At 39.4% G+C, this 282,273-nt stretch overlaps 33 protein-coding genes and 1 long non-coding RNA gene across 45 annotated transcripts; 19 read left to right on the plus strand and 15 right to left on the minus strand.

Moving 5' to 3' along the window:
* Positions 1-2,345: 2,345 nt before the first annotated feature.
* On the minus strand, positions 2,346-4,639 carry LOC6566941 (opsin Rh5). Its single transcript, XM_001993349.3, has 3 exons — positions 3,529-4,639; positions 3,099-3,445; positions 2,346-3,042 (listed from the first exon to the last, which is right to left on the minus strand). The coding sequence occupies exons 1-3, from the start codon at positions 3,786-3,788 to the stop codon at positions 2,474-2,476; spliced, it is 1,176 nt and encodes a 391-aa protein (XP_001993385.1). The 5' UTR covers positions 3,789-4,639; the 3' UTR covers positions 2,346-2,473.
* Positions 4,640-9,392: 4,753 nt separating this feature from the next.
* On the plus strand, positions 9,393-10,430 carry LOC6566942 (very-long-chain (3R)-3-hydroxyacyl-CoA dehydratase hpo-8). The gene has a single exon (XM_001993350.2). It carries the CDS (start codon positions 9,524-9,526, stop codon positions 10,244-10,246), a length of 723 nt encoding a protein of 240 aa, XP_001993386.1. The 5' UTR covers positions 9,393-9,523; the 3' UTR covers positions 10,247-10,430.
* Positions 10,431-10,828: 398 nt separating this feature from the next.
* Positions 10,829-12,482, minus strand: LOC6566599 (cysteine desulfurase, mitochondrial). The gene is made up of 2 exons (XM_001993351.2): positions 12,247-12,482; positions 10,829-12,181 (listed from the first exon to the last, which is right to left on the minus strand). Exons 1-2 carry the CDS (start codon positions 12,359-12,361, stop codon positions 10,923-10,925), a joined length of 1,374 nt encoding a protein of 457 aa, XP_001993387.1. The 5' UTR covers positions 12,362-12,482; the 3' UTR covers positions 10,829-10,922.
* Positions 12,483-12,603: 121 nt separating this feature from the next.
* LOC6566600 (FHIP family protein GH13096) lies at positions 12,604-18,344 on the minus strand. 4 transcript variants are annotated; one of them, XM_032739217.1, is made up of 7 exons: positions 18,000-18,344; positions 16,871-17,740; positions 16,398-16,794; positions 14,932-15,961; positions 14,299-14,871; positions 13,866-13,904; positions 12,604-13,572 (listed from the first exon to the last, which is right to left on the minus strand). In XM_032739217.1, exons 2-7 carry the CDS (start codon positions 17,584-17,586, stop codon positions 13,151-13,153), a joined length of 3,177 nt encoding a protein of 1,058 aa, XP_032595108.1. In that variant the 5' UTR covers positions 17,587-17,740; positions 18,000-18,344; the 3' UTR covers positions 12,604-13,150. The 4 variants fall into 4 exon arrangements, with proteins under 4 accessions (XP_032595108.1, XP_001993388.1, XP_032595110.1 ...); XM_001993352.2 differs by having other exon boundaries at positions 14,932-15,985; positions 18,000-18,282; XM_032739219.1 differs by lacking the exon at positions 13,866-13,904 and having other exon boundaries at positions 18,000-18,282.
* A 245-nt stretch (positions 18,345-18,589) lies between these two features.
* LOC6566601 (nuclear pore complex protein DDB_G0274915) lies at positions 18,590-44,289 on the minus strand. The gene is made up of 8 exons (XM_001993353.3): positions 43,996-44,289; positions 21,292-25,082; positions 21,119-21,233; positions 20,558-21,040; positions 20,074-20,492; positions 19,464-20,006; positions 19,159-19,406; positions 18,590-19,103 (listed from the first exon to the last, which is right to left on the minus strand). The coding sequence occupies exons 1-8, from the start codon at positions 44,207-44,209 to the stop codon at positions 18,953-18,955; spliced, it is 5,964 nt and encodes a 1,987-aa protein (XP_001993389.2). The 5' UTR covers positions 44,210-44,289; the 3' UTR covers positions 18,590-18,952.
* On the plus strand, positions 29,060-43,730 carry LOC6566602. The gene is made up of 9 exons (XM_001993354.3): positions 29,060-29,128; positions 36,387-37,760; positions 38,011-38,228; positions 38,384-38,536; positions 38,975-39,104; positions 41,617-41,814; positions 42,432-42,852; positions 42,914-43,076; positions 43,139-43,730. The coding sequence occupies exons 2-9, from the start codon at positions 36,470-36,472 to the stop codon at positions 43,604-43,606; spliced, it is 3,042 nt and encodes a 1,013-aa protein (XP_001993390.2). The 5' UTR covers positions 29,060-29,128; positions 36,387-36,469; the 3' UTR covers positions 43,607-43,730.
* Positions 44,290-44,662: 373 nt separating the features above from the next.
* On the plus strand, positions 44,663-47,327 carry LOC6566603 (trans-1,2-dihydrobenzene-1,2-diol dehydrogenase). Of its 3 annotated transcripts, none has more exons than XM_032739532.2 (5): positions 44,663-44,752; positions 45,929-46,176; positions 46,235-46,526; positions 46,591-46,837; positions 46,984-47,324. In XM_032739532.2, exons 2-5 carry the CDS (start codon positions 45,963-45,965, stop codon positions 47,242-47,244), a joined length of 1,014 nt encoding a protein of 337 aa, XP_032595423.2. In that variant the 5' UTR covers positions 44,663-44,752; positions 45,929-45,962; the 3' UTR covers positions 47,245-47,324. The 3 variants fall into 3 exon arrangements, with proteins under 3 accessions (XP_032595423.2, XP_001993391.2, XP_032595422.2); XM_001993355.3 differs by having other exon boundaries at positions 44,673-44,752; positions 45,942-46,176; positions 46,984-47,327; XM_032739531.2 differs by having other exon boundaries at positions 44,704-44,752; positions 45,895-46,176.
* A 756-nt stretch (positions 47,328-48,083) lies between these two features.
* On the plus strand, positions 48,084-49,489 carry LOC6566604 (trans-1,2-dihydrobenzene-1,2-diol dehydrogenase). Its single transcript, XM_001993356.2, has 3 exons — positions 48,084-48,505; positions 48,559-48,935; positions 49,007-49,489. Exons 1-3 carry the CDS (start codon positions 48,130-48,132, stop codon positions 49,274-49,276), a joined length of 1,023 nt encoding a protein of 340 aa, XP_001993392.1. The 5' UTR covers positions 48,084-48,129; the 3' UTR covers positions 49,277-49,489.
* A 540-nt stretch (positions 49,490-50,029) lies between these two features.
* On the minus strand, positions 50,030-55,254 carry LOC6566605. The gene is given in 5 exon segments (XM_032739316.1): positions 50,030-51,263; positions 52,198-52,534; positions 52,575-52,633; positions 52,636-54,354; positions 54,922-55,254. Coding segments are annotated over 4 exon segments (2,754 nt in total). The 5' UTR covers positions 54,268-54,354; positions 54,922-55,254; the 3' UTR covers positions 50,030-50,537.
* Positions 55,255-56,185: 931 nt separating this feature from the next.
* Positions 56,186-62,140, plus strand: LOC6566506 (ras-related protein Rab-5B). 2 transcript variants are annotated; one of them, XM_001993358.3, is made up of 6 exons: positions 56,186-56,350; positions 59,891-60,357; positions 60,625-60,745; positions 61,206-61,374; positions 61,458-61,565; positions 61,650-62,140. In XM_001993358.3, exons 2-5 carry the CDS (start codon positions 60,092-60,094, stop codon positions 61,550-61,552), a joined length of 651 nt encoding a protein of 216 aa, XP_001993394.1. In that variant the 5' UTR covers positions 56,186-56,350; positions 59,891-60,091; the 3' UTR covers positions 61,553-61,565; positions 61,650-62,140. The 2 variants fall into 2 exon arrangements, with proteins under 2 accessions (XP_001993394.1, XP_032595507.1); XM_032739616.2 differs by lacking the exon at positions 56,186-56,350 and adding an exon at positions 57,624-57,738.
* Positions 62,141-66,451: 4,311 nt separating this feature from the next.
* Positions 66,452-87,665, minus strand: LOC6566507 (protein eyes shut). The gene is made up of 11 exons (XM_001993359.1): positions 87,545-87,665; positions 85,393-87,464; positions 79,168-79,520; positions 74,541-74,813; positions 73,149-73,441; positions 72,431-73,091; positions 71,572-71,735; positions 70,772-71,503; positions 70,437-70,679; positions 67,698-68,210; positions 66,452-66,639 (listed from the first exon to the last, which is right to left on the minus strand). Exons 1-11 carry the CDS (start codon positions 87,663-87,665, stop codon positions 66,452-66,454), a joined length of 5,613 nt encoding a protein of 1,870 aa, XP_001993395.1.
* On the plus strand, positions 67,043-122,332 carry LOC6566509 (MKRN2 opposite strand protein). Of its 2 annotated transcripts, XM_032739615.2 has the most exons (5): positions 67,043-67,362; positions 98,007-98,160; positions 120,361-120,861; positions 121,208-121,394; positions 121,465-122,332. In XM_032739615.2, exons 3-5 carry the CDS (start codon positions 120,521-120,523, stop codon positions 121,846-121,848), a joined length of 912 nt encoding a protein of 303 aa, XP_032595506.1. In that variant the 5' UTR covers positions 67,043-67,362; positions 98,007-98,160; positions 120,361-120,520; the 3' UTR covers positions 121,849-122,332. The 2 variants fall into 2 exon arrangements, with proteins under 2 accessions (XP_032595506.1, XP_001993397.1); XM_001993361.3 differs by lacking the exon at positions 98,007-98,160.
* A 134-nt stretch (positions 122,333-122,466) lies between these two features.
* LOC6566510 (Golgi-associated plant pathogenesis-related protein 1) lies at positions 122,467-123,486 on the minus strand. The gene is made up of 4 exons (XM_032739617.1): positions 123,333-123,486; positions 123,018-123,125; positions 122,736-122,962; positions 122,467-122,624 (listed from the first exon to the last, which is right to left on the minus strand). Exons 1-4 carry the CDS (start codon positions 123,345-123,347, stop codon positions 122,537-122,539), a joined length of 438 nt encoding a protein of 145 aa, XP_032595508.1. The 5' UTR covers positions 123,348-123,486; the 3' UTR covers positions 122,467-122,536.
* Positions 123,487-135,872: 12,386 nt separating this feature from the next.
* Positions 135,873-137,952, plus strand: LOC6566511. Its single transcript, XM_032739333.1, has 2 exons — positions 135,873-136,004; positions 136,065-137,952. The coding sequence occupies exons 1-2, from the start codon at positions 135,957-135,959 to the stop codon at positions 137,754-137,756; spliced, it is 1,740 nt and encodes a 579-aa protein (XP_032595224.1). The 5' UTR covers positions 135,873-135,956; the 3' UTR covers positions 137,757-137,952.
* Positions 137,953-141,695: 3,743 nt separating this feature from the next.
* LOC6566512 (dynein light chain roadblock-type 2) lies at positions 141,696-142,149 on the plus strand. The gene has a single exon (XM_001993364.2). The coding sequence runs from the start codon at positions 141,761-141,763 to the stop codon at positions 142,052-142,054; it is 294 nt and encodes a 97-aa protein (XP_001993400.1). The 5' UTR covers positions 141,696-141,760; the 3' UTR covers positions 142,055-142,149.
* A 911-nt stretch (positions 142,150-143,060) lies between these two features.
* LOC116805714 lies at positions 143,061-143,835 on the minus strand. Its single transcript, XM_032739477.2, has 3 exons — positions 143,593-143,835; positions 143,454-143,535; positions 143,061-143,122 (listed from the first exon to the last, which is right to left on the minus strand). The coding sequence occupies exons 1-3, from the start codon at positions 143,812-143,814 to the stop codon at positions 143,061-143,063; spliced, it is 366 nt and encodes a 121-aa protein (XP_032595368.1). The 5' UTR covers positions 143,815-143,835.
* A 1,792-nt stretch (positions 143,836-145,627) lies between these two features.
* Positions 145,628-146,104, plus strand: LOC6566513 (myosin-2 essential light chain). Its single transcript, XM_001993365.3, has one exon. It carries the CDS (start codon positions 145,628-145,630, stop codon positions 146,102-146,104), a length of 477 nt encoding a protein of 158 aa, XP_001993401.1.
* A 685-nt stretch (positions 146,105-146,789) lies between these two features.
* Positions 146,790-148,033, plus strand: LOC116805712. Of its 2 annotated transcripts, none has more exons than XM_032739471.2 (2): positions 146,790-147,502; positions 147,849-148,032. In XM_032739471.2, exons 1-2 carry the CDS (start codon positions 146,923-146,925, stop codon positions 147,917-147,919), a joined length of 651 nt encoding a protein of 216 aa, XP_032595362.2. In that variant the 5' UTR covers positions 146,790-146,922; the 3' UTR covers positions 147,920-148,032. The 2 variants fall into 2 exon arrangements, with proteins under 2 accessions (XP_032595362.2, XP_032595361.2); XM_032739470.2 differs by having other exon boundaries at positions 146,855-147,513; positions 147,849-148,033.
* Positions 148,034-148,947: 914 nt separating this feature from the next.
* On the plus strand, positions 148,948-149,841 carry LOC6570523 (trypsin alpha-3). The gene has a single exon (XM_001996713.3). The coding sequence runs from the start codon at positions 148,969-148,971 to the stop codon at positions 149,752-149,754; it is 786 nt and encodes a 261-aa protein (XP_001996749.2). The 5' UTR covers positions 148,948-148,968; the 3' UTR covers positions 149,755-149,841.
* Positions 149,842-156,397: 6,556 nt separating this feature from the next.
* On the minus strand, positions 156,398-158,832 carry LOC6566417 (protein no-on-transient A). The gene is made up of 5 exons (XM_032739383.2): positions 158,619-158,832; positions 157,243-158,374; positions 156,888-157,163; positions 156,775-156,824; positions 156,398-156,702 (listed from the first exon to the last, which is right to left on the minus strand). Exons 1-5 carry the CDS (start codon positions 158,793-158,795, stop codon positions 156,592-156,594), a joined length of 1,746 nt encoding a protein of 581 aa, XP_032595274.1. The 5' UTR covers positions 158,796-158,832; the 3' UTR covers positions 156,398-156,591.
* An 11,385-nt stretch (positions 158,833-170,217) lies between these two features.
* On the minus strand, positions 170,218-170,957 carry LOC6566418 (Golgi-associated plant pathogenesis-related protein 1). The gene is made up of 3 exons (XM_001993368.3): positions 170,704-170,957; positions 170,413-170,639; positions 170,218-170,343 (listed from the first exon to the last, which is right to left on the minus strand). Exons 1-3 carry the CDS (start codon positions 170,896-170,898, stop codon positions 170,256-170,258), a joined length of 510 nt encoding a protein of 169 aa, XP_001993404.1. The 5' UTR covers positions 170,899-170,957; the 3' UTR covers positions 170,218-170,255.
* Positions 170,958-175,636: 4,679 nt separating this feature from the next.
* On the plus strand, positions 175,637-180,268 carry LOC116805706 (trypsin-5-like). Its single transcript, XM_043214429.1, has 4 exons — positions 175,637-175,696; positions 179,606-179,747; positions 179,804-179,863; positions 180,032-180,268. The coding sequence occupies exons 1-4, from the start codon at positions 175,637-175,639 to the stop codon at positions 180,181-180,183; spliced, it is 414 nt and encodes a 137-aa protein (XP_043070364.1). The 3' UTR covers positions 180,184-180,268.
* A 7,475-nt stretch (positions 180,269-187,743) lies between these two features.
* On the minus strand, positions 187,744-190,299 carry LOC6566419 (phospholipase A1). Of its 2 annotated transcripts, none has more exons than XM_001993369.3 (3): positions 190,074-190,299; positions 189,738-189,987; positions 187,744-188,803 (listed from the first exon to the last, which is right to left on the minus strand). In XM_001993369.3, the coding sequence occupies exons 1-3, from the start codon at positions 190,126-190,128 to the stop codon at positions 187,963-187,965; spliced, it is 1,146 nt and encodes a 381-aa protein (XP_001993405.3). In that variant the 5' UTR covers positions 190,129-190,299; the 3' UTR covers positions 187,744-187,962. The 2 variants fall into 2 exon arrangements, with proteins under 2 accessions (XP_001993405.3, XP_032595152.2); XM_032739261.2 differs by having other exon boundaries at positions 187,751-188,803; positions 189,738-190,002; positions 190,074-190,298.
* Positions 190,300-192,839: 2,540 nt separating this feature from the next.
* Positions 192,840-194,022, plus strand: LOC6571510 (endonuclease G, mitochondrial). The gene is made up of 2 exons (XM_001997670.2): positions 192,840-193,114; positions 193,181-194,022. Exons 1-2 carry the CDS (start codon positions 192,950-192,952, stop codon positions 193,934-193,936), a joined length of 921 nt encoding a protein of 306 aa, XP_001997706.1. The 5' UTR covers positions 192,840-192,949; the 3' UTR covers positions 193,937-194,022.
* Positions 194,023-194,305: 283 nt separating this feature from the next.
* On the plus strand, positions 194,306-195,442 carry LOC6566421 (endonuclease G, mitochondrial). Its single transcript, XM_001993371.2, has 2 exons — positions 194,306-194,542; positions 194,601-195,442. The coding sequence occupies exons 1-2, from the start codon at positions 194,372-194,374 to the stop codon at positions 195,384-195,386; spliced, it is 957 nt and encodes a 318-aa protein (XP_001993407.1). The 5' UTR covers positions 194,306-194,371; the 3' UTR covers positions 195,387-195,442.
* A 282-nt stretch (positions 195,443-195,724) lies between these two features.
* On the plus strand, positions 195,725-197,065 carry LOC6566422 (nuclease C1). Its single transcript, XM_001993372.2, has 2 exons — positions 195,725-196,116; positions 196,181-197,065. The coding sequence occupies exons 1-2, from the start codon at positions 195,946-195,948 to the stop codon at positions 196,982-196,984; spliced, it is 975 nt and encodes a 324-aa protein (XP_001993408.1). The 5' UTR covers positions 195,725-195,945; the 3' UTR covers positions 196,985-197,065.
* An 898-nt stretch (positions 197,066-197,963) lies between these two features.
* On the plus strand, positions 197,964-203,129 carry LOC6566423 (protein transport protein Sec24C). Its single transcript, XM_001993373.2, has 7 exons — positions 197,964-198,563; positions 198,830-199,909; positions 200,050-200,506; positions 200,609-200,724; positions 200,794-201,661; positions 201,725-202,515; positions 202,588-203,129. The coding sequence occupies exons 1-7, from the start codon at positions 198,288-198,290 to the stop codon at positions 202,726-202,728; spliced, it is 3,729 nt and encodes a 1,242-aa protein (XP_001993409.1). The 5' UTR covers positions 197,964-198,287; the 3' UTR covers positions 202,729-203,129.
* A 1,346-nt stretch (positions 203,130-204,475) lies between these two features.
* Positions 204,476-208,227, minus strand: LOC6566424 (Golgi phosphoprotein 3 homolog sauron). Its single transcript, XM_001993374.2, has 5 exons — positions 207,468-208,227; positions 205,598-205,725; positions 205,415-205,533; positions 205,162-205,337; positions 204,476-205,090 (listed from the first exon to the last, which is right to left on the minus strand). The coding sequence occupies exons 1-5, from the start codon at positions 207,690-207,692 to the stop codon at positions 204,842-204,844; spliced, it is 897 nt and encodes a 298-aa protein (XP_001993410.1). The 5' UTR covers positions 207,693-208,227; the 3' UTR covers positions 204,476-204,841.
* Positions 208,228-208,409: 182 nt separating this feature from the next.
* Positions 208,410-208,986, plus strand: LOC6566474 (protein C10). The gene has a single exon (XM_001993375.3). It carries the CDS (start codon positions 208,510-208,512, stop codon positions 208,858-208,860), a length of 351 nt encoding a protein of 116 aa, XP_001993411.1. The 5' UTR covers positions 208,410-208,509; the 3' UTR covers positions 208,861-208,986.
* Positions 208,987-209,042: 56 nt separating this feature from the next.
* On the minus strand, positions 209,043-213,923 carry LOC6566475 (tudor and KH domain-containing protein homolog). Of its 3 annotated transcripts, none has more exons than XM_001993376.2 (5): positions 213,710-213,923; positions 211,349-211,769; positions 210,198-211,016; positions 210,039-210,145; positions 209,043-209,972 (listed from the first exon to the last, which is right to left on the minus strand). In XM_001993376.2, the coding sequence occupies exons 2-5, from the start codon at positions 211,651-211,653 to the stop codon at positions 209,455-209,457; spliced, it is 1,749 nt and encodes a 582-aa protein (XP_001993412.1). In that variant the 5' UTR covers positions 211,654-211,769; positions 213,710-213,923; the 3' UTR covers positions 209,043-209,454. The 3 variants fall into 3 exon arrangements, with proteins under 3 accessions (XP_001993412.1, XP_032595584.1, XP_032595583.1); XM_032739693.1 differs by lacking the exon at positions 213,710-213,923 and adding an exon at positions 212,577-212,776; XM_032739692.1 differs by lacking the exon at positions 213,710-213,923 and adding an exon at positions 212,167-212,358.
* Positions 213,924-214,220: 297 nt separating this feature from the next.
* On the minus strand, positions 214,221-217,633 carry LOC6566476 (GATOR complex protein MIOS). The gene is made up of 5 exons (XM_001993377.2): positions 217,224-217,633; positions 216,906-217,157; positions 215,878-216,838; positions 214,662-215,717; positions 214,221-214,595 (listed from the first exon to the last, which is right to left on the minus strand). Exons 1-5 carry the CDS (start codon positions 217,513-217,515, stop codon positions 214,505-214,507), a joined length of 2,652 nt encoding a protein of 883 aa, XP_001993413.1. The 5' UTR covers positions 217,516-217,633; the 3' UTR covers positions 214,221-214,504.
* Positions 217,634-231,525: 13,892 nt separating this feature from the next.
* On the plus strand, positions 231,526-232,148 carry LOC116805718. The gene is made up of 3 exons (XR_004365355.1): positions 231,526-231,652; positions 231,714-231,941; positions 232,010-232,148. It is a non-coding gene; the product is annotated as an uncharacterized LOC116805718 (long non-coding RNA).
* Positions 232,149-246,711: 14,563 nt separating this feature from the next.
* On the minus strand, positions 246,712-248,079 carry LOC6566479 (ribokinase). Its single transcript, XM_001993380.3, has 2 exons — positions 247,945-248,079; positions 246,712-247,891 (listed from the first exon to the last, which is right to left on the minus strand). Exons 1-2 carry the CDS (start codon positions 247,998-248,000, stop codon positions 246,829-246,831), a joined length of 1,119 nt encoding a protein of 372 aa, XP_001993416.1. The 5' UTR covers positions 248,001-248,079; the 3' UTR covers positions 246,712-246,828.
* An 11,514-nt stretch (positions 248,080-259,593) lies between these two features.
* Positions 259,594-260,065, plus strand: LOC6566481. The gene is made up of 2 exons (XM_001993381.2): positions 259,594-259,748; positions 259,814-260,065. The coding sequence occupies exons 1-2, from the start codon at positions 259,619-259,621 to the stop codon at positions 259,963-259,965; spliced, it is 282 nt and encodes a 93-aa protein (XP_001993417.1). The 5' UTR covers positions 259,594-259,618; the 3' UTR covers positions 259,966-260,065.
* The last annotated feature ends 22,208 nt before the right edge of the window (positions 260,066-282,273 follow it).

Consider the following 282,273-nt stretch of genomic DNA (forward strand, 5'->3'; position numbering starts at 1 on the left):
TCACACCCGTTGCCGGGGGCGGCGAGTCAATAAATTCTCAGAGGCCGACTACGTATTTTATAGTCGCGCATTGCAGATCTGACATAATAACTAAGAGGCGCGCAGAATGCGTAGCTGCTGGTCTGTTAGCTACATAGACAGTCGAACTCGACGCCGCTGTTACCTACCACTACCCCAACTTGTTGGGGGGGAGGTACACGACTGGCGGGGTATCCACTCTCTCTCTCACTCTCTGTCTGTCTCACTATAGCTGAAGCGGGGCAGACGCTGCCGGCTGCCAGCTTTATTGTGTGGCTGGCCTTTGTGGGCGTTGCTGCATTCTATAAAATCGAATTTTTAACGTTCAAATGCTAACAGAGCAACAGCAATGGGCGTAGCGAGCATTTTTGATGTCTGCCTATCGATTTTCGTCATGTTAATTTTGGCGCGCTCGTTGCCTGCTAGTTAACAGGCGCCCACCCCATGAATTGGCATTACATATTAGGATTGCCAAAATAATAGCAAGACGATTAATGGGCCACACTACAGAGCCAGCAAAAGAGAGACAGAGAGAAAACAGTGAGTCTAAATGAGTGCAAGTGAGCCGCTCGACTGTTGTGAAAGTGAAGTGCAAGCGAGAGAGTAGCAAACTAATAAACATTTATGCCCAGTTGCAAACAGTCATGCGCAAGCAAGTGTTCAAATTCTACGATATAATGAATTTCGGCGAGTTTGCCAAACTGGAAAGGTATTTGGTGAGTGTGTGTTTCCCCTGTTACCTTGCCTCCCCTTGGCAGCAGCCCAATCAACGCTGCTAACAACCACCACTGCAAATTGGCAACTGGCAACAACACTCGTCGTTCAGCGCTCAGCGCTGCAGTGCGAGCGAGACAACAGCTGGGTGCTGGCAACATTGCTGGGTAGGCGGCAATTTGAAATCGTTTTAATTTCGAAAAATAAACTGCAACCCGCCGGTCGTCGAGTGCTGTGCGCCTGTTCGCAAACGATTAAATTCAGTTTAATCATCCACTAAACAGCTACGAGATACCGTTTCGTTCGTTATTATTATTATTACATGCAACAAGTCGGCCAGTCTCTCCATTCAGACAACAAGGGAAGCGACCAAACTGGCATCGGTCGGTCGAATCGTACAAGAGACCCACAGCCCATTAGCGTGTGTGCTTCTTACACACTGTATGAGTATGAGTATGAGTATGAGTACGTTGTGTTTGGAAGCAGTTTGAATGAATTGAGTGCGCAAATTGGATTATCCGACAATGGGGAGCACAGAGCACATCAAGCGAATGCAGCAGCAGCCCAGGCCTCAGCTACGGCAGAAACATCTCTAATCCCACTCTTACACACACATACTCATACACACACACACAATCATCACTTCTATTCACATTTGTCTACACGTATATATTCATCTCACTCGCACCTGTTGCTAGCTTTCTAACATAATTTCTATTGAGTTTTCATTGAAAATCTAATCGTGCTGTGTGAACGAGCATGCTGCTAAATCTCATGCAGACCTAGTAAAAATGTTTGTTGTTTCTTAAAGAGCAAGAAGAAGCCCCGGCCCCAGTGCGATGAGTAGTCGAATTCGACGAGTCTCGTGTTTGGTGTGGTCGGGTCGGGTTGGGTTGTGTTGGGTTTGGCGCTTGGTTGGTTGGTCGACGACGGTGTCTATTTGGCTGAACAGAACTGAACTCAACTGAATGTTGCTGGCGCACGAGTGAATGCTGCTCACAATCATCCGCTTCACTCTCCTGCCGTCTATCGTGCGCGTCACACAGATACACACATATACTGGCGCACAATCCAATCACTCGCTGCTGCCTTTTCTCAGCCAATCACGCTTTCAACTTTTTTGTAGAAATGTTGTAAACGGCTGCTATGCGCTCTGTTCGCCTGTTACCGTGTGGAACATTCGCTGAATTGAAACGCTGCTGTTGGCCACTCGGATTGGTTGGAAGTGCGCAAGCAACAAAGAAGCGCAACTTTTTCAACTTCCATTGCTGCTGCGGCTGCTGCTTGTGCTGGTGCTGATGCTGCTGCTGCTGTTGAGGCCCACAGTCAACTGGCGATTGCAACTGGCGCAGTCGCGATGTTTTTGTCGAATGAGAAATGAGAAAATTTGAATTGCCTTCTGGGCACACGATGTGCGAGTGAGTGGTGGTGGTGGTTGAAACGCTGTCCATTGATTGGGCATCTTTAAAAAGGCTGTGTGGACAATGTCCGCTGATGCTGGCTCTGCCATAGTGAATATTGCTCGAGTGCAAAGGCATTTGCTACCTTCGATCGCTAAAGTTATCGATCCTTTTCTTATTGTTATCCCTCCCAAAGTGTGCAAAATGACAGAGTCGATTTTTGAATGCCAACTTTTTTTGGTTTGTTTATTTTTGGAACTCTTTGCAGTTCATTGCGTGTGAGATATAGTCTATAGCTGTATTATTATCCCTAATTAATATCCATATCCAAGTCAAATCCATTAGTTTTGAACGCTCATAGCCAGCGTATCGCCACTCACACTGGCCACACTCTCCTGTCCGCCTGTGGAGCCAGAGCTAGCATATTGTTTCTCCCGTATGCCCAGCCAAGGTAGCCGACGTTCCAGTTCGAGGCGATACTTGGGATGGCTTGTGGCATACACCCAGGGATCGAGGCAGGACACCCCTTTGCAGGCCAATGCAGGCACCATGGTAACAAATGGCGTCAGCAACTGCTGCTCCCCAAAGCAACCAATCAATGCGACCACAGAATACGGCGTCCAGGCTATCACAAAGAGCATGTAGATAATCAGTGCTGCTTTGGCAATCCTCAGTTCCACACTCATCGATTCGTTGCTCGCATTTGCCGAGAGAGATTTCACATTCATTTTCTTGGCCTGTTCAGCCAACATCCTCTCATGGCTGCGGACATGGGTGAATAGCTTATAATATGAAGTAAGAACCATTGTCATCGGTATGGCATACGACCAGACAAATATGGTGCGCACAAACAAGCGAATCTCATCGGTGTTTGTCAAATAATCGAAACTGCAAGTCGTCAGGTATCCTTCTGCAAATTATAAACGTATAAATAGCATAACTAAACTGGAGGATTCAATGGCTCACCTGGCTTATATTGGCCCCAGATCTGAAAAAAGGGTAGCACCGAAAATGGTGTTGCCCACAACCAGGTGAACATAATACACATAATGATTTGTCCATAACTCAAGCGGCCATCAATTGGATTCGATATGGTCTTATAGCGATCGAATGCAATGAATGCATTTGTTATCGAGGCACCCATCCCAGAAATGCCCCCGCATACCGCATAGATGTCACAGCCCAACTCGCCACCGACCACATAGCCAACGGCAGCGTTGATCAAATATTGCGGCATATTCGTGCACATGAACAGATCAAAAACGGCCAGATTTAAAATTAACAAATTTGAGGGCGTGCGCAGGGACTTGGAACTGAGAGCAAGAAAGAAAATAGTTATTTTTTTAAAGAAAAATATTTACAAATATAGCATAAAATATTAAAAATCAAAACTCACGTCGTGAATATCCAGATGACCAATCCATTGCCAAAAATATTGATGATCATAAGCACAAAGTAGGCAATGTAAAGGCCGGCACGATGGTAAATGGGAGGCGTACGAAAGCCACGCCAATGAGCGAGTATCATGTGCTGATACTCCGCCGGATAGTCCTGGCCCAAGGGCAACACAGCGCCACTTGCATCGCCCGAGCTATCGTTCAGGAAACTCGCATACGACTGCGGACCGGCCAAATTGTCCTGCCCGCCGAGATACATTTTGTCGGAGGATTTTCACTTGAACTATTTTAGTTGCCGACTAATTTCGGTGGAGGCACATGCTCTCCATTGACGTCTCGCCTTTTGGCTGACATCTGACATGCTGGGCAACGGCATTTTTATAGTGCTCCTTGGGTGAGGGCATGGAATTTAATTAAGGTGATTAAAAATTGTCGCGGTGTCTTCGAGCGCACTTAGCCTGGATTAAATGCGCTTATCCGCGTCTTAAGACATTTTTTCACGGCTCAAATTACTCACGAATGTGCACACATACGTATGTATATGTATATAGGTGTACTACATATGTACATATCTAATTTCTTCTTCGACATCTTCGCCACTGGGATTCAAATTCAAATTCCAACGTCTCTGGCAGCGCGGCTCGTTCACTCGCTCTCGCTCGCTCTCTCGTCTAAATCGTAAATTGTAGCAGAAAAATACGAACGAACTTTTGTGCGAAATATGACACTAAGTAACAGGAGCACAGCAGCCCTCAGCTGGCAACTGTATTTGGGTGCGATGACGAGCACACGTGCCTCGCAGCTGTCGCCGGCCGACAAGCAGCGAGCAGCAGCAGCATTTCCATTTCCGCGGGTCTTTTGCGTGCTTCGACCTGTTTCTTTCAAACGCAAAAATGCGCACCGGCGCCCAGTACGACGAGCAGGGGTTCCAGAGCGCCAGAGCGAGACGACCACTCTAACTGCGCGCACATGGCCATTGGCACATGTCACAGACACGCCATCTCGCTTGCGCGTTGCATGCGACTGCCGCCGCTGGTGGCGGTGTGCTGTGCGCCTGGTTGGTTCGGCGCTGTCATTTCACAATGACCCACCTTCACGACGAAGTGTTGACGACTGACAGGATTTTTGTGTGTTGGTTGTTTGTACAACAAACGTGTGCTGCAGCAACAAAAAACAAGAACAGCAACATTTTCATTAGGCGGCCAGAAAACATCGTACACATGACCCTGCCGAGAACAAGAACTTTTTTTTTTCATTTTTTATATTGTATATGCTTATTTGCTTGTGTTTGCGTAGTGGCCTGTGTTGTTGTAGTGTTGTGTTGTTGTTATTGTTGCGTTGTATATCCGTAACCAAGTGAAACCTTGTGCGCTCTACCACCCAGCAACGCGCCATTACGATATACACACAAACATGCTTATTTGTACTTGACTAACCGTTGAACTGTTCTCACCTACTTTAATTATGTGGCCAGCTCTGCTGAACTGGGTCTCATTTCGAATTTCCTGAATTCTTAATCTGTAGTTTTGGCACTCCTAAACGGGTCAGATTTGATATATTTTATTTCCGCTGTCTGGGCATTTTCAAATAAAGATATGCCGTAGTTTGGTTTGTGTACCGCATTTGCCAGAACACAAGGCTAACGAACGATTTGTTCTCGTTTTTGTTATCGTTCTCGCTTACTTGACTTAGTTCGTTCGTGTGTTCGGTCGCCTTGACCGTAATTTGAGGCCGTTCCCATTGCCAAGTGAAGGACGCACCTTGAAACTCAAGGATTTTCAGCGAATTGCGAAATTTTGGCAAACTTGGCGGCAGTCAGTGGGTCAAAGCAAAATTTGGCGAATGCTTTTGTCAGTCAGAGAGCACAAAGTTTATGACATAAGCAGCTGATATCATTTTCGGATGGCCTTGAAAAACGGCGTGAAACAAGTTTACGTTGTGTTTGGAGTGCAATGGTCGATGGAAGAGGGTATGAGGGGATGAGGGGGAGAGTTGGGTGCTCGAATACGATTCACTCGATGCGTGGCAACACCAACCAACCAACCAATTCAAATGAACTCTCGCTTTGGCGTTTTCTTCTTTTTTTTTGGGCAGCCAACGCATTTTGGCAGCCGCAGACACTTGCTCTGAATTTTTGGGCGCCTCATAGCACAGGTTGTGATTTGAGCTTTTTTGGAAGCTAAGGTTAAGGTTACTCACTAATTGCCGCTATTGCCCTCTAACGGTAACTAACCACACTCAACACACGTGCGGCGACAGCGACCGTTGACGATTGTTGACGCTGCCGTTTCGGTTGTGGTGCTGTTGCTGCTGCCACACCAAATTTGCCACTCGAGTGTCAACGCCTGCAGCGGATACGTAATATTGTATGTACTATGTACAATATGCATGTCCGTCCCGTTTTAATTGTGCGGTCAGTCAGGCCCCAAAATCCAGTTTGGTGAACAGGCGCACACAACCAAGCAACAAGTAGCTCAATGGCCCCAATGCCGCTCAAAACTGAGGCGGCAACAGCGTAAATCGTAAATACGAACAGCTCCCATCTATTCTGACCCGGAACGGGACTTGTGCACGATGCTTATCGATAGTGATTACGAATTTCGAGAATATTAACTTGTCTCTAAGTTAATCAGAATAATTTTGAAACTTACTCCTTCCCTAAGCACACACAGATCTGTATCTATATCATATGAATTTCTGTTTACTCTTATTTTTTGTACTATGTTTACTACACTCTGGTAGTAGTAGGAGTAAACGAAATCAATCAAACATTTTCTAACTGATTCTGAAAGTTCAACAAGTCAGTTTGCCATTTACACAATAAATATATCAAAATACTTTATAGGCTTCATTTTGTGCACTTTTGTAATGCTTCTTTTCGATTTGGCTTGCTTCTTTGCTACTTGCCTTTAGTGTGTACATCATTTATGTAAATCTTTTACACTTGGGTCACACAATAGTCTGCGTTCTTCAGTTATGCCCCATTGGCGACAAATGAGCCTACATATTTGTACTATGCGCCTGGTAAGAGATTCTGCTGCAGCAGTAGGGTGACTTTTTTGAAAAAAAAATAGTCAAGGCAATCATCAAATGCTGACCACACACTGACCACTTACAAAGAAGAGCGTTGGAGCAGCTCCAACAACAACAACACGCACACAAACTGGTTCTCGCCTCTGGCAGCTTCTTCACAATCACGCACATGAATATATACAAACATATATACGTTATATATGTACAGACACTTGTGTGTGTGTGTGTAGTTTGTCTTTTATCTTTTTTGTTGGGGCACGCAACAGCAACAGCGGCAACGATCTCCAACTGAGCGTGCTGTTTGCCTGTTAGTATGCATGTGGGAAAACGTTGAACGCCCACAATAATAGATGTTTTTTTTTGCTCTCGCTTTGTTTGTTTGTTGTTAGTTGTTGAGCGTTGAGCGGACTGCTAGTTAACGCTAGTTTATTTGTAGTTGTGTGGTTGCCGGCGGCGGCAGCGGTAGTGGCGACGACGGCGTTTTGGCGGCCCGAGCACTGCTCAGGTTTGCTGCGAGCCTAGCTAAGTTTTGTGCAATAAGCAAAATGACGGGCACAAAACAAAATGTCCGGGCCCCCAATGTGTCGCTTCCGCTGCCGGGGGCCATGATTATAAGGCGCCATTGCAATCAATTTCAATTTCAATTTCTAGTCAGCCGGCCCCCTCCACAGTCATATAAAGCAGACACAGCAACAGCAACGGCAACAAATACAACAACCATAGCCACAACCATCTTATCGTTCGTTCGTTTGGTCGGTCATAGTTGTAGTTGTAGTCACAAATCGCAATTGTTGGCATCTTTTCTGTTGGCCTGTGATGTGAGCAAACAAAATGACTACTCAAATTTCCGCAAAATGTTCGTGCGACTGCTGCAACATGTGTGTGCGTGTGTGTGTCTGTGTGCCCGCCCAAAGGAGAGGGAGGGGGTGCACAGAGCTCTGTTGTTTGCCTTAGAAATTCAAACAAACATGTCGCTGCTGCTGCTGCTGCTTTTCTACCCACTTTGTTGTCGCTTCAGAGTTGGTTTTTTTTTTTTGATTTTTTGTTTTGTGACGCTTGGCAAGTTTCTGGGGGCATGTCCGGGCGCATTTGTGGGCGTATTCAGCCTGTTTGTCGAACGTAATTGTCGAGCTTGGCCGGGGGAAACTTGCAATTTGCCAGAGCGCCATCTATGGGGCGTTAGAGCCACTTGCAAATTATACTGCTAGTCAAGCCCCCAATTAGTGATGAACATACATACATACACGCATAAACATACACACAAACACAATTCACCTTCATGGCATACAAAGGGCGATAACCTGTTCGAGTTGTCAAACAAAAAATAAAAAAAAGAATAAGCGCTTGCACAGTGCTAACAGCTCTGTTTTAACTCAGTTGACACTGCAAACAATTAACTAGTCTGCCAGTAATATTCGTCTTAAACGGCTGTTACTTAGCGCAGTACTCAGCAAAAGAGCAAACAACAGCGACATTCATTCAGTATTCACAAACACAACGACTCACGCACACACACACACACACAAACACACACACTGATGCGCACACACAAACACACACACACACACACTGACGACCAGTCACATGGCAATTGAACCAAACCCCTGCCACTGTAACAGCTGCCATCTCGCTTGCACACACAACTTGGCCGCACCTTCTCCACCAGTGTTGAATGTGCTGAGACATCGTTTAGCTATTTTCGCTGTTCGCTTGGTAAAAAAGAGGGAATTCACTTTTGGCGGGGTCTCGTTTTTCCTGCTTTGTCCAATCGGCCTTTTTGTGGGCGCTGTCTAAACTAGTCCAATTGTATGGGCCGTCACCACGTCGCAACCCTCGGCCGACCAGTCGATTCCAGTTGTTGATAAGGCTAACTGGATGATAACAGCGCCTGGGCCTGGAGAACAGTTCTTGCAAATTAATTTGTACGGTAGGCGTGGTTGTTAGGCCTCCGCCCACACAGCACAGCACGTGTTGATTACAAAATATGCCATCATTGCGCATAAGGTTCGTAATGCAGAAACACATGCACATGTACAAACACACATGCACACATAAATACATACACATAAAAATGTACATAGAATGTATGCATCTTTGCCTGCGCACATTATGTACAACTTTAACTACATTCAGAGTATTTTAAATCGATTAACCACCCCCATTGAAACCGACCAATTAGTAAGCACAACATTTTACTCAGTCAAAAAAACATGGGAAATTTTTGAGTGTTGCTGCTGCCTTGCCTTATCTGTGATCAGCATACCAGTCACAGTCAGAGTCAGAAGCGGCGCATGAAATTCAACGACAGCGCCAGCCAAAATTGAACAAAGTTGGGGAAAGAATTGCAGCACATGTGCTGGCAGGTGTGTGTCCGACCCATGTGCACAGACCGTGCCAGACTTTTCAGACACGTTCGGTTTTCGGTTCGGTTTTTACCAGGCAAACAGCACAAAACAGAAACTACTCGCCAGGGGCCAGCTGTTGTGGTATCTCAGTGTCTTTATCATGTGCTAAAATGTTTTACAGTGCTCAGCAAATTGTTGCTACGAAAGCTGCCGACTTGTTTCTTACTTTTGCAATGTATTGAAAAATTTATTTTGGTAATGCACCTTGAAGCAGCACTGGTCTGCTGCAATAAAATTGTTTATGTAAAAATTCTAGTTAAGTTCATAAAAAAACGAATGAATTTAACAGCTGATTGCCTGTTTCTTTTAGGACAGATAACATACCGACACCATTATAGCTGTTGCATACATTGTCTATCGATAATGTTTATTATGTGCACCTATCGATATATTGACTTGCTTCGTATGGCCGTGTTGTCAAAAGTATCGCAAATATTCAGCGAGTCGAAAGGTGAAAGTGGTGATACTGTCGCTCGATTGTTTTATAGCGCGATTACTTAATGAAAAGCATATGTAATAGGCTAGCGACAAGGTGAAAGTTCACAGTCCGTTCAAAATGTCCGCAAAGACAGCAGCCAAGCCAAACAAAGCGCCCTCGAAGGAGCCGTCGGCGTTGAGTAAAATTTACCTGTTTGCTTACAATGCAGTGCAAGTGGGCGGCTGGAGCTACATTCTGTATCAGCTGGTCAACTACTATGTGCTGCAGGGGCCCCAGTTCCGTGCCCAGATCACGCTGTGGGATTATACACGAGTCGCTGTCATTATCTTCCAGAATGCCGCCTTTGTGGAGATCCTGAATGCGGTATTTGGACTGGTCAAATCGAATCCGGTGGTCACAACCTTCCAAGTGTTCAGCCGAATGATGGTTGTCGTTGGCGTTGTCATGGCCACACCCACGGGCAAAGTGTCACCCGGTCTGCCCATTGCTTTGTTCGCCTGGGCCATCACCGAGATCATTCGCTATGGTTTCTATGCTCTGAACATTATTAAGGTGGTGCCCAAATTTGTCGTCTTTCTGCGCTACACCACATTCATTGCGCTCTATCCGATTGGCGTCACCGGTGAGCTGCTGTGCTTCTGGTGGGCACAGCGCTATGCCAAGGAGCACAGCGTCTGGAGCATCGAGATGCCAAACAAATGGAATGCCACTTTCTCCTACTTCACACTGCTCTGGATTATCATGCTGGCATACATTCCCATCTTTCCACAACTCTACATGCACATGTTCACGCTACGTCGCAAGATCTTGGGTGGCGACGCCAAAAAGAAAGCCAACTGAACTTTGAACCCAATCGGGCAAAGCCAGCGAACAAAGCAAAACAATGTAAATTTCATTCGCTTTGCATTTCGCACCTTGTAGCTCTAAGTGAATTTGCATTTGAGTAACCCTACTTGACACCAAGCTAAGCTAATATTTAAGTGGTTTCTGTGTACAAAATAAAATCAAATAATTCCACAATTGATTCTATCGATGTTATTATTATTGTCTGCTTAGTGGCTTTACTCGTTTTTCATTGTAATGACAACTTTCAACTTTCTTCACTTTGCGAATGTAAATCCCCCTTATAATGTATACAATTTCAAGGAATAATTAATGGTGCTAACGACTCGTAGAAAGTTTATGATCCTAAGTAGTAAGATTCATTTGACACGTGGCTCGGAAGGATGCCCTAAAATTTGACCATATTTTGATATATATATAGTAATCCTCTTATACGCGTTGTTAAAACATCTTCGCGATTTCGGTTGTATATTCCGATTTGGCGGAACTACGATGAGGATACCGACCGCCATCCGGTTATATGATTTTTCCATACCTACCCTTTTTTCCACAATCCCTTAAATCATTGAAAGCCGAACGATAGTTTTTCTCAGAGCTCAAGTGTTTTATTTTTTTTTACAAGTTTTATAATTATTTTATGTGTTTCATTTGCAATAATAATTGGAGAGTGTATTTAGTGCTGTGACCATTGTATGGTCTTCAGGTCAATGCCCTCCTGCACCATTTCCCACAGTGGCGACATTTCACGGAGTCTCTCCACATGCTTGATGCACTTGTCGGCCGTATAGTCGACCTCCTCGATGGTGGTGAAACGTCCAATGCCGAAGCGAATGGAGCTGTGAGCCAAATCCTCATCGGTGCCAATGGCACGCAGCACGTACGATGGCTCCAGTGAGGCTGATGTGCAGGCAGATCCACTGCTGAGTGCGACATCCTTGAGGGCCATCAGCAGGGATTCGCCTTCCACGTAGGCAAAGGATAGATTCAGGCAACCATTATATGTGCTCACCGGATCCCCATTGCGTATCACATGCGATAAAGCGCTTGTTATTTTGTCCATCAGGCGCCTGGATAGGAAATCTACCCACTTCTTATCGTAGTCCATCTCTTGCATTGACAGCTCAGCTGCTGCGCCCAGACCCACAGCCAAAGGGGCGGGCACTGTGCCGCTGCGAAGGCCTCGCTCCTGGCCACCTCCACTCTGGATGGGCTCCAGACGCACACGGGGTCGGCGACGTACATATAAAGCGCCCACGCCCTTTGGGCCATAGATCTTATGTCCCGATATGGACATCAGATCAATATTCATGGCGTTTACATCCAAGGGGATTTTACCCACGGCCTGCGCCGCATCCGTGTGGAAGAACACCTTGCGCGATCGGCACAATTTCCCAATCTCCGAGATGGGTTGATGCACGCCAATCTCATTGTTCACCGTCATGATGGAAACGAGTGAGGTGTCTGGTGTCATTGCCTCGTCGAGCTGCTGCATGTCAATGATGCCATTGGCCTTGACGGGCAAGTAGGTAACCCTATAGCCTTCGTTCTCCAACGCACGGCACGAGTCCAGCACACACTTGTGCTCCGTCTGTGTGGTAATCACATGCTTCTTGTTGGTGCCATAAAATCGTGCCACACCCTTGACAGCAATATTATTCGACTCTGTGGCGCCGGATGTGAAAATGATCTCCTTGGGATCGGCGCCAATTAGTTTCGCGATTTGTTCGCGTGCCTTCTCCACGGCATGTTCCGTCTCCCAGCCGTAGGCGTGGGTGCGTGAATGCGGATTGCCGTAGTAGTTGGTCAGATAGGGCAACATTGCGTCCAACACGCGCGGATCCATCGGTGTGGTGGCCTGTGCATCTAAATACAAAGGTCGTCCCTCTGTCTGTTCATTCTTTATGTTGAATCGCACCTGGCGCTCGCGAAATTCTAGCATTGGCAAGAATTAATCAATAGACATGTAATGAATATATACATGTAACTTTATCTGATACCTTTTGATGTAGCCGCTGGTTTCACATCGGTCGATCGCAGTCGCACAACTACTGCCAGTGGTCTGGCACTTGGCCGTAGCATATGAGCCTGCAAGCGGCCCAGCATTTTATGCATATTTGTACTTCACGTGCGTTTGTGTTTTGCTTTCACTCTAATTTATTTATTACTTTTATTATTTCACAATCTAATCAGAAGCGGTCAATGTGTGTGTTTTTTACAACACTGTTGTCGCTATAATCGGTGTTATGCAGGCAAAACAGTGCTGCCAGACTGTATATTTTTGTTCGGCGCCAAATCGTTTGGTTTAAAAACTATAAAAACCAGACATACTTTTAATAATTGAAAAAACTTTTAAGTTTGAGTGTGCAGGTTTAATTGGACCAATTTAATACTTTTACGTTATTTAAACACTTTCTATAATTTCATGTTGTATATACATAAAAGCATAAAATATATATTGCAAAAATAGATATGCTATATGCCGTGGTGTAAAATTTTCTCATGCTTTATCTTTTGTTTTATATAAAGGTGTATAAGTATATATAAGTGTATATATATATTACATAATATGCCTATTGCTTGTAATTAGAATAATTTTTTACATTTGAACACTTAAAATTTTTCTGTTTGTCAGCTAGCAACGATGTTTGTTTACAATTTTAAACTTAGGGACTAAATAGATTAACGAGTGTTTCTTTTGTTTCTTGTTGTTTCGTTTTTAGGGAAAATCTGTTCAAGTGCGAATTTGTTCGAACAAGTTGGTTAAAATACATATACACTAACACAATGTTGATAATTTAACAGGAAATAATAGGTATCAGTTAAAAATAATTGAACTGGTTAAATAAATAATCGTCAACAAATCCAATAACCATTGCATATCTCATAACTGTCCGTCCGTTGTCAGAGCAATTGCTCCGTGACCAGGACAACGCTCTGTTCCAGTGCAATTGCCGCCAGTTCCTTAAGCCATTCATCCAGCAGGACGGCACACAAGGCCAAATCACGTGAGCGCTCCGTTCCGCTGGTATTCGCTATGATGCCCATCGAGGCTACCGAGTCCATGGATACTGGTTCCGAGTTAAAGCTGGCCGTCTGTGGACCACTCTCCACGCCATGCAGCGTGCTCGATGAGTGGGTTGCGGATAATGTTTGTGTGGAGCCACCAATGGAGCTGTTAGTGCTGCTCGCTGATGTTGCTTGTGCGTCTAATCGTGGCGTGGTGCTCAAACTCGTCTCACAGGTGTTTCCCCTCGGGTTCTCTTGTGCGACGCCACGTGAATTCACCTCCCCGTTGATGCCACCCACCAGCGTGGAAGCGGCACCTGTAAAATTCCAAAATATATTAGTTGTGCCTCATATGAAAAATGAATTTTCTGGGTTAAACGGAAACAACTACAACAATAACGTAAAATTGGTAAGCAAATAGTTATTAGGTACGTAGACACAGTTAAGAGCAATATATGTACAAAGCTACAGGAGGCGGCAATCTACTCAACAGATTACAGATTAATTAGCAAACAACTATATATGTATTTATATAGATATTTAGTTGAGTTGTATTATTTGGTATATTCTATATATTTAAGGAACTTTTACTTAAGCGTGAAATATTTACCGGTGAAGAATGCGTAAATTTGTGATAAGCCAGATGAAGCTAAGATTTTCGTAGTAGAAAATTGTTCGATTTGATAAAAACAAATAAACAATAAAAAAAAGAGAGACAATTCATTATAAGCAACATCTGCAGACATTGTACAAAATCTACACATGTAATGTGTTGTGATGGATGTGTAGTTCAATAGCTCAATTCCACTGACCAGAAAAATTCTCAATTCTGTCAGTGGAATCTTGTCTATTATAAAGTATTTAAAAATGTGTGTAGTCTTGTGTGTGTTTGTGTGTATGAGTTTTATGGTTAAAATCCCAAAACCGACTTTGTTCCAACATTCCCTGCAGCGTTGTTGTTTTTTTGTGAATTTGTTTTCTTGGTTGTAAAAAAGAAAATGTGCAATTTTGTTAGATGTGAACGCTGGCAAAGCATCACCTACCCGGATTTGGATTTGCGGCCGCTGTGGATGATGTGGACTTCCGCCCGAATATGTTCGATATGGACGCGCTAATGCTGCGTCGCTTATTGTCACTGCGTCGAAAGGGATCATAGGCGCTGGTGGGTGTGGCATGCATTGGTGTCGCCGCCGACAGCGTTGCATATGTGGAACGCTGCTGCGCCTGTTGCTGCTGATGTGTGGAATTGGTTGTATGTTGGAGCTGCTGTTGCTGGTGATGCTGCTGATGCAGCGGTGAATTGTCGCTAACCTTGCGCGCATTGATCAAACGAAATTCGCGATCAATCAGCGATGAACGCGCCACATCGATGATCTCCAGTGAGTTCTCCGCCACCGGCAGCTCTGCATCGATTTGCTGCTTCAGCATGCGCAGCACTTGATGGAACGAGGGCGTGTCCGACGTGATCGCAATGTCGGAACGCAGCAGCAGCGAATGGATGAGCGGCAGTGGATACCAGGCAAGTCGTGTAATCAGCCCAGTTAAATGCAGATTAACATACAGCGAGTTGCTCGTAAAGGTTTGCAGTTTGCCCCAAATGGCATTCAGAAAGGGACCTAAATAAATCAAATCAATATAGCAATTCGATTCCACATTATATGCCGACTCCAACTCACCCAAGTTTACGGTGCCCTGCGCAAACAAATCCTCCGAGAAGTCCAAATCGGTGAGCAAGATCTCATTGCGTGCGCTGTGCGAGACGCGCCACAAATCGCGCCGTCCACTACTGTTGATGCTGCTGTTGTTGTGATTACTGCTGTTGTTGTGCTCCACATCTGGATCGCTAGTTGCTGTTGTTGTGGTCGCATCGTTGGCATCGGCATCATCTGGTCGCCATTTGAACGACTCATAGCCGCTGGACTCACCAATAGACTGCAGGCTGTCCAACTGTTTCTCGCCTAGTTCGCTGCTAGCAACTGCCGCAACTGCGACTGGCGTTGCTGTGCCAAATTCGCTAAAGAACTGCCTGGCCAGCTCCAGGGCATGGGATGTAGCTCGTACCTGGCCCTGTCGTGGCCACTTCTGATAGCGATAGTTGTTCGCCCACTTGCCGCAGTCGCGTTGGCACTGAGCGATGCGTGAATGCGCCTCAAACAGATACGCCTGGATGTTGGCATACAAACTGTCGCCTGTGTAGTGACCGTAGTAGTTCCAGTTGGCGCCAATGGTTTTGCTCATCACCGGTGAAGGCAGGCTGGGTAGCATTGTGGACGATAACGCTGCTCCTGGATCAACCAGTTCGTGTACGCTTTTGGGGCGCGCCAGATCACGAGCTCGCTTCATTACGTCCGGAGTGAGCTCCAAGAAAAACTCGGTCGTGTTCAGATACGGATCGATCTTGTTGATTTTGTGGCGATGCGAGATGGGCACATGCTTGCCCGGCAGCATATACTTGAGTAACAGCTCCAGCATCAGATCCTCGCAGTGCAAGCCGAGCAGAGTATCAAACAGAGCCATTGTCACCATACACAGATTAGCATCCGGCGAATGCAGTCGCTCCACGAGCGCATCCAGAATGCGTTCGCCATCAAACTTCTCCGTGTCGAGTAGAAATTTGACAAAGGCACGCATCAGGCCAGGCTCAGTGATGGAGCGAAGTATCAGATCAAGGTACGACATGGCCGAGATTTGTGAGTCGATGTTCGTCTGAAAATGTTTGCCCTTCAGTGTCTGCGAATTGGAGCGCAAAAAGTTGTTTCGACATTTCGAGGCGAGGTGTTTGGTTAGCTTGGGGTCGGCCCAAAAACAGAAAGGATAGCACACACACTATATACTACGCTCATGCCGTAAAAGATATCGCCGATAAATAATGAATTTCCTCAGTATTTTTAATCAAAATAAAAAGTGGTTACCCTAAATACCCTGATAACTTTGTAATAGAGCACTTTTTTTGATTGATTCGATTAACTAAAAGCAGCGAATTGCGTATGAGCGTAGTAATAGAGATAAGTAAAAAGCAAACATACACACACACTGACACAAGAGCACCAGGGACAAGTGACAATTTTGCAACCAACACCACAAGAAATGCATCGAAGACAAGTTTTTACGTGAGAACAGAAAAGAGCAGGCGGAGACTCACCTGGAGTATAGCCGGGCCGAGCACCGGCACAATAAAACCCTGGTACATAAAATCAAGTAGCTGCTGCTTAATCATCTCATGCGCCACCTGAACAACCGCATTGCAGAACTCCAGGGCGTTCATGAACAACGTTAGCTCCGGAATCTCGGCGACATCGTCGGGCGTTATGCGATGCCAGTCAATAGCACTGACCTCGATGCTGTTGGGCAGACGCGAGTAGAGACCGCCGAGGCCAGTGACCAGCAGCGGGCAAATGGACGAGTATTGTGCAATGTAGTGGCCAATGTTGGAGTTCTTCTGCGATAGAGCCATGCACAGCAGCAAAGCATCGCGTGCCTGATGACCCAGACTGCCCTCTCGATGCACATATGGTATTAGCAGCGAGAAGATAATGAAACTGGAGACAGCCGAAAAAACAAACACATGATTAATGAATGTATTAGGCAAATTAAAATTATAATTTTCAAACTTACTTGGTTGTTGTGCCACTTTTGGGTGCGGCCAAGCTGCCATTTTGAATTTGCTCCTGCACCTGTGTCTGGGCCGAGAAGAAGAACAAATCGAGTAGATGGACATTCTGCATGAGCACCACGCACAGCTGATTCAGCAGGATTACAAGACGTTTCTCTAGATCGGGCGGAAATATCTCGCCCTGACTGGAGGCGAGAATTTTGAGCAGCGGACGCAAAAATGGCTCGTGACACAGCAGCTGATGCCGTGAGTGACTCACGAGCAGCTCATAAAGTTTTAGCTGCTCCAGACGCACTGCATTCGCATAGCGACCCGTTGTGCTTGCCCATTCGTATAGCTTGTCCAGCAGATTCTCGCTGAGCAGATACTCCAGGCAGGGCGCTGTCGGCGGTGCAGCATCTGCCGTTGGCAGCGACACCTTGTTGCAATGATGCAGCTCCACAAGCAGCAGCGTCACCATATAATCCAGATGTGAGACGACGCCCAGAACATCGTCGTGCGTGGGCGGACCCGCATGCTGAATAATTTCATGTGCCTGCTGCCAGTGCTTGCAGAAGCTATCGTAGCAAGCGCGCGGATCACAGTCTGTGGCAGCGTCTATGGGGCGTTGACGCACCGTTGCCGAAGCATTGCCAGAGTTGCCACTGCCCCCGGAGCCGTTACCACCACTGTTGCGTGTGAGACTCTGACGCAATGGACTCGTACGAAGCCAGCTCATTGTTTGCTTGTTCTGTGCACTTTGGCGACGAAGTTCCGATAAGTGGAAAAGTTTGGCATGTACTTTGTGTGCTTATCTTTTGTGTTTAGTGATTTGTTCCAGCTTTGTGTGTGAGTATTTTTGACTATTCTCGTATTCCCAGTTTCCGTTACATCTACAAACACAAATGTACAAAAATTATATATACATGTAGCTGAAACTGACAAAAGCGCCAAAAACAGATAAGCTTCAAACATTGCATATGCAAAAACAACAACAACAATAACAAAATCATCAAGCTTTGGCACACACACACACAAATATATATATGTGTATATTTGGGTAGATGAGCAGCTAACTAGCAAGTGGCGTTTGCTATTCACTGAAGCGCAAATTGTTGTTGGTGTTGTTTGCTCACTGATTTTGCTGCTCACCTGCTGAATTTTCATAGTCTTCGTCTTCGTCATCGTCTTGGCCTTTCTATCTATTGCTAAATGGTTCTTGCAGCAGGTGTTGTGTTAAGCGCGCTGCAGCAGTTTGTAATTATCTTTTTTTGGCACTGGGAAATTAGAGCGAAAAAGACGACGTCGACGACAGCCAGTGGCCCGTCCTTGTGCGTGTATTTGGAAGGTGAAAAATATGCAATTGTTGAATTGTTCAGGTTGAACAACATACACAAAACCTGGTTTTCACTTTAATGCCTCATTTTGGACTATTTTAAATTGGCTTTTTGCTTGCTTAATGCATTCTTATAAATATTTACAACAAATAGAAAGTAATGAATGAATTGGTGGTAGTCGGACGATAAGTTGTGGTGGTAGTCCGATAACAATATGTACAAGCTGCTTGAAATGCCTTTTACAGCACTGGACCACCTGCAATCGATTTATTATTGTACACACGCCCCCAATTTTTGCGATAAATATTTCGCGGCCAATAAATGGCCTTATCGGCATTTTGAACAGATGAAATAACTATTGTGCATGTGCTGTATTGCAAATTTATTATTTGATATTAATAGACGTATAATTTTATATACCATACATTTATACATATTACAAAGTCGTATTAGAAACGCAATATTACAAATAAAAACAAAAGCACATAGTGTATATGGAGTAAATAGTATGTACGTGTATATGTAGACATCAACATTGTAAAGCTCCCAAAAACAGAGTACTCTTGCGGATTGTTTTCATTTGTTTTCTGACAATGCAAGACTTCTTAATTTGATAAGACCATTAACCAAGTTAGAGTTGCACATTTTATAAATTCTTTGCATGATTTTGCTAACAAATAAAATAGTTAAATAAATTGTCTCTAAATATTTGTAATAATAGTATGTTGTAAACGAAGACGAGCTAATGCAGTGTGTCCAAATCTAAACTCACATCGGCAATAGAGCCTGACTGACACTGTTATTGCGTGAGCTGGGCCTTTCAATGGTCATAGATTGCTGCGGCACTTGGCTATCTGTGCTAATGCCCAAGCCAGCGTAGATTTCCTTCATTACAAATAGAATAGTGTCCTCGGAGCCCCTGTAAAATCGAATATTAGAAAAGAATTACCAGCTTTTAAATATCAACTACTCACCAGTAACAAACATGGCTGCTTAGGGCGAAGATATACTCGTTGATGAATTCCAGTGGCGCCTCCTGTAGCACATAGTCGACGCGTTTCGAGTCGTTTAATTTACCTAGTGGAAAGTCGAGTTCAATGAATTCGGGGTCTGAATTACTTGTCGACTCGGAATCGGTACGATTGCGCGCATGCGTCGAAGTTGTCGCCACAGATGATTGATCCTGATCTTCTGTTTGCTTTTGGAATACCTGTGAAGAACTCTATAGAATGGGTTAGCATTAAATTTGATCACTGATATTAAATCGCCTTAGACTTACAGACTGCACCTCTTTTTCGAGCGACTCCTCGGCCTCCTTCTTGACCTTGGTGACGGTAGCCAGGAAATTAACGCTATCCAGTGTGGTCTTGAATGTATCCATGAATCTTTGCTTGATGTCCGCACCTACGCGAGTCATTGTCTCCTTCAGCTCCAGATGCATGCGCTTGCGACCCTTATGATGTGGTATTAGCACCGGTCGGATACCTTTCATATCCGGATTGACTAGTGCTTCTATGCGGTACGCAACCGGATCGAAGGGATGGAATATATTGTAAAAGCCCGGACACGTGGGTAGCCGAAAATCAAGACCCAGCTTATCGATGCCACGGATGGTCACAAACATGCCAATAGGCGAGCCCAGCGCAAAGAACTTCTTGGGATGGAAAATCAGCTGCGTGTAGTTAATGACGGGCTGTCCAGTGCCCGCCGGTCCCAAACCCATAGCGTAGCTGACCTGCTTGGGCATCATTTCATCATTGTTGGGCAGTTGCACCTGTCTGGATTCGGTGCCTTGTTTCCGCGGCAATTGATCAGGATTCTCCTGTTGTACGTATAACTTCAGTGTTACTTTGTGTATGGGCAGTTGTGTAATATTTGTGTCATCTTACCTTATTCTCCTCTTCGCTCTCCTTAAGTGACTCCTGATGGCACAGTAGATCGAACAGTATTAGTGAACCCAGACTGTGGCCAGCTAGTGAGACGCCGCCATTGAATTCGGGATGCCGCATGCGATATTTCAGATAGACCTCATTCAATGCATCAGCGACCGTGTTCATGATTTTCTGGCAGTACTTGGGACTGGTATAGAAAAGTACATCAAGCAGCGTGTCGTTTGTGAAGTTGCGCAACCTCGGTATCGACTCCAGAGTGATGGACTTGAGCTTCTCATCAATGCCCAGCTCCTCTGAATGCAAATGGCCATGCCACTCAATGGGCAATACTTCAACGCGACCCACCAATCCCATGTCCATGGAGTTCTTGTAATGAGATTGCACCAGCTGTAGTGCAATATTGCGAAAATCATCGACTACAAAGCAAATTCAACGTTTTTAAGAGTCTCCAATGAAATAGGTCGAGTAATTTTACACTTACCAACTTCCTCGACATTGCGCATTTTTAGGTCACAGGCAGATCCAATGCCATGCACCATGAACAACAAATGATCCACTCGCTGAGATTCGCCCTGCTGTATCTTAAAGTCATTCAAATCCCGCTTGACGACCAGCGGCCTCGTTGAGTTCTGCACGGTGCCGCCCCACGTGTCGGCATTCGATGGTGGCATAAAGTGCACCATGACGCTGGGACCATGCATGGTGACCTGCTCACCATTGACCAACATTATCTTTTTATGCCATTCGTTTGTTTCCGTCGCGCGTTTATATTCAATCTCTAGTGCCGCTGCGGTTTCCTCAGCATACGGCACATACTTCCCGTCCACGGCTTTGTAGAACCAGGAACAGCGACGCACCTCAATCGCCTTGCCCTCCCAAAAGACTGGTATCTTGGTGCGCTCTTTGATGTTAACGTCATAACGACCGCCTTCAACGGCCACAATACACGTCGAATCGGCGTCATCTATATGTGAGTGAATGCAAAAGATATAGAGAGAATTAGGATTTGATTATCGAATCAAGTTTTGACTTGGACTCTTACCACTGTTCAGACTGGTCTCTAGCAGCGCCGAGTCGTAGTGACTGAATGGGGTCCACAAATACTTTCCATCCACGATGCGTTTGTAGAACCAATGGGGCAATACGGGCGTATAAATCTAAACATAGGAAATTAAATAAAAATAATGAACACAGAAATGTAACTTATGGACTTACAATTGCCTCGGCTGGCGGCGCAATGGCCTGACCCTTTTCGTTGGCCATTCTCAGCTGTTGGAGGATCTCTTCAGGCAATTCGCCCTGATGCAATTGATGTAAATATTCTGCCTGACGCTCCGACTGCTGTACGGCTACGAGGCTTACGTTTGACGGTACAGCTGTGGAGAACTCAGAGCAGGCGGACGATGGCGGCTCGACCAGATTCGAGACAGAGGTCTGTGAGCGTTCCTCGAAGAGTTTGCTTGGCAGGCCGCTGTGCACAATATCGTATTTTAGTTCTCCGGGTGCAGCTGGCTGATCCTGCAGCGGTGGATTGTTGAAAAAGTTCTGGATGCGTTGATCCTCCTGCCCCTGGCCGCCTGCGGCAAAATTATCAAAGAAATTGACCGAGTTGCTGCCAGTAAGCTGTGGCTGTGGCTGTGTCTGTTCCTGCGGTGGGTGTGCTTGTCCGCCTGGTTGAGCTGGCTCTCCTGACCCTCCAAAATAATTTGAGAACGAGTTTACACTAGAATTTTGACAGATATTTCCAGTTGAGTTTTGAGCTTGCTGCGTTGCTTGCTGTGAATCGTTGATAAGTTGCTCAAAGCCAAGTGCGTGAGTGACAGGCGGCTCCTGTGCCAGTGCCGGTGGTGCAACGTCAATTTGAGGTGGTAAATTTGGGAACTGACCACTGCCTACTGCCTGAGTTGTCTCCTGTGCTGCTCCAAAAAAGTTGAAATCGCTGCTGTTGGACGCTGGTGTAAAGAAACTCAGCAATGGCGATGGCACCGCTGCTACTGAAGTTGCAACTGGTTCGTGGCTTTTTCGGAAAGGATTTGCCTGGGCGGAATTGTCTGCCTGCTTGCTACTAGGTGGTGGTGGCAACGGTGGTGCTACTGGTTTAGCGGTCTCTGTCTCTAACAGCACGGGCTCAATGGTGTGTTCCGCGAAGAGAACGTTGTCGTCTGCCTGCGTGCTGGGTGCCACAAATCCAATGGGCGGTGGCAATAGCTCCTGCGGCAGAGGCGTTGTTATCGTCTGTGCAAAAGGATTGAGAAATGTGGTTGTTGTCTGAGTGGTTAGCGCAACCCTGTGCAGCTGCGATGGCTGCGCAAACAAGTCGCTTGTGCTTAGTCCTGAAGCTTCCTGTGGTATTTCAGCTCTGGGAAGTGGTGCAAATAGGCTAGTGGCGTTGAAAGTTGCGGGTGAAGCGCTTGTTGTTGCTGAAGAGCTGGTTAATGTATCTGAACTCACGACCAGATCTGCTGTGTCTATTGGTGCTGGTGGGTATAGAGCTACTCCTTGATTTGCCTCGCCGTCTGGTGTTGCTTTAGGTACAGGCACAAATAAAGGAATTTCTTGATCAAGCTCAGTGGACACAGTGCTAGGAGCAGCTTCTGCTGGTGGATACAGCGGAAGTCCTTCCCGAACAGCAAAAGTTGGTATTGCAGCTGCAAGCTGTGGAATTTCTTGAGTTCCTTCTGGATTTGGTGGTGCGCTTGGTTCGTGTGCACCCCCTACAGTGAAGAGAGAAACTGATTGTCCTTGCGAATTTAGGGACAGTCCTTGCGGTGCTTCCGTTGGCGCGCTTGTGAATAGGGGAGTTTCCTGAGTGGGAATTGCGTGGCTTGGCGTGGATGTGGAATCTGTCTGGTATGGCTCTGGTTCCTTAACTTGTTGTGAAGGGAACAAAGAGTTTACTGTTCCTAGCGGACTTAAAGACAGTCCCTGTAATGCTTCAGTTGGTAAGTTTGTCGCTGTTGTCGTAGTTGGTGGTGCAGCCGACAAGTGAACTTCTTTAATTAATTCCGATATTGATTCTGTTTCTGTTTTCAGCTGTGGAGTTAAAACTGATGTTGCTGGTCCAGGTTGATATAGGGGCAAGTCCTGCGATGTGGGGAACAAGGCAATTTCCTGAATTGGCGCAGATGAAACTGCAGCAGTTGGTGGCGGAGCGAACAAGGAAACTTCCTGGGTTGGAGCTAAGATAGTGCTTGGCTCTGGAATCTGTGCCTGCGTGGCAAATTGGTTGCTTACTGTTGATGTTGGATGTAAGGCAAGTCCTTGCGATACATCAGCGACTGTGCTTTGAAATTGATGAACCTCCTGAACTGTGGTTGTTGGTACCGAGACTGGCGTAAAGAGGGAAGCGCTTGGTGGAGCTGCTGACGGACAGATCTCTGTCGTTGTATTCGTCTGTGTCGCAAAAAGAGAAGGTGGTGGAGCTGTTGATGGTCCAGCTGAAAAAAGTGGAACTTCCTGTGCAGGAGCTGCAAATAAAGCTACTTCTGCTGCTTTTGCCTCTCCAAATGGATTAAAAATAGCCGGAGTTGCAGATGTTGTGGGCGCAAAGGGCGCTTGATGACCAAAGGGCGTTGCTATAGTTGAAGTTTCCTGCGCTGTCAGCGGACTTCTGTAGAGTCGTGTGCCCTTCTGAAGGCGATAGGATGCTTGTGACAATCCACCAACTGAGGGTGGGGGAACTGTGGCAGCTGGAGGTGGTCCTGTGGCGGAAGTGCCCTCAACAAACGCCGTTAGCTGAGCGATTGACGACTGCGGTGAATGAGCGACTGTCGATGGTTGACCGACTGTCGGTGGTTGAGCGACTGTCGGTGGTTGAGCGACTGTCGGTGGTTGAGCGACTGTCGGTGGTTGAGCGACTGAAGGTGGCTGAGCGACTGAAGGTGGCTGAGCGACTGAAGGTGGCTGAGCGACTGAAGGTGGCTGAGCGACTGAATGTGGCTGAGTAGATGTCAGGAGCGATGTTTGAGCAGCTGTTAAAGGCGTGAAATAACCACCAATTGAGGATGGAGGAGCAGCCTCTGGAATTGAAGTAACTACGGATGGATTATAGAAACCTCCGCCTGTGTATGGTGCTGCAGTGGACGCCAAATAGCTAGGAGCAAAGGGTATAGCGCCCGATGCTGGATTTGTTGGCTGCAGTGGACCGGTGCTAATGTCAAAGTATCCAGCTGGATTAGATGCTGGGTTGGGTGCGCTGTAGTTGACAGCAGATGGTGCTGGTTCGTTGTTTCTGCCAGTGGCTGATTGCACTAGACCCGAGATGTTCTGTAGGACGCCAGTGGGCACCAGATTGGTCAGCGAGAAGAGGCCACCACCCGATTTGCGTTCCTCTTGAACTGGTCGTGCGAGCGGTTCAAAAGCAGCCGCTGGCTGTGTTGGATATGGTGGTATTTGGAAAGGAGCAGCTGTCACTGGCTGCTGATGCTGTTGTTGTTGCTCGGAAAGACCAGGTATGGGAGCGTAAAGTTTTTTTTTTGCGCTGATACGATAAGTATTTTGACCAGCCGAAGCGGCAGGCGGCAAGGACAGAGAGCCAGCTCCTATGCTGGGCAGCTCTGTGGGTGCATATAATTTAGGTGGCTCTGGCGCCGCTTCGCCCACGACAGTTGGTGGTGCGGCGTAGAAGGGTGCGGGCGGTAGTGCCACTTGGCCCGCCTGTTGTATATAAGTCGGCTGAATATCCAGTTGAGGCTGCGTTGGCGTCGTTGACTCGTCCGTCTCTCGAGTGCCCGCGTAGATGCGCTTCGAGAAGGTAGAAAAAACGTTGGAAGCCACCGAAGGCAACGCTCCAAACGAAGATGCCGCCTGGCTAAACAGCGAATCTGCACCTGTTGCCGGCTCTAGCAAAGGATTTGCGTTAGCATCCGCTGCGCTCTGATATGGATTGATTGATGCGTTTACTGTCGCTGAATCGTCACTTCCGCTCGCGTTCAAGTTAATCTCGTCAAGCGTTTCGTTATCGTCAAGACTCGATGACTGTCCAACTGTCACCAGCGATTTGGGCTCTGCAAGGTATGCAAAAGATAATAAATGAAAATGAGCGAAGTTTGAGTTTACGGAAATAATCTCATTATAAATAAAATAAAAAAATATTCTTCACAATATGCTAATCAAACTCGTCGTGACCTCAAACTACTTGTTATCTAGCTCGAGAGCAAAGTCCAGGCCTAAACTGCGCAACTCAGTTACTCAATGTCAACAATCAATATCATAATTACCGATTAAGAATATATTTTATATTGCTGACGGCTTTTTAACCCTAAACAATCAAGTGTTGTTTACATGCCCACAAAAACGTGTAAGATTAAAAGCCGCATTTCCTATTACTTGAGTTGGCAACAACTCAGATTTATTAACATGAGATCCGCTTACGATTTAAATAGACTCGGTGTGTACACTTCATTATATTAAAATAATAAATTATTGTGTACTTTTTTAAGACTGCTCCTTCAAAATTATAGGTATTTTAAGCAGTTGCCCAATTACCAAATACACAACTGGATTCGATTAACAAATACAAAATTGATGTGCTTGTGCTGGCTGGTCCGAGTATCATAAAAAGCCAAAAATTGGCATTAGCTAAGCTCAAATGTCATGACATTTAAATGAGCCAAGAGGCAGTTGATGATTTTTGCCATCTTGCTTATGGATATCATCAATTTCTGTGTGTTCGCCGAATCGTCTTCATTGGGGGCCAGAAAGAAAGTTGTTGCAAGTGCATTGGAAGATGATGGAACTGGCTTAGAGCTTGGGGCTCTTGGGGATCTGTCCATGCTTAGCAAACGTGCCATTTGGCTGGGTAAGCGGCTCTACCAAAGAATTCACCTCGATCATAAAACGTGATTCGGACTGTGAACTGTGTCTGCAAGGCCTTTGGTGGCTTTAACACCTAGTTGCTGAAGTCGGTGTAACCAGTGTTCAAGTATTCAAAGCATTGCAATTTGCTCTCGTAAATATTTATGCTCGCTTTTGGCATATTTGCGAGCACTTGCCAGCTGCACATGCGATAAGTGCTATGTGAGAGCTGTGAGATCACCAAAACCAAGCAGCTCATATCTCACGGTTAATGCTTAGATTGTTTCATAGTTTTCCCTGCTGCAACTCTTAGAAATTATCAGGTGTGATTCGGTTGCTGTTGCATAACTGCGATAAGTTCAAGTTGAAAAGTGATAAAGCAGGTACTCTATAAAACTGTATGGAGCCAATTCTCAGTTAATCCAAATGGTCACGAATAGCTGCATATACGCTTACTCTGAATAATATTTGTGAGATTTATTAATACACTCTCCCTGCTAGTATATTATTGACAATATTTAAGCGTTATGTAATAGAAACATTGTATTTTAAATTATTCACATGATTGGATAAGAAATATTTCAGTAAATTTGAATTTAATTGCTGAACAAAACTACGAATTGTATTTTGCATTTTTAATTGCTTTCTTGATTGTACAGAATAATTGCAGTTCAAGTAATGAAAGAAAAATATTAAAACAAATTTACATAACGGAAAATTTTGTAAGCCAATATTTGCATTTTAAGCGGAAACGATTAATACAAAAACATTTAATATTGAAACAGGATAATTTATACAATATTCATTTATTTAAATTTCGTAAGCTGGCGTACATTTATTTAGAAAATATACTTAGGCGGACCTTAACTAGCAAGCAACTGCTAAAACTCATTCGGCAAGCAATGTAAGCACAGTTGATAATTTATTTTACACATATGTGGGTCATAAATAAAACGTTGCACATTTCTACAGACAGAAACAAAATAACATTTCAAATATAATAAACAAAAAAATACTTTTGTCGCTCTCTTCTTTTCAGCACTTTTTGTGATGCGGTAATTGTGGGGTTCGTTTTTTTTTTTTGGCGTATTCCCATGTGCACAGAATGTATATATGTGTATACCTGAGACACTTGACATTGTCGCTTGTTGGTGTTTGTTTTTCTGCGTTGGTGTCTTTGCAATGTGCTGACACTTTTCGAGGCGTCAGCAATTGTTTGGCTAATGTAATTCCATAAAGCGACTAAAGCAAACAAATATAACACATAACAATGACTGCAACAAAAGCAAACAGCTTTAAAAAGAAGTTAGGTTATATACTGTAGACCCGCTCTATATTGAAAAACGATTTGTTAGAGGGGACGGGTACGGATCCAAGTCATTAAATAACTGCGAAAATTTCCAGTTTCGTCTTGAGACGTGTACATATATTGTTTATTTTTTTTTTTATTTTACATTTGCTTTTTTGTTTTTGGTTAAATATTTACAAAAGGCCGCAATGACAATGACGCATTTCTGACAAATTGTTAAAGCAAATAGGCGATTGTCTAACCGCAAAAGTCGAAGCACATAAGAAAAGTAGAACAGCGTATTTCAAATATGGCTCGAGCCTGACATAAAGCATAAAATAAAAAAAAATATAATAATAAAGACTGCGCACAGAAATGAAGAGGAATTCGCTTTGGCATGACATCATAACGATCATAAACGAATTGAGGCAGCATAAGCACTTAAGACAACAACACAAAACGAACACAAATACAAACCACAAAAAAAAAATTCCCGCCTCTGTCGTCTGTCCGAAGTGTCTGCACATAATGGCACTCAAATAAAACAATTAAGGCCCACATAAGCACGTCAAGAGCCCATGAAATCATTTGCAGGATACAGCAAACAATCAATAAAGATGCCCCGAAAAGATTGCCAACAATTTGGGCTTAAGCGCTTGCAAAAGGCTCGTGCAGGTCGCATGCCAAAAATGTGTATCTCAAAAAATACAGAAGAAGAGACAACTAAAAGACCCATAAGAAAAAAATAAAAATAAATAAATAAACACCAGCTTGGCATTTTTGGCATTGAACCCTCTGGCTATGAAATGCCCAAAAAAACAAGAGCAAAATGAAATCAAAATAAAGCTCAATAAAAATAAGTTGAGACGATGCTCGAGACGGTTTGTCTGCCAGCGGCAAAACGATGATATAAATAAAATGCACGATTTTTCTATAGCCACGACAAGAGGTTAAACAACCAGCAAGAAAATCAGCAATGTATTTTTTTTTTCTTCTTGTTTTTGTGATGTTGTCGAGACGTTTCTACACTTCAGTTGCTTTAGCGAATATATGCAGAGATTTTAAGAACATTTTTGAAAGCCAATTTGAAATATTATGACATTGATTAGAATGAAATAATAAAGGGTATCAGTCAGATCCGCTGACAATCATTCTGTTTATTTAAATGGCCTTTGGCAGTAAAGTTTTGAATTCTTGCTACCATAACTTTGTCAAAACTAAACCAAACGCATTACCTTTTTGATAAAATTACGTTCAAATTTAGTAATGTAGATTTTGTCAAAATTAATCTTAAATATCTACCCACAAGAACACTGAACTAAATTCTGCTGGCTTTTTCCATAACATACATATTATATGCCCCGCAAGCATCATAAAAAGATGTAGTTGACGCGACGCAGGCTCAAAACAAAAGACTTAGACAACGAACTCAGGTAGCAGCGAATTCAAGTTAAATGTGTTTCAAGACATTTTGTCAATGGGGTATTTCCAGCAAATGCTAATCAGGCAGACCGCCCCATCCCAAAGTTAAGTCCACTCCCAGTTGAAGTCTCACTTTAGCGGCCTTGTGACGCATTTGAGGCATGGTATGTAGGTTCTTATGCCTGAGCTATATAATCTTATCAATAGTATGTCAGATAGGGTGCGCCGTGTTTGCAACGTGAAAACGCATTGTCTCTATGTCCGTTTGCAACCAATTGTTCAATATTTAAACAATTTATGAGGCACACATAAGTACACAAAGACAGCAACTACAACTAAAGTTCGACTTGATGAACTCTGCGACTACAAAAGGCCGAGTAATTAGGGAACAATGTTTTAGTAGCGCGTCGCTGTTAAGCCCGTATAGAAGTGTATCAAGTAATGATCGCCTACGCAAGGATATTAACATATATATAATCGTGACTTGCACAGACTCGCACCAGTTCGAAAAGTGCGAATCGTTTATTGGACCGCAAAACGCAACAAGTTGGTAAATTTGTAATCGATTAGCACTTTTGAAAAACAAAACAAATGAAAATTTTATTTTATAAGTGTGGTTTTAATCAAATACATTCATCATCGCATATTCAGCGTTAATTAAACATATGTATATGTATTAAGATGTGAGTGCTCCCGAATCGATTTCCAAACATTGCATTTCAATGACTTGGGTGGCTTTTTCATTTACAAAAAAAAAGTAATTATAATCAAAATACGAGGCATTGTGTAAATAAATAAACAGCTTAGCAATAACAGCCAATTTAATTGCGAATTTGTAACGAAAGCGCGAAACTCATGAAAGTTGCGTGAGCCGCATAAATTCTCAGCGCAAAATGTGCAATAAATAAATTTATTGAAAGTGGGCACCAAAAAAACCCGCAAATATAAATTTAAAATTAACGTCAAGTAAAAAAAGAAATGAATAATAGAGCGTGACATTTAAGTGAACGAAGTTGTTATAAAATTCGTTATATAAGTCGAAGCCTTGGAAAGGAGTGGGTGAGGAGCTTCCAGATATAGTCTGGATTCTATTATGTCAAACCGAAAATCTTATAAATGGGATTTTGAACTTTTATTATACAAGTTTAGCTATCATCAATACTTTTTTAAACGGCTTTAGAAATCTAACAGTTATTCAAATTAAAAAAAGATCCTTCCACTGAAATAAGATTTATATGGGTTTTTTGCCATACCCAGGGTATTAAAGTTATTCCCAAATGTGTGTACATGCTTATGTCCGACATATGCATACATACACATCTAAATGTTGCAATTAAAAATTCAACGAACCACAAATCCGTAGCCGCAACAACAATCTTGTCAGCCACATTGAGGAAGCTCTGAGTACCGCACGTAGGTCATAACGCACACGATTTGATATGGAAAACACAATTTCAACAATAACAACGGGGTAACATTTGCCAAAAAAAGAAGATGAAGATGAGACATAGTCATATTTTGTTGTTGCTGGCATATATATAAGCGACGACTTCATTCAAAACAATGACAAAGCAAGCAAATTATAAAAATAAATATATACTTTGAAAATAAGCGATATGATTTAGAAATAAGAATTAATTCAAGTGCAGAAAAGCTCAAATCTGTATAGCTTTAAAATTGTGAAACTGTTAGACAGACAGAGATCATTGCATTCATAAGGAACAACAAACATTCTGTTGACATATTATTGCTGGAAGTAACAACAAAATGTCTCGTGTATCTATATAAAATATCTCGTTTTTTGTTGATGTTCGCATTGGCTAACGCATTAGTTTTAAGAGCAACATTGAAAGAACCTTGAGACGCCAACACAATAAACAAGCCACAAAGCGATTTCATAGTAAAGAAATATGGAATAGAATTTGGCTACAAAGAAAGTTGACTTTCAGATTTTTTTTGTTGGGAATAGGTGAGGTGCAACTGAAAATCATTAATCATTGGGCTTTGCGTTGCTATAAATGTTGTTGCATACGAATTTCAAAAAGTTCCGCGTGTATTTATTAAGTTTTAGTACGTTTTTTTATTGATAGTCAAATCGATCGTAGCCGGTTCCAAATCGAGTATATTTATGTGTTTTATGAGGTAGACAGAGCAAACTTAATAAATTCGAAACACGCTCTATTTTCGGCACCTCGCTAGGTAGTCGAACTTCCTCCTATAGAGAGTGAGAGACCTCAGTTTGCCTTGCACATTATTACATTTTTGTTCGACAGGAATTTTGATGACTTTAGGATGCACATTATTTTTATTGTTTTATTTTTAGCGAGACAATGACTTAAAATAAAAAAAAAGGCCAAAGTGCAAGCAACTTTGTCAGAAATATAAACAAATAAAAGTGTTGAAGTTCGAAATAAACACAACAAACTTGATAGATCATAACTAATAATTATATTTTAGGCATACGGTTTATGGCAGCATTAAATGTATTTGAAAACTGTATGCTAGGTATCTGAGAGCCAATCAGCTACACATAGAAGATTCTCAATCGTTATAGTTTGAAACAAGCAATACATAATCATCATATACCCAATAAATCCACATGGCGCCTATTCAAGTTTGGGGGCCAGCACGTTGCCACTTTATCAGCATCACGCTCACAAGATTCAAACTAAACGGAGCGAATGAAACTGAGCGCTGTGGCTGCTGCTACAACTGAGGCTGCAGCTCTAAGCGACAGCGTCGACAGCGCTGATCGAGCCAAGTTGAGTTAAGTTGAGTCGAGCTGAAACTGAACACTGAACACTGAGTGGCGCTGTGTGGTGCTGAGTTGGTTTGGTTTGTTCGCTGGTCGCCGTTTCTGTTTCTGCTTTCAGTTTCATTTGAGACGTCGTCGCGGCCGCAAGTGTTGAAAACAGCTGAACAACATCAGCAGCAGCAGCAACTACAACAACAACAACAACAACAATACGCAACGTGTGTGTCTCAACTTAATGAACATAATACAACCAACAACAAAAACCGACATCAACAAAAAAAAAATCATTTAAACGGGTTAATCAATATACGAGCAACAGTTGAGTTTTTTTCGGTGTGTCTGTGTGTGTTGTATTTTTTGGTCGGTCTGTAATCAAAACTGCACAAAGTGCAAGTGGCTGCTTTTTATTATTATTGTTGCTTTGCATAATCGTGTTAATTCATACACAATGCAAAGAAGTGCGCTAAAAACATAAATAAAGTGCAAGAGATTTACATATTAAGCCAATTCAATATATATGTATATATATATATCTATATATATATATATCTATATATATATTTACATTAAATCCGGCCTCTAAACAAGTTCGTTGCCTAAGTCATTTGTTTGCCAGCACCCAGTTCCAACTATCCATACTTTCAAAAACTTAATTATATATATAATACTCGCAATTTATTGCTAATATATGCAATTTTAAGCGTCCAGCAGCTCGCCACGTCAACAAGAAGTCGCATAAAAGGCAAGTGGGGTACAACAAATTCAGAATAAACAAAAGCAAACAAGAAGAATTTTGTGCTCAAAATGCCAAATGTCAAATTATACATAAAGCAAAAAGTTTATAAATCACAGACAAAATAATACAAAGAAATTGGTCAACGATAAGCAAAACAAAACAAATCATTTACAAAATTACTACGATTTCAATGTCAAGAAAAACCAACAATAAGTCAGTAAATGCTAATGCCGTTTTAGAAGGCGACGCGTGGGTTTCTCTAAAGGGTCGCCAAAGCGACGGCTATACTAGAACTGCCACAAATTGAGTGTATTTTATTATTGCCATTCCAATTTGTGTTGTTTGCTTTTCAAAAACAAACGCAACTTGGTAGAAAGCAATCAGAAAAACTGAAATTCGATGTATTCTGATTTTATGATTAACTTGGGTATACCCTGTGAACAGATTTCAAAATAATGACATGTGAAACGATGTTTGTTAGTGAACAAAGTAAAGTAAAGAACAAATCAACAAAAAATGTATAAAGTGTAATAAGCTCAGTTTGCACTTCATAATAATTTAGAATTGTATCTACTTAGAGAGCCTGTTAATAGTGACAGCTTAGAGTTTATTTAGAGTTCACGGGTGTTATGATTTATATTGTTGAGAATGTATGAGGTTCCAGGGGATTTCGTATTTTGGAGGTTCACAGTCACTTTTGCTTATTACTCATATATTTTAAGAACATTCAAGCTCCAACTCCATACTAATTTAAGTTATAAATTCACACTCAGTTGAAAGGTAACAAACTTTGAATATATAACTTCGAAGACAACATTCATTGCTGGCGATAGGCTTAGGGTATGTAAACACAACACAAAAGTGAACAAAAACGCAATTTGAATTTATAATTTTTGCAATTATTTCTCATTAATTTGTCGAGCTATAAAAACGGGAGGCAAGTGATATAAAAATCATAGCGCATATCTCAAATGCTTACGCGCTCTGTGAAATATATTATCTGCTCCGCTAACCCCGCTAACCCCACAAACCACCCACCTAGCCAGAGCAAACCGGGAACTCGAATAATTGCGCGTTTCTGATTTGTATATGGAATTTAAAAAATATCAGCTGCTGATTGATGAGCTGACGAAGCCAGTTTTGTAATTTGATGTTCTTCTTTAATTAAAAAATAAATTGCCTATAAATAATAATAAACAAATTACAGTCTGATCTCACACTTCAGCTCAGTACGGATTAGTTCAGTTTGCTGCGTTCACCGCAGAATTAACAATCTCACGTCAGCTGCAATCGAAAAGTTAAATATTTAATTCACTTTTGATTGATGTTAGATTTATGATCTTGTTAATTGTTGCCTTTGTTTTTAATTAAAATAAGCACTTATCACTTGAACGATGGAAATTTTTGAAGGCTTTGCAGTCTTTTAGTGATTTATGTATTTACTTTATTCTCTGAATAATGTCTTTGATCTGAACGATAGCTGTAAGATAACTTTAGATATTGGAAAGTTGCAGTCTAAGTACAGTTTTGGGATTATGAATGATGATGAAGCTAAACTAAACTAATCGTTTGTGATTTACATAGTCGCAAATACGTGTAAGGTCTCAAAAATCAAATGTACTCAAATGCTCTTCAAATTTAATTCTCAAGAAATGTTAAATTAACCTATAAAGCTTCAAAATAATTCTAATAATAATTTATAAATTATAAAACTTGCTTCATAAAATCGCCGCTGGCAATGTACTGTGATTACCCATAACATTGATTACAAGTGCCACTGACAATTAGCAATTTGAGCAACTGATTTCACGCTTCAGAGCACCGATAGACTAATTAAAACCCAATTCTGGCATTAAACTAATATAGAAGCATAACAGTCACTCCAATCAGTTTAGCACCTTCTGCTGACAACCGATTATTCATTAACTTTACTTTATTCAATCAAGAACTACGTGCGATATTGCACAGTTTGCTGTGGATTTATGAATGAAATTGTTGCATTTTGGATAAAAATCGATAAGCGGCTGAATGGCAATCGAACGTGTCAATTGACTTGCTAGCATTTATCGAAAATTGAAAGCGGAACTGCATTTTGCTTATAAGAATCTTATCAATTTTCGATAGGGGATTTGATGTCATGGCAACAGACATCAAGTTCTGTCTCTAAGTGGCGGTCTCTCTTCTAACGAACCGGCTCCACAAAATGCGCATTGACCTTGCAACGCCTAAAAAATGTAAAATACATTTTCGAGTTCGAGAAAAAAAACCGATGCGTGCGCAGCTGCCAAAAAAGAAAAACGAACGCAGAATATTTTAACTTAATTTATTTCCACATGTTCGCCGTCTTATTGTTGTTTTTGTTTTTGTTATGAACGCATATAAACGGCTTAACTTTTCAGTTTTTTTTATTTATTGTACTTTTGTTGTTGTTTTATATTTTATTGTATTTTTTATTTTTGCATGTCGTTCATTAATGACAACTGTTAGGATGAAGTGGCCACGTTGTTGCACACATCACGAGACACACAGCTAACTGAAGAGCCAAGAAATCAATCATTCAAATTGATTTGTTGCTAATTTGTTATTCAAACAAGACGCAAAATGCATTCATCAAAATAATAATAATAATAAAAGTAAATAAAAATAAATAAATACAAGGTATATAGATATTTACGTGTGTATGTTTGTATGTGTGTATTTCTGAAATTGTTGTTTGCATGGCCCGCAATCCAAGTGCTAATTGCATTTAGTTAATTGAATGTTAAAAGTTGATCAAATTGAGCGAAACAGCATTGGGAATTACCACAGCAAATTGACAACATGTTGGAAGATACTCTGCACATTATTCATATTTATACGATCGTTATGAAATGAGTACAAAATCAAAATATTATATTTTATCTTGCAAGCAGTTTTTAGCTAATTTTCTAAACCTTGTTCCATTCTAAGATTTCTATTACATTTGCAATACTCCATAATACCCCATTCCTCTGAACGATTTCAATGAATACGAGGTATAAAAACCCATCAAAATGTCAGGTTTATTCGACCGCAGGCATCAGTTTTATTTGGTTATTATGTTTTAATTATGGGTCTATGGAGCCTAACAAATACATGTCTTCATAAAGTAGCTATCAATGTTGTTGCTGTTGTTATTGTTGTTGCATTTGTGCGTCTCGCTCTTTAATCATTTGCTAATGTCAACGTCACAAGCGGCGGCTGCTCTTCGTTTTCCACAGCTGCAGCAGCAGGTTTCGATAAAAGCTTAAAAAAAACAGTCAAGAAACCTTGACCATATCGTGATTTGTTTATGTTCATTTCCCCCCCTCCCCTGCCCGCACAATCTATTTATGTATGTTTCCAATGCGCTACTCAATTTATTGAAGAGTTTTTCGGTTTTTAATTTTCTTAATTTAATTTTGGCAAAAAGAAAACTTTTCTCCAGATTAAAAATTGTGTTTATACATCATATTATTTATTTTGTAATTGTTGTCTTTCATTTTGTTTACATTTTTGAGCATTGTTAATGCCTTTTTTGCTCAGTCGTGTTCAATGTTTCACATTGACTCATGTTCATGAACATGACTTTTGGAAAATATCTGACTTGGTGTTTATCAAATAAAATGTGCGTGGTAAGCGGATTGTTTTTACCCCCGCCCCCACATAACTATCTCTTAATAGCAGCTTTCTGAGTGAATTGGTAGACCATTAAATACCACGCATTTTATTAAGAGTGGGTTGGAGTTTAAAGAGAGAAAGGATATGGGAATAAGTTAAGCTATATTAAATAATATAAATGTGATGAATATAGCTTAACTAATTATCATGGACTTCCCCTGAAAGTGGTTGCTTGGTTTGTTTTGTCTTTTCTCCCAAAAAAATTCCCACAATTTTCAGTTCAAGCCTCATTAAGAATCATCGTTAGTTTCACAATTTTACACACTCTCTTTCTCTGTCTCCTTCTCTCCAATTAGAACTAGTAAAAATTAGCTAAAATTCCAAACATAATAATTTAACTGCGAAACATTAAATATCTTCTTTTTTACCATTATCGATAATTATTAAAAATGGATTTAATGGCAGAATAATACGATAATTGTAAACACATTTCACTTTTTCGCATTGCGAAAGTATCGAAACTATGCAAACAACGGTAACTTAACAAAAATAAATAAATAATAATAATAATAATAATATGTGGCGCTTAATTGTGTCAATTTAACAAGCGACAATCAATCATGACTCTATTTTGGTAGCTTTCAAAAAATATTTGATTTATGACATTTATTGTTATTGTTGTTTTTTGCTTGCAGATTTATTTGAATGTTGATATAGTCGCGGCAGACACTAAGCAGAAGAGTAAAAAGTAAAACACCCCAAAACAGATTCCATTTCAATGATACTGCGAACAAGTCTCTGTGTGCTTGGTCTGCTTTGGTTGACGCTACTGCAGGCTCAAGTGGAGGGCAAGGATGAGGATTATGGCGGCGATAGCGGCGACATGGCCAGTGGCGGCAGCAGTGCTGACATCTACGAGCCAACGCAACAGGAGAGCGATACCGAGGCGGAAACCCAACAGCATCGCAATAGCATCGATGACGATGAGGGTCCACTGCACGCTCAGATTGTGAACGACCTGCTGTCCCTGGAGCAGCTGTCGACCACAGAAAAAATGGTGGTTGCTGACACCGAGGCGCCTCCTATCCCGCCAACAACTGCAGCTGCTGAGCCGGCTCAAACTGCGGAGTTCGATGAGAATACAGCGGCTGAGGTAATGGAGGATGCACCCACACAGAAAAAAGAGACGAAAGTCATGAAGCCAGTAGTTAAGAGTTCTCATCAGGACTACTACGATGAGATGACGGATGAGAAGCAGCCCGAAGAGCAGCAACCACCGGATGAACAGCGCAAGGAGCTAGCCACCACAACCACAGTGCCCGATTATGTGCGCAAAGCCAAGGCGGAAAGATATCCCCATGTGAATAGCGGCGACTATGCTGAAGAGGATATGACAGTGGAGCAGCAGACGCAGCGCATTAGCAAATCCAAAGCGCAGGACGAGGATATGATCTATCAAGATGAGCCGGCACAGCCACAGGCGCATATCCAACAGCTTCCCAAACAATACAGAGCTAAGCCTTTCAAGTCCAGCTCCGATGAGGACTACTATGAGGATCAGGTGGACAACGTGGACAGCGTGGAGCGACGAACCACAACACAAGCAACGACAACAACAACTATCGAGGCCCTACTGCCCGTGCTGCAGTCGCGATTCGGTGGCTTCGCTGGCTTTGGTGGTTGGCCCATTGGCTCAACGCCCAGCGCAGTGCCAACTGATGGTCCGCCAGTGGTTTTCACAACACCAATAACCACAACACCAGCAACGTCGACAACCTCAGCAACGACAACAACAGCAGCAACAACGACGACAACATCAACAATAACGACGACGACAACAACGCCGGCGCCACGCAAGCAATCGAAGCACATTCATCTTGCCAAGCCGGAATTGCTGCCCGCCGATCAGCTGCGCAACTACATCAAGGATGCGTACATACGGATGCCATTGGCAGTGATTGTGGATCCATCGGCGGCATCACTGGATCAGGCCAAACGCCTGTACATTGATGCGCTGCAGGACAAGAATATCAACATCAAAATTGTGCTCGTCACGCTGAATGAGTCCGGTAAGCAGCAAAAGATTGGCTTCGAATACGGATTGTGAACTACAGCAAACAACGTCTATAATTGGGAAACTATTTTAAGAATGGTGCTGCAATTTAAATTTACTGTGTTTGCTAAGAGCAGAAAAGCTAACAATATCCGAAAGAACATCAAAAACTAAAAACTATAAAGGGGTCTTAACATTTGAAAACTGGAGAAAAAAGAAAGCTTACATCGAAGCGTTATCGCTAATCAAAAATTTCAACCTTTCAGGTGTGCCATCCGCATTCAGTTTCAACAACACGCGCGAGTTCATTGCGGGCCTCAACAGCACCAAAGAGCACGAGGGCGGCAATGCGTTTGTGGGCGTGTTACAGGCCGCTGAACTGGTGCCCTACGACAGCGCCATATTTATCTCAACAGCTGCAATACCGCCACACACCGAAATGGTCCAGGATGCGGCAATAACACTACTAAAGAAGCGAATACGCGTAAGTCATGAAAATCAAATTGAAAGTGTTTAAATTGTTACTATAAAACTATATAAAGCTCCAAGCTCGACTACCATTCAATACAGTTTGGTCCCCAACTTGAACTGGTTGTGCTTTTTGCCTTTCGTCTTTCATCTTTCTCTTTTGTTTTGCAGTTGTTTATGCTGTGGTACGGTGAGCGCTCAGCAACCGAGAATGAAACCGAAGAGGCTGTGGGTGGCATTTTGGGCGAGGTGGCCATACGCTCGGGCGGCGAAATCATACACATCGTGAGCACAGAGCATGGACAGCATATAGCGGGCAATACGGTAAAGAGTCAACAACGATCATACACCTATAATTAGTATATATTAGTATAATTAAAAGGCTGTTTTGAAGCCAGTGTTGAAATTGAAAGTGGCGACAAAAACCAACCAAAACAATAACAATAACAGAAACACCAACAACAACAACAACAACAGCAGCAGCAGCCGTAGCAACAAGTGTTGCCCAAGCAACCAAGTGAGACGCAAATAGCAGCTTGGATTACCTTTCGGGCAGGTGCTCAAGAGCACGAAGCAATTTGTTGCCGTTGTTTTTTGTTGTTGATGATGTTGCATCTTTGTGCAAAACTAGGTTATGGAAAGAAAAGTGAAGGGCAATTTTGGTTTATAGAAAGGAAACTAGACATTCCAAGCAACCAAACAACAACTATTTAATGGCGCTAAATCTCTTTTCTTCTCTTCCCACTAAACTTTAAATTGCAGCTGACGCTCGTTTCGGATGCGTATCAGGGTGCCCAGGAGCTGGATCTGCCCGTGGACACGACGCTATCGAGTCTGCATGTGCACATCGATGCCAATATGCGTCGTGCCACACTGGCAACGCCCAATGGTGGTTAGTTCAACCAGTTAACCTACATCACAAAATTGCTATTTCACTCTTTTAGTACTAACCAAGTATGATGTAGTTGAAGTGTTGCAGTTGAAGAAGCATCAATGGCAGCAGACAATTTAAAGAGCAGGGTTGTTCTTCATACTAGAGCTTGTTGGTGTGTTGTATGAGAGAGTTCAGCGCGTACGGGTTCAACTATATGGGATCTTCAATTTAGTGGCACATTTGTGTATGGTCACGCCTAGGATAGCCTCGATTTAAGTCGTTTTGTAGCTAACTATATTATTACTATTACATATATATGTTAATTTAACTCATTCACACTCTATCCCTTTCTATCTCTAACTAAAGCCAGTGTTGTTAAATGTCTCAAGAGTCAACTGTACTTATTTATATGTGCTTAGCTTTAAGTTCTACATTAACTAACCAGACACCCTACCTTATCCCCCCAACTGATACTTTTATGTACATATACAGCCAAAAAAAAAAAACAACAACAAAATCCCCTAAAATAACTCCTCCAACGCTTTCCTTAACCAAAACGCTAGCTTTATGCTAAAAACGTAACATTAACAAGTAGTACAAAAGAATTTCTTCAAATATATGTTTATATATATATATAGATTTATATATATATATATGACGGACACACAGAAATGTATATGTCTATGTTTTACACAAATAAAATAATAAATGTTAAGCTTTAATGGTCTAAAATAAAAAACAACGTTTAAAAAAGACACACACACAACCAATTCTAGCTAATCACAACAAATATTTCTCGGCGTACTTTTAACTTTAGTTCCCAAGCAATCCTCAGCACAAGTTTAACTCGATCTTGCACCTGTTGTTCCTTTTTTGTGTTTTGTCCTACGCGTAAGTATATCGAGTATTTGTATTGTTTCTATAATTTCACACTTGTTTTCGTTCACTTGACTAACTCGGCTTTCGATTTGTTACTGCTTTCTAACCGCAATGCACATCTATACTTTATACGTAATTGCTATCAAATTAGCCTCAGATTAAATAGCCGAACTCTTAAATTAATCACCCAGCCATCGACAACACATGTCCACGTCGGCGAGCAAAGTTCATAAACATATAAATAGATTATACAAACAATGCAACCCAGACAAAAAGGCAAATATGACTCAAGACTCAATTGTCGAACCGTCTGCCTCAGAAGAGATTCAAATGTGAGCGACGCCTTATCGGCATAGCCTTTAAACATCGTAGATTATTAATTAAAAAAAAAAAAACAAACAAGATCTAAATTAAAAGTTGCCTCAGTCTGCTGAAGCCCACAGTTGGTTAGAAAGATCGGTAATTGGAACTGAAAGCAAACCAGTTCACTTATTATATTCTAATATTCTCGAGTAGTCGACAGTAAAAATAATAATTTTAAATTAATTGTCTATGACTCGCAAGAGCATCGTCCCCCTTTAACCAATTCAAATTGCATCATTGATTGTTGGTTGTTAAACATCAATTAAAATTGCTAATCAAATATTTGCACTGCTTACTAATCATCATTAAATAAGTTCGCAGTGAACTTTAATAACACAGTTATAAAAGAGCTTGCGGAAGCACTCACACCCACACACATTCACACACAGCCACGCAAAACACACAAGCAAGCAAGTTTGCCACCGCTTTTTGTACAAATCAATTGAAGTAGCCAACGTTTTGCCTGCCACAACTTGGCAAATATTGCAAGACGCACTTTGTAAAACGATTAGCGCATAAGCTAATCAGAAAAATGGTTAAAATATAACGTTTAAAAAATTCATATTTATCGCACACACACACACAACACACACGAGGCAAAATTGTTATTTAATTATTTGCCAAAATTGCCACATTGCAGCAATAGTCAGATATATTTATATTAACAAATTTTGTACATACACAAACACAAGTTGGCGGCCAACATGCATTTATTTGTCCACTGCCATGGCCAAGTTCAAAAGTGGCCTGAGCAAAATCGACTGCGTCTGTTGATGATGCACACGAACGGATGTAAATGGAAATTTACAATATTGCACGGCTGTCCATGTCACAGGTGGCAAGTGTGGCTTGCGCAACAATTTGGCAGCATCTAATTGTTTAATAATTTGTTTGATTTCACAATGCGAAACAATCGTTTTTATGTTAAGTATTTAGCAGAAGTGATTGCGTTTCACAACAACAAAACAACAACAACAGGAATCACACCAACAGCTGCATAACATACACAACACCACTCGGAGAGTTGCCAGTGCGCAATGTGGTTTACGTTTTGTTTCTAATAATTGCCGTAAATGATAATAGCCTGCACAATTGACTGCATGTCAAACTGCAATAATGTGCAGACGATTAGTTGCGTATATATTTAATTTTATTATTATTTTATGTACACAGTGTGCGCGCACAACAGTCTGGCAACGCTAAGCGTGAACAGCTGTACGCCCGCTTTCGTTGTGAATGGCAAAGGGGCACCTGTTAATTTATTGTTTATGTGTACATTTTCGTTTAGAAATCAACTTGAAGAAACTGGTTAAATTCAAGTCAACCAACGATACACGAAATACCAACAACGACGAACTAGACGCCTACGTACCGCTCAACAAACTGCGCAAAGCGACAATCCTCAGGTTGCAATTAACGCCACAATTGCCCAATGTCGAATACAATGTTTTTGTACGCGCCGAACGCAAAGCTGATGTTTTTCTGGGTGAGTTATTTTTTCTACTTAACGAAACAAATCAATTAGAAATTGTAAAAATGAACTTGTCGACCGCGCTTGACGCATAAAACTGAACAGGAACAAAATTATAATACACAGATGCGCTACTTGTGGCAGCAAAAAAAAAAAAGAACAAGACTTGCTGAATGTTGCTCTGTGCTTTGGCGATAAGAGGCCTGCCTGCCTGTGAAACTGATAACCGTACCAACCTTGAAGGCTGCTTAAGTAGCGTCATTCCAGCAGAATCGTTGCTGACGACAACCAACCAGCCAAGCGAGCCAAACAATCCAAGCAAGCGAGCATCCCATCCGTCGTCACACAATACAGAAACCTATCAACAACAAAAGAGATGTGTGCAACTCAAATCTGAGTTGGGCGCGTGTCGTGACACGACTTGACCCTCAAATTTAGGGATGTGAAATTAAGAAATACATTTAATAATCTGCAGAAAATTCGGAATAAAAACATTAAAAACAACTTTTAAAAAAAATAATAAAAAAAACAAGTCCACTATTAACTTTTCAATATTAAATCGTAAGAAAAATTGTGTTGCACGTATCAGCAATTTGAAAGTTGACAATTCCTGTTTGTGTTCTGAATTGCAGGTGAAATCATTAAGCGCATCGATAGCTACTATTCTTATGGACGCACTGAACGCCCTGTCGTGCCACAGACACGCCTGGCCAAGCTGAAGTTTCCGGAGACAAAGGAGAAGCTGGAGAATGAAGTGGATTCGCCCAAGAGCGAAGTGGAAACCTTTTCCGAAACGGAGTTGGTGCAGCCAGCGACGAGTCTCAATCAGACGCAATTTGCGGCTGCCACCGGGGAACGTGCCAACTTGAATGCCATGTTGCTGCAACGTTGTGGCACCAAAATTGAGCTGAGCACGCAATCCGAGCTGCTGGCAACGCCCGGCCAGGTATCCACGCTGCTCTTCGAGGTGACGAATATGCGTCCGGAGCGCGTCTATCAAACGGTGCAGGTAACAGACGAGCGACGCTTCCTCGCCCAGCTCAATCCAACGAGGTGAGTCAGAGAAGTTAACTACTTGTTGTTCAAATTCACATTCTCTCTCTCCGTTTTGCAGTTTCTATTTGCGGGCACGCGAGACGAACACTGTGCGTCTGACTGTACTCGTGCCTTCTGGCACACCACCGGGCACAACGGACAGAATTAGTTTTACCAGCTATGGCAGCGAAACGGCCACATTGGCGGTTAGCGTGAAAGCCGTCTCCAGCTTTGATGCCCAGGTGCGTCTTCTAGTTTTGACCAATAACAAAAAAACGTCTCTCATTTCCATTTCCACTTAAAGGATTCCACTGGACCCAACTTGTCCTGGGAGTTTGGCAATCGATGCAACTACATCTCGAACGATGGCCAGGGATGTGGCGATCGCTTTTGGACTTTAGACATTACGGCACAGGATTGGCAGTCGGGCATGCTGCGTTTGCAGACGACTCCGCCGGAGGGTCTCTTCTATCGCAACTATTACACGGCAGGCACCACCGAACCCCTCAAGGCCACCTACATGGCATCCTGCTGTGAACCCAAAATGGCCATCACCGCCTTCGATGCGGCGGGCAATCAGCGCAGCATTAATATCGATGTGAGAGATGTTGTCCTCACGGAGGCAGCAATTGCAGCCATCTGTCTGGGCTCAATTCTGTTGCTGCTGCTGATTGTGCTGCTCGTGTGGAGCATTGTGTGGTGTTGCAAGCGACGCAAGGTGTCCCTGGAGCTGCCCACCTATCGTTCCCACTCCACGCGGAGCATGGAATAGTTTTAGAGCATTTTGAAAAGATATTGTGCCAAAAATATGATAACAGCCTCAACAATGAAATTTAAGCAGTGCCCAATAAAAATACAGTAGTCACTCGAAAGTGTAAACTTTAAGAAAACCATAAGCGTAATTTTGTCATTCTAACTAACTAACTAATATAATAATTACAATGATAATATTTTCAAAAAATGACTATCAGAAAATGTGAGATTATTGTTCGTCACGGTTTTATTTTGCTAAGGACTACTGTACCAGAAAAACCCTTATCACAAAAAAAAAAACTAAGAAGCAACAAGTGACAATTGAACTCCGGCCCAAATTCGTTGATATAAATTCTCTATCTCTCCCTCAGTTTCTCTCTCTCTCTCACGGGTTGCTGACACACTTACCGCGATTGAGAATGCCAGCGATGAGAGCGTTCGTTGGCTGCGAGGGCGTTGCATGCACCACGGGCGGCGCTGCGGGCAGCAGCAGCGGCTTATTAGGATAATCATCGTAGCTCAATCCGGTCACCGAAGCGCTGAGCAGTGGATTTTTTACAATCCGATTGGCAGCATTGTTGTTGACGCGCGACGACACGTCACCTTTGGAGCGCTCAGACATGTTGACAGACGCGTTTTCGCACGCAGCGTTGCTTGCTGGCAATGACGCGTCTGTTGCGCAATACAAATTGCTGTGTAATAAATACGCTTTTCTTGATCGCACCGTTGGGCGAAATGTTAAGAAAACAACAAAGCAGTCAAAAAGTTCACTTGCAACGCGCACAGCACAGACACCAGGGCTGCAGCAAATCGGTCAAGTGAGCGCTTCGTCAAGTGTGGAGGCTCGTCAAGTTTAAAGTTGGGTGAACATGTGAATGGCATGTTAACAAGAGCGGTTTATTTAATATGTCACAAATTTGCACTAAATATGAATATTATAAATCTATTCAATTCAATTTTTAAAATTTGCACAACATATTTAGTAAGAAAAGAAATGAATGTGCTTTTATTATTTGTTGGTCACAATGTTCAAAGGTTTCTCTGTACTAACGGCTGTTACACCGCTGTTAAGGCAAGTGGAAAGTTTTGCCGCTTGTCGCATCGCAAGCACATCGCAAAGTTTGTAGTTATAAAAATAGTGCAATCATTTTAGTAGAAGTGTGTGGTAAGCTTTAAACATTACGCCCTATGTTAACAGGGAGTTTGAGGGATTGCTGAAATAAAGTGCTGAAAAATTTGTGTACAATTTACCGGCAAATTAGCGGCTCAAGGTCACATTTGATTTGATAATGCGACCTGTGTTTATAATATAAATACATAATGTAGCTATGCATATGCAGTATGTATTCAAATATATTTATCTATACAATTCTGCACAGATTTTTAAATCTGCATTAACAATAATTCTATTGTATTTTCATTTGCACCTGTGGCAAACAGTAATTTGTAAGCTCAATAAAAGCTTATGCACTATCAATACACAATCTGTAGTGTTATTCTATGTGTGTGCGAATGTGTATGTGTTGAGTACGCTTAGAGAATATCAATACAATATCATACAGCTGCGGTTAAAATAATAGATCTTTTGGAAAATGTTACAAATAATAAATATTTAAAATATAGTTTAAAAATTCTGAAAATGTTATTTAAACACAAGCAATCAATATTGAACCAAAGGTATACATTAAAAGTGTATTTTAAAACATTCCCAGCTGATAAACTAAACATTTTTGGTTTTGCCGAATGGAATTTGTCTTCATGTTGAAGATTTTGAATAGGTCTTGATTTTATCACCATAAAATAAGTCATATTTTGAACAAATTCTCCGGGAAGCACTACTACTATTATTTTGACCGCAACTGTATGTGTATGTATCTATTGCAAGACTTGCTTGATTGCACTTGGGACATTGTAAATAGTCGAATAATCCATTTTACCATATAAGATGTGTCGAATTAATATTAATTTCGATATTAATTCAACTTTAAATATTTTATAAATAACAACTTATAATTAAAAAACTAATTAAAAATATAGCGATGCCTGGTAAAAGATAAAATTAATACAATAAATGCAATATTGGAATATATATACAAGCATAGCTTGTTCTAAAGTAAAACAATATATAAATAAATGTACATAAAAGATACTCTATAAGGCTTTAAGATCTGTCACGTTGTCCGTTATTATACCCTCTGTGAAGGGCATCCAGATAAATATTCGAGTGCATACAATCAGACCTTATCTCTTTCTCACTCTCTCTCCCTATCTCCCTGTCTCCCTGTCTTTCTTACTCATCGCTGATAGCACTCCCGGATTTAACTAAGAATATTTAATAAAGAACCTACTCGCAGATCGAAGCAGAAACATTCAACATGTCATCGGGCAAACTCATTCGTTGGGGCATCGTATCCGCTGGCAAGATTAGCGAGGACTTTGTCATTGCGCTGAGCACACTGCCAGCCAGCGATCACCAGGTGGTTGCCGTGGCTGCCCGGGCCCAGGAGTGTGCTGCGGCGTTTGCCAAGAAGCACGAGATACCCAATGCCTACGGTAGCTACGAGGAGCTGGCCAAGAGCAAAGATGTGGGTGAGTTTCTATCATTGCAAGGCTCCTATTCGGATATTAATACCGGAATCCTTACCAGATGTGGTGTACATTGGCGCGCTTAATCCGCAGCACTATGAGATCTCCCTGCTGATCCTGAACCACGGCAAGCATGTGCTCTGCGAGAAACCTCTGGCCATGAACAAGAAACAAGTGGAGGGCATTTTAGCTGCTGCCAAGGCCAACAAGTGCTTCTTCATGGAGGCCGTCTGGTCGCGTTTCTTTCCTTCCTATCAACATGTGCGCCAGCTCATCGAAACTGGTGCACTCGGCGACATTAAAAATGTGGAAGTCGCCTTTGGTTTTCCCCTGGCCGCCGTCGACCGCCTGCAGTAAGTAGAAGACTGCAGTTGAACACAATAAGTGATAAGAGCTAAATCCAATTGATCCTTGCAGGAAGCGGGAATTGGGCGGTGGTGTCGTTTACGATCTGGGCATTTACACCATTCAGGTATCGCAGTGGGCCTTCCAGGAACCACCACAGAAAATCGAATCAACTGGTCTGACCAACAACGAGGGCATCGATGATGATGTCAGCTGCACGCTCACCTACAGCGGTGGTCGCACTGCAAAGATGCGCTTGTCATCCAAGGAAAAGCTCGATAACAAGGCAATCATCAAGGGCACCAAAGGTGAAATAACGGTAAGTCAACAACGCTTCATGCTTCAAAACATTGAAAAGTGTGTTCACATTGCCGGCAAATGATCAAAGTTTGAGTGTTTCTGAGACGATGACGAAAATGTATTTCTTACTTCAAGTTTATTGTTTTGATTAATTGTCATTTTCAGTTGATTGACTTCTGGTCTCCCAACAAGATCATCGACATTGATGGCAAGGAGAAGGAGTGGCTGCCTCCAAAAGGCAAGTACGCAACCAACTATGGCAACTCGGAATGCATGCGCTACGAGGCGGAGGCAGTGCGTCAATCTATACTCGCTGGCGAGATGGAGAACAAAACCGTCAGCTATGCGGATAGTTTGCTGTTTGCGGAAATTGAGGATACAATCAGGAAACAAATCGGTGTGCTCAACAAATATGATGAAGAGTAACCAAATACAAATACTTAAGAATTTATGAAAAATGTTATTAAATTTAAAAGAGTTGAATAAACGTTTCTAATTTTATATTTGTATTGATTTTGCATATTTTGATGGAGAAGAATTCTATTTAATTTCAGTTCAACTTACAATCTTTTAGCTCAATAAACAATAATAATAGAGTTTTATTTTAGAGATTAGATTGCCTATATGTGTATAATACCAGAAATCGTAATTACAAGCTATGACTTTGCTTAGGTCAAGCTATAATATATGTTCGGAAATCTAATCGCGTCTAAATAGTGATGTACATATAAGAGCTATAAGTAATTGAGTGTCTCTCGCTGTGAATACATATATTTAAAGTGACTAAGTCTGAAAGTAATCAATAAATGTATATTTTGGATCATCCTTTATTTACTATCTACATAAACCTAACCTATTGTCAATAGTTACGTCATTATATGATTAATCACTTCACATAAAAAGAGGGCTCGACTCTTAGGCGATAAGATTGGGCAAGTAATTACAGCTAGATAGCTTAGTATATAATATAATACATAAAAGTCATATACGTAATTCTGATATCTTATTAACAATAGACATTTAACATATTTTTAAATATACTTTTTTCTAAAGTGTTTTGATCGTCTGATGAACTTCAAAAATTGATTCACTTCTCATATTATACAAGATGAACTATACTTGTATGCTGAGAACTGACAGACCGTGTTATAACCCATGTTATCAGTTGAGAATGCAATGACGAAAGTTGCAGTCAATGCAGATGCTAGGGTTTGATAAGCGAACACCCGAGCACCAGATCCGCCTGCAAACAGTTACGCCAAAGACTTCGAGTTGACAGCACGGACTCGAATTCGAATCGAATCTGTTACGATGCAGAGCCAAACACTTAATTGGGGCATTGCAGCCGCTGGACGGATTACCCAGGATTTTGTCACAGCGCTGGGCACAATTGGGGGTTCTCATCATGCTGTGCTCGCCGTGGCGGATGTGGACGGTTCACGTGCCCAGGAGTTTGCACAGCGCAATCAGATAGTGCGTCACTACGATGGCTTTGAGGCGCTCTCCTTGGATCGTGAGGTGGATGTCGTCTATGTGGGCACACTGAATCCCTTTCACTATGCCGTCGTTCGGCTCATGCTGTCGCGGGGCAAACATGTGCTCTGCGAAACGCCGCTGTGTCTGGGCCTGCCACAGGCAAGCGAGCTCTACGCCCTGGCGGAGCAGCGTGGCCTTTTCCTCATGGAGGGTAAGTAAGTGTTTGCACCTTTGACTAGGAAATCTCCACCGTACACTCTGCAGGCATGTGGAGTCGCTTCTTTCCTAGCTACGATCGATTGCGCGAACTGCTGCTCAGCGATTGCATTGGCGAAGTGAAGCTGATCAAGTTGCAGCACGGGTTCCGTTTGGCCAATGTGGAGCGCGTGGCCAGCCGTGCGCTGGGTGGCTCCATTACCTTGGACATTGGCATCTATGCACTGCAGCTGGGTCAGTTTGTCTTTGGCACGGCGCCGGTGAAGATCATTCCGAGTGGCACTCTACTCAATGCTGATCGGGTCGATGTGCAAACGGAATTCATGCTGGATTACGGCGACAATCGTCGTCTGATGGCAGTTATTACGGGCCTGGAGAATCTGGAAAATGATGCGACTATTGTGGGCACCAAAGGCGAGATTAAGGTAAGGCTTATCGCACAGTTGTGACCTCTAGCAAGCCTTAGCTTATCAGTGACAATCACCCACATTGTCAGCTCTCCAACTACTGGTGCTGCACGCAACTGACGCGCTCCAACAATCCTCCGGAGTCCTGGCCGCTGCCTAGTGCCAAGTTTGATTTCCACTACACCAACTCGTGTGGACTGCGCTTCGAGGCGGAGGAGGTGCGCAAATGCATCGAGAAACGGCTGCTGGAGAGTCCCAAATTTACCCATGCCGAGAGCCTGGAACTGATTGCCCTAACGGACCAGATCCGCCTGCAAATTGGCGTCAACTATGACGATGTGCTCAGCAGGCAGACGTAGACAGGAATCTCTTTATATATATATATATAAATTACTTTCTTGGCATACTAAATTAAAGAATCTTATTTACTGGAATACTGAATTTGTAGCTTAAGCGTATGTCTGGGATTTCCGAACTTAAATCCTACTTTGATATATTTACAATCTTTTTGAAAAACAGTTCGCATTTATTGTCATTTGTTATTGATAATAAAGAATCCTTATTAAAGATTAGTGATTGTGTTCTAAAAACCTTTAAAGCTTGTCGACAGTCTCCCAAGACACATGAATGCAGTTAATGTTTGTATTTTGTATTCAATATTTATTTAAATAATTGCAATTACTTTTTACTTTTTACTTTTTATTTAGTTCATCTTACGTTTTCTTTTTTATGCTTTGTTTTGCTTTTTCTCTTCTGCTTTTATTTTATATTATTTTTTTATGGTTGCATATACTATTTATTACTAATTCATGTCTAATGTATATTTTTTGCTGTTGTTGTTTTTGCTGCTGCTGCCAGTTGTTTAGAAAGGCTTATCGGCTAGGGTCAAAACCGGGAACTTAAGAACTAATTGAATACTTAAGAACGTTGGCGACGTAAACAAATATAAAACTTTTATCAATTGAAAGAACATTTAATTTATGAATTATCAACTAAATGCAAAAGCAACATATTGAAATAAGTTAAATAATTAAAGAGCATTAATTCTGATTGTTCGCAAAAAAAAAATAAAATAAAAATAAAAGAAACAGAAAATACAAATACAAATAGTGAAATAGTAATAATTAAAAAGGATATTTTTCGTTTTTATACATGAATTGTTCAAGGCTCAGCTGGATTAAATTCGTTGGGACAACGCTAGACATAAGGAAGTAGCTGGTGATTTCGTCTCTGTAGATTAGATGATTACAATGCTTCTTGTATTACTTGTTGCAAAACGAAAAGAAAATAAAATCACGAATTATTCAAGATGCCAACCTAAGCAACGAAGTGACTAAAATTACAATATATACTTAAGACTAAGTAATTGTAAATTGTAACAATTAAAACTGATTTATACAAGGCGAGCAGGCATTTTTATGTGTAGCCCGCTGCTGCTGCTGCAGAGTACGGAAGAGTACGCAGAGGCGAGGAAGATGTGTGGGGCACAAATTATAATGTGTAGACACGCATAATATTTTTGTTTTTGATTCCGACGCTGCCACCACTTAAACATAATTAAGTCTTCTGCTGTGTATATCATTTCTATAAAAACTATGCCAGTTGTTTCGCTGCCAAGCTTTAATTGCTGCTGCTCGGTAAGGACTCGGCTAGACTGGCGCTGGCATCCAGCGGCTGGCGTGGCTGTGGCGTTGTTGCCACACCCATGAGCTGTTTGTGCTGCGGCTGCTGATCGAGAACGGCGACAATTGGCGTGGGATTGATTAGCGGCGGTGGCAGGCCCTCGAAGGTCATGCAGCTGCGCTGCGCCTCCTCCACAATGGGCGGCGTGTCAATTGAATCGATGGTGGTGCTTGTGTTGATGGTTGTTGTGGTGCCACTGGTGCTACTGGCGCTGCAACTGTTGCTGCTGCTGCTACTCCGCACAGCGGCATAGCCCTCTGAGACGGCAACCAAAGCCACGGTGGTATTACGATTGTGCTGCAACAGATCGTTGATCTGCGACAGACGCGACGAGCTGCTTATGGGCGCATTCAGGCTGATGAAATCCACGGGGCCAGCGCCGACAACACCACCACCACCACCACCACCGATCCGGGCCAGGCCGCTGGCACAGCTGCTGGCCGTTATGGATATGCTGCTGCTGTTGCTGATGCTGATCATTGTGGCGGCGGTCGTTCCTAACGCATTCGCATTCTGATATTGCGTCGCATTCGAGGCGGTGGTTGTGGCATTTCCAAACGGCGGCACAGATGGCACAGCACACGAACTATAGCCACCGACGGTGGCTGCAATGCCACCTCCTGTATTTGGCGTCGTCTGCTGATACCCGTTGTAAGAGTTGAGCTGCAAATGACAAAATGAAATACAAATTAATTTCAAATCAAATACAACTTGCAAATGTTCCTCGCATAATCTAAAGAGGCAATGTAAAATATACATAGACAAATTAAAATTAAAAATTAAGGCTACAAAAGTCTGTCAAAGTGCTGCGATTGCAGTAGCTGTTTCCAATCAAGAGTCAGGAGGTCAATCGCAAGACGAGCTTCCTTCAGAAGGTTAGCTTATTTTTTGCTGTCCCTGCTGAGGACATATCTGCTGAAAGGTAAGTTGAATAATTGGATGCTGTTTGCTTTTGGCAAGCATTTTGTGCTTTATAGTGCACAATGACATCATCATTTGACATCGACGTTGCCGTCCTTCGGCTGATAAGCTTTGACAAGGAATTGAGCAGACGCAGCTATGAGCCTTTGAGGTGCTTCCCCGAACGCAACCCATCTACATCAAGAACTTTTTGTTGGCCATGGTCTTTCTCTGGGCATTGTCATTGAGACCTTTGGATAGAGACTTCTCATTCACATCTTAAACTTTAATGTCATCATCTTTGCCATTGAAACTGAACTACTTATATAGACTTGAGCAATTCACTTTGAGACCGCTTATAGATATATCATACATTGGTCTTAGTACTACCTATAAAAATCAAATAATTTACATTAAATAAAAAAGGAAATATTAAATGAATATAATAATTATTCATATAATCTAAACGACACAGAATCTGTATAATGGATAGATACATACTTCTCATTAACTTCATCTTCAGTACGTCGGAGACGTCAGCTCAAGAATATATATGAACTTATAAACATCTACATTATCGATTTTCCTAGATACACATCAGTTATATCTTAAACCCCGTCAGATTTAGTAAACTTGTCAACATAGATTGAGTTCTGTTTGCCTAGGCAAAATCGCTTGTTTTGAGTCCCACACTCACCTGGTTGCTGCCATAGCTGATGGTCTGATGAAAGGTGGGCGTTAGTAGCTCACCGTAGGAGGGCGTGGCATTGCTGCCGGTGGTAAATAGGCCCGAATCGAGGCTGTCCAACTGTGGATAGATCGTCGCATAGCTGGACTGCGGCTGCGTCGCGTTGCCATTGACCGTGGAACCGGGTGAGGTCTGCGGCGTCTGCTGCTGCTGCTGATAGTAGCTGACGCTCGTCTCGGGCGTGTAGGCTGGTGAGGCATAGCCGGAGCTGTAATTCGACTGCGGCTGCATGAAGAAACAGTGCGAGGAGGCGGCAGCAGCTGCAGCAGCGGCTGCCACCGCCGAGCTGCTGTTGCCGGAGACGCTGCTGCTGCCGTAGATCAAACTGTTGCCGACGCTGCTGCTGCCGCTGCCACTGCCACTGTTCGCCGCCGAGGAGTGTGCCTGGCTCTGGCGCTGCTCCATGTCCAGCCGCATCACGGTGTGTATATAATGGGTGCGCACACGCGTCGGATTGAATTCGACGCGGCCGACGGTGTTGCCGCATGCCTCGCGCGAACATCCGCAGGGGAACATGGCGCGATCCACTTGACACTTGATGCCCGCCTGGCTGCAGGCGCACGTCTCCGGATCGCAGAATTCGCGACACGAGCAGCCGCACACCTCGCGCGAATTGCGTATGTCCCGGCAGTCGATCTTCTCGCTGGCATCGATCTTGCGCACACCGGCCGCCTTGAGCAGGACACGTCGCTGCTTGGGCGTCACCGGCTGCAGGAACCCATTGGAGCCATCGTCGGCATCGGAGCCGCTGCCCTCGCTCAAATAATCCTCCTCGGACTCTTCGCTATCATCGCTGCTGGAGCCACGCGTCTGCTGCAGTTGCTGCTGTGCCTGCTGCTGTTGCTGCTCCTGATTCTGGCTACGATGAGCGCGCCGCAGCTCAGACGCATGCTCCGCCAGCGTCATGGTCTTGAAGGCAATATGCCGGGCGCCCATGCCCAGTGTACAGCCGCCGGCGGTGGGCACACAGCCAAAGCCCTGTTGCCGTGGAAAATAGTAGATCTTAACGTTATCGAAATTAATGCTACGCTTGGGCCGCTTCTGTGTGATCGACGAGCAGCTCGAGATGGGTAGCAGTTCCAGCTCCATGGCATCATCATCCAGACGACGCTTCAAATTGGAGCGGAGCGGCTTCTGCAAGCTTGTCGTTGTTGTTGCTGTTGTTGTTGTGGTTTGTCTGTCGTTTTCACCACCCAGACCCGAATCGGAGCCAGCATCGCTGCGCAGCTCCTCCTCTCGCCGCCTGGTGGGTGGCTTAATAACTGTGCCTGCTGTTACAGCTGCTGCTGAGGAGGAGCTGCTGATGATGCAGCCTGCAACGGGAAGAACACTATTGCAGCTGCTGCTGCTGCCGATGGTAAGCTGCGCACTTGGTGTGTCCAATTTGAGCCAGAGCAGATCGCCGCTGCTGTCCGCTTCTTCTTCGTCCTCCTCCTCGTCGTCGTCAACCTCCTTTTGGGCGTAGTCATCTATGGCCAGGGGATCCTCGGATATGTTGTCGGAGGCAAGCGATGAGTTTAGATCTTGATCGCTCAGCACAATAATCTCATTGTTTGGAAAATTGTCCAGTTCGAGAAACTGTTCTTCCAGATCTTCATCGACAACATCGTCGTCGTCGTCATCCTCCTCCTCGACATCAACACCCACACTGGCCAGTGCCAGCGGTTCGTCCACAAAGTCCGCCAGCTCATCGTCCAGCTGCAGTTGCAGAGGCTGCACAAGTTTCGCCTTTGCCGCATGCACCTTGCTCGCATCAATGATCGATGTTTTTATTTGACGCTCAATGTCCTCATCGTCCAGTTGTTGTTGTTGTTGCTCCGCCTTCGTCTCCTGCACCTGCTCCAGTGGCAGCTGCTGCGCCAGCTCCAGTTTCTCTGCCTGCTCCAGTTGGTTGCTTGTGGCGCTCTCATCCTCCGGCTTTATTATGCTGCTTGTTGTTGTCCCAAACATTGCTCCAGCACTTGCATTTTTCTGAATGTACGTGAAAATCTTCTTGATCGGACGGAACATGCTCCTCATGGTCCCGCCCCCAAGAGGCTCAGCAGCGAGTTGTGTTGCTTAGTTCTTCAACCTGCCAATTAAATGCGGCTGCTGCTTCTGTTCCATCTGCAATGAAAGACGCAAAACAAACACAATTTAAGTAATTGATGGGACAAAAATTACAATTTTTGTTTAGAAACTATGCATTTTTTAAAGATGTTTTCCATTGGGCATAAATAGTTGAATATATTAAAATTATGAGACTGTTACACAATATTTATAATTAATAATGTTTTTTCAGAACCTGATCTAACAATCAATCGCTCAATTACTGTCTATATAGTTGTGCATCGGATATATATTTATATATATATATTGCGTATATAGTCTCATAATTTAAATATATATATATATTATATATACACAATTGAATACATAGATATGTATATACAAACATCGAGAAGCAGGCACGCCTAGAAAGGCAGGCAAGCAGGCAGGTGATGTCTGCAGCTGCTGCCACGTGCAAATTTGTCCAGGATTAGTGAAAAAAGGGTTTTTTACCAACTATGCATATGAATGAATGTGCAACAGCTTGTAGCACTAAAAATTAACTAAAAACTAAAAATGGAAGGAAAAAAAAACAAAATATAATTCAAACGTATTATGCTCAAGTAAAATCAATAATTTACGCACTTTTCTAACGCGTTTTAATTGCGCTTTTCCGTGACACTTGATGCAAATTTTCCAACTCCTTTTTCGAATTTGCGTTGCAGCTGTGAAATTGCGACGGGAGCCACTGTATGTGTGTGTGTGTGTGAGTAAAGGAGGCGCAGCACAGATCGCAAATGTCAATTGCTGCGAGTGTGTTGTGTGTGTGCGGTGTGTGAGTGTTCGCAACTGGACGCGGTTTATGCGTGTATTAAGTGCGACGATTCCCTTAAATATTGTTAGCACTATTATTAAGCCGAAAACTTGCTGTTTAACATAAATTATTTAATCAAATCTTGGATTTTTCAGATTTTAGATTGACGTTTTCACTTCCCGTCTCGCAATGTTATTACCATTTACTGTCATTCACAAAATACTCAAAATTAAAATCTCAATGTGACCAGACACGCGGAAATACCGAAAATACCAGTGTAAATCGTATCGTCTGCGACGATGACGTAGTTCGTTGAAGTTAACGTAGTCCAAGAACATTGATTTGACGCCACTTTAAATGGGAGCTTGATGCTTCCATCCATAACTAACTGATGTTAACAGAAATAACATTTAAGTTAAAAATGTCAAAGATTAAAGAAAATGTGTAGCACGAAATTATTGACTGAATAAACAAAGTACCTTTTCACTTGTTTAACTAACTAACTTATTGTTCATACTAGCATTAACGGCCTTACCGTTTTTTATAATTCAGTAAGTATCATCTCTAACACAGCACATTTTTGGGAAAAATTATACCTAAATATATATAGATAAAATTTTCATTCAGCAGGGATTAAATTTCCAAGCCAAATTAGAAATTATATTTCAATGGCATATAATTTTGGGCTTCTAAACACGGAGTGAGTAATTTCATTTAAAAATTCAAAATGTACTGTTCCGTTACATAAAGGGTACACTCGATGTGGGTCGATGTTTTGCAAAAATACAAAAATTACGATCAAGTATCGTAAAATATCGTCATCGCTGCAGCGAAGAATCGATTCATACATGTTCCGATGTTTTTTACATCACTAATTAAAAATGTAAGTGGATTCAAGTTCAGCAATAATTTAGGCAATAATTGCAACAAATAAACGTAGTGGTAAAAGCATTAAAATTTGCAAATTGCAATCCGAAGCAAATTGGCAGCCAATAATGTGCAAGTCACGCCAGCCATTGGATGCAACGCCTCGAAATTGATAAAAACAAGAGCTGCAAACTGCTGCGGAGTCGCGGAGACAGATTCAGATTCAGTCGCTGTCTGTCTCTGTCTGCGTGCGTTTGTTTCCCAGTTTCCGTGACTGCGTTGCGCTCGAAAAGCGCAAATAAGAATTCGTAAATCAAAGGCAAACACAAACAAGGAGTGTGTGTGTGGTTGCTGCCAGAAAAGTGTGCAAAACTTCTTCTAGCCATAATCAAAGTGTGTAACACTAAGTGCTTGTAATAAAAGAGGCGCTTTTGTTTTTTGCCATTAATTAAGAAAGTTGTGTAAAATTTTTCATGTCGTGTCCACCATGACAATCATCGTCATCGATAGCGGGCGAGCCGAGCAGAGAGAAAGAGAGCGCGAGCATCAATCAATTCGCCCCACAAAACACACACACATACACTGCTGTTGAGTGAGCGAATGCGATAGCTGGCCCTGAATTTGGGTGCGTTGCATGCGAAAGTGTGCGCGCAAGCGAGACAGCACTAGGTGGTTGTCATCATATTAGTGTTGGTGTATGCACTGCAGCGCGCACAGTGGCAACAAATAGCTCAATAAATGTGCGTTTGGTTTCGCACGATAACTAAAGGGGCAATATAACTGCGAATAATACAATTACAGGTGCAGAGGGAGTTAAGTCTAGCAATCAGCTAAGGCTTGCATCACTTAGCCCCAGTGTATATACCTGATGCTTTGTTTAGTCTTTTTGCGTCTTAAATCTGGAGCTGTGCATGCGTTTGTGTATGTGTTTGTACGTATGTTGTATGTTATATGTGTGTGTCTACGGATTTATCTACAATCGTCGTCGCTTATCGTCTTGCTAGCTACAACACTCCCCCACGCCCCCATTCCCATTGCCCTCTGATATTCCATTTTAATATTTTCAGCCAGTTTAATGTAAACAAAATGGCTTAATTCATATTTTTTGTTTATGTATCCGCTTTTAATTATCGCTGACACTTCTCAATGCACCCAATAAATCTGTCGGCGTATTTTTTAGACCGACTTTTTGTAGGGCTAATTTTTCCCTTTTTTCTATTGTGGTATTTTAGTCACATTTCCAAAAAAAAATAACGCATGGAAATTTTTTCATTAATTACACTTGTTGACTTACACTATGCTGGTTATAAAAGTAGTTGCACCCCGAGACTTTGTCACTAATCAAATACAAATATTTATATACACAAAAACCTGCGTTTGATAATATAAGAAGAATGGTAACAAAAGACGAGATTAATAAACCGATCAGCAAATTTAATGTCAATGGCTCCGTTTGATTGTGTTTGTGCTCTCTTTCTCTGTGTTTGTGCTCTCTTTCTCTGTGTTTTTACCATTGGCCACTTGTTCTCTTTGTATGAACGTGAGTGTGTGTGTGTCGACCGTTTCGTTTTCTGTGTGAATGACGCATCGTCAGCTGTTCAAGTGTATTGCTTACGGTAGTTTCCTGACTAGTCGACGTACCGTTGTTTTTATATTTTATTGAATTTTCCCTGAAGGGGTCGACGAGTGCCGCTTTTGTTTGTCGGTGTTTTTTTTGTTGTTTTCTACGATCGAAGTTAAACTGATTCAATTTTAATTTTCCTACGTGCATATTCAGCTGTGTTAGTATTTGCTTAAGAAATTAGCAATATTGGTGATGTTATTTACTGCTTTTGACTTGAAAATCATGTGATCTTTTAATTAATTCAAATGTGAAGTAATTTTTTGCAGCTGTGCGAAACAATAAAAAAACGACTCAAATAATGTGCATAATAAAAATCTGATAAAATGCAACGACGTCATAATGGAGAAGAGAGCATAAATAACAAGTGAAGTTAACATTTTTCTACTTCGACAGAGAGAGAGACATAAATAACACTCTCTTCAACTAGACAGTTGACCTTAGTGTGTGTGTGTGTGTGTAAGTCGCGCTTGACAACTCGATTCGTCTGTATGTGTGCACTTTGCTCTAAAGCGCCAAAAGCAAACAATAGAAAACGAAAAAAATTCCTGTGCAGCAAGCAAGTAGTTTTAACGATTGTCGGCGCCTGCATGTGTATTAGTTGTGTTGTTGTCGTCTTTGTCGCAGGCCTAATTTAATAAATGCCACAACGCAAAACAACAAACAATAATGACATTTAACTTTCTCCCCACAGCTTCTTCCAGCCAGCTCGCCCCACCCCACTGTTCGCTTTCGCCTGCCAACTGTTTAAAATTCATTTTGCATTGATTTTTATCACGCTCTCTTGTCGCACATGCCAGTGCCCCCACAACCCTTCCACCCTCTCAGCAAGATCCGCGCTTCAGCCGGCTCTCTTCTTGTTGTTGCCAACCGTGTTCTCTTAAATGTTGTAAATGTCGCTTAACATATGTAAACATATTCCTGTGTATACATCGTAACACATCGAAATGACGTATGCAACTTAAACGCAGTCTTTTACGAACTGGCCGCAGAATGTGTGCGAAAGGAAATGATTCACAGAACATGTTTGATAACATTGCCTGTTCTCTTCTCTTAAAGTTGTTTGGGGACTTTGCTTTCATTCAGTTGTTGAATTTTAAGAGTCGCATAGAGCGCAATTTTTAATCGCGCATATCAAAAATAGATTTCGTCACAGATCTTGAGCATACTTTTCAAGTATTTAACAATGATGACTTATCTATAATACTAGACAATTTTGCAAAGTTTGTATTTTTATGAAATCGCACGTTAAATAAATTATCTGTCTTTTTAACATACTTAATTTGTATTTATATTGTTTCTGTATTTATATTATTTCGCGAGCTTCTGAGTAATGCTGATAAGATAGGCGATAACAGCTTGCATTTGTCTGAGTGTATTTATTTTTGCGTGTGTGTTAGTTAGTTAGTGCTTTATGTTTATGGAGCGTAGCTTGCATAAAAATAAAAATCTAACCAGATGAGCAAATAAATACCTTAAAACCCTTTACGCGGTTGCTAACAGGGTACACACTCACACGCACACACACAAATACACACACACACATATATACACCCACACATAGAGAACAATAATAGTGCCTAAACATTTCTAAGGTTTCGCTTGGTTTGTTTTTTTTTTTTTGTTGCGCGTGTTTGAAGTATTTTTAGTTGTTTCGCTTCTTGTTTGTCTATTGTGATTAGTGCAATCTGCAATTAACTACGTTAAGATGTGTGTGTGTGAGTGTGTATGTGTTTGTGTCCAGTTTTAATGCTTCTCCACTTATTCTTGACATTGAACTTTGTCGCTTTGGTTAGCTTTAAGCTCTTTTTTGAGCTACTCATAACTACGTATTAAGTTGTAGATATGCGCTAAAATTTCGATATATTTACATATATGCGATAGTTGCAAAAGTCACGCACGATAAAACATGTTTTGTTTTTCTGTCTTTGATAACTGTATGAAACTTTAGCGTTGACCTTCTGTTGCTATTTCTCAAGATTATTCAACGTCAGCTTTTGTATGTAATATAAATAAATAAGTTCTTGGCTTAAATTACAATACGAGTTTCGTTCATCGCTATGCATGCATTTTATGCGCTTTCCAAAATATCTTCTCGTATTTCGCTTGATTTAATGGGGCGTTACTCGCATTCCCCTCTATCTCTCTGTCTCCCTCTCTCTCCCGCGATATGAGTTGTGCGTATATTCAATTAATTTCGATTAGTGCTGATGCAAATGAAGGCGCCACGCGGCCAATGACGTTCTTAATGTTATTGTTGTTCCTTTATTTTGTTTTATCAGTCACATTAAATTCTCTCTTCTCTTTTGTAGATTACAAACACACACAGGCGCTGACATTGACAGACAGAGAGAGAAAGAGAGCCATTGGAAGATTGGAAATAAAAAAGGAGCATTCTTTGACCGTCCGCTAAAACAACTCATCACATCAGCAATTTTTGTAATTCTTCAGTGCAATTAGCACATCAACAGCAGCAGTAGCAACAACAACAACAGCAACAACAGAACAACAAGATGGCAACAACACCACGCAGCGGGGGTTCCAATTCTGGAGCCGCACAACGACCCAATGGCACATCGCAGAATAAAAGTTGCCAGTTTAAGTTGGTGCTCCTTGGCGAATCGGCTGTAGGTAAATCGTCGCTGGTGCTGCGCTTTGTCAAGGGCCAGTTCCATGAGTACCAGGAGAGCACGATAGGTGCGGCCTTTCTAACACAGACCATTTGCATAGAGGACACTGTTGTCAAGTTCGAGATCTGGGATACAGCTGGCCAGGAGCGGTAAGAGTCAACCCACAACGCAAAGCGATCAATTTGAATATCAATATTTATTCAACTGTTTATGTTAATATTCGCTTTTGATTGTCTTGCTAATTTAAATGTTAATGTTAATGTTATTATTAATGTTAATGGTAATATTAATATTAATTATCATTTTAAACTTCATGTTCATGTTAATGCTAATGCTAATGTTAATATTATTGTTGCCATACATGCATGTTACTATTACTGTTACTGTTACTAAACTGTTATTATTTTTTTTTGCAGGTATCACAGCTTAGCTCCTATGTACTATAGGGGAGCACAGGCCGCCATTGTTGTCTATGACATACAGAATCAGGACAGTTTTCAGCGTGCAAAGACCTGGGTCAAGGAACTGCATAAACAAGTAAGTAAACGATCTCCTCTTTCTCTCTCTCCTCTCTCTCACTCTCAAGGTCAATGTAATTACAAGTGGATAATGTGCTCAATGTTCTGTTTGTTCTCTTGAAACACAATTTGCATTGTTTTGCGTGTGCTTGCTTCATATTCATATTTATTGAATTGACTCGTTCACTGAACTCAGTCATCGTATTCGGCATGGTTAACGCCTCATTGCGTTACATTGCAAGTTAATTCATGGTCACTGGCAAGACTAAAGTCCATTTGTTATTTGAAGTTTGTATAGTTTTATAGAGGAATGGCTAATTCAAAAATCATTACAATTTGTTAAGTAAGATCATAAAAATAAACTAAGCCAAACATTCTGAGTTTCCAAATCCATTTACTCTTCGATATATATTTTATTTATTTTTATAATATATTATATTATTTATATTATTATTAAAGTATGTAATGGAATTTTTCAGGCCTCACCGAACATTGTCATTGCGTTGGCTGGCAATAAGGCGGATTTGTCGAACATTCGCGTCGTGGAGTTCGACGAGGCGAAGCAATATGCCGAGGAGAATGGCTTGTTGTTTATGGAAACGTCGGCGAAGACGGGCATGAATGTCAATGATATCTTCTTGGCAATTGGTATGTACATAAACTCAACTCAACTCAACTCAATTTTGACATTCAATTAATGAGAGGATTGTATTTTCGTTAATGATGTGTAGCCAAGAAACTACCCAAGAACGACAACAATCAAGGATCTGTTATAAAGCCAAATGGAAACGAACCAACTCAAACGACGAACAACTGCTGCAAGTGATGTCCTTTTGTAGGTGTGTGTGTGTGTTTGGCCATTGGACGAATAAATTGGATTATAGTGAATTTAATTATGAATCGATTACTTTTTGTCATTGCAGAAAATGAAATTTCCATCGGGAGATTTGAAAAGTTTATGCTGATAATTATAAATAAAAAATTATTTAAAATTTAAAACTAAAGCCGGCTCATAAGGGCAAACAATTTAATTTTCATAATTAATGATGATGAAGATGAAAAAGAGAAACAAAAACAAACAAAAGAAAAAAAAACCGGAACATAAAGATAATATTAATTATAAATTAAATTAAATGGAAAAAAAGAAAAACAGAAAACAGAAAACCACAAACAAATCGTAAAAGCGAAAAGTTAGTTTAAATAAAATCACATAGACCCGTTAAAATCAAGCGAAACTTTATCAAATACAGAACAAAAAGCGCTCCTAACTTACTTCTATCTCTGGCCCCATAGTTCATAACCGCCACTTAGAGAGCTCCTCCTTCAATTTCATCTCAACCAGATGCGATATAGTAATAATAATAATAATAATGATACACTTAATAAAAGCGGGGAAATGTTTTCGAGAGTTCCACATCGTGTCGTAGAAATCTTTCAAAATGAATTGTACAAAAACAAAAGAGTATAAAATATTAAACAACAACCGTAAGAAATATGCTAAAAGTGTTTGTAAAGCTAAACATTTCATGTAAGTTTGAGTTACCAAACTGGGTGTCGAAACCAGAGAAATTCCAGTTGCAGTTGTTCTCAGCAGCGTTCCAAAAAGATAAGAGAGAAAGAGAGATAAGAAACAAAACAAAAAACCGAAGATCAGTTCAGTTTAGTTCAGTTCAGATCAGATCAGATCAGCAGCCGAAGATTCGCTCGTCCTCGATCTGTGGCAATGTGTGTGCCTGTCCAGCTGTCAAGTTTGCGATGGGCACGTGTGATAGTTGCAATTTATATAAATTATATATATATATACACATATGAAAAATGAAAATATAAAAAAACGAGAAAAAAAACAAAAGAAATACAACAATGAAAATGAAAAAAAAAAAATTATTCATAGTTAGAAATTTTTGGTTCCATTTATGTTTAGCTTTTTTTATTTCACATTCTAGCAGCAATCAAAGATTTAATGCTACCCCTATCTTAAAAAAAGAAACAACAACAATTATCCTAAACACATTATGCAAAATAAGAAGAAGCTTAAGCCGATAAAGTGAAGTCAACAACAACATCAATAAGAATGAAAATAAACCTTGAAAAATACTTTACCATAAATTCCCATTTGTTTATCTCGATTCACAAATCGTATTTGATTCCTTATCTACTTACTATATATATGTCTCATATATATCCAACTATATATATACTATATATATATATATGTCAACCAGCGATCAACAAAGCAAAAGCAACAAAAACAATATAAATTAACAAACTACAACAACAAAAACAACAACAACAACAATGAATCAGCGTGAGATAATAAAAAAAACCGACGCCTAACAGATGTGTGTGTATTTTTCCAATTTATAATTTTTATGTTGTATGTATGTATTTAAATTTAACATTTATAATAAAAATCGTATATATATATACATATGTAACAATCGAATCCAAATTTTATGGGTGTTGGTCATTGAACAAAATTCATTTTTCAAAATTGATAAAACAAAAAAACACTTACGGCTGCTGGTTTGGTTGTTTGATTCAAGTTTTAAATCCTTGAGTATAAGGATATGTTGCGAAATTGAATTTCAATAAATGCAGATTAGAAACTGTTCTTAAACTTACATGCAATACTATTATGAGAAAAACTTTTAACGAGAGTTTTCTGTGCTCTAACGAAAAGATCAACGTATTCATGCGGAGAGCAATTATAAATAAATTATTAAATTCCAGGGGACTGCATAATTTTAGGATTTTACAGTAATTCCTTTGTTAAATATTTTAAGAAAACAGAGCTTTGATGATAATGTACTTTGTAATTAATTAATTAGCGCGATTGGTTTTTGGGTGCAGCTGTGCAAATGACAAAGGTAAACTTGCCTCATGCCTAATAAAACACTACAGACTTGTGGTATTGGGTGATGAATCGGTGGGAAAGTCATCGTTGGTGTCCCACTATATAATAGGGACTTATCTGAATGTTAAGGAAAATACGCTGCTTGTCTCATTTTCGAGCATATATATGGAGAATTCTGTAAGATTTTATAATATATCTGTTAAGTGGCTGGTGCGCAACGGTAAGTATTCATTTTCAAGCTTTTGGAAGTTGCACTTAATCATTATGGATTATGGCCAGGTGGCATATATTATAAGGATGCTCAGGCTGTGCTGATAGTCTCTGATGTGCAGGATCAGGATAGTTTGGTATGTGATGAGAAAGTGCGTAAAATGGTTTGCATAATCACAAATTTAACTAAAACTTGCACTCATTGATCTTAATTTATGTTTCCAATCAGATTGATTTGTTGGACGATTTGTGCATTAGTTCGAAAGAGCTGCAACTGTTTGCTTAACAGAATGGCTATATATTTATGGATAACTCTGCTAAGTCGGGACAAACTAGTTTTACGTAATGGGTTATAGAAACTGTTTATATACACATGTTAAAATAAGAAATACTTATTCTTTTTCATTCAGAGCTGAAGAGATTAACTAAATTTGCATCTAATTTACAACTGCATTGCTTATTTTGCAATTGTTGAATATTATTAAATAGTTCGTACATTTATTTGGGCCATAGAAAACAATCGAATGGATCCAATCCAACAATAAAGAAATATTTTTATACAAATTACCATAATACTTTTGTCATTATCTATGGATTAAGCGTTTTGAAAGGGTTGAAATTAAAATTGTCTACAAATTAGGAGTTTTGTTATTATTTTCAAAAAAATCATCTCAAGAACGCTTAATTTCAAAGAGATTCTTAAAACTCAGGCAAATTACTGTGTAATTTAAAATTTACTTCATAAGAAATATTAACTTTCTATAAACCCATTCATACATATAATTATGTATCAATACATGTATAAGGTTATCAGTACCAGGCGCCTTTTATTTTATCCTGAAATCTATATCAGGCCTATCACTCTGAAAAGGTGAAATCATCCACAAATGAAAACTTCACGTTACTTAGTTGGCTACTTCATTTCATGATTCATTTTGGGAACAGCTATAAGGCTATTATAAAAATAGTTTTGGAGTTGTCATTGCATACGATATCCGAGATCGTGATAGCTTTATGGAGGCTTAGTCTTGGGATGCAGAACTTCGAGAAAGGTGAATATGTTTTTCTATTTGTATGTATTTTTTTTTATTTAAATCTTATCAAGCCCTGCACATTTTTTATATGTAGCTGTCGCCAGAGCTGGTCATTGATATATATGATAAATTTATATATATGGAAACGTCAGCAGTGAGCGGTTTGAATGTGACTAATTGTTTTTAGGAGAATTTTCCAAATAATTTCAGCTAAAATCTTAAGCGCCCAGCAAAATCATCAGAAATTGTTAACTAATAAGACCAAGCAAGGGGAAAAATAAAATCGCTTTGCCTTTGTTATCTATTTAAATCGAACAGGGATGTGGCGAAATCTTCAGAAAAATATTCATAAATAAATTGTTACTTATATAGAAGAACTTACCTTTAAATAAATGTAAAAAAATATGTAAAAAGCATATTAGGCCTATTAAGTCATTCTATTTTTTATTTTGAAATTATAACTCGAAATAATTAGTACATACTTAATGTAATTTCGGTTACATTTTTTGTTTGTTTTTATTTTGATACTCTTGCATTTAATTGTATAATAAAGTATTGTATATATGTATATATACATATATATATTTATATATATATATATATATTTCGATACACATATGTTTGTTTTAATCTTTTATATGTTTTCGCTACTTGTCTTCACTTTATAAGAATAATATTTGATGTATTGTATAATTTTCATAATTTATTTGAAGAGTCAAAGTTTTCTGAGTAGTTTTTTTTTGTTTTGAAAAACAGAAAATCATAGCGAGAGTTATACACTAACTTACTACAAGGCAACTAAATGGCTTTCAATTTGAGTAGCATTATGCTAATATAACATGAAAACAATGTTAAACCTAAAAAAAATTTGAGTTTTTTTTTATCCAAAATATTAATAAAATTAAAATGGCAGAAATTGTTTTAGGGGCAGTACATAGAATATTTGGTAGAGAACACATAAGTTATAGATAGATATACACAAATATAGAACACAAATGCTTATACACTTGTATAACAAAAATTGGCTCAACAAACAATATAGTACATCATGTATATATCAGTTTTAAAAGTTACTAATTGAGAAGGGATCTTTTCGTTCTTTGTCATATGCATTTCATGTTTATCATTATTCCACATTAAATATCACTTACGTAAGAGAAGTATCTGGTATTTTTGTTCTTTCTAGATTTAGATCCTAAACTACAATTTTGTTCAAGTGTTTCTTAGTTCATTCTTCGATTTATTGATAAACCACATTTTAAATATCATTTCCAATGAATGATTTTTATTTCATTTCTTTTTTTAAATCTAAAAATGTTGTTTTTTTTTTTCTTCTTTTTTGTCAGTTATTTCTATAAAATTTACAAAATTACTTTCCATTTCGTTTGCTCCATTTAGCGCCATCCCCCAATCTGAGTAATTTCCATCTTTTTGAAGGGGGGTTGTTCTGCTGATATAAATTCCCTTAATACTTAACCTAAGTCCTAATTTTCGGTATTGCTTGCCTTTTTTCAATTTCACTTGAAAGTTCGAGTGCAATGCAATTAATATACGAATAATTGGTTACACAATTTATTTCTGTCTATTTCGTTTTGTTTTCGCTTTCTTTCTTGATTCGTCTGTCGACTTATAGAACAATCGGCTCATCGCCGTGCAAATCACAGGAGCCAATGTTCTCGCCCTGGTATGCCGAGAAATCGCTTATAACGGCTTTTGGCTCTGCACCGAACTGTATGTCCTGCAGGCAACCCTTGAATGGCTCAAAGTAACGTCCTTGGGTCCGTTTGCTCACCGAGTCCTGATTTGGAAATCCACCTGTTGACCAGAAAATTTAAACGGGATTAACATTTTGCCCAAAAGGAAAACATGCTGAAGTCAGCTGTGCGTTAACAGTGCTGATCATAATATTTGCTTATATACAAGCAGAACAAATACTAAACATCAAAATATGGGAATTTTTACTCTAATGAAATATGTTTAACACAAAAATATAACAACTAATTTGCTTTGCTCAGGTTAAGTTTCCAAGCCCACTTTTGCTTGGCTTTTAAGCACCTGTCAAAAATAACAGATCATTTGAGCATAACAGCGATATTTTTAATCGGTACGATGTTTTGCGCCGTCGTCCATCTCTATTAACTCAAGCTTAGTAATTGTTTATACCCCTGTAGACGCGGCGCCTGCATCGCGATTGTTCGTTCATTGTGCTCTATGAAATGTTGGTGGTGATTTATTTAAAAATTTCGCAAATATAAATATATTTGAAAAGTATTACAATATAGAATTGCACAATGGTTTGAATAAAGTAACTCCAGAGGCAACATCGTTCTCCCCCGCTAAATGGTTCACATGCAGTGATGAAAATACGCATCTATCCTGCTCTAGCCTACAGTTATTCGTATTTATATTTCGGTTGCACACTTGCAGTTTCGACATCGTCGACCGGCGTAAAATTCGCTTTACCGCAATCGGTTTCAGTTTTGGGCAATCAATTAAGCTGAGTTTTAGTGATCGAAAAACAGACGAGCGGTTTTTAAGGTAAGTGTGCAAACAACTGCTTATTTTAATTAATGACGCAAACACACACGCGAAGAATGAACCAAATTCAGATGTTATAGCTGTCAGTATTAAAACAATATTGTGACGTCACAATGCAATTGAAATTACTCGCCTTTTGATTAATTAGTATTTATAATATTTTTAATAAATTAAGTTGCCTTAGTAGTCTAAATATGTTTGATTAAAACAATAACAGTCAATAAGCCATATTAGCTTAAAATATTATTTAACGAATGCCAAACAGCTATCGTATTTAAAAAGAAAATCAAATTTGGCGGGAGAAAATCTACTGTTTTCACTGCCCACAAACTTACCCAAATAGAAAATATCCTCATAGCTAATCGTTGGCTCCTTGCCACCTCCTCGCTGTCGCTGCAAAGATGTTGTAGTCGGTGTTGTTGTTGTTGTTTTGGTTGGTGAGCGCCGATTAAGCTCCGGCAATCGCTCGGTGAATATCACCTCGCCATCCAGTTGCAACTCGAGTCGAGTGCGATCCAGGAGGACGCTGGTGCCGTGCCAGGCTCCATCGGCGATGAAGCCGCTGGCTGGTGCCTGAACGGTGTCGTTGTTGCTGCCCAATAAATTGCTCGCCAGCTTCAGATGGCCATTCTCAAGGCCGAGGCCGAGGAATTTCTGGTGATTGTGCTCGCTCCAGAGCAACAGACCGTCCGGCTCAATGGTGGAGAAGTTCAGTGAGATTTGTATGGCTTCGCGCGGTCGCACATAGAGCGATGGCCCTCGACGCTTGTCTTTCATCGGGATGCGAGGGGGCGGCAAGATCAGGTAACTGTTGCCCCGGAAGCTTGGTGTTGTCGGCTTACTCAGCGCTGTAAAAGAGATCCCAGTTTAGATGGCGGAGAGGTGGAGAGCGGGGAGGTGGAGGGAGTTGAATTAAAATTGCATTAAACATATTGCATGTACAAGTGCATAATTGAATTACAGCATCGGCAAACAATGTTGCAGCAACACAATCAACGTCGTCACTATTATTATGCCACTTCGGAGGGTAGCACGAGTTGTGCAACGCATTGGAACAAGACCCCATTACGATTATAGAGTATGTATTTAATCTTGGTCTACTTCTGGCAAAACTTCACAACCAACTTTACTCGCTATTTGCTAATTGTCAGTTGTAACTTAGAACATATTTACATTGATATTTTATAACATTTACTTCTAGATTTGAACAATTATTTGTCGAATCTTTTGATCACCAAAATTTTAATAAGTCAATTAAATATTTGTTTTTATATTGTACACATAGAATTTGATATGTCTGCAAAGTGTATTTAAAGTTCGTCATGTCGAAGCTTCACTATTTCCTTCGTGCTACCATCATCTTCGTCATCTCAGCTGGGCTAGCTCATTATACCATTTGCCGTTGAGCATCTGCAAGTCCCTGATCTCGTTTGCCGCTTCTTTTGAGTGCTTCTTCTTGGGTCTAATCTGTTGTCTACATCTTGTTTCGCTGTGGTCTGGTCTGGTCTGATTTGGCTTTTGCTTTTCGCTTTGATTCTTGTTATGAATTTGCGTTTTGTTTTCTTTCATTTGCAGCCAGTCAACTTGGTTGCACTTGTTGTTTCGTGTTTTCACCAGCTCTTTTTTTATGGCTTATTGTGATTAGTGGCATGTTAATTCACTTTGCTAATAAGTGAAAGGCTGCCAGCCAGCCAGCCAGCCAGTCAGCCAGCCGGTCAGCTGATTGTGTGCCAACTGGCAATTGAATAACCGAGCCTGGCCACAAAACGAATAATCATGATACTCTTTTATGGCCTGGACTTACACTTGCATGTACACAGCTGATATTCGCAGTTGATCTTGAAAATGATCCCATACATAAGCAATGATGAGATTAGTTCTGGAGGTTATAAACCTCGAAGGAAATTTCACAATGAGGATAAATTGAGATTGATAGCTTCAGTAACACTTGAAAGCGCTTAAGAAAAATCTGTAATGCATCTATAATATTTATAAAAATATTTCTCAAAAACATTTAAAATTTCCACTTTGACAATAAGTGAACGTCAAATTTGTTTGTCAAATTATAACAAAAAAGTTATAATATATAGAAGCATATATTGTAATTAATTGAGTAGGTTTCATCTAAACGAGACATGCAGATGGTCGATTTATTTATTATAAAAATATTTTTAGCACGTTTGTCTATGAGTCATTTTTTTTGTTTGTAATTCCTGAAGCGGTGTTGTATCCGCTTTATTCAGCTAACGACCTTTACAAATAGGTCAAATTTCCAATGCTTTTTCTATTATTAAATCACGTTCTACTCTGAACAATGCAAATTATTTTTTTTTTTTATTCATATTCACAAATTCTAAATCGCTAATTTGTGGGTGATTTTTTTTTGTCTTTGCTTTGACACTTCCTGACCCCGCTGCGCACTGAACCATAAGATTAGCGGTGCTGTTAATGGCTTTGTTTTCGGCTCTCCCCCTCTAATTATTATAATAATATTGTTGTGTTAGATCTGTGTCTTTTTTATTTTATTTTTTTTGCATTCGTGTCGTTTGCTTTTAGCACTCAAAATTGAAAACTTGTTTTGGGCGATGAACAGAAAACATCAGATTGAAGCAATTTCTATCTGAAGTAAAGTCAACTAATCTGACTTTTAAAATCTTTGCGGTAGCTACTGTATAAAATCAAAACGAACTTTTACTTTGCTGACACATTGAAGTTCAACTTTGCTATGGAGATTTATGAAACTCGTTTCTGAAGATTTCCAAGTGAAATGATTTATGCCTTTTATCTTTGCCCTGACCGCTAATAAATTATAAAGTCATACTAAAATAAAAAAAATCATTGATGCTATTTTTGTTGTTGCTGTTACGGACATTAAGCACTAACTAAACATCTGTTGCCTGACTAATTCGATGACGAATTACCTGCCGCGAAACCCGCTGCCCCGCAGGAAACGACAAACCAACACACGAAATGGCAATTATAAAATAAAATAAATAGTTGCTCATAGCGATTCCAAAAAACTTTCAATTACATTCGCTGCGAGGTCAATGAACCTCCAGAGTTAGATTACTCACCAATCTCACAGTAGAAGCCGCCCCAGCCATTGGGACAGGAGCAGCGACCGCTGCGCAAACATCGTCCGTTATTCTTGCACGGAATCAGCTTGCACGTCTCCGAGTATTCACAGCGATCGCCCTTGGCATATTCCGGACAGATGCAGTGCGGCTGCAGCTTCTCATCCAGCCAGCAATGGCCACCAGATTCACAGGAATCCCCGCCACAGGCTGTGCCGTCACAGTCGCGAATATTGCGTGACTCTGATGCAAAGAGAATAAAGTTTGTGATTAGATTTCGGTCTTACCTAAATTTATATTGAGCCTGGAGCATATATCATAAATCGTTCACTCACCCATGATATTGGTTTCGTTGAGCACAATGCGAGTGCCGCTGACGACGAGGCCGCGTACACAGCCCCGGAAAGGTATGGGAAAGCCGGAGATTGCATTGTGTGGCAACTTGGAGACATCCTTGAGGCCGCCAATGTACAGCAGCGAATCGGGCTCGACCAGCACCTCTGCGGAGGGTGCCAGCGCTGAGGAGGCACTACCCTCCACCCACAATGTTAGCCAACGTCCACGTTGCGCCATCTTGATCTTGTGCCACTCGCCAATCGCTAACATGCGTACACTCCGGACGACGGTCACATGATTGCTGGGTCCCGAGATGCGGAACTCGACGACGCCTCCCTGCAGCGACAGCGAAACGAATCCAATCTTCTTGTCCAGATTGTTGTTTAGTGTGCCGAAATAGAGGAGCAGTCCACGCTCGGAGAGCGGACGCAATTGGAACTCAATGAAGAAGAATTGCACACGATGGTGCTCCTCGAATGTCTTGGATCCCATCAGCGGCACCGGCGAGAAACTGCGCTGCTTCTCCACCTCGTTGAGCAGCTTCATCACAAAATGTGTGCTGGGCGTCGAGATAGGCTTCGGCGGCATCAGCTTTTTGGTAAAGTTGCGATAGCTGGCCATTTGGGATCGCTTGGCGCCCAACTTATCGCTATTATCATACAGATACGGCCAACGCACGGCCAGATACGAACGACGACCGGTCAGTGAGACATCGCTAAGTGAACGTATTTCTACACCAAGTAAAGTTGCACTATTATAGACTATGTATATACTCACAGGAAGATTATACCGGACTTACCTTCCTCACAATTCTTGCCGGTGCGTCCCACCGGACAGTCGCATTCGTAGCCATTGACGAGCGGCACACAAGTTGCCTCCTCGTAGCACTTGTTGTTGAACGAATCGCAGGGATTTGTGGCCTGTGCACAAAGTGGACCATACCAGCCCTCCTGGCAGATGCAGCTGTGTGGGAAAATATTGATTTAACGATATAAGATAATTATTATACCCTTGTACAGGGTATTTTAATTCGATTCTGGATCAACTCTGGATGAGTTGAAATAGCCGTCTGTCCGAAATCTTAGATTTATATGGGCAGAGTTCCCTCAGACTAAGAGCAATAGGAGCTTAGCGGATAGGACCACTATATCATATGGTTGCCATAGGATTAATCAACCGAAAGACGAGTCTTAGGCGACAGGTAAGTCAACGCTTATATCAATCAAGAAAGAAAGGTTATCTTGGGCACGCCAATGATTATATAACACTGTTTATTAGACCAGAGTTCATCTGCTAACATCTGTCCCCGGTAGTACTGGCTTATCGGGAATATAAGCCACTTTGCTCATAGATTGATTAAAATGCATAATTATAGAAATTACCTTTAAGTTGATTAAACATTTCAATTCGCCAAAAATATATATGAAAATAATATTGCCAGGTATTTCATTCAAAATGTGAATTTATAATTTAATGCACATATTTTAAATGAAGTTTGCAATTGAAGATTTAGTTTTCATCCGCATTCCCATTAAAACATACCTCATAAATATATACACGAGCTGAGGCACCGAGAGAGTTCCCAGTTTTAATGGACTTTAACCAAATTAAGGTCAGAACAACCTAAACCATTAATACCAATCAATTGTTGTACTCACGTAAATGTTGCTCCATGCTGCAGACAGGCTCCGTCGTGCTGGCAGGCATGTCTGTGACACTCACGCGTGCCACACTGTCCCACTCCGCGACCCCGCACTCCACGCGTTTCCTGTAGTGGCACCGTCACCTGGCCGGCCTTCAGCTGCACATCATAGATGCAGCCCTGGAAGCCCGAATGCAGCGGCAGATCGTGTGGCAGCGTATTGAAGTTGGTAATCTCATGTCCGCCCAGATATAGTATGGGGAGCACATCCATGCGGCTGACGCTGCCCGGGGAGCGGCCCGTTATATTAAATTTGCCGTCGACCGATAGCCAGGCCTGGCGACCGATGCGACCCACCTTGATCTCGTAGGGTACACGCGGAGCGTCCAGTCGAAAATCGATAGGCTTCTGGGTGAAAATGCGACGTGGACCCGCGCCAAGATTCCACGTTAGCATTATATAGCCCTGTATGAAACTAACGGCCAGGTGATCACTCTTCTCATCATGATAACCGGACTGGCCGAGGAAGGCAAGCAGCGAAATTTGCGACATTGTCTGTGGCAATATCTTGAAGCTCAGCTCCAGTGAATACTCCAGTGGAATGGGCACCGTGTACGCCACAAACGAGGAGAGACCATTCACGCTGCCCGAGAAGGAGGGCAATGCCACCTCGAGATCTGAAGAAAATTATCATTTGAAAAGGAAATGTTTGGTAAATAAGATGTGAAATTTACTGTGCTCGCAATAGTGCCCATGCTTGCCCAGCGGACAGAGGCAGAGATAGCCGCTGCCCGGAAATTGGACGCAAGTGCCGCCATATTGACAAGGATTGTCCTCGCAAACGGATATCTCGCAGGTCGGCCCCATATATCCTGTGGGGCATTTGCATTTCCATTTCTCAGCCTTGTCACCGCTCACGTCCAGCTCATTTGATTCGATCTTGATGCAGGCAGCGCCATTGCGACATGGACTCGACAAACATGCCAATGAGCCGCATTCCGTTATGCCGAAGCCATCCAGCGCGTCACTAAAATGGTCACAATGGGTCAGGTCAAGGGGAGAGTAAAAGGTTGAAATTTCACGATTTGCCTAATTCGGATGGATACCAATTGTTTGGCACTCAAATTGCTTGGCCTCTTGTGCGCCATTTTCGATTTAGCCTACAGTTGTCAGCGCGTCATTTTGCCAACTACCCTCTAACCCATTACCCATTGTTGTTTCGATGGCAACCCAACTGTCTGGTTGTCTGATTGTCAAATTGTCTTTCTGACCAGCTGTCTGTGAGCGCGTTTTAATGCGCTGACAAATGGCTTCCGCAATTGTCGCCCCGCGAGAGAATCTCATTCAATCTGCAGCTTCTTCAATCGTTGAATCGTTGTCAATGTAACACAATTTGTGAAATACTTAATGCTCTTTTAATGCTTACATTTTGTTTGCCTTCTGCTTGCTGTCTTAAGTTGTCAAAGAATTAAGCCAATCAATTGTATTCAATATTTCAAATTATTCAACTTTAACTGGATTGCCATTGGTGCTCTCGGAAAAAAGAAACTAAAGCTGGGGCATCCAATATTTACTCATTAAGTATATTACACTGATAACTTCAAATAGTATTATTCACATCGTATTGGCGTAAACTGATAAATATTATCTTAAGTTGTACTTTGTTTTAGATTGCACTTTATAATTGATCTGTTCTTTCATTTCATCGGTAATTTCATCCTAAAATCCTGAAAGCAATTCATTCATTAACCACTCTTGAGTTATTTGTTTAATGCTTGGATTTGACTTTTAATTATTCATGCCATTCATTGAAGTATATTTTTTTTCTTCCTTCCTTTTACTTCTTTAGCGGCATTTCGTTGGCTTACTTTCTTTTCATGTTACAACTTTTTTGTTGCCCACGCCGGGTCTGGCTTATTGTCCATTTAATCCTACACAGTTTTTTTTTACTTCATCTATGCCGAGCTTTTCTTCAGCTCTACCTGCAACTTTGTGGTGCTGCGAGGCAGCTGCGTTTATGGCATAAGCATTTAAGAGGCAGCGTCATAACTTCGCCTAGTCTACTGATTAACTGACTGACTGACTAAATGACGGCCATAGCCATTGGCCATATGAGGAAGACTTACCCGAATATTTCGCGGGGCTGTCCATTGATGCGGAGAGTATGCAAGCAGCCGGTGAAGCCAGTGCCGCTTTGGGCTGGCGGCAGTTCGATAATAAGGCCAATTGGAGCCTGGGGTGCTCCGCCCAAATGCAGCCAAGTGTTCAGTATGACCTCCGGCGTATGCAAACGTGGCGGCAACAGTTTCAGCCATGTCGGCTGATCTCCGGACATGGCCAACGTGTCGTTGACGAGCAGCGAAGCGTTGCAGTGCGTATAATTGCGGCTGAAGTCCAATCTGAAAGCACACAAGCATTTGAGGGGATGAGCAACGATAAAAGTTCCCCACCCACCACAAACCCCAATTCAAGCTCAGTACCCATTTGGTAGTCCTGTCGGTAGTGCACATATAAAATATTTAATATGCCGCACACTGCGGGCAACTTTTTCGCTGCCTTTTGTTGCGTGGGGTATTCGGCACAAAAAAAAGTGGAAAAGAAAGAGCGGAAAAACCGACTGCACAGTTCTCTGTTCTCAAATCTGTGCCCCTAAAGCAAGGATTAAATGCTATCCTTTGACAAATGCCATCAGCATTATAACTTCTCTAATTTGAGTGCTGAAAACATAAAACAGTTTTTTGTGACTTTGTGGGCGATGCAAAGCCCATTTCAACGCTCTGCTTGATGCCTATTTATAAGCGTGTATAGTCCAAGTTAAAATCTCTAAGCAAAAAGCCAGACCGACTTTGAAAGTAAGACTAATATACTCTTTTTCGCCTTGGGATAAAGTATAGATTTATATACAACAAAAATGTATAAATAAAAGAAGAAAAAGTTATTTTCAACATGCTGAAGCGGGCAAATATTTATGACGCCCGCACAAAGATGCCTCATAAACTCCCGCACCAGGCATGTTTTTTTTTCTCCCAGCTGACCTTTTATGGTCCTCCAACTTAGCAACAGTGAGCACAAAATGGCGAACAAGCACCCATATATTGGTTTTGTATTATGACGTTTTTTTTTTACTAAAATGTGACTTGCTTTGCACAGCTCATAATTTGTTTCTTCCTCAATAAAACTCTGTCATCTATTTTTTTGTTGCTCATATCTATGACTGTGTAACTATAAATTTTTGATAATCATCGATCCACTGTGCAGCCCAGAACTACCAATTGCCTGTAATGTCAATCGACTGTCAAATTTTTGTTTCGCTTGTCAAGGAACCAAAAACCAATTCGACATTTTTTCGACCCTACCAAAAATCTTCTTATTTGTTGTTGCTTTGTTGGTGTTTTGGGTCTGGAATGTTTGCATTGTTTTGTGGGGCCAATGTCACCTGGCGTTATGTGGATGCCTTTTGTATAACACTTTGGCCAAAGCGGATCTGATTTGATTTCTTTGTTCGCATTTATGTATTCTGTCCAATATCTGAATTGGGGATTCATATCTCAGCTCGTCCATTACATTTAAATGGTGACATTAAATGTGAAAATCGAGACAACAATTGGACACAAAATTTTATCGTAACTGTTTTTTGTTTCCAGTTTCGAATAGCAACATTTTTTGACTTCAAAAGCGTATAGAGATACATGTGCCGCGTGTGGGGTATAGCAAATGAATATAGAAATGATTTCCAGATCGGATTGAGTTTTTATATATTTAAAATTCCCAGAAGCCTATATCTCCCGCAATTTAATAACTACAGTTACCAAACTTGGAAGGAAGATTACTAGGAACCTTCGATAATAATTTGTTCGGCCACGGCCACTAAATTTTCAATAGCCCATGTCTCCGTAATTTAAGAGCTGCGGTTCCAAGCTTCGAAGGAACGGTACAAGCTTATGTCGACCGTAATTTAAAAGACAAACTTGGACAGTATTTCTTGGCACACCCACCCTGTTCCTTTTTACTTGTTATCTGCTGGACTAACTTATGGTATCAAAGTATTTCGCAGTCGGTTACGCCCGACTGCAACGTTCTATTTTGTTTTTATTGATCCTCTCAGACTCTCACAGTTAACTCTTGGCAGCAGTCAATGCCAACAAACTCATAATTAGTAAACTACTCAAAGAATATTCGCACAGCTCTCGATACCTAAGAGAATATTGTTTTTGGTTCAATTAGCTGCGCTTGATTTAATAATAAATCAAAATTCCATTGTTGATGCGCACAATTAAATTCAATTTGCTGTTAACAGCATTTTTTGTATAGCTCGCTTTAAAGATTCCGGCCAAGTTGCGGCAATTATTGCAGTTAATTTGATTTGCATAATACAAAATGGAAGGGAATGAAACGAAATGAAATGGGCTGAGTGCAAAAAGGACCTTCAAGCAAAAGCTCCACAATTGTGAGCGCCCAACGGTAATTGTTATTGCTTTCTAATTACACGGATTTCTGCCCAAATCCTTAAGTAAAATGTCAATTGAGTGGAGCATTAGGCTCATTAGGCACGACACAACCCTGGCAAAATCTGCCGAAAGGCAGCAACGCGGCAAAAATAGCAAAAGTTGAAAACGGACTTTCACCGCAGGACAATCATAATTGTATGTGGGTCGGGAACTAGTTCATTGAAGGTCTACGTTCAGTGCCATTGTCGCTACTGGGGGACGCTAAATCGCTTCTGGGCGAAGGACTAAAGGAGTGGGAGCTGTAGAGCTCGGTCGGTTGGTGGTAGTGAAGTGTTCTGTTGGCCATGGCCATTAAGCACGCAAGGCAAATAAAAATAGGCAACAAACATAAATTTGTTGCTCGTAAATCCACTGGCGGACCCAGTTTTGTGCCACATGAGCATGCCCCGAGCAGGGAACAAGTGCTAAAAAGTAAATTTGTGGTCGATTCGATAGTCATAAAAACAAGATGAAAAGAGATATCAAATGGCTATTACTATTGCCATCTCGCTTCAGCCGTAAATAATTTATGTAGGCCAGTCTGGTGTTATTCTCTTTTCTTCTTTTGCCAGTATTTGGGGGTCAACCGACCTATGTATTTGACTGATATATTTATTCCTTAATGTGCTGTTTATGCCTTTCGTCGCTGCTGCTGCGTCGAGGGAATTCATTCCTTTGCTTGTTGATTTTATAAAATGATTACTTGGTCATTTTCCATATGTCTACCCGCATCATCAATCAGATGACCCCTGTACTAAGTAATTGCACTCGGCTGAATTGTAAACTTGCGAATTACTCACAAATGGAATTGATCTGATGCTCTGCTTTCACATATGTGATTGTGTGTGTGCTTAAAGGTTTCAGTTTGTTTATATTTAAGCTACAAATTCAACTGGAATGCCTAATGAGAAAGGCAGTTTGCAAGCAATTAAAATAGAAATGAGCAGAATGTGATTTTGCGGTTGTATTCATAGCACGAGCTATAATAGTAAAGTGTACGCATGTAATTATGTATAAGACACGTTTTTGTTGTTTTGTCAATCAGAAATCATGTTGTTAATGTGTGTTTATATTAAAAATTATATGTGAATGTATTGGTTCTTCTTTGAATTTAGGGTTGAGCATATCCGTCAATCTTAAGCAGTATGCCTAATCTAATCTTAACTAACTTCAAGAATTGCATTGTGTACACTTTAAGAGCATTTGTGTGTACAAGTGACACTTGGGAAAGCTTACTTCAATAATGTTAGCTGCTTAGCCCGATAAACGTTTAAGGAGGCTGCGTTTAAGGAGGCTGCGCCAAAAAGACTTGAAAAATTAAAAGTTCTTTGGGTGAGTAGACTCGCAAGTGTGTGTGCAAACACTTGCATGAAATTCTCTTCCATTAAATGGAATCTGCCTTTACATTTTTGGCCAACTTATTTTGAGCTTATCTGCAGCATAAAATAATCCAAAATGTCTACGAATCTTCCGCCCCTTTTTGGATACACATAAGCTCTATGCCTTTGTTATCGTACTTGTGTTTTACGCCATTACGTTTCTTATTTGAAAGTGCTGCAATTCCAGGAACTGTTAGTTAAACGATTAATTACGCACGAGCCCCACATTACTCTTGCTGTGGCATGTCTCATACTCTGCCCCCAAACCTCCACGTCAGTGTCAGTGCCTTTCTCCTCTCGGGCTGGAGACCTTCGCAGCCATTCAACTTCCGTTTCCGTTGCGAGCACAGAAAATGCGGCAAATTAAATTTGAGCCAAAAACCAACTACGCCAACTAATTACGCATGAATGCGAAGCCAAGGATCGTCCAATGTGCGGCGCACAAGGAGCATTCTGATGTAATGCAAAGGGGGGCAGCGGGCATAGGACCAGCAGCAGCAGCAGCACCAGCAGTTCGGGTAATGTAGTAGGAAGAAAAAAGAACGCGAAAACAATGAAATTTATTCCACACTTGAAGCATTATAATTTGTGGTGGCCAAACGGCATGCCAATCGACATAAGGCAACTTTAATGGCCATCGTCCTAGCAGCTTCGTGCTCGTCTCTTTTACAGTCTCGTTTTGCGATGACAGTGACCCACATGCTGACCCGCCCGCCGGCTGACCGGCTAGATGCTAGATGACCCGGCGGCAGCTGCACTCGTGCCAGCCGCAATTAAAAAAGTTAATTAACATGCCGACCTCCTTTCTATCGAAGTAGCTGACACGGCCCTTGAACCCACACTGTTCACCACATAATTGCATTCCGTGGCGGCGCGGTATCACTTACTCAGCTCGAATGGTAATTTCGTGACCGGTATTCACGGGCGTTTCCAGTTCGCTCAGCAGCATCGTTTGCAGGCCGCACGAGAACTGGAACTGCATGAGACCCTTTTGCAGGAACAGGGCCATGTAGTGGCCGCCCTTGGTTCCCTGGGCAGCGGCCAGCATGATCAGCCCGTTGGTGGCTCGAGTGCGCACCTTCAGTTGTATATGCATCGGCAGTACCGCATCCAGCGCCTCGTGCGGCGGTATATCCTTGTAGATGCGATGCGATACGTAAGAATCCCCAGAGAATGCCGCATTTCGTATAATGATCGGCAGCTCACAAAGCGGTCCCTGGCGATCAAAGCGGCAAACACACTAAGGAAATGAAAAAAGACAAAATAAAATAAATAAATATTTATATTAATGTAAATGTTAGGAAAGGCTTGGCAATCTTGACTTTCATAAGAGAGGTCCTACTTGAGAGTTGATTCGAAATAGCTCACTTAAGCCAACTTCCACGCAAAAATACTTTCTGATTATAGTTTAATGTTTGCTGATCACTTCTTATAGTTTAAATATATTTTGACTCCAGGTACCGTCAAGAACCAAAATATACAAAAAAAAAAAAAACTCTTGAACCAACCAACGAAAAAAATATTTATAAGTTTAGCAAATATATTCAGAGAGCATCTAAAAGTATGCTACAGTAAAATATAAATACATAAAATATTCCTAGGAGGATCGGAACTACCCCTTTTCGGAGAATATAATTAGTGTATTTTAAGATATTTTTGGTATATATTGAAGGCGTAAATATTTACGCAACTTTTTTCAGTAACAAGATATTAAGCCACAAAAACATAAGCAGAAGTAGAAAACTCTGAACTTTCCGATTTTACAGTTGGAAACTATCAATTTGCATTTACTTGTTAAGTATGAAACAAGGCGAAACTTTGCAAAACTATCATGAAAGTGAGTACAGAACAGGGTGAATGACTCGATGTAAGTGCAACGAGTATTTCATATTTGGTTAAACATATGGCAATTCCATTATGTGCGTTCCCATTTCTCCCTACTTCTACGCGCTATTCCTCTTGCATGCGCTCTGTATGTCCCTGAGATTGTCGCAAGTTAATCGTTTGCCCTATCGCAGTCCACAATTCCCAGTTGCCTTGCACTTCATTTGTTCAATTTGATAGGGTCACTTGTGGGTCGTTCTCTTTCCAAGTCTCTTTACGCTGGGGGCTCTTGTGGCAGAAGTTGCAACGAAAGTTTTGGGTGCTTCTGTTGGTCTTTTTTTTTGTTTTGCTACAGTGGCGTTGCACTTTAAGTGTCCCTTGGTGGGGAATAAATTATGAAAACCAGGACAATGACGCAGCAAGACAAAGCTGCAGCCGAACAGCGAGCCAAAAAGTTAATTTATATTGCTTTTCAATTTATTGGTATCTGTGTTGTTGTTGCTGTAAGCCATTCTACTGCTTATTAAAAGAATTCACTCGCCCGCCTTGCACAATTCTTGTCGGAGTCTTTTGGCGCAAAACTTTCTTTGGCGTGCGCAAAAATAAATTAAAATTGTTGCAATTGGCTTTGGCTTTGGCTTCAGTGCACATACATTTGGCTAATTTACGCGAGTTTGCTGTAATTGTTTCTCCATCAACTTATATAACACCAAAAACTGTAATTTCATTAGGTAATTGTTCGATTGCTTATCTGAATGTTAATGTTAAAGACTCAGACGAAATGTCGATATATTTATGGCATTTTCCATACCAGTCAAGCTGTCACTTTAAAATGTATTTGGCGTCTAGTTCTTCAATATTTTTTAGTTAAAATAGGTCTAAGAACAGAAAGCACACTTTTTAATTCTAGCTCACACACTCCAGAAATAATGAGCTCACACGTTTGTTTTGTGCCTTGAGCTAGTTGGAATAATAATGGCCTGTGGGGCAAATCATGCACATGCATGCATCACAGGCATTCAAAGGATTAGATTACATATAATGCTACGCGAGTACCTTTCGAAATTCCTTCTCACTCCTCCCATCTCACAGCGTAAAATCTTGTTGTTTTCATTTTGTATTTTGTGCTCAGGAAAAGTATTACACAAAAATCAACGCCTGATGCTAAGGCATTGAGAGGCGTAGCAAGAGGTGGCGCCTGCAGAGTCAGGTTGTATGCCACATGCCCCAAGGGGACAACAAACTGTGTAGCTACATACTACAAGTACTATTTTTTTGCGCATTTTATGTGAAAACTTTCCATACATCAGTTTCCCTGGTCTCAGTCGTCTGTAAGTTGCCAGCATAAAAAGGAGCCCACACTTGCAGTTGATGTTCCCTCTCATAACAATTATTTGAAGTGTACGAGAATGTTTTTTTTCTGCGTTAGCTAAATTATGCTGCGTTTTTTTTACGACCCTCACATCGTGATTAAAGTAGATCTTACAGATTTTAAAGCAATAGTTACATATTTGTGCCACCTCTCACTTAGTTCATACTTTTATTCTTTCGCTAACTTCTACGCAGTTTTGCCTACTGGAAACATTTCAATTAATGTATTTTGTGTACGTTCATTAAAAGAATATTAAAGATAATTTAAACTTGAAAGTTTGGCAACAAGAGATGGTCTTCAAAGAAAAATTAACTCAAGGCGTAACTTTAGTTAGTTAGTTCATTATGTTGCACGAAAAGTTGAACTGCCTTAGTCTAGATAATTCCCTTAATGGCGCCCAACGTGCGCTGTTCAGCACAATGTCGATTTAAATGTGGCCAAAAGGAATGTTGGTAACCCAGGAGTATATTTCTCTGTTATTGCTGTCAAATCTATATATATGTCAAACGTATTCTTCTGCCCTTGAACTTAGCCGTTGCAAAAGCCAGATTTCTGTTTGTGTATTTGTTTGGACACATAAGATAACTGCTTTACGGGCACTGCGGGCTCTCAAACTAATAGCAAGGTGCCTTTGAATGGCAACAGGAAAATGATGAAAGGGTGTGTAAATGAGTAAAGTGCACCCACTTTTGGGAACCAGATGCTCTCAGCAACGTGCGACACTCAGAACGCATTATGATATAGAAACGAGCTGAGACCATGGGGAAACATTTAGAGATGCCATGTGCCGCAAAAGCATCACAGACACGGGACACAGGAAACGCAGCGCTGTGGTGAACCTTTAAAAAGGCTCAACAAACTTTTCATTAGTGGCGTCAGCTTTTGGCATTGAATTTGCTAGCAAGAGAAACAGAAACAGTTTTAGCTAAGAGGGGGAGTTGGACGAGCAAAAAGCCAAGCAAACATTTGGAAAACCCCAAACTCGGCGGCTGACACTTGAAATGTGCTTAATGCCACTTTACGAGTGACTTTCGCAGAGTGCGAGTACCACTTTGGCTGCAGCTCTCGCTCTCTTGTTCTTCTCACACACACCAGCACACAAACACACACAGACACACTCTCGCTCTGTGACTAGACACGTTAAAAATATGCTTTTTCATAAGTTGTCTCTCCCCGTCTCCGCTTTGGTAAACGAAATGACAGCTGACATATGTAAGTGTCTGTCTAACTGTTTGACAGTGTCTGTGTGTGCGTCCTTACGGCGTGCGTCTGTGAGAGAGCCTCTGAATTTCTCGTCCTCTCGTTCCGTCTATATACAAATATAAATATGCATGAATGTCAGTCTGTCATAGCATCCAGCGTAACTCAAAGATACAAAAAAAATAAAAAAAAATACTACAAAGACAGACGAGAACTTGGCATCTATGTGCGTTTGTGCAGTTAGTTAAATTATTTGGCAACAATAAAGTGGCATATGCTCTATGAAACAATTTCCACTCGAGGCCACAATCTCTCACCCACTCTCACACATTTGCGTTAACACCTGTCATTCATTTTGGTAAGGTTTTTCGTGTACGGCTCCATTCTCTGCGCTCTTTGGTTTCTCTGCTTTTCTCAGTTATTTTGCGGTCTGTGTCACTCACTCGAGTGTTAAATTTGTTATGAAAATTAAATTTTCTCTTTTTAGTAGGTGTATCTCTGTGTGTGTGTGTGTGCTCGTGCGTATGTTTGTTGTTTTATGAGAGTCAGAGTGTCAAAGGTGCACTTTGGAGATCTGTAGGTATTGTTCGCGGACGGAATTATAAATAAGTTAACTTGTCAAACTATCCGCAAGAAAAATCATAAGTCAAAACGGTGCTAAAAAGTTTCCAAACTATGACCAGTGGTGTTTAGCCTAAATTTATTATGTGCTTGTGACCAATATGTTCAACTAAATAAAAAGACCAAACAGCAAACTCTTTTATTATGCTGTTAAATCTAGACCTTGGGGAAACTACAGAAAACATAAGTACATACATATATACAATAAAAACAGATTTTGAAATTATATTCTAAAAATCCAACTGGGGACGGCGTTAGACATTTCTCTTTGTCAAAACTCTAACCATGCTTGCTAAAAATGCTTATCATTTAAATCGAATCTACGGACAGTCAAAAATGTAATAGCTTTATCAAAGCTGAGCAGATTTTCGAAAGCAATACAGCATTTAAATGTATAACAGGATCTTCACTTGGTATTCCTGTAATTATAATGAGTCATTACAAAGCCTCTTTTTATATTTTCTTGCGGAAAGTGAGATGCTAACTGTGTCAGACATGAATTTAAAATGGCATTGTTGCTGTTGCCCAAATCCCAGTCAAAAAACTTTATTTTGCTAAAATAACCGCAAGTATTTTCATAAATAGTTGAATAGGCATAGTTTTCAGCTAGACCACCAACTCATCCGTATCTCATGGGGTCGTAAATTGGGGAACGCTTTGAGGCTGTTTGTTGTAAAACAAATTTTGCAGCTTTGCTATTTTTCCAGACTTTAACTGAAATTTTAACGTAACTGGCAACAGGATTTTTAACTATTCATTTATTCAGTATTCAGTTGAAATTGGCAGTTAATGTTAGTATGAGAGCTTCCACATGGAATTGACAGCTAGTTTGGTTCTTTTGAAAAGATGTGAAGTTTCTGACAGGAAATTATAGTAACGGTAAAGATAATTCGATAAACTGTGCTATAATTACAACATATAGGAGCTATGTAGAATTCGAAAGATTACACATGTTTGTAATCATTATCAATATTTGATAAATCCGTTATTTTTCTCAACTCAAATTTACTATGAAATAAATAGTTTAATCAGCACAATAGCTTTTTTGATCTAATAACAAAGTAAATTAGAATTGGTTTTTGATTTATTTAATTGGTATTCCTAATTAATATCTTGTTTGTTATTGTCGTTTCACATTCCATTTAAATTCTCGCACATATTCATACCTCAATCAGAATTTAATTAAAATCCTTGGGCTCTATGTACATGCGTACGCATGTGTAATATTATTATTGTTGATTTGATTTGACTTGTGCTAATGTAACACTCCGCTGTTTTTGGTCTGTGTTTTCAGCCAAAAGCCTGCTATGTGTTAACTTTGTGCTGCAGCCTAAGGAAGCTTACAAATGTTGCAAGCTCTGTGTATTGTTGTCTGTTGATACCGCTTGCCCCTTTGTCACATCTAGCTGTCCGACAAACTACATGATTATTTATGCATTGGCATAGACACATGAAATCTGCATATGATTCTCGCTAGTGTGTGTGTATAAGTGTGAGTGTGGGGATCTTTAGATATGTATTTGGCATGTCGACTTGCCAGCCTGTCTGTGGTTCCTATCTCAGTACAACACGATGCAGTCCATTTAAATCAGTGCTTAAAGCTTCTTAAATTTTCACTAATGAGGATTGATTTACCAAATACAAGTTTCATGAGTTTGTGCGATAAAAATTTAATTTGAAACTGTGAAAGAATGAACGTCTATCATTTGTCACGTAATTATTGCGGATGCTACTTATAATTGGTTGGCATGACAAAAATGGATAAGCACTGTGCGCACAATTACGCTAGTTTTAATATGGTGGCTATTCTTATTTGCTTATTGCCGGAGTAATTTGAACACTCTTGCCCATTTAATGACTTGTCAATATATAAACAGGGCAGGCCCAAGAGTGGATTAATGCAACAGGAGTTGCGTACCCAATTAGCCGCTCAATGGGATTGAAAATTGGGGAAGTTCACTTTGTTTATTTCGGTTTTTATTTAGGCCATAACCATTAAATAAATAGACCGGTTACGGACAGTCCTATCGATTAGCATGGTAGGTCTGACTCAATGCTGTGATGTAGAAAACATGAGAAGGGAGTAACTACTTACCCGAGACCCCTCCGAGGTGGTCACACATGTGCCGCCGTTGTAGCAGCCAAGTTTAATGCAATCGACATCACCAGATTTTTCCTCTGCCCCACCCACAGCACCACCACCGGTGGCTACTGTATTGGCACCCTCAGTTTCCTCGCTACTGTCGGTCACTGGCGGCTTGGTTTGTGTTGGTAACTCTGGCTGTCCCGATGTGCTGTAGACATGCAACGATGGTGTAGGCGGTGGCAACGTTTGTGCCGACTGGGTGGAGGGTGGTGTGGGAGGCACAGTGACTGCAGGTAGACTGGAAGGGCTTGTTGGTGGTGGTTCCGTGGGCATTGGCGTGGGTGCCGGAGTTGTCACTGGTCTGGGTGGCGGAATGGTTGTCTCCCTAGGTGGTTCTATGGTCATTAATGGTGGCACCGGCGGTCCTAGCAAATCCTCCGTTGTCATCAGCTGTGGCGTTGTTATCTCCACAGGCATGGGTACGGTTACCACTACCGGTGGCAATTGCGTTGTGTAGGGTTCAATTTCGATTAGTGGTGTTCCTGCTATTGCGTGGGTCGTCACTGGTGGCAAGTCGGTTGTAGTCGGCATTGTTACGTTACCCTCCAGAATGGTGACCACAATGTGCGGTGTTTGTGGCGTTGTTAGCTCCACAATGGGTGGCTCGTACTCCAGTGGTGATGTGGTCGTTTCTTGTTGTGTTGGTGGCTGCATTGTGGTGAATCTACCGGCGCTGGTGCGATGTGTGGTAATGAGTACCTCGGCTGGGTATTCCGTGAAGAAAGGTGCCGCAGTCGTCGGCATTTCGGTCCACAGATGACGCGTGGTTTCCTCTGGAGGTGGTTTGGTGGTTTCTGGTGGGAAATAGGGTGTTGGTGTTGGGGCGTAATCCACAGAGATGCTCGTCTCAAAAGTGGTTACGCGATGCACAAAGATGCTGCCAGGTGTGGTTATATGTATGGGTTGTTCCACCGATTCGGAACTGCTCGATGAGGATGCATAATCCACAGCAATGGTTATGCTCGGTGGTGAAGGTGGTACAGTCGGTCTCATTGTGGTGGTGACTTCCTCGCTGGAAGTGTCACTGCTGCCACTGGCACTCACATCGAATCGCCGCACCGTGGTGTACTCCTCGAAGGTAACGACCTCTGGTGAACTTTCTGCCGAGGAGGAGGAGGAGGTGGTGGCGACGCCAGGTGTAGGAATGGGTGGCAAGGTGGTATAGATACTGTGACTTTCCTCGGAGGATGCGGACGAGGATGAAGAAGCACCGCCTGCTGGCGGTGTAGGGGGTACAGCTGTCCCCGGTGACTCTGTAATAGACTCTGGCCGTAGTGTTGTGTGTTCGCGAACTATACTGTGACTATCACTATCCGGTGGTGCTGCCGTCACCTTTACAACCACCACTGTCTCCTCCGATGAAGATGAGCCGGCGGATGATGGTTCTACCGTTGGTGTGATGGTCACTGGTGGTGATGGTGGTCCTAATGTTGTCTCTGGTGGCGTAACCGGTCGCACTGTGGGTGGTGCTATTGTTGTGGTTAGCGTGGCTGGTGTAACGGGCGCCACTGGTGGTGCAGGTGTCGCTGGAGCCGTGTAGTTACAGTCGAGAGATTCCTCACCCACCACGAGGCACTCGCATAGCATGCCCGTTAGCAGTGGGGGGCAGGAGCACGAGAAGGTATCGACGCCATCGATGCAGACGCCACCGTTCATGCAACGTGGTCCCAGTTGGCATTCGTCGTATTGGAACTCGCACTTCTCGCCGTGATAGTCCGGCACACAGTAGCATGTGGGTATATTCTCCTCCATGAGGCAGAGGGCATTGTTCTGGCAGGGATTGTCGGCACAGATGAGTATCTCTTCCTCACAATTGACGCCCGTGTAGCCCATGGGGCAGGCGCATGCATAGGCGGCCAGTTTGTCCACACAGACGCCGCCATTTTGGCAAGGCGAGGAAGCGCACTCATTGATCTCCTCCTGACAGATGCGGCCATGCCAGCCGGCCGGACATTCACAAGTGAACTCTAGTCCTGGTCCCTCAACACACTCGCCGCCATGCTGGCATCGTGCACCGGTACCTGCGGTAAGGAAGCAAAACCACAAAAAAATTTCAATACTTTGCGATTACAATGAGGCGGAGGCAACAAGCTCAACTTACCCGTGTCACAGACGGCGACATCCACCTCGCAGTGAGCCCCCAGATAGCCCGGCTGGCAGGTACAGGTATAGCCATTGTTACGGTCACGGCAAAGTCCGCCATTTTGACATGGATTTGACATGCATTCGTCGACATTTTCCTCACAACTTGATCCTACTCGTTTGCGGCATTGACATTCGCGTGATGTGACCAGAAAGCAAGATATAGATATATAGATAGAGAGACACAGAAAATTAGAGAGGCAGTCAGTATAAGAGGAGAAAGTGACGTTAATTGATGGCATCACCCGACTCTGTCTTCTGTTCTCTTCTATTCCGTTCCGTTCCATGCCATATTGTTTCATTCATGTTCAGGTCTGTCAGCTTTTCAAGCCTGTTCCCTGCTCTGTCGTTTTAATTAAAAATTTATGTATTTTGGGTTGAAGTTGTCGCTTTCAGCATGGCGTGTAAATGGCTCATAAATAAAACTCGTTATTTTTATTTGCGTCTGCAAAGGCCTGGCCAATATTTGTTATTGACCTCATTATATACATAGCGAAGAGTTAAGATTTAAGATATTATTGATTGTGTCTCATTGTTAGGGATTTAACTTTTTATATGTCCAATGCATTTTTATTGACTGCCTTGCAATGTATTTGATCGAAAAACCCCTACCCTTAACCTTATTTCTCCGGCTACTGTTTTTATTGCTTCCAAGCCAAGCCACATGTAAAACAAAACGAAAATCCAAATATCCCTTTTTCAATTTGTATCTTACCATATTCCATTTAAAGCGTTTAATTTCCTATCTGTTACAACTACTTAGACAAAAGACAAAAAAAATACAAAACAAACAAGACGAAATTGAAACTGTTGCAATGCAATAACCTTTCTGACTTTCAGTAACTCTTCTTCCATTCTTCACTTCACTTCATATAACGAACAAGTGCACACAATCGAAGTGCAATTGAATGACTTTTCATTATATCTTTCTCTCGCTTATCTGCCTCTGTCTCCATCCATCACGTTGTCTCTCTCTCTTATTATCTCTAAAACTGTGTATCTCTGTGTGTCTCTGATATCGTACAACCAAGTGGAAAGTGAACAACTTCTTCAATACTAGAGCATCAATAGCAATCAAAACAAACCTTCAAGTGCTGATTTTGGTGCATGCAATATAAACAGTTGAAAAGTATACACATGCACAACATAAGTACAAACACACACACAGTTTTAGTAAGGACTGTCAAGCACTGAAACAAGACCTAAGGTTTGCGTACATACAACAAGTATAGATTTAAATGCCCTGCAGAACTTAGTTCAATGCATGTTCCATCAATATATAAATTCAAAGATGTGAGATATTTATTTCTTTTCATGTAAGATACTTTAACAAAAAAATGAGCTAAAGAATAAGAAATTGGAGGAGCATTCATTCAATTAAAAACAAGAATAATGCTTGTTTTGTTAAGCTTCTTCTGCACCCCCTCCATAGTTAGTTTTAGTGTCCCGCCTTTTTCGATCTTTGAACTTGAATTGGTGGGAAGGCATTAAAAACAAAAGCTGTTATGAACCCTCACTTGAAATATGAATCTTTAGTCTGATTTGAGTTTAATCTGATTATTTTTCCGAGAAGAAAATAACCTTGGGCGTTCAATTGGCCAAAATGTCTATTAAGAGATATGTTTGTAAGACAAACTTATCAATAGAATTTCAGGTCAATTATTTAAATGCCAAATAGACGAACTCATCAAGGTTTGGAGACAGATGTCTAAGCTGATTGGTCGCGTGTTCCCAATCAAATATTTACATAAGAATAATAAGAAAAGAAATAAAGTTGATGAGTTCGATGGTGCGACATGACACAGTTGTTATACCCTTGAAGACAGTTATTTGTTGCATAGCAGGAAAATAACATCAGTTGCATACAACAAGAGCAATGCTTAAAAGAACTTTTCAATTTTCTGCTCAACAACTACTGAGACGATGACGACGACAAGTTGGTAGAAGAAAAGGGGAGGAATGGTAAGTCTCAGCCGGTGGTTGCTGCTACTGTAGCAACTGACATGTAAACAAACAGACAGAAAAAAGGACTGACAGACACAGCTGGAAAGCATACGGAAACAGACTTTGGTAGTGTTGAGCAGCGACCCATTGTGTTAGCTATAGTTTTCTTGGGTTGTTTGTGGCACTGCCAGCAATGAGTATGAGTGATTTTTTCTCAGCTCTTATGGGCTGCTTGTGCTCCAAATTTATTGCCAGCGAATGGTTTTGTCTGAACTTTTTGAAATTTATTTGCCTGCGTGTCTTGACTGGGCGATATTTCTGCCTTTTCCTATGCGATTTTAGACATAGTTTTGCCTTTTGTTTTCCATTTTGGCAACAAGTTAGCTAACAAAAAAGAAAAGCGCACAAAAGTTGTACTTATGCCAAAGTTTCGCTAACGCTTGCCTATATCTTAAGTGTCTGTGCATTTGTCTGTTTGCCCGTCTGTCTGGCGTCCAAAAACTTGTACAAAAGCACTTCAAAGTGTCGAAACAAAAGTGTCAAAAAGCCTTCTTTGCACTTTGTCTAAATTTTAGCTCACAACTTTTTAATTTAATGCACAAAAAACGCATTTAATTAGTGCAAAATAATAAAAAAAAAACAAAAAAACATGCACTCTTTCAGGTGCTCAACAGGGGGAAATGGAGTAGAGAAGCAATTTATCAGTTGTGCTCATAAATCACACAAAATAAACTGATGGGCATAAAACTGTAACTATGCAGCTGTGCACTCATAAATGCTAAAAAAAAGAGAAAAAATATAGATAAATCTGGTGTGTGTATGTATATGTTTATGCTTTATTTATAATGCAACTGTAATGCTTGTGTATGCAAATGGGTGGAGGTGGCCGCCGAACAGACAAACGAATATTAAATTTGCATAAGCACTAAATCAACACAATGAACAAACCAAGCTAGAGGAAGCTTTACAGAGTAAGAAAAATATGTACATATTGTGCTGATAGGCCATGAGATGACCTATTCAAGAGCTTAGACAAAAGCCTGGCTTACTCAATTACTGGTAAATACGCTTTAGCATAAAGCGTTTTTAGCCTTTGACTTTAGTTTTCGAGAAAGCTTGCCAACAGTTGACCTGTTAAAGAGGCTGTAAGGTAAATGTTGAACTTTAAGCGCCATTATTCTTACTGAAAGCTTCAAGCTTAATTAACTATAAACAGGCGGATACTACGCGTTAAGCTCAAAGTGGGCTGTTCTTGAGTTGTTAATGGCGTAAGCCATGTTAAACATATACTAAAGTTTTAATTAAAGTTAGACTCTTTCAAACAAAACGACTAAACAGCTTTCACATACACATTTTCCGCAATATTCCCCCCATCTTTGCTTCCATCAGTCTGTCGTTTATTAAACATGCTTGTGTTACATCTTGACTACAGGGTGCAAGCCAGTCAACATGATGAGTTAAGCTAACTTCACTCCTTCTCCATTGCCAGCTGGTGCCATTTGATGGCATTTTGACGTGGCTTTTCTGTATGTGTCTGCGTGCGTGTCTGCATATGTGTGTGTGTGTGCGAAATTCATGTAATGTGTGTGTTTGACCACATATATATAACCGCTGCACTTACGATTTTCGATCAGCCAAGAACAGTCGACGCCCACACACGCAGCCAAAGATGAGTGTTAAAATTGAGTTGCATACCTTAGGGCAGGTTATTTAGCATTTCACTTGAAATTCATATCACCTCGAATCCGATTCGACTGCGAAACATTTGTTTAAGTTTAAGAACTAATCGAGCATCTGAGCTAAATCGAAAGGATAGCAGTGTCTACATTGAGATGATTGCGATTTTAATGGAACTCACACATTCAGAGCCAAAAATGTAAGCGTAATTTGTCTGCTTCTAAGTAATGAATGGTACAAGTCCACTCTCGTATTTCATTTCGCAGCTTTTACTGCCATTGACTTACCCATTAAATCAAGGGTGGGGCGTTGAGTGGGCCGAATGCTTTTCAATTTGTTTATGTGCCGTTCTTTGGTTTATGATTTGATGAGGCAATACATCAAATTGTTAAAATTCCCGTATTTCAATTTTATTTACTCTCGTTCTTAAATTTAACAGTTTACGAAGTACTTCACTTTATGGCTACATCAAGACAGACCGAACGCTAGATTTCTTATTTATTTTGACAAAAACCACATGTCTATATTTTTTACAGTCTTCTCTAAAAATGTGAGCTTTTGAATATAATTGGTTTGAGAAGAATAATGTTTTATCGACCACCTTTTACTTTTTCTGGCTTTTCTGTCTTTACCATCCACATCAAAGACTTACAAAAATTAAGCCCAGAACTTTTAGTTATATTTTTCCAATTCGGTTTAAACGAGTGCATTTTGGGATGGTTACTTAATATTACAAATTTGAAGTCTGTTTATAAGAGCTGGCTAGTTTGACTCGACTAGATACTTTATTTGATCGAATATGCTTCCTTCTGCCAGCTATTCACTTTTGCACAACTTTGTTATTCCCTTTTACACATTTAATAAAAAATAGTTGTAGCAGCTGTCTTTTTTTTATTCTTGCCCTTTACTTTGTGTTTGCAACTATAATTTGAAGCAAGCATTCAGAAAATAATTCACTTTGCGTTAAGCACACGACACGTTGCCAAAAGAGCCAGTTAAAGTGGCAGCGAGGCAAATGGAAATGGAAATGGAAAATATACCTTGGTTGCCGGAGGCATAATATGAAATGTCACAGTACGCTCCAGTTCAGGCACAAATGCAGGAAGTGGTCAAGCAAAAAGAGGGAGCCAAATTTCTCTCCTTCTCTTTCTTTTTTCTATCTCAGTCTTATTCGTTTGCTCACAATTCTTAACCCAGTTTCAATGCTGGCGAACGACGCACTTGCGGTTAACTGTGGAGGATGGTGCAGGAGCTGATGTTAAGCGGTATTGAGGTTGACTTGGCCAACTGCAGCTACTATAATAGCAGCAGCCACCACACACCGCTCACCCCCAGGCTTGTCAATGGTCAACTGTTTCTATGCGTTGCCGTTACATTCTTCTATTTTTTTATTTATTTTTTTTATTGTTTCTTGTGTTTGTGGTTTCAGCGACTGCTGTGAGGCCTTTTTTAACTTTCTTTTTCGATTTTTTTTTGTGTTATGTGTGAAGTCGTTAAAGTGAAAATCGATTTTCACTTTATTGCTGCATGTGCGTGGACAGGATCTAGGTTTGTGGCATGGGGAAGAGAATCTAGGGGTCGGTTTTTCGTTCTGTCAAATGGTCAGTTCATGCAGCAGTGAGGAGGGTTGGTTTGGTGGCCAAAATTTTCTCTCTCAGCACTCGTAGCGCCGCAATCGACGGCATGTTTTATGAATGAATTTTTCGAATTGAACGCACATTCTTTCGGTGGTTAATGGACGACACTGGTTGCCATGTCCAACCCTCCAGCCGCACCACATCGGTTTATACCTTGATTGCTGTAGGGTTTTATGTATTTTTTTGTTGATTTTTTTTTTGTATTTTTTGTCTCACTTTTTGTTTTGAAAGCACAATTTATAATACAATCGTCGGCCGAATTTTGCTTGTGCCCTTTGTTTCCCATTTTATCTTTTTTTTGTCAGTGAATGTCTAAATATTTGAAATGCAACATTAATCAAAATTTGATTTTGCCAATAGGGCCAAAAAGCACTTCAATATTGAATTTAGTATGACGAAGCGCTTCAGACATGCTAAAATATTGATAAATGTGCGTGGGATTTGCAAAGTGACAGGCGAGACAACAATTGAGACGAATGAAATCATGAAATTGGTAGTTATTGTGAATTGTGGAAGTGACAGAGGAAGAAATGAATTTTGGTTTACCAAATGGTTAAATGGAAGAATATTTCAGAATTTATCTAAGGTTTTGTGCTTATAGAATGATTTATTAATGCTTTTTAAGGTATGTAATCTAAAGCAATAATTTCTAATAATCTCTTATATAGATTACCTAATGACGATACATATCTTTCTTTTAGTATTTTTATAGGGATATAAGTAAGGGTTATCTACTCAGTAGTGAACATTTTTTCATTTACCTTCCACTTTCTTATTTCCTTTGCAGAAACTGGCTACAGCTGTTGCTGTTGCTACTGGTTTTTAATTCGCTTCAGCTTTCACCCTGACTTGCACTTGTTTTTCTTTGTAGTTGTTGCCAACGAACTATAAACATATGTTCAACAAGGTACAAACATTTGTTTGCACCCATGTCGCAATTAGAATAAACTGCAAAGAGTTTTCATGTCCCTTCCAGCAGATTTTGAAACTCCTCTCGTTAGCCAGGTTGTGTTTATAGTCGATGCACAAATTTAAATTTGAATTTTATATATGCACATTTTGTGATTCTTATTTGCTTGTTACTTATGCTTTGGGCGTCGACAACAAGAGAGGGCAATGGGTGAATTGAGACTGCTTCATATATGCATTTAGAACACAGCATCGTTAACAAAAATAAAACAAACAATATAAATACAAATAGGGTTTTTGACTACGATATACCCAGCTCTGAAAAAATAATATTACTATTTGATAAACCAGAAAATCCGTTTTATGACTGAACTAACTTGATTCATCAATCTGGACAATTAAATGTTGACTCCCTCCCTCTGCCTGCTTCATACATTCTCATGATTTTACTATACCCATTTCAGAATTTTTCAATGGGTACAGGGAATATATATGGCATGAGTTGAATTTAATTTTCATTTCGTTTGCATTTTAAGCTTGGCTCAGTTCTTTGTTCATGAGAACGTGTGTGTGTGTGTGTGTGTGTGTGTGGATGTGTTGGTGAGTGCAAAAAACGAAAGAATAAATGCATATAAATAAATGAATGAGTGAACAGCTATGAATACTTTGAAAGCGAGCGTAGCTAACAAAAATTCTAATTTCGTTATAATTATTAAATTCAATTCTAGCAACTAGGAAATAATATTTTTTTTAGAAACTAAAAATTCTATGCAATGATGCCAATATGCATTTATATATTGCCAAGGGTTGTGGCTACGCTTTAATGTTTCCAAATGTATACAAACAATTTTTTAAAAATATTTTTAGCACAGCATTAAAAAAATAATATAAATAGTTATTGTATTTGTTTAGAAATTCTAAAAGCAAACTTCAAATACATTCCCTAATTTTATTTAATCAGCTCACATAAGAATAAACAAATTCTAATAGGCACTGCCATAGTTGCGTGCTATAGAAAAAAAATATCACAATTTATACGATTGCTAGCTTTCGATGTCTTCCACGCAATTTATATTCGCACTTAATCCAGGCGATGCCAATCTGTTCTCATAGCTCGGATTTGGTTGAAAATACTCTATGTGACAGTGAGCAATGAAATGCACTTTAGCTCATCTGTGAATGCTGTGGAAACTAATCAGGAAAAATCAAATGCAAGCTGCACCCCAAATGCAACCCATGTTGAATCCTGCTACTAAAGCAATTCAAGTATGTCACTTAGTCAGCGTGCAGAGCCAAGCAATTCCAATTCGCATATCCTTTAGTTTGGTTGAGTTGGGCTGGGTAGGAATGCAGAGGGGGCGAGAGTGGATCACCCAACTGCGCCACTTCAATGTGTTGTGGTGCGCATTGTTGCGCTTTCAATTGCACTTTTTCGCTGCGCCAACGAAAGGCATCAGCTGGAAGTCCCCAAGCCTGGCCAGGACAATGACAATTGAGGCCAAAGAGTCCTGGGGAGCTACTAATTTTCACTGCAATCGCAGCATTTACTGTAAGCTTCATAGGTGCATACGTATATGCCAGTGCTTAAAAGCTTTTAATTAATTGCATTTGGTAATGTAGACTCCAGTTCGGATTTCGTTTCCCTTTCGCACACACTGTTCACAAACGGAGATAGAGTTCATTGGTTTCCTTGCATTGTCCACTTTTTCTTATGAGACTAGTTCGAGATTTCAGATTTGGGAAATTCACCTTCTTCAGAGATTGGGAGGAATGTGTCACGAATCGTGTCGCTAAACTTAATCAAGGAGCCTCATTTCCTGGTATGACACAGGCAGCAGATTTCTGAGAAGTCGGTTGCAACTGATTGATTGAGCGCTCTTATTTGCTTTCTTAAGGTTTTCTCTTGCCAGACCATTTCTAAAGAATTGAGATAGCTTCTCCATCATTTTCATAGAAATACATGTGAAACATTTTAAATCGCTCGCCTGCAAGTTTGCGTAAAATTAGAAAGCATTGTGTTGAACTTCAATGGGCATATACATTTGTATGAGTGAGAAAATCGCATTTCAGCAGACATGATGAGCCTTGCACGGTTATCTATCTTGGTCTTATTAACGCTCTCTAATTTTCTTTCAATTTCTTTCTATTTATCTAAGTTACCTACCCGACGTCGATTTGAGGGTGTTGCAACTAAGTTGTAAGTATGCAGCTTTGTGGGCGGGTATTGGTAATTAATGCAATAGTTTCAGATATCTGTTTTTTAATCACCGGTTTAATTAATTTTAGTTTCGCCATTAATTTATTATAAATTGTTATTTTAGTAATATTTAATATGTAATCCCTAATTAATATTCATAATCTCCATCGACATAGGTAGGTTATTGGTATTTTTGTCGCACCTTTTCTTTTTCAAAATAATATAGGGAAAATTTAAAGTGAAAATTCACCCGTGAAAATATCAATTACGCACACTTTTACTATACATTAACGCATATTTTGCAATTAACCTATTAAATCATGAGAAAATGCATTTAAAATGTCATTTTCGCTTCTATGGCTAATTTCAAAACCATAATAGCCTACACACAAACACTGATAAAAGTGTAAAATGTGTGAAAAACTGCACAGCAAGGGTTCAACAAACCTGAACGTTTTCATTGTAAAATCAATACGCTATAATTTAAATATTTAATATTATGCCACACACGTATTTTTAAATAATAATAACAATAGCAGCGTGTTAAGCAAAATTAAATCTCCTTAGGGCAATTGATTAGTTTGAAAATGGGCACAATTGGATAGCCACAAATGTATTTAAATATTGGACACCAGTAATACCGTCCTTCTCTCTCGTTCTGACCAAATTTCTAACGCACATTGAGCAAATGAAATAAAAAATTTATGCAAATCGCTGAGCCACGTGAAATTCAATGAATTTCGATTTGTTTTTTTGGTCAAATCCCTCGATAAATCACCCACTGGCAACTTTAAAAGTTGAACTGGTAACGATGCGATTTAAATGTCCCAAATAGTATTCGTTTCATGGTTATGAATAAAGAGGAAATGTGGGGAGAAAATGAAAAGTAAAAATGGAGCAATCGCTTGAAGCTGTCGCCGGTAAGGCAAAAATTGAAAAAAGGCAACGCCGAATAGCACAAAAAGAATCAAATAAAAAAAAAAATGAGATAAATTCTTGCCAGAAAGACAAATATCTTTAGGTAAGCGAAATGAAGGCATGAATGAACGAGCAGCTGAGCCAAATGCATGTTTGATTGAATGAATGTGCAATGAATACGTTAAAATGCATACGAGGAACAGAAATATGGAGAAATATAGGGTGGAGTGGGGCCTACATTCACTTGAATTTCCAATCATATTTTCATATTCATATTCACCTGATGATAAGAGTGCAAACATATAAAAAGCTGCACCGAAAATGTATGGTAAAAACATACAATTGAAGTGAAGTTAAGCAAAAGGTAAAGCAGACGTTAAAAAGTACATATAAATTGACTTGCTGCAATTTGAATGCATTTTCATTTTAATACCCAGTCGATATCTGAGTGAAAGCGGTATATGCGGTCAAATAAGGAGTGTTGACTGGTATTGACAATTTATGTGAACTGAAGTTCAATTCTCAATGACAACGAACTTAAGCAGCTTAAGAATTATAAGAAGGATTCAATTTTGTGTGATTTAAAGGATATCCAACTTTCTATATACTTCTCATGGTACAAGTGTGTACTGAGTATGTTTAAGCCGAGCAGTTGTTGTCAAGAGCATTCTTTATTGTTGATTTGTGGCACTTTCTTTTGCATGAATGTAAAATGCGAATTTCAATGTGAATAGGCCTGGCAATGGCTCCCAACTGCAATTTGCATTGTTTTCGCGCTGAATGCCCTCAGCTTTTTGGCTCCCTCTCTCAAATGCTGTGCTGACTGCAATGATTGTATAAAGGCAGTCAAGGAGATGCCTTTTCTCATGATAAAAGGCACTGTGTGTGTGTATGTGTTTCTGGCAAAGGGAGCAAGGTTATGCATCTGAGAATTGCACCATTGTTAGATTGTTTGCCATTAGAGTTCTGCAATGAGCAGCATATTGTATTGTTGTTGGTCACATTTTGACTAACAAGGCGTGCATAATATTCTATGCAGATAAGTAAGCATTTAATTTGCGTATTTTACTCTTTCTCATTTACATTTTTTCAGTATTTTATTCAATTCAATTATTGATTTTATATTCCTTACATTTCAGCACTCAAGGGATCCTCATAATTAACCTGAATACCTATAGGCATAGCAATTAGATAAACCCAAACCAGAACCTATCAAAAGAAAGCAAAGCAAACAATGCATTAATTTGGTTTAGCTGTAACCATTTCTCGTTGTGATAGAAACCAGGATATTTGGTAAGTGGGACACAAACAAAAAAAGCATAGTCTACTTTTTGGGGTAGAATGGTGGTTGTGGGTTCTTGAACCTAGGGTTGGTTGTTGCCAGTGATGACCACCTCAAAGGGTACAAACGACTAACGCGAAATAGTGAAATGCAGCTGAAAGGCAAATGCACTTCAAAAGGGTAAGAAACAAGAAAAACAACGCGAGGCGGTTATAATATTAATTAGAATGTTTGTGCAGCTGGCTGCAGCAATTATGCCGGCATGCAGCACTTTTAATGTACCCTCTACTCATTAAATAATTATTTTAAATGAGCACATCTGCAACTTCATTGCGTTTATATATTCTTAATCAGAACTTAACGTTTCTATTTTTCCCAAGTTGAAATGAAATCTTATTTTGAACTTGGTACAGAGTGTTACCAAGTCGGGCATTCTTAAATATCCTATAACATTTTTGAATAGTTTATTGCTTCATTTCCTGCTGTTTCGCACTTTTGGCAAAAAAAAAATCTATTTTTTTACGTGTTTTTTGTGGCTTTGTGTACAGAAAGCATATTTTTTCATATATTTCATTTGTGCGCAGAATTTATTCACCTATTTAGCTCTTTTATTTCAAAGCTTTCAAAGCTGATGCTTAGTTCTGGTTTTGCAGTATTTTTTATGCTTAATCCACTCAAAATCTCTACCAAATGTAACAGTCTGCATTATTGGATATATTTCCATAAGTCTTACGGAACAGCATTATTACTTTGTCTTTGCACTGACAGAAGCAATTCTTAGATTAAAGATAACCTGAACATTATGTATCTAATTAAAGCAATATGTTTTTAACTTTGTTAACTTTTGATAAAATCGAATAACTTTTTAACTATAGTAGAAGGAAGTGAATTGAAATAAGGCATATTAATTTTTTCGAGCTTTGCTTGTTAAGTGTTGATTTCATTTGCAGTGATTTATGCAATTTTATTTATTTTAGTAAATTTACGAATAATACTGTTTTGAAAATACTTATAAACTACAAAATGCAGCATGTCTGAACTCTAATAAATTATATATATTGATCAGAAAAACGAGCACAGCCGTGTCGTCATGTATCCGTCTGTCTGCCGGTACAAGCTAGAGATGAAGCTTCCTTTAAGCTAACCTACAGGATATATCGCAGTCAGCCACTCTCGACTTGACCACTCTCTCTGCTTTGCTACTGTTTTATTTATGCTAATTTAATGCAATTGTTGTGTTGTGGGAAAAATTAAAAAAAGAAAAATAAATAGGAAGCGCCACAATGGCGACAATCAGTTTGTATGAGTAATGCTCCGGAATAAGTAAAAACTTTAGGGTACATAATATTAAAGATAATTACTGCATAAATACTAAAATGCGATTTTTTCAGATGCTTAATTGTCGAAACTGAAAATGGAAAGCTCGCTTACTAATGGAATATAACACTGATTTCTAACTTTATCCTTGGCACAAAATCATACCACATATAAAGGGGCTCTTGTTGTATCCAACAATTTAAATTGTGTAAAGCTCCATTTGAAAATGTTCATAGTTAGACATAGTCAACTACTAGTCCAAACTATGAGTCAATTATTTATCTCTCATTTCCACACTTCTAAGAAAAACTATAAGCTTTTGGTACTGGCAACTTTAGGCCACAAATTTGTAGCAATTTGTATTTGGAATTAGTTGGCGTTGAAGGGTAATTCATATAGCACCTACACGAGGGCTATATATTTCACAAATTTTATAAAGTCAACTGTAAGACACTTCCTAAACACAAACACCCACACACACATATGCACGGACAGACCTCACTAAGTGCTGCACACACGTAGCAAAAGTAAATGTGCTTATATGCATGTACTTTACAGACGGCAAATACACGAAGCCAAAGGATGAACATTAGATACATTCATGCTGAGACTTCCGCACACACACACATACACATACATATGGACACACATTCGCCACATTCACCCACACTACAAATTAAAATTAGCAAGTGGCAAGCTAAACACCCAACATTGACTACCACAATAGACAACATTAAAGTTGGCTTGCCCTCATCGCACCCCTTTAATATCCTGCGAGACACCTCCCAAAACCATTTGCACACTGCAGTTTCACATTTTCTTAGCGAATGTGTAGAAGACTAGGTCAGAAAACTTTTGTCTCTATTAATGTACTCTAAGTTTTGTATAGGGTAATTGCCTATGTAAATCAGTGAGTTACGAAGTTCATATCGTCAAAATGAATAGTTGTGAAATGTAAAGAAATTTAAAATAAGTACTTTATGTCTCGCACAACACGTATACCACTATTTGTCATTAATCACTGGGAGAGTAACTAAACTTCGTCTTTGTCGTGGTTGAATTCTTTTCCCTTCGGCTTAGGTTCTTAGGGCTGTTTCTTCGTTTCGCTTTCTTGTTCGGGCGTTAAAAAAATAATAGACACATGTGAGCGAAAGCGGGAAATAAGAATAAAAAAAGTATTGTACATTATTTTCTTTATTTGTTTTGTTCGGTATTTTCTTCTATATTTTTGGCTTGCCGCAAATTTTACAAATACGTTTGGCGTGCACGGCACTATCGGAGCCTGACCGAGCGCTTTGGCGTCTCCCTCTGTGTGTGTGCACTCCGTGCTGGAGTGGCTGCTATGGATGGCCAGGGATCCTTTTTGGTTGGCTTAATAAAAATACATTTTGCACGTGGTGTGCGACGCCCTTTCATCCCAAACACTCAACCCTCTCCAACCAGCCTCAACTCATAGTCAGCTCAGCATGCTATGCAGTTTTTTGGTACTTACTCGTATTTGTTGTACTATCTGCGTATCTATGTTGGAATAGCGCAAAAATAAACCGCGTACACTTACCAGAAAATCCTTCCGGACACGTACAATTGTAGTAGGCAACACCATCCACACATGTGCCACCGTTTTGACAGGGGCCCGACCAGCATTCGTCCCAATTCGTTTGGCACTGGATCCCTGTGTAGCCGTCAATGCAGTAACACGAATACGAGCTGAACTCATTTGTTGTTGTTATTGTTGTTGTTGTTGTTGTTTTTGTTATCACGACACATGCGGGAGATGGCACATTCGGTTGGTGTGGGCGCAACGGTGTGTCAATGATGCATCAAGCGTTCAGCAAAAAAAGTTTTGTGGGCAAACCCATAAATGAAAAGGTAGAAGAAAATGTAAAGCAACGACAAGAAAACGTTTTTAGATAAAAATAGTTTTACAAATATCACAATATGGTGTAAAGAGTAGCGCATACACTGAGAGAAAAGAAGTGTCATTTTTATAAGGTTTGAGGAAAATAAAATGCTGTATTGTGAATAGCATGTGAATATCAAGGTAAACCTATTTGTATTTGTTAAATATTGTACTCAGTCTCAATTGAGCCTTAAATGTGCTTCAAGACTATTTTTGCCAATTTTGTTGTATTTGTATTTGTTCAGTATAAATATATCTCGGTCGTTAAAGCTTTCATGCCGTTCCCAATCTTTTTTATCTGCATACCCTCTGTTTTTTGGCACTGTGCAGCGGGAGAAAGTTCTGACACCTTTGTTGGTAATTGAAGTGAGCCACACTGCCATAGATGCATATGCACATATAAATGTGTCTTTATCTAACAGTAGAACGTACATGGATTTTTCTCAGTGGCCAGGCGGGTGCTATAAACATGGACAACAATCTCGAAACATTACGCTTGAGTAGTGGAAATAAATATTTGGTAGCCAATTGGGATTGAGTTTTTACTACTAAGAGTGAATTGAAATTGAAGCGGAAACAGCAAAGGCAGCAGCAATGGCAACAACAGCAACAGAAATTGTAACGGTTACGGATAAAGCAACGGCAATGGTAACGGTAATAGAAACGTAACGGAAATGCAAAAGTGTCGGGGGATTGTCACCGACATGGCTCAACATGGCAGACATTTCCTAGCTTGGCCTCGGTCAACTCTCCTCTTCTCTAGGATAAGTTTGTTGCTACACAGCTTAATTAAAGAACTTTTGTAGTGGGCTACTGGGATACCTAGGGGAATGAGAGGTTGTCGGGTTGGTGTGTGCACTCTTTTATTATGGATTACATTAGGATGCATTTGTAGAGCTCTCTCAATCTCTCTCTCTCTCTCTCTCTCTATCTCTGTCACTTTTTGTGCTCATATACCTGTAGATAAGGACAGGTAAAAGACATACTAAAGCACATGAGAGACACTTGGTATGGGTAAGGAAAAAATACTTTTGTTGTTGCCTTTGACATGGACTTGTTCACCCTGGAGGCCTGTTGATTTGTTGGCATGCCAAAAACAATTGCACTGAGTAGATAAATGGCATTGGGGCATCGCATTAGCTGCTACATGTATAACTGATAGAACGCTAGCAATACCAATGGGAATCAGTGAAATAATGCTTGAATTTGTAAGCGAAAAATGTTTTTTCTTTTTTAACATGTCCTGTCAGTTTCACCGTGAATATATTTTATCGTAGGCCTTCAATTAAATTACTGAACATCTTTAAAAGGCTTTAAATAATCATATTGTTAGTCCTGACAGAACGTTTAACTGCTAAGCCTAAGTCAACAAACGACGAAGTATCTGTAACGACAACTTTTTCACATCATCAACTCATTTAAGTAAAATGATTTCTAAATTTATGTTCAACTCCTTTGTTCGAGCTTCTCGCCAACGATTTGCTAAACACATTCACATTCCCAGTTTTACGATTTGTATAAAACTTACTCATCTCTGAAACGAGTCATAAATACCGATATTGGCGTAAACTAGTCAAACATAAACCACGATAAACCAATAAAATATCAATGTGCTCAGATAACTCTCAGTCGCTTGTAGCCATCGACGATAATGTTTGCTTTCCCTACCCTTTAGCGAACTTTTGGAATGGGGCAAAACTATTCAGTTAATCCGTTTAAATCACATTGAATCGTGTTAAATTTAATTGCAGCTATAAATTTTTCCTGCCAGCGCATAAAATTCTATCCCGCCAGTTGAGCTAAACCCCTAACTCCTACAAAGCACAAGACTACCGCCGTCCCTTCTTCTGTTTGCTCTTCCCAGCTGGTGGCTATGTCAAGAAATGCGCCAAAAAACATTTCAACCGGCTGCCAGGACTCGCATTTGACTTGCAGTTTTGCGTGAAGCTATCGTAAAAAAATATCGTAAACGCTTTTTATAGTGCAAATTCGTAGACTGTGAGATTGGTTGGGCTACTACGACCGTGCCTGATAACGCTTAAAATTGAGGCCGCTTCTCACCGCATTCAGCGGCCACATTCGCATAGATCGCGGCAAAAAGAAAATGGAATGTCAGTAAGATAGAAGAAAAAAAAGAGTGCCTTGCCAATAGTTGGCCTCATCTATGGCTTGTTTGTACAATTGCCACTGAGCAATACTTTTTATGTACATACATATGACAATGTGCGCAACTGCACTAAGGATATGCTAATAACTCTATAGTGGTTGTGTTCTAACATTGAATAACCGATGCGGAGCGCTGAATTGAGTAATGGTCTTAGCTAATGTGAAGGATTAGCTAGATTATCATATAAATCAAAAAGTACTTGAGTTTCTAGCAGAGTCTTATTAATTGTAGACAGATTAAACTCTCTCGCGCTAAGTCAAGTTCTGAAGCTAAAATGCATACGCTAATTTTTTCAACAGTAATTTAATGTGTGATCTTAATGTCGAATTTAGTTTTATCTTTGTATCTACCTTTCTATGAAGGACTGCAATATTAATCACATCCATCTTCTGAAAGCAGATCAAGCTTTTCTATTTTTGTCTATCTTAAAATTAATTTTCGGTGATACTCATCCGCCAATTTCTGCATCATTTAAAACTCTGTTTGCATACAAAAGCCCAACGTTTAGCGTATATAAAGGTCAGAGGATGCGCTACATTACGTACAAAATTTATTGTTGCTGAAGGATGTGCATTAGACATTCTCTAGTTAATAATGCGCAGCTTATGCAATTGAACCCACTTCTCTATGGCAACCGACCCACTCAACTGCCATTCAATGCAGCCGCAACTTGGCCTCATTTTAAAATGGGGTGGTATGCATAAAAGGCAAATAGCGGGCAGATGTAGAGTGAGACGGATTAACTGTGTGGGAAATGCATTTGCCTGCAAAGTGGCGCCATCAACATGCTTGCCCTCTGTAAGTGTGGGAATAGAATCCTATGGCTATCGATGGCAAACAGGAACTGCTGCTGTCGCTCAAGTGGTGCAAGTTTATTGCCCACTCGAAATGTGTTGAACTGAGTTTATTGGCTTGGCGATAATAAGCACAGAATGCAAGGATTCAACTTAGTTGCTGCAGCAGCACCGGCAGCTGCTTGTGGTAGCTTATGTGATGGAGATGTGAAGGACTCACCTGTTCAGGCCATCGATGCAGACGCCAAACACACAGGGATTGCTGAGGCAGGCGAAGCCCGCTTGACTGCTACCCACGAGGCTGAGACCGAGGCAGAGCGTCAATAGCAGTCCAGACTGTGGCCAGCTCTCTGCCAATGTCCTTAAAGTCTTGGCAATTTTTTGTATTGTTGCTGCTGCTGCTGAATTTGCACAAATTGTTGTTGTTGGTTCTTCTATTGTTTTTATTGTTGCTGTCGTTGTTGTTGTTGCTGTTGTAGTTGTAGTTGTAGTTGTTGGCATCTTTAGCAGGTGGTTTCGTTGCATATCCGTTAATGGCTGCGTGGTTGAGCTGCTAAGCACTACTTCCAGTATGCGCCCAGTGGTTGTTGTTCCATTCGCCGTTAGTGGCGTTGTTGTTGCTGCCGTTGTTGTAGCAATTGTAGTGGCTGCAATTGCCGTTGTTGTTGTTGTTGCTGTTTTAGCATATTTAATGCATTTATTAATATTGAAATCACGTCTTCGACACATTTCCCATTTCAATTTCCCACGCTCCATGGCGCTCAGCATAAATCTATTAAAATCTTCACTGATAATCTCCCGTTAATCATACGCCCCGTGGTGCGTTTGATTATTGCTGTTCTTGCTGTCTGCAAAGAGATTCTTCTTAAGTGCTATATTATTTCGCATTGTTTGCTCTGCAATTGTTTACTTCCTCATCCACTTGACAGCTTGTAGTTTCTGTTTTTTGCTCTTTTTGTTGCTCTCCTACATTGTTGTGGATGCAGTCATTGGGAAAGCATCGCATCACGTTACACTGGCCAGTGGCCAACTGGGGAATGATATTTCTTTCTGTTATTGTTATTATTATTATTATGTATTATTAGTTTGTCTTGTACTGCTGCTGATTCCGTTTCGGTTTCCTATTTCTGCAATTTCGTTTTGCATGATTTCAATTTGTAAGCTGCAAGTAAAAAATTGCAAGAAAAATTGGTAACAATGCCAGCATATTATGTACAGAAAAACACACTGTTCAAATCCTCTCATTAAACAAATTTTGGGATAAAATTTAGGTCATCTTGAATGGAGGAGTGTTTTATAATATATCTGCCTCTACTAGTTAGTAGTCTAAAAATGTGTTGATCTTAAAGTCAAACGTGATATGAACTTGTAACCCTCGAATTATATTTTTCATTATTGTATTCTTATTGTCACAATATGCCTTAATATACACGTATAAAAAATATAATAAATATGTTATTTTTAAATACCTAGTACACTTGTTCGGAAAGCTTATTTGGCTGATTAATTCGAAAGAATACATTTCACCATTTATTACTTTGTGTAAGAACATTTACTCAAAATAACACCTTACCTTGATCATTGTGTGAATTTCAATTTGTTGCTTTTGGATTTTCTAGTAACCCATTTTAACAGTTTATTATTTGTATGTAAGTAGTAAGTTCTCGTTGTTATGATAGAGATTCACATAAAAAGAACAAATTAAATGAATAAACTGTGGCACAATGTGTGATTATATCACTTGTCAACAAAAGCTACGATGTAAACACTCCGCTGCTAATCAATTGGTGCTTTAATCCATACAATATCAGTTGGATCTTAAGTGAGCTCAAAATGAAGAGCTCATACACAGCTTGCAGCATGTGGCATAACATTTCATTTCGTTGCGGTAGTTTGCTGTCATGTCATATCAAGTGTCAAAATGAAATCCCCAACTTGTTCACATTTCACATATTTTCACATATGTGTGCGAGGTGCTTAGTTTTGGCCATTAAAACAAAATGGCTCGCAGTAGACCAGACCAGACCAGACAGGAACAGACCAGTACAGACTACAGACAAGTGGACTTAAATATAAACAAAGTGTGAGCAGGGGGAAAGAGCGAGAAATCCCATTCACATGTGCTGGATAAGCTGCAGCGAAAAAAGTTAACAACTTTTGTTGAAATTGCGAGCACAGAGTAAATATTTTTTATGTGCTACGCAAAAGATACGCGCGCGATAAAAAGAGACAGATGGAGAGAAAGAGAGCGAGAGGGAGAGAGTGTGGGAAAGTGGACTGGCAATAGCACAGTTAGACAGACCGAATTATAAGTTCAAAATTGAAACGGGGGACTTCAATTAAGGCGTTACCAGTCAAAAGCGTATGTGTCCCAGCCAATAAACTGGCCAAAAACTCAGAGTGAATTACAAAATGCTCCCCAAAAATGAGAGAGTCACAGAGAGAATGGCAGGAGATGCATGGAGACAGTATCGCATAAATCCGACTTAACGGTGAGACCAGGCAATAAAAAGTTGTCAGTCCACGGGACGGGTTTGTGTGTTGTATGTGTATAGAATGTTGCATTTGGAAAGCTAACAGCATGGATGGCATAACGAGTGGGTAACAATGTCTCTGGATTATGGCAATGAGTGCAATTGTACTGCGAGAGTGGGACAAAGACAGAGAGTAAGAGAGAGAGAGAGCAAGAGAGAGACAAAAAGCAATCATAAAGCTAAAACAAATTTGGGACGTGCTATAATAGATCATTAAAATCACGATAAGTTTGGCTCTTCCTAGTTAGCCCCATTGTTGCTGCTGTTCCCCTAAAGGCAACAGCCCATATGACTCTCTGGACTCTGGATATAACTATAACAACACGCTGCAAGTAACCGTAAAATGCAGCTCGGCATTTAAACAAATCGCTTGAATGAAAGGATGGAAAGAGGATTTGGGGGCAGCGGTCACAAGCGGCTGTTGTTGCTGCTGTCGTCGTTCAACTTTTTGTGTGACATTCTCTGCTGCTCTCTATGCGAGGATGGAGTGGATGTAGGGGACGATAGTGGAGGGATGATGGGGGCTTGATGGTGCCAGTATGCCATGAATGAAACCACCCGACTCTTCAATCCCCTGGAGGGCCATCAAATTGGTTGCACCTGCAGCGGCAAATTTTCGGAAATTTTAACTAGCACAAAAGTGGGACTTTGACTCTGAGTGTGTGTGTAGATGTGAGTTCCATTTAAATCGTTGCATTCTCATGGTGAAAGGCAATGTCACTAGCTTGGGTATATGGGCACGTCCTAGCACCGGTTCGTCTGCTGCTGCTGCTACTTTTGTTTCTTTTTATTGGTTGCCTTTCCTTCGTTATGGCATTTGCACAAATGCAACTTTGTGGGCTGCTCTGGGGGAAATGGTGTGGACTGAGGCAGTTGAGGGTGGTGTCATTAACGAGGTCCGTTTGCCGTCCGGTGGGTGTGTCAACAAAATGTTGCAGATTTACAGACGTTGCTGCTGTTGCTCTTTTTGATGACATTAATGAATGGGCCTTGTTATGTAAAATGTGTAATCTACAGGGTAATTATAAGCAGGTTTCCAGCTCTGTGTGTGTGTGCTTGACTTTCGAGCGACGGATCTGGGAAAGTGTACACGAAATGTGAAAGATGAAGGATGCATTTGGCTGGGTAGCTCTTCTTAATGATGTATTGCAAAATGATTTCATTTAAGCCGGAGTGGGAGTAAAACCCGTCAAAGCTGGATACACTTAATTTTAAGTACAATCTTTAAGTTAAAAGAATTTCATGTAAGATTAAAGATGAAAGCATTCAAAGTTTTTCAAACTAGTTTCAATGTCCTTGTTCATGCGTTGTAGTCAATGTTGGTCTTCAAATTTAAGCATTTAGTTTCGCATCTATTTGCTGGCCTGTTGGATTGTAATTATTTTAATAAATTATAAAACTTATTTTGCTTAAGCTCTTCTAGTATTAGACAATTAAAAATATAACCATTGCAATGTCGTCAACAGAAATGCAATTCTCAAAACTGTTGGCCAACAAAAAAGCTTTCAACAAGTTTTTGAGAGAGTTGTTGGGCTGTTTTTTTTTTATCCTTTTTTAGCTAACTCCTGCATAGAAGTTTTGTAACTGTGCAGGCAATTTTAATTAAAACGACATTGTTTTTCGGATCTCCTTTCTTATACCCTTGCAGAGGATATTCAGTAAAAAGGCAGTTGCCTCACAAATTACATATATTTTAAATCATGACTACGAGCTTAGTTATATTCCATGTTGCTTGGTCGTCATCGATCTGGTATTGAATAATACAACTCTTATTGGAACTTGGCTCTCAACTCATTTTTTTTTTAAATATATCTTGAACAATCTTACCAAGCTCACCCATAAATATCAGAATTCTTCAAGACAATCGTTCGAAAATTAAATAGGCTAAGATCAGAGTCATATTTGGATTAACTGCCATGTGTGTGCAAGGGTATTTATTGCTCGGTATCCGAACGAAGATCCCCTTCTCCTTGTGTATATGTTTTATATACAAATACATACATATTTGTTAAGCCAGTTTTGCATTTTTGTGTCTTTGAACTTATGCAAAGCGTCGGCCGGCAAACAAAGAAGCCGAAAAAAGAGAATCAACATGAAATATGCTGAGACCAAAGAATGCAAATCAGTTGGAGCGACTACTGCCTCTGCATTCCGCTCCTCTTCCCCTTTTGGACCCTTCATCTAGTGACTTTGCACAGGCACTTTAAAATACTGTTAATTAATTCAGACAAACATTGTTCAAATATTTGAGAAAACTGTTAGGGTAAATAAGGCTCTAGCCAGGGCTGGCTTAATGTTTTAGTGAGTGTTTGATCTGGGTCTATATTGGAGCGCGTGAAAATCGATTTGCCAAAAATAAACACGCACACCACAAAATAATTAACTTGTCTGTGCAAGGCATATGAGTAAACACAATTCCTCCCTGTTACCTACGACTCTCTATATCTCTCCCCCTCCCTCTCACTTTTTCCAGCGCCTCTTACGTCATGTTTGTTGTTCAAATACAATTATAACGGCGCTCAGCTTGAACCCCTAAGTGAGCACTATCCTCCCCCATAGCCCCAACACGTAATACGTGTCTGGCAACCACTTCCGATTGCTTATTATGTACAAGCCACCCAAATAAAAAAGTAAACCCAACAGCATAGCAGCTCCGAGAAGCGTGTCGTACTTACGGCCAGGGCTTGGGGTTGGGGGAGCAATGAGGGTGAGGGCGTGGTCTGTTCTTGTTGTGGCTCGTTTAAATTAATTGACTTAAATCAATTTCTGACTTTGACGTATTATGTGCAATTCCTCGACCGCAGTTGCCGCAAATAATTTTCATAACTCATGCTTTGACTTACACAGCTGGACCAAAGCCGCCTCCTGCTTGGAGAATCACGAAAATCCAATTTACTCTGCTGGTTGAAAATAAATTAGTATGTATAAACACTTGGGTAAGAGTGCAGGTTAGGCAAAGTGTTATCAGGTCAAGAAAATAAAATCAGAAGAGTTCCTATAGAAGAATATCAATTATTACACAAACGTACTTTAAGATTTAAATATATTATTCTCGTTCGTTTAGCGAGCTATGCCTTGAATAATTGCTGGTAATATTTTAATGGATTACTGAAACCTATTCTGGATTGTGCAGCTCCCACAAACGGAGGTTTGTCTCCTGTAGTGCAAACTGTGCTTGCTTTGTCTGCCGGGGCATTCGAGATTCCTTAAGGATAGCTGCTCTAGTCGTGCCCTTAGATATATGAGCCTTATATCCTGTACTGCATCTGCGCCAGCTGAAAGATTAAGTGTCCGTACACGCTGTCGCATATACACATACATGATATACGAATATTGCGTATACGCGACGTCATACGAGCGGCTGGCTTGGTCATGTCCTGAACTTTTGCTCAGCTCCGCTTAATGCGGCCATAATGGCGAGTAGCTTTCTGCACCCACAGCTCCAACATCCCGCTCCGCTCCACCTTCCTCCCGTTTGGTGACCTGCCTTGATAGTTGACCCAACGTTTGCCTTTCGCCGTTTACACTGCTCTTTTTTGTCTTATTTTTTGTTTCAATGCTTTTCGGAGCCGTTTTATAAATGTGTTTTAAAAGTGTTTTTCGAAAAAATCCGTTGATTTTCGTTGCTCTTTCTTGCTGCTCTTTGCACTGTTTGTTGTTTCTCTTTGGTCCCTGTGTTTTCTTGTTCGCTTTTGTTCTGTCGCGTCCTGGCTGTGTAAACACGTTTATATCCTACGCTTGGCCAATATTTATTAAAGCAATCTGTTCCACTGGATTTATATCAAGAAATATTTGTCTTGCAAATTATACTGTTCCTTTTTGTTTGTGTTGTTGTCGTTAGGAGGAATAGCTACCATAGCAGCTACTTATTTTCTGTTAGTTATTTTCCATTGGGGATAATGTGTATCATTGCAATTGATTTAATGCTTTGTTGAGCCTTACAGGTATCCCGGTCAAAGGCAGCTGAATGGTTTTGTTAACTGAAGTAAGGTTTCAAAAACAACTGCTTTTGTGCATAGTTACGAGCCACATAAACAGTTCAATATCTTAACCGCAAGCTACCATCTGTGAAAACAGTAAGCTATGAACTTTATTTGTATAAGCTTGGGTATTTTTATTTAAAGTTTTTTCCAGCTATTTAGCAAAAAAGAATCGTTCATCTTGTAGAGCAATAACCAAACTATGAACTTATGCAATAACATTCCCTGGGAGTTACCCAATATTTTATTATGCTTTGCTAGTATTCGAACTTCTCTGGCTTTCTGATCAAATTTGTTTTGCCTCATTTCGCGTATTTCTTTTGTTGTTGAGTCTCGGCCAAATAGCTTTAACGTGGTGCGTGGGCTTATTTATCAAAAATCAATAAGTGCACAGTGTACTTGTATGCCAAGGCAAGCAGCTCAAATATATGCCATATAAATTGTTGTGCGCAGCACCAATTGGCTTCCAGGCGTACCGCAAATCACGCCGCAAACCCAATAAAATGCCAGCCCAACCAAACGATATGTAGCATAAGCAATATAAAGAACCGGGCCACGCTTCTACGACTAGGAAGGATGAGAACCGGGGGGGTGACGGCTTCTGGGCAATTTGGGATAGGCACAAGGCGATATGGCAACGGCATGGATACATCGATTATACAAGGCAGCCAAAGCACACAAAGTGGGCGGCGATTGCCCAAAGACTTTGCTCAACTCCTTTTAATATGGGACTGTCTATGTGTGTGAATCTGTTTTGTGAGTTTGTTGCAGATATGTTAATATGTTGCATACAGCGGAACAACAATCTCAACTACATTTGCTGGCAAAAATTTGTACAAATTTTCGTAGTTTTTGTAGTTTTTTTTTGTTCTGGTAATAAAAGTTTTTATCGCTTTAAATGCATTTCCATTTTCTGTTTTTGGCTCTCTGTTTATTATTGCCTCTGTTGTTGTTGTGGTTGTGTGGTGGGCGTGGCATATTTATGTATGTGCTGGTCGTGTACGTTAACGTTTGTAATTAAAATTGGTGCAACTAATGCTGACGCCTTTACACATACTTATGTGACACAATGTGGTTCGTCTCCCTCCATGCGTTGATACATATGTAATTGACAAAGTAAATTAAGTTAATTTATATGCATTATCTCTGTGAATAGAAATATTCGTTTGGATATTTCGTTCTCGATGAATTTTTGCATGTAACATTTAATACTCGATGATTTATTATTGTATTTGATGAAATACTACATTTTTACTCCAAGTGCCTAAAATTATGCCATCATAAAAATCCAGACTTGTGCGAAATATTAAGATAAACTCTTTGCCAATATAATTCTGATTGTCGAATTTGATTTAATATTAATAATATACATTTTTTTTATATAATAGTATATCTTATTAATTATAAATGAGAATTCGATGTTCTCAATTAAATATAATGACATTTTAAATTACTCCAATAGATCGAAAACATTTTTAATTCCTAACTATTTTCCAATAAGCAGCAAATTAATGTTAATTTACGAAGCGACGGGTGTTTGGGTCGTTGCCACGCCCTAATTGCAATATTTTTGGCTGATTAAGCGACATCACGTAGCTGCAATTAAATTAGCTTACAAAGTGTGCGCAACGCTGATGAAAACCCATTTTGGAAAAGTCAAGCATTTTACTTTGGTGTCGTTGCTGTTGCTGCTGGCAGCATAAAAATAAAATGCGCTCAATGGAATTCGTTGGCAAGCAACGCGATGAGGCAAGTTAATTAAGAGTTGGCTAAGAGCAAAGACGACAGAAGGGACAAATGATCAGCGCCGGTAAACTAAGACCACCAACATTGTTGTTGTTGTTGTTGTTGTTGACTGCTGTCAGCATCTGACCAAATGCAAAGCTGACCAGGCAAAATGCTATCGAGTGTATGTGTATGTGTGTGTGTGAGTAGCAGGACAAAGTGGTAGATGCAGGGGGATGAGTTGCTGCTGTGAGTCGGCTGAGACTCGCACAGGCACTGTTAACCGCGTGTCCTTTGCTTCTGTTGCACGGCGACAATTGTGGTTTAAGTGTGTGGCAGTGATTGTTGTTGTTGTTGCTAATGCCACTGCCACTGCCAGCGGCTGCGTTTGACTTTGATGATGTTGGCAAATGGTTTGCGGCTACTCTGCACTGAGCTCATGCTGATGCTGTTGTTGTTGTTGTTGTTGCCAATTGGCGACTGAGTTGTTTCCGTGAGCTGCCAATTAGGCATGCCCTTACATACAGTGCTTCCTTTGACTGCATCTACTAGATAGTGTGGATTGAAATGAAATTAACAGCACAAAAGAAGCTTATTCTCCACGTGCATTCTAGGTGGATAGATGGACTCTAACCTTCCAACTTATCACGTAACAAACATTAGGAAATTTACTAATGGAGTGGAATTTATTGAGCTTTAAATTTTGTAATAAATATCTCATAAATGACAATTGTACAGAGAAAGCCCACAGCGAATTCACGAAAACTTCGGTTCTCAAGTTGCCCGTCACAATCACAACTGGAATTTCGTACGATTATTTAATATAGTGTTGAGCTCACGCTGCGGTCATAAATAACGATAACTTTATGTGCTTTTATTACACTCATTTTATGTGCAAATACGAGACACAAATACAGATACATTGTGTATCTCTGAAGGCGCAGCAAAGTTGGTAACTTAATACACTTTCACTTCTGTGCCCATTTGAAGTCGCTGCAATAAATAAGCGACTTACACATGTGTGATATGTATATATATGTGTGTGTGTGTGTGTGTGTGTGTGTGTGTATGACACTTACACCTGCTACCACTTATGCCAATGTGTGAGTGTGTGCATTTGCCAATAACAAGTATTTGGGTTAGTAATGCCATTTACGACCCCAAACGCAGCATAAAAAGAAATGCATAAAAACCGAGCTTTGTTTACATTTTGTTTTATTTTTGTTTTGTTGCTCGGCAATCCGTCTCCAATGTAAGCTGTAAAAAGCCACAAAAATATGCTGCAGACTACTCGTATCTTACAAAAGCAAAGCACCTATAGAACGAGCCAGCGAACGTCTATTTAACTAACTGTGCATAATTCATAATTTAATTAAGAATCCAGCGAAATGAAAAAAAATTACACGAGGGACATAGACTTACATTTCCCACTGTATATGTGTGTGTGCAGCTGTGTTTGAGTCTTTGTGTGTGGGTGTGTTTGTGTGTGCGTGAGCTGAGAAGCCCCGCACAGCTGTTGGCCATGTTGGGTTTACGTTTTACCCTTGTCACTGCGAGGTGAGGTTGCTTGGCATGTTGTATGGATGTTGGGAGAAACTTGGAATTGTGTAGCAATTGTGAAATGGCCAATGCTGCATGGCCGTAAGTCAAACGAGGCGTCAAGCAAATCTGTGCACCCAAGTGTGCTAAATAGTCGAAGCAAACTCACAGATTTAATGGCAGGTGCCAGAAATCTTAAGACCGTTTCATTTACAGCTAAATTAATTGCACCAATTCTAGATGCTTGGGATAGTCAAATGAAATTGCTTGGGGCAAGGGAACGTTTCAATTGAGATAAGGATTTTCTGACCTCAAAAAATGAGTGGTGTAAACGAGTCTTGGATTTGTATCGTTGCTTAGGAGATACAACTGCAAAGAGCAACCCCTAATCGACGGCAATATAGGTTTCAGATTGAATTAATATATTCATAATCACAGTAATCGGTTTTCGTTGTAGAGAAATACATGAATGATAGAATTTCTTATGTTAATTGTTGTGCCATGTTCTGGTAAATTCAAGTTTTGGAAGTTTCTAAGTCAAACATTTTATTATTCAGACAGGCCACCTTTTTTTTTTTATTTATAAAAGAATTGATACCTTTAGTGTTTATATGTACTTCTCTTGATTGGTATTTTTGTTATGCCTAAAGGGACCTTTTAAAAAGTCTAGACAGAATGTGGCACAGATAAAGTGCCTTCATATTGAGGCAACTCAAATGAAATTACTTTAAATTTGATTCGATGCCCTTCATTACATACTTAAAGTGTATACTTTCACATGACAACACACATGAAGTGCCACTCGTAGCTCTACTGAAGGATCCAGTCCCTAAACACCCGCACACACACCCGCACACACACCCGCACACACACACATACGCACACGCAACTGCTAACTCAATGAGAACAAAGACTAAACTAAATTAGGTGTTCGGCAGGAAGATGAAGCAGCCGCAGGACCCAGGAGGGTGGCAGCATAGCATGAGCTTTAAATTTGAAATTGTATATGATTTAAACAACAGTTTTGACAACAATAACAACAACAACAATGATGACGCAGCAAGAATGAAGCAGAAGAATCTCCAAGCAATCGACGCTCTGTGAGTGTCTGGCCCCATGTTTGCGTGCGTGTGTGTGTGTGTGTGTGTTTATTTGTTGTTGCGCAGATGTGCGACCAACTTGAAATGAGTGTGTCGCAACAAAAACAACAATAACAACAACAACAAGAACAACAGTGACAACAATGCGTTGTTCATTGCGGAAGCGAAACTTCAAAGCGTGCACACTTTGCCTTTGTAGGAAGCTGCCCAGCGTGAGTGCGCTTGTTTGGGGCGTGACTGGCTGATATGGGGACGGGACGTGTGCTGTACTGTGCTGTGCAGTGGAGGTGTTTGGTCTGTGGGGCATATGTAACATACGTTGGAGCGCACCTGAGCGCGTGTTGGTGTCTCTGAAGTAATTCGCATTCGAGCCACCGCTTGAGGAGTTGCTCGGGGACTTCAGTCCACAGGCAACTTTGTTGTTAATTTGGCTTATTTCATTTGAGTACGGTCATGTCGTTGAGTTGTTTTTGCTGTTATTTATTTGAGCGCACCTGCAGCGAAAGGAAGCGCAATAATAAAAAAATAAAAATAAGAATGAAAAAAAAAATAATATTCAGAAATAAAAAAAAAAATGCGGATGCTGATAAAAAATTTTGAGCAATTTTGGCTGGAAGTTCGCTGCTGGCGACATCACGCCTTGCCTGACATCATTAAAGTCCTTGCGCTCTTTTACTTTTGGCTCTGCAGGTTGTCCTGACAGCAGTTGCTCTTGTTAAGCTTTCCCTTTCGAAAATATCAAGTTTATTGCACTAAACTGGGTATCTGAACCTGGCCATCAAACTTGCCATGCCCAGAAAAATGTTGTCTTTAGTATTGCAAGGTGTTGTAAATGAATTAAAAAAAAATACATTTTATGAAATTATCAAACAAGCTTTATTTTGTAAAGATAGGAAAAGAAAAACTCTTAAAGTTGTAATAACCTCTTTACATGACGAACTAACAAAATAATATTTGTTTTCTAATATCAGTATTTGAAGGCAAGAGTGAAAATACTGAAAACTCAGAAATGTTTTGCTGCTTAAGAGCAAACAGAATTCGTCATGCTTTTCTGCATATAAACTTTGGCGTTTGTCGCAGCATGTGTCAAAGGGGTTTTTTGCAGCTAAATTCACAGTTCCAGTTGCTTTTTTTTATATTTCTCTGACATTCTTTGCATTTTTTATACTCGAGTGCTGTTTGGCAGAATGTTTCATCAGGTTGAGCTTGACATTGTGTATAAATATTTGATTTCAGAATTTTGTTCGCACTTTTCCCTTTTTCTTGGCCAAGTTTTGTAGTTGTGTGTGTGTGTGTGTGTTTATGTGCGTGTGCAAATATCTCATTAAATTCACTAAAATGCGTGAAATTCTTAGCTTCTCTTTGCTTGCTGCTGCCCTTTTCATGTTTTCGCTGGGCAAACAATTCGTTTTGAGCAGTCCTTGGCCAAAGGATGCAAGTTGTAATTTCATTTCTGACAACTGCTTTTAGAAGTCTCCTGCACCTAAACTTAAACGTGTGAGCGCCTTTGTGTGCGTATGTAGGGCGTGGGGCGGGTTTTGATTCGCAAGTCGCAAACAACATTGAGATAAAGTTTGTTTGGATTTCTTAGCTTGCTCTTCAGATTGTTGTCTGTAATTCTGTAGCAACAAAAAGCCGGAATTGCGATTTTTTTCTTTAAAAAAAATAAGTGAGGCTGAAGTGTGTCCTTGTTACATCCCTTATTGCATTTGTTTTGCCGCTTCCTAACATCTCTCGTTCTTATTTCCTTTCCAATGGAATGACGTTATATGTTGTTATGACACACATATTGTAGCAGTGAAAACTAAATTATATTTCTTTCACAAATACGACTGCCAACTTTACTTTATTCACAACGATTGAATTCTTCTTCTTCAAGTTGGTGATCACACAATTCATATCGATATCAATGCTTTGAATAGATGTTATTTTATTGTCTAATTACTATGTCACCAGTAGTCTGTCATCTACATTACAAGTGGTCTGCTACAATATGTAGCGCCTTGAGGGAATCTTTCTCAGCTAAGAATTCCTAAATCAATAATGTATATACGCAATGATCGGACATAAAATGCTTTGAGTTGATCATTTTGCTTTTTGTTTATTTGAGTAGCCAAGTCAGTCAAAGTTTCAACATTAATGTTAACATTAAAGCTATCGTCAGATAACTACATCGTACTCTAAGCATACAAATTAGTTTAATGTAATAAATTTTTGCCAGTGTATTTGATTATCAGAATGACGCACTTTTTCGTATTTTATTCTTGTCTCTCTTCTTGGCTGTTTGGAAGCAGGCAAGTGATGCTTTAAAATGAAATGTCTTAAATGTTTTTTTCCTGCTTCTTTTTTGTCAGGATTACAGTTATACTTTTGTTGTTGTGCTGTTTACTTTTCTTTTTACCTCCTTAACAAGTGCTTCTGGCATTGGATTTTTTGCCAAAAGCCAAAACAAATTGAACTTTTCACTTTGCATTTGTCATGAAGCAGTTGTTGGAAATCTTCAAATTCAGCTTGAAAACAAATTTAATTCACAAAACAAACAAAAATATGTCTGAACCAAAATTTTCACAAACAAGTGATTTGCATATTTTGTTTTTTTAATTTTGCGGCAAAAATAAATGAAATATATTTATTAATTTATTTTCTTTGACAGCGGCTGTGGATTTATTTATTGGCTCAATTTTGCACATTTTATTAAAAAAAATTCTTGCTCTAAATTGGGAGTCAATTTTGATTTACGACTTAGATTAACCGTTTTCTTAAAGATTTATATTTTAAAGTTATTTGTATTAAATATATATATATTTGCATATTTCCTATTGCTAATCTTAAAAGTATGCTATAGATTTTATTCTTTGCCATGCCAAAGAAGTAAGTTGATATTTAGTTTAATTACACAAAACGTTTTTATTTTGTTGTTCTTCGAGCTGGCAACCACTAATTTTTTAAGCAATTTCGTAATTTTAAGCACAGTTTGTATATTTTTAACCTAATTACGCATTATTTGCATTTTAAACTCATATATCTTCTGCAAAAAATTGATTTTGTCACCCGTCCTGCTTGAATTATGTGATTTTCTTTCAGTCTGAATAGTAACAAATTTTTTGCCAACCATTTGATATCGACTGAACCCATATCAAAACTGTTCGTTTAAAATGCCATCTGATGGGGGCGTGGTGGATGGATGCTGAATCTGATGTTTGGCAAAGTAAACAATTTAATTTACGCACAAATTGTCACGCCCAATTTGGGCCATTAATTGGCATAGCGATAAAACAAAGGCCGTTAACTTGCTCAAACTGATTTTTTGACAATTTCTTTATTTTCAGGACATTCTGAGACATTTTCATACATTTGCTTTGTTGACTTGGGTGAGACTTTGGCGGTTGTTTTTATGCTGTTGCTGTTGAAGGCTTTTATGTTTGTTTGTGTTGTGGCTGCGGCTGCCAACTTTGAATATCTTTTGGCGATAAAAACAAAAATGTCACATTTAACTTTTCTGACAATGTTGACAGCCACAACAGCAAGCAACAACAACCGCAAATCTACCACCAAAAGTTCCTAGAAAATCAGTTAACGCTTTTAAATTTGTTTGACTTGGCCCATTAAAGATGCATTTACGCTTATCAGTCAGTTGAACAAATGTTGTGTGTTAAATTTGAGTGTGTGCATTTACCTACCAAAAGCGGTTTAGGTCATTATCCTTGTGTTATCCTTGTTGAATGTCTGTGTCCTTTTTTCGGCACCTCATCGATTAGCCAGCCAAGTGTTGCCATGCAACAAAGGCGGCCACTTGCCAGCAGCAGCGGCACACACAAAAGCACGGAGGGTTGGAGGCGAAAACCGCATAAGCTACACACTAAACCGGAATGAAAGGAGTCGTGCGGGGTACTGACGACCAAGGGTTAGGATTCGTAGCGACCGCAACGTGGTGACACAAGCACTCGCACACACAGACACACATTCGAACAGGACAACAAAATGTTGCACGTAACTTGGCGACGGGAACGGCGACGAGCGTCCACGCAGCGCATGCAGCAGCGCGATCGACTTGTGTTTATGTTTCTATTTATGCAGGATAATGCAATATATCCTAAGAGACTGTCACACTTAATGGCCCCTGATCGAATCAGGCGACGCAACCGAATCCTGTGTCTAGCAGTTCGTTCGCCACACACGCGTGCACTCAAACACTGCTCGAGATTGTTGATAATATTAATAATAATAATGTTTCGTTGATGCTGATGATGATGTTTGATAATGAAATTCCACAATCCGTATGCCACACGGCACTTATGCTAGCTGCCAATTGCGACAACAACACGACCGTCTGCTCGCACGGCTCGCCGTCAACTGGTTCCGCCTCAAGCTTCGGGCTGACACGTTGCACGAAACTCACAGCGGCAACTTCTGGGATATTTGACGTTAGCTGCACGTTAACGTTTTTAACCACACATTTGAAATGCAATTTGGGGCTGTTCTCTCTCTCCCTCTCTCTCTCTCTCTCTGAAGCTCTCGCTTGTGCGCGCTCTCTCTCGCTCTCCCTGTCGCTCTTTCTCGCTTTTCCTCTCTGAGTCCCTTTGTTTTGATGATGGTGAGTTTGCGCCTGGGGTGAATTTATATTCCCTTGTAAGATTTGTTTTCATTTTGCCGGTTTGTTTACGTTTTCCGCTTTCCACCTTAGCCGGTTTTTTCAACGCTAAGCATGTGCTAAGGCACATTATATTTTTGGCAAGAGCCCTCAAATGCTTTTAGCTTCCTTTAATAAGGGATTTGTCTTGGTTGGTACTATGTAAGCAATTTGAATGGCATCCCTAGAAGATGTTTGAAATTATTATTATTAATCGGAAGTAAGTTATTTATTGTTCAAATTTTAATTTATGTTTCTTAAAATATATGTAATTATTGTCAATAAATTTTGTAATTTCCTCAATGAATGTTTGGACATTCAAAGGCTCTACCATAAGAGCTTTTGTACTTTAAAGATATGTATGTTTATAATAATAATGATAGCTGAGGCCACACAGTTTCTGTAAAGGACAAGACCGCAAAAGCTGTTGGTCGGTAAAAGGACCGGCTGACAATCCGGGCAAACAACTTTAGTAACATTTCGACTGGTAGGGCTTATTTAACAGAAATGTTCATTTTATTGCAGGCCTGCGTAACCACAGGAGCCAAAGAGGCAGCATCACAAGCGGGGCGGCTTACCAGAGGAGTATCAACAATAGTAACATTCCATAGAGGCAAAGTGTATCAATTATAATACGGGTGCAAGGCGAAAACCCCAAAACGGCCAGCTTACCAAACGGGCAGTCATGTTGGCGACAACAACAGCAACACAGAGAACATCTACAACCACAATTACCTCAGATCCGGGCATTCTGTGCTTTCATCACTGCAACGTGAAAGTTTTCTGTTTCGCCTTGCCCCACACTTGCCCCCATTGCAATGCGCAACTGGATGCGGATGCGAATGTGGATCCCAATGCTGCTCCAGACACATTGGGAAATGCGAGTAGCAGCAGCAGCAGCACCATCACCACCACCACAATAACAATTTCCAGGCTGCTCCCTTTTCGGTTGCCCTATCCCTTTGTGCGTGCCACGCAGCATCCATGTGCGATTGTCCTGCGGCCCTCCACAGGCGACTTCCTCAAGTGAGTAAATGGGGCTAGTTTACAAGCGTTTATATGCGTTCGTTAGCCTTTAGGGGGTTTTTATAGAATTGTCAAGAACTTGCTAATATAGCTATACTATTTTTAGTGAAAATATAAAAATATATTGAGCTTTGCATTTTTGTTTGTTGCCTTTGTAAATGCAACACCCAAAAAAGAAGTATTGGTCTTTGTTTTAGAAGAGCTCCGTGGCCTCATAATCTCAGCAATATCAGTATATATTTTCTGTTTTTTGGATTTTGGAGCTGAAATTTTTAATCTCTTTTGTGTTTTTGGCGTCTGGAATATGCAAAATATGTGTGATGCGTTTTTGTGTGTGTTTCCACAGCGATTACAGCAACGCCACAGATTTGCATATAGCGGTGACCACATCCGCCGGCGACATTGTCGAATTCGATAGGGATGGACTGCAGCGCCATCGGCGCGATGATAATCCGCGCGACTGGTGGCAATCTCTGCTAGTGGGCGATGTGCCTGAGCCCTGGCACGACTACTGGGACGAGGTTCTCCAGCAGGTATATGTCCATTTAATATACATATACATACAAATTGCATGCAAATTGCTAAGCTACTCTTCTCGAATAGATTTGTGCACAGTCAACCCGCTGGTCTATCGCCTGCTATGAGGAGACCAGCCATAATTGCTATACCTTCGTCCTGGCCTTCCTGCAGGCCCTGGGCTATGCCCAGCTCAGCGAGGCGGCCCGCACCAAGACCAGTTTCTGTGAGAAGTACATAGTGCCCAGGACAACGACCGCCGGAAAATACATCTCTCTTTATCGCCGCCTGCGTCTGGCTGGCATCCATGTGCATCGTCAGCAGTCCAAGCAGCGGCCTCTCAAAGTGGATGCCTGTGATGGCCCAGATGCTAGACTGACCAATACAAAGGCGCACACCAATGGCATTGGGAGTGGCGGTTTAGGAGCACGCCTTCATGCACGTCAAACGCTTTGCACCATCGAGGAGTGATCGAGAGTTCTACAGTTAATAAAAAATGTTGATATCGGGTATCGCTAGAGCTATAATCTATCTAAAACTCCGCGTACTAAAAGTGCTGCAGAAAAGTTAAATCAATACGATTAAACGATGATTTGATACCATCGAACTGCAATTGAAAAATCCATTTATATTTTTGCAGCAGTATCACATATATATGTATGTTCAGTTAACATATTTAATTACTTATATGTTCCTTCAGTTAAGTATTGTGTTACACCAGATGTTTTGGTATATATGTACATTAAAGTTCTTGTTAGTGTATAATTGAAACGTATTTATTTTTAACTTGGCGTAACTTTGTAATTAGTTTTACTTTACTTATTTTTATAAGTTTGGTCTTCTAATGGGCAAAATAGTGATTGTTTAAATAATTAAGTATTTTATGTGATTTTGAAAAGTGATTTAATAAATACTGTCAAGAATATGTATGTTCATGAACATTTTTGATCGCTAAGCAGTAAATGTTAACCCCAAGATCAGTATAATAATTTAACAATAATCCCAATCGTTAAATGCTAAGCAAAGAATTTGGTGATAAATACTTGACATTATTTCCGCTTATATTCATTGATGCAAAATAATTTATCATGGAATGTTATGAACTTTATAAAATGTAGTTTAACTAATTTTTGGTGTAAAAGCTTTTTGATATGTGGAATTATTTCGGTGGATGGACGTTTTCCGGGAACTGGTTCATAAAGTTGCCAGGTGGATCATAGTTGCACACTACATAAATTGTGTTCCCACTGCAAGAGTTTAGGGAGGACGAATTATTTTGAAACCCTGGAAAGTCAGGATGCTTTTTTGCAGTCCCGCAAATATCATACGCAGATCAACTATGCATCTCGTATGCTTACCGTCGAGCAAATCCTACGCCAAGCTGTGTAGAAGATCTCCACACCACTTGGGTAAAGTGGCCCGTGTTACTTTGGAAGGATGGTCGTTGCCAATTGTACTGATGGATTTCATTATACCAGGATGTTACTGCATCTGTACCAGTGAGATTACCACCCGAAGCCATATAGATATTCTCTCCATATCCACTGTTTTGACGATGCTCCATACGATTTTTGGCCAGTAGATACTGCATAGATATTGACGAATAATTAGATATACCAGTGGATAATAGAGGAGTGTACCTTTGCCCAGTCGGTGGATAGTTTGGATAGTTGTTCATTCAGCTGCAGTGGAGGCGCATTGTGGCGAGTTCTATAGGAATTGTGGGCCTTAAGCACCTCTTGTTCGAACTGCAATGGAACGAATTTGGCAAATGTAACTGCTTTGAATTTAAATAGTAAAACTGAACTTAAGTTGAGTCACTGCTGCTCTAGCGTTTTGCTGATTTTTATTTACACAAAACTTCACTTTTCTGCAACACTTTATAATTCAAATTACAAAGCACCCATATATTTTGAATATTACATAAACATTTATTACAAATAAATTATTCTTACTGCTTGAGTACTCATTGCCGTTGAAGTACTTTGAAATTTAATTTGATAAACTATTAGGAGAATTGTAATTGAAATATTCTCATGGATGAAGCTTTACGGTTCCGACGTTTAAATAATACTGAGCCCCTTAGCTGTGAGCAGTGCCTTTTTATGTGTGGTGCACTTTACTGATAGGAACAAGCAACTTAAATAGAGCAACCTCCGGTGGTGGCTGACTAAGCTCTTTATCAACAACTGGTGCACATCTATACATAATGCCTCACACAACAACTGAGGTCTGTTTGTCGGATCGTATGCTGATTCAATTTAAATGAGCTCGCTATAATGGGGTATATCTTGAGTTCTTTACAAAACGAGATAAATATAAATGCTACGTAAATAATTTGATTTGTTTTCATTTATATTTTTTTTTTTTATTGGGGAGTGTTTACGGACTGAAATTTTCTTAATTTAACTTTGGCATATTCGGCTTAGAATTGAGTCAACCTATTTTTAAATATAGATTTTATGGGAATATTAAAAACTTTACTGCTCAATGCTGGCACACCTTAGAAGTTTTAAAATTGAAAAATCGTGTCTGGTTGTGATAAATTATATACGACAGTAATAAATAAATGTTTCGATTGAAAATGTGACACATTTATATTTTAGCATATTGCGTAGCAACCTTTTGTGGTTCAATTGTTAGTAGGTCGTCCATCAGGGCTTATACTTACATGTGTCAACTAAAAGCTTTGCGGGATGTCATCCTTGTGCTCAGCCTTTTGCGGCTGATATTCGCGACTCCCTCATTATTAATCACAATATCCACGGCATGAAGCGGATTCGTTATGCAAAACTGTCATGAATCAGGCGAAAATGTAATTACATTCTCTCTGATGAGCAGCGAGCTCATCATTTCCTCTGCACCTTGGTGGTGCCCTGGTGTCTTATCCTGGTTGCTCGCCAAGTCGGGACATTTCATCTTGGATAGCACGCAATACGTGCATATAAATTGTATAATGTCGTTGGTAACTTTGAAGACACGTAATCTAGAAGTAAATAAGTTTTCTGCGTCGCCTCGCGTTAAGTTTTGCTTATGAATTTTAAGCTGACAAAGTTTTCTGTTTGTTCTTGTTGCTGTTCTGCCCATTGGGGTATAATGATGTTGTTATTGAATTCAACTGTAAAGGATGCTTAGTATGATCGTAGATGTGAAATGAGTTGTAAATTGATAACTTCAATAATACAAAAAATGCATTGGACTGCGGCACAGGGTTAGAGGAAATTTTAATAGAAATAATAATAACGACAGGTTTCTATTTCCTGCATAAATTTTACTAAATTTGCACACCGTAATTACTTAGATAAGACAAAAGCTAGCAAATCACACAATCATGAAATACACAATGGGTATCAATCGGATGACAAGTTGACTCACAAATGGCACAATGGCACATGCTAAAATGGGTCAGTACTTTGACATAATTAAACAGCAATTATTATATGGCCAGACCAAGGTCGTGACCACACCTGTAATTGTGCCATAAAATATTGTAGAAATGGGTGCGCTTGAAACAATGCTTGAGCTCTTATCGGGAAACATGAGTCAAAAGCATGTCGGAAAAAAATGGATTTATTCCAACAGAAAGCTGTTACAAATTTTAGTTATTCAATTCAAATGGCCCCAGTTTAGCATAAGATGCGTAACAAACGATTGCCAACAATAGCCACAGCCAAAAAGGAACGTGCTAAATAATGCACATGTCCATTGAAAGAGAACAAAAATCAGAGAATCTGCAATCGGCAATCGGCAAATCAGCACAGACCTTGAGCGGCACTTAGTACATTCGAGCGAATTATTTTGTATTCATTTGTTGGCCCACTCTTCAACATATATATATGCATATATACATACATTCATATATAAATACATACGTACATACATATATATATACATACATACATACATACATACATACATACATACATACATACATACATACATACGTACATAAACACATATATGCATTTTGTCAGTCCGGCAGCGAACTTTGTACCTCCATTACAGACCCCAATACCAATGCAGCCTGAATGGGTATATTATGGTGAACATCCAAACGTTTGTATGGCTGCTGCCCAGATAACACCCAATCCCACATCCCCGCAACAGCCAACCCCCCTTTTCGACACGTTTTCAACGTTGTCGAGCAAGCATTGAAAAATCTCAACTAATGTCAAACGCTTTGTCGTCATCGTCGTCTATGAACATTATGGTTGCAGGGAGGCGACGGAGTGTTGAGTTGACACTTATAATTTAGTAGCTGCATATTTCTCAATGCAGTCAAGTGGATGGAGCTGCTTATGTTCTCTTTGAAAAGGATGAATGCATTCTCACTTTGATTGATGACCAAAGATTCTGAGCGTAACAAAAATTAAAAGTTTCATCAGTTAGATCAGTTTAAGCAACCTTAAAGCACTATTTTCATATCACTTTAAAATTATAAAACAAACAAGCAATTGATAAAGAATGCAGCGATATTTATATGGAAAAGAAACAATTGCGCCGCTTGTTTCCAAGAATTTGAATCTGTGCCGGTCAAGCGCACTGCAATAACTATTCTGATTAGAAATATATTTGTAATGCAATGCAAATATGTAGCGCCGGAACTCTGCCTATTCTCTGAACAATTTTTCATTACCATGGGTATCAGTATCTGAAGACCTTCGATCAGAGCGCGTGAAATTGCATTAACCCAATTTCTTGAGTCAACTTGAGCAAATAACCAAATTGCGAGACGATTGTCTTGGAAACTTAAGGAAAATGGTAAAACCATATATCTGACGTAGATTCACCAAATTTGAAAGGTATATTGCTAGTATCATCCGTCAGAAGGCGAAAAACCATTTGGAATACGCCCACTCCGTAAAAACCTATATCATCCGCAATTTAAGAGCCACAGTACCAAATTTGGAAGGCATATCACCGGGACAACATCCACCCTATTGTGTGGCACATGTTTTCGGATAGTTTTACTTTTTGGTATCAGAGTATTTCGAAGTCGGCTGCTCCCAAATGAAACTTTCCCACTTTTTAAATTTTCATGTTATTTGCGCTTTAGTTTGAAATTGTGATGCTTCTTGAGAAAATTGAAATAATATTGAGCAATTGCTAACTGCAGCCACAGTGAAGTGAAACATTCTTTAGATTGTGTTGAATGAGTACTTATAAGCTTCTACAATATGATTTTAAAAATAGCGATATTATAATGCAGTTGTCCATGGATAAATTTCACACACAATTTGATGTTATATTAATTTCATCCGTATTAATCCATTAAAACGCTTTGTCGTCGTCGCCGTTTATCTTTTAATTCATCATATACTAATTTCTACAAAAGCGCATTGAGATTATTTAATATACGGGAAATTTAATTATTTTAATTGATGCAATGCAATGATGCATTTATTTCGACAATTAATCATTTGAAACTCAAACAATCATTGAGTATGGTATATACACAGTGTATATTATACATATACATATTACATTTAAAGTATTAATGATCAGTTGAACCATTCAAATTGTGTGGTTAAAGCTTATTCTGCTATTATCTCAATTAAAACATAATTTAATATTTTGTAATATCAGGCTTTATTATTTCAACATGAATGTGGAATGTGATAAATATATGATAAAGTGGGGTCGTAATTTGATGCATATCAAAGTCTAAATATAACAAGTCCAGTGGGCTGGACTACGAAATACCCATACCACAGCAGTTCATATTATTTTCTAGTGTTGACAAATTTCTCTATTCAAGTTTTGCACACTTAAATGTACCTAAATTTCACAAAACAAGGATGGAAAGTTGAAATAATAGACCTACATAACTGTTGCAGTCGAGTTGTTACTATTTTCTCAAATGCCTTGGGTATTGTGGACAATTTGGAAATACCCCTGTAGTTTTTTACATCAAACTTTGAGACATTTTTATGGAGATGAATAATAAAGGACTCCTTCTAAATAGCGGGGAAAGAACAAGTATCAACAGCAAAAGTAAATAATTTAAGTAAAAGTTTGCAAAGAGACTCAGAACAGTACTTAAAAAACAGCCCCGAATCCATTTGGACCTGGCGAATACTGAGTGTAGGTCGCCAAGAAAAGACTTTTCAGTGATCACAGAACAAAAACTGCAATTAGATCTTTGAACAACAAAAGGATAGGGTACATTGTGTGAAAAGTTAGTAGGGGAATAGGTAGGTTGAAAATACTCAGAGAGCAGATCGGCTGCAGGCTGATCATTCCTTGCTCTTGTGTCTTCATAAAAACGAGTTTGGTAACGAAGACAATTTGCGTTTCATATTCACAAACTTATAAACGTGCCTAGGAATCTGTGCAAATTTCAGCCTACGGTGAAGAATGTAATTATTATAACAACACGAGTTATGAGTAATAAAAATGATATCACGATATCCATATTGGTATCAAATAATAATTAATTAAGTTTAAGAAAATCTGCTGTACGGAAGAAACGATTCTTACGTGTAGAACCCGTTTCTATAAAAGGGTCAAGAGTTTGTAGCTCTTCAGGATAAACAAGTGGATTACAGCAAGTGATAATAGTACAAAAATTAAATCAAGTAAGCTGTCGTTACAGTTTCGAATAGGATTAACTTGAGATAGTGACAACTCATGAAGCCCATCAATAAATTAATTTGAGCTGAGTAACACAAATAAATTTGATGGATCGCCAATACATAATTTCTGGAAGATTAAAGTCACCACATACAATCAAATAGTCTCCATCAGAAATCATAAAAGAAATATATTGGTTTGCGGATAGATGATTTAGATAGATGGAGACATCTGATTGAGGCGGAATGTAGAAACATGTGATAAATAATAAAAAAAATAAATAAATAATAAATAAAAAATTTGTATTCTTAAGACTCCTAACATTCTGATGAGCTAGAGAAAGAGAGGATTTTAGTTGTTTGATGCAACATTCGAAGATGAGGACTTAGAGGTAGTTTAATTGGAGGCCGAAACGTTTTTTATTTGTATAATCCTTTATTACTAAGCCTTTCGGCTAGAAATTAGCACAAAAAATTATGCCAAATTTCTCAACCGGAACTGTTATTTTAAAAGATGAAATTTCTGTTCTATAATTAAAATTAAATTTTTCATCCGTTACTTAGTAGATGTCACTTTAGCCTGTAAGCAGACTTTAATATCATCTACTGATATATCAAGGGCAAAACGGGAAATAAAACTCTGATTTATAGATGCAACCGCTGGCATGGGACAAACCAGAGCCACCACTATTGATTACAAGTGGTGCAGGATAAATAAACTGCATCAACTTCTGATCATTATCAATAGTAGGCGTTAGTGGTGCAGGAGACAATTACCGAACCGGAGCCAATAAAGTTGATTCTCGATGCAAAGCAGGCTCAGCTGATTGCTTCTGCTTAAGACGCTCATTCAATAGTTTTTCACTATTAAATTGAATGATAGACGAAGATCCTGGAAGCCCCGTATAGTTTGTCTCATAAAAACCTGAATATCGGACTTCGCAGCATCGCTCGCAACACCACTTTAACCCGGATTATTGCCGATTATATCCCTTACCCGTTGCGTCGTCACACAACCAACAACAGATGAAATCGGCCTTTGGGTCAGCCTGGCTCTTGCAGCTTTTTAAGTAGCACGCAGACATTTTTAATGAATAAATTAATTTGTTCGAAAAGAAGGGAACTATGCAAATATTCGGCACTGCACAGTAAAAATAAGAACAAGAGAATTTGAGGAGGGGATTTTGAAAATTTTAGGGGCGATAAAATTATGAGAGAAGGTTCCTAATAATCTTGCTTCCATGTTTGGCAACTGTAGTTATTAAATTGCGGGAGATATAGGCTTTTGTCGTTATTCTGGGCGGGGGCGTACATGGTCCACAAATTTCCGGATTTTTTAAGGCTTTCTAGCTTTCAAATTGTGTGAGATGTATGGTGTTATCACTATACAAAAACAGTTGTATCGGTTTAGAGAGGCGGAGTGGGTTTGGCCATCCAATTTTTTATCGATCTCTAGTTTATCGGTGAGGGGCGTGGTGGCGGCGTGGTGGCGGCGTGGTCGATTTTATCGATATCCTGGCCCCCTGGTGGACGTAGCACTCAAATTTTTACTGACGCGGGCACATACCCGCGTATGTTCCAAGGCTCAAATTTCTATCTTTAAGTGTGCCATTCATATAGACGGACAGACAGCATGACGGACATTGCGCAAAGCTAATATACCATAAGATCTTCGGTATAAACACAGCTGTTAACCGCCCACTGTATGTATGCATGAATTTGTGATTGCTGACAGAAAACCCAAAACAGGAAGACAAGCATAGCCAAACAAGAGAGTTATTATATTATATTAATGAAATTAGAAACACGAGATAACATTTATTAGGACCGCAAACTGGGCACAGTGCAGTAAAAATACAACTGATCACAGCAAAGGCTAAGGCAGAGGAGTTATAAACTCAACATAACTCGTTTCATCTCATCTAAAAACTGGCTAACCACAACTGATTCTTAGCAGCACCAATGTGGTGAATGGTGAATCATTTGCATTTTTATTTTACAATTTATTTGACTTGCAAACGGATATTGAATACACTCTTACCCACACAAATGCAAACACAACTTGTCCACGACTGCTATTTCTATCAGCATAACCTCAAGCAAGGATATTCTTTTAGATATGTGTTCCAAGCGAAATGCAACAATAAAACTAAATCGAATTCAGATAGAAAGTTCATTTACAGTTCATCAAGTTGCCTCCACACACAAGATCTGGTCTGAAGCAAGAGCAAAGAAACTTCCCCTCTTCCATGTGAACAAGTTTAGCAAGGACTGGTAAGTTTTTGGCAGCTGACTCATATAAACTTCCTACTTGTATTTTATGCTAAATTAAATGTGCACCAAACCAACAAACCATATATGTATGTACATATCCATGCGTATACCCAGTCTCCATATAATTGCTTGAAGGGTATAACACAATTCAATTGCAAAACTGCATGCACAGTCTGGAGCCTGTAGCAATCCTGTTCCATAATTTGTTTTATTTGATTATTTCTTTAACTCAGTCATTTTTTTTTTGTATTTTGCAAACATAATATTCTATATTTACTCCAGTTTTATAATAGTTACATAGTATCTTCGAGTCAGTTATCTTCAGCGTAGCCTGGGATTTGAGGCGTGGACGTCCGATTGGCATCAGATTGAGTTTGAAACTTGTGGCGTTTAGATGCTAAATTGATTTGTCAATTTAAGTGAGAGACTTATACCAACGAAAACTTTGCAGCAGGCAACACACACCTGGTAAGTTGCATTATGTGATTTAAAAACAAGTTAGAAAACTTAAATCGCCTCTTTATTATGTTATTATGATTTGTATTTTTTCTATCCACAAGATATAGAGTACCTCCTTCGGAACTCGTGGCTACTATATCAACAGTATATGCTCACTTGATGAACAGAGTATACAAAAATATAAAATTGACAGAAATTTCCACACTTCCTACTAGCTAATTGAGTTGATAATTGCCCATTTGAATGTGTGCGGTTAGTTCTTGTTGCTGCAATTTGGAGGCAACCAAAAAGCTAAATTCAAAATTGCCAAACGTATCATTTAACTTTAACAAACAGAGCTAATTGGGTGCGTTTGTGTGGGTTAAATTCGTCTATTTTTCCGAATTGTGTGGTTATCCGCTCATTTAATGAATTTGCAATAATTTGGAAAAAGGTTGCCGTGTGCCATAATTTGCTGACTATCATTTTTGTATACTCTCGCACGCGGTACCATGACTTTGTTAACGGAGGCATATTCGACCCCTTACAGTCTACAGTTACATTTTTATCAGGACTACGAGATATGGTTTCTCTATCTGTCATTTTTCTCTCAGCTTAATGAAACTCATAGATAGATATATAGCATAAATATAGCGCACTTTTATTAAATATGTAGAAGCGTATTTAGACTTCGAGATCACGAATTGTTCTTTTATTTTTGATTGAGTATTTGCGAAAGTATTGAACGCTTTGTGATATGCTTTCAAGCCAGCTTATGCGATTTAGTTTTACTTTACGAATCGTTGCATATATCAACCGATATGTTCTCAATACACATTTTCTGCTCACTCAAAGGTCACAATCGTTGACTTATTTACGCTCGAACGCGTTGAAAAAATCGTTTTAAAATGAACGAACAGAAAATGTTGTTAAAGAAACTGGACGGTCGAATGTTTTCAAGCGGTAAATTCCCTTATAGCTTTGACTCAAATACATATACGCATAAGAATGTATTTGAATATGTATGAATACTTTGGCATGCAATTATAACATTTTCCTTAAGTTCAACTCTCGATTTGAGGTACATACATATGTGCTTCTATGTGCCTTTTACTAGACAGACAGAGTTTAGTGATTTTTGCTTAAGTATAATAGCCTAAAGTAGGGTTTCTGTGCTGCATTTAAATGTGCTGGCATCTTAATAAATCGGTTAAAATGTGCATTTCCACACATTTCTAGCCAATTAGTTGGCGGAGAGGAGCGGGTTTCGTTTTGATTGGTTGTTGTAATTTGCGTGCTAATTTCCAGAAGCACAAAACTTATGGCAAACAAACTATGCAAACATTTCAAGTCATTTCGTCAACATGCATTGCCACCGCAGGCAAAAAGGGAGAGTTGTAGGGAGAGAGGGATATATAAAGAACTAGCCTTGTATACATAGATTTGCATATCTTTTGATGCAGGCAGATGAAAGTGAAGAGTCGCAGCTCGACAAACCTCTTTGGGGTCTCTGACGAGTATTTGCGGGCTCAGCGAAGTGTGCCGTCACATCCTTGCCACATCCTTGTGCTTGCCTGCCTAAATGCCTCTAACTATTGGAATACAGCTATATGTATCAAAATCTTTCGACAGTTTGTTACCCGATGCTGCGGTTTCAACTCTCACATTTTGCTAAAGACGATGCGTAAGGCAAATCACGTTACGAGCCACCAAACGCGGCTTAGCTAAATTGGCAAGCAACACATTGGCTTAATCCCTAAATATTTAACACCTAATTGACATGCCTTAAATTTCAGTATGTACAAATATGTATGCGCGAAAATTAGCTCAGATTGGCTGATCATTCTGCTTACACGTATTCATTACATGAGCTCTCGCCGCATTGCAGCTCAATTCCAAAATGGCGGAAGGATAATTTGATTTTTGCAGTTGCATTTGCAAAATAAGAAAAGTTTGTGAAAGGTAAAATTGGATTGTGTTTATGTCGAAGCCAAGCCGAGCAGCAGACTCAGTACCTAAACAAGAAACCAAAACAAACCTGGACAGGCCGAAAGCAAGCAAAACGGGAGGGTTGAGTGGAGAGCAGAGGAAATAGCAGCTCCCATAGCCTATGCAAATAACATAGAATCACAATATGCACAACAAGTCGAGAACGATATACCCTGTTCCAAAGTACACAATAAGGCAAGACTGGAAAACTCATATGCTCTTTGCTTTTTCATCAATAGTGAGCAGTTGTCTCCTTGGTTAGAGAAGCAGCAGCATAGGATATATGATCAACTTTAATAACTCACAACGTACAAAAGAACCCTGTCTCGAGCCGGAGCCCAGACTCAATTGTACTGAATGTTTGTTTGAGGCTGATATTTGCTTCTCGAATAAGTAGCCAACTCGAAAATTGTAAATTGTAGTTGGCCACCCAAGCGGTCAAGCGGCAAAAGTTAGGCAACAATTAGAAGTTACACTGAGACAAATACTAAAGGTATAACGAGTATCACATTCAACATATGCATACTTTTAAAAAAGAAATGAAATCGAATATCAAAGACATTTGATTACAGTAAAAACAATAAATAAAATAGCTGACCTGAAAAAAATAATGTTTAATTACTATGAATACGCATATTATATGCCGATGTACGGTTAAAAGTGATTTAAAAAAGCTATTGGACTCATTGATTTTCTCAGTGTATATACTGTTGAGTATGGTATAACCATAGTTGCATTCACCTGGTGCCCACAAAGCGTAAAAGTGGTAGATGAGGACAACTGCATATAAATTTCAGATAATATGTCTGCTGTATATTCTGCTGCTCTTACTGCACCTGCCGCTGCATCTGTCCCTTCTCCTGTTCTTAGTGCTGTTCTTGGATATGTGCTGCTGTGTGCAACTGCCAATTAGAAGCTGGCAGGTCAGTGAGAGACATGTGACGGCTAGCTCGAAAATTTAGTTTTTACTCCACTTTCATTGAAAGCTACTGCAGGCAGATGAATACGTTGTCATAGCAGCCAATATCGTACAGCGGTTCCTGATGATGTTTCTCATGCCATCTCGTTGGCTGCTCCGGTTGGTGCAAAAGCTGATTGGGCCTAGAAGTGCGTTATAAGCGGGTTACGGCATTTTTATTATGCCCGAGCATAAAAAAGCGCATCGGTGTCAAAGGAGCAACGGAGCAAAGGAGCACAACGAAAGCAGCTGCCACTTCAAGATTTATGAGTCTCGTTTGAAAGGATGTTGCTTTATATTTTCATCAGCCAAAGACCAAAACTGAAATGATACTATTGTAATTTATTGCATTCATGGGGCACATCTATGTCTATCAGGACATGCATCTTTGACAGCCATTTTAGTCAATCAAACTGTAACTATCTATAAATCATCTTTACTTAAATATAAACAAGAAATACAAGTAATCTTTGGCAGCTTAAATATTATTTTATAGAATCCATGACTTATTGTTGTCATTTAATATATATATTAGAATATTTGGATATAAGTCGAAGTTTTTACATAGGCATGTTTAAGAGCTTCTACTTTTGCTTTTGTTGTTATTTTTTTGTAATTATTTATCAGCTCTACGAATTAGTAAAGCATTCTCGCATTTTAAATTAAAGTTTAAGATATATCTTTAATATATTCCCCTCTACCTGCAGTCAAGATTTCTGCTCGTATGAAAGAGTCAAATTTTAGCTTAAGCTCGTTGGTCCTTTTTGACATTCAATTAATATGCAAATTAATCTCGGCAACTCAACTGGCTGGGCCAAGCATTCCACATACGATAAGCCAAATTTAATCCATCTTCTCATCCGCTTAACCCTCTTACACTTTGGCATCGCAGCAAAGAATAAACAAAGTGCGGTGCATTAATGAAGGGTTTGCGGGTAGGTGTAGAAACCCAGCAGCAATGGAGAGAATAGAAATTAGAAAACCAGCTTGGTGATTCCGCCAACGTTCGCAGATTTCGTGCATAGTTTCAATTGCCTGCCACAAGCGGGGACTATTATTGTGCTGGCTGGTATCCTGGTGTCCTGGCATCTGGTTTGGTCTCGTCTGGTGTTGTCTGGTATGCCCCACAGGAATGCCCCACGGAATTTACGAGGCCCTCGAGATTAGTTTACTCTGTTGTTTGCTTTAATTGCAAGAAGAAGGCGTGGTCGTGTCGCCAAGTCAGCGGATTGCAGATTGTGTTCACCCAACGTGCCACGGCACTCATACGAACAAAACAAACCCCAGACAAACGAAAGTTGCCAGTGATATTCCATAGATTCCACATGGCGGTGTATGTGGGTATGATACAATTTCAGCCAAAACTATTCGCTTTGCCAATTGGTATTGCTGTACTGTAAATACTCATATTGCAACGCCAAGCCGAAATAAATACACTTATCGAGTTGCAGGGCATTCTCTCACATGCATAAATTCTGTTCAAGAGCTTTGGATTGAGCAGAGATGAGGTGGAGAGAGAGAGAGAGAGAAAGATATAGAGGATGAGAAGCAGAAGGAACGAGACGGAGGAGGAGAAGTCTCTGTTGGGGCATTTGGTGTATTTGTTTCCATTTTATATCTTATTTATTTCAATTTTTTGCCCATTCGTTTGCGACGTGTGTCGATGTGGCACATTTTATTGCAATGTTTTTTCTTTTATCCTCTGGGATGCAATTTTAAAATATTGCACACACTTCTCGTATCGTCCTTATAGCAGAGCTGAATAAGGCACAGATCCATTTATATTTTATATGTTACGTATTCGTTTTTGTCCTCGCCGGCATCTCCATCGCCATTGACTTGAGTGATTGTAATAAATTATTGCCAAGTTTATCAGGGCCAATGGAGCAGCAGCTCTAGTGTTTTCGCTTATCCATCTTAAAGTCTAAATTGAATCGGCGAGCTCCAGACATGCAAATGTGTTGAACATTGGATATGCAATAAACAAATGTTTGATTGAATTTCAAATATGCATATATAGTCAGAAAAGTACGTTAGCAACTTACAGTGGTAAAAGCTATAAACATTTTAAATACACAAATTAGTATTGTATTGGAGCATTCAACGATTCTTGTATTTCTTAAAACATTGGACAATTTAATCAAATTATCGAAATATGTTTCGAGTTCTATGACAAAAGCTTTTTATAAATATTTCGTCTTAAAAAGTGTGCGTTGCTTTTAACGATTGTCGTCGAATGCTGCTGGAAAGCTAAAGGGATATCATTTCGAAATCAGTCTCAAAGCTGATTACATCGCAAGAAAAATTTGAAAATAAATTTTTATTTAAAAATACGTGGAAAATACGAAATGCTGCATCACGCCAATTTACGTGGATCGCCCCAACAATTTGGACAGGTGAGTATTAAAAATGAAACTTACTGCTTTCGATGCGCACGGTTCTCCAACATCTTCCAGGGTCGCCGGATTCAAGTCGACAATGCGGCGAAGCTGGCAAACTACTATGAGCAGCTCAACGAGCGGCGCGACTGGTTGTTTAGCTTGGGCCTCATCGGCAGACGTGCTCACGACCTGGCGGTGCAGACACTCGAGCTGCCCGAGTTTAATTTGGATCACTTTCAACAGCGTGTGAATCGCCTCAGTTTGCAATTGGGTTCCAGTCGGCTGGCCGCAGTGGACGCCATTATCGTAGATGAAATCCGCGAGCTGATGAAACATCAAAGGACTCCGTCCTCGCCACGCGTCACCAACTTCAACTTGAGCTGTCGCAATACTTCTGATTATGATCAACGTACTGTGGACTTTCAGACTGATGACATTTACACGGATCATAGAATGTATTCCGCACCTGTGCGAGCTCTGGAACTGAGACGTCAAACATATGATGCGCATCGCGGAAGTCCACAAGTATATAATATAGAAGATGATCCACGCAATTTTGATGATGCCCCTCGGGTGGAGCAGAAAACTCAGTTTGTACCCTATTGGAACAATAACAATTATAATAACGTGGACCATTGTTGTGAGCACAACTTTGAAGATGCTTATAACATAGAAGCAGATTCGCGCAATATCGAAAATAACTTTCCTAAGCCGCAGGTGCACAATTTTATTGACTATTCCAGAAATAATCAGCACAAACATTCAAGCCAAAACAATGAAAACTATGCAGACCCTAATAAACATTATCGTCAACGTCCAAGCTTTAATCATGCTACCAATTTTAACCGAATGAAAATACAACGAAAATTACCAGAAGTCGGGAATTTTCAAATGAATTTTAACGAACAGTTCAAAAATGATTTCCGAGGACGCAAACGCGCCGCCCAACCAAACTATAAGCCAAATAACCACAGCGGACCTAAGAGGCGGAAAATGAACGAACCAAATCAAATATTTCGAATACGCGATTTTGAGATGCCTTACATTAAAAACGATACAAAACCGCTACCACAACCGGAGCACAAATCCTACGCCATCAAGTTCTTTCAACGTAAACACAATTATATTGTAGGTGGGGAGAAGGCTGCCTGCTCAGTGTTGCCAGTTGCAAATCCGATAAATCAACCACCAAACTATAGTTTCCTTGCAGCCAAACGCTTTCGGAAACATATTCGCGAGGATTGGAGTTCTATCTATCGAAGCATGAGTTACCGAAAGTGGGGAATTTGGTGGAAAGACTTTAAGTGGTGCGAAGCTGGCATTGATAAAGAGCTCGAACAGTTTAAGGGTATTAACTTGAGCAATATCTCATTTCTAAATCTTAAAGTCGATTTTGATACGTCCTTGGCTCAATTGTATTTGAAGATGAAGTCAACGAATTATTATTTCACAATGTGCGCTATTTTCGATATAATGAATGTACGTTTCTTGGAAAAATTAGATATGAAGGACACGGCCAAATTGGAACATATCATCCGTAACGTTCCGAATCATTTATGGACTTACAAGATGCGTGGCATGGTTTATTTGTGGTCTCGCTACAGCAAGATACGCACAAACAGCATTGACTCCAATAAGTTCTTCGCCACACAGATGCAGTGGAGCAGTCCCACATTCCACTGGTTAGCCAAACAGGCCTACGAAGAACTCAAGACAATAAGCCAAATCGAATGGCCTGAACACAACGAAACGTATGCATTGCTGTAGTAAACATCAAAAAAAGCGGACAAATTTCCGATGGGAACAAACATTTTTATTTAACAACCACTGCATAAAATATCAACACTTGACACAGTTTATTCATGGCCAAAACTAAATTTATTTATTATTTTCGCTCTGTTGGATTGAATCCAAAACATTTGCGAATAGTTTACTTTTCAATAAAATAAACTATGGAAACAGCTTTGGCTTTTTTTTTAACAGTATTTGAACATAGAAAGCAGCGGGGCTTATACGTGTTTTATCTCTTATCCATAAGGACACTGGAGGTATTATCTTTTTTCAATTCTGATTGCATCCTCTCACGCTTATAGCTGCCACTCCACTAGCAAAGGAGAAAAATAGCGCATTTTTATATTCCAAGATTTTTTTTTTTGCAGCTCTTGCATAGAGTTGTTTAATTTGTTATCGCAGAGTGCACCTGAGCCTTAGCTCTAGACTGGTGGTTGAGCCAGAGGATGGCGAAAACAAGCAGAGTAGGAAGGCCCAAGGCAAATGAATAAACCAAAGGCAAAAAAATGGCGACAAAAAATTGCGAAACGTTGTTGCATATTAATCCAACAGAGTATTTCACTCAGCGGGTGCTTTAACCGCAGCCAGGCAGTCAGCCAAGCCCAGCAGGCAGTGGAGCGGGTCCCAGGAAAGGACACGCTTCGCGCAGCGACCACGAAAGACATTTATTGTATCCTTAACGCGCTTGACAGACGAGCGCTGAGACGATGATGAATTTGTCGACGCCATCGCGTGTACTAAGTAAAAAAAAACTCAGTCAAAATGTTCGCCAATGTGACTTGGTCAAAGTGAGGGTGGTGTGGTGGAAGTTCGCAAACTGCTGGGAATAGGGCAGCAAGCCAGAAAGACACCAAGTGACGAAAAAATGCAAATAAAATGCCAGCTTATTGAGTCAGCGATGGGGCTGAGTGGAGGACAGTTGGGAGGAGGACATGAGTAGCTGCTCTTTAGTTGATTGAAAAAGGTGATGCCAAGGTTTTCTATACCCAGCTAAAAATATACTACGGGTGTATGTACATATTACATTAATATATCAATTCAGATATATTCACAGCTGTGCTCTAGTATTAGTTCGCGCTTCATGCTATGTTTTGATAATGATTGCTTTAATAGGGTATCGAAGAGCTTCAAAAGCATTGCAGGTAAAGGGGAGTGTCTGAAAGTCGGGCATTCTTGTTGCTGAAAGGTAGCTTTTATTTAATGCCCTTTCAACAATTTGGTCGCCTTGTTGAGTAACATTTTGAAAGCAGTCTGAAATTTGAGGTGCTTTTGAAATAAGTGGGCTGCATTTATTTATATTTACGTACATAAGCTTGTACGACAATCAATTGGAAGTGTAGCAAACCTATTAATATAAAGACTGAAATTTATTGTAATCAAAACTCTGCACCAAAAATATATAAACTTTTCAAAATTACTATCGAACTGAATTTAAAAAATAAATAACCAAACATCATATTATAGAGTGAACAGAAAAAAGTGCCTTAACAATCGCACACACTCAGTTATTCTGGTGGGTGTATGTTATCTGCTTGGAGGACTTTTATCAGGCATTTTGTGGGCGTGTTTGCATAATGCCAACGCTATAATATGTAATTTAAAATTGTATCCTCGGGCATTTAGCTTATGACTGGAGATTCCGAAGCGACTCCAGTGAACTGCAAATGAAAAATCTGAAAATCAGCTTATTGCTAACACAGCCAAAGGATATTTTATGTTAGCAGTGTGGCTGAAAGATGTACTTATTTTCGTCTGGCTGTGCCAAAAACACCTACAACATGTTTGTATCAATTAAAATTCAATTAAAATCGTGCTCGCACGTGTTACTCCCAAGCGCTCAGTCATAATTTAAATTTACCTTAATTTGAATTACGCCAATTCCTCCCCCCTTACAATTGTTCACCACACCCACATAAGCAGCAGGCAACGAAGGTACACATAATTGGTAATGCACTCTCACCTGAATATTTTGGCACTAATTGGAAACTGTAAATCAGATTAACAGGAACATTTCATGACTCACATTAAAATTGCGTTTAAATTTGCTGTGATTTGGTTCCCTGCTGCCTTCCCTGCTCTTATTTTAATAAAATAAGAAAAAAATGTAGTTGTGCACAAATATAAAAAATGATTAAATACAATATTGATTAGTTGGCCTTCAATTGCTAATTCAATTTGTTTAACGATAAGAAAGGGAAAGAGGAATTATTATTAAGACTTTATACAGTAGACTTTACTGCAGTAAGTAGGAAGGCTGATAATAGTAATACAATTTAGACGACGTTGTACATTTTAATTGTGAGACTATATGCAAGATTTAATTTCAAGAATATGACTCACAACTGCCATTTAAGACTCTTTAGTATCGCTAGGATGGTCAAATTCTTTCAACCAACGCTTGACAAACCCAGGCTCGATTGGTTTTATCAATAATTGTAATTCAGTGTGCGAAATACATTATATATACCAAAGATTTAGCAAATATACGACACTACTTTAAGAAGTCAAATACTTGAACTTCTTAACATTATAATAATTTTTCGAGCTATGCCACCTCATGGTCTTTACGTACTTGCTAAAACACCAAGCCCAAATAACCACTTCCTTGTACCATATCAGGCATAAAGTTTCATTTATGGATTCAAAGGAATAAGTTAAATATTTTTATAATTCTTGTATTTGGTGTCAAAATACGGATATCCACTTTCGTATTTGTTGTTTAGTCAAATGTAAAATATAAAATATAGAGGAAAAATCATGATATTATATTTGTCTAAATAATAAATCCCTAATTTGAAACCTGCATGTGGCCACAAAATCAACTGTGAGGCTAAATGCAATTTTAATAGAAAATCTAGAACAATTTGTTGGCGATATAACTCTTAACATATAAAAGCAAATGTTTGCACATTGCAAAAAATGCCATTTGAAAATATTTTACGCATCGTGGCGGAAACATCCGTGAAGGGAAATGCAAACACTATTGCTTTGGCAACATTTATTACAACAGTTGCAAGTGCAATATTTGCAAAAATGCACTATATATTCTACAAATTAAATGCAATGAAATTTGGCCATTAAACCGAACACTCACATGCAAGACGACAGATATTTATTTTTTGCGCTTGACAGCATTTTGAGCATTTTCAAACATTTTCCCCTCAATTACCCACAATGCATTACTGATATATCGCATCACAAATTGCATTTGAGATTTTTAATTATACAATAAATTTTGAGCTAAATGTCAATGTTCAATTTTCCGACAAGTCTCCACCTTGTTGACCAAAGTTTCATTTACCGATTCCTCCTCTTTCAGTCACATAGTGTTGCATTAAGGTGACTCTTGACATTGCTTTTGTTGCCTGTCTCATCCTCTCTGTCTGTGTGGGTAATTTCATTATGAGTTTTATGACTTTTAATTAATTTTCAAAAGTGCACAGCTTTACACCAGACTGCAGGGAGTTGGTACTCTGTGTGTTGGCAGGTCGTCTGGCTGGCTGACTGGCCGGCTGGCTGGAAGGCCGGAAGTGTGCCATAATTTCCGCACTAAACTTGATGTTGGCCAGCTCATCTGCAATTCGAATGGAAAGTTCTAGAGCGTTGTCTGTGGAATTCGTTGAACAGCTGTAGAACCGGCATCAAAAACATTCAATTAATTTTCCACACACAAATGGCAACTTTTCAGTTTTCATCAGCTAAGCGGCCAAATGTTCATCCTAAACCGAAATCACCAGGAAATGATAAGGGTTAATTGTTTACCAATTTTAAACCCGAAAATATCTATATCGAACCGAGTTTTAGTTTTCAAATAACAATCACGGAAGCTTATGAGTTTAGTTTATAGCAAGCAAGCGTTGTAAAAAATTATGGTTTCATCAAAATTTATTAAGTCGTATATCAAAGTCTTTAGAGATTCTAGAGAGTTTCCAATTCTGAGTAACAATAATCTTTGAGACACTTCAAGACACCGCTTGAATATGTCCGCCGAAGTGGAGGAGATGCTGAAACGATTCCAGAACGTTAAGAACGTCGTGGGCATCCTTGTTGTGGATAATGATGGCATAGTCATCAAATCAACGTTGGACAACCAAACAGCAGTTCATTACGCTGGCATCATGCGTACGCTTACGGAGAAAGCGCGTCAGGTGATCCTAGATTTGGATGCCACCAACGAATTTACATCCATGCGCATGCGCACAAGCTATTTCGAGATAATACTCATGCCGCAAGATAATTACATCATTGTCGTTATACAGAACCCATGTGATTAAGGGGAGCAGCCATTTATTTAAAATCGTATTTTATTGTTCTGTCCAAATGATGTCTTAGAAGAATAAATGTGAACGTTGTGATGTGCAATAATATATTTATTGAATTAGCTTTTCAAGCAAGTTTTTTCCTTGATTATTGTATATGCAAATCAAATCTAGAGAGAAAATTCACGCTAAATTTATATAATCAGTATTCCCATTCAATTAATGTAAATATTTGAATTGAGATCCGAATTGTATCAAATTGACATTAAAATAACTTGATTGTAGTTACTCTGCTCCTGTCCCAATTCCAGAATCCAGCTCCGTCCCTAGTCTGTCCAAACTCATTTATAATAAATGAAGACTGACTGAAACAGTCGCGAAGCAAATAACCTTTTTATGGCTCAGCAGCAAAAGAGACTGGTTATCCTCGTCCTGGTACTCATATTTCGAAGAGGGGTGAGCTATTTTTAATTTAATTAAGTATTAAACACGCAAAATGCATTATGTATGAATATGCTTACAAAGAAATGAGTATGCTCGTATGCAGTTTAGTATATATATATAGGTGTACTCATACTTTTACATATAATGTTATCTATTTGCGTTGGGCTACGCAGGAAGCATAACCAACTGAAGACACATACGTGATTGACGTGTCTGTTATTCACTGTCCCCTTTGCCAGACTCATCTCCAGTTCTCCGTTTAATGACAACTATTCGAGCGAGTATAAATTTCAAACCACGTGAAAATTAAAGCAAATTATGACCAGTTTGTCAAATTTTATATCGTCACAATTGAGTCTTGTGATTTGCTTAAATATCTCTATAAATGACCAACATATTCTTTCCCTCGGTTGGCTAGGAATAGAGGCTTACTTAAGATTGCATATCCACATCTAAATATTCGCTATCAATTTTAAATGCCAAGTGATCAAATATTGTCGACCTATTTTGATAGAAATATAACCTTTTTCAAACTTTGAGTTAAAAAAATATTATTTTATTATTTTACAAATTCTAGTTACTGATCAAGTACTTTTTTATAATATCTGCAAGCTGTGATGGTAAATATGATTTGCACGACTGAAAGCAAATAAAAAAAATGTAAGTAAACAATTGTAGTGCTTGACAGAGATATACCCTGTGTCCATGTAAAACCTTAGAGGCACAAAAACACTTGACAGTAATAATTTTATATTGCCTACAATTTGAAAAATCGTGTTTTTTTTGTAATAAAAAATTGTAAATCGAGAAGATAAACGGACTTATGGAGATCTACTTGGCTGCTAATGCTGTTCAAGATTAAACATTATGGGTTTTTAGTCGGAGAATTTTTCTCTTGTAAGCTATATCTATATGCACTTATCCCTTATGGACACGGGGTATTGAATCAAGATTCAATTATTTGCCTTACTTGGTAGATAAATTAGCTGAAACAAAAAGTAGGGCAGAAACGAGCTTGTGATGATGCCAGCAAGGAATATGTTTGGCATACTCTGAAAAAAAGGTGAATTAACATTGTGCGAATAAATACCACAGAATTAAGCACCTACTTTAAAAACGCCCAATAGTAGCAAGATCCCAGCTATAGTATGCAGGAAGCAAATTATTACGAACGCGACAAACGCAGTAGCATCGACTTCTGAACTGGTAATACCGCTTACTACTCCAAATAATATGCCATGTACTAACGTCCACACACCAAGAAATATTGCTTTTACTCTTAGAGAGCAACAAACCTCATCCAAACATTGAGCAGACTCGCACATGCACATGTTAAATTTGAATAATGTAAATTTTACGAGAAACTTGACAACTGTTTTTGATAAATTTTCAATGCTAAATGAATATCTTAAAATATATGTTTGACTGTAACATTATTGAATACTGAGACATTTCATTTCTGGGGTTCACATAACTTTTTATTCACTTAAGTACTTTGGAATAATATCTGCATGAGCATATGGTGAATATTACTTGAACGACTGAAAAAAAGAGAAAAAAAACATACAGAAAACAAAAAAATAAATATATTAATATATATAATATAGTCGAGCTCTCTCGACTACGAGATAAACTGTACCCAGATAAATATAAGTTGAGCTCTTTTCGTTTTTTACTTTCTAACTTAAACTATCGTGATTAAAGTTAATAGATTACTGCAGATGTGTTGTACACTTTGATACGGAAGAGGTAAGGGTATATAGGTTTTGTGTCCATTCGTTGAAATTCTGAACTCGCCTGAGTACCGCGACAGACAAAGTGTTACAATTTTGGTGCTACTACATCCACTGGGAGGATCGAAAATTGTTATTCGATAAAACCGCATAACTCTTTAAAATTGTAAAGATAGAGGTGAGTATCTTATTGGCGACATGCAGTGATCAAATGTGGAACGTATATTCCAAGAAACGTCACGTAATTGTTAATTTGTTGCAAGTATTAAATAACAAAAATTACAATTAATTAGATTAAAAAAAAAAATTGAAAATAGGGCAGACAAACAGACAGACGAAAGTAGATTAAATAATATTACTTCTGGCATATAATTTTGTTCTCCCCACCTAATAAGTACAGCGTATTAGAAGACATTTTTAAATTGCTCACCTGGTAAATAAAATGTAAAGAAATAAATATAAGGCACAAGCGAGCTTAGTACGATTCCAACTAGAAAGATCATCGCCTTAGACTGATAAAAGAAAGTTGAATTAAAGTGAAGTGCATAAGTACCATAATCTTACGAACTTACTTTTAAAACGCCCACTAGCAGCAATATGCCTGCTATGATATGGATGACGAAAAGCATTGCGCCTAAGATTAGCACACCAAGATATACAGTCCTCAAGTAGAGTAGCGTTCCCATTGGGAGTAATATACCATGCGCTAAAGTCCACATACCAAGAAATAATGCTTTACCTTTCAGAGAGCAAAAAGTCTCATCCATACATTGGCAAGATTCGCACAAGCACATTTTAAATTTAATTTATACCGAAACAAATAAAAGTAAAATATTTAACTGTTAACTGCGTACGATGAATTTTCGTTACTCAAAACAAATTTTAAAGTTTGTAAAACTTATATTTGCTGCCTGAAATAAAAATGTTTACTGAGTTTTTTACATACTGCTAGTCTAGTTTTAACACATTATTGTTTGTTGACTACATCATTTAAAAAAAAATTGAATTAATTGATCAAAGTGTTAGCTTGAGTTTTGATTTTAAAATTAATTTAAGCTGGATATACTGCAATTAAATATAACAATTTCTAATAGTATATTAATCTACGAATATATTGTAAAACTAATCAAGATTTAAATGCAGACGAATGAAAATGTCTAGCAACCTTTGTACGGAGTATCTTAGGCTGGTGAAATATTTCAGTTTGTCGCTCGATTCTTTTGGCTGTCAACATGTCAAAATTTATTATACATCCGTTTTTCGCAATCACATAACAATTGGATTCTAGTTCCTCTGTGCAGTTGTTCGTAACTGGGCAGAAGATATGTATCCGCGCACTCCACTCTGGATGCGCACACTCCAAAAACCGCACCTCACTCATTAATCCATCAATCACTACACAATAAACATCATGGCCGGAATACACTCACCAGAACAGCTCCGAAAAATGCGACAGATATTCCTACAGTTCGATCAATGCGGCGATTGCAACATTTCGCACTCGCAACTGGGCGAATGTCTTCGCGTACTGGGCTCCAATCCTAGTGAGGCGAGCATACGTCAGTACATTCGGGAGTTGATTGCATCCTGTTACGAACGAGTTTCCTTTGACGAATTTTTGCCAATTTATGATTGCATCATGTCACGGTCTACAGCTCATCAGTTTGGAGCAGACACTGCCTTCAATAACGAACAGTTTAAATCCGGTTTGCGCTTTTTCGATGAGCATAAGACTGGATATATATCAGCAGACAGGCTCCGACGTGTCCTAACAACGAGTGGTGAACGTCTTACCGAAGTGGAGGTGAACGATTTATTGGAAAATCATGTGAATGATCAGGATTTGGTGAACTATGAGGAGTTCGTGAATGCAATCACCAAGAGCTAAATACATTTACTCACTGAATATATTTACTCACCTGACCAAATACTACGTAGCATAATAAATTACATGCAGCGAGAGCTTTTGACGTAAGCCAGGTGTTTGTTATAAGCCCATTTATAGAGTAATATTCGTACATGCTTTCAAAAGTGGAGAGAAATGACCACTATGCTTGTTAAGCGTAACTATGATTATCAGGTGACAATGATTTTTAGCCATATTACACAACGGACAGGGAGAATTGAATTGAATTGCATAACATTTCATTTAGATGACAACTGCAGGTTGACCTAATTTTTATAATAATTCAGTTGTCGTGTGGCGTATCGCTTCTGTTGAGCATTCTATGTACTATGTTCATGACAATTTCAAAAATGGTTAAAGCGTCGGACGACTGTGAGGTAAGTATAATAAACAGTAGTAGCAGTAGTTAGTATTGTTCGAAACTGGCCGCTGGTTGAATGCAATGATTTGCAAATCAGTTCGCTTGCATAATGACGCAGCATGCAATCGGTCGCATTTAGCCATGGTTAAGCGACTTGCATTTTGACAGGAGTAACTGCTGCAATGCCCATAAATGCAAAACATTTCGATGGAATTTGACTTTGAGCCCGCACATGATTCTCTGTCATCTGTGCAATGGGCTAGGGCAACATATGGAAATGTTGTCAAAAATATTACAATATTTGGCATGTTTCAGACACAATTCCAATTCAGAACTTTTGTTCGTGTAAAGTTGCAGTCAGAAATCCAAATCAACTTCCATAAAGAAAAATATTTTGTAACAACAAAAATATTTTGAAAAAATGTAATATCAAGCGAACATGAATTCGGTTATCTTCAGTGTTAGCCCAAAAAAGATGACGTTCTATGCGCCCTACGATCGCACGCAAAGACGTTTAATCACCGTTATGAATCCCACCGATAACAGGCTGTTCTTCAAGATACGGTCGAATGCGCCATGTGAATATAATGCTAGTCCAAACTGTGGATGCATTGAGCCCTATGACTTCGTTGAGATCAATATCAGTCTCCACTCTTTTAATTTCCATAAGGATCTGGATTACAGCCATCGGTTCTCTGTTCAATGCATTCGATCGCCGCCAGCAGAACAAAGTCTCAACCAATCTATTCGGAGCATTTTTAAACAAATGCATCGCTCGGAAATAAAAAGCGTACCAGTGCCCGTTGACTTGCTGCCGGATCCCATACTCTTATCACAGGATGAACTGGACAACCTGTTGCAGCACAATGTGCAAAACAGGCAATGGAAATCGCGACTAATGTGTATCGACTATATTAATACTTTGGACCAACTGCCAATGCCCCATAAACAAAAGAAACGATGCAAATGGACCCGCTTTCTAATGTCATTGCTCATCATCATATCTTGTCTGGCAGGTGGTAAGCTGAAAGTAATTGCAAACTAAAATTAATTATGACATATTGGCATCGATGAAAAAAGCATTCAATACAAAGGCCCAAAAGCAAAAATAAATTTGCCTGGCTCAGCTTTTAATGATCTTCATATCAAAGAAATAAACTATCTTTACTAAAGCTTAATTGATTAGAATTAGAATAATTTGTAATATGATTTTCCAGATTTAGCTAATATCAATATTTGCCATATCTCGATATTTTATATTTAATAGTGTTATTTGCTTAATGATATGCAATCTCCTAACATTTTTTGATTTTGATACTCATTTGTACTTCACTTTTCAATATATTCGTTGTTTGCCTTTTGCAGCTTATGTGCACCGCCTGCATATTGAGGACGATTTACATATGCATATTAAAATGGATAATATTCAGTTCTAGCTGATACAGGAAAACAACTCAATGAATCACTCCAATTGACACAAACCTAATTTACATTTAAATTTGTTGTTGTTCATATCAAATACTCAATAAACAACCATTGTAATTCTTGAAATTGCATTTCACACCGTTTAAAATGGTAAAATTAAAAAATAATATCTAATTATAGACATTTTAAGGGGTCAAAGCCCACGACAAAGATCTTAGTCATGCCCCTGATACACAGCACAGTAATCACATGGCCAATTGATGCCCAAAAGGCCAGCTTTCGGTACTCACACCATAAAGGGCGTAGCTGCATTTAATTGCAGGGCACACGTTGATTAGGCGTTTCGCCAGAGTTTCGAATTTAGTGTCGGCCACAAAACGACAAACAGCAGGACCACAGGACGACCAAAACATAACCACAGCCACGACAATAACAACAATCGCAAAAATATTGGCGAATATGAACTGCACTTGATTTGCAAATGACCTGGTTAGCCTCGATTTAATCATACCTTAAATCATTTAATTGCCATTAGAGCAATTAAAGCCACTACACTGAAACCAAATCCTTGTGGTGGTAAATCGGAGTCCTGGGCATGTTTATGTGTATGGATTTTAATAATTAAGTGGTATTTACGAATTTGTATGATTATGGTGTTTATAAGAATTCTGTGTTTACATATAAGGTTAGTGGTATAAGCAGAAAAGTAAAATTTGAATTAGATGCGTGTGATGCCTGGTCAACATAAGCCAGAAATGTTTGCAGGGCAACGAACACCCATCAAGGAGTAATTCTGTTCGAAACTCAGTAATAATAATATGAATGACTGAATTGCCAGATAGGTATGTATAATGTTCAGTATTGCTCGAACTTGACTACTTTAAAAATTGTAATTAGTTCAGCAAATACCCAACAGCGGAAGCCTAGATAAGCGCAGGCAATAAGTTAAATATTTAATGACTACTTCAGAAATTATGGGAGTTGAACTGGAAATGCTTTTGCCTATAAAAAGAGACATTGGCTGGCACTACTTCAAGTTTAACATAAACCGTACTCTGAAATGTTTGACAGTCTCTTTTTGCTGCTCACATCAGTTGGTTTGCTGTCTGCGGCTCCTTCCCATTCCAATAGTCTGGGCCAAATGACTGTGGATGGTGGGAGGATCATTGGAGGTGTCGAGATATCCATCGAGAAAGCGCCCTGGCAAGTATCCCTGGAACTGAACGGCTATAACTGGTGCGGTGGTGTCATCTATAGCAAGAATATTATTATAACTGCTGCCCACTGTGCCTATGATAAGTTGCCAAACGACCTTTCAGTGCGTGCTGGCGCCACCACCCACAACTTAGGTGGCTCAGTGGTTGGAGTGTCTGCCATCTCATTGCATGAGCAGTATGATAATATAATTGCAACAAATGATATAGCCTTGCTGCTGTTAAGCTCGCCCCTTCGGCTGAGCAAGTTCGTGCAAGTCATTCCACTGGCCACAGAGGAGCCTAGCATTGGATCCACAGCCAGCGTTTCCGGTTGGGGTTACACTAACGGGCCGACATCCAATCGTTTGAGGAGCGTTAATGTTGATATTGTGGCACGCGCCGAGTGCTTAAAGGTGTACGGTGAGAAAGTATTCATTCGGACATCGATCTGTGCAAGTGCTCCTGGCAAGGATGCATGCGTAGGTGATTCTGGAGGTCCTCTGGTGTACCAGGGCCAATTGGTCGGCATTGTTTCCCATGGCAAGGGCTGTGCCCTTTCAACATATCCGGGTGTATATGCAAATGTCCCCACACTGAATAAGTGGATTTTACGGACCGCTTCTGTTCTACATCAAGACGAAGAAATGTAAAAATTGTTACCAGCTTGTTATAAGTCAATAAGTCTGAATAATATTGCTACATGCTTTCTTCCTTTTAATAAAAATTGCAATCTTAAATGCCAATTCTTATTTTTAATTATTATATATAGATACAGATAAATTAGTAACGCTTGGAAAACTGAAACTTTTCTTCTTGTTGCACACTGGAAAAGCTTGAGCTATAAAACAGTAAAGTTTGTAGCAAAGCCAACTAATGTGCCGCTAAAATTTGCAAACAACTCTAATGAAAATGGCAAAGGGCAATGTGTAAGGGTTAGTGCTCAGATTTGAACAACTGCTGTAACCATAAAGCACAACCATCAATTTGAGAACAACAAGTATTAAAGCTTGGAGAAATGAGGAGACGAGGGGTTAAGAGGCGCCCAATTCATTTAACGATTAATGACTCACCGCACAACAAATGCGAATGTGAGCGTAAAAATAGCTAATCTTGCTGCCATAAAATCAAGAACTTATTATATCGCACTTCTGTCCGACCGATTGAATTGCCCACAACTCAATCAGATCGATTGATATGCGATACACAATATGGAGATGGAAAAACCACAGCATTGACAATTAGTCGCACATGGCGTATGAGAAATGCTTTGTGTTTTTTTTGTGTTTCTTTGTGGAAAAGTTCTCACAGAGGCTTATCAAGTATTTCAACCTTTGAGACCACGCTGAGTTCAACCATTTGCATGGCGTGCTCTTAATCCATTAATCGATTTTTATGCGTTTCCATCCGCCTTTCATCGGGCTGGCACAGCTGCAGTTCCGTAGCCTTGCACTCGTAACCCATTTGTACGCAATGGTTTTTTTTATATTTTTATTTTTTGTTAACACCAGGTTACATTTCATGCTGTCACCAATACTTTCGACTTATTGCGGACCAAACAAACCCGACCCTTTCGCCTCGCAACATAGAGTCGAGTAAACAATGTCTCCATCTCCGTTGTCGACTTTTCAACAAGAAAAATGCAACATGGGCTTCATTTACGTAGCAAACAGAATCTTTGGTTGCATAAAGTAAATCTAGCAGTTGCATTCCTAGCCCTGACCCGTCTGCCCACGAGCTCACTCACTTTGACAGGCTCAAAGGTCTTCCCCTGCGTGGGTTTGCATTTCCGTTGATTTTTAATGAGAGTTCCAACGTAAAGATAAACAAATTATAGTATGTTATGATATCAAAAGAGCCTAGCTAAAGCAAGAGTACTCTACTTAAGAGTCACAGACTAACAGCAGGCATATCCCCTTCTTGGAATAGCCTTGACGTTAACCAACTTAACTAATGTGAATTTTCTTTCAATTCATGACAGCTCCCATTGCGAGGACATTCTTTTTATATATAACGATGTCATGCGTATTGCGAACTAGTCGCAGTAAGGGATACAAATTATCGCTTAGTATATATTTTAAATTTCATAGAATACACAACACCAAATACATACATACATATATACCCATTGGGTGTATGAGGGACAAAGGCTTTTAATATATTTCCTGATGCAAATTTAAATAGAAAAAATAAGAAATCAATTTTAGAAAAAGCAACTTAAAATTTATATTCAAAATCATGTCGAACTTTAAAATGTTTAAATGTTTCCTTGGATTTAATTTAAATAAGTAGTGGAGAACTCCACAGAATATCAAATATTTTTGATATTGTACAAAGCGCAGCACTTTGGCCCCAACTGCGTATGGCAGCAAAGCCAACCAATTATAAGAAAAACTGAAAATCTAACAAACAAAATGAAAATGCACAAAAGTTATTGACATTTTAATTTGGTTCGATGGCCGCGACAACCAATTTAGCAAAATATCGCATGTGTATAGTTTACTTAATTTTTACACTCAACTTAACAAAATTTAGGAGCATTAGGCAATGTGTACACCAACATTCGCACTAGTAACGTTTTTTTGAGACGTGACTGTAACAACGATCAGCCTCTAAGCACACATGTAAACAGCTGATCGATAATGATTCGTCAGCGGAACCATTCACATCCGTTTGTGACCTAACTAGCAACTCTAATCAGTGACCTAATTAGCAACTATAATCAGTGACCTAATTAGCAACTCTGACTCAGAGCATCTGTGCGACGCCTACACTAGTTGGTCAGTTCGAGCGCGACAAGCGTTTTGCCGATAACAATTAAGGCGGATCAGTGCAGAAGTCTCGGACGCAAACGTCTTACATCTTATTGGCATAAAGTGCACCAACTTGCGCAAGTATCGGATCATATGTGAGCGGCAGTTGGCCGAATCATCCCGAAGAAATAGTTACCGAACTGCAAGACTTCGATTATTTAGGACTGAACTCTACAAGGCCATACACAACAATTTAGTTGAACTGTAGGTTAAATTAACATGGAATGAATTTGTGAAGAATTAATATTTAATTTTATAATGCGTTAACTAAACTGGTATGGTACATATATGTAAGATCAGCTTTTATATTGTCTAATCTGTTTTAAAGTTCAAACAGCAACGTAATCCGGCTTCAGGCCTGTCGACTACTAACACAGCTGTTTTTAGTGCAGTAAGTACGGCGTAACCGCGACCGCGAGTTATAAAGAAAATAACCAACCAATAATGACCATATACCAGATGTGACATACAAAGACATATATAAATACCTGCCTGGCTTAGTTAACTCAAATTACATACATAAATATATATATATATAGCCAAGTGCCTTTGTAGCATAAGTTTATAATTGAATATTATTTGATTCAAATTGAAGAAAAAGAAATAGAATGAATTATTAGTAATTAAGTAAGACTCCCAAACATGAAACTTGAAAACTAGTAATTAAGTAAAACTCCTAAAATTAATGTTAAAAATTATACCTTTATTACAAAGTATATAAGGAATTAATTATGGTTTAAAATAGTTGAATGGGCTCCTGAGATAAGTATGGTTTTGCATCTTTACTAGAGTAAAGGCACCGCATATTAGTCTATACAGATTGGGCGGGTAAAAGAAGAAGAACATCATCTCTATTATTCGATCTAATATATCACTAGTGGATTATGTTAGCTATTCTGTCTGGTTGTTTTATTCCGTTCCTTTAGCACTCCGGCAGCTTACTAGTTACCAAAAGCACCCACCCCATTTTCCGTGAGCAGTCGACCCTTTAGGCAGAGTACGCCTCCAGTTTGCTGCACACTTCAACGTGTTCGTTACAAGACATGTCATATTAGATATATCAAATCAGTTGTATTTTACATAAGTGTTCTCAAGAGCATCAAATCAAGACATATATTCAAAGCTGGGTACTTGCATTCACTTAAATTGTTTTCAAATCGAATTTAAGTTAAAGAACAAGAATACATTTGTGTGTATATAATACTTTCTTCTACCTTGATAACACCTGCGAGTGTACGGTTGCGGCACAGTTAAGCAAGTTCATTAAGTTAGTTAGTTAATTAAAATGCAAACGGACCGACTGATCAAAGTGCCAGAGATAGGTAGGAGGATTGAGGTTGGTGGCGGGGTGGAGCTTAAGTATAGAGGACAGCCGCATAATGCCAAAATCAGTAAACACCGCAAGCACACAAACCAGATGTCGAGGTCATGTCCGGTGCCAAAATCAGGATTGCAGTGCCTGCAACATATGTCAATTAATTTCGAGCAGCTTCTGTCCAACTGCACTTGCGGTTGTCAATTGACATCAAATGGGCGTGGGCGCCCAGAAATAGTGGCTAGTGCTGTTGGAATACTCTTACCGTTGTTGACTTCGTTGCCAAATTTATTGAAGGACATCAATTGTCAAGCATTTAAATACATACCTTTAAATCAAAAGCTTGGCGGATAATGAGCCTGTGCAAGGCTAATCAACAGCAGCGCCATGACCCCTCCCACAATTTGAATATGTTGTGTGCATGTAATTGGAATAGCAATTCCCCCTTTTGCCTCATTCACACTTCGACTTCTTTGCAGTAATTAAAAAATAATTTAATAATTACATTACTAACCTAACTTACTTTGGCTAAAGTTTTATATGTTTAAAGTTCTATACTTGCACCTTGCGCCTTGCCACTCCTTCGCTAACGCGGCGAGCCTCCCTTGCCCAATTGTTGACTCTAGCAAAAATTATAATTATTAAAAGCAGCATCAGAGGCAGCCCTCCATCTGCAACAGTCACAAACATAGAAATTTCATTCTGTTTTATTTTCTTGTTTTCTTTTGTTTTTAGGTTGTGTAAAGCTCATTGTTGTTATTGTTGTTGCATTTGCTTTGGTCGCTGCAGCAATTTGGGGTGCCCCAAAGGTGCGCAACTTTTTAATGCAGTTTGTGGTGCGCTTACTTTGAGAGGCGAAAGTACACGTCGAATATTACATTCCCTATTGGTATCTAAATTTTGGTGTGTTGTTAGAAATATTGTTATATTTTGTGACGATTTATGTTTTCTCCATAAAACTTGCTGCAAATTGAATGTTCTATAATCTTGTAGTTATATTGAAACAGAAGGTGTGTTAGGCATAACTTATATCTATCCCACAATTTAAGTTTTCTTTTAAAATGTATAAGCATTAATTAAAAAATAATATTATATATAAAATACAAAATAAAAACATTCTGAATACTTTCTTAACAATCATTCTCCTTGGATGTCGATGATATGGTGTTGATTTTAATTCGTACATACTTACAAAAATGCAAGCTTTAAGAATACAAACGTGCAACACACACAACACACAGACACAACCATAGTGCGTGTGTTCCCGTTTCTTGTTTTGTATAATCGATGTTGCCATGCGCACTTTTAGCCTACTAGTTCAGTTACGTTTAAACTTCTTATAGTCGTCGTTTGCAGATTACCTACACTTATCCATGCCATTTAAAATTTCCGCTTGACAAGTAATTATCATTCTTATCCAGATTCAAGCAGTTTGGTAAATTGACTGGAGTCATAAATTTAATAAGATACTTTAAACAACATTTCAAATGATGATCCCTATTAAATGTTTTGATATCTTGAGGTATTTGTTGGGTTTACATCCAGTTTAAAATTTCTCAGATACGTCAACTTGAATGCGTGTGTAATAGGGTCTGTTTCTTTTTTGCCGTTTTGTTTAGCTCATATTTAAAACATTTAGACCATTTTGTATATAGTGTGTGTGACTTAGGCTGGCTGATGCTTGTGTGTGTAAGCCTATAAGAAAAAGCGGCATGGAAAGGATACCACCACTGTCTACGACAGCAGACTACTACAATTTACAAGGGCACTTATTTGTCTGATAGATTTCTTGAATTATTAATGCAGTCCAATTGTCAGAACTAAAAGAAATCTGCTTCTATTTGCTTCTTATTCTTTTGGGACTAAAATAGAACTCATTCTAAGAAAGGCGTATTCAAGGGTAAGCTTCACATCACCACTTTACATAGACGTAAAGTGATTTACATTTAATTTGATGAGAAATTTGGAAGTCGGCCCTCATAGACCGGTTTAAGTTCTTGTTAAAATTAGACAAAATTTAATGAAGGAATATCACGTAAGCTCGGAACAGTATTCAACTGGTGCCACAAATCTGCAGACGGCGCTGATATATGGCGACAATAAGCGAAAAACAGAAACGAAAAACCAGAGCTTTGAGCCGAAAAGTGGGACATGTGATTAGAGGAGCGAGTGAAAGCGGGCAGCCATAGAAATGGCCAGGCAGTCTCTGGAAAACCCAACAAATGCGGTTGCCAAGTTATTTAGTTATTTAGAAAAGCACAGAATGCAAATGCAGCAAATGTGCCAATTTCCACATTTTCACAATTCACACACGCACACACACACACACGCACGCATATATACACTCGGAAAGAAAGCCAAACAAGTCTGTAGCAACAATTAAAAATCGGTGTCAAAATGCTAACGGTAAGAATTTTAAGTGCATTTCAAGGTTTCCGTATGCCGCGCATTAAGCATACGCAATGTGGCACGAAATATGTTGTTGCTCAAGCAACATTAATATAGCATTTTATAGCTGATGCGACTTATATTTATTCCACTACGCAGCCTTTTATAAATTATGCAAAATTATAATCAAAAAATTTCAGAACAATATGCACAAATAAAATATTATAATTTTTAATAGTATGAGCAAGTGTTTGCTATAGATGGGACTATCTAAAAGTGCAATCAAATCAATTTTCCCGTCTGAAAACGCCGATAGAGTGGGATGCGAAGTGGATTGAAAAATGTATTGATTGAAATCAACATTTCTGTGGACAGGAGCAGACTGCACTTGAGCCACAAACATCCATGTCTGGCGACAGCTCAACATCCATGTCTGTCAATCTACCTGTTGTCAAGAGGGCTTGGCTGTCTGCCATTGACTAAACGACATGTGCGCAATGTGTCAATAAACCTAAATCAAATGCTGCAGAAGCGACAGCTGAAAATTGTCAAGCTGCGAATTGTGCTTTGCAATAGACGAGGTGCTGGTCCTTAATCAAGCTATCTACGACTCAAAAAAATAAAAATAAATATATATATATATATTTAACGTATATACTTTTGCGGACTTTATAAGCAAAAAAATAACTAGCTAAACCACTAAAGTTACATATTTATCATCATTAGTGCATCTATACAGACTTTCAAAATGTAGTACCTTAATTATTTTAACATGTACGATTCAGATTTTCGATATACCCACACAGATAATATTTTATTTGATTTGATTTGATATTGTAAAAGTGTTATCAGCCTTGTTAATGTGTATGTTGAATGAATTATGTGTTGTAAGGCATTTTATAAGAGGTGTGATGGTCCTTGAAATTTTAATTTGTTATTGAAATTTGAAAATTTAATTCGTTTTGATCCCATGACTAGTTCCTGCGCCGTCCCCACAATCCGTTATTATTATCGTCAATAGTTTCATTGTTTTTATTCATAATGGGATTATTTTGGTTATCTTCAAAATGATTATCAAATGCAACCTATTCGGTAAATCGTAAAGCCCAACACAATAAAATTAAAATTGAAATAGTCTATAAGGCCCCAGTAAATACCTGATTGTTTGCAGCCGGTTCAGTATTTTCATCGTTTTTAGTTTTGTAATCTAGATAACCATTAGGTAAATGATGAATCGATATTAAAAACATGTAAATAACTTTTAAAATACCTTCGAAAACCACAAATGGTGAATTGTCCATTCCCAAATTTTTTGATCCATAGTCGTTGTTGCCGCCGAAACTATTTGGCATAGCCGGCATATATAAAGGTCTTTCCTGTTGCTGACGTCTCATTGGACCATCCTGACACATCAGGTGGCCATTCAATCCATTCTGAGAATAAAGCAAGGAGTCCGAACAGCTCTGATTGAACCCCATAGATTGTTCCTGGTTCATTTCCCAATTCGATTTAAAGCGTTCCTTATCGCGTTCACGCTTATTTAGCTCTATAAAATCATAATATTATTCTTGTTTATCTCAGATATATCCATAAATATTTCTCAGTGCATTGGTATACATACTCACCTTCACGCAAAAGTTCAGTTTCTCGCTCATAGCGAGCTATATTCAGCTTGGATTCGAGATCTTCTCCCGCCAGTTGTAGTTCGCGTTTGAGGGTAACTGTTGCGAAGCGATATCGATCATACAGCTCCATCCATTTGGTACCGTATTCGCACTCAAAGGAGTTGGGTTCAGCGAAACGCGGTCCAAGGCCGCGCTCTTGGTTGTACTTGCTGTTCTTGTTGAGGGATTTTTCCGGAAATCCGTCGACGTTCTCGGTCTCCTTTAGCTCCACCACACATGGACGCAATGAAGCAGTTAAAAAGAAGCATCTCTCCTGGCACATACGTAAACAGGTAGTCGCCGACGATTTCTTTGCAAACTCTATGGTGCCCTCGCCCATATGATTGCCACGATCGTCGACCGTAATGATGGCTCGCTCGACGGGTCCGAAAATCTCAAAGGACTTATAGAGTAGCTCGTTGGATACGAAGGGTGTTAAGTTGCTAACGCGCAAGACGGTTGCGTTGTTAGCAAAACGGACGCGTAGCGGGCGTCCATTTACTACTGTGTCGTCCAAGGCACGCTTAGCCTTTTCAGCATTGACATAATAATCAACTTTGACAAACGCATACTTCTTATCGGGACTCAAAAAAACCTCGCCCAGTTCGCCATACGGCTTGAACAACTCATGCAATCCGTCAATATTATGAATATCAGTCAAATTTCCAACATAAAGACGATTGCGTCCGGCAAACCTTAACTCCTCACGCTCCTCCATCGTTTCTATCTGAATAGTTGGACCGCTAAGGCTGCGCAGCTTTTGAATTACAGAATACTCATCACCACGGTGCGAATGATTATTGTAGTTATTGGAGCCGCCTGAAAAACGTCCGCCTCCAGCACCACCACCATAACCTCCTCCCCCACCACCACCGCCATAACCTCCTCCCCCACCACCACCGCCAAAACCTCCTCCCCCACCACCACCACGTGACCCACGGTACTTGCCGCGTGCCTCTTCTTGACCTTGACCTATGGGGGTGCTGGCCATACATTCACGAAATGAGATTGCCTGACCTTGGTCTTGGGCTTGTCCTTGAGCTCTATTTGAGTTTTTTCCACCCATTGATAAAGGTCCATTAGAGTGCAGTTGCTATACGCGATGTAGAAAATGAAAAAGAAACTCATTTTATAAACATACTATCAAACATATATGTATAAGTTTAACTAGATGCGCTTCAGTTGGCTACGAAATGTGTAATTCATTGAAGAACTTATATTCCATTAAGAATTTCTCAAATTTATTTAAAGCGAACACTAAAATGGCAAAACAATAACATTTGATTGCATATGTGCAGTCCTCCCTCCTGTACCGTAATTTGTAATTATGTACTTACATTGTCTTTATCCATGTGGTAGATGTTGTCTCCGCGAAGGCGTTTACGTGATTTTTTCGGTGCGTTGCCATCAATTGCATTATTGAAGACCTCTGCATTGCGCATTCCATCCCTATTTGTATTTTCGTTAGCGGATGGCACAATTTGCAAGTCATCCAAAACTACAGAAGTCTCCATGCTCACAGCAAAAATACACAAAATTAAATGAAACTTGTACAATTGATGCTTCCTAGTTGATTTAGAGAGATCGAATGATGATTTCCGATGCCATTAGCTCTCAACTGACAATGACAAAGCCTACTGTGTTTGTCAAAAATGGAAATTCAATTCGATATATCGATAATTTCATATGATTTTTATATTTTTATATTTTTTTGATATTACAAAATACTCAAAATACTAGCCCTTCCTGGTCTAAAAAGTGTTGGATACGTTAAATACCATTTGCAGTTACCGTGACTATAAGTCACGTTACTGTTATTTTCACTGTTTTGTTGCCTGTCAGCTATGCTCAGCTAATTTATAGGTATTCAACTCTACCTCAGTATTTAACTTAATGTTAGACGTGTCAATCAGACTTAGATCAGACACCTTTGTAAAGATTGACATAGAAAAGAATTCAAAAGCAAAAAGGAAACATACCTTGTAAAATTAAGAAAATACCAGTTTAGATAGTTTTCACAATATAAAAGCAACATGTCTTGGCTAAATCCATATCAACGTTATCTTGATTTGCTGTGCAAGTTAAATCCACATGGAAAGACTTGTGAGGCCCATATGAGAGCACAGCATCCCGAGTGTTTTCAGACCCCCTCAAAAATTGGTTTCATTTTGGAAATACCACAAAAGTTTTATCGTATATTCGTTGGCAATAGTTGCGATAATATGCAACCGGCTTACTCGGTGTTACTTCAAGAACATGAATCCTCAATAATTGGGACTATATGGAAATGTTTGGTATTGCTTGCGATCAGCATCGGAATCTTATATGCTATTCTCAAATTGTCAGCCCACAGACGAGCATCGCTACAGTGATTACAAGCAAGGAACTCTAATAATAATCCCAAATCATTATAAACTATTAGAATCATCACATAATATTCTTCATATGTACTCAAACTTACATCAACCACTGTGTGTACTCAAATCCATCAAAATTTAATAAAATATCGAATTGTATGTAATCAAAATTTAAACTCAATTCAATTGCTTTGAAGTAAGAACAAGAAAACCAAGAGTTAAACTTTATTTTGAGCACATTTGTGAGGATCCAAAAGCCAACCACACACTGTCAAATGAGAGTGTTGTATTATATACAAGTATATAATTAATAAATTCAATTGTCGTTCGGTACTTGCTTATTTTGCCATATGGTTATTGCTCTTATATAAATTGTTAAATGTGGCAACAAACTCTTTAAACATGTGCATATAAATATATATTTGCATATTCTGTAACCTACCGTCACATTATTCCAGCTTCAAGTTACTTTGACTTGTTAAGTTGTTTTTGCAACAACAGCAGAGTTGCCACATGGGCCGGCACTATTTTAATTTGGCTGAAACTCGGGAGAGCGCAGCTAAAGGGCATTCTGTCGGTGGAGCTAGAATTAGTTCGTGCAACGTCTGCTGCTCCAGCTACTGGCATGTTCTGGGCTCTGTTGTCTGTTAACCACAATAATTTATGCCTTTGAGTCGTGTTTGAGTCAAAGCCTTTTGTGTGGGTGTGCGGCAGTGTCCATGTGTCTGTCTATGGGTGCACATCATTTTACCTATTAAAGTAAAACACCAACAACGCTTATCATTACAAGCATCACCATTGCAGGCAGCCACCACTACTACCACAACAGAAGCAGAAGCAGCAGAAGCAGCAGCAGGAATAACAGCAACAAAAACAATAATTATGAGCGCTGCGCTGCGTTGCGTTGCGCATCCTTTCGTCGACGCCATTTTGTTTAGTTTATGCTTTGTGTGTGTGTGCGTGTGTATGTGTCTTCGCCTCGCACTTCCTAATGCAAAAAAGGAGACTTTTCAGCACACATTTTTAGCAAAATTAAAATATTTATGTTGGCGACGTGCTTAATGCCGTACTGCTGCTGCTGTCGTCGACGCCCATGATATTTGGCCCAGCCCCTCGCTTACAGTCCGTCTCCTCGCAAAACGGCAACTCTCTGCCAAGCACTCTGTTTAGCTTTGGATGTGTATGTGTTGTTTTACGTGCGTGTCCATGATTATGGCCAGCTAGCTCTCTCTCTGTATGTATGGCATACACTTTAAAAAGGCATTTTATATGTGTCAGAAGGTTAGTTGGGCATATAAGCAAGGACTACAGAGATAACTCTATAGCAATATTAATATAGTCTCTGCTATAACCGCTTTTTAAAATTAAAGTAAATAAAAATAATAATAATTAATTGTCACCCTTGCAAGCCAACCTTAAAGCTTTTGATATAATTCTTCAGATTGATTTTCTTATATATATATTATTTTTTAGGGTATCCGTAAGTTCCCATTGTCAAAAATGTACCCTTTCATTTCAATGTTGCCGTTAAACAAAAGTTGATGCTTTTCTGTAAAACGAGTGCTCCTCCTTACCTGTGCTCCCCTCACCACTTGCCGCATTCATCTATCCAAAGCAACATGATGATGATGCTGCCACTTACTATTCGCGCTTTAGCAATATCATTTTGCTGTGTGTACGCTGAGCAGCAATATAACTTCAATCCCTTCACGCCGCATGCAACTCGCCAACACTTTTTTTGACGCTGAATATTAAAAACAATATATTTTACCGTTTAGCTGGCATTCGCTTGTCCTATAGAAATTCTGTATTTTGAGTAAAGCTGTAGGTCGCGGAAATACTGCGTGCATTTCGTTTAGCAAATTAATTACATTAAACTCGGGTTTATTTGTATTTTTATGTCCAAATTAAATGAATTTTTTAAAGTGTCATTAGGGGCGCAGGAGGAAACCACAAAAAAATAAGAGGAAACGATGGAGCTGCAAAAGGGAAGTAAAAGTAAATTAAGCACAATTCCTTTACAATTCCTCTGGCGTCACTTGGACAAGTTGTTTGGAACCTTTTTTCCCTTTCGCACATCCATTTCAAGCTTTCTCTCTTACTCTCTCATTTACTTTCTCTGCTTTTTACATCCGCCTGCCGACTGTTTCTTAGTAAACGCGCTCAAATTTATGGCTATTTTGGGACCGGTCGCAGCATCCTTAAATTTTAGGCCTTCATTGTGGGTTTATCGGGTTGTGATATTCTCTACCCACAATTTTTAAATTTAAACAAATGCGTTTCTTTTGGAAAAAAAAGTTTTCTAGTTCATCTTTACAGGCAGACATTGCATAAAAACATTATATTAATTCTTTGCCTTTTGGGAACTGAAAAAAAAAAATATGAATTTCAAATGAAATTCTAGCTTTTGCTGACTGCATACATTTTCTTCAGAGTTCAAAGCACATCTAACTTATTCAGCATTTAGTTGATGTTATTTTCACTTTAACAAGTTGCCTCTAATAGGTGACCTGTTCTGAGCTTATTAATGCAATAAATCATCATTGAATTTTTATGTTGCACATATCGCAAGTAGACAGACACAGTTGCTTCATGTTGTTCGTGTATCGTTAAGCAACTCTTTTCGAGCTCTTGGCAATTTTACACTCGGATGCGTTTAATTTCATTTCTCCGTATCTATGACACATGGCAAATAAGTTACATATAAGCCACGTAGTGCCGTCAGAAACAGAAAAGAAAAGTGGCAAGCAAAATTGAATTCCATAACATAGTGAACTGCAAAACAGATGTCCATCTGTGAGTTCAGCACATCACAGATATAAACTAAATTGCAAAAGAAAAAATGTGTGCCAGGACTCAAAGGCCAAAACGACTGGGAGTATGGGAAATAAAACGGAAATTAAGCAAAAGCAACGATGTTGAACTCTTACTGAGCGGAAATAGTTGAAATATTCAATAGGAAATTTACAAAAATCGAACAAAAATAGAAGAAAGTAAAACCAAAGCGAAAGATGTGGAACTGATGGAGGGAAAACTCTCACTAACTGAATGCAGTGCAGTGCAGTGCTGTGCGCTCGTTAAATAATATTGTTTTGTTTTTATTTTCATGGGTCACACGATGCAACTTAAATTTAAACAACTAAAAGCTTGTCTTTCACAACACTCACTCACAAACACACGCACGCACACACATTTGGACGGACGGACAATGCAAGCGCTGCACAAATTCCCAAAACTAAACCGTTGCGAAAAACAACAGAATCCAAACCGAAATCGAACGCGTAACCTAAACCAAACCCATGCCAGGAATGATGGAGAGTGTTTTGTGTCGGTTAGGCTTCGACCGCATTTCGTACAAATATTGACACATGTGCTGCTTCAGGGGATGGGAAGGGGCAGAGGGTGGGGGCGTGCCGCGTGTGATAGTTGAGGGGACAGCCGGCAAAAAAAACCACAACCCATGCCAAACGCTGTGGCCATTAGATGATTTATAGGTCAGTTCGCGGACCCAGTCAGTATTTCGGCTCAAATAAAACAAAGGCGAAATGAACAACAGCTGCATCGATTGTCAGCCAAGGCGTAGAATCTATTCTATCTTTTCCGTATTCCACTCCTGCCCGACCTCTGGACAGCAAGAATCTACAAGCGGTGTTTCAATTTGAGCGTCATGTTCCACAATTGAATCGAACAGTCGGACAAAGATTGCACTAATGAAAAATACTCAGAATGTTGTATTGCAATGACTCTCGATACTCGATGTGAAAGCGAACTACTTTCAATTGCATTCTTTGCTATTGCAAGACACGAACTATTTCACTTGGGAGCAAATAGAGCATTTTGTGAAATTTAAATATTTAATACTTTAATTTTAACATTTATTTCTCAAATCATCTCGAGTCGATGGAAAGAAATTATGCTTGCCGGGTCATAGTTCTTTAAGCAAATAAATAAATATTGCATAAAGCATGTCTAGAAATCATTTCACAAAACAAAAGATATAATTATGACAAAGGTTTGAGCAAGGGAAAACTAGTTTTAATTATTCAAACTATTCATATCTGTTTTGCAATTCCATTATCAACATATGGTTCCCCAAGTGACAAAACCCTTTTCTACACACTCGCACAGACATAACCAAACAATTTAAAACTATATTGTGTGTGGAAATTGGAATCGGTATTCGCAGTGCTAAGTTAATTCGAACGGCAATCGGGAATAAGGACTTCCAGCAGGTGTTGGCAGGTTATAAATATCAATTTGGTAAAAACTAGCAAAAGAAAAGAAAAAACAAATTGATATTAAAAAATATCGTTGACTGTGACATTTGTGAGCGACACTTGTAGCCCAATAATGGCACACACATCACACCCACGAACCAACAACTCCCACTCCCGCCCAGTACCAATGAGTCGTCCTGTTGCCATTTGGCGTTAGTTGTATGTTTGTGCATGTCCTTGTATCCCACTCTAAACTCTCTTTACTCATTGTTGGGCATTGTCGTGTATGAATATTCGTGTTTCACTTGCTCGTTTATTTGCTCGCATTACAATTACCAAAGGACCCAAACACCACATACACGTACGCAATTTGTTTGAACTGCCAACGGCCAAGAACTCGCTGAGTGCTGGGCTGGGACGGGGCTGCATCTGGGGGGCATGTGTTGTGTAAGGATGGTTGTTAGTTCGTCCTGCTACACAAACAAATTAATTTCGGACCAGACACTCCAAATGTTTAGCACAATTCAGAAAATGTCCCTAATTGAATATTGTGTGCAGGTGTTGTTGTTCTTGCTGTTGTTAAGTGAGGCGTGTGTTAGGTTAAAACATTAAACAAAGCATGCAATAGGTCAAATTATGCAAAATCGAATTATTGAACTGATGCATTGTGTCATGTCGTCATAACATTTGCATTCTATAAATACTAAATGGAATCGTCAAATAAATTCAAACGAAAATGATTTCATTTACGAACTGATAATCCAATAAATGGTAAGTATGCCAATATAATTATTTAAATGTGTATTTGCATATATTTGTATTATTATGCCAAAAAATAAAAATAAAAATTTCCCTTTGAAGATTCCATATCTAAACAAACTAGCAGATATTTGTAAAATGAAATCGCGTAAAATGTTGTCCAACAGTTACTTTATAATATTTCCTAATTGAGCATGCGAACAAAGAGAGCACTGGCAAATGCCGTGGATTGTTTTGCACTGTTAAACATGCAGTTTATATGCAGAATTGGGTGTTCATATTTCATTTTATTTATTTGCTAGCGAAACTTTGTAGCATCGCGTACACAGGATATTAAAAGGACACGTAGTCATGCATGCCAGGGGTGCCACCCAGCAGCCACATATGGAAGCTGTCGTCGTGGACATGAGCCGCAATATTTTTGCTTTTTATTTCTTTTTCGTTTGTATCTTTGCTTTCCTCGTGTGTATGTTTGTTTGTGTTTTTTTTTTCCCTTTTACAGGTGAATTATGAATACGAGGGCATTGGCTTTTCAAAAAGTTGGCACAAAGGAGATGAAAGCAATTCCTTTTTTTAGTCTTGCCAAGTTTCAGGATGTCGTTTCAACTGAAATTTAATTAAAGCCCTTAATGCATTTTCAAATGCCTGTCATCCAGGAGCTGTCCAGCAGCTCTCTGCGCCAATTGCACCTCCAAACTAAAAAAAAAACAAAGGCAAACTGCATTTAAATGAATAAAACAGCAGCGACGGCCCTCATCCTGGTCAGCAAAAACCCAACCACACACATCATTAATTTTTTTGCCCTTTTTTTTGAGGTTATGCAAAGAAAAGCATAGCTGAAATTATGAGCTAAGTGGTAAGGAAACGCGACCCTTCGCCGCAAAATCAGCGGCAACCAAAAAGTCATCACGTGACCAAACAATTGTGGTCAGCCTCAGCCAGAGGCCGAGGCCCATTTGGCTTATTATTCCCTTACGTCTGGGTGGCTGCTGCGTGGTGTTATGCTCAGCACAATTCACAGCACATTGTGCTAATGGCATTTCAACTATTTTGATCTTTGCCTTTTGGCTCTTTTCATTTGACCTTTTATTCCGTTTTTCATGCAATTCACTTTTCACATTTAAGACTAATATAATTGTGTAACTTTTTGAAAAACAGATTATCGTTGTTGGTATGCAATCTAATACAATTTAATAATAGAATGTATTTTTTAATACAATCTATCATAATTTTAGGCGAAAGCAACTTTAGAAAAAATGGATTTTTTTTGCAACATTTATAATGAAAGCCGTTGAAAAACAACTGAGTTAATGATAATAGTAAAGGCGAAAAATTAAGTTTAAGAAAGCCATGAAACCTAGTATGCAAAGTTGAGGGAATTGTTAGGAAATTTAATTGCTTATTCAGTTGCGAACTCCACATATATATGTATAAACAAATATGAAAGAGATTCTTGATCTGAAGCCAGCAAAAAACCTATTTAAGTATTTGCTTACCATACTCTCTTTTTTTGTGCTATGGCTTTATGCCAACTACATAAGTATTACCTTATAAAACTCATCAACACACCTTTGTTTGTAAGTAAACGGTAAAGTTGGCCCTTAAGTTTAACAATTTTGATGTTATTTATGATAAGTTTGTCTGTACGTAGTTAGAAGATACATAAGCTTACAGTAATTATGCATATTGCGTAGACGCAACGTTGATAAGCCCAAACAGAAAGATCAACAGCGGGTGGCAGGCAATTCCCGGAGCAGTTTATCAACAAGCCACTGGCTGGCCACGCCGATCCCATGGCTGTTGATTTTTATGGCAGTCGCCAAGGAAGGGGGTCTTGGACTGTCGGCAGTGTCCAATATGGCTTCCTGTGGGCTCTTGCATCTAGCAGTTGGAATCGCAGTGCTTACTGGAATGCTGGCGGGCTCTTGTATACATATATTTAGTGCAAATTGTAATTTAAGCATTTTGGAACACAGCCAAGTAATAATTTGTTGTACCGACTACTACTGCTGCTGCTACTGCTACTGCTCTGGCGAATTTGGATTTGTATTTTTCGTTTTGTATTGTGTGTACTTTTGTTGCCCCAAATTGATGCGCATCGCTTCACGGAACAACGAGGAAGCCAAGAAACAGCCATTCTTATCGCATCCTTTGGTTGTGGCTTTGACTGCTCCTTGAGAATAGCTTTTTATTTCTCTCGAAAAACATGAAAGTCAAGTGTTGCAGTTGCGCGCAATTATTCGAATCCACAGTCATGGAATCTGACTGGGCTCAGATGCCGCTGTGGGGATTTCTTTCCGAATCGTTTGGTGCAATAAATTCTATTAAAATGCAATTTGAAGGGTTTGTGATTTTAAATAATGCCAAGGCAACTCTGGGTTAATGCAGAAGGCAGTTCTTTTAGATTTCCTTCCTCTTTTGTTTGTTAGCCCTGCCATGGATTTTCGTTTTACTTTCCATTCCGCTGCAGATTGAGATTTATGCAATGATGCTGCCCTATGGATTTCTGCGTCCCTTGCCTGAGTGTATGTAAGGATGTCAACAATATTTACAGCTTATTCGCTTTTGAGCCTGCAGTCTGGCTAATTAAACAGCTATCAATGCCAAAAATACTATAGAAGCTGCGTAACACCAACTGAACACTGCAATCATTGCAGAGTTGAGACCATTAACCATTAACTATATTATAAAATCCATTTAGTTACGACACAACACAAATACACTTTTAATGCGGACAAATATATGGGCTATTAGTCTGTACCTCTATCAGTGATAAGCTTATCAAATGTTAAGCTACATACAGTTTTCAGTGTTGTATTCAAAAGTTAACTTTGAAAATGCATTAATTCATACAAAGATAACTACACTTCAGAAAACTGTTGTTCTATATTTTAGTCAGTGGCAAATAAAATAAATTTATCTTTTGGCAACGCAAAAAGATAGCAATTAGCACAAATACACACCAGCTGCGGCTGGTTCACAATACACACAGTTATCCAAACAAAAACTATTGGATATTTGTGGCCGTCTACAAGGATACCACCTACGAATTTGTAATAACATTTACTTTTTGACCTTTCAGCTTATAAATAAATAGCAAAGTTTCTGAACATTTTAATTTAATTTAATTTTTTTTGTTAATAGTTTGTACACAGACACATATGGCTTCATCGTCTTATCTTGGCAACCAGATAAAAATATATTATTTATAAAATATAAAGCATATTTCCATAAAATGCACACAGGGTACAAAGAACATAAATTGACCAAAATAGATAAATATTAAATTTATGAAATTGTCGCATGTTAATTTATCAAAAAAATTTCCTCACGTTAAATGCCAAAACAATACCAGGTCATAATAACAAATTTAACTGTGCCACAAAAACTATAGGAATTAAATATACATTTTTGCTTTTGTTGCTCAAAAAGTCTCCAGTTTGTTGCATGTTTTATACACATGGCCATTGGTTTAAATGTTGTTGTTTCAATTGAAATTTAATTCGATTGCTTGGTGCGACTTATGGGCGTAGTTTTGTTAAAGGCCACAGTTGAATATTATTAATACGCCCCATAAGACCAATAAATGGCGAGCATTATAGTTGTTGTTCACGCTGTGGCTGTCTGTGTCGTTGTGCAGTTTTTATGGTTATTGTCTTATAGTAATGACCATTAAAATTGGCACCGTTAAGGCCAAAGCCATTGTTGACCCACAGAAATTGAATGAAAAGTGCAACAGCAGGGATCTGGTGAAGCAGCTGCAATGTCAGCTTAATAATTACGGCACACACACACACACACACACACTTACACACACACACACACTGACGCACAGACAAGTTTCAGTTACATCTGCGAGGAATTTTAAAATGAAAACCCAGAAGAAAAGCAGAAAAGCTGGACAGCTGAAAAGCGCTGGCAAAACTGGCAGCCATTTACACGTCGACACATTAAAATAAATGAGACTTTGCCGTAAGCTTATGCCCTTCTGTTGTTGCTGATGTTATTATTGTTGTTGCAAAAATGGCAGAGCATTTTCACGTTTACCATGCGAAATTACGCGCAAATTACAATGCATAAGAGCATCGAGCGGCATTCAGGTGAGTTGAGTTGAGTCGAGTTCAGTTCAGATATATCTTTAAGCGGATCTTTTTACAATGTCCATCCACCTGTCTGTTGACTCTTTACTCACATTTGCATTGCATGAATGAAAGTTGCAGGTTGCAAAACCGGCTAGGGTGAAAAGGAGGGGTTGCCAATTGAGAACCTGACCTGATTGTCTGGCTCGTCCGCATTAATTACATTGTACAACTTCATTGGAGATCCAATGAGCTGAGTTCTGTTTGCCGGCGCTGCTCGAAGTGCTCGTTAACGTTGCTCAAATTATTCACGACACAGTTTGAATAAGGAAAATCGTTAAACAAGGTGTAAAGTGACTCAAAGTAAACTCACACAGAGATCTGTTTACATGAGCCAAGGATAATGATAAATATCAATATATTATATATTTAAAATGCACAATAAATGTGGCTTTTATGCTAAAATATTCCAAATAGCCTAGCATATATTAGCAGATTTTAAATTTAATTTTTTTTTATTTTATTGGTACATATACTTTACAAATCCTTCTAATCTGCTTCCAATCGCACTTCCATTAATTTACATAATTGTTTTACACTCTCCCGTACATTAAAGTGTGTCTCCGAAATAGTTATCTCTGGAGCTTGGATGCAGGATAAGCTTGAAGGCACCTTCTAATAACTGTAACCCTAACAAAATAAACCATTTTCGGGGGAGGAGGGCTCCAATTTAGCACCGCCAACAAGTGACAACGAAACATACACACTAATGTACACATTCGCGCACACACACAGAGGCACATGTATACTCTGGACACTGGCAAAGTAACAAACTCGGTTGGCTGCATGCCACAAAAATGCTGGTGGCAACAACAAAAGCAAACGGAAGTCAACAAAGGCGCTATGGCAATATGCAAGGGCAACAAACCTACAAGAACAGCAGAGAGAGAGAAAGAGAGAGAGGGAGACAGAGAGAGAAATGTGATAATAACGTGGACGTCAACAAATTTTACGCCCCGAGAGAAGACTATGAATTTTTATGGTGAAATTTGCCATTTTTAATTTCAACGTGCATTAAAAAAAAAAAAAAAAAAAAAAAAAAAAAAAAAAAAAAAAAAAAAATCAAGAAACGCAAACAAACTGTCATCAGGGCACAATGGTTGTGGGCATGGCCATATTTTGCCCTGGCCAGCAGTGACACCTTCATGTTGAAACATGTCCATGTCAGTCATGTTTTCCCGCAAACCCGACCGTAACCTTAGCACCTGCTGCTCTCCCATGTCGCCTCTCTGGATATTTATGGCAAAAATGCAAAATTAATGACGTGTGACGTGAAAATTGTCACAAAAAATGTGCCAAATTAAATTTTGGTTCGCGCTCAGTAGCCAAAAGCCAGCGAAGCGTTAAATTTCACTACCGCAGCATAAAATTCAATAAAATATTTTAAGCCCAGGCATCGTTTGAAAAATCTTAACAATTACGATTTAGATGCATAAAAATTCCATAATTCAGCGATAAATACAATTAAATTTCTGAACCTGTATTACAGCAGAAAAAGATGATTACAACTTTTTTGGCACATTCTCCGCAAATTGTCCCATAACATTTCCAGGTGGATTATAATTGCATACCACCCAAGTACGATCCGCTCTATAGAAAAGAAGGACACAAACTCAAATTATTGAAGTAACTTAACTTTTTGAAGCTTATCAAATTCACCTGCGTGCCACTCCGGTTCCCATTTCGGTACAAGCCTTCCAAATTAGCTGCGTAAAGTGTCCAGAGGTGGGCGAAAAATTGGGCTTATTAAAGTTGAAGGCATTGATCTCCCGATACCACATTTCGACGGGCAAATCGCCCGTTACATCCATACCACCAGATAGGAAGATATTCTCGCCATATTTGGGTTTCGGACGATGCTCCATTATGTTCTTATCGCGTAGATGCTGCGGAACAGTTAGATTCATTATCAAACTATAACAACTAGATGATCTGACGGATTTTTCCTACATTCGCCCATTCCTGGGCATATTTGTTCAGCTCATTGTTGATCTTCAGCTCAGGACACCCGTGCATCTTTCTATATTTGTTGGTGGTGATAAACACATCGTGAAGGAACTTCTCATTGTTGGCTTGGGTGTCTTGGCCAACAGGTCCTGGCGTACGCCCATGCGTTTTAGGTATCGGCGGCGGCTTTCTAGCCATTAATTAATTCGGCTGCACCCAGGTCCAGAAATTACAAATTATTACTTTTCTAAACTAACCAATTTTTATATATTTTTTGCATTATTTTTACATTACATTCGAAACATACACATTGTTGTAGCAACAATTCGAAAGGTAACTTATCTGCGAAAAAAATTAGATGAACACAGAACTTTTAATATTTTTAGTAATACCCAGACCAAAAAGTTGGGATTCCTATTTATTTAACTGATCTCCAAGAGACACTTCTGTTCTTGATTTACCACTTCATTGAGCTCTCGTAAAAATGCATGAGAGACATGAGCCCAAGGTTATAAGGGAAAAAGCCAAATTATCGTCCCATTAATCAATAAGTGTTTTAAATATTTACACATGGTCTTTGGCTTGGCATTTTTTTAAATTTAATTATAATTCATTAAGCAAAATGAATTAATTTGGCTGTAATAATGAATTTATAGTCCGTCGAAGACTTATAATTGTATAATTAATTATTTGTATTTTTTTTTTTGTGACACATCTTCAATAAATTTTTCATGATTTTTCATTGCAATCGAAGGAAAAGCAAAGATGAATATTCAAGTATTATGTATCTTCTTTTATAACATCGAGTTAGTATAAACTTCAATCATAATATGCAACTTACTCAAACGATGTCGTCCAACCATCCTGTTACCAATCTCTCAAAAAGCTTTTATACAAAAAATAAACTTTTCATATTAATAAATGCTTTATTTAGTTGCCAGGTGACTCTCAACAGAAAGAAGAACTTCGGTTACCATAAGCTCCATAAGACATTGCACAGTTTACACAGCATCGCTTTTTAAAAGTAGTAGAAAACTTTGTGCAAACCAAACTTGATAAGCATTTCCAGCATTATACAACTTTCAATTTACCTCTTTTGCTGGGACTTTATCAAATATTAAGTGTCTTTAAAAACTAATTTACTTATTAAAAACTATAATTATCAACGGCTATCAATTGAATTACTAAGTGGTCTTGGAAACAAGATATTTCATTTATCTTAATAAACATAGGTTAAGCTATAATTTCAATCCCTTATAAATGTAAACTCTCCATTTGAATGCCCCATTCCACCCAAATAAGGGCGGCGGTATTAACATTTTGATTGATATTGCAGCCCCCAGCTAAACTTAGGGTACTCGTCCTTTAGCCATAGATTAGATGCTTCACAGTCGCCGAGTGACGAGGAGCTGTCAGATGCGCATTCAACTCCGATATCAGTCACTCACAGTCATGTAATGATTGGATTAACCCACATGACGTATGAGTGATGTATGAACACTTGCATTAGTATTGCCTGGCAACGGTTATTAATGAGCTGCCGTCTCTTCCTAAAACTCCAGTGTGGCAGTCCCAGCTGGGCGACACTAATTGCCAATTCTGTCAAGTGAAGTCATTCCCAAATGCTGCAGAGGATATATCGAGCATTATTTTGCTGCAAAACTGGCGATAAATGTAAATTCTCAATCAGATGTGCCACAGAGTCGCCTTGAAGATATATTTTAAAAGGTGTCATCAGTTGTACAATAATGTTCTGTTTAATTTTCAAATATATATACAATTTTGTATTCATTGCGATAATCTGTTAACTTGCATTATCCAGTTTGAGTATCCACTTAAAGCTTAGCTCTGTCAAGCGTGACAGCTTTAACAAAGTCAATTAATTTTACACGTCCATATCGCCGTTGCAAAAGTGATTGATATTCACATATTCACATTTAAATTCAGAATACATTTGTGGCAACGAATGCCACACTCAAAGTGTAAAACCAAAATGTACGTTACTTTCTGTCGATTTAATTAATTTCGCAAATTTGGTTTCGCATATTTATGTATTGTACGGGTAAAAGAGTACTCTACATTCATTTGTACACTTATTTGCAGAATATATATGTATGTGTATATATCGGAAAACATATCGTTGTTGCGCTGGGTTTTAATGACAACCGCAGCATCTGCTGCCGGATGCGCTCGATTGCACATGTACTGTAATTGTGAGGCGAAAACTGCAAACTGCACAACATTTTCATTATTCTTTCCTTTTTTTTTTAAAGCAAAACTTGAATTTTGTAGTGACAAAAAAATCTCTGTGTGTTCGAGTGTACTTTGCTTGTACATAAATAATATAAATATAAACAAAAACCAATCCAATTTTGCATAATTTATGATTAAACTGACAAAGTCATTATACACTCAACAGGCAGAGAGGATGCACTTCCGACCCTATAAAATATATATCCTTGATCAACATCAACATCCGGGTCTTTTTACTCATCCGTCTGTGTGAAACGGTCAATCTCAGTGACTATAAGAGCTGGAGGCTGCATTACATTACATATTTCCAACAATTTTATTGATAGCTGCCCCCGTTTCACGAATATCGATATAAAAAAAATTAAAAATATCGATCTGGGTTCATGGTATCTCGTAGCTAAGCTGCATTCTAACATGTTTTGTGCTATGAGTTTATACACAATACGCTAAGCGTTCACCTGACTAGCTGTCTGTAAAATGGTGACTAACGACTAGATCAGGAAGATCGATTTTTAGACTTCGAATTTTCAACAACTTCAACAAAACTAACTCGATTTTCAAAATAGCAACCTGTCATGGTTTGACAAAAAAAAAAAAACAAAATGAACCTTACGAAAATAAATATTTGAATATGATATTTGCATACCCATACTCACTTCAAGGATATACTTCTACACATCCGTTCCAGCAAAAAAGTAAAAACTAAAACGTGAAGCGATTGACGAGACGCACACTTTGACGCAAGTTCATTGCATTAAGGCACAAAGCCAATAAAACTGGGCCAGCCACTCAGCTGCAGACTGAGCAATTGAGCCGAATGTCGAGCTGATAGCCATGGACTTCAGCCCACAGTCAGTAGGGGCAGTTGTTAGCCATCTCAATTGAATCGACAATGTGAGAGAGGCACTCGGTTCTGGACACGATACGCCTACGCTGAGCCACCATTCAAAGGCTCAGTCAAACAGGAAAAAAGGGCTGCAACAGCAACACCCCTTTCAATCGAGGAGGGCAGGAAAAGGAGTGCGACTACTGCTGCTGCTACTGTCGACTTTGGTAATCCACTTTGGCCGTATTCGCTTCTTTCGGCGTTCGTTTGAGCCGCCAAACGTTTTAGCTTCTATGGCCCAAAGGGGCAAAAATATGGCAAAACACACACGAGCAGGCCACTCCATTTCTTCTACTCACATGGCGCAAATGCAATTTCCAAAAATACTCTATGCCTGGCCAAAAAGTCGACTCTGGAAATAGTGCTACATGGCACATGCAAATTTGTTGCAATCTTTTTTTCCATACACTGTTCCCAATGGAGAAAAGAGTAATTTGGTCTTGTGTAAATTTTCCTTTTGGTCAACGGTGTTAAAGGTAGAGCGTCTAATCTGGGAAAATATATATAGTCAATTGTCGTGTATGTTCGTCTACTTAAACTTGCTTTATAGTAACTGGCGAATAGAAAAAATTGTTAAAATTGTACATTTTTTCGCTTTTGCCAGAAACAGAGCATTGCACAGTCAGAACACTTCGACTGACCAGTATTTACCTATTTCCTATCCATAAAACCAATCGATTAAAGAACGTTTCGAATATTTTACAGGCATGTGCAAGTGGAAAACAGAGCATACATTTACGGCCTTTGTTTGTGCATTTTGTATATTTTATTCCAATCAAGTTGGGGTAAAATGGATATAACAAGGTTTTCAAAACGTAAGCAACAACAAAAAAATATGAGATCTGCATTAGTAACTGATTAACACTGACATATCCGCCAAAAAAAAATATTTTATTTAACACTACTTTTACTTTACTATATATTTACACCTTATGATAGAGTCCAGAACCAGTTAAAGGGTATAACATAGTCTATAGCTCGCAATTGGAGCATGCTTAACAGTTTTTTTGGTTTTGTGCTTTTGCCTAAAAGTTTTGAACTAAAACTTTTAGTTGTCGTAAACGTTTTCAAATACACTCATTCCATTTTTGGACAGTCATCGAAAAATGGTAAAATTGCATGAGATTGTGCATGTAGATTCTAAACGCAAATTGCTTTGATAAATATATGGATTTTGCTTAAGTTTAAGAGCAATTGTACGTTAAACCCAATTAATATATTCAATTACGCCTTAAGGAAGCAATTCTAAATTACTTAACATGTTCAATACAGATAGTAAAATAAATACACTAATTCTTTAATTTATATGTATAAACTTTTTGCTTATCATTTAGACTTAGTTCAGATATTTCACAAGTTGAAAATATATTCATTGCTCGAATTCTCATTTTAGTTGTCAGCTTAGGAAATTGTAAAATAAATTGAAATACAAGACGGACATTTATCATTGCCACATTTCAGCCAGTAAGCCAGAGTTGCATGCCAACAGCTGAGGCAAAATTCTTTGCTGGGCTCTGTTGCTAGGAAAAAGGGGAGTTGCCGAAAGGCAACTCAACATAAAACTATCAAAAACTGTTGCTGAATTAAAATATTTATGCATTGTACGTGCGCCTCATGTTTATGTCCCATCATGTTGCCTGCCACTTATCTCTCTAACTCTCTCTCTCTCTCTCTTTCTTTGTTGCTGCTTGTGGCAATTTGTGTTGCATGAGCAATGAGGAAATGTATGCGTGATTTTGTTTATTGTTTTAATAAATGTCAACAGTCTGCAATTGTCAGCAATTAAAGAAATACGCAATGGCTCGGCAGCTAGAGCAGTTGCAGCAGCTTCCACAGCATGTGGCAGTCACACATTGCGTATGAAACGCACGCATCGACTGAATAAAACTTGCCAAAACTCCCTTTGTGGGCGGCCAAACCATACTGGCATCAAAAACTTGTGAGCCGCAAAATGCAATGACATGATTTATGACCAATAACGGAATACAATGGATGTGTTCCATGCATGGGTTGGGTACGTGTCGATTGTTCTCTCGTGACACGAACACACACCAAATATTTGGGTAATGAAATCAGAAATTCTATTCAAATCAGAACCTACGAATAAAACTATCATACATTTTTTAAATCCACTCGATTATAAGAAAATATTTTATTTATATATCTATTGATGTATTACAAAAAGAAATTGGTACATCATATGTCTTAGTTAGAGTCTGTCTTCATGTCGCTCTTAAATGTCTACTCCAAAATGCAGTTGATTTTCACAGACGGTGTGGCATGTGGCAACTTGCGAGTTTAGTCAGGGAACACTTATGGTTTGCCATTTATTTAGCGTATGCGCAATTTTCCACTCTTTCTTTTGGTTTTTTTGTACATTTTGTGCTCACATCGCGTAGCGATTTGTTCGATTGGAAAAATTGAATTATACACTTTTGATGAGCATAATAAAAAGTGGCAGCTGCACTGGGGCGTTGCAAACGATTGAATTGCCAATGTGGTCATCGCCATTCATATTATGAAGGACCTGGGAGGGAGTGACGAGGCAATTTCATGCAGGCCGGCCCAACAATTTAAGCAATATTTTTAAATGGTAGGAAGTGTTGTGACGTCCAACAACTAGCATTGTTTTAAATGGGAGTTTAAAAATATATATAATGAGTTAAACTGTAATACCTACTTTCGCACTTTAAAAAAATCTTCATTTAAATCAAAAGATGTACAAAATAAGCTTGATAATTATAAAAATTGTGTTTCATACTTTAGTGAAACCAAACCTTGTAATAGTTGTACCTGCTAATTGGTCCCTTCTATCAATTTGCATTCATTTTGTCGTCAAACTTTTACTGACAGTCAGTATGTACTTTCGAAAGGGTGTACAAATCGCGATGTACTTCGTAGCTCTCTTACAGAAAGACAAACACATTTTTCTCTAATTTGCCCAAGAATAATTTTTATAAAAAAAAATACACGAGCACAAACAGAATGTGGACAAATATAGTAAATTATTTGGCATGACAACTTTGGCACAAATAGTTTCATGATGCTATCTTTTGCTCAACTTTTCTTCAAGCCCTTGGCAACACTCCTCCCAACGCACACCAAAAGTTCGGGTCGTCAACTCTTTGATATACTGTTTTTACTTACATAAACAGCAAAAACATTTCGATTCCGTTTTTTTACCTCCATCTGTTGCTTGTTATGTTGCAGTCTCGAAGAATGTGCCCCATTGGGATGCAATTAAATGAAACGCTGTTGCCCCGTTTCTTTTTCCTTTGAAAGGGGACCTGGTCGTCGTTTTGGTGTATGATGAAGTAAACATATATGTATCTGTGTTGATTCGCTTTGTGAGTGCATTATTTTGTTTGTGTGCTCCTCAACCTATTAATGTTAACGAAGAACTGAATCAAATGACCAAGCCCCCCTTAAACCTGATTTCCCCTTTCCTGCTGGTCTTCTGCCTCGGCTACTTCGCCACTTGTTTGCATTTAATTAAAAATTAAAACTTTGACCTGAACAAATTACTGAGTGCAGCAACTTTTAGGGCCATTACCTTAATTCCATTACGTTTAAGCTTGTAATAAGTTAAAACCTTTGATTGGACAATAAGAAATTATATAACCAACAAACAACAGACAATTCAAACAAGTGAAACTTTTTTTTTTTGAGAGTTGCCAACTTGCAGTTCAGCTATATCCAGCTCTCAATTAAATTGACTTTAACTCGAGCCACATAAAAACTAGAGTTTAAGTCAATTTAATGAATTGCAATGACTGAAAGCAGATTAATCACACGTAAAGCTAAATGCATGATTAAAGTATGTTTTAAAAGTATATGAAAGCCTTAAGGGATAATTATGCATTATTTTTTGTTTTGTAGCTATGCTGATATACATAAATACACCAAGCGCGTTTCTTTATGAAGTGTAGAATGTAATATATTTATACAATATATTGTGCTACTCATTGGCAAATCTGCATTTATAACAAACATAATAGTCATTCAACTCCAGTGCCTATTTTTCATTGTCATCTTCCTTATCCACGGATAGCTCAATCCTATCATTTCCCCAGCTTTCTGCATCGCTCCGTGAGTGCACTTGAAATTTGAATATTTTTAGCTAAAATTATAAGTACGTGTATCCATCAAATTAATGGAATTTCATATTGGCCGAATCTGGAGCAGCAAACAAATTTGTTTATATGACTAAACATGTTATCGACTCCATATCGCTTATTGTTCTTGTCGCTTGCTGCTGTTACTGAGCACTGTTTTTAATAGAATTGCTTTCCAGACTTGTGAACAACAAACTGGAAAATTGCCCGTGGCTGATGTAGCTGCCATGCTCTGTGTTCCCTCCCCATCCTCTTATCGACTGAGGCACTACACAAAAGCAATTTAAAATGCTAACGGAAAATGCTGCTGACTCATAACTGACTGGCAGGACGCCCAAACACCCCAACATCGTCCCACACAGAAGACTAAACAACTTTGTTGAAGATTTGATTGAATTAAACTAATTTGGTATGCATGTGAACAACACTAACCACCGCCCTCCACACATCCCCTCCTCGGCCTGTGCTTAATGGCGGGGTAGGGATGACGGAAAATTCCAAACACGTAGCTGGCTGTGCAGGTCCTGCTTAACGTTTAAAGCGTTTTTCAATCCACACAATGCAATCTGATAGCCGTGGGCTAACTGTTTCATTCCGCTTTAGTTGCTCCTCGACACGAATGTTCTCCTGGTGACAATATGCATTTACCCCAAGGCCCCAATCTCCCATGCCAGCCGGTTATCCTGCGCCAAGCCTTCTGGTCAGTGGCTAGTTAAGCTCATTTTACAGGCGCCTTTAGTAAACTGGCGCCGGGGAAAGTCAAGTGCTGGTCGGCCACCTTTTCCACCTCGACGTGCTGCATGCGCCCAATTAAATCAAGCCGAGAGCCAGCGAAGCATCATTCAATGCACTTGGCATTCAAAATGCTCAAGTGGGCGTGGCGCCAATTGAATGATAACGACAGCAGCAGCATTTGCTGCTCCAGTGCATCGGCAGCAGCAACAACAACCAAATCAGCGTTGTACTAAATTGGCCAAAATGCCTGAATATCAGTCTGTCTACTCGCAGCAGTCTGTCTGGGCAATCCGGGCAACGATCTCTACCCCCCACAGCCATCCAGCACAGCTGCGTGATGTTTCACTAGGAAATTGAATTGAAAAGCGGGCCGCGGTGTGTTGGCTTTGTTCGATAGCTGGCAAAGTTGGCTGTTCCCCCTCTATAAATATGGATATGACCGCAATACACAACCCAGCGAAAACTAGTAGTTCCGAAAAAGTCATTCAATCAACTTTCTCATTCCATTCAAAAATATATCTGCTTACATCGAGAATATTCCCATTAATTAAGTATTGAAAACATATTCTTTAATAATCATAGATACAAAGTCGTTGCTTAAACCTAAAGGTATGACCAACAACTTTGTTACTGCTTAAACCTAAAGGTATGACCAACAACTTTGTTACTTTTATGGCTTATGCCAAAAGGAAATATTACACTTGCTTACAGTTGGTAGATAAAAACTGCTTATTCAATTTCATATTTTAGCTAAGATAACTAAATGCCATTGAAAAAACAATATGGCACAGAGATAAATGAGTATTGCTTCGCTGCTTTTGTCTATAAAAGCAAATTGAGCTGCCAGTATCTGAAGTATTTGCTGCAGCTTGCTATAATTACTTTAGTGTCTGTAAATCGGTCTTTTGATTTTTAGCATGTCAGCCAAACAGTCATCGAGAACGCACCCTGGCAGGTCTCCTTGCAGTATCTAGGACAGCACGATTGTGGGGGTTCCACATACAGTGCTGAGATCATCATAAATGCTGCACATTATATGACGAAGATAAAGACCCTTGGTGAGTTGTAGATACGCTTGGGTTCCTCTCAGCACAATACGTGAAAACTATCATAGACCAACAGATACCAACGATATTGTCGTATTACGTATATGTGAGTCTTACATTGGGAAAGCGTGTGCAACCCATTGCTCTGGCTACGAAATATCCAAAAATAAAATCTTTCGCAACGGTAACTGGATGGGGGTCCTCATTCACAGAGTCGGAAACACCGAATTTACAAATGAAACACCGAATTTAATCAAACATTGTGAAGTTCTTTCCACAACTATCCGATAACTAAGGAAATGATTTGCGCCTGCAATCGGAAGAAAGGCGGTCCGGCGGTCCATTAGTGATCATTAAAGAACTTGTAGGTGTTGACTCCTTCGGAACTAAGAACTGTACCTGCCCCAGCGTGTATGCCCAAATGCCAATTCAAACGATTATAATATAGGACTATGAACTGAAATAATGTAGCTTAAAAACTGGCATGTCGACGGTGTAATCGAGAATTGTAAATCAACAAAAATAAATTCATAGAGAAGAAAAAATTACTGTATCGAAACCAAAACAGCGTAGCAGTCCGAAAAAGCCAATATATATATATATATATATATATATATATATATACTTTGGAAAATGTTCTGAATCTTTACTGGAATCTGTATACGTTATGTACCAAAATCGGAATCGAAACTTAAATTTGTTTCTGTTTGATGGTTGTCAGGTTGATAGAATGAGATTCGCGCTAAATACGATTAAAACCGTTTTGTGGAATATTTGCGACGTGAATATGGAGGAAAATGTGATTTCAGGAACTCCTAGAAATGCATTCATTTCGTTAAACGCAAATGCGACGCATTCAAAGCCCCGCAAACTATTGGCTTGCCTGTGGATATACGCAGCTATTTCCGGCACTGATGCCAGCAACTTCCGTCCGTGAGATGGCCACAGCTGCCGGGTTATGAACAGCTCTACACATTTATCCGCATCCACCCCCACCACCCCCGTCCATCTCAGCCCAGAGAGTGCACTGTCGCTCTCAGTGTCTAGTTGCGTTGTGCAAAATTCAAATGGAGCTGACTTAAAGCCTTGCAGAGCAATTTAAATGCGTCAATGCGCAATTTATGATGATGTCTTTCATGTCGATTTTAATTTGCGCAGTCAGCGACCGGCGACGGGTTTAAAATGGAAACTCATAAAGCTCCACGTCGGAGGTGCCATAGTTTTTTTTTTTTGGTAGGGGATGCGAGAGTTACAATTCGTATTGGGAATGGCATTTGGGGCGCTCATTAATGCTACGCACGTTGCCATGGGCCAAGATGAAAGATACGGGACGCGCTAATCATAAAACAAAAATGGAAAACATATAAATCAGTGTCCTTGACACGTGTTGCCAACGTGCACCATCGATGGCATTACCCAAGGTACCATCGAAGCCACCAGCAAGGCTACCGCAACCAGGTGCCTGATGTTAGTTGCCAGCTGCCAGTTGCCAGTTGCCAGCTACTCCAAAAGCGTCCCTGGGTCAACCTGTAGCGATATCTAGCGCGACGACTTGTGCGCTGTCACGTTGTAAATCTCGTGAGGGCAAACAGAGCACAGAAGACAACAATAGCGCCACAGACGGCGACACAACACACAAACATAAGGCACAACACAACACACACGCGTGCTTAGCCATATTTATCCATATCCCATTTACATACAAAAACACACGTGTGTGTGTGTGTGTGTGTGTGTCTTGTGACAGTGTGAGCAGAGAATGCCCATTGTGGCCATGGTCCCAAGAGGCTACAAGCCGAACGATTGCATTTTAAATTAAAAAGACGTCAGCGCAACGAATCAACAGCTGCGTCCTTGGAAACAGCACTTCCTGACAATGCAGGATGCAGACAAGGAAAATGACCGAAAAAAAAGAGAGATGAACTGGCAATCGAAATTGAAATCACCTTGAAGTCAAGCATGAAAGCAACGATATAAATAACGATAAATTGCTCGATTGCGCATATATCAGATTGTACATTTCTGACTCATTCGCGGGCCTTAAGAACTTCTGCCATATGTGTGTAATTTCCGAATGATTTTAAAAGTACACAGCAGATAATTGAAAATTTGATATGGCTTTCTCATTGAAAATAATGTACTCTTTCTATTTTTAATTGTCTTTTGGACGATATTTTAATTTTGTCCTGCAGAAGACGTCTCCGACCCCATAATGTATATATATTCTCGACCAGCATGAGTTAAAATACAATAATATTTTAAACTCCCACTAAAATTGAAATGTTAGCAAATTAAGGGTATGTAATCCTCGGCGCGTCTAAGTTAGTCGTTGTTGGTTTTAATATACTCTCATATATTTATCAAAAAGATAACAATAAATTGACTTTTGTACAGGTTGTTTAATATACAGATTCAATATACATTTGCAAAATAAAATATTTTTTTCATTTCTCAGAATGAATTCAAGAAAATTAAAGTTAAATCAAGTTACGTATATTGAACATATAAATTCAAAATTTAACTTTGAATCGAAATTCTTGCCATGCTTGCAAGCCATGCCATTCCTATGCAACGCAAAATCCTTTTCACAACTTAGACAGACAGTTGCAGTTGCAGCCTTTGGCAAGCGAAACTAACTTTTGCAACGTCTGGCAACTATTTTCAGGCCTTAAGGGTGCAAGACATTAAGAGAGTCTCTAAAATCTGCAGAGCTTAATATCTGTTTGGACAATAAAGATTTCCAAGCCATTGGATAATGCAAACTATGCAATATCCTCATAATCGCATGATATATGCTCAATCTCTGCAGCAAAGTTTTCAAAATTGCTTGCGAGTTTCAGTATCCAGACAAGGAGTATGGCAAAGGCAGAGCCAAAATAGGACGCTGGAAGCAGCGCTAAGCCCTGCATTGCTTCGCACTCTGGAGAGTCAATTTCTAGCGATTAAATTAAGAATGCATAACTTGCAGGGTTAACAACGTCAGACGGAAAGCGGCCAATTGACCCGCCGCCCCGCCACACCACCCCTGGCACTGGCACTGGCACTGGTCTGGCACTGGAGGCGATGCTGGTCTTAGACTTGGCTTTGGAAGGCTCTGATTTTTATTTGCCATTCTCTTTGCGCCTCTTATGAAAGGCTCTCACGCCAGCAGCTGCTTTTAAATACCCTGTAACCAAAGAAAAGAAAAAAAGTATAAGTGCTTAAAGTGTCTTAGAAGAACATCTCGTTAAATTTAAATATTTGCGCTATAAATGGAGCAAATATTTATTTTGTGTTTATCAGCATTTAAGGCTTGAAATTATATTGACATATGCCATAAATTAAAAGTTGTATTTATCGTATTCAAGTCAAAAATGTTTTGAGAGGTTAAGCTTAACTCGCTTTATCTAAATTTTTGATGAAGCTCAATATGTTTTCATTTTGATAATCGATTTGGCTATTTTACCTAATATATTTTTTGAAAAATAAATTCATAAGTGGCTAAGATAAATGAAGGTTATTTTCAGCATATACCGGATATTTCCTAGTCAGGCGACTGGAGCTCTCTAACGTATTTCAATTTGCAATTGCTATTTCTGCTACATCCCGACCTGCCCGACAGTTGCATGTGCACAAGACACATGTACTTACACACATACAACGGGTAGCCTCTAGCTCCTGGTTACGGTAAACAGGAAGATCTTGGACTTGAGGTACTCCTTTTTCCGTACGCCAGTCGTTGTATTTGTTTTTAATGCTGCTTGCATTTGCAAATAGTTTTCATAAAAGTTGCTGTTGCTGCATGTCGCAACATGCCTGCAACATGCCTGCAACATTTTGCGGTTGCACAAAGCAGACAAGACAACAGCGGCGACAATGGCTACGATAATGGAGGACAGACTGAAATAACTGGCGGGACAACACAGTGTAACGCCAAGTCGGGAGTTGAACTTACCATCGCTTTTAATTTGTAAAAATGCGAGAGTGCAAACAAAAATAAAAATTTAAAAAAACACGCTGGAGTCTGGGCAACAGTCGGTCAAGGGGTCTGCATTGCTTTTTTCGAGTTTCGTTTTTATACTCTGACACCGAAGGTATCATCTCCCATAATTTTAAGGCTACAGTCATCAGATTTTGTCGGTAGGTTGTTGCTGATGTCCTTCAAAGATCGGCATATGCCACGCCCACTTACACCGCCCGCAGGCCCCTTGCTATTAAACACTTTTAATGGGTATATCTTCCGTAGTTTGAAAGTTAGACCCGTTAGAGTCAAGTTAGACTGTGGTAGGTATATAAGTAGTAGCCGCATTTAAGAACCGATTACAATAAATTTTAATGGGCACGCCCACACCTGGAAGCCGATAAAACCGCATATCTTCCCCAATTTTAAAGTCACCAAATTTTGAAACAATTAAAGCCTATATCTCCCGCAATTTAAGAGCTACAGTTATCAAACGTGGAAGGTAGATTACATTTTTTTTGAGACAAGCCCACTCCCGTCCCAAAATGCACAAAAGTCTATTTCTACCGCAACTTTCAAGGCAAACTTGGACGGTACACCAAACTTGTTCTGTGGGACCTGTTATCGGATGGTATTACTTATGATTTCAGAGTATTTCGCAATCGTTTACGCCCGACTGCAACGTTCTCACTTTTTTTTTTCTTGTGTTGGTTTCACATTTGCACGTCTGGCCAGTGTGTAGACCACACATAATTGAATTAAGGCAAAACTTTTGCTCTCACTCACACCCTATTTGGCATTTTCGCTTAATGTTATTTGCTTGTTGCTCTGCGTTGCCTTTTGTTTCCAACTTTCGTTTGTAAACTATATATACATGTGAGCGTAAAGAGAAAGAGTCAGACACACACGAAATTTGCGAAGGCAATAACAAGAAGAGTAACAAAAAATTCCGCTAGATCAGCCATTAACAGCGAGCGTCATCCCTTTACTGTCGACTTTATGTTTACAAAGTGCGTGATTTGTTTTGTGTGTGTTTTCAAGAGGATTGCGATAAAGAATGAGAGTAAAGAAAATCTACAAAATTAACTTCAGGAGATTATCCGGTTTTGTCCGGGGCCAAATTTCCAAAAATAGCGTAGAGTTATAGTCATACGTGAATATGTGAAAATAAATCATTTTAATTTCTAAGCGATACCTGTAACAATAAACTATGCAAAGAATTCAAATAAAATGACTGCAATAAAGTGTTGTGCATTTTGCCAAACTAAACCATTCAAAACTAAACACAAATTTCTCAGTTCCAATGACAGCAGCAAGCCAGTAGGCAATATAAAATTCCTTTGCTGGAAAACCACATGACTCACTCAAACTGTCATCATATGGAAGCTCTTGTTATCATTTCAAGTATATGTTAGTGTTTCTGTGTGTGTGTGTCTGAAAAAGTACCTTCCATTATGCATGCAACCAAAGCAATGACCAAAGGAATATTCAAGGCATTTAGCAACTCATTGTCCCTTTCAGCAGCAACAGCAGCAGCAGTAGCAGCAGCAGCAGCAGTAACAACAAAAGCAACAAAAACAACAACAGAGATGAGATCTTAAAAATGTATTCATGGCCCTCAAATTGTATAATTTAAGTTTGCACATAAAATCACACCGCAAACTTAGACATGACCCAAAGCAGGAATAAACAAGTAGAACTTGCAAGTACACACATGCATACATACACACACACACACACACACACACACATACACTCATACACATGTGCACTTCTACTTATACTGTGCCGTTGGGGAATTTGTCTAGAGCCAGGGCTGCAGAGTCACGTAGATTTTGTCATCGTAAATTTCTTGGGATTTTTATCAGGAGGCAATTGAGCGGGACAAAAGAAATCAATTTTGTAAATCACCAAGTGTTAAAAATTTAGAGCTCCTGATCGAATATAGACCAAAGAAATCGAACTAATAATACAAAAAGTTACCTGCACACGTATCAAATATCATACCAAAATAATTTCACAGCCCTGAATTCAAATCACATAACACCAAACAGGAAAGTAGAGGCGACTCCGAATCTGAGGGAAACTCTTGCCCGGCAAACATATCGAATTTAAATATTTTAAAGCTGTGGCCCACAAAGCGTTCACAAAGGGAACGCAGCGGATACAAAATACAAAAGTTGTCCGCCATAAAAATGCTATAAAATTGTGCAAATGGCGTAGATACAATATATAGAACAAGGGGATACATGAGAGATACATAAGTATCTGCTGACCCAAGTGCGTGTTCACATGAACTTTTATGCGTGTGTGGGCGCATTGTCAATCCTAAAACTTTAAGTGTTCCCAAACCGTTACCGTTACCCAGTCATTGTCATTGTCATTGTCGTTGTTTTATCCGGATTCTCATTTGCACGCACCTTTTTTTTTTTTCTTTTTGCAATGCTACAGATTTTATTTTAATTTTTGTTCTCTTTGTTGAACCCTTTTCAAGTGGTTTTCGTTGGGCAGGGAGCAATCTCAACACGCACATAGCCACATCGAGTGAGTTATGCTGCTCCCAGGTTTACACACGAAGCATTTCTGGGCGACAAATTGGTCCTCAAGCTAAAACCCAAAGGTTGCCAAAGTGTGCGCAGTTTTGAAAGTGTAAATTGCATTGGGTCGAGTGAATAGGGGCGAAATGTGTAGGGGCTGGGCATATGTATGTACATATGTCCAGTGGTCTTGTAATAATGGCCATTAGTTTGCTTGCGGCTACTGCAAGCCAGGGAGACATTTGCAGAATAATGTTCAGGTCTTAATTAGAATGCCAGCTTCGGTCTAGCAGAAGACGCACGCCTCATAAATTATTTATACGCAATGAACATGAAATTTAAATAATCAAACTCTATGCAACTTGGACACACAATCGAATTGGCCCACAACAACTGTACTCCGGCTCCTTACCATTGACATTTACATAATCGAATCAAGCTGAAAACTAGTCGCCGGATTATTCCGGAGTTGAGCTCCAAGGCCCATACATAAACTTCACTCAAAATGCTAAATAATTTTGCATATATTTTGGCCACACTTGCTATTTCTTCAATGAATACCCACACGGTGATTCGTTCATTCATTTTAAACGCCTTTCATGCTGTCACTTAAACGATATGGACAAAATTTCTCAACCCATTTAATGCATCAATATTATAAATGAAAGATGAACGATAAGTTCAAAAAGGTTAATGGCAAACAGACATTTACATACATCTAAAATATCTGTATTTTATTTAAATTGGTTGAATTCAATGTATATTTAATAGGATATTTAAGGATATACAAAACCCAGGAATAAAGCAAATAAAATATTATTTAGCTGGCATTTGCTCGACTTTACTTGTTTCTTGTCTAACGATTAAATAGTTTGGCAAACAAGCACATCAAGTAAGGAGTACAAAAAATTAGCCCAAAATTTACCTGAGGTTTCTCTCGTAGTCGAGTTTCTGAAATGTGGCAAAGCCGGCACATAATGCTACAACGTGACACGTTGGGATCCAACCTGTAGCTCACCCAGCAGCACCCCTTCATCACGTGCAATGCCTCTAAGCTCAACACGAATGCAACCACTTTAATTATGTAAGTGAAAATTATGAGTGGGCGGGGCTTTGCTTGGCTTTGCTTGGCACACGTGGCGTATGAATAATGTAAAATGTCAACTAATTAAGCCGAGTAAAATGCATTAAGAACTTTGCTGTTCAACAAAAACAATTTTAGCGAACATAGCAGCCACATATTGTTGGTTTCCATTAAAATGTTCACAAAACACCATGTGATATATACAACGACATCAATTTTCAGGATAAAAGTAATGAATTCTGTATTTGTGGGCACGTTTCAACATCAGCTCATAGTCCTCTTCATCCAGTATGTCCGGAAAATCCTTGTCGTCATCGAGGTAATTGGGACTCCAAGTTGGTATGGGAAAACCTTTCCTTAACAGCAACAGATTAAGCAAACAGAAACAAATCAATAAATATTTCATTTTCTTTTTAAATGGAAGTCAAAATATTTTCAGAGATTTTAAATTTTTATAGGATTTTTTAGTTTTTGTTTCGAACTTGTCAAAAAACATACTTTGTTAGACTTAACACGTATTGTTGCAATATAAAATTAAATTTTTTACAGCAAGCTAAATAATTGAATAGTTTTAGAGAACTTTTACCGTAGTTAGGCTAGAAATATAAGTTTCTCTCTCTTGTTTGTACATAAATTTATAAATTTACAATTTAGCATTATCTGCTCTTAATGATACACCTCAGTGGTTCTCTCCACCCCCATAGGAGATTCCGCCTGTTGCTGTTTCCTTCCCATGGCATACGGCTTCTCGTCATAGGTCTTCACGTAGAAAGTGCCATTCTTGGGATCAGAGGGCTCACCGCCCATGCGAAACTCACCATCGAAGTCGAGCAGTACCCATGACTTTTTGGACATGCGCTCACAGCGAACGCCCCAGAAACCCTTGGTGCTATTGATGGACTCGGCAAAGTAGTCATGGGCACGCCTATGTGAACACCCGTACACATAGCACTTTTTCTGATCCTTGCCATAGTTGGGATAGAATGCGGCATGACCCACGGGTTCCTCGAAGCCAAGTCCAGTGCTAGTGTGTATGGACTCCACATAGGTGGCGTCACTGGCATCGATCCGACACTCATCGGTCTGCTCCCGAAACTTGGGACCCGCCGGATCCAGGGCAAATATCGTGTTAAAGCGAAAGGGTCTGATCTGTTTGCCAGCACTGCCGGCAATCTGTGCACCCAGAGAGTGGCCAATGACGTAGACATCATCGAAGTTCAGTTTCGCACTCACGTGCAAATGACGCACAAACTCGGCCAGCAGAAAGCCCAGACCTTCGATCATATCGGCGACACTAAAGTAGTTTACATTCGATGATATTTTGCTCCAGTCACAGATAATAATATTGAAATCCTCATAGAGGGGACTTTCCATCGGGGCTTCACCATTTGTGTCATTATTATCGGTTTGTGGCTTGGGTCTGGGATAGGTCAGACTGAGATAGGCGGCTTTCACATCCCGATTCAGTGAACCCTTACCCTGACTCATCCAGCCGTGTATAATAATTCTGAAATATCCAAATTCGATTAAGTAAATTTGCAATGGCAACACATTGTGTGTTTGTCTATCAAATTACAGTGAACCCTTACCCTGACTCATCCAGTCGTGTATAACAAGTCTGTAATATCCAAATTCGAATAAATAAATTAACAGTAGCAACACATTGTGCGTTTGGCTATAACCAGCATATCTTATCTTCACTCTGTCAATATTTAAACATTTTAACTGCTATCTACTAATGTTTGTTCAAGATTTGAATAGCGCATTATATAGTCTACTCTCTATAATTGTGAGTACCTTCATAAATAAAGCATCTGTGAATGACTCACTGATAAGCTGTAAAAACAAAAAACAAAATAAAAACATTGCCAAAAAAAAAAAAAAAAAAATTCACAAGCATCTGTCGTAGAGTAGTCGGCTAGAAAATACCCTGTGTTAAGTTAAAAATATATTGCGATTAGCAAAATGCTGAAATATTGGCAAAATCTGCTCTATTAGATCTCGTTAAATTCAACTAAAATAATCCATGCAACTGTATTAAATAACTTTAAGTATGTGCGGTAAAAAATAATAAACAAAATAAAGTAGCACAAATACAATATCTACAATATCATGTTACACACTTTCAAAATATAGAGTATAAAATACTGATAACAACTAAAAAAAACACAAAACCAGTTCTCATATGTGAGTAAGTGAAGTTTTTCAGCGAACGAATTTATAGATGATGCATTCACTAAATATGAGATTTAAAGCTCTAGAGTTACAAATTGAATAAGTAAACTATAGAAACAGAACCGTACATATACTGCTTATATCACTTTCAATTAACAGACATGTAAATTAGAAATTCCCACAGTAATGTCAGATGTACAAGTCTATTTTTTATTTACAATCAAAAATTGCAATGACAATGGAACTAAACCCATTAAAACACTTACCTAGTGGGATGACGTGCATCGAAACCGGAACGCATCAAGGCCTGTTCATCGCCATCGGGAAACAGCTCTCTACCGCAATGGGGAAAGTCTCGTTTGAATAGAAAGAATTGCATTTTCACGCTTGCACTACCCTTAAAGGGTACCAAATGGTTGAAGAACATTTTCCAAAATGGGTAATCCAAATACTTGTTCGATTTAACTAGCTGATAATCGCAATGGTTGGGCTGGTAAGTTTCAGTTTCGGGTACCGCTAAATGAATTAATACTTTACTTTTTTCTTTACTTTATTGATCATATTATTATTATTATTTATTTTTTTTTTTCTATATTAATTACCCAAAACAGCGCTGAGACCAACTACAGCGATTAGTGAAATTCGTACCATCTGCATGGTTGTGTCTTGGAATCCGAATGCGAATCACTTGAAGAGAAGAATGCATAAGACTTTGATTTCGTACGTTGCTCCCAAGAACTTGTTTGCTCCACAGACACACACAGACGCACAGACTCGCATGCAGCGGACACCAATTTTAGCGAACCGTGCCGCTCAATGGTGTTGGCCCAACTAACGAAGACAAACTGACCAAGTGGCTGTTGACTGGACTGATCGCTTTAGAGTGAGCAAAAATTTAATTGACACTTCCAACAGATCGGCTTCAACTCTGGCGACACTCTGTCTGTGCGCTCTCTCTCTCTCTCTCTCTCTCTCTCTGCCTCATGCACAGAGATAACGGCAAAGAGCGAGCGGGCGCCGGCTATTAAACGTTAATTGCTTAATGGTTGCCATAATACAATATACACAGATGATCTACTTAATATACTGCTCACGAGCACTGAGTACGAGTCGGAGAGAGAGAGCGAGAGAGAGAGAGAGAGAGAGAGAGTGAGAATGCACATATGAGGAAAACATTTTCTAAGAGCTTGAACTTGAGAATTGTTTACGAAGTATTTGAAAGGAAGCGGTCGATTTATTATCTGCTAATTTATTTCCATAATTATAATTAATTATATTAAATATTAGAATATTATTGAAAATAAGAATTCATTAATGTATTCTAAGCATGGTAATAATAATATTATAATTAATGTAAAATTACAATTTTTATGCAGTAAATGTAAGTTTCTGATTACAGAAAGAAATATAAATGCTCAGTTTAAGAAAGCGAGCAAATTAAAGATGGAGCTTAATGTATTCTGGGCATGGTACATCGCCTCCAGTATAAGATAAGTTGATGCCTCATTAAAAATACATGATGGTTGTTAGTAAGAAAGGAGTTGTACAATCGAGTGTAGTAAATAATTGGCCCATAACTTGACTCGGCACTCTGTTATCGGCTAATTGCTTGGCTCAAATCAGATTTGTAGCACACTTAATTATGAAGGAGGCTGAAGCACATAATTCATTTATGAGATACCAAATAAAGCGACAAATTTCAGGCACTTAGCAAGTCAATCGCTCAGGCAGCCACAACGCCCTGGTAACTGGGCGCGGCAAGTTTTCAGCACTTTGGTCACGGACACACAAGTGGCACACCAGGCTCACCTGGGGAACGTGAGCCGGCATTTCAATTATGCAAATTTCGTGGGGCTCCTTGATTAGAAAATCCGCAAAAAACCCTTGAGCAGCGAGGGCGGTGGCATTTGGACGTTTACCCTCTGAACTCGGCACCCATTCAACCTTCGGGCGTCAATCAATATGATGAAGCGGAGCGGAGCTGGTTAGCGGTGAGCCAGCGACACCCACGCTAATGAATTGGCAAAACCACCAATTAGACTACAGAAATTAATTGGCAGGCCCACGGCTGCCTTTAAGCAACCTCCCACCCCCCTCCACACGCCCCAAGACCACCTTAGCTAAGGACTCTTACTGAGTCTCATTTTAAAACAAGGCACACGAGTGGAAGAGCCTCTCTGCAAATTAAAATATTTGTTTGTACCCCAACAAAAAAAGGTACTACAGTTTTGCACATTTTACTCATAACTTTGTTGTTTGGTTGAGTGTTGCAAAACTTTCTCCGCCCTTCCTTTGTTGGCGTGACAAGTGCGCAGCTGCAATTAACGGGCAAAATTTTCAATTTATGCAGCTACTTCAGCAGCTTTGAACTTTTGTATACTCCCAAAAGTCGTTTGTCATTAACGATTCTAAGTATAAAATGTATTTGAAATTAAAAAAAGTGTCGATGCTGCAAGGAATACACCTTGCCGCATTATGCTGTACATTTATTTTACTGTAATTTACTTTATACACTTTGAGAAAAAGGTACCCAATCGATCAGATTATTTATGCAGTTAGTTTTTAGTCGATTTGACGGCTCTATGTAGTATATGCTCGACATCGGCTTATGAATATATCAATATATCCTTAGTAGATGCCCATATTATTACTTCACTTGCAGTTTTATTAGACATTTTTTTTTTTAGTTTTTATTATTACTATTACTGCTATTTAAATTTATTTTATGATTAAATCGTTCCCATGATACTGCAGCAGGCTGTTAAAAGTTCTTCTTTTTTTTTTGGCCGGCAATCCTTTAACAGTTTCTGTCAATGGCTGAACTTTTGCCACATCGCCCTATTCCCACACCCCATGGGGAGTGGGGCCTGTACACAAAAGTTTTGACTTGAACCGGAAACTTGAAATCGCCAACTAATATTTTAAAGCATAACAAAGTGCGATGGGATTTTGAGTATAAATCTTAACGCCGCTTTTTAGTTTAGTCAGCCGCTGCGTTAGGCGCTTATTGCATTATGTGCTTGCTGGGTCAGTGGGAGAGATTGGGTCCAAGGGACGTTTGAGTTTGCTCGGTTACGGTGTGCCAACAAAGACTGCAACTTCTCCTATTGACTTAATGCTGTTGGTAAGTGCGCCAAAGTGTTGCTTGTAGATTTCAAACGTGCAGGGATAAAACACGAAAACTTTTAAAATGGTCAAAGAGGATAACGTTTTGTGCACTTGGACAAAAGTCGCTTGGTCAACTAATGTACCGAAAGGCAAAAAGAAAATGCTACGTCTCACCTCTAACATATATTCTTTTGAGAGAAATTTTTCTATTACGAAAATCAACCAAATTCCATTTTTATACTACAATACATTGAAATACTACTCTCGATTTGAGCTTTGGTTGCATTAATAATTGAACATCGCACGATTGGAATTGAAAATTCATTTTGTTTGTAAATTTGATAGTTGATTCACTACTGGACATGTGGACATGGAGGTGCCGCTAGGTGGTAAACTGGCAATTGTTGCTGCCACAGCCGGAGCATTCTTTGCCCTGGGCGCCTACTATCAGCACCAGCATGTGATCTGCAACATTAGGAAATTGGAGCAGCGCAATCCACACGCCTATTTCATACGACGCAAACTCTACGGTCTGGTAAGATGCGCAGTTGCCTGTTTGTATGACAACAGTATGCTGAGCACGGGCTTACATCCATTTCAGCTGGATATCTTTAACGTAAAGGAGATCAAGCAGCCGGGCTACGATGACATTGTCGACGACAACACTCACAAGATGGGCGCCATTATGAAGTACGGATTTCCGAGCATGAACGAGATTTGCCTGAATGAGACTTTCAATTTTGTGACCGCCTTCGATCGCCGCAACTCGGCCATTCAATGGATGTGCGAGAGGGTTGATGAACTCACATATACCAATGCAGAGGATTACGGTAATCATTGCGTATCCGTGCGGAACACTCATCGCTCGGGCATCTCCTATCAGCAGTCAGAGCCGGCGCGCGTCTTCTTCATGTCGAACATCAAGCCATTTCTGAGTCGCGGCTTCAACACGAGCATCTGGGAACGACTTTTGCACTATGTGCATGACATGGCTCAGCACTTTGGCACTGTCTATGTGTACACCGGATCGATATATCTTCCACGGCAGATGAGATGCACCAGCTGGTTTCTGGAGTTTCAGCCGGAGGACAATACGATTGTCGCAATACCCACACATTTCTTCAAGATCATCATCATCGATCCGAAGCTAGTGAACAGCGCACCCTATGCGGAGGCCTATGTGGTGCCCAACTCCTCATCTCTAAATGACGATACCCAGCTGCGTAGTCTGCTCTGCGATGTGCGTGATATTGAGAATTCGACGGGCTTGAAGTTCTTTGAGGGACTCGATCGCAACTTTGTCGATGCGCAGGTGGCTCAAAATCTAGAAACTTCCACATCTCCAATTAGTGATTAATTGTAATAATTGTGTAGGCTCTGTTGTTAAGGAGCTGTCGTAATTGAAAGCGTCTTTAAATAAATGATGTTGGCATGTTTTTGAAATTGTTTGCTATATTTTTAATGATTCACTATTCCAGATTAAAAGTGTAGCAAATTAAAATGAATAAATATGTACATTTTATTTTGATATTAGTTCTTAATTTAATGGAATTGTTCAACTGCATTTACATATTACCTAAATAAGTTTAAAAAAATATTTTTATTCTATTTACATATGAGAAATCGATAATTATTATGAGAGTATCAAATAATAAAAAAAAAAAATCACAAAAAGTTCGAAAGAGATTTAAAAAACAATAACACAGCTGTCGTAGAAATGCTCTCTAATCACATATATAATAAATTGAATCAAACACACTTTTGAGTTGTCAGTTTTCCAGTTTATGCTTTTATGAGCCATTCTTGGCAGCTGCTGTTGGTCGTGTCACTTGGTTTGGCATCCTCAGTTGCCTGTTTTGTGGCTGGTGTTTACTTTCAGCATAGCCATGCAACACGGCTGTTGCACAAGCTGGTTCAAAGAGATCCCTATGCCTGCTATATCAGTCCAAAGATCTATAAAGCGGTAAGTCAGCAAAGTTTACTCGTGGATATACAGCCTGAAATTGAGTTCTATTGGACAGTTTTGCTTTTTCGACACCGAGGACGGAACGGCGCATCGCGTGCAGCGAATCATGAAGTACGGCTTTCCTGGATTGGATGATGTGAGATTCTACAGTGACTTTGTGCTCTCCTATGATCGTCGCAATCGTGTCGCCCACTGGGTTTGCGAACATTTGCAAAAGTCGAATGTGCAAGGATTGCGAGGCGTTGGACGGGGTCGCGCCAACTATCGGTCAGATTGGAGTGTACCTTCCAATTTTCGTTCGACGCTAGCCGATTATCGACACTCTGGTTTTGATCGTGGTCATCTGGCTGCTGCGGCGAATCATCGCGACAAGCAAAGCCACTGCAATGAGACTTTTTTGCTGACGAACATTGCGCCCCAAATCGGGCAGGGTTTCAATAGCGGTGCCTGGAATAAGCTAGAGATCTATGTGAGGGAGCTAGCCCAGCACTTCGGATCAGTCTATGTGTGCACGGGTCCTCTGTTCAAGCCCCGACCTCAAGGCGGTGATAAATGGAACGTGGAATACCAAATGATTGGCTCGAACATGGTCGCGGTGCCCACACATTTCTTCAAAGTGATCATGCTGGAATCCAAGTTGCCGCTGGGCAAACCCTACATGGAGGCCTATGTGCTGCCCAATGCAACTCTACCGGAGAAACTGGAGCTGCGCCAGTTCCTGTGCGACATACGCGAGATTGAGCACTACGCGGGTCTCGATTTCTTTCAGGGCATCCGTAGAAGTGATATCTTCGGCAGCAACTATCCGAATGAATCGCAAGTTTTTCGAGATTTTAACTAAATTTATTGTGATGGAATTATATATAATAAATATAAAAATATAGCGCTACTGACAGATAAATAAATTTAATTTTTATTCAAAGTATCAATATTTCATACGAAATTCAATTCGCAATTTTCGTTTACCCCATTTAATATAATAATAGGAAAATAAAAATAGTTTAGAACTAACTAAATAAGATTTGTAATATTAATAAGATTCTTCTAATTCGCTCATTTAATATACCTCATTTATTTCGATTTTATTATGACCCTAAAAAAGAGGAGAAAACTTACAACACAGGCTACGCAGCTTGATTGAATTTAGGCTATCGGTTCGAAAAATCATACCATTATAGAAATTATTTATTCCTGTGTGCTGTAATCGAAATTTAGTAAAAAAAACTTTTTTCTCATTCTTTTACCTTTGCAGAAAGTAGGCTTCGATTTTTGTAACATTTTGTCGTTTATTTAGAATATCTGAAATATAGATTAATACAAAATTAAAAGTTAATAGGTGGCTTTAATATATATATCCATATTTTCATAGATAATTCTTTTAACAATTGCGAAGCTTATCAATGTCGCTCACAGACACGGGAGCCCAGCAATGTGCGCTCTATGCGATGGTGGGTCTAACAGGATTTATGTTCGGCGCCTACTTCCAACAGGAGAGTTCGATTCGCCAGCTGTTTGGCATGATAAAAAAGGATCCCTATCTGTTCCATCATCGCAAAAAACTATATCCACTTGTAAGCAAACATGTTTGTACATATGAAGGGAAATTATCGATAATTGTATGCCTTTTGGGTGCAGCTCTCCACTTTTAGAACAGATCTCGAGTCGAGACTGTGGAATCGTTCGATGTGTCTCACAGATAGAATTCGCAATCGTTTGGTCTTTTCACTGTTTGATGCATTTAGCTGCGTCTTTTTTGAAAAGAGATTCGAGATGAATTCGCCCGATTTGTTGGATCTGATCAAGTATGGTCTGCCCAGCACGGATAACTTATATGTACACAAGGATTATGTGGTATCGCAGGACCGCAGCACCAATGCGCCAAAATGGATGTGTGAACATCTGAAGGGCAACTACAAGAAGCTGACCACCGGTGCGGACGGCGATGCACTGCATCTTCGCTACAACGATGTGTACGTGCTGAGCTGCGGTGCAACGCGCACTTGTAAGGCCTTCCAGCGGGGAATCTGGCGCAAGCTGGAACAGCACGTAACCGAAATGACGGAGAAATTCGGCTCGGTGTATGTGTATACGGGTCCTATGTATTTGCCATCTTGTCGACTTAGCGAGGACTGGTCCTTGGAGTATCAAATTGTTGACTGGATTCCGCTGCCAATGCCATCGCACTACTTTAAGGTGCTCATCATTGACCCGCAACTGGCGGGCTGCAGTCCCTACATGGAGGGCTACATCATAGATAATAAAAATATGCCCACTAGCGTCAGCAGCAGCACCGAACTGATCGATTATCTGTGTGACATTGCCGAGATTGAGCGCCATACAGGTCTTCGATTCTTTGACGGCGTGCAGACAGTTGTGCGATTTGGGAAACACAAATACAAAATAGATAAGTCATCCGAGCAGCCCTCAGTACTTAACTGAGACGTTTCAGACAATTCCTGAGCATTTCAGCACAAATTCACAATCTTAAATAAAAACAAGACGTTTCAAGTCAAATAATCAGACCATTATATTTTAGTAAACTAAACAATTATTAAACAATTTCATTAACTTTTAATATTTTCTGATTATAATAACATAAAAATCCACTTTAGCATTTCATTAGCATTCGTAACTGACATTTAAAACATTGTGTAATAACAGTGCGCTGTTAATGTTAAATCTAGGTACTCAGATCGAAAAACAATTTTGCACTCACAATTTTGCCATTTGATAATGGAATCTGAAAACTAAAGTGCTGCTCCTTTTGTATTATTTTTGGTTTTAATTACTTCAATCAATTTTTATTAATTTCCATCAGCTACCTTTTGAAGGTCGTAAGCGTAATTCGAGCAGCTGCTTTAACAGTACTCATAGGTTATCAGTGTGATAACAGTGTTAATTTCAGTTGTGGTTTTCAGAACTGACGTAAATATTTCGCTGTATAATCAGTTGGTAGTGGCTGGAATGCAGCTTTATTTTTTTTGGGATTGCTGCAGTTGTTAAACAATTGTGCTCAATTTTCCGGCTAACTTAATAATGGCCAAAACGGCAACACTGCCTAAGACAACTGAGTGTTGCAGTGATTCGATACTCGTGATAACAAGCTATCGATACATCGTTACCGAACTATCTTCATTTTGAGCAACGACATATGTTTCTTTACTTCAAGCTGTCAACGAATAATGTGCATGATGACAAATATATGAATCAATCTTAGTGCACAATGTGACCGATATGGATGACTATACTTTGGAGCCTCGGCGAATCGAAATATGCTGCACTTCGTTAGTGCTATTTCATTTATTATATACCGTTTTCATTTATTTTCACAATTTGTTTTCAAAAATTTCGCCAAACATATCGAGCTCAGCAGAAGTGGTCATCATCTAATAGTTATCGATATATGTCGCACAGGCGACAACTTTACGTGGCAAACTGTCAAATGCAACCAATAAGCAGCAGCAGCAGAAAAAAAAATCGAATTAGCGAACTGACGTGGAAGTTCGTTTTTGCTTGGAATTTGTGTTAGGAACTACGTTACCTCTTGGAAAGTAGAAATTTATTGCACAAAACCAGCCAGCGAACGTAACGAGACACGATTATCGTCGCTACAGCGCCTGGCATCGTTTGAAGTCATTAGAACGTGAACGGGAACGCGAACTTTGAGCTGCAATTTTGAGCTGTGTTGTGTGAAAGTTGTTGCTACCTTTTTATGTGCTCATATTGAGACGCGGATAGAGCGATGAATCCCAATATGTATGGCCCACCGCCAACGCAATTCCAGCAGCAGCAGCCACAATATGCAGCAGCGCCACCTGTCAATGGACCGCAGACGGGTTGGCCACAACAACAACAGCAGCCAGCACAGCAACAACAGCCGCCGCCGCAGCAGCAGCAACAACAACAACCGCCGCAGCAGCACCAACAACAACCGCAGCAGCAACCACCACAACAGCAACAATATGGCGCTCCAACAACGTCCGCTCAGCAGCCTTTTGTCAATGGCAACTATCAGCAGGTAAAACAGCAAAACATTGTGCAATACTAAATTAAAACAACTTAAGCTTACTCTAGAAAAAAGAAGAACGTGTCGGCAATCGCTTTAAAAAGAGTGTGATTTAATCTTTAGTTTTTCTTTTACACTAAAGAGGTCAGCCAGCATTTCATAATGGATGCTGCCTGCCTGATAAGAATTCTCCACACACACATAATTGTATTGATATGGCCTGTACTTATGAACAACTCTCTTTCTCTCCGCCTCTCCCTGTCTCCGTCTCACTCCAGCTGGCCACGTCGATGAGCGGCCTGAGTGTGAGCGGCAATCCCTTGAAGCCCGCACAGCCGCCGCTGGCGATGTCTTCGGCTGGAGTTGGAGCTGCTCCTGCTGCTGTTGCTCCACCGACGCCGTACAATCAATTTAATGCAACTAGTAACGCCAACTTCAACAACAACAACAACGCCTATGCAAATGGCTCAATGGCTCCGCCAGCAACGCTGCCACCACCCTCCTCGCTGTATCCGCCCACATCGACCCCAGGACCAGCCACATCGGCTCCTGGACCAGTGCCGCAGAGTGTGCCCAGCGGCATTAACAAGATGACGATGAACAGCGCTAGTTTGGCGGGCTTGCCGCATATGCCACCACCAAAATCGGCGACACCTGGCCAACCGTTGCCACAAACATCCAACGTAGCCGCTGCGCAGCTGCCACCAGCTGGGCCAGGAGCAGCACCAGTACAGCCGACGTCATTAGCTCAGCAGCCGCCTGCAGTCTCAGCTGCTCCGCCCACATTTGCGCAGCCTGGAATGCCGCCTCAGCCGACTGCAGCTGGTGGACCAACTGGTATGCCTTATGGTGTGCCGCCGCCTGTCAACTTTCCGGGCGTCTACGCCACCAATCAGCAAGCTCCGGCACCGGCTCCGGTTGGGTTTCCCGGCGCGCCACCCTCGCAGGCTCAACCATTTGGTGCAGCTCCGCCGCCAACAGCCGGCTTTCCACAGCCTGGACAGCAGCAGGCGCAGCCACCGCAGCCTGGTTATCCACCTCAACCTATGCCCGGCTATCCACCACAGCCTGGACAGGCGCCGCAGCAACAACCCATGCCCGGCTATCCACCACAGCCTGGACAGAAGCCGCCCATGCCCGCTTATCCACCACAGCCTGGACAGCAGCAGCAGCAGCCCATGCCTGGCTATCCGCCTCAGCCGGGACAGCAGCCTCCCATGCCCGGCTATCCGCCACAGCCTGGACAGCAGCAGCCTATGCCCGGCTATCCACCACAACCTGGACAGCACATGCCGGGTTATCCGCCTCAGCCTGGCAGCTATCCAGGACAACCAGGACCCGGTCGTCCTGGCTTCAACGTAAGTAGAGCTTCTGTAGATTTATTTATATTGCAGTTAAATCTTTTATTTTAAAAAGTTTCCATACTCTCTTAAATCTAGCATTTACTATATATTTGAGGATTATAATACAAATTTTGCGTTTTGTTTTTTTTTTTTAGCAACCACCAATGCCAGGTGCTGCCAATATGTATCAGCAGGCACCGCCGCGTCGCCTCGATCCCGACCAGATGCCAAATCCCATACAGGTAATGATTGAGAATCAGCAAACGGCCGGCGGTGCCTTTGTGACCAATCAGGCTGGCCTGTTGCCACCACTGGTCACCACCAAGTTTGTGGTCCACGATCAGGGCAACTCCTCGCCGCGCTTCATACGCTCTTCGCTCTACTGCATACCCAACACGGGTGATCTGCTGAAGACGACAGCGCTGCCTCTATCGCTCAACATTTCACCGCTGGCGCGCATCGGCCAGGGCGAAATGGAGCCGCCAATTGTCAATTTCGGTGACATGGGTCCCATACGCTGCAATCGCTGCAAGGCCTACATGTCGCCCAATATGCAGTTCGTGGATGCTGGCCGGCGATTCCAGTGTCTCATGTGCAAGGTCACAACGGAAGGTGAGTGGAAGAAGGGAGAACAGGCAGAGACAAAGATTCCCAACTAATCACAATATGTTTGCAATTCTAAATATATAAATTAATATCTTGAAATGCTTACAGTGCATCCTGACTACTATCAGCATTTGGATCACACCGGGCAGCGTGTGGATAAGCACGAGCGACCAGAATTGCTGCTGGGCACTTATGAGTTTCTCGCCACGAAGGATTACTGTCGCGTAGGTTCCACAATGACAGCCACTATTCGAACCAATTTAACGTATTTTCTTTATTCTTTTTTGCTATAGAACAATACGACGCCAGAGGTGCCAGCGTTCATTTTTATCATAGACGTCTCGTACAACACAATTAAGTCGGGCCTGGTGCATTTGCTGTGCTCGCAGATTAAGCATATACTCAAGCATCTGCCAGTGGATCAGGGCCAGGACAAGTCGAAGGTGCGCGTCGGCTTCATAACCTACAACAGCACCGTGCACTTCTACAACATTAAGAGCAGCTTGGCACAGCCACAGATGATGGTTGTGGGTGATGTGCAGGAGATGTTTATGCCGCTGCTCGATGGTTTCCTTTGCCATCCCGAGGAATCGGCGGCGGTGATCGATGCGCTCATGGAGGAAATTCCTCGCATGTTTGTTGACACCAAGGAGACAGAGACTATACTCTATCCAGCCATACAGGCTGGCCTCGAGGCTCTCAAGGCCTCGAATGCCTCAGGCAAGCTATTGGTCTTCAACTCAACGTTGCCAATCGCCGAGGCGCCTGGCAAGCTCAAGAATCGCGATGATCGCAAGCTGCTCGGCACAGATAAGGAGAAGACGGTTTTGACACCGCAAACGACAGCCTACAATACACTTGGGCAGGAGTGTGTGCAGCAGGGCTGCTCCGTTGATCTGTTCGTGTTCAATAATGCCTACATTGACATCGCCACAATTGGCCAAGTGTCGCGTCTGACGGGCGGCGAGGTCTACAAGTATACCTACTTCCAGGCGGAGCTCGATGGCAAGCGTCTCATCGAGGACATCATCAAGAACGTATCGCGTCCAATCGCCTTCGATGCGGTGATGCGTGTTCGCACCTCGGCGGGCATACGACCCACTGAATTCTTTGGGCATTTCTTCATGACCAACACCACAGATGTGGAACTGGCCAGCATTGGTAAGCAGTTATAACATGTACAAAATGTACAATCTTAATACTATTTTTAATGCGTTTCCATAGATGCTACCAAATCGGTGAGCATTGAGATTAAGCATGATGATAAGCTGCCGCCGGAGGAGAACATCTATATACAGGTAGCCCTGCTTTACACCTCGTGCAGCGGGCAGCGACGATTGCGCATATTGAATCTGGCGCTGCGCGTGACTGTGACCATAGCGGATGTGTTCAAGTGCTGCGATCTGGACGCTATGATGCTGTTCTTTGCAAAGCAGTCGTGCTTCAAGCTGATGGAGCACTCACCCAAGCAGGTGAAAGACAATCTCATACAGCGAGCCGCTCAGATTTTAGCCTGCTATCGCAAGCACTGCACATCGCCAACATCAGCTGGCCAGCTGATACTGCCCGAGTGCCTCAAGCTGTTGCCATTGTACTCGTCCTGTCTGCTGAAGAACGACGCTGTCTCTGGCGGCTCCGATATGACTCTGGACGATCGCTCCTATGTAATCCAATTTGTGCTGGCCATGGATCTAAATATGTCCGTCAACTATCTGTATCCACGCTTCATTCCCATACACACCGTGGAGACTGATGAGACGTCGTTGCCGACGCCAGTGCGCTGTACCCATGAAAAGATCACCGAGGATGGCGCCTACATTTTGGAGAACGGAGTGCATCTCTTCGTTTGGCTGGGCCAATCGCTTTCACCCACTTTTGTGCAGTCGGTGTTCGGTGTCCAATGCACGCAGCAGGTGAATGCCGAGCGTTTCGCAATCACCGCGGATACGCCACTCGCGCGTCGCATTACGGATATTATCGATCAGATTATGAAGGAGCGTACGCGCTACATGCGGGTAAGTCTCAAGGATACCTAAAATCCCAACTGGAAAGATTTGTATTGATTATTAATCTTATATCGATTGCAGGTCACCTGTGTGAGGCAGAACGATAAGCTGGAGAGCGTGTTCCGGCACTTTCTCATTGAGGATCGCGGCACAGATGGCTCGGCTAGCTATGTGGATTTCCTGTGCCACATGCACAAGGAGATCAAGGACCTGTTAAGTTAGCACGTAGGCAGCGCGTACAAACTGCCGACTGCCATCAGCATTGCGACTGAGGAGCGCTGGTCCAGGAGCTACTCACAGAATCGGGCACGGATGCGTCGCCTATCGCTGAACAGTCGTCGTTTCAAATGAGCGTGATGGCATCTATTTATAGCATAAAGCGCAGTAAAACACTTCAATTATATATATACATATATACATATTTAGCGCTGCGACTTCATTGCGAGGCGGTTAAATCTTCCATAATTTTTTAATTAAACTTTCCACATATTTTGCATGTTCTCTTCGATGTCAATCTTTAGTATTCGCTATGCTTATCTTGTGTGTGTATGTATGTATTCCTGCGCTATAAACATTTGTTAAACGAGCAAACGCAATTAGACAAATACTTTATTTCTGTTCAATTCCGTTTCCTTTTTTTGTTTGTTGTTTACCATTCAAAATCCATGCATATTTTTAATTCAATTAAAAATATAAGCGGCCTTAGCTAAAAAAAAAACCGTGCATTAAGCCCGAGGCGCTGAAGAATGAGAACACTGCATTCGTGTCCAAAATATATATTTACCTGCATCAGCACACCACCCCATTTACGACATACATATATATAGAAAAGTTTCTAGAACCAGCATTATAATAAAGAAAAAAAAACATAATTTGCAATACTGTTTTGTGCGTTTACTACTTACTACGTTTATAATTCGTTATTCGCTTTAAATGTACCTTCTGAATCGTAAATCAGATGATTATTATTATTATATATAACGTAAATGTTTTGCGTGAGAATTTTTCTAATTTTACTTGGTATATGCGGCCCTCTTTTCCCCTATCCCCTCAAAAAAAGAGGAAAAGATTAAAAATGAAATAAAAATCTTTATCAAAAGAAAAAACTTGTTGCCTTTTCATTCAAGAATATTATGTGTCATTCTTATAAATATTACAGTTAACGATACGAATTTCAACCAACAACAATTTCCAATCAATAGTTGCCCAATTATTTCAGCAATTTAAAGCTGAACTGTGTTAATATAGTCAATGTTATTTCGCCATTCTACTCACCATTTTAGTACTTTAAAGACTCCAATAAAAGATATAGGTAGTATTCTGTATATGCATTGTATATTGTATTGTATTTATTAGGCCTTTAAATATCTAGAATTATTATTATTTGACGTGCACATTTTACATTTACATAAATTTATAGATTGTTTTTTTTTTCTTCTTCATTCGTTTTGTTTGTTTAGAAAAGTTTCTCGATTTCAATGTTCCCGAAATATATAACAATTAAATAAACACTGCCTATAATGCCCCTTCTCTCCTGTTTGTCTGTATGTTTTGTATGTTGTTTAGTTGTTTATCAAAATCACATATGAACAATTAACCTTAGTTTAAATTGAAGTGGAGCATAGCTAATCAGACAGTATACAGAAGATATAACAGATTTCTCTCAGATTTATAAACATTTGTGGATGCATCAGAGTTGGCTGTTTGGCTCTTACAATTAACGTTAAGATTATATAATTACATAAAAAAACCTGTCGCAGCACATAATATTATTTATACTTTTTCTTTCTCAGTTTTATTTTTATTTTTTTTTTGCAGTTTACAACTTAATTATTATGTTTAGACAACGACGACTTTGATGAAATTTTGATTTACTGTTTCTTATTCGTGTGCCGAAATTGCTGTAGAATAAACCGAACACATTTTATGGAATAATACGGCAATAATAATTGTTATTAAAATTCAACTATAAGCTAACATTTCGTTTATTTAAATAAATTGCGAAATACAATAAAACGAATGATTTACGATTTGACATTAGGTCGGCATATAGGAAATGAAATATGTTTAAATATATATATATATATGTCTCAAAATCCTGCGCCAGTGTTGCACTGTCGTTTTGAAATGAACTCAAGGAAATCCGATAAGTGGGCGGCGCGTCTCAAACGGCGCCTTTCGGTTTAAAAACAAGCAGCCTATGTTTTTTATTTGCTGTGAGTGTGTGTGTGTGTGTGCGAGTGTATTGCGTGTGAGTGTGTGTGTGTGTGTTGTGTGTGCTGCTAACTGTTGTGGTAGCCAGATTTGGGAAGTGGTGTGGAGTTGGGCGATCGCCCTATTTCGTAAACGCCATAAACACAGCCCAAAGTATTTCATTCGCATTCGGCTTGGCCGCCTCCGTTTCAAAGTCGAGATCGAGCAGTTCGCGTACTCGCTTCATGGCCACCTCATAATCATCGTCGTTGAGCGGCGCAAATGCGTTCTCGATGACGTCACTGGCATGCGCCAAAAATATCAGCGCCAGCATTCGCTTGTCCATGCGCTGCGGATCGTTCACCCACTTGGAAAGTACTGAATCCTGAATCTGCAAAGCCACATAAAAATGCGTCAACTGTAGCATTTTCTAAGTTACTTAGAAATTAAGTCCGAACTGACCTTCTTGACCAAACGACACTTGACCACATTGTCACTGAGCGGATGTGTCGTCATGTCGAAGAGCAAAAAGTTTTGCTTTTCCGTTGTGAGCACACCCTTCTCCACGAGGTTCTTGGCCAGACGCTCTCGCACATTTTTCAGCTGGTAACGCAATTTCAATGGGTTCCATGTCTCGCCTGCAACAGCAATGCAACAAATGCAAGAATTCAGTAAACGGCATATATATTATTAGAAATAGAAAATACACACGCACCACTGAGATATTCGATCCAACTTTGCACCGTCTCTGGCGGATCTGTTTCCTTGATGTGTTTCAGTGCCTCATCCAATAGAACATCGCCAGTCTGCTGATCTGATTTCAATATCAGTTTTCTGCAACAACAAAAGTTTAGTTTCGGGTTTAGCTGGGATGATGCTCAAACTCTGATAAATGTACCTTGTGCACAAGCCACGTCGTCGCATGCCCGATTTCTCGATCATCACACGTCCGCGCAGGCCCAGCTCAATAAGGATGCAACCGCGCAAGCCGCTTGATATGCAATCATTCCAGAACGATGTGTAACCCTGAAAGGATTCAAATGAAATAGAATTCTAAAATTTGATACACGCAAAGCAATTAAGATCTGATGATTAATATACATGTATATATATTATATTCCACCCACTTTAATAATGTACTTAAAAATAACAGCTTTCGAATAATTTCAAATACAAAATAAGAGAAGGTAATGCTTAAATTGCACTATCCCTATAAAAGTACACATTAAAGTGCTATTTTTAAAACAGAAATCAAATAATCAATATTAAGAGAGAACAAATGTTTAATGTGTGTAATTTAAATGTGTCTTCAGCTGTATATATGGGAGGAGAACATTGTCAACATTGTCATGTTGTCTAAAGAACTCCAAACATCTTTCAGCTTTTTTGCTGCTGGCAACTGTTCAAAGTTGAAACAGATGCCAAGATAAAAAATAAATATGTTTTATGTCTCTCAACAATATACAGAATAATATAACAAGTAAATCTATGTATATGTCCACCTAGATCGATAACTGAGAATCCTTATAGAAAGTTCAATGGGGCACATCAAATTAGTCACTGCGATTCCCCACTCATAAATAGAAAACTAATTCTAGTTTCTTATATATGAAAATGATGATAAGAACATGAAACAATTCAGTTAACGACGCGATAAGTGGCTAAGGAAACAAAAAAAAGAGAAGAGGACAAAAAAAAGCACTTCCTCAAATTAGCTAAATTAAAGAAGACGAAAAAAAAGGGTGATAAGAAGGCAATGCAAGCACTTGAAGAGAGCAGAAACCATCTAAATTTCAGAGTGATCAGAGCGAAGAAAAAGCGACACGTTCAAATTCAAAGACGTCAGTTTTTGTATGGGGGTGTTGGAGATTGGGGTGTGTTGGGGAGGCGTGTTGCGAGAGTGAGATGATAAAGCACGAGGCAAAACACAGCCATTAGTGATAGCAATTTGACAATTACTTGGAATACCCTATACGGTCACGTATGGGTATATTATATAGAACACCAAAGAAATCGCCAATTGCTCCAAACATGTGCGACTTTTATGAGTATGACGACAACGTTAATATGCAAATAACAAGCTGACAATAAATATAAAAGGCTGCCAAAACTTGTTTCAATGTTGACAAAGCTTAATGGTAAATACTTTTTTTTTATTTGATTTAAGCATTAATTTCTTAAAGAGAAGTTTTTATATTTTGCTCATGGAGTTTAGGCTTTAGTGATCGTTCTTAACTCAACGATTTAAGACGACTAAGTAGCAGATCAAATTTTAGACTTGTCACAACAATTTCTAAGCCCAGTGGCGAATAGGTCAAAAGCCAAAAGACCAAACAAATAAAAAAAAAACACTGCTAAACTCGTCGTTCTGCTTTTGTTGGCGGCGTGTGCACAGCACATACTAAGATAAATAGAGGCTTTATAAGACCAAAGGTGGTATTGATGTTAACGTTGTTAACGTTAAAGACAATATTCATTGAAGTAACCTAACAACAACAAAAGGGTTAAGCTCAAAGCGATTGGTTGAAAAAGAGCGAAAAGAGCGAGAGATGAAGAATGACGGAAGCTGCTTATTAAAATGAAAACTTGGCTGCTTTGTTGTCATCGAAGTGCAAAGAGGAAGAGAGAAAGAGAGAGATAGATAAAACTGGGACACACTGCGAAATACTCGCATAAATAAACATATTACTAATTAAAGATAAGCAATAAATGGTACACGTATTTGCAGCTGATAAAATTATCACAATTCTTATCACACACACACACACCTCCTTATCCTTGAGACCGAGCAGCAGCACCTCCTCCATGAGCGTTAGTCGCGTCTCCTTCGAGTCGCCATCATCGATGTTATCCTCGTGATCCTTGTTGCTGTCGTGCGTATCCTGATTGTCATCCCCCTCATTCGCATTCAGACCGCCACCAGCGCCACCGCCCTCGGCTCCATTCTCGCGCGGCTTCACAGCTCGCCTAACCAAGCCATCGGTGCGATTCATTGCTTCTTTTTTTATATTAGTGAATTCTATTTTTTTTCTTTTGCTTATTTTTTTTTTGTATGTGTGGCACACAATTGATGACTGAGCTGCCTGCCACCTGCCTCCTCTGGTTGGTTGGTTAACTGTGTGCGTGCGTGTGATTCTCTTTCTCAGTATTTACTTTGTGTGTTTTTATTGTATTGCAAGTGCTGCTTCTTATTCGTTGTGTTTCTTTTTTTTGTACTTTTGTCACACTTTTCGCTCTTGTTTTTTTTTTGTGCACTGGAGAGATGCACCACGAACTACGTCGTCGTCTTCGTTGTTTAACTCTTTCGCTTTTGCCAAAACTATAAAATTTATGTTGACACTTTTTTCGAAATTAATTAAAATATCATACTAAATGTACGATTGCATATTTTTATATTAGTTTTTATCTATTTAAACACTTGCGCGTATTGAGCTTTATAATTTAGTTTTTGTGTCTTTTCTGTTTCTCCGACGTGACATTTTTCGTCTAGTGTTGGACAACGTCGCGCACTCCGCACTGAATATAAGTCACGATTGAAGCATTTGTTACGCGATGCGTTTGTAACTAACCAAAAAAGCTATTAATTTATTTTGCATGTGGTACTCGCACATTACACAAAATGGATTCAAATGAACTCAATGTACTTACTAATGAACAGCTGTTGCCCTCACTCTAGGTATTTAGCAACACTCTTACTGCGGCTCGTTGTGAATGACTGCGTCTCGTTGTGAGTGAGTGTGTATATTTGGTAGTTAGAGACAATTGGTTTGCAATCTGTTTGAAAAAAAATAAAAATAAAACTTGTTGGAAATGTCGTATTTGGCGAGTTTTAATAATGAGAGTGCAAAGCAAATACTTATGGACATAATACGCACTGTGAATCAGCCCGAGAACTCAAAAAAACTATCGGAGGCAAAGGCGTCAGCTGGCAAGGAAATGATTCTGATGATGCAGCATGTTTTTCCACTCGTAATGCAACTGCAACTGGAGGTGATCAAGGTACACGGATTCCCCGGCAATCGGGAGGGACTCGTCCAGTTCTCGCAACTGATACGCGAAATGGAGCGTGACGACATGGAAATAGCCCGGCTTCGAAGCCAGATACGCGCCATCTACTTGCCACCGATTGCCATCAACACTACCAACGATATACTCATCTGAGATCTAATCGGTCTACAATATAATAAATAATATACAAATTTAAGACTGCAATAGATATAAGTACTTCATACTTTTGTAAATTTATACGTGTTTTCTCTGTATTTGTTGTTTTGTATATAAATCGATTAAACTACCAATAAAGCTGGGTTAAAATCTCCGACAAAGCAAAACAGACAAACCCATTTCAATTTCTTACAATTTAATTTCGCCAGTTGTCTGGGTTTAAGTTTAATTTCAGCTTAAGTAACATGGCATATCTCGTAAATAAACAATAAAAATATAGTTTCTTGCTTTTGCATTAATTTAACAATTGTCTTGGTATTTCTTCGATTTTTTTCATGTATCTCGCATGATATGTTTGTAGTTAAACAGCCAAATTATAGTTGATAAATTAAACAAATTTGTTCAATACCTTAAAGTATGTTAACTTATAAACTATGTATTGTTTGCCTTTTTTATATAGTATATACACCACAAGAAGTGAGCTGCCTGTGCAGTTTGTGTCCGATGAAAAACAAAAATACAGACAAATTAAATCGTAAGTCGAGAGCTAAGATTACATTACTAAATGTGAGAAATGGGAGTAGTAAAACTCTAGCGAGTGACGTCAGCGTGTGTTTTGTTGTTCTTGTTGTTGCTCGGTTGCATTTGCACATTTCTATTTTGCAAGTCGTCTGTGGTCAGCTTGACGGGGTTTATGTGAGTTAAGTCATTGCCATTGTTGAGTTTATGGCCAAGATGCTGGAGCTGGTTGGCAAAGTGAGCATCCTCCGCACTTTCCCCCTCATTCGTAAGCGACAGCGACATGGGCGAAACTGGGGTAAGCGGTGTTCGGGGCGTATTTGTGGCGCACAGCTCCTCAATCGTTGAGTCGCTTTGCGTTGACGGTGATGTGGAGCGCGAACGCACCGGATACGCTGCATCCAGGGGCTGGGCAAAGCCGTGTGTTATCAGAAGATCACCGATGTTCACCTCAACGCCCTCGGTTGGATCGAACAGTTCGACGCCGGGCAGCGGGGTGCCATCGCGTGTGGCAGCATTCACCCCACTCGCCACCTTTGGGCGCTCCTTGTAGGTCACAACACGAGCGATTAGCTTGCGCCAATGGGCAACTAACAGGGGGGAAAATAAGGTGATTTAGTTTACGGATATATAATATAATAATAAATAATATGTACCCTCTGTGAGTTCCTCGAATTTGCATATGGATGATTTAGTCCAAGTCGTGGGCTCATCTGTAATAGTTGACTTGACGTTCGCCAAGAAGCATTCAACTGCTTGGAATCTAAATGAGAACATTAATATATTGATAATCATATATATTGTTTAATAACCACCTCAGAGTGAGGAAATCGGTGCGCAGTTCGCAAATGTCCGCTGGTGAGATGTACTCGCTGTCCCCATAGTCCACAAAGTACAGATCGATGACCAGCTCATTGGGATTGTACTGATTGGGCATAATGTCGACAATTTCGGCACGATACCATTTCTCATCGAATTTGAAGACGGCAGCCACAATCTGACCCACATAGGGCTCTGTCAGCTGATGCGCTGCCCGATTATCGGCGCTGCTATAATAACTGGTCATCTCCTTGACCATGTCGTCCAGTTTCTTGGACTGCGGCCCCACCAGCTGCACCCAGAATTTGGTGGGCGAGGCAACCGCCGAGACATACACCTCCATCGGCTTGTCGTCGCCGCGTGCTGCCATTAGTTTGTCCCGCGGTGGTTGCGAGCTGAGCGACGTCTGCGAAGAGTACATGCTCGAGTTGAGACTGTAGCTGGGTGAGCGACGCGGCTCGCGCAGCTGCTCCACCTCGTCGACGGCACGACGCAACTCTTCCTCCTCCTCGATCTGGTCCTCAAGCAACTTGCGTGCAATGTTCACCTGCTTCTGGTTGCCAACGATGCTGATCTTGGCTTTGCCATTGCGTCCATTCGGATCAACGCTGAGCTTCGCCAGCGAGGCACGACTAATGTCCTGAATTATTTCGCCGCCGCGTTTGTAGATCTTGTTGGCCAGTCGCTGCGTCACCTGCAGCTCCACCTTGACAATCGGTGCACGCTCAATCTCCCGGATGAGCAGCCCACGGGCCGCTTTCACCGCATCGGGCAGTCCGTTGATGTCGCAGAATTTGTGAGAACTGTCTTTGTCGCTGATTTTTAGAAATGTTGGAATACAAAATGGAAATCAATTAATGAAGTGACTAACGAGGATAGTAAACTAAAAGCTTAAAATTTTAGTTTCCATCAATTTTGGCAGTATGAATTTATATACTTATTTATTAATTATATATTTTATATTGATTACGATCGAATTACTATTACTATTTTTATTTAGTTTTTAGTTTTTGAAAGTAAATAGACTGGATTAGATTCTCTCTATTTACCCTATTATTTTAAATTCCTATCTCTGCTGAAGCATTTAATCTTGTCCACACATTAAATTCCGTTCTCTTGGCTTCTAAGCCAAGCATTTAATATTTACCGTAATCTTATCTTTGCCCCGGTCTTTTCTTCAATTAGCTTAATGTTGGCACCGCCGCGTCCGATTATCAACGGCACATGGTCATTGTCCAGAACGATTTTGAGACAGATTTCCTTTTGTTGTTTCTGTTGTTGTTGCTGATTCTGCTGTTTGCTGTTATTGGCTCCCTCCCCCTGCTCTTCGGGCGTGTCATCATTGCGGGACTTGAAGTATGCATAGAGCATGGCGCTGCCCAGTGAACAGAGACCGAAGCCCAACAGCAGTTTATAGGTGGGCGTGCCGGCAAAAGGTGTATTGCGCAACATTCTGTATTTGTTTTGTATACTAGATGTGTGTGTTTGTTTGTTGGCTTCTGTGTGTGTTTGCGAGTATTTCACTCTCCCCTTGTTCTGCTTGCCTTGCCTCTCAAGTGTGCATCAAACTGCAATGGGATAGAGAAAGAGGTCAGAATTAGGCAAAGTATATGTCAAATATTAACGGAACATTGCGTGCACAAATGACGCACATTTGTGCATATTTTTATTACGGTACAGAGAATCGATAATTACAAAGACGAGACAATTGTTGTAGTTGTAGTTGTTGTTGTTACTCTTCACCCATTAACAGAAGAAAACTTTAAGAGTAAGTTTGATTTGACGGTTATACAATAGAATTGTTATCAGTAAACTATTTATGAAAATGTGCATAACAAATGGAATTTATAATTAATTTTCTTTTTTGGCAGAGACATACACAAATGACAGCAGCAAAACAAATATACAGGTGACGTTAACGCTTTAACACTGTGCTGCAAAATATTGCTATTAATTTGTACTTACGACGAATGCACTTTGCAGTCGCAGATTCTACTAAAATATTCACACACATTTTCAACAATTTCAAATATAAAATGATTAGTTTTGCTTGATTGAACATATACATAGTACAGTGTCAGAGAAAGTCGTAAAAATCCATTTGCAGCCTCATTGAGAATCACGTAATCCGCACAGCGTAACGTTAAAGTTAAAACTTTCAACTTAAAGTGAAAACGCTGTTAAATCTCAGTGTTAAATTTTAAGCTTTTCCCCCACTTGTCCTTCGAGAAACAAGTTTATGTGCTCTTCTACCAGAGACCGGTTTAACAGCACCAATTGAGAATTATGCGCTTCCGATGCAAAGCGATTCTCTATGTTATCTAAATTAAATTAAGTATAATTGCTACAATATAAAAAAAAATTAAGCTGCTGACCTTGATAAGGGATTTTGTTTTGATTATTGTGATTCGTTTTAATTTTTTTCAACACTATAACTCAATCAACCGTTCTCCGATTGATTTGATTTTCTTTGATCGTTCGGAATCGTTTCGTTTATTTTGTAGAATGAGCAAACAATAATGAAATCAACAGAGCGCTTAACGGCATCGATCCGCTTCGCATCGCTCTATTCACTTAACTGTTGCAATTATTTGAATGGACGCCGTATTTTCAATGCTGTGTCAGCTGTTTGACCACTGTCTCTCTTTCTAGCTCTCTTACTGCCGCTCTCCTCTTGCAGTTGTGCTCTCTGACTTTTTTATTGTTTATTTCGCCGGCTCCTTTTTATTATGGGCAACAGTTGGGACAGATTGGGGTGGGGGTTAAAATAAACATGAATTGGCAGAGGCAAGCAAATAATGGATTATTAACAGTGCCAAATGGGCAAAATAAAAGCAATTAAAATTGTGCGATAATAATATAGAGAGTGAGAGGGCATTTCAGACAGACAGGCAAAAGAGCGCTTTGAATTCAGAGTATTTTAGCTGCGTGCGCTGAAAGCTAAATTTAGTTAAATGACATAATAAGCCGTTCGTTGACTGTTTACTTTTTTTTTTGAGTTGCGTTTGCTGCTCAATAAAAGGACGCCAAGCCAAAGTCAAACATTGATTTTAGTTCTTGAGTAAGTGCGTAATACACATATGTACATTGTATATATGTATATCTATGCGTATTATTGAGATAAGAACAACTCTGATTAGAACATTTTCCATTAGTATTATTCAAAAATTCATAAATACAACAAAAAAACAAGGGTCACGCGGTGAAAATTGTTGGCAATGTTTCAAATTTGCTGTTGCTAAATTAAAACAAATCAACAACAAATGAAATATCTACGTCATTTTCAGGTCTTTAAGTCGGCAATGTGTTCTGTATTTAAAGTATTTCGGTCCAGTCTATTATTAATATTTGCCATAAGCTTTAGCTGTGGGTAAATTTATTGTCACAACGAGTAGAATACACAGCGTTAATTTTTGGCTCCACGCACGAATTGAACGCCAAACGAGAACTGATAGTAAAAGTGATGCAAAAGCAAATCTCAAAGCGTGCGTCGATTGTAAAAACTTACTTGACTTTGTTGCACTATTTTGTGTAGTTATACTTTTAATCTGTAATAGCCATATGCGTATTTAGCTGGAAGCACAATGTTTAGAAAATGTAGGAAATGCATAAATTAAACGAATTGACATCACAATTGGATGGGATGATAAAAACGTGTAGAATAGAATTATATCAGAATTCGGAATCGGTTCAAAGGAACGAATGAACCAAATGACGGTGTGGTTCATCTAAGTAGTTCGTTCGCAACGAAAACAAAAATCATATGTTTTTGACAAATACAGGCGAGACTATGATCCGCTGTTATTGACAGCGGTAAGTATTGGAAACGCATTGTTAGACTATACAAAAATCTAAATTACTCATTTTTCACTTCTAACCTGGAAGGAATTAAAAAATGCAATAATTAAGAAGTAAAATTTGTATTGCTAACAATTCCTATTGCTTAAAAACTCCGTTAGTCCGAACCAGTTCGATATAAACTAAGTGTTGGAAACCGTTCAAATTGAAGTGGACAAATATTTGGATTTGAAATTGGCGCTAATAGCTTTGGACATTTCTTTGCGTCATTTATTTGTGATTTTTAATTTGTTTGTTTTGTTCTATGTATGTATAAAATGCAATTGAGCAGCTAATAGCTGATAGGTCATAATAAACTTATGCTATGGGCACATTAACCGCGGTATGTATATATATATAAGTACAATGAACACTTTTCAGTTTAAGGCGAACCATATGGCATGGGCGTATCGTAGTATATATATAGTAAATAGTAATAGTAAATGTAGTTGCTCTGCGTGAGCAGTTAGGAAATCTCACGCAATGCATTCGGCTTGGTGCCATCCATGTCAAAGCAGCGACAATTGCACGAGGAAACTGGGCACTCGGAGTTTTGCCTGCAAAAAGATTGAGATTGAGCTTGATATTTATATGCTATATATGGAGTTCTAGTTGTTACGCACTTGAACCACTGCATAATGTGCTCGGTGTGACCGCCGTGGCGGCAAGTCTGACACCAGGCGAACCACTTGGAGAACGGTTTCATTGGCCAGCCTCCTTGCAGCTCCGTTGCGTTGGAGACGGAGGAGGATGCATTTGTGTCGCCGGCACTCATATTCATCATGGTGCCCATGTGCATGAGGCACAGTGAGCAGCGGGGCAAGGGCTTCCGACAATTGGGGCAGGATGATAAACGGTTTGTGCTGGTGCTCGTGCTGCGCGTTCGCGGCTCATCGAGCAGCGCATTGGACACGGATTTGCCACAGAAATTGCAGGAGAGGAACACAGTGCGCGAACTTCTCGCCGATGGACGTATATTCTCGATTTTAATATCCAGCTCGGCGCGCTTCTCCCACAGACCCCAGCTATTGAGATAGTCCAGGTAGCTGGCTATCCAGTACTGGATGCGCTTGTCCACAAAATGCTCGTTGCGGAAATAATTGATGGCCACCAGTGCCACAGTTTGCACATCGAAACTGGCATCCATATAGGCTTGCAGGATGTTGATGCCATCCAGCGATTCTCCAGTGAGCAGCAGCCCATTGAGATCACCGCATTCGATGGCGCGCTGAATGCGCTGCTTCACATAATCCGCCAGCTTCGTCTCCGACAAATATTTGCAGGCGAAGGCAACGCGATCAGCGAGCGAGACGCCCTCCTCCCGGAGTACCGCCTCAAAGTTGTCCGCCTCCATGGTGAGAAAGGAGAAGATGGCACGCAAATGCGGATCCTGGATTTGCATATTGGCACTGGAGCGCTGATTGCGCCACGTCGAACTGCAGCGATCCGCATTGAAGCTGGACAAGGCGATTGCAGTAATCCGATACATGCTCGGATCACGCATCTTATCTGCTGCCCGCGACAATATATTGCACGCGGCGAGCACCTTCAGATGGAACACACAGATCATGGCCGCTCGACTGAACTCCTTGCTCGCGTACAGCTCATCGATGAAACGGTCCAGCTCCTGCTCAATGGGCCAGCCGCACAGCTTCAGTGCCAAGTCCCGCTGTTCGCTTCTGCAAAATGGAAATGGGATCTTGGTTAATGACACAGGCATTTAGTTATAAGGCAATGTGTTTAACGTGAGCACCTGCCGGAATAAACTCTAAAACAGTTATGGGTTGGTGACCCTTTTTCCCCGGGCAAAGGATTTATTTAAGACAAGATGCGGCTTACCGATAGCAGACCAGTTTGTTGGAATTGTTGATGCCATCGGGCCATTGCAGCAGTTGTGATTCGATGCGCGAACTGGCCATCAGTGCCTCTGAGGTGTGACCCAGATTGACGCCCAGCGTGGCCTTCAGACCCGTCAGCCGATCATCGCAGTGGACATTCGTCAGCGTCATCCACACATTGCGCAAATACGGCGTCAAATGCTGTTCGACAAATCGTTTGTTGTCCGGCCGCATGCCGTAATCTTGCTGGGCACGCTGACGTGTCTCCTCCAGCAGATCTTCCTCGAACAGCTCACGCTCCAGGAAATCAAAGCTCAGAGATGAGCCAACACTAAACTCGTTTAGCGAGCTGGCGACGCTGTTTGTGCTGCAACTGCTCGTCGTCGTCGTCGTTGGCTGTTGGCTGCTGCCAGCCGTTGGCGAGGCAACGACTCCGCCACCGACTCCGCCTCCTGCTGGTGCATAAAGTGGACGTTGCATGAGCAACGGCAACTTGCTGCGATTGCTGTACGCCGTATGCAAACTAGCTGGCAGTCGAAAATCCAGGATATTCAATGCATCAGCCAGCAGCAGTGCCCGTTCAAAGTCACGCGGATGCCACGACAGCCAATTGACAGCGGCAAATTTGCCACTGTGCTGATACTTGGCCGGGAAGGGGCTAATTTGTCGCTTCACATGGTACACGTCGCGGCTGGACTCGTTGTCCACGCTGCGTATATCGTAGAGCGTTATATACGGCGAGTCCCGCTGCAGCGAGGACAACAGCGAAGATCTCGTTGGACACCAGGCGATCTGCATGTGATTCCGTGAGGATGCAATCTGGCGCAGTGGTCGCTCAATTGCACGCAAATCCCACAACATAATCACCGAATCTACATAGCTGCACAGATAGTTGCCGTTGGGAGCCACAGCGAGTCCCTGCACCGTCTTCGTCTGTATGGACTGGCAGGTGGCGTTGCTCTCTGCAAATCAAAAAAACAAGATGAGGGATTTTATAGAAGAGGAGCATGAAGTGGGTTTAGCAATTACGTCGCAAATCGAAGAGTTTGATCGACTTCTGGCTGATGCCGGCGATGAGCACGCGATGATTGTGATCCCAGCAGAGTGAATTCGCTGCCTCGGCGACACCAAAGAAATTGGCCGTCTCCTTGGGCACGCCACGCTCAATGTCCCAGATGGTGATACACGAATCGGAACGATGTTTATCATGCCCGATGGCCAATATATTCGCATCCAGCTCATGCCACGCAAGGCACGTGCACATGCGTTGTTGTCGCGGCGCTAAAATAGTTAACGGATCAGATTGGAAATTTGTGAGTTTGTCTGGCAAGAATTGGATTTGCTTACTGTACTCCCAGCTGCTGTCGTAGGTGTCCCGGAAATTGCATATGCCAATTTTGCCATCGGCCAGGCCAACGGCAATGATAGGCTGATCGCTGTGATAGGAGGCGGCCACGCAGCGGGCATATTGATAGCGAGTCTCGTTGCTCAGATAGTTGACGGGAATGTAGGGAAGACGACTCTTCTGGCTTGGATCGTCCTTGGTGCGCACCTCGTACAGACTGATCTCCTGGCCCCAGGACACGAACTTGTCCGGGAAGTTGGGGAACCAACTGATGCCGTGTATGTTGCCGCTCATATTGAGCTAAATTTTGGGGGGGAGTTCTTTCTTTTTGCTTGCACAACCAAATTGCGTCGCTTCTTATCAGTTTGGAGCAATAAAAAAAAGAATATCACCAAACAACAAAACAGCTGATAGTGCAGTTAGAGATGGGCGATATAAAGTGACTGTTATGAGGAGCAAACGTTAAGAGGAGCAGAACTGTTAAGTTAGCAGAATGATAGCGCGAAAATTTGAAATTGTACACTAGTGGATTAAAGAGTACATAACAAGGTAATGCTACGTATTACCATTTCATACTCAACAAATTTTAATTATTTCAACTATTATTATTTCCATATCGCACCACCTATCGTAGACAAGTGCACACAATATTTGCTGAATTCTTTTTACAGATAATGCTACATTGTCATATCAAGCAGCTTTAAATCATCTCAAACTGCAGATGGCGCTAGCAAGCAACTTTGAATTTTAAAAAATCTGATTTAGTTTTAATAATTGAGATTTAACCATCTGGCTAACATATCCATCCAATCTACCCGATATGCCACACAGCTGGCATATATTGTTCGGCTTGAGTGCACACCCATGTTACTACAGATAACGCTGCTTTATAAGGTGCGCATGGGTAACTACTCAAGTGAATCAACGTCATAAATACATAATTGTCGTCTAGGCAGACTTCTTATATATATACATATATAAAAATATGTGATGAGCTGAGCTGTGGTTTGCTGCCTTTCAGTTTTCAGTTGTGGCCAATTTATTGATCGAGTAACTAAATGCAATTGATATGTGATTTGAGTGCACATAAAACCAACGCGTCAATTCAATTTAGTACATTTAAAACAACACACAAAAGCGTAATGTTTTGTGATAAATAACCAAAATAAATAATAAAAAGAGACTCATGCAGATGCGGCATGCGTCATGCGGTGGCACAGCGGAAACGGAAACGGACACAAAGCAGCATCAAAAATGTCAGCCAATAATGCGTGGACCTTTTTCAGGTCAACTGCAGCCGACAATCAGTAGTCTCATATTTATTCATAAAATATCCGCATAGTATAATCATCATCATCATAATCAGTGTACGCTTAATGCATTTGTTATTAAATACAATAAATTGAAAGCAAAACAAGAAAATTAATATAAAAAATAAATTAATAGTAATGATTATGCCCTGGGCCCTGGTCAACTAATTAGCTATGAAATATAAATTTGACTAATTGCGATTGGGGCTTTATGCAACATAAAGAAAGATCTGAAACCCGGTTCGCAGTGTCCACTGACCAGTGTCCAGTTCCTGTGATTCCTTCTAGATTTATTGCACTGATTTATGTGCATTTTCACATTGTGATTTGTGCCTGCTATTGAAATAAACCATGAATATCTATAGAAAGGCGCGTATTGTGCATTTACCACATATATAGTATAAATGTGGTAAATATATGTATAATATAGATATTTCTGTGCTTGTGTTGTGCATGCAATAAACTCAAATAAATATTTTGTGCCACTTAATTTAATTTGTGTGCTGAATGTGAAAACATTTTGATATATTTTCGGCTGTCAACTATTCAACTATTTTCAATATAGTTTTTAGGTAAGTGCTATCTAAAATTCTATTTGAATTAATGTAAAATAAATATTTCATTTGTTAAGTATCGAAATAGGTCATAAAATATATTATTTCGATTTGTGTAAATGGACAGTGGCAAATGCTTAGAAAATGGCTTAATTAACTAGATTGATAATTGCCTATCCATAATATAATAATTATTTCTATTGTGTTGTTTTTTTTATTCATAAAACGAGTTAGTACTCGAGATACCCTCGACTAGGAGATATCCTGAATAGTTTATATATATATATATAGCTGATCATAGTTTGTATAATGTGAAATTACCTGTTGCTTAAGCAAATTTAGGTTTAAATCGCCTGCTGATCAAGAATAAATATACCCATTCACAGCTTCATTATACCCATTATAGAGTTATAACAAATGTTTGCCTGTGGCCCCGATCTACCCATCCTTATCCTATTTCCCAGTTGGGACTGTTTCTATAGTGTTTATTTATACATCGTTAGCAAAAATACTAAAAATAAATTGGAAATATATTTGTAGATATTATTTTGGCCTGAAAATCAATGGTTAAGCGACATATTTACTTTAGTAATGAATTAATATTATTAATAATATTACGGTTTGCAATCATTTTGCACTAGCGAACGTAACTTTTAAATTATACTCCTAAAATGATAAATTAAAATACCAAGCAAATAAAAACTTTACACCTCTGTCAACAATCAAATACTTTTATATACAATTATACTTTTTTTAGTAATATATTCAACAAAGGGTTCAACCCAAACAGATCCAATATGAATATGAGAAGACCATGTTATTTGTTCAATAGATATATATATATAAATATATATATATTTATATATATATTTGTATTTTCCACCGTTTAGCTTACCAAAAATAAAAAATATAAATGGGCATAAAAAATGATAATAATAATAACAAGCAGCAATGAAATTGCAAAATTAATGCCTCCCATGTAAATATCGAGCATGCATATTTCATGACAATGCGCGAAAGCTGCAAAGCCAACAACAACAACAACAATAACGACTCTGCTCGACTGACAAATACCCTGTACTCAGCTTGCTCGAACTATCTGCTTCATTATTAAATCTCTCCAACTTATTTGATTTATTTTTATTGTTTCTTCGTTTTTAATTTAATTTGATTATTTGTAGTAGTTTTATTAATGCAAAAACCGAGAAGCATCATTCAATTTATAAATGCTAAATGTCTTATAATGTATAATTATAATCCTTTTTTTAATGGAAATTAATTTGTTTTTCCAGGTGAAAGCAGAGAAAAACACATAACAATTATGAAAACAGGTCGCCAAACAACAAATAATCATTTTCCTATGTAAAATGAAACAAAATTTTAATTTTAACAAAACAATATGAAATATTATTTTTCATTGGGAATGTTTATTATGCACTAGTTGGCAATGCGATTATGGCCAATTAATTAGATGACCAGCTAGCAAAGTAAGTGATTGTCAAATGTTGGTTAAATTGTTCCAAATTATCCACCTTTAATCAGTTAACCCAGTGACCCAGAATGACAAAACAGCTAAAAGTAGCGTCGTAAAAATCTTTAGTCACTTTCACCCACTACAATGAGTACAACAAGAACAAGTAAGTCAAGTGAGCTCGACTACACGATGCCCTGAAGCTAGCTGTTAAATATATTATTATATTTTTATTGACAAATTTGCCTTAAAAGAGCTTGACTCACTCAAATGTAAGTACGTGTGGAAGTGCTCTCATTTCTCATGGCTGGCATAGAAAATGGAGGCACGAACTGAATTCATTGGCTTGCGATAAACTCAAGCATAAAACTATATATGGAATATAACTTTTCTTATATTTCTTAATAGATGCGTCGAATTTATCGATAAACTGAAATAATAAATGAAATAAATATTAATCAAAATATTAAAACTTTTGGTCTTAAAGACTCTAAGATACTCGTTTTCATGCAGACAAACAGGACTAGAGCGACTTGACTAGATCCTTATGGGTATTGCTTCCAGCTGCCTGTTACATACTGATGCAGAAAACCATTATACCCTTCGCAGGCATTTTCAATGGGTTCAGGGTATGAAAACAAGTCCCGAGCGCACATTTAGCTTAAATGGGTCTTGACTTTATGTCTCGCTTGGCTGTTCGTCATTGTATTTATGCATTATTTATATTTGTTTTCAAAATGCTCGTTTTTATAACTGTTCTTGTGTGTGTGTGTGTGTGTGTTGCTTTATTGTTTTTTGTGTGATTTTTATCTCCTATGTTTTTTTACTATCATTTTTGGACATATTACAAAATATTTATATGTATTTATGCAGCCGAAAAATTGCACACCAATGTTTAAAGATGAAAAACATTTTTCACGGCGCCCGTGAATATGCATTTTTATTTTATTTTTGTTTTTTTTTTCCCCCCGGCCTATTTTAGTGCACTCACAGACATATTCATCCACTTCGAGTTCAATATTTACAATTAGCAGTCGAATTAGTTGAATAAATACTGAATATATATTTTTTTAATAATCGCTCTATTTATATGTATTTATTTGATGTGCATCGTCTTTTATTTGTTTCTTGTTTACGCATGATTGTGCCAATTTATTTATTATATTTCGTTCAAAATAATTCCCAGATTGCTTTACTGGGTTAGAGCCAATTCAATATTTATGAGCCAGACACAAATGTGACTCGTGTTCGCTTCATTTACAGTGCAGTTCGGTAAGTTGCTGGCAAAGTTGAACACGCTCTTATTTCTATTGTAAATGAACCATACACTTTCCATCAATATTTGAAAGTCGTAATTCAAATTCTGTTTCCATATTTCTGTTGTAATTTGTCCTGCTCTGCTCCAGTTTGCATAAGTCCATTTTTCACTGTTCCATTTTGTGGTGGTTTTTGTTTAGCTAGTTCTGCTTTCATCTGTGCTGTTTCCATTAACTTTGGTTTCACTCTCATTGGCTATTCGGAAGCGTATTTGCATATTCCATTTCCCAGTGTTTCATATTCTATTTGGATATTTTGGCTGTTCCATTGCTACTATTTCTACTATTGTATTTGCTCTTGCTGTTCCATTGCAATATGCACCGCTTCACATCCACATTATTTCAATGTGTATTTTCGCAGAAGCTTACCAAACTACTCACGTTATATTTATGTTTGTCTGCACAGTTGTTCCCTTGTTGTTGTTGTCGTTGTTGTTGCTGATTCTGACGTTGGCGTTGACACTTCCTGTTTTTGTTTTGTCCTTTGCTGCGCTCCAGTCGCGACTGGCGAATCGCGTTTTAAAGTGCAATTTTATGAGCCGTTAACAGCACATTACGCATACGTATTTCATGCACCCAGAGCATATTCGCTCTCTCTCTCTCACACACACGCAAACACACCCACTCACACTCAGTGCAGCAGCGGACCTATAGATTAAGTTATTGTTGATTTGCAGATTTGACAATTTATTGAAGCGGAAAATTCGCAATTTTACAAATTTATTACGCCAAATGGAAAATAGGGACAGCTTTTGCATCCGTTGGATAATTTTTATTTGCATTCTTTTTTTTATTGCTGCTCGCAACCCTTTACAGCTGCATATGTGCACGTTGTACAGCACTGAACGACAGCCACATTAATTGGAAACCATATCGGGAAATATCCCTAACGAATCTACAGCTATTTTTATGTACACACACAACCATTTCACAAGCACCATTCCTCATTTTCCGATTGAGCTCCAATTTAAAAATGGTTGCATTTGGTTTTTGGCAATGTATTCGTACTAATTGCTTTTTTGTTCGCTCTTCTTGAATAATGACAGTGTGACAAAATGTGTATTACTAGTAAAGAACTGCATGTGTGAGGGGGAGGGGGGGGGGGTGTGTGTGGCTTTTGTTGCTGTTTAATATATATATATTTGTTGTTCATTCATATTCATATTTATAGTTATATTAATATTTATATCTATTGTATTTGCACGACACGTTGTCACCCCAACCTGGAGCTCGGTTGGTTCAGAAGTGCCACGCCCCAGCCATAACCACCGCCCACCACAAACTGCGTATTTTGTGTGCGTTTTGTGCAAATTCGATTTTAATAATTGCAATTTATTTGGCTGCACAGTATTTGTGGACTTACCAAAATGTGTGGCATACTTTGCAGCTGCTGTGCTGCTGCTGAGTGTTCCACACTCCCCCTCTCTCTCTCTATCTCTCGCTCCCCCTCTGTCTGTGTATTATAGTAAATTAAATTGCTTTTTAATAGTTTGCAGTTTTTACAGCCTTAGTTTGCCTCGATTGATTTGGCAATTAACATGCATCAAAAGTGGGCGACAAACAAATTTGTGCGAAATACTTTTCAACAATTGCAAATTGCCGCCTGTCAACGCCTGCAAGTATTGCTTGCTTAGTAGGGGAAAATACGTATCAGGAGGAGAAGAGTGGAGAGGGGGTTGTGTGATACGAGACAAGAGGCATGTCACTTCAGCATGCCCTTGCGCCTGTCGTTCACTGTCGCTGATCGCATGTTAAGCTGACGTTCGACATGCGAATGGCCCAGGAGGGGCAGTATGAGGCAGCAAGGGGCGGATAGACGACTGAGGACATGCAGCACATCCCTGGTTAACGTTGTCTCTTGGCATCCGTCTGGCTGGTTGGCATGCGTGCTGCCAATTCCATCTTGCAATGGTATTGACATTGCACTGCGACTGAAACTTTTGCCGTCTGTGGTCCTTTTTCCATTGGCGCCTGGCTTTTGCTGATGCGACAAATTGACAAACGCTACGAATCACATCTGACGAGCTCAATATTAATTTGAGTTTAGGATGAAATCAGAATGTCAACATTTATCAAATTAAATTGGATTGAGTCTAATTTTTGCAGACATCGATCTGGAAGGGGGGAAAAAAGACAATAAGTCGAAATGTGTTTGAAATACACACAGCTCAATTATAATTCGCACTTTCTTGTCTCACAAGTGTATTCAACTATAACTATTTGATTAACATACAATTATTTCAGCTGCAAAGAACAAAGCTAAAATTAAATTTTCTTAAAATACAAATTTCTCTTAAAATATTTAATTGCTATGCCTTTTGAACAAGTCATTGATTATAAATAAATGTTTATATTCATTTCTTTTTTTATTATTTTATATGCATCACAAATGCGTTTTTAATTGAATAAAACTCGGTCACAATATGTTTGTTAAAACAGCAATCAATTGCTATTGAAAACCAACATTTTTTCAAATTTGCGGCATGCAATTTGTCATCTTTTTATGAAATATGAAAATTATGAAAAAATATTATCGCAAAGAAAGACTGATTATTATTAAAGTTAATAAAAAGTGAATAATATTTTATTTAAACAAGTAGTTTGGTATAAAAGAGTTTGACTACCAGTTATCCTGTTCATAAATCTGTTGAAGAATACTCAAGAAATATGTATAGAAATTATTAAAACTGGTTTGACATTTTTCATGTCTGATATTAGCTTCTATCGCAACTTTTTGATGCGCTTCTCAAACATATTTATGACAATAGGGTAGAATAAAATGTCAGACGTGAACTCTCGAAAAAGTTCAGTTTATGAAACATTTTTTCCAAACACAAAATTTTGCATAACCATGGCCATGGTTGCTGAATATAACAAATCCGTCAACAGGCACGCCCACTTCCCTGGTGTATATAACATGCAGATTGTTTATTTGTTACACATTTCCACAACTCGCAGGCAGGCGAATTGCGCTTGTAACTTATAATTCAATTAATGAATTTGAGCTGCGAACTAATTTGCGTGCCCCAAGGAGCAGCCAAGAGGGGGGAGACGCGTGCGGCAGGTCGCAGATTCATCAGAGAATCGCTGCACGTTTGCGGGTGTATGAGAAGAAAAAAAACCGTTAAAAGGAAAACAGAAAAAGGGCAAATTTGATGCGTTGAAAATCCGCCAAAAATCCACGAGATCTGCAATAAAGCTCGACAAAAATCTCGCGTGGTTGTTAAAATTTTGTCGAGCATTGCATAAAATCTACCAAACGTTGGTTGGGCAGGAGTGGATGGGAGGCGGACGGCTTGACTTTCATTTTTTATGTTTATTGTCGCTTATCGCTGCTCTGCTTGCCTGCCTGCCTGCCTGCCTGTCTGCCTGCAACAGGGGTCCTGTCATTAGAGTCCTGCCGCCAAGATGAAAAAGAGTAAACACAGCGATGAAAAAACGTTAACAACTCTCTTGGGTATGCAAGTGTGAGTCTGTGTGTGTGTGTGTGTGTGGGTGGGTGTGTAGAGTGTGTGGCATGCTATGCTGGCTCATAACAAAACGCGTTACACACAATTTGTGTGCCTCATGTACATGCTTGTGTATGCCTGTTTGTGTGTGTGTGTGTGTGTGTGTGTGTGTGTGTGACTACGTGTAACTTTATTAGCAGTGCCAGGAGATTCTGTGTGTTTCCTTGTCAAAGTTATGAAAACGACTGGGGAATGCCTCCTGTCTACCTCTCTCGCTCCCTTTCAGCCGCCTGCCTTGTTCTAGCCGTGTGTGAAATTAGTTTAGGCGACGTGAACAACAGCAACTCCGAACTACACTTTAAGTCTTGAATACGATATATGCGCGTAAATGAATAGTAAATCAAAAATTGTAAATAACAACTTAATAACATTCCAAGGCACAACTTAAATATAAGAGCTAAATTGAAAGCTTTAAATTATATGTGAAATCTGACTGAAATCATTCAAACGATTTTTGGAGCGAGTCTGTGCTGATTTCCATTTACCTATTTCGAAGCACATTTTATTTGATTTAATTTTAAAATTGTGCTTGAGCTTGGTTGGAGCGACTTAAATATAAAATTCCATTGTGGATGGATTTTTACGCCACATCTTGCCGAATTATCTGCTAGTCACTGCATTGGCATAGTAATTTTCCAAAAAGGCAATCAATCAAAAGGCAAAAAATCATCGCTTGGCTGGTCTTTGGTGTCTGGAGCAGGACCAGGACCAGGACCAGAAGCCAACACAGCATTAAAATGAATTTCAATTACGGGACGAAAACTCATTTTGAGGACACCAGGCACGCTCCAAATTGAGGGCGCCTCCTGGGGTGCTCCATGCATAATATCAGGTGCTTGCTGGCTATATATTTTCTTTAATATTTTTGCAAATGAGGCGACAAGAGGACGATGCTCGTTGAAATCTCAGGGAGCGCGTTTCACCTCGCTTGGGTCATTTAAATGCAGATTGCAGTCAGCTGTGGAATGTGATGGACTTGGGTGAAGGTACCAGCAAGGTGGCAGAGTTGTGGAGCAGGGGAGTTGGTGAATGGGAAGGGAGAGTATTTGCATAATGGCGGCGACACATTGCAGCGGAAACGGAAACCGAACCCCGGCTCACTTGCAAGTGTGCATGAGTCGTGCTTATGACTGCTTGAGTTGATTGTGCGTCCAGCCGTGGTCATCGGCTCCCCCTCCTCCTCTGCCTCCCTCCAGCAGCAGTCCATTGCTGTAAAGGGGCATGCCGGGCCATGGGTAAGTCAGAAATGAACATGAACTGAGCCCAGCTTCGACCAGCACAAACGTTTTTCATTTTAATTCAACTGCAATAAATAAGCTGGCTACTGAGCAAATGCAGCGCCAGGTGATAGCGCTGCATAACAATGCTCCACACACACACACACGCACATATGCGCCACTAAAAAGGGTACAACAAAAGGAATCATGACCTATGCTGGAAGCTATTTATTCGCAGGACCAATGGCCAATTTAAGGTCGCCATTTTGTGGACAGCTTTATTGAAATTGTTGTGGAGAATAGCTTTGGATAATAATAATAATAAATAATAAAAGTCATAAATAATCATTATTATTTATCAGTTATTTGCTGATTAGTTAATAAAAAATAAATAAAAAATTTATTGTTGTATGTTTGTACAACTTTAAAGTTTTATAAGATAGTTTAAGTAATACCGAGTCATAGAAGCTCATAAATATTACACACGAAATTGCAGTTTAGTTTTTAGTTTAATTCTATTATCGATTATATAATAAATGAGTGAGTTGAAAGTTGTTGGCCAAAATGCAGCAGTTGCTGGTTAAAAGTTTCGCTTACGGTTCAAATTGTCCATGGGGTATTATGCATTTCAGGCTGTTGTAATGTTGGTATTTCTTGTAGTTGTTATTTCAGTCGTTGTTGTTATTGTTCTTGTTGTTGTTGTTGTTGTTGTTGGGGTTGTGTTTATGTTGCCACATCGTAGCCGGCACGCATGAAGCAGCGACGACGGCGCTCCGACTTCGATTCATATGCGATGCTGGTGAAAGGTGCAGCAGATGCGGCTGCGGGCGGACGTTGTCAACCATTGTCGGTGGCATGTGGATGCGGGCGTGAATGGGGCAGCAGCAGCAGTAGCACTGGTAGCAGTTCTAGCAGCAGCTGTTGTTGCTGTGGATGTAGCTGTATCTGTAGCTATAGCTGTAGTTACTGGTGTGGCATAAATTGCGTTGCGGTTGCACGTGAAAATTGCATTTGGCTACCATTTGTACTTGAGTATGTGTGAATATGTATGTGTGTGTGTGTGTGTGTGTGTCTGTGTGTCTGTGTGTGTGTGTGTGTATTCTGGCCCTCTTACGTGCTGTGCAAATTGTGGACTTAAATGTTTATGCGTTGGTTTGGGCCCAGAGTCACTGCCAATTGCCACCGCACCAACAGCAGTCGCATTCGCATTCGCATCCGCACCCCATTTGGCCGTTTGTTTATTAAGCTTTTTGGCCAAAATAGAAAAAGGTGTTGAATGCCACTCGCTGGCTGCTTTTTATTACCCCAAACACACACACACACACACACACACATATACATATCTCTAAGTGCAGAAGCAGCTGCAGAATAAATATATATTTTTATTTCTTCTCTTTTTGCCATTCTTTATTTTGTTGTGTTGCCAAGGCGAGCGTATAAATTAAACGCGTTACAGCTGGCAACCACAGCGATTTTGTGCCCCCCCCACCCCCTCCCATGCCGCCACAACTGTTCTCTTTTTTTTTTTTTTGGCTCGCATTAAATCGCCTTTGCACCCGCAAAAAGCACTTAATGCAGCCCTGCCGGCAAACTACGCGCCCTGGTTCAGTGTCGCTTGAAGCGTATACAAAATTTAAATAAGAAACAAATCGAAGTAATGGCATACAAGCCACCCCACCCAACCAACCTCCCCACCCCAACCCACACCCCAACACCCACAGCATGCAGATAGCAAATACCAAATGTTCAATGTACTAAAAGGCAATCAAAAAAAAAAAAAAAAAAAAAATACAAATGAGAGAAAAAAAGATACAGCGGAAGTGAGTAAAAACAAAAGAAACTGTAATACTGTTGAAGACGAAGCCATCGGCATAATGAAAAAATAAAAACGAACCCAAAAATCCAACGAAATGAAATTCATTGAACCGTTGCGCACACCATATTAAAGGGCATTAATGAAATTATGCTGTCTGCATGCCTACAGAGCGCATCCCCTACGACAGACAACAGATCCACCTTTGCAGTCACAGTCTCACAGCGATCTGGATATGTGCGTGAGGTCAACTGGAATAGTCAAGGACTTGAGAAGGGTTCAGTTTCAGGAACTATATAATTTGAGAGTTACGCATTTCTAATTGACCAATTTATTTTCGTTTTAGTTCTCTTCTTTTAAATATGGGGCACTTTTTTGAACTAAATTGGCATTATTTACAACAAAAAATACCCAACGTATTTCAGCTTAAAATATTTAGTTGAAATTAATTGCCGACGATTTTTTTATTTTAATAATTAATAACTAAATTAAAGTGCCATAAATAATACACAATACAATGGAGTTGAAAAACTCGTAGATATAAATTATTCCGATTATTTTGATTTCGAATATTTAATGGAAAATAATTGAATATTGTGCAAATAACGAGATTATATTCGTATAAATTACGGTCAGCTTTTGTTGGAAAACTAAGTGCTTATCGATAAGTTGCAAACTAAAGCCGGCCATGAAGAAGCCGCTGTCAGCCGCAGCTGCGGTAATGATATGCTAAAAGTATCTCCGATCCACAAAGCTGGCCACACAGTGCCTTACTATCACACAGCTTCAGCCAATCGACGTTCAATGAAGCGCAAGGAGTAACAAAGAGCTTACGACCAACACTTAAATACAACGAAACGTTCTTAATCACACCATAGATACGTAGTTACGCAGATGCATAGATACGAAAGGAGCGAGGGAGGAGAGGATAAACCCAAAGTGCCAAACGCTTCAGCGAAGCGATTTGAAGTTCCTTTCGACATTTCAGTCAGCTGTCAGTGTGTTACTCCTGCTCCCACCACCATCCCAGCTGCTGGTGCTCTAAGTCTGCTGCCACTACTTTGGATATAAACGCTTACAATCTGCAGAATAAAGTGCACCAGAATCAGCTAGAAACAGCTAGAAGCAGCCACTCCGGCGCTAAAAATAATCAAACACAAGCTGCTGAGCGCTTTGCGGCCTGCTAACCTCCATTTTCCCCGTCCACCTCATGTACCATTGCCTCCTCCTCTTCTTCATCTGGCTACATTTTCATTTTCGGCTTTCTCATTCACTTGTTTCATCCTCGTTCACGTAGCCTGGGCTAGTTGCTTTGACTATTCGACGCTATGTGGCACTTCCGTACTTCCGTTTTTTGCACTTTGCATACAAAGTACCGTTAACTACTAGCATCAGTTTTGGCCCACACAACAATCGGGCGCCGGCAGCGTGGAGCACCACTGACATTGCGGTTTTTTTTCACCAGATTTCCTTTCGTTCCGCATTTCGGCAGCTATTAAATGGTTTCCTCATGGAAATTTCATTGAAATGTTACGCCACGAAAGTAGTGGGTATAGTTAGAGGTAAGGGCACACAGGGACAGTGGCAGGGGTAGGGGCAGAGGCATTCATTGAGCCTTGAAAAGCCATCAGGCACAGATTTCTACTCAACAGCTTGCTCCGAAACTCCCTCAACACTTGGCCCCCATCATAACTTTGGCGCATTGTTTGCATCAAGTGGAAGGGCGCAAAAGTAAAGCTGGCTAAAGTCTTCATTAAGAATGGCATCAGATAGTCTTGATGAGACCTTAACTATGTCTCTAGTACAAGAAATTTAACTACCGATTCAATATTTAATTCGAAATTTAAATATTTTTCACATTATTCAAAGTATATGAGTGCACCCATAAACTATTTGTAGATCCAACAAAATTCCAGCAATACTTACACAGAACAATGTTGGGTACAGCACAAATTCAAGATTTTTATTAATATTTGAAGCAACACTTGTTTTTCAACAAAATGTTCACAAAATTAGAAATTTTCTCCAGTTGGACAGTTATTGATGTAAAAAGTATCTCATTTGTCGACACCAGACTTTTTCGCATTCGATCTCCTTATAATTTCGTAAGCATGTAGAAACAGATTGTCAATAATCACTAGAGTCACCATGGCACACACAAATAGCTTCGTTTGTGGATGGACCATCGTTCAATTGTAGTTGCTGGTGTTGCTTATCTCTCAATGTTATCAACATTTCAAATTTGAATTTTCTTTTAATTTTTTAGTGACATGGACTACTTGACTGGAATAGAAAAAACATGAGATTTCTATATAGATAGATACACAAAGCTCCTCAAATTGTTAAAGTAAAAAATATATACTTTGGTATATTGAATACTCAAACAACATTTATTGCATTTCAATTGGAAACTTTGTCTCTGTAAGCGATAAATATAACTGGTAATTTACACTTGCCAAACGATGAGCGAGTGTACAGAAGTAGCTCCAGCTCCAGCCTCTATCGTTGCTGCTTCCTTGCCTCTGCTGCTCTTGGCTTTTTGTCTTTGGCCTAATCGGTTGGCATTTTTTCGGTGGCCTGCCACATTTTTATGTACTTTCGTGTGGCTGGGCCCAGAGGTCATAATTTCTTGTTAAGCCCACGACGCAAATGGCACTTTTACCTAAATGGACCATAAGGCGTTGAAAAGTTGTTATTGCCCCTCCTGCCCCTTTTTACATACACACACACACACACACACACATACACCCTCGAAATTCAAGAATTACCTTGGCTCGGCTGGCGCAATAAAAAGGCAAAACACATTTCGATTATGCGGCTGGAGTTTTTTTTGTTTCTGTTTCTTCAGTTTTATTTTATTTTTATTTTTTAAATTTCGTTTTTACAGTTGACTTTGCAGGTTCTTAACAACAATTGAATGCGCTGGTGGCTTAAGCTAATCGAATTTATGAATTTACCGGAGCTGCAATAAAAAATTTCCCACAACCAAATAAAATATAATTTGCCTGATAGCCATAATATGCTACTTGGGTATAATTCTCACAATTTCATTGTATTTTATTTCATTTGTTTTTTTGTTTTTTTGTTTTTCGACAGTCACCATGCCTCTAATATTGAAGTCCACAAAGACTATCAATCGTAGTTGACTCATAGTTTTAATCACAATTAACAAAATTATTCCAACATTTGTTTTCAATTGTTCAAAGATGTGTGCAGGTTGCATTTGCAGTGCTATGTGCTGGTAAGTTTCTAGTTATCTGCATTTGGACAAGAATACTAAATAATACGAATCATTTTTTAAGCTGCCTTAAATGGGGCCTTAAAATGACATTGCTGCTGCTCTGCTGCGCAATCGGAGTCCTCTTCATCTTGACAGCTATTATCTATTTTGCATTCTTTTACAAAATGGGTGACGAAGAGAAGGCTGCAAAGGCATTCGCAGGATTTATTTACAAAAAGGGGTTCGTGACTGATATATACGCGGAAAAAATTGGAAATTGAGCTGTTTTAGGAAGAATAACTAAAGTGCGGTACTGTTTAATATTTGAAGTTATTTTTAAAATAATTATTTGTATATATTTGTATCTTTCTTTTTCAGTCAAATCTGCGAATCGAGTTCTGGAACACAAGTAAGCCTGAGCCCAAGCCAAATAATCTGAGTCTAGTTCTGGCTCTAATCTGTTTTAAATGTTGATTGGGAATATATAAATTGTACATGTGTCTTTTAATTGCATTAATTGCATTCGAAATGGGATTTAATCGTGATCAGCTCTGAAAGCTTACCAAACTCAGCTGCTTCAGTTAAGGACTCAATCGTGCATTATTCGCAAATATCTTCAGTTCAAGATTCAGCTCAGATAAGGCTTTAACTTCTGTTGACACGTCTGCACTTTATTGTTTATGAGCAAGCCGCTATTAATGCTTTTGCTGTTCCTGTATTCTGTATGCAGTTGCTGCTGCAGCTGGCCACAATGCGTATGCGCAATTTATTTGCATGTGATGACCGGCATTGCGTAAAAATTAATGAAAGGCAATTAAAAGCATACGGAAATGTAATAAAATGCGTAATGCGCATTGTAAAAGCCAACATCAATTATATGTTGTTGGTTTTGTTGTTTGCTTAATGCAAATGACACACAATAATGTAGGCAACAAAACTGTCGACTATAAGCAATTTAAAATTACTATTGCAAATAAGTATTTTTTAGCATGCTAAGCCAACAACAAAGCCTAATCGTTGAATTGAATTTGCGATTTGTTATAAATGTTTGGCCACATGTTTATTCCTATGAAAATTGAAAACGATTGTTTGACGTGTTTTTGGTGTTGATAGCCAAATTGAATTTGTTATTTTGGGCTTTACAGCCGTTGTTGTTGTTCTTGTTGTTGCTGTTGTTGCAGCTTTCATGGCTGTCTGCAATCAATTGGCATGACAAATGCGGTTTGTCGTTGCAAATGCCTTTTATAATACCCTGTAGAAGTCGCAAGCATATGAAGTGTTTATCGGTTCAGTATAAATCTAATTTGTATATAGCTAACCAACTAATGAGACATTGTAGATAGTTTGTTAGCTATACGAATTTGATTTATAGTGAGCCAAAATACACTTATATTTTGGAAAATAAATGCACCAAATGCACATAGATAAAGTATTAAGATAATTTAGGCAATTTCATTTTGTTTTGCATATGTTGAATTAAATGAATGAAAGGCGAACTAACAGCAAGTAAATCAGCCGCAAATGCATTTCATTTTACTTTTTCAAAATAAAATATATATTATAATTAAAAGGACGTATCTACAAATATGCGAAGCTCAGCATAAATTTGGTTACACTCTTCATTTTGAATGTTGAACTTTTCAAAGTGTGAACAATAAAAGAAAATAAGTATGTCATGATAATTATACAAAAAGGATAACTCAAAGTTTGGCTAACCAAACACTTGGGACGCTGCTACTTGTTGTTGTTTGCTGTTGTTGCTGTTGCAGCTGTTTTGTCAAGTTTCTTTCTTTTTGTCAAGCCACAAATCGGTTGCAAACACTGCGGACGAGCTGAATGCTGTTGGACACACTGGGCAGCGTTCGAAAACTGGTGCATTATTCCGATTTTACACGTTGCTGCACTCGAAAATGAAACGGACTATAAGCCCCACTTGGCTACAATAAGTTAGTCAGCTTGTAGCTTTTGTAAAGCGGAGAGGTGATGGGTGGAGGGGGTGGAGGGGGCTGTTGGGGGCGGGACAGTCGTATCGTTGTCGTGGCCATCATTGCTACTGTCCGCCGCTAAAAGCTTTTTGATTATGAAAAATGTTCGAAACATATGCTCCAAATGACTGCGGAGCGTGCAAAGAACAAGAAGAAGAAGAACAAAAACAACAACAGCAAGCAGCAAGCAGCAGCAGCAGCAGCAGCAGAATAAGAAGATTGTGTTCGCTACCTCCCTATCTCTCTCTCTCTCTCTCTCTGTGTGTGCTTTTTACACTGCACTACAAAAGTGTGCGTACACGATCCCATTCTAGTTACATACATTTGTATATGTAGAACATGTACTCAACACTGTCTAAGTGAACATTTCTTAATTTTTTTTTACAGTATATATATTTGCCCGGCTGCATTTCATTTTCATTTTTAATTTTTTTGTTTTTTTTTTTTGTTTTCCTTGTTTATTGCGGCTTGGCTGGAGTTGTGTTTGTGTGCAGTTGCTTTTGATGTTGGTGCATTGTTAATGGTTGCGCCATTTTATTTTTAAATTAATAAAGTGGCATAACAAAACAAAACTACTTCAAGAGTTTCACATCACCCGAGTGGCAGCAGCAAAGTTGTATTTATTTAAATTTTTTTTTGCAGTTTTACGCAAGCGCCAAATGGTAAAGAAATTGTGAATAGAAGTTGCTGCAAATCTTTTTTAATGAACCAGCATTACGACAAATTTAATAATAATAAAACGATTTGGCTTAAGTTACATTAGATATATTAACAAAAAAATATCATAGTTTTATGCCTCGTTTTACTCAGAGGCTGAATTTACCATTCACATTAAGCAGTAAATATAAGTAAGTATGACTTAAAGTGAGCTATAATACTAAAATAGCTTAACTTTGTAGATAATTAAGGAGGCTCCATGCAGCGACATCATTACGAATAAGGCTCGATGGCTTTATCTAACGTGCCAAAATCGGAGCTTTAAGTTAAGAAAGCCTCAAAGTGCTCCCAGCTTGACAATTTGTAGTTATGCCGACAGCCGGCAGCAAACTAACAACTTTGGAACAACTTCAAAATGAGATCAGACGTACTTAAGTTGCTCGGCAAGAGACACACAAAATAACAATTAAACATCAGGCGGAACAGACAAACTTTTGTCGAAGAGCAAACAAACCCAAAATACATAAAAACTTACACTCCAATATATGGATACAAAGTAAGTACATACAGTTGTATGTGTGTGTGTGTGTGTGAGTGTGTGTATATATGTTATATACTTGCCTATATGGCCGCAAAAGACGCGATGCAAAAGTTCGCGCCTTGGTACAGGAAAAGGTTGGGGGCTTGAAAACTTTGTCAGCGAACGTGACATGAAAATCGCAGCGCTGATGAAAAATGCTAAATCGTGACTCGAATATAAGATTTTACACAAACACACACACACACACACACACGCACGCACACACATACACCAGCAGTCATCATAATAACTCCAAAAGGAAGAAAAATAAGTCTTTGTAGCTTCAGCGACACATGGCCTATGGAGCCTAAGACTTACCAATTGAATTTAGCCCAAAAAATACATTAGACATTATCGAATTCAAATCGAAAAACGGCCAACTCGACCTAACCCAGACGCGACTACTTTGTAACTCGAGAGCGCCATGTGCTGAAGTCTGCTGGCCAGTCCAAATATAGCAGCTCCATTTCGAGTGTTAGACCAGAACTGTTTCTCTATATTTAGGCCACAATTTCGGAATCTGGCTATGCCAGCTAATGGCTTCATTTGCTACGCGCCTGTCGACTCAGCCCAAAACACAAATCAGTCCCCGTCCCATCCCGTCCCGGTTACTTGATGCCAATGCAATGTGTGTATGAGTGTGTGTGTGGGGAGTGTGTGTGCACTTGACTTCGCCTGCTGCGATTTTATCGTTTAAAAATATCATAAAAATAATCTCACTGATCTTCTCTGCTCTCTTACAAGCTCGCTCTCTTGTCTCTCTTCTGCCACTGTCTCTTTCCATTTAATATGTGCATCTCGCTCGCTACGCGTTGGTTTCTATAAATACTAAGTTTATTCTGCTCGCTGCATTTTTCCGGCATCAATTGGGTGTGTGTGTGTGTGTTGTTGCAGCTATAGTTACGTGTTGTTCTTCTCTAGAGTCTAGAACCCCTATATGTTAGCTGTAATTAGATGTCGCCTTGGGGTTGGTCTTTTTTTTTCAACTGTGACAAAGGCTATTGCACTCAGCCTGGGGCATTCAGTTACCAACGCGTTGACAAATATTTTCTAGTTGCCAGGCAGAGATTTTTAAATTTATATCAGGCGAGTTCAAAGGCCCAACATCTGCACGTGTATCCCAATGAGCATTTAGATTATTTAATTGCTCAATAAGTGCCAACTGCTGTACAAATACAAACTGTTGGAGCTGTCTCCCTCTTTGTATTGTATTTGTAAGTAGCCTAAGTGCGTTGACGCATTGCACTTGTTTGTCGACGTGGGAGGCAGGCACATACATTATCTAATGGAATGGCTCCCTTGGAGGCTGTTAGATAACAGCCAATACAATATCACACTAAATTGTGTGAGCAATTAAGAGCAACGCTCCTCAAAGATACCAAACAGAAAATGACAAATCTGATATGGCTGCATGGCTTTAGTTTAACAAGCGTGTTTCGAATAAAAATTAAATAATAATAAAATAAATAAATAATTAGTTTGAAAAGTGTATTTTGTACAATTCATTCCTTCATCACCTTGTGTGGTTGGAAGGCTGTCTTAAAAATTTATTTTAAAAAGCGTATTTGCAATTAATAAAATGCAATAAAAAAAATAAGTTTGAAAATATATTTTATTTATTTTTTAAATTGATTTTAGAGTAGGAAGGAATCATTTTTAATGGGTACTTAGAATTACAATGTAAAACTCAAAAACTTTCCAGAAACTGGTAAGACTGAAAAAGTTATCAACAATGTTCAAACAATTTTTGATATTAAGAAAAACATAAGATTTTGAGTCAAAGTTTTAAGTATGCATTCAAATAAAATTATTATTCGAATTGTATTAGAATTTTTTCTTTCAACAACTTGTAAATCTACACAAATTGTAATATTAAATAAGGATTAAAATTTGGAGTGAAATTAAAAACTATTGCATAAAAATAAAATGATTATTTAAGTTCTTCAGCTAGTTTTTTATTTACACTAATTATGTCGTTTCACATCTTCAAAATCTTTAAATATCTGCATATTATATAAATATTTCATGCGTAAGCGAGAAGCTTCTTATTTTTGAAATATTTAACACATTTTATATTTATTTTTCGATATTTACGATTGCTCAAGGTTGTTGCCCATCAGATAATTCAATACTTTTGCTTAGCTAAGCAACATTTTGTCTCATGCCTCTGCATCTTTTTAAGTTGCGAAGATTCATCGAGCAACGAAAAAAAAACTACCCTGCCCCCTTATATTGCCCCCTAGCCCCCGTGGGTAATGTGTGGAATACAAATAAATATTAGTTTCCAACGCAGCCGCACACACACTACGGACAATCTGTGAGGGAGAGCAATTGTATCTAAGTATTTCTATCTCTATGGTTGTATGTGCATTTGTATCTGCGTTAGCTGCCCACGTCTCTGATGCTGACTGCTGACGCTGACTGTTGCCGTCGAGAGCATTTTATATTTTAATTCCTATTTATGTATGTGTGCATGTAAGTGCTTAGCCAGTAGAGCAGAGCAGCGAAGAGCCCTGGCCAGCATCAGCATCAGCATCAGAACCCGAACCAGAACCAACTAAAGCTAAAGCAGAAGCAAATGCAGCGCCCTAAAAGAGCCAACCCAACCACCCACCCATCCACACAGACACTCCAAATGTAGCCTGTATCCACTTGCTAGCGATTTCAAAGCGTTATTTATTTGTGGCACAAGCGACCATATTTCAAATGCACACCGCCAACCTCCACGCTCCTAACCACCAAAGCGTCACAGTCGCGACCAAGTTGAAAAGTCGACAAAAACACAAACACTGCTACATACAATGAAAGAGAGCAAGCGAGAGAGAGAGAGAGAGAGAGAGAGAGAGAGAGAGAGAGAGAGAGAGAAAATGAGAGAGACAGAGCTTGAGGGAAAATCATACTAAATGTAGAAAATTTGGTAAATGCGACTGCCGACTAGACAACTATGGAATGCCCTAAACCCTACTCATCAGGGTAGGCTTTAAAATGCTGTTTTGTTACAGCATGTGCCTAAAATGTTCATTGATGTTTGGTTACATTTTGTACATTTTAGATTAATTTGTTTTTTATGTTTTCCCGTATTTAATTCATACAAATTTCAATTTTGTGCTGTTATATTACTAAAAATAGATGATTGAGTTTTAAAAGTAATCAACGAATATCTATGTGAAAAAATCGATGTTTGGGTACGCTTTATAAATTTATGATTAATTTATTTCTAATTTTTTACCGTAGTTAGCTGATTTGTTAGGGAAAAAATGTCAACTTCATTACATTTCCGAAGATACGTAAATGAGTTTCGTTAAAGCAACAACGAATATCTGAATATTGTAACTATGCTTTAACTTAGTTCAGAAGGCAAGCAACATATCAACTTTACATTAAATATTAGAAATATTCTAATCTAACTATAATAATAATAATAATATCTAATCTAACTATATTAAATACTTAGAATTATTTTTTTTAAGATCCAATATTATTCATATAAATGGAGGGATTTCTTATACCTAATACGACTTCTCTCGTTCAAGTCAGAACTGGGTATTACTGTTATTGAGGGAGGTTTTGAGCATTGCAGTTAGGTTAGTTCTCAGTTAGGTTTCTTCTTCTTCTTTTTGTTGTAGCGGCTTACCGGCACAACTCGGTTGGATTACAGTTGACGTTGTTATTGCTGCTGTTGCTGTTGTTGTTGATGTTGCTGTCCAAAACGCTTGCTGAATTTTTCGCGTTACCACTGAAAACTTTTCGCACGGATGCCTTTTGTTGTTGCTGTGGCAACCGCTGTTCTTCCTATACCCTGTTCGCATTGCAAATATGTGAGTTGAGTTAAAATAAACATTATTGTTATCTTAAACAACTGCCTAAATATATTTAAATGTCTATATGTCCTCCGCAGCCTTCAACTTTTGTTTGTATGAGTTTGTGTGTACCTAATAATAGTGTTATCGCTTTATTACAGGGTATCTTCTAGTCTGGAGCTGTCATTCAAACATTTGAACTTGTTTGCTTTTTTTTCGGGATTTTTGTTGTTGTTTTTACAACTTAACGTGTCACACAAAGGTGCACGAGAAGTGCATGTGTTTGTTGTGCGTGTGTGTCTGTGTGTTGCGCTTGCTCATATCGAAAGCATGCATTGCTGCTGCTTGATATTTAGCTCTAACCAGCCCAACAACTATCTGCCACACCCGGCAACACACTCACACACACACACACACACATATACACTCACAAGCGCCACCATTCGCGGCCAGCCACTTTTTTGTACTAAATTTATGCGCTTTTATTTTATGAAAAACTTTTGCAATAATTTCTCAAAACGTTTTTGTGGTGAATTGAAATGCGAGAAAAACATTTTGCGGATGGCGACTAAAAACTTGAGAAAAACCTTAGCCCTACAAATACACACATACACACACACACACACACACACATACACAGGCACACACACACTGCGTGCTTACGTTAAGGAAAAATAAATACTTTTGCAAAGCAGGCAGCCATTTTTTGTTTTATTTTGTTGTTGTTGTTGTTGTTATTGCTGTTGTCGCTGCACTCGGCCACGCCCACAAATGACGTTTAGCATCGGCTGCCAGCGGCAAAGTTTTGTGCGCTTCACGTCTTTTGGCTCTATTGCGTTGTCTTCTTCTTCTGCTGGCCAAACTTTAATGAAAAGTTTTCCTAAGAACTTTTACGCTGGAAATTTTAACGCTTGAATGAAGGCGCCGCCAGAAAGAAAAGGATGGGGGTGGGGTGCGTGTGTGTGGCCTGACATTAGATTGTTTTTGCAGCGCTATTTGCCAAAAGTCAGTGAGTCTTACTAACCTGGCCATAACCAACAAATGCAAGAACTAACCGAACAGCAACGACAACGAGAAAAGGGCGTTGGTAAATGGTATCAATTTGAATATTTCAGTTACCGACGCTTTTCCAACTGCACTTGCAAATTATTTACCTGAATAAACATTCGGTATTTTAATTACACAGCGTGTGTGTGAATGTGTGTGTGTGTGTGTGTGTGTGTGGGGAGGCGCCTGTTGTGGGGAGGCGATAACTTGGGCATAATTGAATTAACACACAATTTACGGTACATTGCGTAAACTTTTTGCTGTGCTGCCATTTCAACGAGGAGTCTGTGCTGATAACTGTCAGCGAAGCGACGGGTCGGGTAGGGGGCGGTTGGTTAGTGTTGGTTAGTTGCTTGGTGCAATACTTGGCGCGCTGCCTGCTTTTTTTTTTTTTTTTTGGGTGTGCCTTCTATATACATTTTTGCAAAATATTGCACAAAACTTTTACGCAACTCAAAAATCTGGCACGAAATATGATCAAAGTTTGTATTTTTCTAATTAGTTTGTCATGTTGGGTTGCACGAACTGAGAAATGTACGGATCTATTTAATTATATATATATATATACATAGGAAATGTTATCTAAAATCTGCAAGGATTGTGGAAACTCAGAAATAAAGCAAAATAAATAATAATAATAATAATACTGTTAAGAAATAATACAGAAATTTAAATAAAATCTCAATTAATTAGCAAACTTTCTATGGTTTCTGTACTGTAAAATATGAATACTAAATCTATGTTAACCATATATTGAATCATTTGACCTTATGTAAACATGTAGATATCAAATTTTTTTATATTAATAAAATATTTTAAACAAAAAGCCTTAAAATGGGAAGTATATAAGTATATACATTTTATACGGCATATGTATGTTTAAATAAAAAATTGCATATATCTCATCTTATTCAGAGACATTTGCACTTGAATTGAATAATGTTTTCACACACATACAGATATTTAATATGACATCTGTGCACATGCAATTTGAATATTGCACACTCAGACACTTAATTTACATAATTAAAACTTTCTTAATTGTAGCTTTGTCTGCTGTTATGCTATTAACTTAACGATATCCATATCTACAAATGTGCAAATACATAGGTAAACGTATTTTGTGCACTAATTGCCTTTCAAGTTACTATTGATTTCACAGGCAAGGGCAAACATGTAAATTTAGAGAGGGAAATTGTGCTTTAATATGAATCAGATATGTATATATATATATTTATATATACTTATGTACTGCTTGACTTTAGTTTGACTGATTTACATTCGTTTAATATGTGCGCTTATTAAAGTTTCACTTTGTTTGCCTTTCAATTTATTTTCTTGTGTGTTTCTTTTTTCCTTTTTTTTTTGTATGAAATTGCTTGTAAATACATTGAAATTGCCGCCACTTGAGTTCATTCATACGCCGAGCCATATGCAATAATACAACACAAGTACGAATGCGAGTACGAATACGAGTTTGGGCATGACTATATATATATATATATACACACACACACACACACACATATGTATATATTTATATATATATATGAATTGATGAGGGGTATTCGTACATGTGTAGGCATGTGGCATGTTCTACATGTGTCCGCTTGCAAGGCTTGACTTCCACGTAATTACGAAACAGCCAACAGACAAACGTTGCAAGGGTCCAGTGTCAGTGGCAGTGGCAGTGGCAGAGGCATCGTCAGAGACCTGAGACACAACAGTTTCATCACATGTGGCACTGGATAAGAGCTATAGGTAGTCCAATAAGGGCTTTGTCCATGTCCAGATCCCTTCCGACGAGTGTGTTACACATGTAAGCCGTTAAAGACAATGACAAAATGGGCGCATTGTGTTTGAACGGGCATATCATCGATTTGAATGGGGTACACAATTATTATAGTAAGTTGTTTCAATTAATGGCTAGTGGTCAGCTTCGTCGAGTTGTCGATAAAAAACGATTTCACAAGCTTTAAATTTCAAAATACAAACATCTGCCATGTCACTTCTTATCTTACCTTAATAAGATAAGGTATATTAGATATTCTAGTGCTAAAGTCAAATTACTTTTTATCATTTTCCTATCAAATTCACTTTCAAGCAACACCTTTACTCAGTTTTGTACAAGACAATTAAAAATTCCTCAAATTGTGAAAATTATGAAATCACACATTTAAAACATATGACATAAAAAAAATAAAAAAAATAATATTTCACTTGATACTTTATTCAAACTAAGTCCATTTTTGAGTAACTGCCACTCAGGTAATATTTTTGATGCATTTCTATGCGGCATGTGAATGCCCTTTAATTTCCACTTAAAGTTTATATATGTATGCCGTCGTCAAGGGGCATAAAATCTAAAGTCGTTTGTCACGTTTTGCACATAAAAGGATTTTCAATTTTCCAATGTGACAAGCGCGCAATGCCCGCATTTGCATACTGAAGCTAAAATGGAAATCAAGGGGCAGGAGCAGTGGCAGGGCAGGGGCAAGGACAAGAGAAGGTGCCTCAAGGAGCAAGCGCAAAGCAAATAAAATCAAATTTTATGTAATGCCATGAGTAAAAACTCCAAGATGGCACTTTGAAAAAATTTTTTTTTTCACTTTTATTATCAATAAAATACATTAAATCAAATTCAGCAATTTAATTGCGATCGTAAAAACAAAGAGAATTCTAGAAATAGGCAAATACTGTGGATTTGTTTTTCTCTTGCGGCTGTGCGGCGCATTATGAGTAGAAGTTTATTGTGCCACAAAATGTGGCATATAAAATGCTTGAGGAATACAAACAGAATACAAGGCAAAAGATTTGATTATGCGACCAATGCAAGGCTGTCATCTACTCGCCTTTTTATTTGTATATATTTGGTTTGGTTTGGTGGAACAGATAAGAGTAGTGGCAGAAAAATGTTTAATACTATTGAGAGTATTATATTAATTTTAGATATTTTGTGCTCCTTAGTTAACACGATTATATAAATATTCAATTAATATTTTGTGCAGTAACCTCAACATAGATTTAATTATTACTTTTTGTTTGGTATTATGAATTTAGCAACTGTTATTTTTCAATATCAAAGCATACTTTTTTTTACAGACATTCATTTTTACTGGGGCCAAAATTATTCTTATCAGCATAGTTGGTATCGGTATACAGGATTCAAGTACAAATTTGTGTGTGTAAGTGTGCAATCATTGTGTGTGCACTCCTTAACGAGATTTATTTGTAGACAACAGTTGGTGGCTATGTTTTTATGGCACAACAGCAGCCAGAGAGAGATTCATCAACCTAACGACAAGGATGAGCATCAGCTCTGGGAGCTATTTTTGCCACCCAAAAATACATTTCATACAGGCCAAAGATGAGCAAAAAAAAAAAGGGGAAAAGCAAAAATGAAGAAATCGCTCAAAATCTAACAACAACAAAAAATTGAATTGCATTTGTGTGTTTCTCTCTCATGTAAGCGGAGGCATCTTCAACTTTTGCTTCTTTTTGCTGGCTGTATCTATCGGATGCATCCATTATGTGTGTGCATTTCCAACTTTTTTTTTTGTATTTGTGTGTGTGTGTGTGTGTGTGTGTGTATGCATTAGTTAAGCTTTACATTTGCACATTAAAAGGCGAATTGTGTTCGAGCTTCTCTCACAGCGACAAACTGCAAATGTTGCTAAGCGCTTAAGAGGATTTCAAGTCGAATGTTGTAATACGCACTTAAAGCATTTAATGCATTTAGTACACATTTTCAAATGATAAATTAAAACTAGTATTAACAGTCAGTCCTGAAAATAGGTGCTCTGTTATTTTGGCTATTATTTAAACCGATTTTTCTGTTTGTATATCCAATTTGTAAACCTAACTAAATTCCATAATTATATTTCATCTTTCTTCACATGTTGAAGGGTTTCAAAGTTAGTAAATATTATTATTCTTATTTCTATTACAAAGTTGTCAAATAGAAATTGAATATAGGAATGCCTACTTATTGATTTCGTTACATGATGAAATCGGAATTGATCATTCTATTTATAGGTACTACCAAATTAGATGTTAGCCAAATGGTATTGCTTCCGGTCAACACATTCCAAAACTAATAAAAATAAATAGAATTTAACTGTAATTGTTTGTCGAGAACATTGGCGAAGAGTAGTACCAATAATAGGGATAAACCGATCACCATTTGGATGCTTGCCAAATGTATGTGTGTGTGTGTGTGTGTGTGCTTGTGTGTATGTGTGTGTATTTGTGTGAACATAAAAAGTAATTAAGCAATTTGAACGTATTTTGACATTTCCAAAAATATGTCAACTCAAGCTGCGAGCGACTCGATATTGTGTACGAAATAGAAAAAAGAGCAAAAGAAATGGCAAACTGATGCCTTCGGCCGGGTTTTTAGCTATGGCCAACAAGATGCTGCCAAAAAGCCGAAACACAATCGAATCGTAATGCTAGATCGTGTAGCTAGGCATACTCATATATATATATACATATATATATGTGTGTGTATATAAATATATATACACTATAACTGTAGCTCTGTCGATTGTTGTTGTTTTGTTTTTGTGTGTTATTTTTATAGCACGATGTTTGTATTGACGACGACGACGACGACGACGAAGAAAACGACGATGATGAAGACGACGATGAAGACGAGGCCTATTCGAACCAGCCAGCAGTTCGACTATCGGGCGAGATCTTCCGTCTATACCAAAGCGGCTAAGTATAGACAGTGCTCAGTGTATGTATGTGTGTATGTGTGTATGTGTGTTTGTGTGCTTGGGTGACTGTGTGTGTGTTGGATGCGCCTGCGTAAGAGGATCAGTGGCGTGGATCATTTGAGGCGGAATGTGGAAGCAAAAGCACAACAACAACAGCGACGATGAAGTCTTTTGGTATATTTTTGGGCGAACGATGTTAGCTATATAACAAACACTATATAGCAATAGGTATATATACGCCTTATATACATGCTCGCGTATACATGTATATATATATATATGGCAAGCCAAGAAGACGAGACAAAGCTATAAATATGTACGAAATAAATATATACTTATATATGAAATGAAAGTTCTCATCATCGCGGGCGCTCTTCGCTTGAGCAAAAAGGGGAAGGGGGCGGTGAGTAAAGGGGGCGATTTTTTGATTCTTGATTCACGGATCTTTTTGGGATAGCGTTCGGTTGTTGGGTCGGGCTGCCGGTACAGTTATAGCCGGGCAAAACGGGCGGCAGCAACGCGTTGGGGGCCGCCTCAACCAGCGCCAAGAATTAATTTGAGAATATTTTTTGCATCCTTTAGTGCATTACCGATTCTGTTGTCGAGCTGTGCAGATCGGCTGACTCCGGCTGGGCCTCGTCGCTTTGTTTATAATAAATTTACACAGAAAATAAATAAAACGCTGCTCAAGTGTTCTAGCGCAGTGCTCCAAAGTCGCTTGGAAATATTATTTGAAAAAAAAAAAAAACTTAATATCTAAAAATGTTCAACGCGAAAGTGAACGTATACAATGTGGAATGCAAGAAAATTAAAATCAGCGAAGAAAAATTTGTATAAAATATTGAAAGAGTTCAACTAGTTGGTGTGCACTTTCCTTCAGTTTGTGGCTATTTATGGAGAATGCCGCAAATTGTTATAAATACTACAGAAACACAGAAACGGCACAGAAATCGCCAGAGAATTGTGCATGTGGAATGTATGTGTGTGTGTGAGTGTGTGTATGTGTGTGTGTGTGTGTGTGTGTGTGTGTGTCTGATGTGTGTGTGAGTGTGACTGCCTCAGTCTGTGGGCTGTATAATGGGAATGGTGAATAATGCGGCTCACTTCTTGCTCATCGCTATTTTCGTATATAGCGGAAATATATTCAAAGCACTTATACATACAATTGCTTATATTAAATACATATATACATATATACTTTTATATATGGCATATGTCAAAGAGTTGAGGTTAACAAATGTTCACTTTTTTCTTTTTTTTTTTAACTTGGTGTGCCAAAATTATATAAATTAAAGTCTTGTTGCCAACTACATTTTTGGCTAGATTTTTTTACTTGTTTAATATGTGAATAATTTCAGTTATGTAATGCAATATTCAATATTGTACAGTTTTCTAATAGATAACATTCAATTTTGCATAAATATTATTTTCATTTATTTTGCCAATTTTGTTATGTCCTTATTTCTTTCAATATTATCTATTAAAATTGTAGTTTTATTACTTTTTTTTTAACAAGCAGCCACTAAGAACCTTTTCACATATTAGCATTAACCGTTTTGCGAGAGTAGCTTGTTAATTCATTTCAATTAAAATATGTACACTTTAATGGCAATAATAACATTTAAATAATTAGTTACATGACCCAAGCCGCAGTGTGATTCAATGCTATTATTACTGTTATTCGTGCACAATTCACATATGTCTTTCCCACTCGCACTCATCCTCTCACCACTTACTCTCTCTCTTTCTCTCTCTCTCTCTCTCTATCATTCCATTATGTCATTCGCTTGTCATTGCGCTTACGCAGATATAATAATTTAATAAAAGTGCATAAAGTTTGTACGCAGTGCATTAAAAATGCACAATAAAACCAGTGAGAGTGGCCAACGTGGAGTGTATCTGACTAAGGCCTACTCTGTGAAAAGATGTGTAGTAGTTTATTTTTATATTATTGAATATGAGACACGTATAAGAATATATATATAAAACTTTCACTCTTATAATTTCTCATTTTTAGTTTAAAGGCTTCCTTCTTCTTCTTTTTTCTTTGTTTTTGTTAATTGTTATACCCTTTTTACAGCTGGTTAAATAGTTGACCCACGCTGTAATTTGCTAATTAAAATGCACGATTGCGTATTTATTTTTTATTTTTTTGTTGATTGCCGACACGCTGACAATGTTCATTGCAATTCGATTAAGTTTCGGAGCGCTTAACGCAAAATGTTAATTGTGACAACATTTCAACAAAATGGTAATTTTAATTGTGCACCCATCTATCTTTTGATAATGTGAATTCGAAATTCACCAGATCTTCGATTTCATTTATTTAAAAGTCGTTTAAAACCTAGATTTATTTACATTTTTCGTTATGTTCATTAAAATGATTTAAATGTAGTCGAAACTAGATTTATGCAGATATTGGTTGTGGTTCGGTGTCCTTTTGCTCTGGGGCTTCAGTTGTGGCAGTTGTCTTGGGTTCTGGCTCCACCACCGGTGGTAGGAGTGTTTCTGTTTTTGTTGGAGCTGGTGTCGTCTCTGGCTCAGTGGGTTTGGTGGATTCATCCGCGATCACAGTGCACGTAGGCACAAATCGACATAGATCATTCTGAGCATATTCCGGTCCCGGAAAACTAAGCTGAGTGCCGCGATGGCCAACAGCGTACGCGGCACAGATGTTGGCCGCACTGATATGACTCTCCCGGTGGAGGTTGGGAAAGATCGCGATGTGGTAGGCTAGGCTGCCGAGAAAGGCATCACCAGCACCCGAAGTGTCGGCCAGGAAGCGTACAGGTGCGGCCGGGCAGTGGATGCACACATCTCGTTCCGTGCTCGACAAAAAAACCGCGCCCAGTGCTCCCATTGTAATTATGACACTCTTGGCACCCTTGTCGATTATTTCATTGGCGGCTGCTTTAGCATCCTGCAACGTGTTAACCTGCTCGCGTTCGGTTAGCTGAGCAGCTTCCATCTCATTGATGCATAGAATTGTGGGTGTTGTGATCAGTTCCACGTTGATGTTCTTGGGCATGGGAGACGCATTCAATATGGATATCCCCTTAAATTGTTGCAGTGCAAACAGTACGGCCTTCTGCTCCGTCTCCAGTTGGCACATCAGAACCTTGGCGTTCTTGAACAGTTTTTTACAGCGAGAGACATCCTTGGGCCGAAGCATCGAATTCGCACCGGGCAGCACGATAATTGTGTTCTCTGCATTGTCGGACACAATAATTTCGGCCAAGCCGGTGGGCATGCTCTCCACCCTTTCCACAAAGTCAAGATTGATCTCTAACGTCTTCAAATACTCCAAGTAGTCTTCGCCCAGAGCATCGGTGCCCAATTTCGTTATCAACGCACAATTGGCGCCTAGTTTAGAAGCTGCCACACATTGATTGGCGCCTTTGCCACCAAAACAACGCTCTCTGTGCATCGCCAGTACTGTTTCTCCCGGTTTAGGCAACTCATTGACATATCTACAAAGAGGATCGAACTGCAATCTTGCGAATTACATGAGGGATACACTTACGTAATGTAGTCGATATTTGATGAACCAAAGACCAGCACGTCAATATTGTCTTTCATTTTAGCTGAACACAAATTTTGAAACCAGAACTTTTTTATACCGAATGATTTCAATTTTAAAATGATTGACTCAAAACTCTCCTTGGCTGTCTTATACATGCCAATGCAGAAATATTCAAAGATATCTGTAAAGAAAGAAGCTACTTTTAAAATATTTTGAAGTCATGTTACAAACTGAAAAAATTTTGACTTGAGTGAAAGTCAGCAGTTAAGGCGATAAATTTATTGGCAATTTAATAAAAAAAATTTCAGGTTTAGATAAATTTGCACTTAATTTATGAAAAATATTTAAATTAATTTTAATAACTTTGAGAAATAATTTCTAAAGTATTTATTTTATTGATCGGTCGAAGCTTAGCTTAAATAATTGTTGATCCTTTTCTGTTATATTATTTAATAAACAAATTCAAATACATGTTTCAAATGTTGTGTTGCCAGGCTTAAACATTGAAACTAATTGTTGATAAATATTTAAAATTAGCATCGGGATTGTGTAGATTGAAGTATGTAACACATGATTAACATTTGACATTAAGGCTGTTGATTTGTTGTAAAACTGCACACCACATGGTCTGGCTGTCTGGGCTGCCACATTTAAGGCTGTGCCTGGGAAACGCCTGCAGTGTCTGCAGATTGCATCCATGTGCCACATCCTGCAGCAGCAGCAGCAGCAGCAATGCTGACGGCGACGCCGCGTGGGTATTGCCATCGAGAGCGTTGTTGTTGTTCTTGTTGTTGTTGCCGCTCTTCAAGTAGGTAAAAAAAACTACAACAAGACACACACACACACACACACACATGTGTGTGTCTGTGTACGTCGGTGCTTGGACTTGACCTGCAAAGCGGATCGACTGCGACGCTTCATGTGGGTCCCGAATCAAGGGTTGGCTAGGTTTTAATTTTAGGCAGCTATATAAGCGTCTGTTTACATGGCGATTAGAGGACAGTCGCATTTGTCAGGGCATGCCATACACTTCCCGGCTCGAGATCTGTTCCTAAATCGAAACTGCATTCGTTTGTGAGTTACGCGGATTTTGTTTTGTGTGTGGCATATTTCGTGTGCGGAATGTGACAGAAAAAAAAAAGACGAAAGAACATCAAGAGTAAATAAACAAAAAACAAATTTAAGAAAAAATCGTTTAAGCGCAAAGCTAAAGCCATACAGGGAGCTCAGCAGGCGGTGGGGCTCCTGCTCTGGCCATGTGGCGCAAAATATGCGCATAAAAAACAAAGTCCAAGCAAAAAGGGCGCAATTTTATTGAGGGCGGCCCCTCCCCTAAAGCACACATACATACGTACAAAAAATCACCAACAAAGAATAAAAATGAAAACAACACAAAAAACAGCTGCAAAAAAGTTTATGAATTTTTTGTGCAGGCGCGTGAAAGATGCAAAAAACAAAAAGTAAGCAAAAAGAAAAAAACAAAAACAAAAAGCAGCGCAGATCCTACGCGGTACAAGAATTGTATTCCCGGACCACGCTCCACAACGCCCAGTCACATATAAACACACTTCAGTGCGCTTAAAAATTGCTTTATTGCAGTTGGACTATAAAAACGCACGGCAAAAGTATTAAACCCCCCATATAACCCCCCTTTAAAATAAAAAATAAAAGCCAGCAACGAGAAACAGGAAAATTTGAAAGCCACAGCCGGGACACAGGCAGCATAAGGATATACAGAGGATATACTTCTAAAATAGTAAAAGAAATAAAATGAATGTATAAAAACCCCAAAAACAAAAGCGAACGAGATAGTTGCATAAGAATTGCCCCAGAAATTGCAGTTAGAGTATTGTTTAACATGTTTTGCAACAATTGTTGCAATTACATTCACAATCATCATTATTTAACTGAGAAACAAACTGCCAAAATGCAAATGGATGTGCAACATAATCGTACGACCTTAAAGTTAAGAGTGTGGTTTTTATGGTTTTTAAATTGTTTACTTGGCCTTTGAGAGTTCCATGCTTCCTTGCATTCAATAGTATATAAATAAGCATATGGAATGTAAAGAAGTATGGAGCGAAATCTGGCGAAACATCATAAAAAAATGACAACATAAAAAATATTATGTGCGTGCCGACAACATAAATTCTTAGCTGTTTTACTTAAAAGGATGTTAACGTAATTGAAAACTAAATATAAACTATTACATTTAACAATTCAAGGAATATAGAAAAGTTCAGAGGGAAGGTATAATAATTGTAAGCTAAAAACAGATCGTTATATATTACAATCAAAAGTTTAACAAACTATATAGTGAAGATAAAGTTGAATGATATCATATTTTTTACTTATTTAGTGTCCATATCAAGTTTCATCAATAAACTATTTAAAGTATTTTTAATCTATGTAGTGTAACATAACACGTATCGAATAGCGCTCTTATGAAGAATCATAATCCATTCTAAGAAAAACTTATAAAAAAATTATTTATAGCTTTCATTAATTTTTAAATTACATTTCATATTATTCAACGTGTTCTAATTGACCTCATAGTATAAAACTCATAGTAAAAAATCATGTCATCACAAATCTAATAATAAGTCTAATAATTCTATTACAAAATATTTCAAATATACTTTTGAAATATTTAAATATGAGCATCCTTTCAAAAAAATAAAAATCAAAATTAAAACCTTCAATAACTTAAAAATACTTGAAATATTTTGTTGCTCTCATAATTGCTTATGAATGACTCAAGTTTAAAATAGCAAACAAGCAGCCAACATTTTAAAATATTTGTGTATATATTTGTATATATATATATATATATATGTATGTATAAATGCCTATATATATATGTAAGTATGTAGCTATTGCTGTAGCTATATCTGACGCGTATCGCATTTCGTTGTATCTATTGAAAATGTTGTTATAAATAAATTCAAGTGGACGGCAGCATTTGGAGCATGGCAACAATGGTGTTTAGTCAAGTTAGTACACCGATTATAAATAGGTATGCATGTTTGTGTGTGTGTGTGAGTGTGTATGTGAGAAGGGCATAGCCAGGGCTTTTAGGTTTTGCGGGCTAGCCAATTCGAATTGCAGTTAAGCACTGGACAACTAAGCCCCAAACATGTGCAGCAAAGTGGATTTACCAAGCTGAAATTATCACTGAAGCTGCAAGCCAGGGGCTATATGCCACATGTGACGCCATCCAGCGAGTCTAGCTGGCTATAACTTAATGCAATTAATATGCAAAATCGTGACATACACACAAACACTCACAAACCCACACACACACACACGCACACACCGGAACAGACACATGGTAAGGAGCACAATGGCGTGCACAGCATGTGCGGAACGATGCAGTCAGCCAGGTTCAGGTTCGGGATCGTGTGCAGAAACAGTAACGAATCCAGCGAAATTGTGTAAGAGCAGCAGCAGGAGTAGGAGTCATCATCATCATCGTCGTTGTAGTCGGTGGAGCGCATTAAAAACAGCGAGGCGAAGGCAAAGTGCGCCAAATTGATGAGCGTCACGTGCGTTTTGCTCACTTTGTGCCACGCCTGCAGCCGGCGGTATCATTCCCCATGTGTATATGTGTGTGTATGTGTGTGAGTGCCTGGCAGTGATGTCAAGTAAGCTGTTTATGCTCCTTACTTCTGGCTATATTATAAACATTTTATGCAGTATATTTTCTGCTAACTTGTATCGCTAAAACTTTTGTTTAATCAAAATGAAATTTTTTAATTTTTTAAAATTATTTAATTAATTATTTATTTAATTTTATTTTACTTGTTTAATTGGTGGCATATTAATAGCTCATTTTCAGCGATCACAAATTTGTTTTTTTTTAAATTCCTTTCTCACTTTAGTTTAATATTATTTTAAATAGAAATTCTCAAATATATACAATTGATTCATAAATTAAACTTTAGTGTTTTCAATTTATTGCTTATTTTAGCTATACAATTATTTAAAATTTTGTCGAGAAAATGCATAAATAACTTCGGTTAAGAAGTGGGTGGAAGTGAGGTAATCAAATTTTCCACAGCAATAACTTTATCAAAGCTAAAGCGAAATTTAAAAGCAACATCTTATTTGTAGCTTTTCCTAGCCAAGAAGGCTGATGTTGCCATTGTTCTTCTCTATAATATACAGTACTGGATTGTTGTTCTTGTTGCAGCTGCTGCTGCAGGGGCAAGTCGTAAAAGTAAACAGAGCATGTGCTGTTCCCATAGTATCCATAGTACTCATATTACTCGCTGTACGAGTTGCATGCTATAAAGCGCTTAATTTTTTTTACGTGTGCGCAATTTCTACAAGGTGAGAAATATGGCAAGCTATACTGCTGGATGAATGGGGATGGGGTTGTGATTCTGTATAGTCTCTTTTTGCATAGCAGACTCTGAGTACCTTGTGCCAACTAAAAAGCTGCATATGCAATGCCACAACTAGCTGCACAGTTAAGGGGCATTATTTAAAGTCGACAAATGTTTGCTTGAAAACAAAATTGACCCACATTGGCCACAAGGCTAACAAGGATGCCCGACCCAAAAGGAGCGGAACAGCTGTGGTTGCTGCTACCACTGACACGCCCCCAATTAAACACTTCAGAAGTAGCATTACATATTTTGATGGTGACCGCAAAATGGAAAATTAGTTTCAATTAAATAATGTTGTCGCAATTTGGACGCAGTAGACAGCGCCAGAGTTGGGGAGAGACTTGTCATAACACACCAGAGCCATCCTGTCATCTGTAGACGATATACACACACACACACACATTAATGCATGCTAAAAGGACATGCATGCTGAGTTCATGCGTAACGCAAATGTTGGGGCAAGGAGCAAGATCCACATGGCAGCACAACATCCTTGTCATCGTCGCCGTCAACAGCGTTCCACCATGTCCAAGCAATAACGATTGCGGATTCAACATAATGCCCTCATAATTACTGCACACACGCCTCAAAGTGCTGGCTAGCGACATCGCTGGCCAAGCGCAGCGGTGGCCAATGAGTTGACAACACATTACCCCAAACCACAACCTCAACCCCAGCCCAAACCCCAAAGCTAACACAAGACCCAGACCCAAAAACAAAGTCCTAGTAAGCAGGGCATACCCAGGCTCCAGTCTCCAGGCTGCAATTTGCATTAAATGTGCGCTTTGTGTTATTAATTTTGAGTGTTCTCATTTCTCATTAAAGTCTGCATGCCACATTTATGAGTGCTTTCGAAAGTAACCTTCAAAAAGGAACGTTGAAGATTTAAAATATGTGCAATGCATAAATTTATAATTTATACATTAAAAGCAGTTTGCGGCAATGGTCAAGTTGAGCTGGCAAAATGATGTGCAGAGTTTCAAGTGAAAATGGTAAAAGTAAACGAAGAAATGTATAATAATTAAATAATAAAAAATAATAAAATAACTTTCTTGTAAGTTGTGCCTGCATGGTTATCTCAAGATTGTAAATTAGTATAGTCAAGCATTTGGATATTGTCAGAATAGAATATTCTTGAACTTAATATATGCTTCCTTAACTGCTGATATCTAATAACTACTACTTTTTATAATTGTTGATTTCTAGACCATTTGTAGCTAAATTGTGGCATGCAATTTGGCATAAAGAATTCAAAGAAAAAATATATTAAAAACCAAATAATAAATTATTGACAAGAGAGAACGTTGCAGTCGGGCATAACCGACTGCGAAATACTTTGATACTATATACCAGATATATAACAGATAGCAAATAACAGGGTTGGTGTAGTCAAAAAATACCGTCCAAGCTTACCTTTCAAATTGCGGTAGATATAGGCTTTTGTGAATTTTAGGGGCTGGAGTGGGTGTGGCCAAAATAAATTGTTGGAAGAGTTTGCTAGTGACCTTCCTTTCAAATTTGGAAACTGCAGCTCTTAGATATGGGCTTTTGGAAATTATGGGGGCTGGAGTGCCCTACAAGTTAGGCCATCCTATCCTATAGATATGCGGCTTAGCCATTTAAATTTTTTGTGGCTTATGGCGATCTGTAGCCTTAAAATGGTGGTAGATATGTGAGTTTATCGATATGCAAATAATCGTTATTTTATAACAATAAATAAAAATTTTTTACACTTTTTCTGACTCGGGCACAGAACAGTATATGTTCCAAGTGTCAAGTCTGTATTTCTAAGGGTGTCGATAAAAGTTGCGTTCACCCAGACAGACAGACGGACAGACAACATGACGGACATTGCTCAACACCAATATATTATGATACCTTCGGTATCAAAGAATAAAAACCAACTCATAAATTAATATTTATAGCGAAATATTTTATTGATTTTGTGTTTTAATATATGGCACAAAACGCAAAACAGAATCACACCCTAACATCAGAGCTGGCCAAAGGAACGGAAGGGGGAGATATATATATATATATATTTACATTCAACAACAACTTGACATGAACACAACATGCAAATAAGTTGTAAAAGGAAATAAACATTATGAAATATACAATGCATGTATCTGTACTGATGTACACACTACAAATATCAACTATGTAAGAGCATTTATTTATTTACTCGCCATTTGTTCGTATGCTGTTGATTGTTTGACAAATTTGCATTTTGTTTTGTGGTTTTGCAATTTGCATAAATCAATTGAGAATTGTTTGTAAGTAGGCATATACATATATATATATATATATATATATATATATATAGTCTGGTCGAGTATCATGTTTCTAATTATGTGTGCAGCACTTTTAGTTTGTTTAATTCATGAAATTTGTCTGTTTGTCAAAATTCCCCACTCAGCACTTGTACCTGATTAATTGTTTGTGGCTGATAATAATAACAATAAAAAAAAATATTTTATTTAAAAAAAAACAGTGCGCACAATTTTAAGTGGAAATTTAATTAAGCTATTAAATAGTGCTAAATATAAGCAATTAATATTAATGTATTCGCATGAAAACAAGCAAACCGTCGAGCACGATTTAATTATAGATTACGGTTGCAGCTTTATTTAATTTGTACACCCTGTAGAGATGTAAAATAAACATTATACATTCTTAAATTTTAAGCTGAATAAATAAATCCAATAAGTTTCAAATTTGTACGAGTATCCATGCTTATATTATCTAACAATCAAAATATTACACTTTAATGCATTAAACATCTAAAAATGACCATTTAGCTTTCGAGATTACAGCGTAACTCCAAAATTATATATCAGATTTGTTCTAGTTTAATGAGACTAATTTCGAGGTATATTTAGAGGAATATATCAAATTGCACGCGTGTATGTCTCGCATTGTGTACTTAATTTAACTAATTTCTGGACATGTCCTGTTTATTAAGGCTATTAAAGAGGTCTACTCTCTAATGATAATGCAATTTGTGCACAATAAGAGGGGCATGGCAGATGTGGGTGTATTGTGCAATTCACGCAGCTAACTCTTAATTGGAATCATCTTTTAATTGCCATATTAAGCACTCTCAATAAGTACACACCTCGAGACAACTAAGACACACATTCAATACTGGTAAGCAATACTGCGTGAAGATGGTATTTGGTTAAAATTGATTGCATACAACAGACGCAACATAGCTATATATGTGCCATATACATAATGATACATGTTGTATATGCAGACAGTGAGAGACTTGACAAACAAAGGTTCAATGTATTCAGGTGTTGAGGTGTGTTGTGTGTCTGTTTATGTGATGGGTGTGCACTCAATTAGATACCTTGACAGTTGTGAAAATAGTGCAAGATTAGCAAAACGCAGTTCTGCCCATGACGACATTTCGGTTAATTGATAAATTCTATTCAAAAGTATTCTCAATACATATATAGCAAGCACACATATATCAATCACATATTTCAATCAAGCGGAAAATGTCGTTTTTAAGTCGTCCTCACAATAAGCACTTATATCTTTATATAAATATGATTTGATTGGCATAATAACCTGAAATAAATTGTAGTATATAAATTTAAAAAAAGAAATACACTTGACATATTTAAATTGTAAAAATAGGTCTGCAAACAATAAACAAAATTTGTAACCCATCAAATTATAGTTAGCTCGTAGAACTTTAAGTTTTTGACGATTTTCCACTAGCATAGTTTGAAATTTCTAAATTTTGAATTAAAATGTTTATCTAAAAAAATATAGCGAGCGAGGTACATTTGAAGTTTCTGAATGTTGGCTTAAAATCTTTATCTGAAAAAAATATATGCATGACTATAATTTTTCTAAATTTAAAACTATTGAGGATTTCCCACTAGCTAAGCTCGAAAATTCTAAAAGCTGGCTTAATATGTTTACCAAAAGATATTATATCTAGCTGACCGAACTTAGAATTAATGATGATGGCTTAACATGTTGATCTAAATCAATATTCAATTCATTGACTATGTTATTTGTTTGTATTGTTTGTATTGCTCATGCCAAAAAGTAGGCACTGAACCACAAAATAATTGAGGCAGTGTGAAGCATTTGGAATGCAATTTGAACTATTTGGTTAGTTCAAGAAAATGTTGAACGAAGTTTTGAATTGTATCTTGTAGACTGGTAAGCGAAAGGGTTCACAGATCATTATCCGAGTCCATGCGTTGTGGTTAAGTGACCTGTAAGGGAGTTGAACTGATAATAATTTTCAGAAAATGTGGCAAGTGTAATGCTCCATTTGCAGGACATTGCAGCGGTTAATGTAAAGCGTTCGTGAGTGGTGTGTCTATCTGTCTGTGTGTGAGTGTGTGTATGTATGTATGTGTGTGTGTGTGTGTGTGTGTCTGTGTGTGTGTGTGTGTGTGTGTGGGCGCTTGGCTGTATTATGTGTGTTTCTTTGTAATTGTGCAACATCAAATGGCCAAGAGGCAGTGCTGGCCTCGAAGTGCCTACAAGAGCTTCATTTATTACGAAATTTATGTGGGACGTAAATCAATTGTGTAAATGGATTGGAATTAATAAATGTGACTACAGCACAGCATACACACACAACAACTACAACAGTTGTGTATGGGTCGACATTGCAGTCGTTGTTGCTGTAATTATGGAAATAAATAAATGGAAAAACAGCAGAATACAAAAAAATACGGCATATTATGTATAAGCTTGGGTGCTGCCAATGCCAAGCGCCCCGAAAAGCATGCCACAATAAATTGCACACACACAAACACATTGCGTAATTTGATTTTAAATGCAAGTTTATGTTTTTTTTTGTTTTACATATTTTATGTTAATTAAACTTGTTGCAGCGACTTCTTGTTCACGTATCTGTATCAGGTAACTGTGTACGTGTGTGTGAGTGCTGTAACTTTGAACCAATTATATATACACACACACATGAGCACACACACAATTGCAGCGACTCATATACTGACAACTTGTTACGCTGCTTAATTTCTCCGGCTCTCCAATTTCGTTAGCCCCAACTGCAGAACTCTGCATCCCACCCCGCCCACTTCATACACAACCCACTGGTGCGCTTGTTATTTCGTTAGTTAGTTTTGACGTAACGCCACGTGGCAGCAACGGCAGCAGCAGAGGCAGCTGCAGCGGCGGCATGCTTCAAGCGTGAAATAACTTCCGTTGCGAATTTTATGTTCGTTGCAAAATTTTATTCACAAAATGCACAATGCGCAGATACCCCAGTGAGTGTTTATGGATGTGTTTGTGTGTGTGTGAGTGTCTAAGTGTGTGGGTGAGTGCATATAAAACTTACATATATGAGCAGATAAGTGTATGTGTGGTATAGTTTTACTGACATCGTTTGCATTTTGGCTGTAATTTATATAGTTTCTTTTTTTGCTGTCTTTCACTTAGTCGCGAATGGATTTTAACGAGCTTCAAATTATTATGCGGAAATTTTGCGGGGTGCTTAACTCATAAAAAGAAGTCGCAATCGCTGAATAATCAGATAATCATGATGATCATCGTCAATTTGATTTCTGGAAAAATTAAACTAATTTTACTAAGCCAAGCGCCAGATCCTATATAGACTTTGTGTTATTATCGATATGTATTAACTATATAATTGTCGATCTGTTGTAATATATTTAAATACGCAAATAAATGAATAAAGATGTTCATCCTGAACTATGTCTTTTTGGTTTATGGAAAACAAAAGTCACTTTACTAAATTAAGAGCTATTTCCTTGACGGGATTTGTATTGTTCCCTTTGTGTACTATCTTAATATATTTTGTGCAATACTCTGAAACTATTTAAATATTTATAATATATATATTTGGAACTTAGCATTAAAAACGAATTTCGTATCTCTCACAATTGATAATTGGTTTGCGTTGGCTTTAGTCTGACTCTAAATGAAGCCGTTCCAAGAAGAAATCAAATTAAGTGCGCAAAATAAAAGCCACAAAATGTGCGTAATAGCAAAATGTTAAGCTCGAAAAATAGGCAACATTCAATTTAAGAACGTTCCACGAGGACCAAATTGTCGCATAAATTTCTGTTTGTATTACCCACAAACACTTGCACGCCAGCATACATAGATACATCTTTTGAGTCAGTTGTCGTGCAACGTTGCCACTGCAGAGAACAATGCAACTACCACTCTGAAACTGCCTGAAGGCAGACTGCGAAAATGTATTTACCAAAGTGTTGAAATGTTGCACAACTTAAATTAAAATGACTTTGTCAACTTGTTTGGCATATATTTAAGGTGCTGCATAGACCAACCTGATGCTTTACCTCAAACTTCTGTTGTGTTTGTAGGTGTACTCATTTGAAAAAATAAAGAGTTTCACAAACCTTAAAGACAATTCTTTTAATACCCTGTACTGGGCTTAAATTTTATTGGAGAATTAAAATAGAATTTTAAGATTTTTAACTTTAATGTTTTTAATGACATACACTAGACACTTATTATATTTATTTTTTATTATTTACATAAAATGTGGGTTAAAAAATAGTTTTAAAATATATTTTATCTGCTAACAGGGTATTTTGAAAGTTGTAAATGCTGTTTATAATTTATTGTGGTGCGCCCCAAAGTTTGTAATTATTTTCCGTATTCGTTTGCCACAAGTGTTAAAATAAGCACAACTTTTTGTGTGAAGTCATTTTCATGTTTCTTTCCTACATCTCCTTCTCTCTATATATGTATTTTTTGCGTTTTTCTTTTATATAGTCTTGAATAATAGTAGAAATAAAGTTTTTTATGGTTGCGCATAGCGTGCGGACAGGTGAGTGGGGTAAGCAGTTCTAGGCATTAAATATGTATAGGAAATATAGATTTTCAGCAAGTTATTTTTCAGCGGTATAACAGTTTGTGGTTAGAGTCCACACTAAAGTTAGCCAAGACATGCAATTTACACGAACCCACCACCATCAAAGCGATCAAGCAACCACCGAAATTGTTCGACAAATCAAAGCGTTAGAGTGAGGGAGATACAGCAAGAGAGAGAGAGGGGAAGAGAGAGAGAGAGATAGAGAGAGAGAGAGAGTTTAATTTTTGTATGTTGAAAAGTGGAACAAGCAGAGGGGGAGTGGAAATAGCATTGTACAGTTTTATGTGCTGCTGTCTGTGAAAAACCGGATTTTTAGAGAGTGCTTTGACCCACCCATCATTCCACTTTTCAATAGTGTACAGTGTAGACGTGGAAAAACTACAAATATTTTCTACATATGTGATTCTAAATTTCTTTGATGGCGCTAGATAATTATTTTGATAAGGTACGAGGTTATCATCCCGGAATATTAACAAATGTGGCACGTGTCTTATTAAACGCCAAGTGCACTTCCCCAGAGCGCACCATGACGCTCTCTCAGATACGTGGTAAGCTCTAAGATCAATATCTTATTGGTTAGATATATGTCTTATTTTTTGAGTTTTTTTTGCAGTTGGGTACAGACTACTGACTGAAGATAAATTTCCCAGCATGGCTGATCCTCGCGTTGAAATGCTGTTTCTGCTCTTAATTCCATTTGTCGCTTGTTTTACCAATAAGCATGGAACATATCATTTCTACATAACTCGTCTAAAAGAGTCATAAAAGTTGGCGCTGTGGATTTAATTGGCAATATATATACATTTAGAACAATTTAGTGTTACAGTTAGTTAAATTTTAATGTTTCTTATTTCATAAAAAAACACAAATATTTATATTTAAAAACACATATCCAATAGCTACATAAACTGAATTAAATTCTAAACGAACGTGTCAATGGAAGCTGGGGTAAGCTGGAAAATCAATGACAATGTCAGAACAAGCCACAATTCGTAAAACCAGACAGAAATTGACCAAGAGCACATCAAATCGAATGAATATGCGCTAGCAAAATTTATATATAGACACAGTTACAACAAATGTGACTATAAACAAGAGAGAACGTTGCAGTCAGGCGTACCCGACTGTGAAATACTTTGATCTCATACGTAATAAAAGCTGATAACATGTAGCTAAAAACAGGGTGGATGTAGCCAAGAAATACTGTCCAAGTTTGCCTTTCAAAATGCGGCAGATATATGCTAGTAACGTTACTTCGAAGTTTGGTAACTGTAGCTCTTAAATTGCGGAAGATATGGGTTTTTATCGTTTTTAGGGATGGGAGTGGGCGTAGTCCAAAATTATTTTCCAGCTAGCTTTTAAATTGTGTGCGAAATATGCTCTTATCGATTTACTCAAATAGATGTATCGGTTTAGGGAGTTACCAGTAACATACTTTTACAATTTTGTGACTCCAGCTTACAAATTGTGGACGACATGCGCATTTTAGATTTCGAGGGTCAAAGTTCCTGGGGCGGCGGGTGTGGGCGTGGCCTGAAAAATCGTATGCTTATCCTTGGAGGATGAAGTTACCTTCTAAGGTTGCTCACCTTATCTTTAAAATTCAGGGAGATATGCGGGCTTATCGCTTTACACTTTCCGAAATATCGGCATTGGCCAATTTGACGACTCTAACTCAAAAACTGCGGAAGATATAGCCATTTAAAATGTTTAGGGGAGGGGGCCTGGGGGTGGCGAAAGTTGGCTTGAGTGAGTATCTGCCGATCTGTGAAGGACATCGCCAATGCCCTACCAAACAAATTTGGTAAAATGTAACCTTTAAATTGTGAGAGATATGTGGCTTTATCAATTTGCGAATATAGATTTTATCGATTTCCTAGTCCCCTAGTGGAGTGGTAGCATCCAATTTTTACACTTTTGATGCGGGCATAGACCAGTATGTGTTGTAAGTTTCAAGTGTCGATAAAGTTGCGTTCATACAGATGGGCAGACGGACGCACGGACAGATAGCATGGCGGACACTGCATGAAACCAATATACTATGATACATTCGGCATCAAAGTATAAAAACACAGAGAGAACGGAACTGGACAGAGAGCGAGAAACAAACAAACAAATAAACAAACCAACAACAGTGGACAAACTGAGCGAACTGAATGAAAAACCGAGTCGGCCACACTAAAGGGGATGGTTGACTAGCAGGAAGGAAGTAAGTTAGTTTTTGGGGGTGGGGTGGGGTGAGACTAGTTCGGCCACGCAGCCGCAATGGAGTCAAAGCGAAACATAATGAAACTAAATGTCGTTGAAGAAAACCCCAAAACAAATTCATTACGGAACTGCACCTCAGGGGGTGATAATTCGATTCAACGAAAACTTTGCTGATTATTTATTGCTTGCATGCGGCGACTCTCCGTTGCGGCTTCGTTCTCTCTTTTGCTCTTTCTCTCTCTCGTTCTCTGTTTGTTGACTGTGATGCTGGAGTTATCCCCGTGGCGTTTAGCTGTTAGTGTCATAAAATGTTTTGTGGCACAAAACTGGGCACTGGAACTCATTATTTTGTTCATTAACACTTTTTGCTTTCGGTTTCGGATTCATTTTTTGTTTGTGGTTATTGTTGTTTGCCGTTTTGTTTTCATTCGCTTTGACGGAGGGTATACCACCTGTTAGGATTTGATGATTCATTTTAGGAATAAGATACATTTATATAAGATGTTTAATAATAAAAAGATACTATTTATTCATTCAAATTCATAAACTATTTCAAAAAAAGTTTTTACCTGTTTGACTAAGAAACATTCAAAAAACAATAAAATGTGGCAATAGCGCAATAAATTAATTTTCATAAGATTATATTAAAATAGTTGGTAATGTATAAAGTCAAACAGTTCAAAGATTTATTGAGTTTTTATTTGTGGATGTTTTGGTTATTTACAGGCCATTAACTATTTGATATTTAGAATGATATATGCTTAACAACAAACAGCAGCAATTGTTTAAATATTTATTACAGTCAAGAGTATCAAGACTTCGACATCCTATAATATATTTTTATATCTTGTTTGTGCCATTTTTATCCTTGTTTGTTGATGTGGGTGCCTGGGTGCTATATACAAAATTATGCGACCTTTGCTTTTAATATGCTTCCTTTTCTTTTTTATTTATTTTGTTGTTGAGAATATGATTTATGTGCCTAAAAATAAGTATATGTGAGTTTATAACCAAATGCAAAATAATTTCATGTTTAGTTTTATGGCCGGCAGTTTTGTGGCTTAGTTTCTTGGTTTTGTGCAAATGTTCCTTATCTTTAACATTACGGCTGTCTGCTTAAGTTTTATTAGCTGCGGCTTTAATTCATTAGTAAAAGTGAGCGAATTGCGGCCCAGACTTCGGCAAGAATCGACCTTTGTGTTCAGCTGCTTTTTGGCAATTTCAGTGGGTTATGGCACTTTGCTGAGTTATAAAATGTTATCGACGGCGCAGGTTTTTATGTTTTGGGGAGTCAGATAAATGTGTTTATTGGACATTTTTGGCCAAGTCGTCAGTCGCCTGTTTAATTTTTGTGTTTCGTTATTTTGCTTGGAGCTTTTGTAGCCTCCAGTAGTCCCGAAAGAAGATAGAAAACATGTTTACGACACGCATCCACAGTACAGGCAGATTTGTCCAGGGATTAGAGACCCAAATGTTAAGAGCAGCTCATTAAGAAGCCAAGAGAATGTGTACCACTTTATGACCAGCCCAAGACAACAACTCTCAAGCTAGATACTGGCCAAAAGCAGTTGGTGAGTGCCTATGTGCCATTAACAAGCTGATCAAGTAGCTGATAGAAAATACTTAGTTGTGCTATTAACTTAACCTCGCTCTCTAGGCGTTAGTTGAATGGTCTTGGACTCCCAAAGCACGGCATGTATAAAGAAGATTTTTAAGTTCTTTTGATATGAGAGCATTTCTCGTGATTTTGTTAAAGATTTAATAATACAATTTTAGGGAAAAAATTATGAAGTCAGCTATGGCTAATATCGAACACTTTTCAAAGTCGAAACAGCATTTGTATTCAGATATTTAAATTGACCACCAGCTAAAATTATTAACCGATCGTACTGAATAAGTAAGCGTTTTATGTATTAAATGTATATTCAGCGACTATTTTGATGTACTCGCTGCATTCATCGCCAGAAGGGCTTAAATTAAATACAGCAATTATACCAAACATGTTTGGAAGAATCGTAATCACACATCCCTCATTCAAGACCCACAAATCTCTATTTCATCCACCTCTGAAAGAAAAGGAAAACAACTTGAAGAATCGGACTCCTATCTTACCGAGAAAAAAAAAAAAAAAATTATTGCTTCATTATTGCCAAGTCTTTGGTAAATATCTATGTATATCCATGCGCTGCATTTGCTGCCTGCTGGGTGCTCGTTAAACATGTTTAAAGTTAATTTATTTTGAAATCCCTTAACTAAATCAAAGTTAAACATTTTATTGGCTTGCCCAACGGAGTCACAAAGCAAGTTTCAATTAAATAACTCGGCCCTGTTGCCAGACGCCGGGATACTTAGAACCTGCTAGTGCCTCGGCCAAGTTCTATTTGCAGTCAACTCCTTGCGGAATTAGAGACGTCAAACAAAAGTGCACCCGGCGCACAGGCCATGAATTCATTTTAAAATGGTAGCTGCAAAACAAAAGGAAACTGCCATTGTGCAATTAAAATTGTATGGCACTAGGGAGCTGAAGTAGCGAGCAGAGAGTAGTCTGAGTTGGATTGGATCTAGGATACGAGAGGGAGTTTCCTCCTCAGCTGTAAAGCAGAGGCAGCTGCCTGCCGATAAGAGAAATTAAAACAAACAGACGCCGCACGCTGTATATAACTGTTGTACAATCTCTGTACAGCCTCCGAAGTGGTACTGTGCAAAGGCAAACAAAACACAACAAAACACAACACAACACAACACCACACGCACACACACACATCCGCACCCACACGCGTATCCCAGACTGCTTATACAGACAGTTGGCCAGAGTTCAATATGTGTCCAAAATCCTCCACTAGTCTGAGATGCTCAGCGGCTACAGCTACAGCTGGTCTTGTTTACGGCATATCATGACAACTCCCCCCAACTCTACACCTCTCCGTGCCCTTCTCTCTAAGTACATATATTCTCTACTTCTCTATATATTAATTTTTTTTGTTTGGGTTTGTTTTCTGTTTTTCTTTGCGTTGCTTTAAGTTGTCACAGTTGTTCATGTTGTCGAGTCCAGCTTAATTCGGTTCAGTCCCCCAAGCAGCTGCACTTGTCGTGTCGCTTAAGTCCCCAATGATATCGCATAAGTTTTTCAATTTTGTGCGTTATTAGAAGCGATTAGAGCCAAAGTACGTTACAGTGCGGAACGAGACAGCAAGAAGCCACTCGACTCATCCTAGCCCCCGCAGCAGAGGGGCGAAAGGCAAACAACAGCAACCATAAACACTTCACACCAATTGGCAGCTGGCTTAATTTGCTGTGAATATAAAACTTTTTATGTACAGCACAAATTTAGATGGCAACTTATTTAGCTGCCCATATACTATTATTTCGTATTTCTTTTACATTTGATTGCTTAAAACTAAATAGATATGAAAATGGCAAGCCATACAATTTAGATGTTATTAGTAGAGTGCGCTCGGCTTGGAGATATCCTTGTTATTCTGTTATATATACAGAAGGCTTTCGTAGATTGTTCAATATGAATATACGTTTCGATTAACATAATCTGTGTGCTCTTAACAGATCTTAATGATATTTATATATTCGCGAAACGGCTGCAGTGATTGATAAAATGAAGCAATCTTGATCTGCGTCTGCAGAACTAATAATCCAAATTTAAGGTATCTAGCTCTCATGATTTGCTTACTTAAATTACTATTTGTTTATTTATTATTTTGTTTATTTATTACCTTCCATTATATTTGAAATATTTTCACTAATTAAAATGGTATTTTATTTAAAAAAAAAGTGGAAATAATAAGCATTGCAATGCTTGGAATTTGTGTTGCACTCAAATATTTATTAATTAGTTGCTTATTAGTTTACACATGTGGAAGTAGCAAATTTCTTTTAATTTAAACTCACACAAGCACTGAAATTGTTTCGAAGTTGTTAAGCTTAGCCACCGGACAAAATTATGTGCAATTAGGGTAGCCACAAACCGTAAAATGGATTTGCAGATGGAGGTAATGTGTCAACAGGCGGTCAACTGCACCGGATTGCGGTTCGGTGTGAGTGTGTGTGTGTGTGTGTGTGCGTAATGAGGCTTAATTTGTAAAATTCCATGGCTTTTAATTGGCATTGGGCAGAAACCACAAAGCAATGCAACTTACTGAGAAACTGGGGCAAGTGCATGCTGTAATTATGTGGTCAAGTGGTCAAAACTGTGAGGCCAAGACAAGTGTGAATATTTTTTTTAGACTATTCTCGAACTGCAGTTGTACATACTTTACAAGAATTTAAGCAACAATGTGCTTTCTTTCTTGTTATTGCAGTTATTGTTATTGTATTGCCAACTCGTTGTAGTTGCAAGACCGCAAAATGCATGGCAAAAAATTAAGTTGCCACCAAAAAAAATATACAATTTATGCAAATACATAAAGCAGAAAGCAACAAACACTATGCAACATAGCCCAAAAAAGTAACGTGGCGAGTGTCACAGCGGAAACTTATTTTTTTATTACAGAACTTTGTCCTTTTTCGCAACTCGAATGAGGGGAGAGGGTCTGTAGCTAACGCATATAACACTGAACATTCCAGCAGTCCATGCGTTGCTGGAAAAACTTTTTGGGGCCATTGTTTTGCTGAAAATGGCCGACGCCCAATAGTTTGTGCCCGTTGCATAATCCCCGCTTGGTTCTTGCCACTTGCCTGCATTGTGCACAGCGAGATCAACTTTAAGTTGCAGCTGCAACTTTTTCGGGGGTTACTTTCGCAACGGGAGGTGCGGCAACTTTTGATGTCAACTTGCTGAAATCAGATGCCGATGGGGCCTGATGCTGTATTATGCAATGGTGCGTATTTTGCGTGTAATTGCCACTGCAATTTCCATCTAATGATCCAACTGAACTTTGCATAAAGTCAAACTGGTGTCAGATATTACAAATTTCAATTGGCTCATTAAAGTTTAGTCCACAGGGTAATAAGCTTGAGACAACGAGATGAAGTAGAGAAATTGCCAAATCTATTGTAAGTATTATTACATTTTTGTGCATATATTCTCCAATTAATGCGAAAATATTTCCAATTTGCTAGAAATTAAAAATGATCCGATGTGCCTGTCATGACCAAGAGATATAAATTTATATTTTAAACAATTATTTTTGAGAGAAAATTGAATGCCTATCATGTAATCAATACTCCAATTTTTGGTGGTAGGCAACATTTTTGTTGCCATCAGTTGAATGTGCAACTCGTTAGCTATATTCAATCGTTGCCTTTAAGGCATTTCAAGCTGTTTTCATAATCCACACTATCAGGAGCAGTAACAAAATCAACTACAAAGACTATGACACAAAACTGAAAGTTAAAACAAAAACTTTGTAGCTTAAGTTGCTGTTGCTGTTGCCGTTGGCCCCGGGGCAGCGTTAAGACCACAAGTAACATTTGTAAAATGCACATTTAAAACTCAACAAAACTCTAGGACACCAAAACACATACACACACACAATTCGGGGAGAGTGAGCAGGAACTTAGTAGCAGCATTGGCAGCCCAAATGGATAATAAGAAACGCCTTTGCCTTGCCTTGACTTCAACAGCAGCAGCAGCAGCAGCAAAGCTGTGAAAACTTTTCAATTTATTGTTAAACTTTTGCACTGAAGCGCACAATTATAAAGTGTCATTTAGTACAGGACACCCTAAAGGCGGCAGCTGTAGTGGTAAAAGCAAAAGGCAGCACTGTCAAGAAATTATGTACTACTGGACGGCACAGACCGTTGACACTTTCGGCTGTGGCTACTTCCGGTGCACGGCAACACACCAGCAGCATCGTCATCAACAACGTCAACAATGCCGTCGCCGTTGGACATTTTTGGGGCAGCTTCTGCATTTCGTCGTCAGCTTCAGCTTCAGCAACTGCTTCTGAGTTGAGTTGACACTCAAGTGCAAGCGGGTTTTCATGCGGCGCATTCAAGTACTGTTCGGCTATGCCCTGCAAAGTGTCACAAACACAAATAGGAAGAGAGAAAATGTAAGAGAGAGAGAGAGAGAGAAAGCGAGAGGGAGAGAAAGAGAGAAACGGTGTAGCACTTGGCGCTGCGTGATTTACAGCGTGCGACTTCTATTTGAAGTGGGACATTCATTTTACGCTAAAGTGAACCTAAATCAACACCAACGCAGACGCCTTACCACATCTTCCTTGCCAGCAAACCAGCAACCTGCTCAGTATTCCCATTTTTTGGCAGCTGCCTTTAACTTTTTTGGGGGTGGAGCCGGTTTGGGGCATCTCTTGTGGCAGCGCGTCTTGATTGAAATGCCTGGTAGGCCAAAACGATGGTGGCAACGTCGACTACGACGACGACGACGACGACAACGCTGCACTTAAGTTGGCTTAATTAGTTTTTGAAAGTTATGCCAACACCACAGTCACGCCCACTTAATGGGTTACTGGGGTGAGCGAGGGGGAGGGAGCGCTGCTGCAACTGCTGCTCAAAGTGATTGCTGATGCACTAAAAATAAAATGTGGAATTAAGTCGGGGCAGGAGCCATGCTATGGTAAAGACACCGACCAAGTTCCGCTTAAGGCATCTGCATTCTTCGGCTGCGGCTTTTTGCTGTTGCTGTAATTGTTGTTGTTATTTACCAGCTTTATCAAGCGACAGCTGTTGTTGTAATGTGTTTGTACTTGCACCATTACAAATTATATCATGCTAAATTCGACTACATATACTTTTTTCTTTAATCAAAGTATTGACTTGAATAAACCAAGCTTTTCAAGAATGCTGTACAAATATTGTAAGCTTAGTTTGGTTGAAGGAGTAAAAAGTACATTTAGTAAATATATATAAATAGCTTGTTATCTTATGCATTCAAAGTAAATTAATCTTAATTGAATTTAGCTTACTGCTCAAAGGAATTTTGTCTTACAAGCGAATATTAAAGCATTCAATTTAATTAGTCTTGGACCAAGACTTTCAGTATTAATTTATTCTTGTCACAAGGGTATTAAAGCTTCCAGAAGGTGTTACTCATTTATTTACAACTCTTCTCTGCCTTTGTAGATTTTTTTGGTCGTCACATACTTTTATAAAGTTTACTTATAGTTTTTTTTCCTTTTAATTTATTAAATTATCCAAAATTTTGCGGCAAATGGAAATTGAGTAGGCGCATTCACGAAGTTCCGTTGCGGTCTGCTGCTTAACAAACTTTGGAAACTTATTTTCATTCCCTATTTTTTAATATGGTCTGTGTGCTGGGTCTGTTTGAAGCATCACATAAAACGCTTGTGGAAAGTGTCAAAACCCGAATTGCTAAAAGCCAAATTGGACAAATTTAGCTATGGTGTACACATACGCTTTCAGACACGAAAAGCCATCTACACTCGGTTGCAGAGTCATCAAACCGAAACGAAACTGCTTTTGTACCTGCTAGCAACAAGAGAGGTGGACTGTTAGAGGCAGAGGGGTGGACTGTAAGTGGTAGAGTGCTACACATTCATTTCCAATGAGACTCATTTTGCGGTGACACACGAGGGCGAGTCCAGCATGTTATCCCGACAGTTGGCTTTTGGCTCTTTTACAGCTGAGCGGTTAGACGCAGCCCACAACCACATTTCGGCTAGCCGGAGGGGCAAATCTAGCGGCTTGCTGAAATTAACTTGACTACTGACACCTTGACAACTTTTTTTCAACAGCCTGGCAGTGTGACAGGGACACAGTCCGGGAAATAGGCTGTAGGCAGTGTGACATTAAATAGGCAGCCGCAATTTTATATATATATAGAGCACATGACATTTGGCACTGCGTGTGCTGCATAAACTGAACCGCTTTCTCTTTCTCCCTCACTCTCTCTCCCTCTCTCTCTCTTAGCCGCTTGGGGGCCTTCATCTGTCTCTTAGATGGTGGAAGACGAATGTTGATTTTGGCAGCCAGCACAGTGAATTTTCAATTTTATTTGCAATTTTTGTGCTGCATCAGCGCTGGCAGGGCGCAAGTGTCAGAAAAGCGTCGACGTGCTAGCTGTCAAACGTGACCCTGTCCGATGTGGTTAAAAGATTTAATAGAATTTTCCAACTGCCAACTGAGGTAAAGAAGAGCCCATCGTACAGCCTACCATCAATGCAGTTAGTTTTAAAGCCAAATGCAAAAGTGGCCCACAACGAAATTTCAGCATTCGCGCGAAATTGAGATGTTCTGCATATTGCAAACGTTGGCATTCGAATTAGATTCATTTTATTTGTTGACAAAATCATATATATATTGATTTAAGTCTAATTATTTATAAAATGCTTAACTACTTAAATCAATCCGATTCACAGTTCCATAACTTGGTTTTAAGCTCCATAAGTGGTTTCTTATATAAGTCGAATTATTTATAATATTTTGAACTCATTAAATGGGTTCAGAATTCCAAAAATAATTCTGAAAATTTCATAAATACTTGAACGTTTGAATTCCTTGTTGAAATTGAGATGAAAGCAATTTCAGAAACAAAAGGTAAACTTCGTAAACTTAATATATTCATTCATATCATATGCGACCGGCAAATTGGCATATCGATGACGTCAAGAAAATTGTCTGCTTATTCAGTTTGCTGTGCCCTTCCGCCTCAGTCATCTGATGTTCTGATGTTGATGCTGCAGCTGCCTGCCGCTTGAGGATGCACTTACTCATTCAAAGGCCGCACCAAATTGCTCTGTCAGCAGCGGCTATGAATCAATTCGAATGCGTATACGATGCGTATGCCAAGCCAAAAGGAATTTTGCTGTGCGGCAGACTAAGAGGGAGAGAGGGGGGGAGAGAGGCAGAGGGAGAGAGAGAGAGGGAGAGAGAGAAAGAGAGATCGTGGGTGTGGCAGCTGGTGACTGCTGGTTGCTCAATTCGACGCCTCATTCATTATGCCAATGCCAGACGATAGTACTTTTAAAGAATTATGCAATAAGTTAGCTTTAGATGGGTTGAGTTTTGGCTGCTTTTGCTTGCTGTATATTACGTGTTGCGTGTTGCATATTGCATGCTGCCTGATGCGAGAGATGCAGCTTCTGAGCTTTGCCTCCTTCTATGTGTTGTGCTCTGACAGCTGCTTGCTTTTCACTCAATTCTGCTTTGCTCTTGCCTGCTCCCTACTTCAAATGACGTATGCGTTATTTGTTAATGCTGAACCGACAACAGCTGCAACTAACTTTGCACAATACACACACACACACTCGCAGCCATACACACACCAACAACAGGCTTCATTAAATGCATATTTGCTGCACACCTCTGCTCAAAAACTCTTAGACAAAATTGCTTTGTCGCAGCTTACAGAGATTTTAGCCAGCAACACAGTAAATTGCCAATTTATTTGTTGGTCCTTGGCAGCAGTTTGTGCCACATTCTCTTTTATTGACTATATCACAAGCAAGCGAACAATTTTACACATAATGTGGCAGCTGTGTCAAATAACCTCAGCATATTTTATGGCCATACTCCTGAGTGCTACTCTGCTGCTCTTTTCTGCTCTATTTTAAGGTCTAATTGCATACCAATGATAACTAATTGAGAATATTCAATTTTCATTTCAAAATATTCACTGTACGCAGTTTAGTTGTAATTACTGCATCTTGAGTGCTGCCCCAATGAAGATTGCCACACATAGGCCTTGTTTGGCCCGTTCTGATACCGTATGGGATCTAGCTCGGATTTCTCCTACACTCGAGTAAAACCTAAGATCAAAGATTCGACCAGCCAGTTGCGTTTATAAATTTCGCAATCTAAGCCGGTCCCATGTTCGCAGGTTGCAAATCGCTCACTGCATAGCAGTTTGTGCGACTGAGTTTATACAGCTTTCTACTGCGTTTTCTATTAATACTGGGCCATGTTTGGTGTGCTATGCGACCGCAGTTTGCGTTTCGCAGAGGCATGCATATACCTTCCTTATCCGTGAGTAGGGTAATAGAGTTCCTTTCCTAGCTAGCTCATCAGCCTCACAGTTACCCTCAATGTCCTGGTGACCAGGCACCCATATCAGTCTGATAGCATGCTGCTTAGCCTTCTCATGCAGAGATTTGCGACAGCTCGAATTCGACGATATCACGCTAACAGATTTGATTGACGCTTGGCTATCAATAAATATTTTCATATTGCCCGAGCTGACTTCGAGGCTCTTTAGGCAATTTAGTGATATTTTTATAGCAAGTACTTCGGCCTGATGTGTCGGGAGACTGAAGGATAACTGTATATGGAGTTGCTCGGAGTAGACACCTCCGCCTATGCAGTTGTCTAGCCTTGAGCCATCTGTAAACTTTGTTAAGTGGACTCTGAGTGGTTTGCTTTTTTAATCTACCATACCATCATACTATGACCCCGTAGAAAACTATTGGTCTGACAATAGATGCATACAACAAATTGAGACATACCCCATTTGGGCCCAACGGATTTCCTACACGGGTATAAACCGATTGTTGCCTTCCTCACCCGTACTTGGGTATTAAGGTTCATAGTATTTTTAGTTTACTAGTCACACAGAGTTTGGGGGTACTTTCCTCTGAAGATTACCGCAACGTCATCCGCATATGCAACAGTTTGACAGCCGTCCACATCCAAGTCCCGATGCAATCCATTTACCGCTATGTTCCATAGAAGGGGTAGGGGACAGGACGACTCTTTGGGAGTTGACGGTTCAAGAGTAGATTTCTCAATCCTGCAGGTAAGGTACTTGATTGATCAATCCCAACAAATAGCATCAATCTCCAGGTCTATCAGTTAACGCCGCCGGAGTGACGCTCTCAAAGGCCCTAGGGTATACTCTTTATATAGTATATATTTTTCTATGATGTTGACTACAGAATGGAGCGCTGTTTCTGCAGATCTGCACTCCCTGTAAGCATGTTGGGACTCAGAGATAAGGTTGGAGTCTATGGAGTTTGGAGTCTCTGGAGTTATAAGTCATTCTAGAGCCTTTAACATGAAGGAGGATAGACTGATGGGTCTTCCAGCTTAAGGTATAAAGGTTATTTTTGACTGGAGCCACGTATGTGGAATTTGGCCAGTCCTTAGAATTTTTTCGTAAATTTCGTGTAGCCAGTTTATGGCTGTTGTGCCCGTCCTTGGACCGTGCTTACTTTATCAGGGCTTGGAGATTAACACCTTTGCGGTGACCGAACTGAAGCCAAAGCTTAATTCACTTTTGGCTGCTTCAATTTCAGCTGGACTCAAGGGTGGGGTGGGCTGGTCTGCATCTTTGCAACATGGTTAACACCTGATTTGTCTCTTTCAATGCAACCAGAATTCAGATGCGTTCGCGAGGCCTACCCTAACTGCTGCCTTGTAAAGATAGAGACTGAAAACTTGGAACACATACTGGTCTGTGCGCGCGTCAGACAAGGTGTACAAATTTGAGTGCTACGTCCACCAGGCGCTAAGAAATCCATAAAATCGATATTCGAAAATCGATAAAGCCACATATCGCCCACAATTTTATGGCGACAGTCACCAAATTTGGTTGGTAGGTTGCTGGCGATGTCCCGCCTACACGCCCCTCGCCCCTAAAGATTTTTAATGGCTAAATCTTCCGCGGTTTTTGAGTTAGAGCCGTCAAATTAGGTAAGTATGTTACTGGTAGCCGCCTTTAAGAACCGATAACATATTTTTATGGGCCCATAATCGCTAATGCTGATATTGCGGAAGACAGTATCACAGACAGAGTAACCAAACTTGGAAGGTAACTTGCTGGTAACTCCCCTAGAGATAAATAAAAAATTGGATGACAACATCCAGTCTGTCTCCCTAAACCGATATACCTGTTAGTGTAAATCGATAAGACCATATATCTGACACAATTTCAAAGCTAGGGTCACCAAATCTGAAAGGTATATTGCTCGCTTCAAAAATCCTGAAAAAATTCACCACACTCACCTGTCAACGGCTAGGATATTGTAGACTAAGATTTTACCTAGCTGAAAAAGATATAATTACTAATGAAATCTGTTAATTTTGTGTCAATGAGGTGGAATTCTATAAGCACATAATAGTGGATTGTGTAGCCTTAGGAGTATTCTAGGGATACATCCGCAACTCAATAAATTGAAGAATTTAATTTATGCAAAAACCAGGAATTATAGACTCAGAAGCGGCACAATAGATCTGACTTCGTCGCGGCGCTTGAAGCTCAAAAAATAAGATTAACGTTAAGCCAGTTAATTCCGGCACGCATTTCTATTATCTTCAACATACTCAAAATAATAGTCATTTTATTATCTTTAATAGTTGAACACATTATGATTTTTGGTATGCAACCTTTTTTTAATGGAGCTAGCTCATGAAAACCACAAATTCCCATTCAGCATGTTATTATTATTAGTCCCTTTTTTTTTTTAGAAAATTCCTATAAAATGTGTGGAAATGAGTTGGCTCCATTGAAGCAAACCGCATCGCTGGGTATTGCTTGGTGCCAGCTTTTGCTCAGATGCCGCAGGCTCAGTGTTTTGCAACTGTCATTATCTGCACGTCCACACAGAGAGTGTGCTGAGAGGGGCTGATGGGGTAAGCGGCGGGGTTAGCAACGAGTCTGGTTGACTAAACGTAATGCGCATACATTAGTCATATCAGAAGCGAGCGAGTGTGTGTATGTCCTTGGGGCCCTGGGGCGACTGGGCGTATCCGGTTTAGCATAAAGGAGATACGTACGCGTAACGATAATAACCGTAAAACGCGAGTCTCTAATTACGCCGAAATACAACAATGCAATAGCGGCTGGCAACGGACGTTAAAAATTTCCGATAAGCCTCATTGTAGCATGAAGGGGAAGATCTGGGCAACAAGGGCTCGACTAGAAATCTAAATGTGTACAATGTTTGACAATTATTCAGCGCGGCATGCGTTAAACTTTTCTGCGCTCGCACTCGTAATTTTTATTAATTTTACGCCAAAGTTTTTTTTTTGTTTTTTTGACCTTTTTCTTTTGGCTTAGCGGCTGCTTACAAGCGCTTTGCGTTGTCCAAAATTATAATAAAAAACTTTCGAACTGAACAAAAAAAAAGAACATAAAAAATGAAATTTTCTTTTACTTTGGCATTGCTGCTTTAGCGGAAGTTTCCCAAGAAGGGGAAGGAAGGGCTAGGGGAAGCGCTTGGGCCGTTGTGGATTTCCGTTTTAATTAGTCGACTGCGGCAAGAAGCGCGAGCGCCGGAATCTGAATTCAGCAACTGAATATCATCAGCCAGGGCCCAGACAATGGGTCCACAGAGTGCTGGCGAAAGTTGCCCATAGCCAGGCTATAACTGTAAAATGCGCCTTGACACAAAGTTTCTTAAAATTGTATATGGGAGATGCGGGGAGTTTGAAATGGGAGGCGGTGTGGTTGTGTGGGAGGATAAGTCTTATCTTACGTACTGTTCTCATCTGAACATCTTTTGTCTTCACCGCTGTCTTCGGCTTCATCTGCCGTCGAGCGTCCCCTGCCACTCCCCACATACATTCTTTGCGGCCAGGAAGTTCAAGTGATGTGCATAATTTAAATGAAAATGTCAACGCGGCTTTTGGCAGCCAGTTGCAGTTACTTTAACTGTGTTTCTTCCTCTCTTTCTCTGTCTGCTTCTTCTTGTTTTTATTGTTGCTGCAATTGCGTCAACTTGCGGCGACTTCCTGCCTTATTCATGTGAGTGTATGTGTGTTTGCCGGAAGTGACAAAAGTTGCATTTTATATTTGCGCTGTCCGCGTGAGGCATAAGCGGCAGCTGTGGTCGGGTTTAAGTGCATTTAACACAAAACAATGCGAATTGTAAACCGCTAAGCGACGTTTTTGAGACATCTTTAAACTTAATTTTTCGATTATCTTAAATGATTATGAAAAGTCTTATTTATTTTTACAATTAGAGTTAGAAATTCTGATTAAGATCAATTTAAAAAACTCTTCTTATTACTAATCATTGCATTTAGCAAGTAAACGTATGTATATTTATCATATATCATTGACCATAATTCATTCACGAATGCAGCCATTATTTGGTTTACTTAATGGATGCATTTATTTTTCGCAAATTGTTCTTCTTGCTATGCATGCGTTGATAAATGCATAAATTACGACAGAGAAAACAACAACTTTAAATTGCGTTAAATGTTGACTCTTAATAAAAAGTTGTTTGCACAAACCGAACAAAACTTCAACAGCAACTGGAAAATAGTTAACGCCATTTTTATTTATGACATAAATACGATCCAGCATATTTCATGGCAACTACAAACTGATAGATACAATGCATTTGCAAGTGGCCTCAATTTTATTCTCCCTTTTTTGTTTGCATTTTATTTATTCGACGCCTGCCTGCCTGCCTATCGCGTTCATATGGATGAGGAGGGTGAAGCTCGGACTTGGGACTTGTATTTGATGGGCGCCTGTCAATGCCACCAACAAAAGCAAAACGCTGAAAAATGTGTACAGCTTCAACAACTGAGCAAAAAACCGAGCGAGATAAATTTATATGCAGCCACAACACACACAAACACACAAACACACACACACACAAAGAGTGTGAGGGAGAAAGAGAGAAAGGGAGACAGAAAGAGCAAGAGAGATAGAGATAGAGATACACCTACAAGCATAAGCCCACATAAAGCACTCAGAGAGTTGAACGAGCCTGCATTTAACAATTTATCTGCAGCTGTCAAAATTAAAACCCCATACGGAGACCCAGAACCGTGGCCAGAACTGTGCCTGGGACACAGATTGTGAAGCATCAGAAGCAGGACGAGCCGGAGCAGGAGCAGCGAGCCACGACGAGTCAATACTCGTGGAAGCCATAGCTGTATGTCCAGGACATAACCCAGTAGCAAGTCAGCTGCAGGCAGCATGGATTTGGAGAATAAAAAACAAAGTTGGGGGAAGGAAAAAAAGAGAGCCACCAAAGTATTGGGCGGAACTGCAAGAAAAGTGCAGTAGCCGCTTCCCAAAGGGGGGTCACACAATAAAGCCGTTCACAGGATAAGCAAGCTGCACCAGCCACAGGCCAGATGGGGATGAGGAAGGGAAAGGGGAGGGTGGGTAGGAACTGAGGTACAAGCGGACAGCAAGACAGTCAATAGCATTGGCTGGCTGTAAAAAACGGAAATGGGGCAATCATAAATTTACACAGATATGTAAGTCCCCGTGTATATGGATGTGTGTTTGTGTGTGTGTGTATGCGTTGTGTGTTTGTGTTTGTGTTTGTGTCTGTGTTTTCTAGTGCCAACCCCTACCCAGCAACCTATAATAACGAGACACAAAGAGCACCAGTAGCAAAGAAAAAAAACAACTTTTGCAGCCCAAAAGGAAATCTCATGGAACTGGAGGCACTGCGGCTTGGTACTAGAGAAGATATCGTGATTATTTTTCAATTTCTTAGAATTGTCTGACATATATGGCAACTATCTTATAAGTAAGTGATTTTTATAAGATCAGAGGTAAGGAACATATTAAGAACACTGGGCTCTTGCCAAGCAATGCACTGTTCAAAATAAAACATTTTTTAATTTGGTTCAATTTTAAACCACATCTGAAGCTAATTGTAAGGCTTGATTTATTTCAACTATAATAAATATTACAATAATTATTATTATTACACTCCTAGTCTCAAAAATATGCCTAAAGGATTTTAAATAAATTGTTAGAGAGTTTTTATCTATAAGCATATTATTTAAATAATATACTTTTTTTTTAGTCAATTCAATTTTTTGGGGAAAAATACATATTAATTATTGGAAATACTTAACGTTACAATTAAGTTAATAATCGATTATTTTGATAGCCATTAAAAATACTTATTTTCTAGATTTTAGGAAACTTTCCGAATACATAATAATGGTTGAAAATGCTTAAGATTACATATAAGGTAATATGAGTTTTAGATAGTGGAAAAAGGCTCGAGTATTTTTCTAGCCTTTGAAAATAGTCACGAGTGCATCTCTAGGCCGAAGGACTGGTCGCAAACAATTCAGCTGCCAAATGGCAAGAGTTGAAGTGGGTGTCGGGTGTGTGGCGTGGAGGAGAATGTGCATTCACGGGAACGACTTCGATTTAATGCGAATGCGATGCGTTGCCCTTTGGCTTGCCTCCTCGAATATCCTTGTTGAATATCCAGGGGCCACAATTTTATTTTTTTTTAGGTCTTTTTCCGTTTTCCATTTGCTTTGCTTTGCTTTGGACGCAGCGCAGCATTCGCTGAGCTGAGATTTGTGGTGCGGTGCAAATAGATTTCTAGCGCAGAACATAAATAATTCGCATACACACATACATTTTGGATGTGTGTGTGTGGGTCTATGTGTGTATGTGCTCATTGCCAGTTGATCCTCTGGTCGGCATGCAAAAAAACGAAAATCAAAGTGTTTTTGCATTTGTTCAAATCGCACACAAAAGGAGCGAACGCAGTCGTTGTGAAATGGGCGATGCATTTTTATTTTCTTTTTGGGGCGTAGCCCATCACAAGGCTATTTTCTGTGCCTCAGCGTTGCATGCAAATGGTTAGCGCTCTGGTAAAATGTTTGACATTTGCCTGTCTTTCTGCTTGAGATAATGTGCCTTTGTTTGTTCCTCTTTCAAACAGCCTCACCCCGACCCGTTCGTTACACAGCTCGTCTGTATCTTCCGCTCCTATTCAGTTTTGCTGGTCGCATATTTTGCAATGGGTTTTTGGTCTCGCATAATCATGCCCAGCACTTGTCTTCTGCATTCTCCAGTCAGGCCAGGCCACAACCATGAATGCAGTTTGCATAACGCTGGGTCACACTACAGCTGCAACCGAAACTATTTGTGTGCTTGACTTGGCAATTTAGGCGTTTCGGCAACGTTTTGTGACAAAGGCATATTTTTGCCTGCCCAATAAGTGTCATTGAAGGTGTAATTACAAGTTCAGGCAAGTGCATTGTTGTTTGACTATTCATTTTGGGTCCATCTAGAGCCAAATTTTGCCAAAAATGATTCCCACTTTGTTAGATAAAAGTTCTTTAAAGCATAAACCCAAAAATACTCAAAATGAAAATGAATGTTTTAATTAGTGGCATTTTTTTCATATTGATTATGAAAAATTTTGTTTTTCATCGTGTTTGCATTATGCAAATGTTAAATGTTACTCGAGAGATATGATTTAAAAAATGTTAACTTACCCGTCTGGCAAGTGCCGAGGGTACTGAATTTTTAAAGTTAAACACAGGCTGGCTGGCAAAATGAACTCGATCCGAGTCAACTTCAACAACAACTGGAACTCCAAGTTGAGCTCTGGCTGCAACTCCAGGTGGAGCTCTTGGTAATCCCCAAGTGCTGCTGAACATTGGAATAACACACATAATGCATATTTAAACATTTGCTGATAGCAAATGACAAAGGTGGGCCCCGCAGCAGCAAGGCTGAAGTATACAGGCCATAGAGCCCAATGTAAGTTCTCCAGGAAATATAAAGGTGGGTACTTTGAAGTGAGGAGCGGCAGAGGGACGAGTTTGGTAAATGTTTGGCCAACTTAAACCTAAATCAATGCAAAAGTTTTTGGGCTAATCGCTCTCAATTATTCAAGTGAAACGTGGTATTTAACAACTATATGAATAGAGACAGAGAGAGAGAGAGAGAGACACTCACATCAGAAGTGGCGCAGGATGTGGCTTTTGTTTGTGTGTGTGTGTGTGCATGTTGTGTGTGTGATCCTTAACGAAGCCCAACTTTCGCTCTCAGGTAGGTAGTTAGTAGATATGTAGGCTGGCAGAGTCTGGACTCACTCAAGTTGAGCCTGGCTTCAGCATGTTAAGTGCCACAGTGTTGCCAGGGTTAATAATAATCATATTTAAGTAGAACGCAATAGACCATCCCCAACGGTTACGCCCCTCCAACCCTGCTGCTGCGCCAAGTCTTGCTTAAAGCGGCAGGACAAAGTTGCAAACGGAAACGGAAGCAGAGCTACCTGCTACCTAGTCATCAGGTTCCACAGCGGACACAACACACTCTCTGTGTGTGTGTGGGGGGTGTGTGCGACTGCTGAATAAACCTTTTGTAACCATAGTCCGAGCACGAGAGAGCGAGAAATAAGGATAGCAGCTATGTAGAAGAGTGGGAGAGAGGCAGAGAGACGAACAGTAAACTGTAACTGGAATTACTGAAAACTATGCACACACAAAAATATTGTTCATGCAGGACACACAAAAATTGAAAATTTTCTACTTTTCTAGTTTTTCCAGCTGAAATCGGAGCGGAGCAAAAAACTTTGTCTGCTTGCAACGCTAACAACGCCAACAGCAGCGACAGCGGCAGCGGCAGCGGCAGCTGAACAGGTAAACCGACTCACCGGCTTTGAGGAATCAGAAGGATTCGGTTGAGCTTTGGGTTCAAGTTCGGGGATGCTGCTGCCTGATGAAAAGTCAGGAAGTAAAGTTTTACGGTTCACATAAAAGCTGAAATGTTCATACAATCAGCATGAATTATAACTCGGATGTGGATTAATAGTTGCTCAAGTGTGTATACATATGTGCATGATGTGTGGGTGTAGTTATAAGTGTGGATTGCTCTGCGCTGCCATTGAGTGTAGCGTTGCTTCTGGCTTACTGACAGCCTTTCCAGTCAGTTTTTGTGGCTGTAAAGCCATGTAAAAAGTTATGAGAGATTGTGCAATCTGCCTTGCTGAATTTGTGTAATTATCATTTCCGAAATGACATTTAAGTCAGGGCTTGATTATTAAACAGAATATATTGATAAGTAGATCAGTTTCAAAAGCAGAACATTTTTAAAGACTTGCAGTTGATTGAGAAAACCAATTTTGCTGAATAATACCAAACATTTGCTGGGAATAACAGTAGGATGATAACAATATGCCATCAACTGCAACGAAATTATAAAGATGCAAAATCGATTATAGAGATTATCAATATACAAATGGGAATAAGTATCAATTTGAAAAAGAAAAATAATTGAAAAGATTTCTGTTTAAGTCTCTTTTAAATGACATTGTAGACTTAGAGTAATATGGTTATGATATTTAACTACTATTACAATTATTACTATATTTGAGCATTTATACATTGTATTGTCTGCTTAGTGATTTCGGTTACCTGGTTGATATAATATATATGTACAAAATACTCCATGACATACACCATTAGCAGATAGATCAAAGTATCTCATCATTTCATTTTACTATATTTTCTAAACTTAATAAGTAAAAATTTGAATAAACTAAAGAGGTTATACAAACTAAAATTATCGAATGATCCTTTCACCATCAATTATAGAGTATATTTTTAGATGTAGACATATAAATAAATATGTTGTATCACAACTGCCAACTGCAGTCACGATCATAAATTAGAAAATGCTGCGTTGACACGACACGAAAAAGAATTCAGCATCAGCAAATATTTGTGGCACGTATTTCGTTTACATATCAGCTTGACAAGTTTTGCATTACGATTAAGATGTACAGCTACCAAGTTTGCAACAACAACAACAATAACAGCAACAACAACAACAACAACAATGACAAAAACAAGAACAATAAAACAACGTTATCAACACCTTTGCAAACAAAATGTGGGCTGTATTTTTGGGGGGCAGAGTTGCCAGCTAAGTCCGAGCCAGAGACAGAGCCGGAGTCGTAGTCGGAGTCCAAGTCATGAGTGAGATTTATGTGTTTTGCTTGGCTGCGATTTGGCTTGCTATTGTGTGTAAGTGTGCGTGTGTGTGTGTGTGTGTGTGTGTGTGTGTGTGTGTGACAATGAAACAAAACAAAACTTGCGATTAGATGACAGTTGCGGGGGTTGACTGTGGGAGCTGCTGGGGACGGGGCTGGATGTTGGTAGTTGGGGGTAGCTTACAGAATACGTCGCATAAATATCAGCCAAGCAAGCCACGTTGGCAAACGTGGCAAACATCGAATGCCAAATATTTTGACGTATTTCAATGGGCAACGGCACACACATACACACAATGGTCATTATGGCCGCAAACGTTGAAATAACAAGCAGCCAGTCCTGCTCCTCACTCAAGCTCCCCTCCCACTCGCCACGCTCCATGGAGCTACTTGCCACATTGCAACTTATATTTATGAGTGGCCCTCGCGAATGCTGCTCTTGTTGCTGCTGCTGCTGCTGCTGCTGCTGCTGCTCCTGCCTTTGTTGTTGTTGATGATGCTGGTGAGTGCGTAGGAATTTCGCCTTTGGCTCGTTAAGATTTACGAGGCACACACACAGAAACATACCCCCACACATATAAATATACACAGACGAGAGCACAGGAAAACGAAGCGTCGTGGCACGTCGCTGACTTTAGAAATTAATTGGCCCAACTAAGAAATTCGAGAGTAAACGTTGCGCTCATAAGTCCTGGCATCGTCCTGGGCAGCGTGCACATCGCTTGCTGCTTGTGGTTTCTTTGGTTTTTTCCTTTCGAACAGACAAAATTAATTTGTTATCCTCGCTTGTTTAACGCAGCTATAAATTATGATGCCCAAACTTTTTGGCCACTCAAAAAGCAAACAGCCAACAACAACATGGCCCAGTTTTCGAAAGTGGCCAGCACGTTGCTGGGCAATTATTAGCTTTTGTTACGCACACTTTATCACTGGCCATGTCGATATGCATCAGTGCCACCGTGCCGCCCACCACTGCCCAGCACACAGTTTATATATATGGGCCGCGTAATTGGTGGGCACGTTAATCAACACTGGAGGCTGGAGCTTTCGTTGCTCCAATTAAAGAACCAATGACTGCATCTCCTTCAAGATGGAAGATGGATACTGATGAGGCCTCAGCCTCAGCTAACTGATGTGTTGTGCCTGAGAGGTCAGCAAATGGTATATATTCGGAATACGAGTTCTAGAGCTGTTCCTGCTATTAGTGTGTCGTTTAGTAAGCCCTGTGCTTGATTAACTTTGATTATGCCTCGAGCTGAAGAGCCAA

This window comes from Drosophila grimshawi, unplaced genomic scaffold (assembly GCF_018153295.1).
Source record: "Drosophila grimshawi isolate 15287-2541.00 unplaced genomic scaffold, ASM1815329v1 contig_1377, whole genome shotgun sequence".
Lineage (NCBI taxonomy): Eukaryota > Metazoa > Arthropoda > Insecta > Diptera > Drosophilidae > Drosophila > Drosophila grimshawi.

Coding starts and splice junctions, on each gene's coding strand:
- LOC6566511 (XM_032739333.1), top strand. CDS start 135,957: ATGCTGCATCACGCCAATTTACGTGGATCGCCCCAACAATTTGGACAG. Junction 136,005..136,064: donor CGCCCCAACAATTTGGACAG/GTGAGTATTAAA, acceptor AACATCTTCCAG/GGTCGCCGGATTCAAGTCGA.
- LOC116805714 (XM_032739477.2), bottom strand. CDS start 143,814: ATGTGCATGTGCGAGTCTGCTCAATGTTTGGATGAGGTTTGTTGCTCT. Junction 143,536..143,592: donor TACTATTGGGCGTTTTTAAA/GTAGGTGCTTAA, acceptor CCTTTTTTTCAG/AGTATGCCAAACATATTCCT. Junction 143,123..143,453: donor TCAGCTAATTTATCTACCAA/GTAAGGCAAATA, acceptor ATTTGCTTTCAG/TCGTGCAAATCATATTTACC.
- LOC6566603 (XM_032739532.2), top strand. CDS start 45,963: ATGTCATCGGGCAAACTCATTCGTTGGGGCATCGTATCCGCTGGCAAG. Junction 46,177..46,234: donor GGCCAAGAGCAAAGATGTGG/GTGAGTTTCTAT, acceptor AATCCTTACCAG/ATGTGGTGTACATTGGCGCG. Junction 46,838..46,983: donor GCACCAAAGGTGAAATAACG/GTAAGTCAACAA, acceptor TGTCATTTTCAG/TTGATTGACTTCTGGTCTCC.
- LOC6566941 (XM_001993349.3), bottom strand. CDS start 3,788: ATGTATCTCGGCGGGCAGGACAATTTGGCCGGTCCGCAGTCGTATGCG. Junction 3,446..3,528: donor GTCATCTGGATATTCACGAC/GTGAGTTTTGAT, acceptor TCTTGCTCTCAG/TTCCAAGTCCCTGCGCACGC. Junction 3,043..3,098: donor CTGGGGCCAATATAAGCCAG/GTGAGCCATTGA, acceptor TATAATTTGCAG/AAGGATACCTGACGACTTGC.
- LOC6566942 (XM_001993350.2), top strand. CDS start 9,524: ATGTCCGCAAAGACAGCAGCCAAGCCAAACAAAGCGCCCTCGAAGGAG.
- LOC6566418 (XM_001993368.3), bottom strand. CDS start 170,898: ATGGCTAGAAAGCCGCCGCCGATACCTAAAACGCATGGGCGTACGCCA. Junction 170,640..170,703: donor ATGCCCAGGAATGGGCGAAT/GTAGGAAAAATC, acceptor ACTGTTCCGCAG/CATCTACGCGATAAGAACAT. Junction 170,344..170,412: donor GGAACCGGAGTGGCACGCAG/GTGAATTTGATA, acceptor TCTTTTCTATAG/AGCGGATCGTACTTGGGTGG.
- LOC6566601 (XM_001993353.3), bottom strand. CDS start 44,209: ATGTCTGAGCGCTCCAAAGGTGACGTGTCGTCGCGCGTCAACAACAAT. Junction 25,083..43,995: donor CGCTGGCATTCTCAATCGCG/GTAAGTGTGTCA, acceptor CATACCTTGCAG/AGCCCAAATCGCTGGTGACA. Junction 21,041..21,118: donor AGAGACCAGTCTGAACAGTG/GTAAGAGTCCAA, acceptor ACTCACATATAG/ATGACGCCGATTCGACGTGT.
- LOC6566424 (XM_001993374.2), bottom strand. CDS start 207,692: ATGAATCGCACCGATGGCTTGGTTAGGCGAGCTGTGAAGCCGCGCGAG. Junction 205,726..207,467: donor TCGGTCTCAAGGATAAGGAG/GTGTGTGTGTGT, acceptor GAATCCTTTCAG/GGTTACACATCGTTCTGGAA. Junction 205,091..205,161: donor AGTGTCGTTTGGTCAAGAAG/GTCAGTTCGGAC, acceptor GTGGCTTTGCAG/ATTCAGGATTCAGTACTTTC.
- LOC6566481 (XM_001993381.2), top strand. CDS start 259,619: ATGGCGCTAGATAATTATTTTGATAAGGTACGAGGTTATCATCCCGGA. Junction 259,749..259,813: donor GACGCTCTCTCAGATACGTG/GTAAGCTCTAAG, acceptor TTTTTTTTGCAG/TTGGGTACAGACTACTGACT.
- LOC6566421 (XM_001993371.2), top strand. CDS start 194,372: ATGAGCCATTCTTGGCAGCTGCTGTTGGTCGTGTCACTTGGTTTGGCA. Junction 194,543..194,600: donor GTCCAAAGATCTATAAAGCG/GTAAGTCAGCAA, acceptor TCTATTGGACAG/TTTTGCTTTTTCGACACCGA.
- LOC6566479 (XM_001993380.3), bottom strand. CDS start 248,000: ATGAAAGACAATATTGACGTGCTGGTCTTTGGTTCATCAAATATCGAC. Junction 247,892..247,944: donor TCAAATATCGACTACATTAC/GTAAGTGTATCC, acceptor TCCTCTTTGTAG/ATATGTCAATGAGTTGCCTA.
- LOC6566506 (XM_001993358.3), top strand. CDS start 60,092: ATGGCAACAACACCACGCAGCGGGGGTTCCAATTCTGGAGCCGCACAA. Junction 60,358..60,624: donor GATACAGCTGGCCAGGAGCG/GTAAGAGTCAAC, acceptor TTTTTTTTGCAG/GTATCACAGCTTAGCTCCTA. Junction 61,375..61,457: donor TGATATCTTCTTGGCAATTG/GTATGTACATAA, acceptor AATGATGTGTAG/CCAAGAAACTACCCAAGAAC.
- LOC6571510 (XM_001997670.2), top strand. CDS start 192,950: ATGGAGGTGCCGCTAGGTGGTAAACTGGCAATTGTTGCTGCCACAGCC. Junction 193,115..193,180: donor GACGCAAACTCTACGGTCTG/GTAAGATGCGCA, acceptor CATCCATTTCAG/CTGGATATCTTTAACGTAAA.
- LOC6566417 (XM_032739383.2), bottom strand. CDS start 158,795: ATGGAGACTTCTGTAGTTTTGGATGACTTGCAAATTGTGCCATCCGCT. Junction 157,164..157,242: donor AACTGAACTTTTGCGTGAAG/GTGAGTATGTAT, acceptor ATGATTTTATAG/AGCTAAATAAGCGTGAACGC. Junction 156,703..156,774: donor AACCGGCTGCAAACAATCAG/GTATTTACTGGG, acceptor TTTACCGAATAG/GTTGCATTTGATAATCATTT.
- LOC6566604 (XM_001993356.2), top strand. CDS start 48,130: ATGCAGAGCCAAACACTTAATTGGGGCATTGCAGCCGCTGGACGGATT. Junction 48,506..48,558: donor TGGCCTTTTCCTCATGGAGG/GTAAGTAAGTGT, acceptor TACACTCTGCAG/GCATGTGGAGTCGCTTCTTT. Junction 48,936..49,006: donor GCACCAAAGGCGAGATTAAG/GTAAGGCTTATC, acceptor CCACATTGTCAG/CTCTCCAACTACTGGTGCTG.
- LOC6566419 (XM_032739261.2), bottom strand. CDS start 190,128: ATGCAGATGGTACGAATTTCACTAATCGCTGTAGTTGGTCTCAGCGCT. Junction 190,003..190,073: donor TGGTCTCAGCGCTGTTTTGG/GTAATTAATATA, acceptor AAAAAAGTAAAG/TATTAATTCATTTAGCGGTA. Junction 188,804..189,737: donor GATGCACGTCATCCCACTAG/GTAAGTGTTTTA, acceptor TGGATATTTCAG/AATTATTATACACGGCTGGA.
- LOC116805706 (XM_043214429.1), top strand. CDS start 175,637: ATGGCTCGGCAGCTAGAGCAGTTGCAGCAGCTTCCACAGCATGTGGCA. Junction 175,697..179,605: donor ATGTGGCAGTCACACATTGC/GTATGAAACGCA, acceptor TTTGATTTTTAG/CATGTCAGCCAAACAGTCAT. Junction 179,748..179,803: donor GACGAAGATAAAGACCCTTG/GTGAGTTGTAGA, acceptor AAACTATCATAG/ACCAACAGATACCAACGATA.
- LOC6566475 (XM_001993376.2), bottom strand. CDS start 211,653: ATGTTGCGCAATACACCTTTTGCCGGCACGCCCACCTATAAACTGCTG. Junction 210,146..210,197: donor ACCGATTTCCTCACTCTGAG/GTGGTTATTAAA, acceptor GTTCTCATTTAG/ATTCCAAGCAGTTGAATGCT. Junction 209,973..210,038: donor ATTCGAGGAACTCACAGAGG/GTACATATTATT, acceptor CCCCCCTGTTAG/TTGCCCATTGGCGCAAGCTA.
- LOC6566512 (XM_001993364.2), top strand. CDS start 141,761: ATGTCCGCCGAAGTGGAGGAGATGCTGAAACGATTCCAGAACGTTAAG.
- LOC6566507 (XM_001993359.1), bottom strand. CDS start 87,665: ATGTCAAATCCATGTCAAAATGGCGGACTTTGCCGTGACCGTAACAAT. Junction 74,814..79,167: donor GAAATTACCATTCGAGCTGA/GTAAGTGATACC, acceptor GTGTGCTTTCAG/ATTGGACTTCAGCCGCAATT. Junction 71,504..71,571: donor CGGCAAGAATTGTGAGGAAG/GTAAGTCCGGTA, acceptor TACTTGGTGTAG/AAATACGTTCACTTAGCGAT.
- LOC6566476 (XM_001993377.2), bottom strand. CDS start 217,515: ATGAGCGGCAACATACACGGCATCAGTTGGTTCCCCAACTTCCCGGAC. Junction 216,839..216,905: donor CAAACTCTTCGATTTGCGAC/GTAATTGCTAAA, acceptor TTTGATTTGCAG/AGAGCAACGCCACCTGCCAG. Junction 214,596..214,661: donor CACATTATGCAGTGGTTCAA/GTGCGTAACAAC, acceptor ATCTTTTTGCAG/GCAAAACTCCGAGTGCCCAG.
- LOC6566600 (XM_001993352.2), bottom strand. CDS start 17,586: ATGAGCTGGCTTCGTACGAGTCCATTGCGTCAGAGTCTCACACGCAAC. Junction 13,905..14,298: donor GGCCGCAAATCCAAATCCGG/GTAGGTGATGCT, acceptor CGAAAATCTTAG/CTTCATCTGGCTTATCACAA. Junction 13,573..13,865: donor AATTTACGCATTCTTCACCG/GTAAATATTTCA, acceptor GGAATTTTACAG/GTGCCGCTTCCACGCTGGTG.
- LOC6566513 (XM_001993365.3), top strand. CDS start 145,628: ATGGCCGGAATACACTCACCAGAACAGCTCCGAAAAATGCGACAGATA.
- LOC6566422 (XM_001993372.2), top strand. CDS start 195,946: ATGTCGCTCACAGACACGGGAGCCCAGCAATGTGCGCTCTATGCGATG. Junction 196,117..196,180: donor GCAAAAAACTATATCCACTT/GTAAGCAAACAT, acceptor TTTTGGGTGCAG/CTCTCCACTTTTAGAACAGA.
- LOC6566510 (XM_032739617.1), bottom strand. Junction 122,963..123,017: donor TATCCACCGACTGGGCAAAG/GTACACTCCTCT, acceptor ATATCTATGCAG/TATCTACTGGCCAAAAATCG. Junction 122,625..122,735: donor GGCGTAGGATTTGCTCGACG/GTAAGCATACGA, acceptor AAACTCTTGCAG/TGGGAACACAATTTATGTAG.
- LOC6566599 (XM_001993351.2), bottom strand. CDS start 12,361: ATGCATAAAATGCTGGGCCGCTTGCAGGCTCATATGCTACGGCCAAGT. Junction 12,182..12,246: donor ACCAGCGGCTACATCAAAAG/GTATCAGATAAA, acceptor TGCCAATGCTAG/AATTTCGCGAGCGCCAGGTG.
- LOC6566602 (XM_001993354.3), top strand. CDS start 36,470: ATGATACTGCGAACAAGTCTCTGTGTGCTTGGTCTGCTTTGGTTGACG. Junction 37,761..38,010: donor CGTCACGCTGAATGAGTCCG/GTAAGCAGCAAA, acceptor TCAACCTTTCAG/GTGTGCCATCCGCATTCAGT. Junction 38,537..38,974: donor AGCATATAGCGGGCAATACG/GTAAAGAGTCAA, acceptor TTTAAATTGCAG/CTGACGCTCGTTTCGGATGC.
- LOC116805712 (XM_032739470.2), top strand. CDS start 146,923: ATGAATTCGGTTATCTTCAGTGTTAGCCCAAAAAAGATGACGTTCTAT. Junction 147,514..147,848: donor TGGCAGGTGGTAAGCTGAAA/GTAATTGCAAAC, acceptor TGCCTTTTGCAG/CTTATGTGCACCGCCTGCAT.
- LOC6566509 (XM_032739615.2), top strand. CDS start 120,521: ATGTTGGCGACAACAACAGCAACACAGAGAACATCTACAACCACAATT. Junction 120,862..121,207: donor TCCACAGGCGACTTCCTCAA/GTGAGTAAATGG, acceptor GTGTTTCCACAG/CGATTACAGCAACGCCACAG. Junction 121,395..121,464: donor GGGACGAGGTTCTCCAGCAG/GTATATGTCCAT, acceptor CTTCTCGAATAG/ATTTGTGCACAGTCAACCCG.
- LOC6570523 (XM_001996713.3), top strand. CDS start 148,969: ATGTTTGACAGTCTCTTTTTGCTGCTCACATCAGTTGGTTTGCTGTCT.
- LOC6566474 (XM_001993375.3), top strand. CDS start 208,510: ATGTCGTATTTGGCGAGTTTTAATAATGAGAGTGCAAAGCAAATACTT.
- LOC6566423 (XM_001993373.2), top strand. CDS start 198,288: ATGAATCCCAATATGTATGGCCCACCGCCAACGCAATTCCAGCAGCAG. Junction 199,910..200,049: donor CCGGTCGTCCTGGCTTCAAC/GTAAGTAGAGCT, acceptor TTTTTTTTTTAG/CAACCACCAATGCCAGGTGC. Junction 202,516..202,587: donor AGCGTACGCGCTACATGCGG/GTAAGTCTCAAG, acceptor TATCGATTGCAG/GTCACCTGTGTGAGGCAGAA.